This window comes from Cimex lectularius, unplaced genomic scaffold (assembly GCF_000648675.2).
Source record: "Cimex lectularius strain Harlan isolate CLEC.00 unplaced genomic scaffold, Clec_2.1 scaffold237, whole genome shotgun sequence".
Lineage (NCBI taxonomy): Eukaryota > Metazoa > Arthropoda > Insecta > Hemiptera > Cimicidae > Cimex > Cimex lectularius.
In genome coordinates this window covers 471615-759972 of record NW_019392868.1, presented here as the reverse complement: position 1 = coordinate 759972, position 288358 = coordinate 471615, and the positions used below count along the sequence as shown (strand labels likewise).

Here is a 288358-nt window from a genome sequence, read left to right as displayed (position 1 = left end):
TTTTTAAGTAATTTTATTTATCTTAATACAAAAAACACCCGAAAAATTAAATTGTTCCTATATCATGATTATTAAAATAATGTAAAAGAAATTACCGTGTGCGAACGATAACATGATTGTGTCATAAAAAGTCCTTTTATTATTTTGTACCTCCTCTGGCTTTCAGAACTGTATCAGTCCTTCTGGGCATACTTCTCACGAGATTTCTGTACTGTTCTAGATCAATTAGGTCCCATTCAACGTGTGTTTTTACCCAAAGTTGATCGAAGTTTGAAGCGTCTCCTGCAGCATCGGCTAAAGATTTTTTAGTTTTCCCTACAAGTGCTCAATTGAATTAAGGTTAGGTGACTGTGGGGGCCATTCCATGGCATTAAAACCACGATCAGCAAGCCACTCTTTGGTCAGCAACGGTTTCTTCAGTTCCCGTCGCTCTTAATTCGGCCTCAGCAAACATCTCCGTTTGTTTCAGCAATGACATCCATATTATCATTATCACCTGGCTTACGCTGAATTTGGACAGCATTGTCAACCTGTCCTGATCGAACGGAGCGCGTAGATACAACGCCTTTTGGCCTCGGAAAATTTTGTTTTATGACCACTCCTCTTCTTTTTAAAACAACTGTCGTAAATTCCGGAAGATCTTTCAGGTTATTACCCCAATAATAACAATTTATATTTTTTTGAAATTTCACGATAAGGAAGTCCTTCTTGTAGATATTTTATTATTTGATCTTTCAAAAATGTTGAAAATGACTTCATACTGTAATTAAACGGAATAAGTCATAACCGTTAAGGAAAGGAAATATTTTCAATATGTAAGAAAAATAACTAAACTGATGATATCTGATAACAAATTTGAGACGAATTATTGAATGGTTTTTGCGAAATTTGCAATGAAGTAACCCGAGTCACAAAACTGTTCACATGAAGACTCGTAATAAATTGGCTCAATTCAAAGGTATAAACATAAATAAAGATTATTAGGGTGAATGTTTGTTTACCAACAGTTCAACGAACTCAATCCTATTGCTGTTGTCTGGATAAAAAATACGGGATTTACAAACTAGAGATAATAGAAAATTGTTTACTGATGTGAACAAATATGTGAGTCACTGTATCTAAGGTGCTTTGTTATAAAAGGCTACTAACATCCAAATATCCCATTACGTACAATACGATAATAGCACTTTTATTATAAGTACTTTATTTTTTCAGTATTCTTTTATTTATATTTGTCCTAGTTTTTCCAATTTTAGTTCCAATAATCTTTAATAAAGAATCTAAATAATTATTATTTTTAATTAACGAAAATTTATGGATGTTTCGTATGGCGGGTAGTTAGATGGAAATGTAAGTTTATATTAACTGTCAAATAAACAATGAGTGACAGAGATGAGACAAAAGTTGCCCGTTTGAAAGAGGATAGTTTTGACAGCTTACATTCTAGGCATGCTCCTCTTGAATAACCAGAGTACTTGAATGTCCTTTTCTCCTCCGACTTCCGAAAGTGTTCTCTAAAAGCCTTACTCAATGTGCATTAGTATGAAACTCCAACACAAATAACCGTTGATAAATGTTTTCAACCCTCTGCCCAACCGCTTGACTCGGGGATGGGCGCGTCATTTTTCACCGCTCCCCGTGTAGGCCGGCTAAGACAGAACTTTTTACAGCATAATTGATGGACTGTTTATTGAAACCGGGGTACGAAAATGTATCTAGGATCGTACAGATGGAATAACTGATTCGAATTTACCGATTAGACCCTTGCTCGTGGGTTATGGCCATGCTCGAATTGATTTTCAATCGTCCAACATGATCATGATTTAAATTATACAAACAATGTTACAATTTGAACAGAAACAAACAATTGAATTCGAAAATATTTTTTTTACGAAATCCCTTTAATAAAAGAAGCTTTATTGATAGTCGTACGTAAACGTAGAAAAGTTTACTGCTGCTTTGTTGATTTTAAGTCGGCGTTCGATTCGCCAAGCAGAAAGGCCATTTTCTATAAACTGTATGGGATCTCCGGTAAGTTTATCGAGGTATTAAAGTCGTTGTATAGCGGGACAGAGAGTGTTCTTTGGTGTAGGGGAGAGGTCACAAGTACCTTTGAAACTAGAGTAGGTGTAAGGCAGGGCTGTCTGCTTTCCCCTCATCTGTTCTCGCTGTTTATTAACGATTTACCCGAGTTTTTGGGTGGCGGGCTGTTTGTCGGAGCATCAAATATAAACTGTTTAATGTATGCAGATGATGTGGTTTTGATGAGTATTGAACCGGTTCAACTTCAAAAGATGTTAAACAGGTTGGGAGAATACTGCCGAATGTGGAATTTGTCAGTAAATTTGAATAAAACTAAGATTATGGTGTTTAGAAATGGCGGTAGACCATCAAAAAATGAACGATGGTTTTTAGAAAATGAAAGAATAGAGATAGTCAAAGAGTACAAATATTTAGGTGTAACGATGACTCCGCTACTTTCCTTCAATATGCATTTGGCCAATAAACTTAAGGTTGCTAAACAAGGATTGAATATAACCTGGAACGGTATTCTCAATAGAGGAGATGTTCCTCTAAAAAGTAAATTTAAAGTTTTTAATTCCGTCTCTATGGCTGTGATGTGTTATGCGTCACAAGTATGGGGCTACCATCAGTATGAAGTGGTAGAAAAACTTCTTTGTTTTTTTATTAAAAGTTGTTTGGCGCTCCCTATTATAGCGGCGCTTTGTTTGTGTATACGTTGAGCAGTCATTTAAATTATATACAGCGGGTTTTGGGTCTGAAACAAGATCGTTTGCCCTACCTTCTTGCTCAGGAGATAATAAAAAAAAACATTTTTTGGTTTAAAGAATTGAAAGTGTTGTCTTCCGGACTGAACTGTAGTTCTCGTATAAATTTTACAGATGCGAAAGATTTCAAAAGTTGGGCAGTACATTGCAGGCAGTAGAAACTCATCATAAAGAAGAATGTTTAAGAAAAGTGCAATGTTCTACATACCATTTAATATACAAGAAATTGAACTTCGATCTTGGGGANGCTTTTAACCCCTCGGGTCCTGGTCGCCCGCCCTGTGTAATATATAAGCCTTGGCTGGAGGAAAGAGACCAAGCATGTTATATATGTAAACTAAAAACGGTGGAAGATTTGTTTCATTTGTTGGCAGTTTGTCCAACTTTGGAGAACGTTAGGTTAATTTGGTTCTACAGATGTCGTTTGACATTCTGTGAGTATATAAAACTGTTAAATGGGAAAGATGGGTTTAGTTTGTATAGATATATTGTAGATGCGCTGAATTGCAGAGATAATTTTATGTTAAGTTTATAATTTGTATGTTAATTTAAGTTTTATTTGAATGTAAATTTGAAAGGGACAACTGGCAGACGACTAGATCATGCCATTACAAGTATTATTTTGTTATTGTGTAAAAAACATGTAATATTTTGTTTTCTTTTCTAAATATACTTAAAAAAAAAAGCTTTATTGATAGTCAATATGCAGAACATAGGCGTCCTTTGACTTTTATTAAAGTTTAAATAGAGGAATATTTGATTTAGTAATGTTTATATAATTATACTGGGTCTTGGGGTACTCGTGTTACAAACTTTGTCAGAAGATTCTACAGTCAAAATGGATCAAAAAAGTCCTAATTAACTATTGTCCGGATCTCACCAGTTTCGGAGTTATTTCCCGTTTTCTGATTTTAAACGATTTCACGTCCTTACTTCAAATAAACAATGATAACTCCAAAACTAAAAGGCTTTGGACAAATCCGTTGAGACCATTGAAAACTACGTTAAATTTCCAATTAGATATAATTAATACTAAAGTTGTAAACGTTAGTGAAATAAGCATTTTAGTAGCGAGAACTTTGAAAAAAAAAAAAATTTCAAAGGAAAAATTTACTATGGTGATTCTAAACTACTGTCTCCAAACCTAGAGACCAGCAAATTTTAGAAAACCTACTCCTTTTTCGCGGTGCAATTGCTTTTTTTATTTTCTTTTTTCAAAGATGAAGAAATTGATCAAGGAAAAGAATAAACCGTGGTAGAATTGGTACTTTTTCTGAAATTTGCTGGTCTCTAGATTTGGAGACAGTAGTTTAGAATCACCATAGTAAATTTTTCCTTTGAAAAAAATTTTTTTTTCAAAGTTCTCGCTACTAAAATGCTTATTTCACTAACGTTTACAACTTTAGTATTAATCATATCTAATTGGAATAGCAGTTAAGAATCACCATAGTAAGTTTTCCAACTTTGAAAAAAATGTGTGGTGTTTAGTGACCGTTAGCCAAGGATTATTTGGAGATCGTGAGGTGCGGTCTGGTGTGACGTAGGTTTTAGAAAAACATTTTCTTTATCGTGCCAACGTTTCGATCTTTATTAAGATCTTCTTCAGAGCCTGGGAATTATAAACATTGTCTAAATTATCCAAATACATATAACATATGAATATGAACTTAAGCAATGATGTACACAATAAAGAAATTTTACCCTTAATCAAAGTATTTGTGCTCACTCAAAGTGTGTGTTTTCTATGTAGTTGTGTCACTGTTGTTATTGAGATCATCTTCAGGGCTGAAAGTGTTTTGACATGATAAAGAAAATGTTTTTCTAAACCTACGTCACACCAGACCGCATCTCACGATCTCCAAATAATCTTTGAAAAATTTTTTTTTCAATGTTCTCGCTACTAAAACGCTTATTTCTCTAACGTTTACATGTTTAGTATTGATCACGTCTTAAAGAAAATTTAACGTACTTTTCAATGGTCCCAATGGATTTATCCAAAACCTTTTAGTTTTCGAGTTATAATTGTTTATTTGAGGCAAGGCCGTGAAATATTAAAAACTCAGAATAAGGGAAATAACACCGAAACTGTTGAGATTCGGACCATAGTTAATTAAGACTTTTTGGTTCCTTTTTTAATGTAGAATCTACTGGCAAAGTTTGTAAGACGAGTAGCCGAACACCCTGCATAAGTGTTTCTGATAACGATATTTGTTTTGAAGCTCTCCCCTCGAAAAATCTTTAAAAAATTTTATCTCAGTAATTGCTAATTTTTGTGTAGAATATTTCTTATTTTTGAAAAAAATAATCTAACCAATATATGTTTTTATGTGTTATGTATAAGTTTTTATGTTCTATGTACAGGGTGAATTGCTACTCGTGCTACAAACTTCTCCAGTAGATTCTTCACCCTAAAATGAACAAAAAAGTTCATATTGTCCATGGTCCGATTCTCANAGAATCGGACCATGGACAATATGAACTTTTTTGTTCATTTTAGGGTGAAGAATCTACTGGAGAAGTTTGTAGCACGAGTAGCAATTCACCCTGTATATGTTTTTCATATGTTTTAAGCTTTTCAATCTCTACAGTTTGTGTTCTTTTAATTTTTTTCTTTCTACTTTTATATTTTTTGTATTTTCTTCATTCTTTTTATGTCGAATTTTGGGCCGTTTGACTTTTTGGAAATATATAATTTTACATTTTCACCTAGATTTTTTGTTCGAATGCTTTAAGAAATATTGTGTATTTTTTATTATCCTGATATGTTTTTCTTTATATGTGAAATTAATACAATGAAAAAGCTGGTATTTTTCGTCGAGAAAAAATACAAAAATAGCATATTAAGTTTAACTGTGTTACCAACCAACGCATTGTTGGCACTCGATATTCTCCAACCCCCGTTCAATGTATGATTTTCTTTCTATATTACAGAAAGTAAAATATGTATTATTACCTTTATAACCATTGGAAATAGTGTTAAAAATGAATAATTTATTTTAAATTTAGCAAGGTTTAATAAAATCAGGTTTTACATATTAGAAAATGATTATTTAAAGATCGTGAGATGCGGTCTAGTGTGTTGAAGGTTAGAAAGACATTTTCTTTAAGGTGCCAATGTTTCGATCTTTATTGAGATCATCTTCAGGGCCTGGGACTTATAAGCATTGTTTTTTGTTCATTTAAAGAATGTTGGTATCATAAAGAAAATGTATTTTAACCTACATCACACCAGACTGCACCTAAATAAACGTTAATTATCACTAAATATTACACATATTCCAAAATGTTTTTACTATATTCTGTAAGGTTTTTTACAGGCTCAAGTGGTAGAGCAGCAGCGTAATTAGCCGAAGATCGTGGGTTCGAAGCCCGCTCTTGGCACTAACTTTTTCATTTCAACCAATACCTTACATAAGATGAATTAATTGAAAGACGTTATTTGGTCAATCGGACCACGAAATATAATGGATTCGGTTATTAGTTTTGACAACCTTCATCGTAGAAATGTGCCCTTTTTCATTTTGAATCAGTCATTTCCGCCAACGCTCATAAAGTGTAATAAACGTCATAAAACCGAGAAAAACACGTTAAAATAGTTTTTTTAAACACGGAAGCTGTTAACGCTGGTTAATGACTCCGGGGTGACATTAGACGCAAATAAAAAAGTCATTGGCGTGGCCCCCACTGCGGGGGTGGAAACAATATCACATCGCAAGTTGCCAGGGGCAGCCCAAATTTCATTCCACTGTTATATTTTATTTAAACGTACTTTTTCTCCACATATTATGCTTTCTGTGTATACCTCCCCCACTGGCCATATAAACACGGTTGGCTATATACAGCTTTTTTACGAGCCCATTCCAGGAAATCGAAATTTGGCGAGGGTTTGGGTCGAAAGGGGCCTCTCACTCTTTCCTCTATTACTTGACTCAATAACAAAGCACACACAATACCTGCCCGGCTCACTTGAGTCTTTCGTAAACATAAAAAAAACCTCCTCCAATTACCATTTATTTTAAATTTACTTTTTCATTTAATTTTCAATTTTAGTTCTCGCAACTTCAAATTACTTTTTCTCTTTTATATTTAAACTATATTTTCTTAAGAAAACAGAAAAAAAATATCCGCCCTCGTGGTAAATATGGAAATTGTTGGTGAAATGTATAAAATTGTAAACTATAATTTTCTGCATCATTTTTACAATATCCATATGCACCCAGGCCCTCTGGTACCATGGCGTCGGTGGAGTGATGGATCTGCAGTACTTGATCATAATTTCTTAGAGTTGATGGGATCATTTATTCTGTAGTTAGATAGATAGAAATAGTTTATTTCTCTGATTATTTGGAGATCGTGAGATGCGGTCTGGTGTGCCAACGTTTCGATCTTTATTGAGATCATCTTCAGGGCCTGGGACTTATAAACATTGTTCAAATTATACAAATACATGTAGGATGTGAAAAAATGAAATTATATAATAGAATAAATAAATAATCTAGAAAATTTTAGATAAAAAAATAAATGAATTTATACATTTATACAATTTTAGTTAAAAAAATGAATTTATATAATAAAAGAAACTTTAAGCTAATAAATTTTAAGCTAATTGCTATTACGATTAGTTTAATATTAATTTTACAAGAGAGAGAGAGAGAGAGAGAGAGAGAGAGAGAGAGAGAGAGAGAGAGAAAGAAAGAGAAAAAATTAAGTTAGTGGTAAAAAATGTATACAATGCTAGAAAATTTTAGATTTAAAAAAATTGAATTTATACAATGCTAGAAAATTGAGATAAAAAATGAATTTATACAATGCTAGAAAATTTTAGATTAAAAAAATTAAATTTATTACAATGCTAGAAAATTTGAGATTTTAAAAAATGTGAAAATTAATTTATAAAATGATAGAAATTTTAGATTCAAAGTAAAATTGCGATCGTTGTATAAATACTTTTTTCACAACTTACATGTATTTGTGTAATTTAAAAAATGTTTATAAATCCCAGGCCCTGAAGATGATCTCAATAAAGATCGAAACGTTGGCCCGATAAAGAAAATGTTTTCTTTCTAAAACCTACATTACACCAGACCGCATGCCACGATCTGCAAATAATCACTTACTATCCGTCACAAAACACTACAAATTTATTTTACTATTTTGTGCATTTCATGAAACATATTTATAAAAGTATATACAACATGGAATTAAATCCGTCTATCGTCGGAGATCGTTGTAAATTGTCATACATAATTGGAAATTGAAAATTAAACATAAAACTCTGGATATACATGCATTAATTGTAGAACATGAAAAGAATATAAACAAGTACGCAGAAGAGTAATGAGTTTTTCGTCCAGATCATTAACTTTTTTTATGACTGTGGTATTTAATGAAGGAAAGGTATTTAATGTATACGAAATTAAAAATTAAATTCGTTGACTAAATGATGTTTATACTTTAAGGCATGGCGAGCATACCGTATGAGAGCCGGGGCTCTGTACAATTCAACAGCACGATGATTTGGATAGTTGAGAGAGTGAATGACACGAGGTGTAACAGACGAATCTCTCCTAAAATCGAACACTCAGCAAGGAAATGAAGAACTGACTCAATTGACCGCGAGTTGCAAAGAGAAAAGATTCCAACCATCCTTCTTATCCAAAGATCAGAGTTCAAATGGAGAACCTCGAAACGAAATTTTAGAAGCCATCGCAACTCAGATTAAGACCGACATTTCGTTCTTTTAAATTAAATAAACTACATGAATGAGGTAGGTCTTTTAACGACAAGAAATTATCTGAGCATTGAGCACGTATGCATTCAGTTCTATGATGCACTTTTATTGCACACGACAAAGCTGAAAAGAGATCCGGCCATTTATCAAGGTTTGGGGTGATTAGAGAGAAATTATGGCATAAATATAGCGAATGTGCATACTCTAAGAATGAATGAATCTTTCACTGGACAATATACTTACAAATATTAACTTAGCATATAGTTAAATAGACAAAAATATGGACATCATCTCAATAAATAAACTGTTTCAAGAAAAATTAAGTACTTTATTTCCAATAGAATCTCTTGTGTTATACTCGGACGGCTCGAAGGCTGATGGGAAATCGGGATGCGGGTTTTATGACCCAATGAAGAAGTATGGACGAAAGGTTAGGTTGCCGGATGAGGCATCAGCCTTTAACTGTGAGCTTCAAGCAATTAAAGAGGCCCTACTTGATCCCCGGTCAAGTACTTCCGATAAATCCTTACTTTCGGTAAAGTCCTTGGAGGCGATCAAAGCAGTACAATACTACAAATAAGGAACATAATTGTCGAAATGAGAAGGAATAAAGAAATAAAACTCGTCTTGTTTTTGATTCCAGATCACATTGGAATTTGTGGCAATGAAAAAGCGGATTCGTAGTGAGAGAATCAACCGAAGAACCAACATTATTAAATATCAGATTACCATAACATGACTGTTATCCAATGGCCGAGGCGAGAGGCATGATTAGTTGGCAGACTCAATACAGTGAGTGTGGTAAGGGGCTGCCATATATAAAAACGTTTCCTGCCATTTCGACAACACCCTGGTTTTCAACGATCACTATTAAAAAAGCTACGTGCAGGACAATGGTGAAACTTAGGTCCAATCAAATCAGGTAAAAGATGAAAAGTGCACGTGTGGTAGCATAGTAACATTGTAGCATATGTGTGGTGATTAGTGACCGTTAATCGATATTTATTTACAAATCGTGAGATGCGGTCTGGTGTGATGTAGGTTTCAGAAAAACATTTTCTTTATCGTGCNATCCTTCCCCACCCCTTCAAAATCCAACGAATATAAACACAAAACGCAAAATCTCACCGGCACTCTCGACACGACACGCAAGAATGACACAATTACACAGAAAACAAAAACTTTGAGTGAATAGAATTACTTCAATACTTTGATTGAATATATAAAATATATTTTGCATTGTATAAATTCACTTTTCCACATCCAAAATGTAATTGTAATATGTAAACAATGTTTGTAAATCCCAGGCCCTGAAGATGATCTCAATAAAGATCGAAACGTTGGCACGACAAAGAAAATTTTTTTCTAAAAGTGACCAGACCGAATCTCACGATTTCTAAATAAAAATTGTAGCATATGTGTGGTGTTTAGTCGCCGTTAGTCAATGATTATTCGGAGATCACGAGTTGTCTGGTGTGACGTAGGTTTTAGAAAAACATTTTCTTTATCGTGCCAACGTTTCGACCTTTATTTAGATCATCTTCACGGCTCAAAGTGTTTGTTTTCTGTGTACAAGTGCCATTATTGTCTGTTGTGTTGAGAGTGCCAGTGGCATACAGAAAACACTTTGAGCGCTGAAGATGATCTCCATAAAAGTCGAAACTTTGGCACGACAAAGAAAATGTTTTTTTCTGAAACCTACGTCACAACAGACCGCATCTCATGATCTCCAAATAATCATTGTAGCTTATAATCATCATGTATTCACTCTACGAAGAGAAACATAGGAAGATGGTGAGTGCTATTAAAAACGTAACAGGAAATTCGGTAGAATACTGAAATATAATAAGCTCCTGTTCTAGCGAGCTGATCTCCACAATAGAGGACTTCTTGAATAATATAAACAAAAGAGTATGATTATCTTAAAATAAAGATCGTAATAATAGTTGTAATTATTGTATTAATTAATTTGTTATTGTTGTTTTAATTGTTATTTTTAACACATTCTGTATTTCTATATGATGTTGCAAGCGGCTCTGGCAACCAGCTGATGCCTAAAATAAAATCGGGCAATGTTTCTAAGTAAAGCATGTAATTTGGGGTTGAAATTGGTAACGCAAATAATTTACGGACAAAATCTTAGAACTTTTTTTATTGAATTAAATTGTTGATAGCCCCTACCTAGGAACCATAACATAGGATCGAACGGCACACTGAGTTGAATACTTGACATTTGACTTTTAACGGGATGACCTCTTGAATGATTAAAAAGGACCACGTCTTGTTGTTTACAAAATTCGTTATTGATTTATTCTATATTTCAATAACTTTATTGTATTTATTATAGGACATTGCATATTTTGTAGAAAAAATAGAAAAGTGCTTTAAGTGGGGGTCTCACTCAAAAAGTCCCTACATCTTTGGTTTAAATGCGGACATTTATTTACTCTTTTGTTTAATTTTATTCAAAATAGCTTGCCGTTTCAAAATATGAAGAAAAAAACACCGAGAACCCCCCACATAGCCTTCAATCGCCGATGGCTTCGAGACCTTCTTGCCATGTGTCTTCCAGGTTCAGAGCCTGGCATTAGTGTTAATGCTATGACTGTGTGAAAGCATGTTTGAATTTAATCAAAACTTCCAAAATAAACCTAAGTACCAAAAAAAGAATGGGAACAAGAGGAAAACACCTCCTTTAAGAATGGCACCATCTTTTGGTACACAGATGGATCTAGAACACAAGAAGGTACAGGAGCAGGAGTATTCGGTCCTGGAACCAAATACTCAGAACCCATGGAAAAATGCAGCAGTATCTTCCAAGCTGAGATTCCACGCAATCGAGAGATGTACTCAACTCAACTTGACTAAAGAGTACAAAAACAAGAGCATACCTATCATGTCATATAGCCAAGCAGCCATCAAAGCACTAAACTCAAATATCATTAGCTCAAAGATGGTGTTGAACTGCAAAACCAAACTAAACATATTAGGTACGCAGAACAAAGTCAGCCTCTGCTGGGTCCCAGGACACAGAGGAGTAGAAGGCAACGAGAAAGTGGACACCCTTGCAAGGAAAGGAGCTGCTGCACCGCTGAGAGACCCGACCTTCTGTGACATAGGGATTCACCCTATCAATTTTAGACAAAAACCCAAACTGAAAATGATGAAATAGTTGTATTCACTCATTGGATAAAAACATTACAAGAACATTCTGGCGAATTTGATTCCTTCGATTTGATTCGAATATTCCTTCTCCATCTTTAGACTTGAAATATTGTATATAATATATTATTGTGTAGTTGTATGAATATAATTGAAAGTTTGTGTGAATGTCGAGGGAATATCGAGTACCCCATGGCACTCTCAAATAATATAAGTTCTTTTACAAGAAAGCGTTTCAAATGCATCGAGTTTAAATCTCTCCCAGAGCTGTAGGCGGCCTTTGAACCTATTTAGAAAGTATTATAATCTAGGAATTTTTAATAAAGACCAAATGTAAAGTTCATCCAATTATTTCCACCAGTACTTCAATAAATTCCGAAAGAGATGGGAAAATACAGATTACATTCTATCCATCTAAACAAGGAAGGGTCGTAATCATTTAAATTCCTTTGGCGATTTATATGAAATCATAATAAATCTTGCTTGAGAAATTATAGTACTAAACAGTCTATTTTCATAACTATTATTTTTTTAATAAGTGTTAATATTAAAGTGTGGTGTCTAGTGACCGTTAGTTAATGATTATCTGGAGATCGTGAGATGCGGTTTGGTGTGACATAGGTTAAAAAAAAATATTTGGAATAAAAAGAAAATGTTTTTCTAAACCTACATCACACCAGACCGCATCTCACGATCTCCAAATGATCGTTAACAATAAAGACGTACATATTTCAAAAATTCTAAAACTAGCAAACATATCCTCCGTAACAATTGCTACCCTAAACACGTAATCAACAGAATAGTCAACAACTACAACTCAATGCCAACACCATCTACTATTACTAAAAATACTACATCAAATCTATCAAATACAGTCAAACCAACATACATTTCCATGCCATGTATGCATGGCCTATCAGTTAGAGAATCCCTAAGAGAGGAGTTTGTGGCAAGAACCATGATGTCCCAACATTACACACTATACAGGAATCTAAATCCGAATGTAAAGTGTGCAAGTTTAACTGGAAAAAACAAGCAAAATTTAGATCCTCGATCCATCAGATGGTTGGTGAAGTTGAGGGGCGAGTTGCTTAACCTGAATAACAAACCGTACCAAGCTTCTGAATGAGAAGAGAGAAAAATCCCGTCTTTCTAAGCTGAAAGCAAGGGAAGACATTTTCAATTTTATAGCGGTTTGCCCTATTCTTTCTGAATATAGAAGATTATTCTTTGGGTGCAGTGCACTTACAAGAAAATAATTTCCAATTAGGCAGCATTGGTGAAATACACCAAGGCAGCTGGATATATACGAAATATTATATTGATGGATAACATTGTTTTTACTCTATCTATTATTCGACGGTATTATTATTTTTTAGTTCCTTTTTATTCTTATGTGTAAACTTATTTCCCTTCCTACTTTTATTCTTGTCTATGTGTGGTGATTAGTGACGGTTAATCGATATTTATTTAGAAATGGGGGGATGCGGTCTGGTGTCACTTTTAGAAAAACATTTTCTTTGTCGTGCCAACGTTTCGATCTTTATAGAGATCATCTTCAGGGCCTGGGATTACAAACATTGTTTACATTTAACAAATACATTTAGACTGTGGAATTTATAAAATGCAAAATATATTTTTTATATTCAATCAAGGTGTGAGTAGAAATTTATACAATGGTAGAAAATTTTAGATTTAAAAAAAAATTGAATTTTTACAATGGTAGAAAATTGAGATAAAAAAATGAATTTATACAATGATAGAAAATTTTAGATTAAAAAAATTAAATTTATTACAATGCTAGAAAATTTGAGATTTAAAAAAATGAATTTATACAATGATAGAAATTTTAGATTCAAAGTAAAACTGCGATCATTGTATAAATGCTTTTTTTTCACAACTTACATGTATTTGTGTAATTTAAACAATGTTTATAAATCCCAGTCCCTGACGATGATCTCAATACAGATCGAAACGTTGGCACGATAAAGAAAATTACAATTAATTAAGGTTTTTAGTTGAGATAAAAAAGTCAATGGCACGAGCGGGATTCAAACCCACGATCTTCGGCTTGATACGCCGCTGCTCTACCACTTGAGCTATNTACCAACACGTTGGGAGAAATGTATTGAGAGTATGGGAAATTATTTTGATTAAAGAACATTGCTTTAAAGTAACTAGTTTCTTTTTTTTTGTTTAATACCAAAATCCTGCATTATTTTCCGGACAACCCAATATTATTATTATTATTATTATGATTATCATTATTATTATGTTCTCACCACCTGCCAGCAGACGGATGGTTGCCGTATTGTTTATTTTTTATTGAGTGCATTTATGTTCATTTCATTATAATATTGCTTACAAATTTAATAAACTTTTATTATTATTTATTACAATTAATTAAGGTTTTTCGTTGAGATAAAAAAGTCAATGGCACGGGCGGGATTCGAACCCACGATCTTCGGCTAGATACGCCGCTGCTCTGCCACCTGAGCTATCGTGACTTCGATCCACTCGGACACTAACTTCCCATTGAAAATTCAAAAGGTGGGGTTGAGATGGGAAGTTAGTGTCCGAGTGGATCGAGGTCACGATAGCTCAAGTGGTAGAGCAGCGGCGTATCTAGCTGAAGATCGTGGGTTCGAATCCCGCTCGTACCATTGACTTTTTTATCTCAACTAAAATCTTTAATTAATTGTCATATATATTAATTGGTCAAGTGGACCACGAAATTAGTGAATTTAATTATTATTTATTATTCACGGCCTATCACATAAATTAAACACATTTTTCTCTTCCGATAACTTTAAAATAGCTTTCAAAAACTGTAAAATAATTCACACACTTTTTTCCAAAATTAAAGATCCCACATCAATAACAAATAAATCTGACGTCATTTACAAAATCAATTGTTTAAATTGTCCGGCAACTTACATCGGTATTACGTCCCAATATCTGGATAAGAGAGTAAAGCAACAAATCTATGATTGAAAAAAAACCAAGCAAAATCCTACATTTGCCTAGCACTGGCTACCATTTTGAACAGAAACACAATTTCGACTTCAACAATCCAACAATATTACACACAGAAGAAAACAAACATAAACGTAACTTTTTGGAAATGGTTTACATCAGCAGAGCTACACTAATAACATAAATCAAGTTCAATAACACGTATAACACCCAAAACATATAATACAACATATAAAACAATCATTATATTCCACACATTAAACAATTCTACATAGCTTAAATCTTCAACGATTTATTTCTCCTTTCCTTACGGATAAACACAGCATGAATTACAGAACAGACACATGTAAACTCAGTCGCAGCTACGCCAATATCATTAGTCAATTCAATATCACACAAAACATATAAAACAATCATCACATTCCACACATCAAACATTTCTACATAGTCTAATTCTTCAACAATTTGGCTTTCCTTTCCCTAATTATCCCCGTCTATGTAATCCTGAAAGGATAATCAGGCCAAACCATTACCCATTTTTTCCCATTGTCGGCTCCCTTCACCTCAAAGAACCCGACTCCTCATATAAAAATGCCTTTCTATCCTCACCCCTTCAAAATCCAATATATATATACATAAAACAGCAATATCTCGCTGACACACAAGAATGACACAATTACGCAGAAAACAAACACTTGGAGTGAGTGCAAATACTTTGATTGAATATTCAAAGAATATTTTTTTGCATTGCATAAATTCATTTTTTTCCACATCCTAAATATATTTGTTAAATTTAAACAATGTTTGTAAATCCCAGGCCCTGAAGATGATTCCAATAAAGATCGAAACGTTATCTCAATTTTCTAGCATTGTATCAATTCCTTTTTTATCTAAAATTTTCTAGCGTTTTATACATTCATTTTTTTATCTAAATTTTCTAGCATTGTATAAATTCCTTTACTATCTAAATTTTCTAGCATTGTATAAACTCATTTTTGTATCTAAAATTTTCTAGTATTGTATAAATTCCTTTTTTATCTAAATTTTCTAGCATTGTATAAACTCATTTTTTGTATCTAAAATTTTCTAGCATTATAATAAATTCATTTTTTTTAATCTAAAATTTCTAGCATTGTATAAATTCACTTTTTCACATTCTAAATGATTTGTTAAATGTAAACAATGTTTGTAAATCCCAGGCCCTGAAGATGATCTCAATAAAGATCGAAACGTTGGCACGATAAAGAAATGTTTTTCTAAAACCTACGTCACACCAGACTGCATCTCACGTTCTCCGAATAATCTCAAACTAGCACTAAACAGTCTAAAAGAAGCCTACGTATTCCAGAAATAATCAGAATGTTTGAACGTTTGTTATAAATGTCGCGTTTGTGAAGATTTTTATCTTTCTTGAGTAGGTGGAAAACTACAAAGTTCTCTAAAGATAAGGTGAAAAATGTCTGCCTCTTGAACTTAGCCGTACCCACACTTGGGCGGGTACAAACGGCGGACTGATTTTAAAAGAAAATAACCGCGCCCCGCCAACAATTTCGAGATGAGCGATGTAAAAGGTATTTCATTAAAAGTAAATCCCGGGAGATAGGCGGGTTTTATGTACATTAGAGCCGGAGTTGGATTTACTATTTGAGTCTCGTGACATTTCCATTGTTTTCGCTCTCCTCGCCCCCCCCGTTCCAAAACTGGAATGACTTTACTAGAATCCATTCGTGTGGCAAATACGCCGTGAAATGGAATTGCGCTATTAGGTCTGAACTAACAAAAGTTTACGCATTTCTGCTCTCCTCCGCCCTCTCCGACCCTTATTTAATGCCGGGGCTTTTAACTCCGTCTGAAGAGATTCTGTTTCGGTATATTATAGATACAAGTTTCAGTCAACCAGGTGATGATTTTTTAGCCATGGAGTCTAAGTCTAGTCCGGCCTGCAAGCAGACAAGCCGAATCAGTGCCACTGAAAGAACTGAACTCACTTTTGCAACATGGCAGAAACAGAATTTCATCTAAGGAACTAGATTATTAGAACTAGAAAAGCATTATTACTTGTAAACATCCGTCGTTATTACCGTATCTCGAACTGTTTTCTTTTTGGAAAATTTATTTCAACCGGAGGTTCGTATATTAAATTCAGGTCAGAATATTTTTCGGGCGGAATCATGGGTTAAATGAAAGGACACTCAGACAGCTAGAAAAACAGCTACGTAATATAGAAATGATGAGGGTGGAGAGAGTATGTAGATTCACTTTTTGTAAATGATGGTTCTACTCACGGATTTGTTGTTTACAACGATCCGGATTTCGAGCATTAAACGCTCATCATCAGTTAGAAGGAGTTACAAACACGTCTTTCGACATGAATTGTCAATGATACCGATCTACCAATATATTTATGCATTTATTTCCACGGTTAATTTTACTTTTTTTAATTTAAAATTTCTCCAACCAATCTATTTCCTTCCCTTTCTTGAAACTGGGTTGTATCTAAATTTAAATTGAAATCGTGTTTTGTTTCAATTAGATGGGAGCCTTAAATTCAGAAAATTTATTCGATTTAGGCAAGTGATCTTTAACCCTCGTTTTACTTTCTCTACCACTTTGTCCTGTATATTTAATACAGTAATCATTGTAATTAAGTTGGTAAACCACGCTCCAAGGACAGACTTAACCAACTTGCTACTTGATTTGAAAAGAACCTTTTCAAAGCCATCCATGAATATTTCGGTACAAATTGGGAATAATGGAGACCCCATTGGTAACCCTTCCATTTCACAAAATGTATTATCAAATTTACAACAATTAGATAGCAAGCATAAATTTAAGAGTTCTACCGCATCATTCTTTACAAACTTGTTTATAGTGTTCTCCCTAAGTTTTCCTTCTATTAGTTTAGTACATTTTTTAACAGGGATAATTTTAAATAAACTATTAACATCAAATGACAGTGTTGTTAGGCTATTTATGTTCTTTTAGAGTTTTATCGATTCTAAACAATTGTTAATACCGAAGATAGTTTTGAAATTGGTATGGGTTTTAATTATTTTATTTATTGTTATCGCGAGTTTGTGGCTACAGGGCTGCATAATATGATCATAAAATATGAGGTGTCTATATAAAATATCTCCACATAATATTAGCGACTGGGATTTTACGTATGATATTTCCGTTTTTTGAACAGGACGTTGTATATATAATTATAAATGAATTTATTTACAAACATTTCCACGTAATAAAGTTGTCCAAGATCGAAAAAACTGGTAGTAGGCAAGGAATAGACCGGAGAAGAACGACGAGGTGTTAGGATTTTATAGCCAATCCCCTGTAACATTGCTTTTCTTTTATTAACGTATTTGAATCCGATAACGGGTAAAGAAACAAGGCTGCCACATATAAACTTTCCGTTTAGCAAGAAGATACAGTCAAAAGAAAAAATTATTGAATACATATTTGATTATATATATAATATATTGATATTTAATATATTTGATAATATATAGTGATAATATATTTGCCAAAAATAGGGAGATTTTGCAAAACGTTTCCGATATTTCAAGTCCATCGTTATATTAAACCCATTTACGTTTTAGTGGTCAATTGACCAAATAGCATCTTTCAATTAGTTAATCTTTATGTAAGGTATTAGTTGAGATAAAAGGTCAGTGTCACGAGCGGGATTCGAACCCACGACCTTCGGCTAAATACGCCTACTCTACACTTGTGCTATCGTTACATCGATATTATATTTTATTTCAAATGAAGACCCTATTTCAAGACATTTTACATAACTGGGGAATCTGTAAAATGATGAGGACCCGACAGTTGTACAACCTCTAACGTACAAAGTAAACATTAATTACTGGGCGATTCTAAGCTGCTTCTGTTTAAAAGAAATCGAGAACAAGTGTCAAAAACTCTTAAGAAAAATACGCTTTTAGCTTAGTTTAACAATTTTTAGAAAAAATTGAAATATTAAAGTGCTATTATTTAACCATATACATACTCATTATAACCACATTCTATACTTGTATCTTAGAATTTTAGCTTTTCAATTGTATGTAGACTGTTTCCCCCCCCCCACACAAAGGGTCTGTTTTCAATTGCTGTGATTTTGTTAAATGAAAGATAACTAAGTTTGCTGTATGTCTAACTGTTATTCCTGTCTGTATGTAAAACAGATAAATATTTTAATGTTGGAACACCAGATATTCTGCTAAGAATTCGGGACTCATGAAAACTTGTACGAATTGTCAAATTGTAAGTACAAAATAAACAATTTTATTATATTTCTACTTGTATAATATGATTTTCGTTTTTATATCGGACATTATCTTCAACAAAAACTTTGTTCACTTTAGTCACCCGTTAACAAACACGCCATTCTAAGACAAATAACGTAGGACGCTATTTCAGATAGCGTTCCGTTAAATTCACTTCGCGCACTTCAATCAATTTAGCGGTAAGGTTCATTTTAACGTTATGGAAAATCTCCCTAATAACGTTTTCTATACTAGTTTTGATAACATGTAAGTCCCAGAATAGTTTTATTTTAGTTATAGAAAAAGGCTTTTTGAGCATTCTCGTGCATAAACTTATTTTTTACATTCCTTTCACATTTCACGACATATCAAAATAGTAATAATAAAAATTTTATGTCGTGTATGTGAAAAGAGTGTGTCCTTGTATTAATTTAGTCGGCCATTGTACTACTCTTCTTTTCCTTTCTCCCCCTGGTTTCGGTATTTATCCTTCCCCAAAAATACCGTGGCGCTCAACATAACACCTGTAAATAAAGTTTCACCTCCTCACCGACCATCATTTGTCTCTCCCTTCAACACGTTCCCCCCCTTCACCACTGAGCTACCGCCAAGTACGTTCAGCCACAGTAAAGGTGGCCATTCACGATCGCTCCAAGCAGTTCAACGTTCCAAAAACCATGTCAATGGCAAAACTGAACTGGCGTGCCCGGCTGTGCCGAATATTCGACCGGTCCAAACTCCATCGCGCCACTCCAAATATCTACGGCGCGACGACGGCATGGCGCGTTCGTGAAACCTGGCGTGGAGGGTGGGAATTTTGGCGCGCTGGCCTGGTCGTGAATAGGAAAACCCTCGTGTTTTTGGCGCAGTCTCCGTCTTTCTGTCAGTGAGCAAACATCTCCGTCGTACATTCTCAAAAAGTCAAAAACGTTTATTCTTTATTGGTAATGACATCCAATCTAGATTTTATTGTTGAGGTGATTGAATTGTATGAAAGTTTACCATGTTTATGAAAGTGGTGGACAATGATTATATTACCACGATAGAAATAAAAGAAATTCGATCCTCAACCAGTTGGTCGACGTTTTCAAAACAAAGGATACAAATGCAGGGTATTGATAACACCTAACAATGATCAGAAATGGTAGTAGAGAACTTAAGTTCTTTGTAGTTCATCCCTGTAGCGAGAAATCGTAATGTGGTTGCCAACCTTTCATGTAGTGATGATTTCTCTCATGACTGTCTTTTGTTTTCTAATCAAGGGGGTAACAAGCTGGAGTAAATATAAATAAGACGTTAATCTTTTTTTTGTAAGGTTTTGGTTGAAATGAAAAAATAGTGTCACGAGGGGATTCGAATCCACGACATTCGGCTAAATACACCGCTGCGCTAACCACTTGAGCTATCCTGACTTCGATAGTTCGATCCACTCGGGCACCAACTCCCCATCTCAACCTACACCCTTTCGAATTTTCTCTCTTTTTGCCATTTTTTGAGTGTCGGAGAGGATTGAAGTCACCATAGTTCAAGTGGTAGAGCAGCGGCGTATTTAGCCGAAGGCCATGGATTCAGATCCCGCTCGTGGCACTAGCTTTTTCATTTCAACCAAAACCTTTCAAAAAAGATTAAATAATTGAAATAAGTAATTTGGTCAATAGAACACTAAATATAATGAATAAATAAGACGTTTCATCCATCCTTAAATAGTTCCTCCAATCAGCGGGTTCAAGGGAAAGTTCTTTCATCAAATTGATGTGAACGGCTTCTGTTCAGGATCTACTTCTTACACCATTTCCTCTTCGATTGTTTGCTTTTAATATGTAAATAAACAGAAGAGTAGCACAAGAGATCGTCATCGAAGGTAATTCACCGGTTGACGTTCGGAGCGACTGGCTGTGGAGCGGTCGTGGCTGACCCCTCAAATTTCAGGCACTCCAAATGGAGCTGTACGGCTTGGCGCGATTCCATTTGGAGTGATCGTGAATGGCCACCTTAAGGAAGCTGTAACAAAGTACCGGATTGATTTGGCGGAGCGATTTCGATTCAAACTTAGAAAATAGGGACAAGTGGAGTGCTCAATTAATGGTCATCCGTCAAAGGATAAACTACTTTCAAGCTGAAATCAACGTTAGTGCCTTAGAAAATCTCAAAAGAGGTCATACTGAAAAAAGAATACTGGTAAGAGATCAGGTCGCCAAGCAGCCATTATCATGTAAAAATGGATGATCTGATGGAATTCGACTTGTTATCACAATACATATAACTTTTTCTTGCTAAGTTACACATAAAATAATTAATCTTCATGAAAGGTATTTGTTGAGATAAAAAGCGGGATTCGAACCCACGACCTTCGGCTAAATACGTCGCTGCTCTACCGCTTGAGCTATCGTGACTTCGACTTTTATCTCAACCAATACCTTACTTAATAATTAATTAATTGAAAAGAATTTATTTCGTCAATCAGACCACAAACCTAATCGATTAAAAACAGTATGTGAAAATCCTATGTTTTAACATTTTAAACTGCTTTGCAAACAATTAAGGTTGTAAATATTTTGCCAGTTATCTACTGGTAAATCTTTAATCCTGTTTAAAATTTTATCCCCAAAGACGACATTTCATGTGAAAACTGATGTGTCGGTTACAACACTAAACTCTGCTGTATCATTAATACTTCCGACAGTATTTTCGCTTAATAGCGAAACGGGGCGTCGGCGAGCGCTATTATTACATTCTTCTTTGTTTTTTCCCCAAGCTTCGAGGTGATAAAAGGGAAGAAAGGCTGCTTGAAAAGAAGGACATTTATCTTGGAATTAATAAAGGCTAGTTTGGGAACGTTTTGGGGCGTCATAAGGCAGGCCGGGCCAGTTGTCGGACGAGGCCGGCACCTGTTGTACTCAGATTTCACTTCTGTCGTTCGAGATTCACGTGCCACCGTTTAAACTCGGGTCCGGTTAACATCACAATCCCATTGTATTCCGTGTTGGGAGAAGGCCCGAGGCGGCGGAACGAGACCCTTGACGTTCTCCATCAAAACCATGAGCAAAAAACCCTCCAAACGTCTCTAAAACGCATGTGGTCAAGGGGAAAGATGCTGTTAATGAACCCTTCCACGAACTTTTCTTATATGAATTATTAAGCTAGTTTTGTTTAGTAGCTTTGTGCGTGTTGATAGATCTAATTCAATAATCAAGGTAATCGAACTGTTACAAGTTATAATCACATACTTTCCTCCTCCTCTCAAAAAAGCAACTTCTAACTGGAAATTAATAAAATACTATGCAAGAAGGTCTATTGATTATCTAATATCTTACCCAACTAAGTTCAAGTTAAAGTATTTTAAGTGTTAGATGTATCGACCACTTTTACTCACGAATAATCTGGATAACAGTATGATCATGATTAATAAGCAAATTCAGTTCTTACTGAGAAACTTTTTGTTTTAAAATCATCAACAGGACAAAATAATCTTAAATACGTGCAAAAAATTGGCAAAATTAACTTTTTAATTTACGATTTCAAATTCCTTTGAAGATTGACTCACAAGGGGACGACCAAGTTACTGGATTGGACCAAATTTGGACCAAACTTTTTTTTGGTGATTCTACATTCCAAATCATTAGACAGGTGTCCAACACTTCTTGTTCCAAAAATATTTTTGTAAGTTGAAATTTTCCGTTTTTTAATATTTTTATTTTGGACTTTGCGCTAATGGTGAAAACCAAGGCCAAAAAAAAAAATTTTTTATTTCTCTGTCCATATCTGTCATATCGACTATATTTTACCGCACTTTATGCAGATTGCAATAAAAATGTAGTAAAAGAAATCAAATTCATAAGTTCATTAGATTTCATGGTCTGATTGACCAAATAACATCTTTCAATTAACTAATCTTTATGGAAGGTATTGGTTGAGATAAAAAAGTCAGCTTTACGAGTGGGATTCGAACCCATGAGCTTCGGCTAAATACGCCCCTGCTGTACCACTTGAGCCATCGTGACTTGGATCCGCTCGGACACCAACTTCAGATTAATTAATTGAAAAAAGTTAATTTTTCAATCGGACCACGAACTAATTTGGTTAGTTATAGTTACACTAACTAACTAATAGATTTAATAATTAAACTGAAGTACATCTTCACGAAACCTATTTCATTTCTCGCCGAGAATTAAATATATTACACGACATTTGAAAAATAGCAAAAAGGAGGGAAAAATCGAGAGGTGAGGTTGAGATGGAGAGTTGGTGTCCGAGAGGATCGAAGTCACGACAGCTCAAGTGGTATAGCAACGGGGTCGTGGGTTCGAATCCCGCTCGTGACAGTGACTTTTTTATCTCAATCGATATCTTTCATAAAGATGAATTAATTGAAAAATCAGGTCAATCGGATCACGAACTGTAATGGATTACATAAAATAATTGTTAACTAATGTCAAACGTACTGAAAAAAGTTGTATTAAGTCCGCGAATTTTATTTCCTTATTCCTGTTAGATTTGTTTGCTATAAATTCATCAACTCATAGATTTCAACAAAAGGTCCATTCAATTACTACTATAGTTGTAGTATCTACCGTGATGACATGTTTGATTCGTTCATTGATATGCTTGGGATAGCTGCAAACAAGACTATGAACTTCAAAAGCAGCCTAACCAAGTTGAGGCTTGCCTGTAGTGTTAGATATTATATGAATACGAAACGTCTTTTGTTTTGAATGGGGCTGTCAAATTAACTACAGTAAGATAATTTCAATCCGTTTTCCTCTCAAGAATATATGGGTTAGATATTAAATTTTAATAAACAAAATAGAATTTCTTAAGTCGGAGAAAATAAAAGTATAATTGGTCAGTTTCCTTTATTAATTTGAGCAAGTTTGAGAAGTTCAGAACGAAGTACCATTCCCACTGTTTACTGCCTCAGTCCACAGAAATCCCGAATTAGCCAACTTTCCAGATTAATTTATCTAGAACGAAATTAACTTTAACTTCTTTTTAAGTTGAAAAAAGGCAAACTTTGCTTCACATCTATCAACGTTTCCAGTCTGATTAGTTCGGCACTGATAAACATAAACGGTTTTCTTTAAAAAAAAAAAAAAAAAAACGCACAATGCTTTTATATTATAAACTGATGTTGGGAAGCCTGTAATGAAGCAGAAAAAATTCTCTATTTTTTATTAGTGAGAGTAGAAAAAAGTAAATTAATTCCTGTCATACAGGAGGGCTTAACGACCAACTTGGGTGTAGCGGACAAGAGATCAAATCACTTTACAATAAATTTTAGATATTATAATCCATTTTAAAAGAAAGTTTCTGTCGGGATTGGAACCCGCTAGCGTGGCAAATAAGAGCTGGACGCCTCAACCATTCGTCCACCGCGGACGCCATATNAGGGGTTGAATGATAACATTTAAAAATCCTCCACTATGATCTCTACATATCTACTGTTGAACCCCTCTAAATTATACCCATTTTGGAAACTGTACTTTTTTCTACAAGACGAAGCACTTTCCTCGTTGCCTCTTCGCGCACCTCTTTTGGTCTTTCTGATAGGTGGCGGTAGTTAAGAGAACAATGGCTGATATAGGGCCTAGTATAGTTCTATCGCCTTCCTTTTTGAGATATTTATAAATACCTTAGCTTGTCTCATCCCTGGTGCTTTTGTCTAATGCTAATTTCCTTCTGTCTTAAGCCATTTTTCCAGTTTCAACTTAACCACAAACTCCGATGCACCTAGTTGTCTGATCGCATGGGTGAGTTCAATTCCTTCTATACTTTCTCGTCCCGGAACCCGCTTTAAAGTAATCTTGTGTTTTCCAAGAGCCATTGGGCAATTTATGCACTCCACAAACAAGTTTGGAGATGAAAGAATACGCATTTAGAGCCTTCATAGCTGCCTGCTTGTCTGAGAGCATGTAAATCTTAATGTAAACCTTTCATATTTTTCTTAATTAACTACTGGGCACAGTGTTGTATTGAATGGGCCTCAGCTTTGAAAATTGTTGGAATTAATCCAAGAGGCTTTGCTAGCGTATAGTTCCACCCTTTTACCCTTATACTACAATCTGTACCCATCTTCAATCCGTCTGTGTTCCATATCAGGACCTCTTTCTGAAACTTGAGCTACCTTTCTTTCAAAGGTCTCTGTCATCTATGACCACTTGGAAGGGTCTGTCAAAGTTGAATTTTTTCTCATTTTGTCAGACACCGTTATAGCCATTTCATTTATTTTAATTCTCTCCAAAATATTGTAGTGGCTCCTTCGTAAATCTGACTTTATTTCCGTGTGTATCTCAGGAGTCTGCTAGCACTTTCAAAAGCCACATTTTGTACATAAATATGTAGGGTGGAAGGTCGAGTGAGGACTACATTGCTGCAGTGGCAGGCATGCATGTTTGTTATTATAATCGATGTACCAGTGATTTATTCATTACGGTGGCACAAAAGGAAGCTTCGGACCTCCTTGTTATAATATGTAAATATAGTGCAATAAAAAAAGCTGTCTATCAGTTACTGTAGTAAATACACTCATTGTTATTCATTATTCTAAGTTTTATAAATTTAAGTTTAATTTAAGCAAACAGGGCAGATCTGCACGGACAAAATGCCACCGCCGTAGTGACATTTAAAAGACAGTTGATGGTAATAGTTTGCTCTGGTTGAAGCCGGCATTACTCTTTAATTGACTTGTGGCCGTCTAAATCTTTACGAGCTTTTACGAAGCGATTTCCGTCAAAATGTTTTAGTGAAGAAGGGGTTTCAAATATTCCCATTCTTACAGTATCACAAAACTTTAATAAACACTAACACTCACAAATTCGTGATGCTTGCAATATGTAAAACTTCGTTTTAAAAACACCTCTATTTAATGTATTATAACTACTAAATTATATCCTTCAAAACTATAAAATTTAATTGTCAAAACAATAATTGATAAAAATATAAACTATTTTTGACCTAAAATGAGGGATAAATACAAACTTCAGAATAGTATCACTCCAGACTGAGGGATGTGAAAAAAGTGGTAGTAGTAAGTAGTACTACCTCGATGACCGTATTTGCTCTTTCCTAATACCATCGAAGTAGTGTATCACAAGGTTGTCGTAGCACCTCTCCTTTACAGCTATGTACAGATGATATCCCTACGCACCTACGCACACAAGTCTGTCCTTACCTTTGCTGATGATGCAGTAATTCTCTCCATACAGACCGATTCTTTCCGTAATCTGCAGCATCATTTTCTTTTAATAGAACAATGGTGCAGAACGGCATTAAACTAAACAAAAATAAATCAATAAATGTAACTTTCACGCTCCGTCGACTTACCTGCTCTCCCATCTTCTTCAATACTTCTTCCTTGTGGAACATTGTACTACACCTGGGAATGTACCTCGGCAAGCGATTAACGTGGAATCCATTAAAGTACAAAAACTGATGAAATGTCGCAATACCCTTTCAAGACTACTTGTCAAAATATCAAATTCATCACTAACTAACAAACGACTAATTTAATATTCTAACACCGATCTGGACTTATGGACTGGAACTTTGGAGTTCTGTCAAGCGTTCCGACATACAACGAATCCAAACATCCCAATCCAAAATCCACATAAAAATCCTAAATGGTTCCATCGTACCGAATGAAACTATGCTGTTCAGATGTAATAAAGATTAATCATGTCCAGCCAGCAACCATTCAACCAACAGCTCTCATCCCGTCGAATCCTTTCAAACGGTAGGCTAAAGAGGTGATGGCCCATCGATCTACCCTTTTTTGGAATGCTACCGTTGAGTAGGTTCTCCACTCTGATTTTTTAAATTTAATTTTTGTTTTGTTTCTTTACTTTTGTTCACTACTATTCGTTACCCAAAATTGTGGTTAGTTTTACTATTCATTTAATTATTGAAAAAAGAATGATGTTCGACAAAACAATACGTGTTAAAAAAAACGTTATCTACTTAAGCTTTTCCCTAAAATGGAGGATAAGTACAAATCTCAGGATTGGATTTCTTCAGACCAAGGGATGTGGAAAAAGAGACAGTATAAATAAGTTAATTAACTGATATATGCATTTAGCCATATTAGTACTTTTTATTCGGTACTTTTGGCGAAGTATCGTAAAAAATTGTTCTTGGTGTCTGGGAGATGACCTAATTTATTGCTGCTATATGCATCTCTCATACCCAGTGCTAATGTAATGGCCGGTACGCGTAGTTTACGCTCTTAGCAAAAAACAGCTATATTGTTTGCCCACACCTTAAACTTAGTTGAGGAAAAAGCAATGTAAATCAGAGAAATAGGCAAACTCATCTCCATGGTGAGAAACGTTGTAAAATTTATTCAAAAAGCGGGGTCGTCCAAAGAAACTTACTTTGTCGAAGAGCCGTTAAGCAAAACTTGTTTTACATGTTCGAACACGATTGATGTCTGTCTTTTATATTCAAAAGCACCTTCTGGTCCCACAGTTCTATGAAAAAATCTAGGATTTTTCTAATATTTCTAAAAAGTCTAAGATAGGATAGGGATAAGGGAAGTGGCCACAAGGCCTACTCCACTCGACTTAAATAGATCTATTGTGCTCCTCTGTTAATTATAACTCACTGGCCAGTTTCGAGCTATTAACCAGCCTCCACATCTTTGCCAGCGGTTCCTTGGTGTAGGATCTTGCTTGTGGTTTTTCTTGTCCTAGTTGAAAGAACCTGCACCCTGCACCTACATAGACCTTCGCAGAAACAGTAAATGTTTTCTGCGGTCTTCTCCTGTTCCTGGCAGTATCTGCGCAGTGTTTCATCTGTCTGTACTCCTAACCGGTGCATGTGCTTTCTTAAGTAGTAGTTCCCAGAATCCTGGTTCGGGTGCGATTGCCTTCCAGTAATTCTTTTGTAAATTATGCAGATGGTCCTTCATTGAATCTCTTCGCGTGACTCATACCTGTGGTATTGCTCCACCAGGTTTTGGACTCATTAAGGATCCATTTTGAGATGTATCCTCTTTTGTTGCAGGCTGCTGGCCCGAAGTAGGGTTCTGGGCCCATAGAGTCCACATTGGCTCCCTAAAATGGCTATATTCAGGGAATGTATTCCTAGTCTTTTTATTTCTCTGGCACATTGTTCAATCGCTATGATTTCAGGCTGGAAAACTGTATCATACTTCCCTAGGTTTACCGTCAGTTCGGTTTTGGGGTTCATCCCAAACACCCTAGCTCCCATACCCTTGCCGGTTTTGGATCCGTCAGTGTACCAGTAGGAATTTGCCTTTAGTGGTGTTCCCTTGACCCATTCTTCCCGTTCTGGTATCAGTACTTTGTGCTTCTTGTCAAGTTGTACTTTGGAGTAGTGGCATCAGTTGGCATACTTAGAATGGCATATGCCTGTATCTCCTCCCTCAGTTTCCATTATTTATTCACATGTCCTATCGTAGCAGATGGTTGTCCATTTATGATCCTATGGGCTGCTGCTCTGGCTTCTCCTTGGATTAAAATGTGAAGTGGTGGGAGGTTTAACAAAACTTCCAAAGCCGCAGATGGAGTTGTGCTCATGGCACCAGTGACACTGAGACAAGCTTATCTTTGGGTGCCACTTAATGGCCTTATTGCTTTGGCCTGAAGAGTTTTGGTCCACCACACCACCGACCCTTAAGTCAACATTGGTCTTACGACACAGGTGTAGTATAGCCATAGGGTCATTTTGGGGTTTAGACCCCAGTTCTTGGCTCAGAGCCTTCTGAATTCGGAAATTCATTCTGTTTATCAATTCCACGAAAATGAAATTCAACGCTGAAAATGTTAGCTTTGATTGCAATGATTCCATCTGAGATAGAAAAACGTCGGACGTAGAAACATGATTGCATTTGACGGTATGAACATAAGATTCAAGACCACCCAATTAAGCTTCAAAAGAGCAGGAGTAGCATTGCCGAAGTGTTTCTGCCTAAAAGTGGAAAAGCATCTTTGATTTTTGGAGTTACCAAAAAGTTAGTGATTGAGCAGAAAGTAGAGGTCTTCTTCTGCCTACAAGATTGTTTCCCCTTTTTCAACCGGTCTACCCCTCGATATGAGGAGGCGACAAAGAGATGATGATGACAATACTAGAAAGTGGTGGTTCCTCAAGCCCTGAAGCTTTATTGCTTATTGTACTTTTCCAACTTTCTTAGTTCACTTCATTTGAATTTATATTGGGTGCATTGAAGTTGTGAGCTTTTGTGCTCGATGAATAGTAGACGGCCAGAGGTTCTATTTGTCCATTGTATAATGTATATTAATGATATGTAATATGATGCGTTATACAATAAATTAATTAATTAAGATAATACAGGGTGGTCCAGCATAAACCCGCAAAAAATTCGGTTATAGTACAGCCTAAATAGTGTAAAATGCAAACAAACGAACTGTTCTATCTCAACTGGTCGGAAGTTATGAATTTTTACGTGTTTTTTCGAAAAATTGCGAAAATCGAAATTGTTTCATTAATTCAATCCATTATATAAAAAAATTAAAAATCTTTCGATAAATTTCCAAAAATAACTGCTTTTCATTTTTATAAAAACCTTTATTATTTTTATCGTTATTCTTAATTATACAGATAGTCAATTAATTATACAGGTTTTTCGAAATGAAAAATTTGTATAACAGTGTCATTTTTCAATACTTTTTAAAAGGATAGTTCCTACTCACAGTAAGTTGTTTTGCAACGATCCGGATTTCGAACCTTTTAGCTCCTCATCAGTTGAAGGACTTCTACAACCTGATGATGAGCTAAAAGGCTCGAAATCCGGATCGTGCCAAAACAACTTACTGTGAGTAGGAACTATCCTTTTAAAAAGTATTGAACACCACACTCACTCCATCATTTATAATTTCTATTAATTTGTGTCTTTTTTCTGTGTATAATTCATTCCTCTTTTTTTTAAGTACTACATCATCAACAACGCTGTTTCAAATTTTCGAAATCGCACAGCTCATTCCTCTTCTGTATGCGTTAAATTTACAAGTTTGAACCACGTTTTTTTTGACATTCCAGATTGATTTTACCGATGAAGTGTTTTTGAAACTTCGAGTACACCATAAGCTTATAAAATGAAGATGTTTTCATGAAGTTTGGCACCCCTACAAATATGTTTGTTGAAAAATTTTCTCATTTTTTTAAATTCTTCATACTTCATCAGATTAATAAACATGCATCGACATTTGATAAGATTAAAAAAAGGCCCTTCTTATAGGAAATTTAATGCAGAATTTAAAAATTTGGTGAACAATTGAAACAGATTCTATAGGTCTTGAAAAATGTCAATTTATGTCTTTTAAGGTCTGGATGTTTTGAAAAACGTAAAAATTCATAACTTCCGAATGGATGGAGATAAAACAGTTCGGTTCGTTGCATTTTACTCTATTTAGGATGGACTATAATCCAGTTTTTATTCGGGTTTACTGGACCACCCTGTATAATAAAATAAAAATAAAAAATAATTAATAAATTTAAAAACATAAAATTTGTTAAGAAAGAACCTAAACCTTTTTTTATAAGTACCATGATGGCATTGATAATTATTATAATATACTATTATAACATAAAAGAGAAAACAAAATGTCCATCTCTTGTATATGCGTATATGTAATGCTGGGGCCGCGGTAGCCGAGTGGTTAAGGCGTCCGACTCTCGGCTAGTAGATCCCCCGGTTCGATCCCCACCGCGTGGAGTGTTTTTCTGACGCCTAAGGGGACCGGTGGCCGCAATTGAAAGAAATTGACACGGCACTCATCACCGGAAGGGGGCGGGATCTCAGCGACCCTGAATTTGGTTCCAACCCCCTTCAAAAATGAGTTTCTTCGATGGAAGAACACCGGCACACCGGGGGCTCAAATTTACACTTGTGTTGCGAGCCCCCACCCCAAAATAAATAAAAATGTAATGCTTAAATACCATAAAATATTCTGTCCTATGCTATTCAGTCCGCTGTGTTGTGCAAGAATATGTTTTGTCTCACTAATACGTCATCTTTCCCAGTGTACCTGGGGGAAATTTGTAGCTAGTCTCAAGAATACATTTTCAATTGCATGACGATACATATGGTAAGTGATGCAGATCTGCTATTGCTTTTAGAATTCGGAAAGTCTTCTTCGAAATAAATGCAACATTTTGTACTGTGTCCATGCAAGTGCATCGAACTTATAATCATGTAAACTTCGCCAAGTTCATCTTAAAGTTTCAGGCAGTGCAAAGCTAAAAACATTTAGTCTATTAATTAATTTGACTTGATTTGAATGGCACAAAACGTAATTTGCTGTAGAATTTTCTTTTTTTAATTAGGAAATTCCCGAGTGTTTATTTTGCGGGAGGCTGTCATCGCAGTCACCTATTATTGCCGGTTAGAAGCCGGCGAAATGATTTCTTTATCGCCCCGGGAGTCGCGGACGTTGGTGAAAAGCGTAAACGGTCGTCATTCACATTCTCGTTTAATTTAATGCTTCCGTGAATCATCCCGTTCAAATTTAAACAAAGATGGGCCGCTAAAATGCGAACACCGCTACAAACCGAATCGATACGGCTTCACGATTTATGCTAAACTCCATCTGCATACATTCTGTCAAAATTCCTATATGACAGGTCATAACATTCATGCGTTTGCACGACCTAACAAAAAGAGATTTTGTTTTTCAATTTAACTGAATACAAAAACATTAAATATACCTATTCTAACTTCAAATTCGACTAACACAATATATAAATGTAAAGATAACTATGTAAAGAATACAAGATAACAAATAACTAAAATGGATGTGAGTTAAACACCAATAAAAATAACACAGTAGCTCACCCTGTAATTACACAGTCATTAAAACTTCTTCCTCAAAACATTCTTGAACAAAAACAACTAAGCCAAAGCAAGCACTGTGAACACGACACGCAAGAATGGCACAATTACACAGAAGACAAACACTTTGAGCCCTGAAGATGATCTCAATAAAGATCGAAACGTTGGCACGATAAAGAAAATGTTTTTCTGAAACCTACATCACACCAGACCGCATCTCACGATTTCTGAACAACTAAGCCAAACCTTACAAATGTAAATACAAAAATTTAAAAGAAACAGTGAGTAAATCCTGACACTATTTTCCCTATGTCTTCTTCATTATAGCTTTTCAGAGCTTGGATAATTTTATTAGAAGAATAACTTGTGACAATGAATCGGAAACGGTAATTTAAAAAAATAGTTTTTTACTCAAATAATTATACACAATTTTTTCACAATGAAAGATTTGTGTCACAGGCGGGATTCGAACCCACGACTTTTGGCTAAATACGCCGCTTCTCTTCCACTTGAGCTAAAGGGGAGTCGATATGAGAAGTTTCTGGCATGGGCGAACGAAGTCCCGTAGCTCAAGTGGTAGAGCAGCGGCGTATTTAGCCGAAAGTCGTGGGTTCGAATCCCCCCTGTGACACAAATTTTTCATTACGAAAAATTGTATATAATTAATTGAGTATTAATGTAATTAAGCTTAAGCTGATAAAATGATTAAAAAGTTAGTGTATATATATATATATATATATATATACACACACATACATAAGTTCATCTCGTTACTAAATTTTTCTTCAAATGTAAAAATTGTTATTTTAGATGGCAAATCAGAAGATTCCGTCTATAAAATCCTATTAAAGATCTCTTTTCTCCTACCTAGAGAGTACCAAATTTTTTAATAAACATGGATAAGACCCTTTCGAGGAACGTACTGGCGAATCTGCTGTAGAACACTTGACCACTCATTAGGAAAAATGAGAACAAAAATTGGTCAATACCTGAACGAAAATATATTTTATTTGTTAGCCAATGTTTTCATCTAAATTTCAACAGTAAAATGGACATGTCATATGTTGAAACAATAGCAAAACATTTAGAATCCTTTTCATTTCGAAAATGATAAACGCAATAATCTGTTTTTTTAAATAAGAGTGAAAATAAAGAATCCAAAATAGTTTATAGTGCCCCAGATCTTACACATGACCAATACTTTTTATTTGTCTTGTTTTTTATTTAATATTAATTTAATTTAAAATATCCTCTTTCAAATTCTCCTTGAAATTATACCGTATTCAGCTAATCGGGCATTGCACCATCGACTCAGCAGTAAAACAGCGGTACTTCGCTGAAATAGAATTACAGGTGAAAGCTACCGGCTATATAAATTTTGCGAAAGTTGTTTCATAAAAAGTCCCAGGCTTAATAAATCTGAACATAAAATTCCCCTTGAAATCCATTTCTGAGCGATAAATAGATTACTGATCTATTTAAACTGCTCGTGTCCTATAAGTTTATTATAAGTTCCGAGGCATTTTCTACTCGTGCATCCCCCTTTAAAGAAAAATACGCTCGTGTTTTATTTGCTCGTGCTTTTCGCTCTGCCATAAGCTCGCCTGGCCGAGTACATTGTGTTGAATATTCAAGTGCCTTGTGTTTCTCTAGATATTGATTACAAAACCTATTTACATATTCATCAGTGGTACCCGCTTCCGACAAAAGCGGTTCCCATTCTCCGGACCGTCAAAAAGTGCCAATTTCAATGGTTTGTGCGCTATGAAATTTACCCTACGAATAGCTGGCAATTCAAAATTAACGGTGTATCGACAAAATACCAGTTTTGATTATTTACGGGGGGAAATGTAGGAAAACAGGAATGTACTTTTTCTTAGATTTTTAGAATTACAGTCGACATGGCCAAATCGAATTTATCCAATTTACTACTATTTTAATATAAAATTTAAGGAAACAAATTTGTCTGTCTTTCATTCCAATCTCGATTGATACGACAATAAACGTATGTTCGCAATAAACCATTACTTACTCGGCAATATATTAATCTGGAATTGTCAAATAAAATATACACCGAAGCAAGCATAAAACCTTTTTTTTATTTATTTATTTTACTACAGCATACAAAATGCATCAAGCAAGGATATACATACTTACAAGGAGGGAAAATTCAAAAAGGTGGGGTTGAGATGGGAAGTTGGTGTCCGAGTGGATCGAGGTCACGATAGTTCAAGTGGTAGAGCAGCGGCGTATCTAGCCGAAGATCCGTGGGTTTGAATCCCGCTGTGACACTGACTTTTTTATCTCAACCAATACCTTACATAAAGATTAATTAATTGAAATAAGTTATTTAGTCAATCGGACCACGAAATCTAATGAATTTAACATTTAAAATGAAGTACATCTTCACTAAAGCTCTTCGTGGCCATTTCATTTGTCGCCGAAAATCGAATTGATTACACGACATTTGAAAGTGGCAAAAAGGAGGGAAAATTCGAAAGGTGGGTTGAGGTGGGAAGTTGGTGTCCGAGTGGTCGAAGTCACGATAGCTCAAGTGGTAGAGCAGCGGTGTATTTAGCCGAAGATCCGTGGGTTCGAATCCCGCTCGTGACACTGACTTTTTTTTCTTAACCAATACCTTACTTAAAGATTAATTAATTGTAAAGAGTTTAATATATCGTTCTTTTCGATCATCTTCAGGTTAAATATGGCTATCTCATCAAAACATTATTAGTTTTTTTAATAGATTTTATAGTTATTTTACATTGAAAAAACACTTTATCGCACCATGAACACTCCAACGAACTAAACAAAATACTTGCTAAAACGAAGTCACTTCCTGGAATCTGTGTTGCCCACAGTGTTAACAAAGGTGGGTTAAAATATGGACTGTTTTACATGTCTCATTGATTTATAAAAAAAGCTTGATATTTGTTTTATGTCTAAATTTATTTCATGTTTCATACATTTTGAATTATTAATTAAACATTTAAATATGTTTTCGCGTTCAATTTATTCATCAGGCCACGTATCGTAAGAATCAATCAAACGAACTAACAGCGTCACGATAACTGAAATGGTTAGAGCAGCGGCGTCTTTAGCCGAAGGTCGTGGGTTCGAATCCCGCTCGTAACGCTGACTTTTTTATCTCAACTAAAAACCTTAATTAATTGAATTATACACTACCACTTGAGCTATCGTGACTTCGATCGACTCGAATACTAACTTCCCGTCTCAACCCCCACCTTTTGAATTTTCACTCCTTTAGTCTATAATAGTTTTTTTTTAACTAATGTCAGATTAAATTTTCGAGACAGTTCATCCAAACTGGAGTAGAATGCTGTCGACCTCATGGTTTTATCTCAATTCTGTTCAAAAGTTTCGATTTTATAGTATTTCTTTAAGAAAAACACGATTCTTTACCTAAAACCCGAATTTTCTCCATTCTAACGTAACACACCCCAAATTTTGAATTTTTGAATTTAGAACCGAATTTCCGTTTAGATTGGACCACTTTTGTTCTAAAAATTGCCTTACAAAATAACTTCACAAACACCGCGAAATTTGCGAACAACTACTTTAAATGGTAGCTTTGTTATTTTTATGTGTTATTTACAATTTTAAAAATGTAAAACCAGCAAAAAGCTTCAACATTTTATTACCTTTCCAACGATTTATTAGAAACCTTATTTTGATTTTTTGATGGGCAATTTCAGTTGGAAGTTGGAATAACGTGGTCCGGGTCGTATCCTGGGAATTAAATGCATGGCCCCAAGAGTTGATCGGGCATGTAAATTAATAATTAGCAAATACCTTCTGAAATCATTAATTATGTTTATAGAAGTTAGACCAAAACTACCATTTCGCGAATTTTTCAATGTTTGTGAAATAATTTTGTATGTTGATTGGTAATTTTTAAAACGAAAGTTCAAATTTTGTGGTAAATTTAAGAATGGGGTCAAAAGTTGGGAAAAGTTACGTTAAAGTGGTGAAAATTCTGGTTTTAGGTAAATAAAACGTATTTCGATTAAATAAAAACTCAAAAAATCTTAACGGATTGAGATAAAACCATGAGATTGAAGGCATTCTACTCCTCTTTAGATGTACTATCACCTATTTTTTTAACATTTTAACGTTAGGAATATGGGAGTGCTTTACGATTAACGGTGAAAGCTATGTATTTAGTTTTTGATTTGGCTTAAAACGTTGCATAACAATCCATGTTTGACGATTAGAATTTATAAATAAATCGAGATATCAGGCTGATAACAGCATTTCTTTTCAGAATTATTTTCCGAGTGATTTCCAACGTCGAATCGAACGATATGTTTACGAACTCACCTAGGGCGATTATTTCATCCAGAGCAAGATGATTTACAGGAAGGACGCGCGATATTGGAAAGTGACCCTGCATCTTCAAACTAGATTTATGACACGAACCCCGTTGTATTTATGCCCTTGACAATCTCTCCACTAGGCTGATATATAGGGCTATTGTAACGGAAAACAACATGGAATTTAAATAATTAAACATTCCAACAGGGCTTGCATATTTATGGGGGATGATTTGTATTGAATGGCCAATACGGATTTCCACTGGAGATAACCCGGTCCGTTTGCAATAAATATACTTTCTTTGTATAACTGGGCTCGTGTTCTCCTCTCAAATACCCTCATTTAAATGAAAACAATCTAAACTTCACGCATTTCTTGTTTCTCCGACCATGTAAATAAATGAACTTTTGAGGGGTTTTGTGTGTAAAAAGTTTAATTCTTGCGTCGAAAATAACTTAACAGATTTTATTTACATTCAAAGACAAAAAAAAAGTCACTGGTATTTTATTGTTTATCACAAACTATATGCATTTTTATTGTTATATTAGTTACAACATGCTTATTTTAAAGTACACCAAATTAAACGAAATTAAAAATTCATAAGTTTTAATCATAATTATGATAGATCGAAGAAAATTAATCAAAACTGTAAAATCTTTAGTGTTAGATTAAAATTTAACAAACAATTTATTACCTTGTTTTGCTCTGAATAATGCGTATTACATCCTCTGGCCATCATTGAAGGTTAAATGTAGAATATCCACAGTGAACATTGGAAACAGAAATGGGCCAAGGATGCTTCCCTGAGGTAAACCTGTCAGGTATAATTGTGTTTACGACGATAACGTACGAATGCTGGGCAATAAATACCCAATAAATAAGGATCTATGTTACAATTAACGATAATTAACGATTGGTTGGCAAGATTTCTACCTCGACTTCTTTTCACTTAATATCCAATGTTACGTAGAAATGTATTTTGAAGTGTTTGTATTATATTTGTACAACACAACATTTATATCCCATAAATCCACGTGGCTTTAAGATTTGATTATACCTTCAAAGATAAAAAACTGGATATTGTATTTTGTTGTTTTTCAAAGATATATATTTCAATACTTATTTTATTGTAAGCCAAGTTAAAGGAAATCAGACATTTATGAGATTTGGAAGATAATTCACCAAAACACCGAAAATCATTTAGTGATAGATTAAATTTTAGCATACAATTAATTACCTTGTTTTGCTCGAAATAACGCGTATTACATCCACTGGCCATCATTGAAGGTTAAATCTAGAATATGTACAGTGAACATTGGAAACAGAAATGGGCCAAGGACGCTTCCCTGAGGTAAACCGGTCCGGTATTATTGTGTTTACGACGATAAAGTACGACCGCTGGGCAATAATTATCCGTAAATAATGATCTAGGTTTTGTAAAATTAACGCTAATTAACGATTGGTTGGCAAATGTTTAGATTTCAGCAGGACTTCTCGTCCCTTTGAGATGAATCCTTCATACGTACCATGTTACGTAGAAATTTATTTTGAAATGTTTGTATTGTATTTATATTGCGTTATATTTGTACAACACCACATTTGTATCCCATAAATCCAGGTAGGTTTCAAGACGAAGTTAGGTAGCTTTTTTGTTGTTTTTCAAAGATATGTATTTCTTAGTTATATTAATTACACATTAATTATTTTATTGTAAGCCAAGTTAAACGAGATCGGATATTTATGAGTTTTACCAAAAATTAAATTGAGAGTTCTAAAAGGGCAGTTAAAGCAAATTTAACGCTCTTTTCAATGAACTTTTTGCATTTTTCCCAAAAATTAATAGTAGAAAACCGAAGATAATTGAGAAAAAAAACATAAAATGTTGACTGTCTGCAAAAGGGTTGAGAATCGAAACCATCGTTCATAAGAACATTTTTGTCACTTTTTGTGTGAAATTCACTGGCAAAATTTGTGACGCGAGTAGCTTGAAACCCGGTATTTATTATTATATCCATTATAAATTGACAACCTGAGGTACTAACAAGAAGCTAGCTTTTTAAAATAACTACGTAATATACAAGTAAAAGCAGAGAGTCAGTAACCAGATCGAGATGCTCAAATGGCTGCAGTTCAATACAAAATACGCGAGAAAGACAGGAAAGAGAAGGAATACACGCGGAGGGCCGGCGATGACATCAGCTGTTTGTCGGTCCATAAACCTTCCACTTTATATATATATGAGTTTTGGAAGAAAATTCACCAAAATACTAGAAAATCATTTAGTGATAGATTAAAATTTGCCTAACAACTTATTTTCTGGTTTTGTTCTTAATACATATTGGGTATTACACCTCCTCTGGCCTCGCAAGAACCTTCAGTCCCTTAGGCATCTGGTTAATAAGTGATCAGATGTCATCTTGTTAAACAGAATCTTTTCTTCAACAAGAGCGCTTTGAAGCTGTTCAACGCTTAGAAGCAGCGAACTATGTCTAGCCCGTCTTTTGTCATGTCCCTATGGTCTATAGAATTCATGTCAGGAGAACGTGCTGGACAATAAATGGAGCCAATGGGCCACAGGTTCCGGAAGAACTTTCCCAATGTACCTTCGTGCCTTCCAAGATCCATGGTTTCAGTACGAGCATGAATGTTGATTCCGTATCATAAGTGTCTATTTTTGAATTGGCATTTTCCACTCACGGTCCAGATCAACTGATTACAACCACAAACCAAACCGGCACTCATCTGTAAAGGGAACACCTCACCACACCACTCAAGAAGCTGATTTACGAATAGTCGCCTCGATGCCTTCTCCAGGAGAGAACCTGATGAGGGACGTCTTGGACTAGGCTATTCTCACTAAGCCTTCTGAATGCTGTTTTAGAAATTATCCGTACATTATCGACCGTTTGCTCTTATCTATTGAGAAAAACGTTAAATGACGAATCGTAGAAGTTGTGACGGTTTGTAATGTTGGATTTACTAGTCTACTATTAATCTTTATACCTAGTTATGGTATATAAACAAATAAATGTATGTTCCTCGATTTTTTATTTTAAATTGCTCCTAAGTTGCTGACCCTTTGCTCGGAGGGGTCTAGCGTAAATTACCATTCAGAATAAAATCTCTACAATCGCACAAATAAATTCATTCACACCTATATTACACTCATTCTGGTTGTCGGTGGAGTTCTCGACATGCCTCCATACTCAGTAAAGTAAGCAATAAATTAATTATTCAGAAATCGTGGGATGCGGTCTGGTGTGATGTAGGTTTCAGAAAAACATTTTCTTTATCGTGCCAACGTTTCGATCTTTATTGAGATCATCTTCAGAGCCTGGGATTTACAAACATTGTTTACATTTAACAAAAACATTTACGATGTGGAAAAGTGAATTTATACAATGGAAAATATATATTTTTATATTCAATCAAAGTATTTCTACTCACTCAAAGTGTTTGTCTTCTTTATAATTGTGCCATTCTTGCGTGTCGTGTTGAGAGTGCCAGTGAGATTTTGCTGTTTTATGTTTATACATGTAAGATTTTGAAGGGGTGGGGAAGGAAGTCGGTATAGAAAAGACATTTTTGTATAAGGCGTCGGCTTCTTTGAAGTGAAACGAGCCGACGAAGGGAAAAAATGTGTTGGTAATGGTTCGGCCAGATTATCCTTTCAGGATTATATAGAAAGGAATATATAGGAAAAGGAAGTCTAAGTTGTTGGACAATTAGACTATGTGAAAAATATTTGATGTGTGGAATGTAATGTAATGATATATGTATGTTATCTATATTGAATTTGATTAATGATATTGGCGTAGCTGCGACTGAGTTTACATGTATCTGTTCGGTAATTGATGCTCTGTTTATCTCTGTTGATATAAACCATTTCTAAGAAATTATGTTTATGTTTGTTTTGTTCTGTATGTAATATTTTTGGATTTTTGAAGTCGAAACATTTCTAAGAAATTACGTTTATGTTTGTTTTGTTCTGTATGTAATATTTTTGGATTTTTGAAGTCGAATAAATTCACTTTTCCACATCGTAAATGTATTTGTTAAATGTAAACAATGTTTGTAAATCCCAGGCCTTGAAGATGATCTCAATAAATATCGAAACGTTGGCACGATAAAGAAAATGTTTTTCTGAAACCTACATCAGACCAGACCGCATCTCACGATTTCTGAATAATTATCGATTAACGGTCACTAATCACCACACATTTCTACACGTAAGCAATAAAGTAAGTTTAATGGAGTACTTTCAGAAATATTCCACTATCGACCCTAAGCTACGAAGTAACTATGTAGCCTCCATCTTATTTTATTTTTTATAGGAAAAGTTTTACATATTTCTGTTTTAAACTGTAATAACAATAAGCTGTAGTAACACGTCCTTGTCAGTTGCCATTTATAATACGGACGATTTAAAAGATATGTTATTTCTACTGGCATACTATTTGGTGACCGTTATTTCACGATCTCTAAATAGTAAATCAAAATAATTTATTAAAACTAACTGTAATAAAACAACCAGATGGCATATTAATCACTGATTGGTATCAAACATCAAGAAATCCAGATTGCTACCTCAACTTTACATCACATCATCCCCTTCATACCATAATAAACACGACCAAAGAGCTACTTATTATTACCCTAAGCTATGAAAGTTTTCACCACAATTTCATAAAGATATACATATCCTACATAACAATCACAACCCTAAGCCCATAATCAACAACTATAACTCAACACATCATCTATTACTAATAACAAAGAATCAATTCTATCAAACACAGACAAACCAACATCCATTCGTTCACGGCTTATCACACAAATTAACCACATTTCTTTCTTCTTATAACTTTAAAATAGCCTTCAAAAAATATAAAACTATTCACACCCTTCTTTTCCAAAATTAAAGACCACACACCTGTAACAAATAAATCTAACGTAATTTACAAAATCAATTGCATAAATTGTCCAGCAACTTACGGCGGAATTACATCCCAATATCAAAGAGATAAAGATCAAGATGAGGGGGTATAAGAACATATCTATGATTACAAAAAACCGAAACAAAATCCTACAGCACTGGCTACCATTTTGAACACCAACACAATTTCGATTTCAACAATCCAAAAATATTAAACAAAAAAGCGAACATAAACGTAGCATTTTGCAAATGGTTTACATCAGCAGAGCTACACCAATATCTTAAATCAATTTCAATAACATACGTATAACACACAAAACATACTACAGCGTGTAAAAGAATCATTATACTCCACACATTAAACAATTCTACAATCAATAATTTATTTCTCTTTTCCTTAATAATCCCGGCTATTATAATGCTGAAAAGCTAACCAGGCCCGAACGACATACCATTACCCTACGGTCCCTTTCACCTCAAAGTAACCGACTCCTCATAGAAAAATGAATTTCTATGCCAACTTCCTTCCCCACTCCTTCAAAATCAAACTTATATAAACAAAAAACATTAATATCACACTAACACTCTGAGCACGAGACACAACCGTGACACATTTACACAGAAAACACAATTTGAGAGAGTACAATTACTTTGATTAAATTCACTAATTTCGTGGTCCGCTTGACCAATTAATATATTAAAATTAATTAAAGATTTTAGTTGAGATAAAAAAGTCAATGGCATGAGCGGGATTCGAACCCACGATCTTCGGCTCGATACGCCGCTGCTCTACCACTTGAGCTATCGTGACCTCGATCCACTCGGACACCAACTTCCCATCTCAACCCCATCTTTTGAATTTTCCCTCCTTTTTGCCATTTTTCAAATGTCATGTAGTCTACTTGATTCTCGGCGACAAATGAAATGGCCACGGAGAGCTTTAGTGAAGTACACTTCATTTTAAACTTATTAAATTCACTAGTTTCGTGGTCCGCTTGACCAATTAATATATTACAATTAATTAAGGTTTTTTAGTTGAGATAAACAAGTCAATGGCACGAGCGGGATTCGAAGGTGGGGTTGAGATGGGAAGTTAGTGTCCGAGTGGATCGAGGTCAGGAGAGCTCAAGTGGTAGAGCAGCGGCGTATCTAGCCGAAGATCGTGCCATTGACTTTTTTACCTCAAATAGAAACCTTAATTAATTGTAATACTTTGATTAAACCTAAAATTTCTATATTGCGTTCATTATTGTACGCATTATTAGTATTCATATCTTACATGTATTTGAAAAACATAAACAATGTTTATAAATCCCAGGCCCTGAAGATGATCTAACTAAAGATCGAAACGTTGGCACGATAAAGGAAATGATTTTCTGAAATCTACGTCACACCAGACCAAATCTCACGATCTCTAAAAAAAATCATTAATTAACGGTCACTAAATACTTCACAAATTTATTTAAAGTTGTAATCCAAATTCAAAAGCTGTTGAATTTGAAAGAAATTCTTAATAAATTAATATTATAAACAAAATATTTGGGGAAAAAATTTAATTTAAGACGAATTATTTACGTCAGTGTTTTGTAATGGAAAATATTCATATCACAAAATGGCAGGGATTGTTTTTGCAAAATCAGGAGAAATCGTATTAGGAACTTTTCTACTTTATAGTTTTATTCGAACCTTCGAATTCTCACTCAGGCCGGTAACTTCGTAAGGACAAACTTCCGAAAAAGGACAAAACCGGGAGACTATCAGAAGATTTTCGGGGAGGGAAGGGGATTTATGTGGTAAATTTATTACATATATGATATCCGACATTTTTTAAAATAATCCTAGTAAATTGATTTGGTTTTTAGAACAATTACAAATTCTTTGTTTGTGCGGCGTTAAAAGAAATTCAATGAGGATGAAAATTTTTGTAAAGGACTGAGCCCAAAGTATTGAAAGAATATGGAAGAGAAGAATCATAACAGTGCTCATCGATTTCTCCCTACCACCGAGCATAATAAATAAGCTCGGATTTGATGCTATTCTATATGCAAATAGATTGCACAACAATGGGGCTAAATGGGATTTTTTTACCCCTTCCTGTTTACATCACCATACTTTCTGTTTCATGGGTAACTCCCCCCCCCCTCGGAGGGAGAGTTGTTTGAATTATTTTAAGGTTTTCCCTCTTTTTTCGTACACAGTTTTTCCCGACTTTCATGAACAATGTAAAAATAATGCTCGATTGATCAATTCGAATTGTTTGTTTTAATTGAATAAAGCTTTTAAAAAACACGATATATAAAAGTATAAAAGTTGCAATCCCAACCAAAGCATCCATGCGGTTAATGCACATTACTTCTTGTGTATTTGTTTCAAACCGGCTGATTTGATTTGCAAGATGTTTATGCAATAAATACCGGATGTGATATACATGGTGGTGCATTTTCGAACGAACCATGGGCCTCAGCTCAGAAAATGGTCAGGCTTCAATTCCTAGGGGAACATGCGACATGGACATTGAAAGATAGGGGACGAGTTCTCTTTACAGATGAGGTGAGAGCCTCAAATATTCAGATGGGCTTAATTTTATATGGAGTCACTCAGGGGAAAGGTACACCCGACGCTAACAGGTTTCTTAGGTGGCATCACATGGTGGGTCGTTGATGTCCTAGGATGACATTTCCTTGGACGTTCCCACCGAATTGGTAGTTGTGGGAAGAAGTTATCTAACTTCGCAGAGGTACTTACAAGACGTAATCGAAGACCATGTAGTTCCACTTGCCCCCACATCGGTGAGAGATTCTTGCTAATGCAGGATACATTCTATCTGTTAGTAATTCTTTTCACTACCGTCATTCATTCCATTTTATAAAAATTACAATTAAATTATTTTTAACTTCCTATATAAACCCACACCAAAGTTCTTACACTGATTGTTGCTATACTGCGGCACCACCTGAATTTTATTAATTTAGGACACCCCTTTTTACTTTCCTGCTTGCATAACCGGACGATTCTTCAAAGTCCACCTAGGATCGGACTATTGTCCTCTAGGAGAGGGAATTCCTCAGGGTAGCGTACTTGGGCCGATCCTTTACTTCGCCTACACCGCAGTTATCCCAGCTTCACCCTCCACCATCGATTCCATAACTGTTTCGGAGGAGTTCCTTGCAAGTCCCTGCAAATAGCCGAATGGAGCAAACACTGGCGTATAAAGCACAATAAAAGCAAAAGAAATGAAAATGTTCCTCAATAATACATCCCCAAAACGGACTTGGTGACCTTCGGTTCCATCTAGACTCAAGACTATCCTGGAACCAACATCCAAAGAATACATTCCTTCCAGTTCAAAGTTCTCAGAATCATAGTGGATGCTCCTTACTACATCTCCTCCAGCCTTCAGAATGACCTCAAAAACCATTTTGTGCAAAAAATATGCCCAAAACATTTTCCTCTTTTCACAATAAATTCTATAATTTGTTGAAGTTGTGAGGAGCGGTCAAGAATGAAGTATTTTAGAAAAACGACTTTTCATTTATTTTTGCCGACTTTTCGACCTTATTCGGGTCATGTTCAGAGGTGGGAGATGGCCTCTGTTGTTTGGGAAAAAATTATTGTAGAATACAGAAGTAAATAGTATAAATTTTGAACAAAACATTTTATATTCCCACCAAACGACCGAAGATGACTTCGAGACTAAACGAGGATTAGTCCAAGTAGGCGGAAGAAAAACAATGGTTTTTAACACCACTCAGGACACACGATGCATGTCACTTGTAGATTTCAACTCATAACTTGTAATTAATTCCATTAGCTTTCGTGGTCCGACTGACCAAATAACATCTTTCAATTAAATAATCTTTATATAAAGTATTGGTTGAGATAAAAAAGTCAGCGTCACGAGCGGGATTCGAAGTTAGTGCCTGAGTGGATCCAAGTCACGATGGCTCAAGTGGTACAGCTGGGGCGTATTTAGCCGAAGGTCGTGGGTTCGAATCCAGCTCGTAACGCTGACTTTTTTATCTCAACCAATACCTTACATAAAGATTAATTAATTGAAAGTTGTAATTAATTCCATTAATTAAGGTTATGGTTGAAATAAAAAAGTAAGTGTGACAAGCGGGATTCGAACCGAAGACTTTCGGCTAAATACGCCGCTACTCGACCACTTGAGCTATCGTGACTTCAATCTACCATTTTGAATTTTCCCTCCTTTTTGCCATTTTTCAAGATTGTTGAGAAGAGAACTAGGCATCCGAGTGGATCGAATTCAAGATAGCTCAAGTGGTAGAGCAGCGGCGTATTGAGCCGAAGGTCGTGGGTTCGAATCCAGCTCGTAACGCTGGCTTTTTTATCTCAACCAATACCTTACATAAAGATTAATTAATTGAAAGTTGTAATTAATTCCATTAATTAAGGTTTTGGTTAATATAAAAAAGTAAGTGTCACAAGCGGGATTCGAACCGACTTTCGGCTAAATACGCCGCTACTCGACCACTTGAGCTATCGTGACTTCAATCCACCATTTTGAATTTTCCCTCCTTTTTGCCATTTTTCAAGATTGTTGAGAAGAGAACTCGGTATCCGAGTGGATCGAAGTCACGATAGCTCAAGTGGTAGAGCAGCGGCGTATTGAGCCGAAGGTCGTGGGTTCGAATCCAGCTCATAACGCCGGCTTTTTTATCTCAACCAATACCTTACATAAAGATTAATTAATTGAAAGTTGTAATTAATTCCATTAATTAAGGTTTTGGTTGATATAAGAAAGTAAGTGTCACAAGTGGGATTCGAACCCACGACTTTCGGCTAAATACGCCGCTACTCGACCACTTGAGCTATCGTGACTTCGATCCACCTTTTTGAATTTTCCCTCCTTTTTGCCATTTTTCAAGATTGTTGAGAAGAGAACTAGGCGTCCGAGTGGATCGAAGTCACGATAGCTCAAGTGGTAGAGCAGCGGCGAATTGAGCCGAAGGTCGTGGGTTCAAATCCCGCTTATGACACTTACTTTTTTATCTCAACCAAAACCTTAATTAATTGAAAATAATTTAATTGGTCAAGCGGACCACGAAACCTAATAATGTTGTAATTAATGTTACAGATTTTGATAAATAATAATAAAACAAAAACTTTTATTTTTGTAAGAAGGGTGCGCTGACTTTAATTTCAACTTTTGTCGTGTGCAGTATCTATATCATTTTGATGTTTTTTTCCTATCTAGGTAGTTTTTACATATTGGGCAGTTTAATTTTGATAATTTCTGGGCTGTTTTAGTAGATATTGCAAGTGGAGCGCGTAATTTCATTTCTATGACATTCATCCTGTTAACGACTTGTTTGTTTAAAAACAGAGCAAATTAAATTAAGCAACCTGAATTTAAAGTGAACGCTTAAACAGTATTTATCGCCGGTCGAAATGGAATATTCACTGCATTGTAATTAGTTGTTGGTTGCTGTAGATTAACTGAGTTGCTAGTAAATCTCAACCAAGAGCTAATTTATTGTTAATGTTAGAGGCATTATTGTTTGGACTAATTACTCCTCATGCATATTTAAACAGGGAGTCGAAATCCCGTTATTGATATTGGAGTGCGCTTAATAATAAACTTAAATAATGTTTCTGTATCCGTATCATCCCGGTTTCCCACCGGGTAGTTTTCTTTGTTTTCCTTTCTCCGATCATCGACATAGTTTCCTATCCCAGTCCGGGTGGCCGCTCCCTCCTCTTTTCTTCACTGGGGGCCACTCGAAAACTTTTAAAATCCCATTATTCTTCATTGCCTTTCAACCCGGTAGAATGCATTATACATAATGCTTTTCAGCCTCCATAAAACTTTCATCCGATAGATTTATCACCAATTACCGGTATACTTATTAGCCGTCAACATACTTTGGTAAAAGCTTCGTACTGGAACAAAATGTTTATTGAGATAAACTACTGCCGAGAGATATTAAATAACACTGCTCCTTAAGACCATTCTCTCTCTCTTTACTTTTAATTACTCGTCAGCCGGAATGTACGACAATCGTCCAATGACTCTATTTTATGCCTATTATTTCTACTATTGCCTATTATTTACCATTTTCAAAACATCTCGAAGAATTTCAGAAACACAAATATATTTCATAACATAACCAAACAAAAATTTTTGAGATTCTATCCAAACTTTACCTCCTTCAGGTTAGAAAAAAGGAAATTAAAACAGCATAGGTTAGAGCACATACTTTTATTGCCCATAATGAAAAATTGGATGGTTTGACCAAACTGGCTTCGAACATGGGAAAGGTTTCAAAGTTTCCGCTGGATTATACAATTATGTTAAAAGTAAGTAAGCTATTAAAACCAGAAATGGCAATCAAGATAAGTACTATCTTTTTTTTTTTTTTTTTTTTTTTTTTTTAAACTAGCCAAAAGAGGAAAAAAGGGCACTCTCAACACGACACACAAGGATGGCACAATTACACAGAAGACTAACACTTTGAGCCCTGAAGATGATCTCAATAAAAGATCGAAACGTTGGCACGATAAAGAAAATGTTTTTCTGAAACCTACATCACTCCCGACCGCATCTCACGATATCTGAATAATTTGGTTCAAAGGTCAACAAGTCAGCAAAGACTTATTTAAGACCATATGTACACCTAGAACTAGCCAACAATTTTTTTAATCTAAAATTTTCTAGCATTGTATAAATTCATTTTTGATCTCAATTTTCTAGCCGTGTATAAATTCAATTTTTTTGTCTAAATTTTCTAGCATTGTATAAATTCATTTTTGATCCCAATTTTCTAGCATTGTAATAAATTCATTTTTTATCTCAATTTTCTAGCATTCTATAAATTCATTTTTGATCCCAATTTTCTAGCCGTGTATAAATTCAATTTTTTTGTCTAAATTTTCTAGCATTGTATAAATTCATTTTTGATCCCAATTTTCTAGCATTGTAATAAATTCATTTTTTATCTCAATTTTCTAGCATTGTATAAATTCCTTTTTTACTTAATTTTCTAGCATTGTATAAACCCATTTTTTGCATCTAAAATTTCTAGCATTGTAATAAATTCAATTTTTTTATCTAAAATTTTCTAGCATTGTATAAATTCATTTTTTTAAATCTAAAATTTCTAGCATTGTATAAATTCATGTTTTCACATCCTACATGTATTTGTAAAATTTAAACAATGTTTGTAAATCCCAGCCCCTGAAGATGATCTTGATAAAGATCGAAACGTTGGCACGATAAAGAAATGTTTTTCTAAAACCTACGTCACACCAGACCGCATCTCACGATTTCCTAACAATCACCTTACATAAAGATTAATTAATTGAAAGGAGTTATTTGGTCAAACGGACCACGAAATATAATGGATATAAATTATATCATATAATGCATAAGGTATAATTTGTAGCTAACAACGAGTGGGCAACCATGGATGCATGGCTATGGCCTTAGTGCAAATGCCAAAAAAAGGATAAAGAGTCAATCGAAACATAATTTTTCATCGTATCATATCCGTGTTATGGGATCGACGTACGTATTGTAGATTTCACGTCATCTAAAAATCCCAGGCTTTACTGATCGGACGTGATTTTCACCATCCAAGTCGTCTTTCAATTAAACAAATTCACTAGTGACAAATGACCCAGTTTAAGACATAACCGAAGCAGTTAGCTGTTAGCAGAAAATTATTCGACTTCAATGTAATTAATGACTGTTTAAGTACATTCCGTTGTAGATTAAGCGCTATCATTTAAAACGGAGAAATGTAAAGAGAGTGAAATTAATAGAACTCGTTAGTGCGTATATTCAAATATTAATTGAATCCGCCGGTACAAAACGAACGAGTCCTATTTACTTAAAGGTAAACATTAACATTAATAACTTTTTTTCTTAAGTTGAATGTAGCAACATCGCACGAGGATATAGATTACAGCCGAACCAACAAAAATAAATTAGAAGGAGGAAAATGACCAGGATGATCTGCGACGATCAAACAGCAGGTTGATTGAAGTTAAACTTCGTAGACTTCAACGAAGCATCTCACAATATATTTAAATAACTAATTATACTTTTTATATAAGTTATTCGTTGGTACGAAAAAGCTAGTGTCACGAGCGGGATTCGAACTAACGACCTTCGGCTCAAAACTCCGCTTATCTAACAACTTATTATCGTGACTTCGATCCATTCGAACAACTAGCGGAAGATCGTGGGTTCGAATTTCGCTCTTGACACTACCTTTTTCATATGAACCAAGAGCTTAGATAAAAAGTATAATTAATCGAAATAATTAATATGGTCAATTATTACTACCAAATACATATATGAGTTAATATTAAATTACAGTCACCAAACAATATTTTGTGAGGACAAAAAAATAAAATAACAGTACGTTATAATAATGTATTAGGCGTGCATTGCACAATGTATATTAAAAAAAAAAAGGGAATTACTCTTAACTGAGATTGCTAGTAAATTACATAGGCCTTTAGTCTAATCCTAGTAACTAAGGAAATACAAGCCATATCTATACTAACGGAAAACAGCACAGTGCACTTTATTACATTTTCCGCTGTTTATTTATGTTACGTTGAACAAAAATAGCATAGAAACTAAAAAAATATTAAAAACGATGAAAAATAGCAAAACGAGTAAATCTGCCACTTTGTACATCATGATATCTGAAAATTTCGCTGCTGTTTTTATTTTTTATCAATTTCTCTCGTAGAATAAATTGTTTTATTTACGCAACATTGAACTAAATAACACAAAATACAAAAAATAATATTGAAAGATAGTAAAATGTGTAAATTTCCCACACTGATTTTTTGGTATTGGCAGATTTGTGAGAGTTTAAACATTTGTTTGGTATTTCTCTCGTATCATAAACTGTCTATTTATGATTAAACTAAATAACTGTGGAAACTAAAAATATTGGTAAAAATAATAATAAAAAAATAATGCATTTATTTTTTTTTCTATTTGCCATTAATATTGATATTTATTTTACATTACGATATATGCAAATTTCAATACAGTTTATATTTGTTATTCATCTCTATCAACTGATTTCTCTCGTAGAATAAACTGTTTATTATGCAACATTCAATCAAAATAGCAAATGGGAAATACCAAAAGAGTAAATTTGCCACTTAGACCTTTTGATATTGAAAGATTTTGGATCGTTATTACATCAGTTTTGTTTTCCTCTTGAGAATAAACACGTTATTTATGCTACATTGAAGAGAAATAGTAGAAAATTCAAGCAATATCAATAATAATGGAAAATAGCAAAAATGAGTAAACCTGGGACTTCAACTTTTTAATATTTGCAGTTTTCACTATTTTCTTTATTTCTAATGTATTTCTCTTGAGCATTAGCTGTTTATTTAAGGCATGTTGAATACAAATAATAGAAAATACAAAAAAAATATTAACAGTAATGGAAAATAACAAAAGAGTTAATATGCCACGTCTTTATTACATTTGTTATTCATCTCACTCGTAGTATAAAATGTTTATTTATGCTATGTTTAACAGAAGTAAAAAAAATACGAAAAATATCAATATTATTGGACGATAGCAAAACTTGTTAAATATGCCGCTATAACTTTTAGATATTTGCAATTTTCGATATTTTTTTCATTTATTACGAAATTCTCTTAACTATTAATTTAACTAAATTAACTATTTGTTTAAGGTACGTTGAACAGAAATAATAGAAAATACAAACTATACTAACAATAATGGAAAATAACAAAAAAAAAATCTGCCTCATGTTACATTATGATATTTGCTGATTTTGATACTTTTTACATTTGTTATTGATTTTTCGTAGAAAATAATAGAAAGAAAACTGTCTAATTCTGCTACTTGAAACGAAAATAACTGAAAAAATTAAAAATATCAATAATAATGAAAAATTGCAGCAAAAAAGGTAAATTTGCCACATCTTACATTGCGATATTTGTAAATTTAAGTATTGTTTATATTTGTTAAATTTATATATTTATTTTTCCCCTTGGGATGAAGTTGTTTTTGAAACAAAAAGCCTTTTACATAGTTTGTCGGGTTCGATCTCTGGGCCGCGGTATTCGAACCAGGGACCTTTACATTATCGTGATAAGCGCCGTGTCAGGCCTTAACCGTTTGCGACCAAAGACGCCTCCTGTAAATCGTTGTAAAGTAAAAAACGGTTTGATTATCTTTATTATGTAACATTCAACAATAATTGTATAGAAAATACAAAAATATCAACAGTAACGGAAACAAGCGAAAATCTGCCACTTTGTAGATGATTATTATATTTCAAAATTGTGATATTTGCTAAATTTGTTATTCTTTTGTCTTGTGGGATAAACTGTCCATTTGTGCTACATTGAACATAAATAACAGGAAAAGTAAAGGATATCACTAATAATGAACAATAGCAAAAATAGATAGGTAAATCTGCCACATCTTAGATTTTGATATTAGCAAATTTGTATATTACTATTGTTACTCATTTCTTTCGTATCATAAACTGTTTATTTATGTAACATGCAACAGAGCATGCAGAATATGCAAAACGTATCAGTGGTATTGGAAAATATAAAATGAGTAAATCTGCCATGTTGACTTTTTGATATTTGTAAATTTCGATAGTTTATATATTTCTCCCGAGCATAAACCGTTTATTTATGTTATATTGAACAGAAAATACAAACAATATCCATATTAATGTTAAAAATTAAAAATTGTTAAATTTGACATTTTGATATATGAAAATTTTGTAGTTTTTACATTTTATTATTTATTTTATTTATTTATTTTTTGACGGTTCTGTTAAATTAATTTTATTTTAATTTAATGTTCAAATGTTATATTCACAAAATCCGAAAATTAATGGTTTTGTGACATCAAACAAAAAGTTGAGGGGGAGAGAGAAAGAGTGAATGTGTGCATACATGTGTGTGTGTGTGTGTGTGTGTGTGTGTGTGTGTGTGTGTGTGTGCGTGTGTGCGCGCGTGTGTGTGAATCCAGCTAATTTTGTTGAAATTAACGTCATTTACATTAGTTTTACAATCAGTCATAAAATTTAAACAACTAACATAAAAAATAACTGCCTGCAAATATCAGGGACAAAGTGGAATAATTCACAGACGTCGACATTTATAGCACTGGTTTTGTTCAACGGAATTGAATATGACGATCGTTAGTTTTGATGGAGAGCCGGCCCCGACCTCGGGGGAGGAAGATCAATACTCCCTGTTCTTTATTGGGAAAATAAAAGTTGGAAAAGTTTTACATTTAGACTGTATAGATATGCATAAATCATTTCAACCCCGTTCCAGTATCTGCGCAGAAACTAAAACTTCCTAGCTTTTTTCCTGGTCGACGTAGAAATCCCCTTCAACGCAGCAGTGCAGAAACCGTCATAAACCAAGTCAATCCATGATGCGTCAATTTGGCAACAAGCTTAACAAACATCTTCCATAGCACTCTAATTTATAATATATTTAAGATATTATATATGTAAAAAAGAACAGTTGTCCATATATCACTTTATCTGATCTACCTGAAGTATCCTTCAATTTTATAATCAAATGAATTGTCTAACCAGAGCTTTACATCTATAAAAATTATGCAAATGATTTAGTCTGCGCAAAATATATCAAAAATGAGGCCCTCTGGAAAAATATGCTAGCTAAACTAACACGTTGATACTTTACACTTAGAAGTCAACTTTCCTTAATGTTATTTCAATCCTGTAGAGTGATTTTTTTATTTGTATAAACCCAAATCTGAACATGTATGACATACATACACACAATCTTTTTAACAAGATAGATCTACTCACTGTTAGTTGTTTTCAACTAATAATCCGGATTTCGAGCTTATAGCTCATCATCAGGTTGAAGAACTCTTTCAACCTGATGATGCGCTATAACCTCGAAATCCGGATCATTGAAAACAAACTGTGAGTAGGAACTATCTCTTTAAACTATCTTTTTAAAAATATTGAACAACACACTCACTCATTTATCGTTTCTATTAATATACTAATCAAAGCAGTAATGGGTTGTAACGCAATTCATAAATACACACTTGTGCAGAGTTGAGCCTATCAGTTTTCGCAGTCCGCTGGCATTTCCAGCTTTTGTAATTTACAATAAATTACCGGCAGGCCTCGAGAACCACCCAACCATCCCCAAACCCGGAAAAGGTCCACCTCGTGTCCTCATCCACGTCCCTTTCTCAATCCAGGGTCCTTCATTCTATCCTGTGACCCCCTCCCAACCCTTGGTTACAGGGGGGAAGGGGTCCGGGCGCAAAATAATGGTGTAGCCCAGAGTGCGTGGCAACCTCTCTAAAGCACAAGCTGTACTCATGTCGGCCTCGGGTCGGCATGGGCGGCGGGTGCTTTATCAGAGGCACACGAGGGTTAAGGAACCATATCCTGTCTGGGGGAGAGTGCTTAACCATCTGTACTACGGGGAAACAGAAATGTTCCAAAATTCATCCCCTGTTACAATGGGAATGGATTCGTAGTGGCACCCCCCTGGCCTGGAACTTAGAGGAAAGGCTGTCTTCTACCAGTGACCTTCGCACGAAACTTGCGTATGACCACCGTTATCGGCGGATCGGACGGCAGCGTATAAGCGTCGAGGACGCAATGATTATGCTGAAAAGTCCCTCGAATGCGTGAGTACTAGCGGATGGGAACGTGTAGTGAATCGGTTGCTCCTACTCGAGTATGCTTTGCACGTAGGTTTGGCTGAGCTCGGTTGGAGGCTTTTACCATAGGCGGTCTCCTCTAGGGAGTGGTTAGCAATTCCACTTTAAACAAAACCGCGTCCGGAGCAGATCTGGTAGTTTCTTCGCTAGAGAAGCCTCAATACTCTGGGAGATAGAGTGGCCTTCTCTTTCTAGGGAGTGCGCGGGAGACCGGGCTGATGTATTCTGCTTAGGTAACCCTTTGCCCTTGCAGGTCCGACCACCCGAGGAGCGAGGTTATCTTGGCCCTCCGGGGCTGAGCTGCCTCTACACCAACGCTGCGGCAGTAACACCATTCTGTCGTATGCGGAGGTGCGTCAGCTCTCATCTTGAGAATCAAAACGTCCGATAAGGCTGAATAGTCTAGGTGTGAACGTTAAAGAGCCTCATTGTCCTTTTTAGGACGACCGAGGGAAAGACTGCCAACAGCAAGGGAATTTCAGGACCCAACGCAGGTCTTCTAAATCCAAATCCTATCCACACTCACACTCACTCTTATATAGATTCTTTCTTATTTACATACCATTCACTTAGTTAGGTGAAGTACTCGATATTCCTCCATCAACTTTTACACTTATATAACTAAGTTAATTGATTGTCGATCATTACCCAATATTCTGCCATCAGCCCTCTTCCACGACACATTCTCGCCAACAAGTACACAAAAGGGATTTCAAATATACTAAATAAAAATACGCTCTCTATATAGAGGCAAGGAATTGAATGGTGTCAGTTAAATGGGTACTTGGAGCAACCTTTCCCTACATTCCGAACACATACTAGGACTTTGGCGCTAAAGTAAGTGTCCTTGCATATAAATACGATTGCACTGATAACATGGATCACTTTTTTTGTCAATAACCTCCGCACATATCATAGCCCTATGATCACAAAGCAAATTATTAAGGAAACAATTTTATTATTATTTACATTCTTAATTTATTAAACGAAATTTTACTCCACTTACAATTCTACGAATTTATAGATAATTTTGCCTTACATAAATGGGTAAAAATATAATATACTTTTAATTATGATGCAGAAAACATAATATATTTTAATATTTATTATTCGGAGATCGCGAGATGCGGTCTAGTGAGACGTAGGTTTTGGAAAAACATTTTCTTTATCGTGCCAACCTTTCGATCTTTATTGAGATCATCTTCAGCGGCCTGGGATTTATAAACATTATTTAAATTTTACAAATACATGTAGGATGTGAAAAAAATGAATTTATACAATGCTAGAAATTTTACATTCAAAAAAATGAATTTATACAATGCTAGAAAATTTTAGATAAAAAGAAAAATTAATTTATACAATGCTAGAAAATTTAGACAAAAAAATGAAGGCTCAAAGTGTTTGTTTTCTGTGTGCCAATAATGGCACATCTACACGGAAAACAAACACGTTGAGCCCTGAAGATGATCTCAATAAAGATCGAAACGTTGGCACGATAAAGAAAACGTTTTTCTAAAACCTACGTCACACCAGACCGCATCTCACGAACTCATCGTAAACTAACGGTCACTAAACACAACATAATATATTTTATGTTTTAAACATAAACTTTTTGTCTTATTTGATTTATGATGAGCAAGCCTATTATCACGATAATTTTTTAAAAATACATGAACTGCTTCACGCAAAACATTCGTTCGTCTTATTTAAATGATGATGAACCGATCATCGTCACACCACTTCGGTTAGCAGTGAAAGGTTTTGCTTCGCTCAAAGCGTATTGAGTGAAAGAGTATCAAGTTCATGAGAAACATCTAATTTTTCCCTAAATATTTTAAACAGTAAGGGACGGGCATTGGCAATAACGGCATTTTTTACTATCCGCACTGCACATATGGGTTCAGCTCAATTGATAGTCATCGAAATGTACGAAAACTTCGGAGCAGGCATTATATTAAACGCGCCAATAAATTCGCATTAAATGCTTCCCAGGGGAAAATGTACAAGGGCCATAAAGCGTAACTTTTATTGGGCCGCATTATAAAAAGAAATTTTCCTGTATTAAATGTATATTTGATGCCTCCGACAAACGCACCTGCTACTGGGGAAGAGACCTTTTTCCCTTGTCATGCACCTTTCCGCCTTTATTGCACCATTAATCTCGTCGTGTTTGCTCCTCAGGTGTAATTTCAATTGAAATCTACTCTGACGGTAAATAGCTAAGGAATTCTAGAGCGGTTTGAACAAATTGTTAAAACTTTTGCCAGTTCCTATGTCGAACAATGGAGAATGTTATTATTTCAGAACAATGGAGCGACGATAAAATAAAGGGACTTTAATACGTCATAAAACTACCTACTTCAAACCGCTTTTATGGGCATGTTTATCAATACAAAAAATAAACCAATCCGTCCATTGTTTAATATGGGAATTTAATTCATTTTATGTTAAAATAAATTGTTATTTTATACTGCTCACATTTTGGGTTTTTTGTAATAAAGGGAAAGTAAAATGAGCCAATAGATAAAATCATTAATCAAATAAGAAAGGAAATAAGAATATAATTTTTTGCGAAAAGTAAGCGTTATGAAGCACTATGTCGTGTTTTTTTTTTTTTTTTTTTTTTTTTTTTTTTTTTTTTTTTTTTTTTTTTTTTTTTTTTNATCGGGAAAAAAGGGCCAGAGGCGACGGTGGGAATCGAACCCACGACCGCGGCGTGAGAGTCTCTCATGCTAACCACTCGGCTACCGCGGTCCCCAAAAATTTAGTGCGATGGCCTATGTCGTGTTACTGACAAGCCAAATAAAATTAAGACAATTCTTCTGGATTTTTCCCCGTCCGAAGAATAGTGGCAAAGGAATTAAAAATAAAAACTGTAATTGCAATTGTATAAGAAAAGGACTTTAATTAAAATATAAAAAAAAGAACAACAACAAAGGAATATCGGCTCTGCCGTGCTTCCACATATTCTTTTTAAACAAGAAATAAATAACTAAAAACATTCATTAATAAAAACAACAAAAAGGCTCACTGGCATTGAAAAAAAGTGTGATGGGAAGTTGACAAAAACTGGTGATTGGGAAAGCAATGAATCCAAGTTAATGGCTCAAGTCCGCAAATTTATTTTGATCAAAAACAATTCCCGACCTCAGGAAACATCTAAGAGAGGCTGCCGTGGTTCTATCAAATCCAGACGTGTTCGGCGCTTCAACCAATCAGCGAAATATGTCCATTATTGATGCTCTGGCATTATAGCGTCAACACTGGCCTTGCGGAGGCTGAGTCTAGAAGGGAAAAGATCTACTGGCCAGGAGCATAGGTCATACCAAGATTACACCTTCCGAGGTACCACGAAGATGCCAGTTGTGTGGAGAGTTTATCAAGATTATTACAGATTGCAAAGAACTAAATTAGCAAAGGTACAAATAACAAGGCGTATTTTCAGTTTGTAGAGTATATAAAAATCGATTCTCTTCCGATCATTTCGGCTGCCTTCTATCGCTCGTTTGGTCTGTCAGAAGCGTTCCTGCTTCTCTTCATCATCAGTGGCGATTAAGTTAGTTATTTCTGCGGGTTAGTTCCGATCATTCTGCTGTGTCGTCAATGTGGCATAGGACAAACAACGAGAAAGCGTTCAGATCAAACACTACACAAGCCTATCACTGGAGATAGTGAAATGCCGAAACGCAGATTGAAAATTATGTACATATTGAAATTATGATAGCAAACTGAAGGTTCGCCATCTCGCCCACTTCATGGAGAAATCTCACAACTTTCTTCAAGTTTTTTATGTGTAATCTGTAAACTACAAACTTTCGATATTAGAGTTATTTTTTTATGAAAGATGGAAACAAGGAAATGTAAATAATAAGTATTAAATTTTTAAAATATTGTTATTAATATTGTTGCCATTATTGTACATCCAAAGAAAATTTTCAAGACCAAATATTGATAAAATTTATATTAACATATATCAAATAATACGTAAGGAAGCAAGAAAATACAGGGCAGGATTATTTGGCTCCAAACTAAAGGACTCAAACCCGATGGGCCTGGTCATAGCAAAATCTTTCAAGACGAAGTATGTGCTATTGAGAGAAGTTTGACTCAATTCAACTTGAACAGAACCACAAAAGGATCATGTCAAATAGTCAACCTGTCATCAGCTGAACTCAGAGGTACTTAAATAATTAAGTAAGTTAAGCAACCAAACTGCCAAACAGAGCAACCTTTGTTCGTTCCAGGATATGCAGAGTAAAGAGAAACGAAAACATGGAGCTGCCGCATCCCCTTGAACCATTGTTCAGAACTATCAAAAAATTTCAAAAACGAAGTATAAGAGTAAGAATCGCTCCCTGAACCCAAACAATCCATGAATATCCTTGGGAGACCAGGTAGAAAAGAGAAAGCAGGAAGAGATTCAAAATCTCGACAGGTTTCTTGGCAAGACACTGCAGGCTGTATGGACATCTGCTAAAGAGCGGGATGAACCGAGGCAGCCAAATAAATACTATTTATACATACCATGGCACACCACACACGTCGTACAACACAACCGTGGAAGAAAAACAACCATTACAACCTGGTCAAATCAGTAAATTCCTGGATGAATTAATTAGAAGACACCGCTGTACAAAAGCGCAGTAATGAATAACCCTTGAAATTACAACCAATCAATTAAATAATATAGTTATTATTGTTTCAATTCTTAATATTCCATTTTTCAATGTTGGATTGATTTAAATATTTAACAAGGTTAGGATTTAACCGTAAATTAAATTTAGGAAAGGTAGTGATCAAGTTCCATGGTATGGTATTGTAAAAAAGGATACTCTGCGTGTTTTCCTTCTTTTTTGGATCTTTCGCGCGTATTTTGTTTTAAACTGCAGCCTTTTGTGCCATCTGGTTTCTGACTCTCCACCTTAACTATAAATGTTTCCTTTTTAAATAAGTTCAGCAAGATACTCAAAACCGTTGAAGTGTGGTCATCCGGGCCGGATATTCGCAATAAACTAGTTTCACATTTTGTACAATTTCACGACTACAGAAAGTGCTTTTGCAGAATATTTCACAAATGAGAAATCTAACACAATTAAAACTTAAAAATATATTGCTGAAGGGCTCAAAATACTCAAATATCTCCTATATATCAATCAATGTTATTCTATTATTTCGCGATCCAATTTACTAAAAGTTAATAAACGTTTAGATTTTATGTACGCTCCCCTTAATATTTATTAAATAATATGTGGTCCTCCGGGCCGGATGATTGGTTTCTGCAATCGTTCTAGGTTCTCACGGGATGACAACAATCCCAGAAGGTACTTATTCTTGCAGACCAACAATTTGAATGGGGGGGGTCAAAAAGGACCCGTCCTTTTGTCTACAAATTTGCGGGGTTCGAAGTAACAAAATGTACAAAAACTAAATTTTAGGTGCATTTCGAGCTATCTCTATCCTGTCGATTGGAGATTTAATTTTGTCACACTTAAACCTTAAAAATTTATATTTTTAGTACACTTCGCATGGTAGTTGAACACGTTCGAGGAAAAATGTGGTCCTCCGGGCCGGATTATGCATTCAACCGTATTCTGTTGTATGGAGATCCAATTTACTCCGCCTTAACTAAAAATGTTTCGATTTTATATTCACTCAGCATAATACCGAAAACCGTGGGAAAAAAATATGGTCCTCCGGGCCGGATATTTCCCATAATCTAATTTCGCATTTCAAACAATACTGACAACCCCGTAAGGTATTTTTCCATGTAGTATATTACTGAAAAGCCGCCAAGCTTTAAGCTCTGAATGGACCACCGTTGTTTCGGCTCTAAATTTATCGCCTTCAAAGAAACGTCGTAAAAAAATGTTTTAATATTTTTTCATTACAATTAATTAAGGGTTTTAGTTGAGATAAAAAAGTCAATGGCACGAGCGGGATTCGAACCCACGATCTTCGGCTAGATACGCCGCTGCTCTACCACTTGAGCTATCGTAACCTCGATCCACTCGGACACCAACTTCCTATCTCAGGAAGCGGGGTTTGCGCTCCCCAGGCACTGCAGCCTTCTGGCTTATTGTACCTTCCTAGTTCCTTAGTTCAATGCAATAGACTCAATCCTTCTCCTTAGAATCAGGTTATTGAATGTCGCTGCTGCAATTTGATTCCCTAAGTTTTTTTCCGTATATTAGGTTAAATCTCCATTGAGCTGTTGCTTCGCATTCGAAGATGATATGAGTGGCTGTTTCTTCCTCCTCATTACATAATCTGCAAATGGGATCAACGCTGTATATACGCATGTTGTTTAGATGTTTACTCAGATGCCAGTGACCGGTTAATGGTTCTAACACTCCTATGAGTTTGGCCCTCTCCAATTGCAGCAGTGTTTTTGCCAGTCTTGGTGAGGGTTGTTCCATCATAAGTTTACTATGTCTAGCACCGCCAGAGTTTATCCACTTCTCCTTTTGTTTTGTTTGGATCCATTCTGCGATGGAGAATTCTATACTTTTGTACTGTTTTTGTTATCCCAAGTACAGGTTCGGGGCCTATGTACGGTCTTGTATATCCTCCTCCGGCCAGACTGTCTGCTTTGTCGTTAGCCAAAATTCCCCTGTGCCCTGGCACCCAAGATATCATCAGGTTGTTGTGTTTCCTCAGGTTTTGGAGATTTTGGATACATTCACTGACTAATATTGATGTGATTTTTTTACATGCTAATGCTTTAATAGCTGCTTGGCTATCAGATCTTATGAAGATTTTTTTGCCAGTGTAACCTCTTTATAACATTTTCTAGGGCACAACCATGCATGCGTATGGCATGTATTTCTGCTTGAAAGACCGAAGTGTCCTTCCCTAATGAGTTTGATTACTCATATCTTGGGCTTTTACATGAAATGCCCGATCCGGTTCCTTCGTTTGTTTTGGAGCCATCTATATACCATATCATTGCATCTGATGCTCTCATGTGTTCTTCCTCCCCTTTGTAGTCCGTTGAGACTTTATAGGAAGTTATGAAGAATGTTTCCGGGATCACAGTCCCATAGTCAGTCAGCTGTGAAATATTTGCATTCCAATATATGCTAAGCTTTCGGATTCTATTTTACCTTCCTCAGAGCGCTACATACAACATAACTTATGAACTAACTCCTAACATCTTTGAACAATTGATATTTTTGTATGAATGATACAAGATATAATCCAATAAATAATGTACATTTATGTGTCCTACATAATAGAAGCTTGTCATGCCTTGGCTTCTTACCGAGTGCCAGTAGGCTCGCTGCCAAATTTAAAAGTAATTCGAGGGCCCAATAACGAGTCTCTGGGTCTTCTTATTCCGCTTTTTTGAAGGACGTGGGTATAAAGATCTGTTTTATGTGTTTTGGGAAAATATGTTTTGTTTGAGTGTATTTATTAGCGTGAGTGGTGAGGAGCTGTTGGTGAAATGTAGCGTCATCATCGCCCCTCCAGCAATGTCTAAGGAATATGTAATAATGTATACGATTATTAATACTGTGTAATGGTAGGTGTGAATGTATTAATTTTACGACTGTATTATACAAGTTAGTTAGTTTTACGTTAGATATATTTTATATGCGTTCGGGCTGAAATGATATAGGTGTCGAAAGACCCCGTTTGAACCTAACTCCGTTAATTATTCAGAAATCGTGAGATGCGATCTGGTGTGATGTAGGTTTCAGAAAAACATTTTCTTTATCGTGCCAACGTTTCGATCTTTATTGAGATCATCTTCAGAGCCTGGGATTTACAAACACTGTTTAAATTTAACAAATACATAGGATGTGGAAAAAAGTTAATTTATACAATGCAAAATATAACTCCGTTAGTTGGGAAGCGACAACCTCCTAGGCATCCTCTCAAGAAGGATACTAGGGACCCAGCATAGGTGATGAACACCCCTGTAGTAATGACCTCTAGGGTCAGCACATAGATAAGTGACGACCTTTGGGGTGAAAGTCAATCCAATAAAAATATATAGCATGTAAAGATATAAACAATAAATAACAACATAAGCAATCATCAGTCAAGAGTAACTATCGGTAAATCTACGTTTTGATGACATCACAATTACACAAACTTGGGAGTACGTGTTTATTAAAAATAGTTTCAAGTACTTAAATAAATAATGTATAAATTGTAAACTTTTGTTTCTTAATATGTTGTTACTTTATGCATAAATTCACTAGTTTTCGTGGTCCGCTTGATCAATTAATATCTTTCAATTAACTAAGGTTTTTAGTTGAGATAAAAAAGTCAGTGTCGAGAGCGGGATTCGAACCCACGGATCTTCGGCCAAATACGCCGCTGCTCTACCACTCGAGATATCGTGACTTCGATCCATTTGGACACTAACTTCCCATCTCAACCCCCATAAACCTAGTCTTTCATGATTTAATCAATAAATATGATCTCCTATTTTTTCCCTTCTTGTTTCCATTATGAATAAATTATTCTGTAGATTTGTAGTTAAAACAATGGACAATCAGGCTGCATGTTTCCACCTTTCTTAGTTTTCTATTTTCTGTTTTAGTTATTAATATTCCCAACTGTAATTCCTTCTGTAAAATAACTTTTGCCTAGAAATATCCATTTGAAGAAAGCGGATTTTCAGGAGGGAAACAAATTGTTTCGGACGATTGTAATTCGGCGAGATTAAAAGGCATTATAACGCGCATTAACATGGCGTAATAAAACAAAAACTCTTTAATTGTAATTTATTCCGCGCGTACAGCCAAACCGTGTTTCATTACAACTAAAACTCGGAGGGTAAACAAGGGTGGGCATAATTTATTTTTCACACAAGACTTGAACAATATATGTGGCCACTGTTTTGTATACTGAGATTTATGTGCAAGCTTTGGGAGCGGGAACATTTAAAATGATATACCGTCAGCCACGCCACGGCCAGGCAATAACTCTAAAACCTAAGTGAATTATTTTACGGTCAAACTTGTGGAAAACTTGAGAATAGTTTGAGAAACGAGTGGTAGGCCACATCCATCTCGACTCCGGCTCCTTTCCGTTCGGTGATTGGCTACAAATCAAACGGCTTGAATTTTCTTACACGTTTCCAACAATTTCTTAATCCAAGACGGTACACTCGTACAAAATTGAACTTCCGTACAGCTAATTTCACAACATACAAACAACGGATCATCATATTTGGCAGTATTACCTGTACGAAATATTTGTACATTATAATGTATTATAATAATAAAGTGGGAAGTTTATGGGCCGACAAACTGTTGAGGTCATCGCCGGTCCTCTGCGTGTTTTCCTTCTTTTTCTCTTCTTTCGCGCATATTTTGTTTTAAACTGCACCCATTTGAGCGTCTCGATCTGGTACTAACTCTCTGATTTCAAATATATACTATGTTGATATCCTAGAATGCTAGTCTCTCGGTTGTACCTCAGGTTGTCAAATACAGAATAGAAACAAAACATACAATACATACATCACCACAAACATAGATGTCCGGTCACGTTCATTCCCCCAGAGTACTCGATATTCCTCGAGGCGGGGTTATAAGCAACCCCTTCCTTTCACGCTAATAAATTACTTTTACTCTCCAGACGTCATATACTCACCCCAGAGTACTTGATATTCCTCGGGGCGGGGTTATAAACAACCCCTTCCTTTCACGCTAATAAATTACATTCATTCCGATAAATTAACACAAACACAACACTCGATAGAAACATAGAGGTCTGGTCACTTTCACTCCCCCAGAGTACTCGATATTCCTCTGGGCGGGGTTGAACCCTCTCCACTCTCGCTAATAACTTACTTTTACTCTCCAGACGTCACACACTCACCCCAGAGTACTCGATATTCCTCGGGGCGGGGTTTAATCACCCCCTTCCTTTCATGCTAATAAATTACATTCATTCCAATAAATTAACATAAAGTCAAACACAGACACAACACAAACACATAAAACTACAAACATTTAAAAATCCCTTTAGCCCTGAGGTACCAAAACAGCGATCTGTGCCCGCTGCCGTGCCCCAAGACTACGCACAGGTCCGATGATATGCCAAAACAGTGTCTATACAGGGTGCCCCCAATCGAATCATCCACACTTCCAGATCTTATGGGAAATTGAACGCTCAGTAAAAAAGGTCCCATGAACCTGTGTCCGTAAACCCTTCAGTCCAGATCTACAGGCAAAAAACCATGAAAAACCACGTTTTTTTACCTTATTCGTGAAATTGTTAGTAAACGATAGCCTGACCGTAAAACAACTCGAAACAACATCTGTAGAGGATTAATTTCTTCGTCGAATGAGATTAAAACCATCCTGATCGGCCAAAAATTTCATTTTGTCGATTTTTCGAAGTTAGGTGGTGAAGGGGTACAAAATTCACCATTTCTGACATTTTTATCGAAAATTCACAACTTGAATATCCTACCGAAAAATTCTCTCGTGATGTGATCTAATTCTCCGTCACATTAGACCAGCCCCAGTCCGATTCGTGAAACATTCGAATTGTAGCTAATTTACTGCTTTTCACCCAAATCGAATGTTACTGTTTTCTGATGGGTAAGCCGTTCAGATTTTTCGTATATTATTTCATTCAGTAGGGGGTACCCATCAGAAAACAGTTCAAGTGAATTTTCGATAAAACTGTCAGAAATGGTGAATTTTGTACCCCTTCCCCTCCTAACTTCGAAAAATCGTCAAAATGAAATTTTCGGCCGATCAGGCTGGCTTTAATCTCATACGACGCGGAAATTAATCCTCTACAGATGTTGTTTCGAGATGTTTTACGGTCAGGCTAACGGTTTACTAACAATTTCACGAATAAGGTCAAAAAACGTGGTTTTTCGTGGTTTTTTGCCTGTAGCTCGGAACTGAAGGGTTTGCGGACACACGTTCATAGGACCTTTTTTACTCAGCGTTCAATTTCCTATAAAATCTGGAAGTGTGGTTGATTCGATTGGGGCCACCCTGTATACATCAAGCCTTCTACAATTGAAGAGGTGCACGACCGTTATTCTATCCTTACATAACGGGCACCTACGTGAAACCTACCAGAAGGTGCCCGTGCGTTATTCTTGTCTACCTATGCGTAGTCTTGTCAGTATGGCCTTTTACCTTTTCGAACCGTTCTCCGTGGACCAGGGCCCGTCTTCTTTCTTAACATGCCACACTTTGGCAAGGCTATTTCTATTTCTTCGAGTCCAGCGGTTTCCCCATTTTCATTTTTATAATGTATGGTAATTGATACGAATTTGGTTCAAGCCAACACCGTCGACTTTTCAAAACCACAGGTTATTTATCCAAAAAAATGTTCTATCCATATTTCCTCACTGTTTTGGTCTGTCAGAAGTATTCGTTATTTCCTCCTTCTCGGTTTGATACCAGAGATCGAACTTTAAATTTTCCATCCATGGATTTGAAAATGATTCAAAAAACGATAAAAATACAATAATGACAGTTCGTTGTTAAAAAGGATGATGGCGATAGTTCCGGACTGACGGTCCTTATGGTGCGGATGGTGATGGTTATGGGAATTTAAGGAGGCAATTAGACAATCTTTCTGAGTGAGGTTTCTTCTCGAGTTCTTCAGGGTGATAAACGGAGGAAACTTGCTGGTCTTCAATCATTCAGGAGTGTTTCTACATTTCGCCATCCTCAGTGGTGAGTTCGTATAGGGATCGATTTGTGCGCTTTCTCGTGTGTTTGTCTTATTTGGGTGCAAAATGCCATCTGACAGACCATCGAGCGATAAAAGACAGATGATGATGATGTTGACGCTGAGCATTTTCAATTGCCATTGATTCAAACTTTGACAAAATATATTGCAAAATTATTTTGATTCGCAATTTTTGATTCTATGCTGGGGTTTCCTTATTCAAGCGCACCTTGAAGAATGGCCCACTTTTCCGTGTCACCGGACTTCCTACGAGCTTGACAGTACAGAGTCCATAATTGCTCGTGTTTTGAATTACACTACCTCATTGACCGCCGTTTTCCAAAATGGCCTCAGCCCGTTCATCAGGAAATGCAAATCTGTGTTGTGCTCCTAGATCTATGGCTGATTTTAACTTTTTCCTTTGTATTTATACATAATTTATGTTGTTGTCTACTCCGGTCTGTCGCCTATGTGCGTTTTGAGCTGTAAGGAATAAAATAAAACAATGTAATAAAATGACCTCTTACGATAATTCTTGATAAATGGAGGTTGACAAACAGCAAAATAAAGTATAAATACCGGAGTTTTACCACCGAAGATGTCGAAAAGCCGGAAATTCCTCAGGGCACCCAGCACCCAGCAAGCATAACAACCAACTGACCGAAATGTTGAAACAAACATCAATCTGTGTTGATTCTTGCCCATCTTGTGTTCTATTTAATCCTCAAATTATTCTCTCTCGTTCAACCCTCTAGTTTTAAACCCAGTGGTCATTTTATAATTTTTCACAACGGAAACAAGCCCGTTCAAGTATATCAATAGAGTAGTGGATGATGTAGATGAGAGGCGAAATTGCTTGAAAAAGGAAACTGCTCGAATAGAAAATGGAAGCCCAGTTTTCCTTGGGCCGGTTGATAAATTAACGAAATACATTTTGCTACTGTGAAGACGTGAAACCATTATTTCTAAACTAGTATTTCATTTCGTTAGGACAGCTCCGCGTGTGGTGGAAAGCGAGTTAGTTGAAGTAAAAACTTGAGATAATATATCGAGTTTGGTCATCGCCCGACCATCACTCACAAAAAGAGCTAATCGCACTTTTCCATTAGTATACATATGAAGACACGACCGGAATGAAATGGAGAAAACTGGATAAAATATCAACATTTTAATCATGCTTTTGTAATTACTTTAATCGCTTATTACAACCACCCCTCTTTCCACCCTTCATATTTCTAATTATCTCTTTGACAATCCTCCATTGATTATCTTACAACAATATTTTTTTAAGGGTTAGAGGCAAATAAAACACAGATAAAATCTCCCACTTTGTTTACAATTGGATTATGTAAATAAATCTTTGAATAGTCAATCTCTTCTTTGTTGTTTTTCTGTAAAGCTTCTTTCTAACGTTCTGGTTGTTTGACTGTTTAAGTTGTACCATATTTAAATTTCAAATTTCTTTGCGTGATGATTTTAGTGATACATTCGGCTAGAGACATAGAATCGTTGGAAGATGGAAGAAGTCAAGCCTTTGGATATTAATCAATTAATTAAGGGTTTTTTTAAGTTGAGATAAAAAAAGTCAGTGTCACGAGCGGGATTCGAACCCACGACTTTCGGCTTGATACTCCGCTACTCTACCACTTGAGCTATCGTGCCTTCGATCCCCTCGGGCACCAACTTCCCACCTCAACACCACGAAGGTCGTGGGTTCGAATCCCGCTCGTGACACTGACTTTTTTTATCTCAACTAAAAACCTTAATTATTTGAAACATGCTTACAACGTTCACCGAGAATTTTTGGGTCGCTAATTTTTCTCACACGGGAGAGATTATCTCTAAACTAAGTAAAATTGTTAAAACATCCCTAAGAGATTGAATTTTATTTAAAAAATGTTTAATATATCAAATCGATTAGGTTTCATGGTCCGATTGACCAAATAAATTCAACCACACCTTTTTGAATTTTCCCTCCTTTTTGCCATTTTTCAAATGTCGTGTAATCTATTTGATTCTCGGCGACAAATGAAATGGACACAGAAATAGTTATTCGCCCATTCTAGGAGTTCTATTCACCCGCTCTAGCATGTATTTATGTGGTAAGATCTCTACTTCAAAAGCAATACACTATGATTTCTCGGAATACACAAAAATCCATATTTTGTGATAACATCTTTCCCCCCAAAAGGTTCATATGAAGCACTTAAATTTCGCTTTTTTCAAATTACTACTATTGTAAAATTAAATATCAGATGATTAGTCTTTACTTAAAATTTTACTCGCCTGATGATAGTTTGGAAAGTATGTATAATTTATTTATCCAAGATTCTAGCAAAACGATCGGTATAGGACTGTAATTCTTTCTCATACAACTAGAGGCAAAAAAGTAGCGACCGTTAATATTTTTAATTACCCCCTAGATAATCCTCAATTCATTATCTTATCTTTATCCCGTTTTAAAAGATTAGAAGTAAATAAAACACAGATAAAAACTCCCACTTGTGCTTACAATCGGATTTTGTAAATAAACCATATAGGTCCATCTTGTTTTTTTTTTTTTGTATGTAAAGCTTGTTTTTAACGTTTGGACGCTTTGATTTTTTTAATTGTACCATTTTTAAGTTTCAAATTTGTTTGAGTGATGGTTTTAAGTACAAACACTCGACTACAATCATAGAATTGTTGGAAGATGGAAGAAACCAAGCGTATGTGGCCAGGGTGCTTAAAATTCCCAGCACAACTGTCTGAAAGGTCTTCCATCACTACCAAGATACTGGAGGTTATTCAAAAAGGCATCAGGTCGCCGTCGTGTCACATCTCAGAGAGATGATCGTTTTATTGTTTCGAATGTACTCCGTAATCGTCATTCTACCGCAGTTAAGATCAAGCAACAACTTCAACATGTTAGAAATGTTAATGTCAGTTTACGCACTGTAAGGCGAAAACCTAGAAGCTAGATTATGGGCGAGAAGGCCTGCCACTGGTCCAGAAATTCTGACAAGGCACAGAACAGACCGGTTAAGTGTCAATTTGTCTGAGCATGATCGGACTAAAATATTGTTTTCGGATGAGTGAAGGTTTTTGTTTGTGGTCGTTTGACGGGTTTGGAGAATGACAGGAGAGCGATATATCCCCGCAACATTTTCATTCCGGAGAAGCTACGGAGGTGGTGAAGTTATGGTTAGGCAGGCATTTCTATGGAAGGTCGCACCAACCTGGATAAAACTAACAACCTAGGTTCGTTGGTGACTACTTGGAATGGGCTTCAATTCAATGTTTGAAGTAGCCAGCATATAGCCCCGACTTAAATCCTATCTAACTCCTTTGGGACGAGTTGTCAGAGAGGGTAAAAAGACGACCAGTGATGCCATTGAATTTGAAAGGAATTAAGAATGGCTTTGTTGGAGAAGTGTGAAAATATTCCACTGGACTACATTCAAAATCGATGCCACGTCGAATGCAAGTGATGGTCATCGCAAGAGAAACAAACAAACACGAGAATCAATCAATCCGTACTGAATTGAATATTTTCTTCATTTTTTTTATCAGCAATGTTTTTGGTAAAATGGTTTTACTCAATTTAATTTTTTTAATTGTTTTATTTAACTATATTTTATATTTTTCTTTGAAAATATCCAGAAATAAGATGTTTGATTCGTGAGGAGAGATCAAGCTTGACACAATCGAACAAATTAGTAAACAATCGGTCACAAAACACAAATATCCAATAAAAAACAAAAATTAAAAATTATAACCATTACAAGTATTTATTAAAAAACGGGAGGGCCAATTTTTTCTCCATCTTCAGTGAGAACTAGACAGCATAGTGTGATGACCAACGTCACGATTATGGGGTGGAGACTGGGGTAGATGCAGAACTACAAGGGCAGAAGAAAAATTAACTTCTGTATTAAAAGTTAATAACTACAGGAGTGGAGGGCTTACAGGAAACAGACTCATCAAGTTTTACAATCATTCTATTATATACCCTGGTGGGAGGTCTAGAGTGGATTTAACAATGGCGGGAGAGAAGGGTGTCGGTAAAGTCCTTATCTTGGGAAGTCGGAACAAGGGGAAAGCTTTTAAATGAAATATTAAGGAATAATTGGAATAAGGGATATTACAATAGGGTCAGTTATTTGGTCCGTCTTCACACGCGGGTTTGTTGAATACCAAACCCGTTTCGGCATTTCGTCATCTTCAGTGAGGAACTAAACAGCAAAGAGTCAGTTATTGGGTCAATCTTCACTCGCGGATTTGTTAAATGCAGAAAAGCGTTTCGGCATTTCGTCATCTTCAGTGAGGAACTAAACACCAAAGAGTCAGTTATTGGGTCCATCTTCACTCGCGGATTTGTTAAATGCACAAACGCGTTTCGGCATTTCGTCATCTTCAGTGAGGAACTAAACACCAAAGAGTCAGTTATTGGGTCCGTCTTCAATCGCGGATTTGTTGAGTACTCAAACGCGTTTCGGCATTTCGTCATCTTCAGTGAGAAACTGAACAGCAGAGGGTCAATTATTGGGTCCAACTTCACTCGCGGGTTTGTTGAATACTCAAACGCGTTTCGGCATTTCGTCATCTTCAGTGAGAAATAAACACCAAAGAGTCAGTTATTGGTCCGTCTTCACTCGCGGATTTGTTAAATACACAAACGCATTTCGACAATGCACCATCTTCAGTGAAGAATAAACTGTTCAATTGAAAGGTACCGTTCCATTATACTATAATTATATTCTATATATGTATATTTACTAATATTAATTTACTAACTAATAATTTACTAATATTCTAATGACTTTCTCGATTAAGAAATGAAATTCTCGCCTGGCGAATTTAATTTATATTATTTTCTATCGTTGTCCCTACTAACGATTGAAATATATTAATCACTTTCAGAAAAATTGACGATATTTTCTGATTGACTTTCAAAACAGCTTAATTAATTTTTCCCAAGTCGTTAAAAATTTCATGAGAACGTCGGGCTTTTGTTTTGTTAATCGACCGGGAACGCTAATTAGCACAAAGTCGGTCTTATAGTCAAAGGCTAACAGATTTCTGCTTGTTGAGTTCGGTGACTCCTCACCTTTTCGAATTTCGTCATCAATTCATGGCGTTTATTCGGTAAATATTATTGAAGGTTTAACGACATTAAGATGGCTCTATTTGGGCGTCGGTTGTTAATCCCGGCTTTCGTGCGATGGACAAAGTGAGCCCGGTGAATTATTAAAAACTTGAAAACACGTCCCTTTTGCTGTTGCTGCTCCGTCCAAATTGGGGCCATCAACACTTCACTTAAATAAAAGTTTAACGCCGTATTCCATAACGGGGCGGGCAATCCGGGCTTATGAAAATTTCATTATCCCAGGAAATACATTGTACCTTATTTAGTAATGGAAGAGAGAAAATATGGGAAAAGTAAGAGCGATTTTTAATATTGAAGAGTGAACGATGACGCAGTCCTTTGATGGAAAGGGTGATGTAGTAGTCACATGTGATGACAAATAATGGATTAGAACTCGAGCTAAGTCAAAGAGAATGAAGCATTCAACAAGGGGGGGGGACTTTCAATATATTAAATATTTATGTCTTTCGCATTCAAGAACTGGTATTCCAGGATATTACGTGTAAACTGTTAAAGCGAATACCTATCAATCTAAAATGGCTATGTGGAAATTAATATTTTAAACGTTTCTATCAAAACTGATAACATATGAAGAAATTTAAAACGTTGCTCACACAACCGGATTTAATACACACTCAAATGGCAAGGCATTTTTCTAAAGTATTTGGACTTGTTAATGTAATCAGTTTCAAAGATTTAAAATGTTTTGTTCAGAATTCTGCATATCGTCAATTTCTTGATTTTGTTCACACTGTCGATGTTGACAGGCGAAGTCCGCGCAGGAAACACTTGAAGTTTCCATGGCCACATAGAAACTGGGAAACTCAAAAGTTTGGCTTTAACCACAATGACGATATGCTGCACTGATGGACAATACTCACAGGCGTTTGTACGACGGGTCAATTAATTTTACCCCATTTCCAAGATCCACTTTTCCACATATATTTTTTACTATTGAGTGGTTTTCATCTACGTTGGAACTCAACAATCCTGAACTTTCACTTTCAATAACCAGCCCCTTCTGTTCTAATCGTAAACACCACTAGATGGAAGTGCATAGGAGGAGGGCCCCGGCCACTACTTGAAGAGCGTCGTTAGACATTGTACGATTCAATTAATTAAGGTTTTTAGTTGAGATAAAAAAGTCAATGGCACGAGCGGGATTCGAACCCACGATCTTCGGCTAGATACGCCGCTGCTCTACCACTTGAGCTATCGTGTCCTCGATCCACTCGGACACTAACTTCCCATCCGAGTTGATCGAGGACACGATAGCTCAAGAGGTAGAGCAGCGGCGTATCTAGCCGAAGATCGTGAGTTCGAATCTTGCTCGTGCCATTGACTTTTTTATCTCAACTAAAAACCTTAATTAATTGTAATATATTAATTGGTCAAGCGGATCACGAAATTAGTGAATTTAATTGTACGATACGCTTTTGTTTTCCTTAATAATGCTAATCTCTGGACCTTTGCGACGATCTATCCGTCTTTTATATTTAGTATAGCTGCCAGGATGCCATATCGTATGCAACCAAAGACAGAACCCACTTTTGTACATGGTAGTAAGCCCCAACGTGATAGCTGCTTTATCATGTCCGAACAATGTTGTTTGTACTTATTGTTTTCTCTTGGATTGTAACCTTATGAACTTTGCTTCTTTTCACCTTTCAGGAGTACGGGAGAATTTTTTGGACAATTGCTTTAGTTTCATTTCCTTGTTCCATTCAGTTCAATATCATCCTTTCGGGAGCCAACTTTTCAATTGTGTTAATTGCTTTTTTAAACTGTTTTCTTTGAGTAATAATTTTGAGTAAAGAAATTGTTTTTTCATGAAAATGGTTTTAAGTCGAGAGGCCCGGGCAGATGCTTTGGCTAACGACGAGTCCTGGGTGTGCCATACATCCACGATGGTCTACAGCGGTTTAGGGCCACCGGGAGTCTCGATCGAAGAGAAGATAGTGGACGACCACGATGTACGATGGCTAGAGACGATTGCTCTTAACGCACTATCGATCCGTCATTTAACGACTCCTTTGATAGGTAGTCAACTCCAATCTGTCCGTAGTGAATGAGTGAGCGCTAAAAAAGCGTCATCAGAAGGCTTTGGAATTTGTAGAAATCCCGCATCAGGTTCTCTATTAGTAGAGAGGAATCGAGTAGGCGTCAGCATCTCAGTTGGAAACTCGAACAATGGGAAGCTGTTCACTTCACAGATGAGTGCTGGTTTGGTTTGTGGCAATCAGATGACCGGTACCGTGTATGGAGAAGACACAAACGCTTTAATGATATTAAAAAAGAATTAAAAACTGTTAAAACCTTAGCAAAAAAAACAACGGGTATCAAGAAATATTTATTGATAGGTTGCTAGTTAAAAGAATAAAAAAATTAATTAACTTTAAACGAATCAACAATAGGACTCAGTCACCCCACCACAAATGAATCAGTAGGTTTCCGTTGTTTGCCATACATTGGTGAATTATCGGAAAAAGTTAGTAAAATTTTTAAACAAGAAGGTTTTAGAATAGCTTTTAGGAGTACGGGTTCACTTAAAAACATCCTCTCAAAACCTAAAGACAAAGTAGACAACTTGGCAAAAAGCGGGGTTTACCAACTCAATTGTAATGATTGTGATATTAAATATATAGGACGAAGCGGTAGAGAAATAAAAACAAGGGTAAAAGAACACTTGCCTAAATCGAGCAAATTTTCGGAATTTAAGGGCCATCTAAAAGAAACAAAACATAATTTCAATTCAAATCTAAATACAAGAGTATTTTTCAACATAGTTTCAACAAAGGGAAAGAATTAGATTGGTTTGAGAAATTTGAAATTAAAAAATGTAAAATTGAACATGGTGATAAATGAATTAATAATATACAGATTTTGATCTACCTCCCATTTTAAATATATACATAAATAATATCAAACATCCAAATAATTAAACTAATTATTTTAATTGTTATTATTTTTATAGTAATATAATAATATTAAGTATTTACTACTATAATATTTATTTGTGTTACAATTTCCGCGTTTCGCACGTTCAAATTGAGCGCCATTAAAAAAATCAGCTGCTAATTGGAACGTCGCGTTGGCGGAGGTATCAGCGGGTTCACTTTGGCAATTCATGTCGAGAGACTTGGTTGTAGAAGTCGTTCAACCTGATGATGAGCTAAAAGGCTCGAAATCCGGATCGTTGCAAAACAACTGTGAGTAGGAACTATCTTTTTAAAAGGACAAACGCTTTGTTTCATGTGCCATGCGTCCACAGTCTTTTCGAAGACGGTGAGTTACGGTATGCTGTGGAATCAACGTTCATGACCGTACCGAACTGATTATCGTACAGAATAGATCTTTGACTGCACTAAGGTACTACTTCAGGAAGTTCTCAAAGCTCTGGTTCCAAATATTGGAGGGCAACTTTCCGTTGATGCATGATAATGCTCGACCGTATGTTTATCGAGTTGCTACCCATTACTTGAAAAATGTAGGGATTACCATAATGAATTGACCAGCACGTTCTCCTCACATCCCATAACACTTATGGGAAATAATAAAGATACTGGTTTGACATCGTTCCCCACCTCCAACAATGGCTGAAAAGCTCCAAACCGCTCTTCTTGAAGAATGGGATTCTGTTTCACAAGACGAAATCCGATCACATATTAACTCGATGCATAGGACTCTATGAGACTTAAGACCCTCCGCATGGTTAGAGGAAATCATAATTAATAGGAAAACGAGGTAATAAATTATTATTTAAATTTTAATCGATCACTAAAATGATTTTCCTGTGTTTGGGTGAAAGTTCTTTCTAACCATCTTAATTGGTATTAAATCTCATAAATTTCTGATCTCGTTTAATTTGGTTTGTTGTAATTAATATAACTCTTAAAATAAATATAGTAATAAAATATAGAAATAAACAACAAAATTCGAGGGTCCGGTTTTTTCTTTCAGCATTATATCTGATAGATAAAGCATAGACAAGAAAAACATTTTACTTGAATTAAAAAATAATTAGTCATCAAACCTCATCATTATTTTCTTTTTATTCTCCCATTTGTATTGTTGATTTTACTTGAAGCTGAGTCGGTGCCACAGTGATGCTGCCGGTTTTAAAACAAATATTCCCTTCTAGTCGGGGTAAACAAGTTTGATTGAATTTGTTTTCAGAGAGAAGTTGTAATTTCCAACCGGGCCCTAATATCATTTTCAATATAATGTATCTATCATAAAAGTTGGTGATATAGTTAGGCACATGTCACGAAATATGTTGTCAGTGGGAACTCTGGAAAATAAGACGACACGACACAGTAAAGTCTTGTTATTGATCATAACTGTTCTGCTCTTACTGTTATTTTACGAGTAAAACTTCTTGGCTAATGTCGGTTATATATATCGAGCGATATGTAAGAGAAGTGAAGCCATCCATTCGCCCATATCGGAGTCAGTTGGTATTGACAACGTATACTTCTTATTCAGTCCACTTGTTGTAAATTATCCCCGTACTAAATCACCCCTTTCCGATGTTTTTCCCCTCTGTTATCTTATTTAATAATAACCGTTGACCTACTTTTAAAATATACAAGGATAAAACGTTTCTTCTCAGGCAAATTTAAACTCAGAAGTAATTGCATAAATAAGCTTATCTTTTACGATCAGAATTATTATTGTAAATCCTTTTTCTAAAACTTCCATCTCTGTTATTACATTGAATTAATCAATAACACTCAGCTTTCTTCTCGACGAAAAGTTGTTACTATGCGAGACTTAAACTGTACATACTTAATCGATTCTAAAAATATCGATGCTTAAATATTCAGGTTTGTTTATTTACATTGTATTTCAAACAATTCTTCTGTCTCTTCTTCTTCCTAGCAATATCTGTTTAGGCTTGTTTCTGCTGCACCGAGTAGATATGCCATCATATGCTTCTTGAGTCCGCAGCGTCCAGTCAGCAGTCCAACCATTCTAGTCCTAACATGTCCCAAACTTAGTTACTTTATGATCATACCATGTCTCTGTTATGGAATACAACTGGGGACTTAATCTTTACCCTGAAGAATCGACGTTTTCGGCAGTATGGCGTAAAAGGGTCCTCATCGAACTATCATTGGCCAACTTACATCCCTCTTCGTCAACAGACTATTATTCTAGTCGTAACAAGTCCTAGATTTAATATTTCTGCCTTTATTTTCTGCAATGATCGTATGACCTATTTCCTGGGATTCATACCCGTGGAACGGAGGACTTATTTTTAAGCCATTGTTTGGCAATTTGGTATGCCACAAAAGGTTTCAGGGTCAATGCGTGTCCTAATCGAATTTTCTTGGCCAATCATTAGCCTACCCTGTGCGTGTGACCTGGTATTACCCAAACAAGGGTACATCATTTGATGAGGTAAACCTCAATGTATTCTAGGGCTGTCATGCGTGTGATGAATAAGAGGCATTTGTGAACATTTTAAATGCAGTTGCTGAGAACCCACGAAGCATTTTTACTGTAGAATCTTAATTTTTTAAATAACTAAGCACTAAATCTTTTTTGTTTTAAATGATAGATCGATATTCAAAGTGTGAGATATTTGTGAAAATTGTATTTGCACATGCACATGCAAGATTAATCTGGGTGAAGCCCTTTTACTGTAAAATCAAAATTTAGCATATAAACTAAGCACCAAATCTGTTTTGTTAAAAAAACCTAAAGAAATTTAAAGTAAGAGGCATTTGTGAAAATTGTAGGTGCATGAGGAATTTTGGTAATGCCTTTTTACGGTAAAATCAAAATTTAGCACATAAACCCCAGAAGAAAATCTTTTTTATTTTTTTATTTATAACTGCACTTTAAATATGCAACAGCCAAAAATGTTGAAGCGAGTGTATTGGGTGGTACAGACACAAGGTAAGTAGGCACGGGCTCTCAAAAGGATGTGTCAAGCATGATCGGCGACCACCCAATGATGGGGACGTTAGATAACCAAGGGTAGTAGTATTATAGTATATTATACCAATATTAGTAGATCACTTGGCATACTTAGGCAACGAATGGGATTAACTATTAATAGACGCATTAACTATTGTTCAAACAATTTTAGATTGTAGGGTTTGGAGTATTTTAAGGTTGTTGGAACGCTTCGGTTCCGTACAGTTCAAGTCCGTCTGTCTGTAAAGGAGCAACAAAAGTTCTTTTTTGTGAATGTAAGTTCGTTAAAGTAGTCTTTTAAGAAGTCTGAATCTTTTATTTAAATTTTTACGTTTGAGTCTCGTGTGAGGATAATATAGTCGTCGTGCCATACTCGGTCAAATGCTTCGGATCGTCCAGGACAGGGCTTCACAAACTTTTTAGCAAACAGACCCCTTTCACAGAACAAAATCCAGGGCCGACCCATCGCATTCAAATATTTAAAATTAGATACATCCTCAGAACTAAGTGGCACTTTTAAGTTTAAAAATTGAAATTAATAAAACAAGATGAGAACTAAAAAGTTTATTGCTTCAGAAGATAAAAAACAAAGAGATAAAAACAATCAGACAAATTAAGGGCAGAATTTTCTTTTATCGAGAATATGAAAACAAAATCAATTGTGTGGAATTTTTTACCTGTTCGTGTATTTAATATTCGGATGCAGTGAAACGGATCGTCCGGCGGTTGACTCTAAGCTGGGATTGAATGTGGAAGGAAACGAAAAGGATTAATGAAAAAAAAAGAATTTTAAAGGCATATGAAAACAGTTAGCGTACGAAGGGCAATTGAACGGTAAATTTGAAGAAACGGCGGGATAGTATTGTATGAGATAGCTACAGAATGGCTTGCCTGATTCATTTGGAAGAAAATGGTTTGGGAGGAAGGAAAAGACAGGGTGTGTCAGAAAAATGAGGATAGAGTGAATATTTGTGATAAATGCTGTGCTGTGAAGATAATTGAATTTGTTTTCGAATTGGGATAGTATTTGTATGAGCAATCTCTTGGTAACTAGGATTTTTCCTTTTCCAAAGATTACAGATGGCCTGCTCGATGGGAGAAAATGGTTCGGGAGAAAGGAAAAGACAGGGTGTGTCAGAAAATTCAGGATAGAGTGAATATTTGTGATAAATACTGTGCTTGTAGTTGAGCCATTATCCTCGTCGGATTTTTTTAGCAAGCTAAAGAAAAATCGGAGTTAAGAGTAGTGACGTGCGATACCAATCGATATGAGTAAAGTATCGAGCATTTTCTTTCGAGAATGAGAACTTTTGGTATCGAATATTGTCATTCAAGTACTGTATCCAATACTTTTTGTAGTATCGGAAAGTATACTCAAATAGATTTTTCGTCGAGTGCTCAAGTAATATTGAATTGTTATTTTCCGTTCGAAAATTACCTTTCATTAAAATTGGGAATTGGCTAGTTACTGGTAAGAGCGCCTACTAGTGGCATGTGTCAACAAAGCTAATCGAGATTTTTAATTGGTGGTTGGTAACTCGGCTGATAATTTTGGTAACTCATAATTCTTTCCCGTGTCGAACCTCGCACTTTCAATTTCAGTAATTTCCTACAAAATGTTTTTGTCTTAAAGTCCCTAAAATGTGTTCGCCTTCCTTCTCGTAGGTAGATGGTATGGTTTAACAAGGTTATGATTTAACAGTAAATTAAATTTAGGAAAGGTAATGATCAAGTTCCATGGTATGGTATTGTAAAAAAGATCCTAGGAAGCAGGGTTTGTACTCCCCAGACACTGCCTTCGGACTTATTGTACCTAGTTCCTTAGTTCAGTGCAATAGACTAATCCTTCTCCTTAGAAGTATCAGGTCAGTGACTGTTGCAGCTACAATTTCATTCCCTAAGTTTTTTCGTACGTTAGGTTCAATCTCCATTGTTGCTTCGCATTCGATGATATGGGTGGCTGTTTCCTCTTCCTCATTACATAATCTGCAGATGGGATCTTCGTTATATATACCCATGTGGTTTAGATGTTTTCTCAGATGCCAGAGACCGGTTATTAGTCCTAGCACTCCTCTGAGTTTAGCCCTCTCCAGTTGCAGCAGTGCTTTTGCCAGTCTTGGTGAGGGTTGTTTCATCATAAGTTTACTATGTCTAGCACCGCTAGAGTTTATCTACTTCCCCTTTTGTTTTGTTTGGATCCATTCTGCGATGGAGAATTCTATATTTGTTTTCGTTATCCCAAGTATAGGTTCAAGGCTTATGTATGGTCTTGCAGATCCTCCTCTGGCCAGTGTGTCTGCTTTTTTCGTTATCCAAAATTCCTCTGTGCCCTGGCACCCAAGATATCATCAGGTTGTTCTGTTACCCCAGGTTTTCGAAATTTTGGATGCATTCACTGACTAATTTTGATGTGATTCTTTTACATGCTAATGCTTTAATGGTTGCGCGGTGCATGCAGCCTGTCTGAACTCCGTATCCTGTATCTAGGCTATAAATCGCTTTCCAGGTCTCAGCTGCTTGATCTGTGAAATATCGTGGATATGGAGAGGTCGAAAGGTCTAGCACACTATGCACGTCATGCCTGGCAATATAGGTACGATTATAATACCGAGTCATAATTGTTTAACTTGTATCTAAAATCAGCTAGTTTTTATAATTTAGTTTTTACGTATAGTTTTCTATTATTACCATTATTATATAGTTTATTTTATTTTTTATTTTTCACTCGCCTGAAAAAGAACAGCCAACTTCCGGCAGACGGATAAGCATCCATGCTGTAAAATGCTTTTAATATTGTATATTATTTAATTCTTCTCTTTAATGTAAATAAAGCATGTTATCTATCTATTTCTCTTTAATGGCTGCTTGGCTATCAGATCTTATGAGGATTTTTTTGTCAGTGTAACTTCTTTTAAGATTTTCCAGAGCCAAGCATTGATGGCATGTATTTTTGCTTGAAAGATCGAAGTGTACTTCCCTAATGAGTTTTGTGCTTGGCTTGGCTGGGCTTTGGCTCATGTTTTGGGCTTGTACAGAAAACGCCCGATCCGGTTCATTCGTTTGTTTTGGAGCCATCTGTATACCATCATTGCATCTGATGCTCTCCTGTGTTCTTCCTCTCCTTTGTAGTCCGTTGAGACTTTGTAGGATGTTGTGAAGATTGTTTCCGAGAATATATAGTCGCCATTTCAAAGAATGGGTGTCTGATTTTACTAATTATAGTTGTATGCCCGAATGGGTTAGTTCCTATCCAATAGTTTGTGGAGCCTAAATGAGCTTTTCCTAGCCTCTCCTTATATGAATATTTCCAGTGCAGGCTTAGCAGAGTTTCTATTGCACTTGTAGGGTTGTTTTCATTGCCCCCGTGATACATAGGTTTGCTAGTCTTTGTATGCTGCCTAATGTTTGAGTAGCTCCTTTTCGTTGAGCTCATAGGTAGATAATCATGACTCCTCCCAAAAGTAAAGCATGAGGTTATTTTACTTTAAAAAAACTGAATCGTTGGCATCTTGAAAACTGGGGAATACAGTTGGAATACGTCTTACCTTTTCAAACATTTGAAAACCAAACACCCGTTGATCAATTTTCTCAAAAATCGATAAAATTGAATTATCAATTATGTTGAAATGTTGGCAGATGTTCCTTGTTCTTGACTACGTACCCACTGTATGAAAAAATACTTAAAAATGAAACTTCTTGATTATTTAAACGCATTGAGCGCATTTTAACCAAAGTCCACAATAGTAAGTTGATCATTTATGAATAAACGAAAAACTACTCATATGAGTACTAGTTAGTATGGAATAATTTCTGTCGATACTTAACTAGTATCGAATATTTCTTTACGTGGTATCGCACGTCACAAGTTAACAGGCATTTGTGCCAGTTGTGAAACATGCTGAAATCTGGCAAAGAATCTTCACTATACAATCCGAATTTAGTTTAGAAACTCAGAACTCAATGTAATTTGTTTTAAATTATAGAGAGAAATGCGAGGTAAGAGACGTTTATGACAGTTGTAAATGCACATTGTGAAGTCTGGCGAAGCATTTAATCAAGAATTTGTTTAAAAACTAAGCTCTAAATGTAATTTGTTTGAAAAACTAGAGAAGAAATCCGGTGCTAATGACAGGAAGGCGGGGATTGCGACGTCATTCGGGAAATTTATAAAGATTTTACAACTGGGGCGTAACGTTGGAAATAAATTGAGGCGACATAATTTGATAGAATCGGCACGGCGGAGCAGACGCCGGTGGTAGTGCTTTCATTGTCTTCTTCTGTTTAAAGCAACGATTTGCAGAGAGCAAGTAAATCACGGTAGAACAAAAGGGCATGCCCTCCTCTTCCCTTTTATTACAAACTCTCCTCGTAAAACATGTAAACTTTGTTATATAAAACTGACGCTTTAAAACACTTCTTTGAAAACTGAAATAAATAAGTTCCCCTCCCTTCTGCCTCACTCACTCTCTCAATTTTTTTTTTCAACTTCACCCCCTTCTCATCCTGTCCTTTGCTCTCACTCATTCCATTTCCCTAGTATGCAATTATTTCCCTTTACTTTGCAAAGTTGTATTCGTTTATAAAATTCCATTCCATTCGAACTCGGCTCGAAGAGATTAGGTATATTAGTTTTTATTCCTCCTTTCGCTTTGATATATCTGGGTACTCCGAGTTCCCTTTTATATTCGGTATTACATTTTCGAAATTAATCTTTTGAAAAAGGTGGGCTGTACTTGATCATAAAGCACATCTTTATACCTTATCTTGTTCATTTTTGTACGCGATTTTGTTTTCATTGCTATTTGAACAATTTAATAATTGCACACAGGTTAAAAACAATCCCCTTTGATATAAAGATATTTTGCATTGTTATGAAACCTAAAACTTTATCTATCTATTATTTGGCTTATTGTTTATTTTAATTAAACCATATTTGTTTAGTCGTCATGATTGACCATATTAATTTTTCCTATTAATTATTCTTTTCATTTAATGTTTTTGGTTGAGATGAAAAATTAGTGTCACGAGCGGGTTTCGAACCCACGACCTTGAAAATATGGCAAAAAGAGGAAAAATTCGAACGGTTGAGATGGGAAGTGGATCGATGTCAAGATATCTCAAGTGGTTAGAGCAGCGGCGTATTTAGCCGAAGGTCTTGGGTTCGAATCCCGCTCGTGTCACTAATTTTTCATCTTAACCAAAAACCTAAAAATGAAAAAATAATTAATTGGAATATTTATTTTAATTTATTACTACCTGTTCAAAATAAAAATACATTGAGTAATTAACAGTTGAAATAAAATGGAACAAAATACAATCGAAATGAAAGGTTTGAGGCATGGGCGAGGTGGTTAGAGTAGGGGAGTATAAATTCCACGATAGTAGGTTCGAATCCCGCCTTTGACAGAAGTTTTCATTTCAAAAAACCTTGAATTAATTAATCCCCATGTAAGGTATTGGTTGAAATAAAAAAGTCAGTGTCTCGAGCGGGATTCGAACTCACGACCTTTGGCTCAATACGCCGCTACTCTACCACTTGCGCTATCGTGACTTCGATCCACTTGGACACCAACCGTCTCAACCCAACGGTTTTTGAAAGAATTTTCCTTCCTTTTTGCCATTTTTCAAAAGTCAGCAATTAAGTTGAATGTATTGGGTTGTCCGGAAAATAATGCAGGATTTTGGTATTAAACAAAAAAAAAGAAACTAGTTACTTTAAAGCAATGTTCTTTAATCAAAATAATTNTGACATTCATACAAATGAGTAATCCTGTAAACGTAAACAGAATATTTTATATAGATTTTTTTTAATGAAAACTTAAAATCCTGCATTATTTTCCGGACAACCCAATATTATCAAAATAAATAATATAGTTATATACAATCAGAAAAATTGAACAAATCTGTACAATATAATCAGACCAGGGGGGAGAAAATCTAACACTGCTGGAATTCTCTTTTATTTATTATTAGTTGGTAGGATTAAGATTGGAGGTCAAGAGGCCATCGTCGTTTTAAGGTCGATTCATACACATCAGTGACGTGACAGTATCGTGACGGCCCTTATGAACAAACAGGGCTTTGTATACACACTGGTCTTATTTCATCCATACTTTCAGGGACTTATGTGGCCGAAATGGAAATGTTTTCAGATGATGAACTCTTGATTATCGCACTGATTTTTGATGAAGAAGAGGGACCATAAGCGTGAAAACGGAAGTGGGTCCATCAAGCATGGAACAAGACTGAAGAAAGAAGATTAATTACAAAGAATTAATGGACGATGGAGAAAAATTTTGCTTGCTATATAACTTACGACTTAAACTTCTTAATACATTAAGAAATAGATATACGCATTTATAATTACTTCCCTTTATAATACATCCCAAGTGGATTCGGGAACTTTCGAACACTATACTACAAAAAATTCCATTGACAGGGAGGGTACGCAACGACAAATGGATTTCGTGTACGAGAAATATTCACTGATTATTTCAATTCTGATGGGCTGTGAAAACAGTAAAATATTGTCACCAAGAAATCCGACGATCACGGTACGGTGACAACGGCAGCACTGTTGGGCAACGCCACGGTCGCGCGCCGGACGAGTGCGAACGAAACTATTCAGTTTCCAAGCAGAATATTTTCAAACTCGCCGGTGGAACAAAATGCCGGTCACGGCACTGTCACGTCACTGATGTATGTGAATCGACCATTAAACGAGGATTATAAGAATGGGACGTTGAGGAAATAATTTTGGCTTGTGGGTTAGGGTGGAGGGATAGTTTAGAGTGGAAATTGAGGAAGCGTGTTCAAATCAGATCCTTCACAAATGGGATTTTAAGATATTTATGGATCACTTGATGAGGACGTAGAAGGAGTGAGGATATGGCGGAGAACTTTGGATTGAAAGGATTGAAATTGTTGGATGTTAGAGGATTTTGTCGATCCAGACCGTTCGATTCCAAGTCCAAATAGGTTCGATGAGTATTTTGTAAGCAGTTAGTTTACATTAATCCACACATTTTGTTACGTTCTTCTCGTTTTAATCTTGTATTTGGGTTCGATGTCTACTAAGTAAAGCCCTTGTTTATGTGCACTGTCTGCAGGTGGATAGCTCTGGCGTTTGAGTGCAAATGCAACTTTGTTTTTTGGCTCGTTCAACCTTATCCGACACCGAGTGCCCCAGTGAGTAATGATTCAGACACTGTTGGATTCTGTAACTACGATGGCCAGGATAGGATTGTATTGTGTAGATAAGATTGCGGTGTCGCCCGAATTTTGATTGTAGGTTGTAAATTGTTTGTTTGAATGTGAAGATGGTGTAGAGGATTGGACCTAGGATAGTTCCTAGTGGAACGCCAGCTTTGAGCGGCGTATTGGGTAAAAAGTCAGTTTTGATTCTCACTTTAAACCGTCGATCTGAGAGGAAGGACTTCACGATGAGATAATAGTTGTGAGGAAAGATAAGTTCTAAGAGAAGGTCCGATTTGGTCGAATGCTTTCATAACGTCCAGATATACGCCTGAGCAATATTGTTTGTTTTTTAGAGCGGAGGATGTCGTGTCGATTTTGGATGAAATAGGAAGGAGACTTATTGGTCTATAAAACGACAGTTTCCACTAAATCGGGAAATAGGTTGTGCGAAATATTGATTGTAAATAGTTGTAATGTACACTATATTTTTTTTTTCAAATCAACAATTACAACTCAACACTAACACCATCCACTATTACTAATAATACTACATTAAGTCTATCGAATACAAACAAACCAGCATACATTTCCATATCATTTATTCAAGGCCTATCACATAAATTAAACACATTTCTCTTGTCCGATAACTTCAAAATAGCTTTCAAAAATTATAAAACAATTCAAACACTTTTTTCCAAAATTAAAGATCCCACACCAATAACAAATAAATCTGACGTAATCTACAAAATCAACTGTTTAAACTGTCCGGCAATTTACATCGGTCTTATCATATCTATGATTGCAAAAACCCAAGCAAAATCCTAAAGCACTCGCTACCCACCATTTTAAACACAACACAATTTCGACTTCAAAAATCCAAAAATATTACATACAGAACAAAACAAATATAAACGTAATTTCTTAGAAATGGTTTATATCAACAGAGATAAACACAGCATCAATTACAGAACAGATACATGTAAACTCAGGCGCAGCTACGCCAATATCGTTAATCAAATTCAATACAGATAACATACCTATATCATCACATTACATTCCACACATCAGATATTTTTTACATAGTTTAATTTCCCAACAATTTAGCTTTCCTTTTCCTATTTTATCCCTTTCTATATAACCCTGAAAGGATAATCTGACCGAACCATTAGCAACACATTTTTTCTCTTCGTCGGCTCGTTTCACCTCAAAGAAGCCGAAGCCTTATACAAAAATGTCTCTTCTATACCATCCTTCCCCACCCCTTCAAAATCCAACGTATAATAAACACAAAATTGCAAAATCTCACTGGCACTCTCGACACGACACGCAAGAATGGCACAATTACACAGAAGCCAAACACTTTGAGTGAGTAGAAATACTTTGATTGAATATATAAAAAATATATTTTGCATTGTACAAATTCACTTTTCCACATCCAAAATGTAATTGTAATATGTAAACAATGTTTGTAAATCCCAGGCCCTGAAGATGATCTCAATAAAGATCGAAACGTTGGCACGATAAAGAAAATGTTTTTCTGAAACCTACATCACACCAGACCGCATCTCACGATTTCTAAATAAATATCGATTAACGGTCACTAATCACCACACACACTATACCTTTTTTCGATGGATTTTGGAACAATTTTTTAAACTCAATATTTACTTTTTAAATTTCAGAAAACAATCAGATTCTAAATAATATAATTTTTCACTTTTTTATGTGAAGTGATAATTAATTAATTTAAATTTTGAGCTTTTTTTCATTAGGTCTGTGTGTTCTCCGATCATCATGGCTTTGTATATAATAAATTGTAGGAGGAATGTTATTTCTGTATTAGGGATATAAGTAGAAAAAGGCAACTTGATCTGAAAAACAAAATCAGCGGGGATAATCAACCAAAATGATCGGAAACGACACCAAACCATATAGCTCATATAAGTTAAGTTATAACTTATAAAGTTGTTCGATCAAAAATCTTAGTTTTGCACTCCCGCCAAGTTTTCGACATTTATTAAGGCTTATTCAGGGTTTTGCATAAAACAATAATTAATCATTAAGAATTGAACTTAAAATAGTACAGATCGACGTTAAAATCCTCTTATGTTTGTTACAATATTTCTTAATGGGATCTCTAAATAAATATAAATATAGGATATATGTTCGGTTTTTATAAGTGTAATGAGAGAAGGTAAATAATTTTTCATGAGACAATCGGATTTTGTATGCTCATACAAAATAAATTATGTATAATTACCAATATTTTTCTGTATAAAGACCAATTTATTAATTAAAAACCATTAGAGAACTAAATTAATTACAAATATTTTTAAACTTACAATTTTCAATTTATCATACTTTCAATACTAATAAATTGTCCAAAACCGTTATTGTTTTAGCATTTCATCAAAAATCAAGTCAAAAAGTAATGTGACTCCGGTCTGCCATCAGTGTCTCATTATTCTAACTTGATCTCCTTTTAAACTGTTCTCGTTTACTATGAACAAACCTTTATATTCTCATTACCTATTTTTGCCCTTCCCCAGTAAAAAAATAGAACTTTTTCCTTTAGTACCACGCTGAAGATCTCAGCTGACGCTTTTAATCATTGATGACCATCATTCAATATTAAAAATGTTCAATTTTGGTCAATTAAAAAGCGCGATATCGAAGTTATTCGATTAATATTTTCCAATAATAAATTATCTGATATACTGAAGTATATTCACTTTAAAAATGAAAAGAAGGTATTGCAACATAAATATGTGCAGCTTGGACGCGTGACTGACAGGATCTTGCTCTACTGGAAAATTTGATCGGCACACAAATTAAATTAAAATTTCCAAAATAAAGCTGTTTCAAGAGATTTTCATTGTTAAAAGAAAGATTTCGGTCAAAGAAACATGCGCCTCCATAGAACGTTTTGGTCTTGAATGCCCGGGTGTTGACTCTGGGATTGTGCACCTGAAGTCCAGGTATCCACTTGAAGAACAGGTACATCTACATTCTCTAAAAAACTGTGTTCTTTATAGGAGACATAAAAACAAAAATCGTGTTTTTCTACGATAATAAAATGCATTCGCTCCGATAAGCTCAGTCTAACATAAAATTACCTCCAATGATGACCGTATAACTTTCAACATCCTTCAACTATAACCTAAAATTCCAGCTCTCCAACACATACATCCTTAAAACTTAGTTATTTTCTATCCCTTGTAAATCCTATAAATTATCCCGATCCTTAGTAAATTATATGAATTATATGAGAAGGTTCTTCTTTTTGGCCTGTTAATTATCAATGAATCTCTAAACATTCTTCACAATCATCCAATGCGACTTCTGCGTTTGCTCGACTATTCGCCACCTCGCTTGAGCTACCCGGGTTGTGCCCACTTTACATAGCTGATCTTCCATTGCATCCCAACATGGTAACTTTCACATAACCGACAATACATATTTTTTTAATTAATGCTGATCGCGTTATAGCCGATTCGATAACATACTTGAGCTACCAAATCTTCGCCAATATACAAGTTGATACATCAAAACTCCATATAGTCTTGACTCCAAAAAGCCTAACTTTGCTTCAGTCATCCTTTACATATTTTCAGCAAATAGTGTTCTATTTGGATTACATCTTATAACAACAAATTATGTCCAGGCTCGCCCCTCCATGCTGGAGGCAGGAAAGCGAGAACGGATAGTTCAGTCTAGCCTAGGCATTGGAAGAAAAACAATAAGAAAAAATCCAGCTGAAAGCCAGTCAAATCAGATTTGTATCCATTTGATTTTTATTAGTACAAATTATTTCTGTTGTGTGGCCCATTTCCATTTATGGTTTTTTGTTTGGTATTTTCCATTTTGGTTATCAAGGTTGATTATTTTAATTTTGCCCTTCAGGTCCATATTATTCCCATAGTATCTAATTATTCTTATATTGTTAATTTATAAGCAAAGGTTCATGTTTTGTTGTTTTATATTTTTTATATAACGTTTTTGGTTCATAAGGAAATACATTTTTGTTTTAAAAGAAACAAAATAGAGGTGTCCTTGTGCAATTGTTCGTATTTTATTTCAAATCAAAATTCCTTTGATTTTGAGGCAGATCACCGGCCTCAAGGGGGCTAATCAAACCTTTAAAGACGGAATATAATCATTCCTTAAAGAACCCACAATTATCTGGACAATAATAATAATAACAATAAGTTTATTGCACACATGAAGAAAATAAAAATAAAATATATATAATTCAGACAAGAAAATAAACTTAATACGGCAAGGTAATCGTCTACCGGAGCTTGGATTAATTATTGACTAAGCCTGTAAAATAAACGTACAAAGGCATTAAACTAAATCAAAAGGACACAAAACTCAGAAGTAAAAATCAATGAGCGGAGCTGAGACCGGAGAAACAGAAATACCAAATATCAAGGGAAAGAACGGGGGCAAAGAGATGGCAGTAAAAGGGGAAAAGAAAAGAGAATTACTAATTAAATTCGTTTACTATTAGCCTTCGATAGGCCCAGGCCGCTTTAGCATAATTTACCCAGTTTGTCCAATCTGGTCCGTTGATACGGTTCTTTCGCCGAACGCAGACAAACGATAGGGGGACAGAATGGGACATTCCGCGACAAAATGGTATATGTCTTCCTTTACCCGGTAATTGCATAACTCACACTCCTGTTGGGTGAGGAAATCATACGGCTTATGCCGTAGGTTCAGAAATTCTCCCCCCAGTTTTAGGATCCAACGTATGTCTGTAGTTTTCTTATTTGGCTTTTGGTCCCCAACATCTGATTCCGTGATCCAGCTATATATACGGTATCGAAGCCTGCACTCTCTCTATGTTGCTCACCATAAAACTATCTTTCAGTCGACTACTAATTGACTGGAGTTGAAGAGAGATAGCCTTACACTCGGGTTGCAAAAAGGACAAACCTACTCCCACCCTGTCCGCCAGTCTCCCCCCGCCAGTGTGCCCACTTTACATAGCTGATCTTCCGTTGCATCCCAACATGGTAACTTTCACATAACCGACAATATAGCCGATTCGACAACATACTTGAGCGGGTTCAACCAAATCTTCGCCAATATACAAGTTGATACATCAACTCTCCAAATAGTCTTGACTCCAAAAAGCCTAACTTTGCTTCAGTCTTATCCCTTACATATTTTCAGCAAATAGTGTTCTATTTGGATTACATCTGGACAAAAACCCAACTGTGATCCACCAGCTTAACTAAATCGACTACCTTTAACGACAGACAATGATACGATGATGATAAAATTTAGCCGAAACAACTGCTCTCATCGTCCGTATATCTATTTCTTGAACTATACGGGATTGCCAAGAGTTAAGCAAATCCCGAAGTGGCAACGCGACCTTGATCAAACAACACTCCAGGGAATTCCTATTGATTTCATACCATAATGGCAAGTTTTGGCTACAATCACTGGTAGGGATACACTATGCAATACTCCAATATAGCCAATCCTCATTCATATCCACTGGATAAAGCAGCAATGTTTCATATGTATAAGCAAACTTCTAAAGCTGCTTCAGCTGTACGGATGAAGCAATACCCTTGTATAATCCAAGCTGTATACCTTAGAGGGGTGGACCAGGTACCCTTCATCTTATAAAGTTTAACAAGGTCTGTCTATTTCCATCAGCCCGTGGCTTTTCTCATTGGATTTGTAATAGGTGAGTTGGTCCTTGGTCAACCTGTGTGAAAATTGTCTTGAGAAGCTAATAGTTCAAGAGATTGGAGATTTCTCATAGTCAAGTTGCACACGAAATACCCATAAACTACACACACTTTCACCGATTCTTAAATAATTGAAGAAATGTAAACAAAGCACTCTTTTTGGCTGTACGACATGGTGCTTAATAATCTTCTTTTTTTGGGGGGAGAGTGTCAAAAAAGGATAATAAAACCTTTTATTAACTGCGGAGGGGGTTGAATGAGGATTTTAAAAATCCATTCTTCCACTGCGACCTATACTCAAAATTGTGAAAGGCCTATATAGATCTATTGTAAAACATAATTATAACAATTCCTTGGAAAGTGTACGTTTTCCAGACTAATTGTAAGTACTTTTATGAGTGTCACTTCGCGCATTTCATTTGGTGCGACTATTGTCTTACTCAAGTGACAGTATCGTAACCACATGCCTATGCCTCTTTTCATATATCATCTTTATCTTACGTCTCTTCATATGTCATGTATCTGTCTCTGCTTTGCCCATCTTCTTAAGGTACTAAACGGGACAGTTGCCAGTATAGAAGCTTACAATTTTCCTCAAATCCTACAGCCTAATTCCCTTTTGTTTGATTTATAAATCTCTTAGCTTGCTTCTTAGCAATTTTAATCTTGGAGTTTTTGTCCAGTGCTTAAGTTTTGTCTTTCTCAAGTCATTTTTCTAGTTCCAACTTCACCACAGACTCCTGTCCTCCTAGCTGTGGTTATGATCTCATGGGTCAGAAGGCTAATCCCTTGTTAGGCTAGCTGTCAGCCTATTCATCTTTTCCTATAATTTCATATCCTGGAATTCATTTAAACTAACCTTGTCGCTGTTTCCTAGAGCCTTCTCAATCCGAATTTCTTCATTCTATCCTGTGACCCCTCCTAACCCTTGGTTACAAGGGGGGTATCCAGGCACAAAATAATGGTGTAGCCTTGAGGGCGTGGCAACCTCTCTTAAGCACAAGACGTCTTATGTCGGCCTCAGGGTCGGCAGGGGCGTCGGGTGCCTGAGCAGAGTCACACGAGGGCCAGTGCACCAGATCCTGTCTGCATAGACGGGGGAGGGTTGTATGGCCATCTGTACCACGGGGTGACAGAAATGTTCCAGAATCCAGCCCTCTGTCACATTGGGATGGATTCGTGGTGGCTTGTGGCGACGCCCCTGGCGGGAACTTAGAGAGAGGCTGTCTTCTACCTGGGACCTTTCGTGAAGCTTGCGCATGGCCAGCGTATTACCCCCCGTTCCTCACGGGAGACGTTGCGACCGGACGACAGCATGTAAGCGTTGAGGACGTCATGATCATGCTACAGTCCCTGGGTGCGTGAGTAAGCGACTGGAAAAGGGTAGTGGTATCGGCGGTTTCCGACGAGCATGCTTTGCATTGTTGTGCGTATGACCGGCGTGGTACCCTCGGGGAAGCGAAGGATCGGACCACCTAGGCCAGGCCTATGGCGTCCCTCGATTACGTGCAGCAGGTGTAGGCTGAGCTTGACAAGAGACCTTTGTCCGTAGGCGGTACTCATCTAGGGGGTGGGTAGTAATCTCACTTTTTAATCCGAAACCGCTGTCGGGGCGTTCCCGAAAGTTTCGACGCTAGAGGAGCCTCTACACTCAGAGAGATAGAGTCGCCTTCTCTATCTAGGGAGTACGCGAGGGGGGGGACGGGCTGATGTATTTCGGCCCGTTAGCCCCTTGCGTGCGGCGTACGACCTGACGCACAATGCAGGCCCGACCATTCGGAGTGGACAAGCGGAGAGCGTGGCTACTGACCCTTAGGGGCCGGGACACCACTACACCAATGCTGCGGCGGTAACACTTTTCCGTCGTATGCAGAAGTGCGTCAGCTCTCAACTTGAGAATCAAAGCGTCCGATAAGGCCATGAGCCAGGTGCGGACGTTAAAGATCCTCTTGTCTTGTTGACGATGAGTAAATCGTGAACGCATGTTTCCTAGAGCCATTAGGCAATTTCCAGACGGAGCTGAAAGCATACCCATTTATTGCCTCTAATGCTTCTTAACTGTCCGAGCATATGTAGATCTGTGCACCTTTCCTAATTTCCATATAGTCTCCAATGCAAATGGATGCATGAACCTCAGCTTGGTACAATGTTGGGATTTGTTGCATCTCGGCCCTTTTATCACCTACTCCATACACTTTGCTCAGCTTCAATGACTTGTGCAATGAATGATAAACTCGACCGTGTAGAATTAAAACAGGGCTTTTCTTCCTCAATTTCGAAACTGTTATTAGGCATGACATATACACATGTATATCTAATATGTAATCAATTATATTGAATTGACTTTATAATTCAACATCCACACCTACATTATGATTTATGAAAGATAGTAGAATAAAATGGTAAGATATATGCCAGTGAAGTGATGACCCTTTGATCGTTCTAGACGCCTTTCAGCACATGTGCATTTTCAGGGGTTGGTGTATCCCCACCTCCCTAAATTCCCTTGTTAGAACAACGAGAATAAACAGACCGGAAACGATCAAATTTTGATTCAAAGATTCAAGCAAAGTGGGAACATAAAATGGCCATAATATTCTCAATTTTGTGATTATTATTTTCTAGAGAGGAAGTTAGTACTTTTAGCAAAGTTTAACTCATCTTTGTCGTGGAGCTCTTCAAAGCTTTTCGCCTATAGAAGATCAAAGTAAAATTCAGTTCATCCTAACAACCAATTTTTGTGTGTTCTGTTTAGCGTAGATTTTCCGGAGCTTGGAAAAAACTTGTGAAAATAAACATCTCTCTCTCTCTCTCTCTCTTCCCATCTTTCTCTCCCACCATCTCTTTCCTCGTTAAAATCGTCTAAACGCAATCTCAATAATTCGAAGGATTTTACATATTAACCCTTACCATCAGAGGGCGGAGCTCTTCTCCCGATTGAATATTTAATGGTAAAGTTTTCGGATTGTTGGCCTGAACCAGGTATGATATCAGCAATTGAATTCTAATAGAGAGGAGTTGGGTAATGGAAATGCTAAGAATTCACATATAACCGGGGTTGCCAGGCCCACATTCTAGGCATAACATTGTTATTTCTACAATTCCCTCTTCCTTCCTAAGAGCCAGCCTTCAGTTAACAGTACCTCTTCTTGTCTTGCAATTGTAAATAGCTTAGCTCTTGAAAATTACAGCATAGCAGTAAGCCACCAGTCGAGAAATAGATTACATATATAATATTAAATTAAAAGTGGTTTTGGTGGGTTTTTTATTGTTTATTGAATTATAAACCGACCAACAGATAGTTATGATTAAACCTACATATTTTAATAAATTCACTATATTAAACTGCTACAGCAATCCCGCTAGTATTATTATTAATAATAATAATAATAATAATAATAATAATAAATAAATTCACTATGTTAAACTGCTACTGCAATCCCGCTAGTATTAATAATAATAATAATAATAATAAAAGAAATACGTAACATAATTAATTTTAAAAGCTCAAGAAACTAAATTTAATAAGGAAAATTAACTTACAGTTGAACATTTACATAAATGAACAAAGAGCATAAAAAATCAGCACTTTGGAGAGAAGTAATTACTTTATTATTTAATGCTATCAGAAATTAAATTTTTGTACAAGTTCATATCTACATATACATACGTTCCCGAATACTCGGTCGTCCTTAAAGGACAATAAGGATCTTTAGCGTCCGTACCTGGCTCATGGCCTTACCGGACGTTTTGATACTCGAGATGAGATATGACGCACGCGACTGGATGAGTGCATTGTGCGTCAGACCGTGTGCCGCGCGTAAAGGGCTACCCAAGGTGGCTGAAATCCATCCTGGCCTCCCACGCACTCCCTAGATAGAGAAGGCGACGATCTCCCAGAGTATTGGGGCTCCTCCAGCGTAATAACTTCCGGATCCTCTCCGGCCGCGATTTTGTTTAGAGTGGAATTTCTAACCACCCCCTAGAGAAGACTGCCTTCGGTACAGGAAGCCCATGCAGGGACTACCGAACACTGTCTGTTCCCATCCACTACTCCTCACGCATCGAGGGACTCCGTGCGCGTAGTCGCAGCGTCCTCGACGCTGTACGCTTCGGTGGTCCCATCCTTCGTATCCCGCGAGGTAGGTGATAACGGAGGTCATACGCAAGTTTGTAGGCGGAGGTCACAGTCAGAAGAACAGCCTCTTCTCTAACTTCCCGCCAAGGTTATGCACCCTCCCCCGTCTATGCAAACAGGATCTGGTACTCTAACCCTCGTGTACCTCTGATAAAGCATCCTCCGTCCCCTGCTGACCCGAGGCCGACACGAATCCCGCTTGTGCTTTAGAGAGGTTTCCACGCTCCCAATGCTACACCAGTGCTTGGATACCCCCCTTGCATCCAAGGGTTGGGAGAGATCTAAAGGAAGTATGCCGACGGACCTGAATTCAGAAAGGGAAGTGACTGAGGACACGAGGCTCACCTTTTCAGGCTGCACCCCCTCCCTGACCATACAGTACCACCCATTGTCACTGTAGTTCCTCATTAAGTGGGCTATAGGTCCCCTGGGTGAATATCTACATAAACAGCCAGCACTGACGCGCGCACCGTGTCATAGACAGAATGCTCACTCTTTTCACCACTCAAACTTCACTGAGAGGCAAATAACGTGACCACCCTTAATATTTTTAATTATCTCTTAGATAATCCTCCATTGATTATCTTACAACCATTTGTTCTAAAGGATTATAGGTAAATAAATGCAAATAAAAACAATTAATTAAGGTTTTTAGTTGAGATAAAAAAGTCAATGGCACGTGCGGGATTCGAACCCATGTGTCGATGTCACGATAGCTCAAGTGGTAGAGCAGCGGCGTATCAAGCCGAAGATCGTGGGTTCGAATCCCGCTCGTGACGCTGACTTTTTCATCTCGACTAAAAACTTTAATTAATTGTAATATATTAATTGGTCAAGCGGACCAAGAAATTAGTGAATTTAAGCAAATAAAAACTCTCACTTGTGTTCACAATCAGATTTTGTAAATAAATCTTTGAATAGCCAATTTCTTTTTTGTTAGTTTTTCTATAAAACCTCTTTCTAACGTTCCAGGGGTTTAAAGTGGTAAGTAATAAAGTGGTTTACCCTGACCTTAAAATCGGTCGAAATCTTGGCAGTAATAACTACATGTACAGTACATATATACAGCTACATATACAGCCAGTATTGACGCGCGCACCGTGTGATATACAGAATGCTTACTCTTTTCACCATTCAAACTACACTGAGAGACAAATAACGTGACCACGCTTATTATTTTTAATTATCTCTTAGAAAATCCTCCATTGATTATCTTACAATGATATTAGGTCCGTTTTAAAGTATTAGACGTAAATAAACGAAAGTAAAATAAATCTTTGACTAGCCAATTTCTTCTTTGTCAGTTTTTCTGTAAAACCTCTAACGTGCCAGGGGTTTAAAGTGGTAAGTAATAAGTTAGTTTACCCTGACGTTAAAATAGGTCGAAATCTTGGCAGTAATAACTGAATTTGCCTTCTCACCAAGACCGTACCGTGATCCAGAGTATTCGGGAGTAGAACGGTATTGTCGACCTTAATCCCATCGAACATTTATGGGATAAAATTAACCGACGAGTACGGACAAGTTTAGTAACAAACAAAGAAGGGCTGAAAACAGCTTTACTGGAAGAATGGGAGATGATTCCAGCAGAAGTAACGTAAACCTAGTAGGGATCAATGAAAAATAGAAGTAATAAGAAGTCTTTTCAGAGGATCTTCGGAAGAGGTCAAAACAGAGAAAACTTNCCGAAGATCCTCTGAAAAGACTTCTTGTATCCAGCAGGTCGATAATCTAGTTCATCGTAGAAGTAATAAGGCCCAACAAGCTAGAACATATACAGCTATATTACTTAACATTTATAATGTTACCACCGTTTTCAGAATTTTTTGTACATCTTTTTGCTACCTACGTTTTCTGTTAACTATTATTGTCATGCATTAATGTTATATTTTGTTAAAATAAAAGTTTAATGTTTGTTGTGTAAAATGAAAGTAGTTTCAAACTATAGACATTTTTTTATATCTGTTTCTTTTTTATATCACATTTTGTAGCCTGTCTAGTTTGTTCAAACGATATTTGTTGAATTGATTTACAGAATGTCTGAATTAATTTTCATTCAAGCAAAGTTGTCGGTCGTAGTCTTTGTCAGACTAATTTGGTTCATAAATAGTAAAAAAGAGTTTATTTCTAGATAATAATGGGTACGGTTTAATATGGATTACCTCGTTAAACATTTATAATTAATTTTCCATTAGGACAAGTTGGAGAAAATGTCTTTTGCTCTCGATAGTAGCATTAATTATTTCAAGTATGAATTTATTGAAAGTTCAAATTCATAAACAAAAATCAACCGTTAGAAATAGTAGAAACAATTCGTACATAAAAAAACCTGTCAAAATGTTAAAAATCTGTTTTCTAGTCTTTTAATTGTTGAAGTTTCTTTACTATTCGTAGTTGTAGGTTAGTAAGGCTCGGTGCTAATTTCACGTTGTTTACTCCTTGCAGCGATTAAAGGCAGGAGGAAGGTGACAGGTGGTTCAACAGATGCATGACATGGAATCGCCCCGGGCGGCCTCACGTATCATTAGAGTCGGATTTTTTCCTCTCTATAAAACCAAACTGCTCATAATTCCAACATTTTTAAAAACATGGGCGATTTTTATTCGATTAGAGCGATTATTAAAGAAAGAGTTTGAATATTATTAAAAAATGTTTGAGACGAAACGGGGGGGAGGTCATAGTAGATCTGTGAGATTTCTCCTTGAAGCCTTGTGATGAACCAACAGTTTGGTCGTTCGTCATTTTGGTTTGCCTAGCATCAGTGGCTTACTTACTAAATGATGATTATTTCAACGAATTCTTTTGTATAACATTTCCTGAATAAACATTACAGATTCTGTTCTGAAAGATGTAATACACGCTGGGGATACTGCCATTAAAATTTTACTGCATGCAGATGACGATGTTATGATTTAAGTTTTAGGTACACTGGGCAAAAAAAGTCTGGAAATACCTACTTAAGTAAGTTTTACAAATACATGTCGGATGTGAAAAAAAAACCGCATCTCACGATCTTCAAATAATCATTAACTAACGGTCACTAAACACCACACATTTTGACAATTACGCTCCTCTTGTCTAAAATAGATTATTTTCCTTAATGAAACTACTTTCATTTTACACAACAAACATTAAACTTTTATTTTAACAACATATAACATTAATGCATGACAATAATAGTTAACAGAAAACGTAGGTAGCAAAAAGACGTACAAAAAATTCTGGAAACGGTGGTAACATTATAAATGTTAAGTAATATAGCTGTATATGTTCTAGCTTGTTGGACCTTATTACTTCTATTTTTTCATTGATCCCTATTAGGTTGTACGTTACTTCTGCTGGAATCATCTCCCATTCTTCCAGTAAAGCTGTTTTCAGCCCTTCTGTAACTAAACTTGTCCGTACTCGTCGGCTAATTTTATCCCATAAATGTTCGATGGGATTAAGGTCGACAATATGTCGACAATACCGTTCTACTCCCGAATACTCTGGATCACGGTATGGTCTTGGTGAGAAGGCAAATTCTGTTGTTACTGCCAAGATTTCGACCTATTTTAACGTCAGGGTAAACTAACTTATTACTTACCACTTTAAACCCCTGGCACGTTAGAGGTTTTACAGAAAAACTGACAAAGAATTTTAGTGATGGCATTTGAGTTATCTTTGAGTGTTATTTTGGTAAATCGTTTCGTACTTTACAAACTTCCATTTATTTTTGAAACCTTGAAGAGTTTTTACTACATTTTGCATAGATTGTAATGTACACCTGATAAATGCTGATTAGTTGTTTTAGATCATCTTGGTCAGCCGATGGTTTTGATTTTGTGAGTTGTTCTTTGTATTTTATCAGGGAAAATAATTAGATTCAGTAAAATGTGGTCACTGATATTTATAAGAATTTTATCTGAACGAAAGTAGCCCACGGATCAAAGAAGAAAACTTCTAATAAATGACAACTGTTTAAATAATTTTTAAAATTTGTAAGCACTGTTATATCTAATGTGTGGTGATTAGTGACCGTTAATCGATAATTTTCAGAAATCGTGAGATGCGGTCTGGACCAGACCGCATCTCACGATTTCTGTAAATTAAGTTATATGTAATCATTATTATTATAATTAGTTATATTAGTTAGTTATTGGGCACTCTCAACACGACTCACAAGAATGACACATCTGCATGAAAAACAAACACTTTGAGCCCTGAAGATGATCTCAATAAAGATCGAAACGTTGGCACGATAAAGAAAAGGTTTTTCTAAAACCTACTTCACACCAGACCGCACCTCACGATCTCCAAATAATCATTGGCTAACGGTCACTAAACACCACACGTTATTGTTAGTTGTTAAAAACAAAACCTTGTCATTTTTTAATTTTTCTACACAATCATGCGCTCACTATCACCGATTTAAAGAAGGGTGTTGGAAATGGAAGTTTTATTGTATGAATAGCTGTAATAATTCACAGTTTTTGGTGTATTTATTTTTTTATTACTACCACTTTTTGGTATATAAACTGTAAATATATTTGACTTTTGTCTTCTTTTTTTGTGAGACTGCCAAAATTAACCGAGCCTGGAATGGATGTAGTTGAAAACGACAATAAAATGAGAAAGGCCTGGGATGGGAGGTTAGATCAATTGGACCGGACAGAGATTATCGGTCCTAAATGTTATATGGTGCGTTAGGATACATGGTGGAGAATGAGAGATTTGTTTTATTCCTTCCCCCTCGCGGAGGGGCGGTCATTTCTAAAATTTTCCCCAAATATAAATTGTTTCCATAACAAATCTCCCCGCGGTTAAAACGGGCGATAGGGGCTGGAGTCGGGCGATTTTTTAAAAAGGATGAAAATATCCGACCACCCCCAACTAACTTGTAAAGATATGTGGTGAGAAGGGGGGTGTATAATGTGTTGGCAAGGCAACCAAATGACGTATCGACCGGCATACGTGCTCCCTCTCTTTTACTCGTGTGCATAGCCTATTTTCCGTCTCCGTCGCACTCGGATGGGGGAGGACATCTTAGACTCCGCCTCTCATCAAATACAGATTATTATATTCTGAACAAGTCGATCAAGTTACGACGAGGAACCCTTTCTCCAGCCCCGAGTCCGTGACCACCCCCAACACCTTTTACACCATTAAGCCGCCTTAAACTGCCTCCGCCTAATAGGCCCTCTCCACCTCCATTCAACCTTTCCGATATTAACCGCTTTCTTCTGAATCCCAATGGAGAAATTGAATCAAAAGTCGATATGTTCTGTTCCACAAACATTGCACATTTTTCCTTCAATGATCATCAACATTCCTTCTTCTCTTTCTTTTTCACTTACTGTTTTTTCTTCGTACTTCATGAAATAAACCCTCCACAATAAGTACGAATATTTCCCGCTGGGGTTCGAGAGAAAGCTGCTGAAAAAAATCTACAAATGGATTTCCAATAACAACTTGTTTCAAATTGGCCAAGTAAGATGAGCAGCAGATGAGATGCTAACGAAGACGTCGGCACTTGGAAGGCAACGCATGCGAAGGCAAGATGGAGCTGCGCAAGAAGTGATATGTCAAGATTCCTAATTGCGATGGAGGCAAGAAACAGAGACCACTGGTGAAAACATGGTGAGGGGAGGCCAAAATCTACTTCATTTCTGCTTGGATGTTTTGGAAATTAAGTTCCAAATGTACTCATAATAATAAACGCATATTTTTTTCAGAAACTCCTGCATGTAACACAAATGGTCATATATCCTTTGATGTAGTTCTTATTCTGCGGATCCGTAACGGTAGCTTAAAACGCAGAGAAGCCTGGCGAAAATATTTAGAGGAGGCAAAGGCTCGCGTAAGTACATTTACCGATTAGTTTTTATGTAAGCACAACTTTTCTCAGGTGTGCAAAGACAAATAAAATCGAACTTCTGGCTTGGGAGAATCAAGTCAGGGTTTTGCAATCCAATGGTCTGACCATGTCTCATTATACCAAACGTTGCTATGAAGACTGTTTTTCGATTTGACCTTTTGTATTTTTGGTACGATTTTTTGAAGACAAGGGCTCGTTATTATTCTATCGCCCCTAGCTAGTCTGAACGAAGGTCGATGGAGTACTCAATATTCCACCAGGGCGGATGGAACATTGAGTACCCCATATACTACACATTCACGCTAATAAATATATTCACTTTTAGTATACACAAAAAAACACTCAAAACAATTATGTCAGTATTACATACACTCACTGCCGCGTCAAGCGCAATTCTCATATCGAGAAGCATGCCTACATGTGCTCTATAAGGAGCCAAGGAATTAAGTGGTACACTTCGAGCAACTTTTCTCTACAACTCCAGACGCATACTCGTGCTCTAGTGCACAAGTAAGTGATTTTGAGCATAAATGTGAAAGCATTGATCACTTTTTCACAACGTCGCATATACTTCTATTTCATCCAAGATACAAATTATGTACAAAGAACATTTAAAAGTTAATTTTCTCTCAAACAAGAGAAGAATAGATTCACGAATATAATTAAAACTAAATACCCACTATGCTATAACTTCAGCACTATAGATTTTTTTTATTAAATACAAATTCATTAAATTATAATAATGAATAGAATAACTAGTACTTTATAAACATAATACGAATCAATGGCGAAAAATGATTCTTTTTAAATATTACTATGATATACCAAGATACTGAAGATATACTGAAGATGGCGAAATGGCTAACCGCGTCTGGCAGCAAAAAAAATAGCGAAAATAGGCCGCGTTAGTTTAATTTAAACTAATTTTAATAATAATTCACTTTTATTATTATTGTTTTTACTGGAAAATGAATTGAATAACGTAGGTTTCGTTAAGATTTATATTTTATACATTTTATTTGACAAATTAAAGAACTCTTTTTTAATCTCGTTTATGGAGAAAAATATTTATAGAGATTGCGGTGGATTCGCCTTTGATCAGCTATTCAGGACTGGGTAGGTCTTTGAATATGAAAAGCACTCATCAAGCACATTGAAAACAAAATTATTGTTTTTGTTGTTCTGTGTCACAGATTTATATTTATAACCCAACGTCATCGTGGATTTCTCATCGTGCAGTTCAAAAGGAAACTGGTTTTTCACTTTTATGAAAAAATCTGGTCAAAGAAGGAAATAAAAAGAAAATATAATTGAAAGCTAATTCACTGCAAACTGTTTTTATAAAGTACAGTTCCATTTTACCACATTACCGCCGAAGATCCTACTATGCTGCCATAGTGATAATGAATAAATCATGAAACTTTACTTTTAAGATAGTGATTTTAATCAATTTTAAGATATCTGTTGTATTTGTGTTTTATTTTTAGTGCGTAAGAATTTTTTTGGGCCATAGATTAAAAGACATTGATAGGTATTTAGTTGGCTTGATGTCAATTATATTTTGAATTTTGTTTTTAGTATAGTTTTTGCTCAAGTAGTTTTCTGAACGTTCTATGAGTTAAGCTGGTTGACTTCTTATCTCAATGGTAGATCGTTCTTTGTATCATTCAATAGGGCTACCTCAGACACAATCGAAATTGTCTCTGGTGTACCGCAGGGCTCCCACCTTGGCCCGATTTTATTTATAATGTTTTTGCTCTTGCTGTTAAGTTTGCTTAGTACGGCTGTTGGCTGATGACATCAAAAATGTTAAAGCAATTCTTGGCCCTGACGACCCTTTGGATGTTCAAGAGGTTTTCCATTAATTTAATTAAATATAAATGAATTAGTTTCTCCAAATAACATCATCCTTTCGCATTCCAGTATGCCACCGAGAGCGCGTTGGTTCTATCGATGACTTAAAAATCATATTACCGCCGACTGCAAATTTAAAACACATCGATACAAATATTAAAAAGCGAACCGTAACCTCGAATTTTTTTAGATGACTGCTGAATTTATTTATCCTCTTGCTTTACAGGTTTCAGTCCTTGATTCGATCGGATATGGAATAAGCACGATTGTCTAACAAAAAAGACTTCAACATCTAGAAAGGATTCAAACCGAGCTTTTAAATTTATTCCCTGCAGTGATACTGGTCATGAATCGAATGATGACTTTTCTTTCTTCCACACAAAATTCAGTTGGACTTACTTGAGCCTGGAAGGAAAATAATCTTCCTATCCGTCATTTGGGAGGTGCTCAACAGCTCGATCGACTCACCGGATATCTTCATGTTCCGGATAATGGTCCCACCTGAGGGACGCTTTTCCATATGTATTTTCACTGGGCCTCCAGGGCTTGACAGTTCAAGGTCCACAATTGGTCGAATGACACTCTCATTGACTGATGTTTTCCTCAGGAAACTGTTTTCCACTTCAGCGGTAAATATACTATATAATAAAATGTTTTTGACTGCCTGGTTATCTATGTTCCGTTTGAGCTGTAAGCACTAAAAGGAAATAAACTTGTGAAGACATCCCTTCTTGCATTATTTTACTACCGAAGAGTTCGAGTCGACCCACGTTAGAAATTTTGCATTAAGTTTTCACCCCTTTTGAAAACCGATCGACGAGAGTCAGAGAGCCGGTTCCCCAGGGGACGTCGCCGTCGAGTAATGGATCCAAACCGGGGGACGGGAGACAGTGATTGACCCCGGTTCGTTAGCACGTGCACCGAGTACGCGTGATGCTGCAAAACGAGTCGTTTTCAATTGAAATTATGTAAACAGATGACACCATGCATTAATTCAAACTAATGTATTATCGATGCATGCTTCGGATTAAAACGGCTCCCATGGAAACGACCAAAAGAGGAACAGATGTTTGACATCTCATATCATGTATTGTATTGTACATCTCTAAAGAAAAAGGATAAAAAACCAGAGTATAGATTGTAAATTTGTTGTCTAGTTGGCTAAAGAGCCTTTCGCACTATTTCATAAGGTACGACAATGGTGTTCTTCCACAGCTCATTATGTACTTGCAGAATTTTTGCTAGTAGTTTTCTCTTCATTAAGTATTCACACTAGCATATAACATCCCCTGCGTTTCTTTCTCTTCATGGCAGAACCACTCCCAATATTTTCAAATACCTATTGAGTCGGCGATGCCTAAACCGAGTAATACTCGATCATTTTTACTAGTCCGTTATGAGTTGAGCCAGTTTATGCCATCATTTATTTAGAACTAGTTTTCTTGGTCTAAAAACATAAATATACTGTCTGATCATTGTCTTCGGAGTGTGTATTAAAAATTACAGTTTTTTATATAGAATTAACCCATCGGTTAAATAAACCAAGTCATAATTTTGTTTAATTAATTATTCTTTCTGTTTAAGGTCTTGGTTGAGATAAAAAAGTCAGTGTCACGCTCGGGATTCGAACCCACGAACTTCGGCTAAATACGCCAACACTTGAGCTATCGTGACTTCGATCTTTTCGGACACCGACTCTCCATCTCAACCTACAAGCGTTCTTCTTCTTCAAGAACGTTGTCCTCGTAGAACGTTGGCGATCAGTAGCCTGAACTGGTTTCGATCCAAAGCTATTCTAAATCAATCTTTGTTCCCTGCGGACCATTGGCAGAAGTTCTTAAGCCAGAATGTTCTTCTACGACCTAGGCCACGCTTCCCATCTATTTTTTCTTGAAGGATAACCCGCAGCAGATGATATTTCTCATTGCGCATTATGTGTCCAAAATATTGTAATTTTCTTCCCTTTATGGTATTGAGGAATTGATTTTGAGTCATGCGCTGTAATACAGTCACATTAGTGACCCTGGCTGTCCAAAGTATCTTCAGAATTCGTCTGTACGTCCACATTTCGAATGCTACTACCTTCCGGCATAATGTGTCCGTAAGGGTTCAAGTTTCAACCCCATAGAGAAGTACACTGAATACATAGGATCGAAGTATTCGAGTACGAAGCCTGATGGATAAGTCCCGGGTTGTCAAGACTTTCCTCATTTTCTGGAAGGAATTTCTAGCTTGTTCAATTCTACGACGGATTTCGCATGCAGGGTCCCAGTTATCCTTGACATAGCACCCCAAGTATTTGTAAGATGATACTCTCTCAATTATCTCACTGCCAATTTTGAGAAGGTTCTGTGAACCATTTTGTTTTTTACTATTAACCATCCATTTTGTCTTCTTCACATTTGGTCGTAATCCCATGGAACTGCTTTCTGTAGAACAGAATCCAACAATCCTCGCAAATCTGCCAGACTTGTTGCAAGCAGGTTAGTGTCATCAGCGTATCTTATGTTATTAACAAGAACTCCATTCACCTTCACACCTTCCTTCCAGAGCATCCTGGAAAAGTCTTTTTGAATAGATGTTAAAAAGTAGAAGTGAGAGAATACAACCTTGACGAACACCTTTCGTAATTTACACCTCTTCTGATAGCTGACCATCGAATTTTCAAATGAAAATGGCAAAAAGAGGGAAAATTCGAACGGTTGTAGGTTGAGATAGAGAGTTGGTGTCCGAGAAGATCGAAGTCAAGATAGCTCAAGTGGTAGAGCAGCGGCGTAGGTCGTGGGTTCGAATCTCACTCTTGACACTGGCTTTTTCATCTCAACCAAGACCTTACATAGAAAGAATAATTAATTGATTGAAAGAAGTAACTTGGTCCATTCACCACGAAAACGTAATGGATTTTGTTTAATATTTAACATATTTACGTATAATGACTTACATTAGATAATAAATCATTTTTCTTCTTCTTCTTCATTTGTACCTCAGGTTGTCAACTACAGAATACACACACATGCCACAAACATAGAAATCTGGTCACATTATCTCCCCCAGAGTACTCGATATTCCTCGAGGTCGGGCTGAACCCACTGCTAATAAATTTTACTCTTACTCCCCAGACGTTACACCCTCATCCCAGATTACTCGATATTCCTCGGGGCGGGGTTAAACACAAAAAATTTATAACAATTGTTAGCTTTAGAGTGATAACGCTTTGTTTATGTGTTATTGAACACAGAGAGACTCTGGGGCGCACACCCTTTTCCACACCTTTTCTTTTCTCCTTGACGATGCTTCCCAATCTCTTTTCTTGTTTCTTTTTTCTTTTTTCTTCGGCGGTCTATCTTTTATTCCATTTATCCTCCGTTTTTGTTTTGACATTTTTACATTTTCTTCTGCCCAGTATTCCGGGAGATTTCCCTGGTCGAAGCCTTATGTTGTTTCTCGATATTTATACTGTAGTCTTTTGTTGATTTTATATAAATTGAGCATTTCTTTTATGTAGAGGATATTTCCCTTTCAACACCATGCTTTTTATCGGATTGGTTTCGCCATCTTCAGTGATGTTATTTGGATTGAAAGAGTTTCATTTATTTGTCTGCATCTTTGACGGATAAAGCCTAAGTTTGTGAGATATATTTTTTCCCGTCTGTTATTGTGATCGTTTCTTTATTAAGTTGTATAATGTTTGAAATGTAATAAATTTATAAATTATTCATTTGCGAGTTCATGATCTTTGTGCCTTTGTGCATTTCTAGGTTTTCATATAATATTTTCCTTATTGAACGCCATCAAGCAATTTGAAACTTGCCAGTATGTTAATGGAGGGTTTTTTGTTTGAGATTAGTGGAATAATTTGATTTTTCATCATTCACTTAAATGATTTTATACATTCTCTATGTCGTCTTTCATTGTCATGCCACTATGCCCGAGTACTTCCTCTTCACTTGCAAGTTAATATATACTTTATTGATAAAAACCTTTTTACTCTATTGGATTCTTCTCAACGATATTTTTCCATGAATATTTGGTCTTTTACCATTTAACCATTTGTGTGTTGCGTTTGTTTTGTAGATATTGTTGTGTGTTATATATTTTTTATTGTTTGTAATTCCTGTTTGTTCTTTTAATTTTATTGTGCCTGACGTATTTCACTTTATGTAGATGTTTATCAGTTTGTTAGTTGTGTCAAGGTAGTCGTTGTTATTGTGTGCTATGTTTATTTTATTATTATACCTATTTGCATTTTTAATTGGTCTGTTTTTCTCATTTTATTCTGCTACATTATTTTATTTGAGTATTATAGCTGTTTTGTGTCTATCTTTTGTTTATTAGGTTTTTAATTGTACCCGTGTTGCTGCAGTTGTTGTGTGTTGTTTTACTTTTATTTTTCATTGGTTAGTTGTTCGGATTTTAATAGATCTGTATTGTGCAGTTTTTTTGTGTTTGTAATTATAGTCTTGGTCAGTTTTCTAATCGAAGGAGAAGCTATACCAGCGGCTCACAGGATCATAGATGATTATGCAAGGATAGGCTATGTCAACGAACAATGGAAACTGAAGGAGGACATACAGGAAAATGCCATGCTAGGCAGCCAATTGATGCCACTACTTCCAAATACAACTTCACAAACAAGTACAAGATACTTATACCAAAAAGAGAAGAGTGGGCCAAAGGAATACCTGAGGGGCAATTCTACGGGAACACTGATGGCTCAAAAAATGATAGAAGCACGTAATCTTTAGTCCACGAGTAAATCCGAAGCCTCAGCCGACTTTGAAGTTAGGTACATACTCTAGTTTTCCAGTCTGAAATTATAGGAATTGAACACTGCCCCCAGAGAAATAAAAAGAATAGAAACAAATTCCAGGAAGATAGGTAGTCATTTTCTCTGACAGTCAGGCGGCCTCATGCAAGGTAAAGGCAAAAAGTATAGAATTGTACGGAATCATTGGAAAATGTCAACTAATAACCTGGCCTAAGCATGGGTCTCTGGGTATTCAGGTCGTAGAGGCAGTGGACATGTTGTCCAAAAAAGGAGCCAATATGAATTCTCCAAAATGGATCCTCAATGAGTCCTAAACTTGGTTGATCAACCCCAGGCTTGTGGGACACGAAGAGGTTCATGAAAGGGCCATCCGCAAAACATAGAAAGGAATGGCAACAGAATCAAGATTCCGGTCGGATTCCTGACAAGGTACTGCCGCCTATGAAGGCATATGCACCGGATAGGAGTACTGACAGAAGAGGAGGAGACGATAGTATCCACATTATATGCTTTTGTGAGGTTTTAGGTCTGAAGCTGGCCAGTGAGTTATAAAAAAAATTAGAGGAGAACAATAGATTTTCTCAATTCGAGGTCCGGTAGCCCTCATTTATCCCTTCCCTATCCGTGTGTCAGCTCGAGTGGTTTAGTCCGATAAGTTGATTCCCTGTTGGAACGTTTTTGTCAGTAATCTTAGAGCAAAAATATTTATGCTATGCAGTGTACAGTTTCTACAGTGAATATTATGTATTTGTGTAATGAGTTCAGGCGTGTTAGCACGTAGTCCATTGATTTTCCCTCAAAATGTTCACCAAAGTTGCCTTATTTTATAAGTATAATCACTTTTACATTTGTTAGAATTTTTTTTTAGTAAAATCTCCTTTATAAAGTTGAAAAACGTGTAAGGAACCCAAGGAGAGCAGCAACCCAAGAACATCGTGCATGTCATATTTTAAATAAATGTATTGGTAACAAAAATCAGATTCATTTCCGTTCCTTCTTTCCTTCATGCATTGCAGGTTATTTCAATTTTCTCTATGAGCTGTTAACTCGTTTCGATGGATGTGCTAAACACTGCATTTTCAGAGTTCCCGATAAATCTAATTTTTGTTACCAACTAATACATGTTTTGATTAAAAATATAACATGTACGATGTTCTTGGGTTGCTGCTCTCCTTGGGTTCCGTACACGTTTTCAACCTTGCAAAGGAGATTTCACTAAGAAAAGTTCTAAAAAATGTGTGGTGTTTAGTGACCGTTAACCAATGTTTATTTGGACAATATTTGAACAATCAACAAGATAACAACATTTCCGTTGAAAAATAAGCACTTCCATATACACAGTAACCGCTCAAAAATAAATGGCAAAACCCATGCTTTTTTGGAAATACTGAATTGAGGCTCGTGCAATGACTTTGCCATCAAATTATTCGGAGATTACGTAAGTCCAAGGACATAATCACTTTTATATTTTTTTAGAACGATTATTTGGAGATTGTGAGATGCGGTCTGGTGTGACGAAGGTTTTAGAAAAACATTTTCTTTATCAACTTTTCGATCTTTATCGAGATCATCTTCAGGGCTCAAAGTATTTGTTTTCCGTGTAGATGTGTCATTCTTGTGTGTCGTGTTGAGAGTGCCACTCAAGATCGAAATGTTAGCATGATAAAGAAAATGTTTTTCTAAAACCTACGTCACATCAGACCGCAACTCACGATCTCCAAATAATCGTTCTAAAAAATATAAAAGTGATTATGTCCTTGGACTTACGTAATCTCCGAATAATTTGATGGCAAAGTCATTGCACGAGCCTCAATTGAGTATTTCCAAAAAAGCATGGGTTTTGCCATTTATTTTTGAGCGGTTACTGTGTATACGGAAGTGCTTATTTTTCAACGGAAATGTTGTTATCTTGTTGAAAATTTATTGTAGTTTGCGAAATAAAGTTCTGATTTGTATTTTAATGCCGCTAAAGTTGAGAAATTAAGATTTTATGTGAAAAACCTGATTTTAGACTAAAATAAAAAAATGACAATATCTCAGGAAAGAGTCAAGATAAACCTCGTTCTGGTGGCACGGAACTAAGATTTATTTAGCGAATCCACCATGGCAGTAATGACATTTAACCCTGTAACATAGGCGAGTGTGTCAACGTTTTTATCGATTAACAATTATGTCCATGTGGTTCCTAACAACTGTCTTGTTCGTTAACATTCTTTTAGAAAAAAAATGAGCCGATTTATTGCTAGAAATAATTCACAAAAGCTTTGTAATAGTCCACAAATTTTATTTATTGTGACTATCAGTAATCATTGATAAATAATTTTTAAATCGTGTATTTGGTTTAGTTCAATTTATTAAATATTATGTTGTTAAATATAGAGAATAAACTTGGGCCCGGTTTTGGCAACTGGGACCGAATTTATTATCGAATGGAATGAGTTCCGCCATGAATGTCAGAGTTCATTTCTCTCCCCTCGAGTTAAACTGCTTTATCGATTTTGCTCAAAACTAACACATCAAAATATTAAATCCCGAGGGTAATTTAATTCCAGTCGAGGGATAGATGGTAGGAATTACCTCTGACAGTGTGTATAGAACAAGTGGTGGAGTCGGGGCACGTGTTATGAAACAATACACGTTTGTTTGATGTAACCGTGCCCTCTCGAACTTTTCAGATCCTTGTAAAATTAATTTCCCCACCCTGTCCTCCAGGCAGTGCGACATTTGAAAAATCGATCCTCACTGGGCTTTTCCCTGAGGAATTTCGATTGATTATTTAAACAGTATTCCATTAAGTGCAGGTCTATCCGTTTGAAGAAGAGACATGGTGAAATTTAAACTGCCGGAATGGTTTATAAATCAAATTAAAGTTATTATATTTATTTATTATTATTGTAATTATCCAAGATATTGGAACAAGGTTAAAGCGCTGATGAATAAACTAGGAAAAAAATCCATACCACTGCTAATTTTGGAGAGTATCTCTCAATTTTGATAACAACGAAACATCTCACGACAGGATACACGCAACCTGTGCTACTCGTGTTAAAGTCGGTATGCTTCGTGACGCAAGTATGCCATTTCAAATTAATATCACACTTGTCCCTACCACGTCTGGTGTTTGCTAAACGTTATGGAAGTTTGCACTTTCATAACCTTCAACTTTTTATATTTGTTTAAGTTTTAAGGTTAGATTTTGATTCACTAACAACGACTTGTTAATTTCTTACGATGGAATTGGCCAGAAGCCCTTCTTTCTTACTTACAAATGGGATTTTTATTTCAAAACACAGGTTGATATGACCTATGCTGGTGATATTACCACCTCTGGCCTCGCGGAGTTCCTTAAGTCTCCTTGGCATCCAGTAATTAGCGATTGGTTTTTCATCTTATGAAACAGAATCTCATTCTTCAACATGAGGGTTTTGAAGCTGTTCAACGCATGTTGGAGAAGGCAAACGATGTCTAACCCGTCTCTTTACCATGTCCCATAGGTTTTTTGGATTCGTGTCAGAAGAACGTGCTGGCCAATTCATTGTGATAATCCCTACACCCTCCAAGTAATGCCAATTCTTTATTTGGTAGAGAATTGTTATAAATTAACACGGAATTGTTTCCAATAAATGGCACCAAAGCTTCCAGACGTACTTCCTCAATGTATGTTGGTGCAGTCAAAGATCCATTCTGTACGGTAATCAGTTCGTACGGCCATGGACGTTGATTCAACCTCATACCATAACTGACTGTTTTGGAAATGGCTGTGATTCACACATGGAACGTACATAGTACATGGAATACATAGTACCGGTCATCTGATTGCCACAAACCAAACCAGCACTCATCTGTGAAGAGAACAGCTTCCCATTGCTCTAGTTTCCAACTGAGATGCTGATGCCTACTCGATCCCTCTCTACTAATAGAGAACCTAATGCGGGATGTCTACAAATGGGGATGTATAGGTTATTCTGACGAAGCCTTCTGATGACGCTTTTTTAACGCTCACTCATACACTACGGACAGATTGGAGTTGATTACCTATCAAGGGTGTCGTTAAATGACGGTTCCGTAGTTTGTTGATAGGAATCGTCTCTAGCCATCGTACATCGTGGTCGACCACTATTTTCTCTTCGATCGAGAAGCTGTAGACCGGTGGCACACCCAGGCACCGTCGTTAGCCAAAGCATCTGCCCGAGCCTCTCGACTTAAAACCATTTTTATGACGTTGATTCAACCCCATACCATAACTGACGCTTTTAGAAATGGCTGTGATTCACGCATGGAACTTGAAGCAAAGCGTTCAAGCCTACTCCACACACGGTCCATGTCATCTGATTGCCAGAAACCAAACCCATCTGTGAAGAGAACAACCCCCACCAAGCAGTGTCCAAGCGGGATGCTGATTTGCGAATAGTCACCTTTCTACTCAGTACCTCTCCAGTCGTAGAGAACCTGATGCGGGATGTCTCAAAACTAGGCTATTCTCGCGAAGCCTTCTGATGACTGCGTTCCAAACCTGGTGTTGACTACCTATCAAGGAATGACCTTCCATAGTTTGAGGAATAAAACGATCGTCTATATCTGTGGATCATCGCGGTCGACTATTGCATCTCTATGTTGACTTCCGAACCGCTGTAAACCATCTTGTGGGGTAGAGCGCGGCACATTCATTGGATCATATCCCCGATCCTACCAATATATTAAAGAGATCAATTTATACAACCAATTAATTCACCCTACAAGTTGACTCTGGAAAACATGATATTGAAGTGATTTTGTTCATTTTTCATCTAAAGAGTGCAAAAGAATTTGTACAACTGTATTAAGCTAAGCAACAAATTATTAATGTTGTGTTTACTTTTTAAGTCAATTGATAATCTATGTACCTAGTTTTTGGAAATAAACAAATATATACAAGTTTCCGGCATTTTTTGCTTTTGTGTATTGTTAAGAAAAGAAGAAACCTATTGGATTTTAGAAAGAGGCAAAAAATAGTTATATTATAGCAAAAAAGTAGAGCAGTATTATTTTAAATGCCCAGACTGAGTGCTATCTCGGTCGTGAATCGAATAGCACGCAACTAAAATCAATTATAATAACCTTCTAATTAACATTTCTCGTTTGATTTTATTTATTGTAAAAAACCACTGAGTGGGCGGAAAAAATAAAATTTCAAAGAAAAAGTAATTTATTGTCATCATCAGATTTCGTGGTCCGATTGACCTAATAAGATCTTTCAATTAATTAATCATTATGTAAGGTATTGGTTGAGATAAAAAAGTCAGTGTCACGAGCGGGATTAGAACCCACGACCTTCGGCTTCGAAAGCTCGGGTTGAGATGAAGTCACGATAGCTCAAGTGGTTGAGCAGCGGCGTATTTAGCCGAACGTCGTGGGTTCGAATCCTGCTTGTGACACTGACTTTTTTATCTCAACCAATACTTTACATAAAGATTAACTAATTGTAATTTATTGTATTATCCAATCAACTGGCGTTTGATAAGAAGGTTTCATTTAGAACGATTGAGGGTGGTGTACTTCAGATAAAATCTGAACGGGCCAATATTTCATATCATATCAAAAAATATTCAATATCAGTTATGAATTGCTTTCTGTAATAACGCGACACACGGATTATTGTAAGATCCAATTTGTTTTTTAATTTGTTTTTTTTTCACACTCAACACGACACGCAAGGATGGCACAATTACACAAAAGACAAACACTTTGAGCCCTGAAGATGATCTCAATAAAAGATCGAAACGTTGGCACGATAAAAAAAATGTTTTTCTGAAACCTACATCACACCCGACCGCATCTCACGATATCTGAATAACTTTGTTTTTTAACTTAACGAAATGACTTACATGATGTAAGTCAACTAAATTTGAAACTTTGCTACTTGTAAAGTCTCTTTTTGCTTTGGCTGCAACTACATACAACAAAGAAGTTTTTACAACCATTCGTTTTCACTATTGGATTCATTGTCCAACTTATATCGATGCGTTGATAGTACGCGCATAAAATATAAGAAATTCTTGAAAAACCGATGACAAATGATAATTTTTGACAATATTTACTGGGGATGTTAAACACAATTAATCGGTAGTTCGATCATTCTATCCATGCTGTTTTGGCCTGTCATAGGCCGACCAAATTGACCGGACATGACCAAACTACACGACATCACCGCTCAGACTTCAAGAGGAAATCTCACAATTAATTTAGTGTAGAAGATTCACGATCTATTAAATCTCAACTAAACTGAAAAGAAACGCAGAAATTAACAAAAAATGATTTGATTTATCATAAAATTCATAATTAAAACTTCTAAACTAACTTGATATTAAAGTCTTAAGTGTGAAGGTTTAATTATTTATAAAGTCTCGAATATAAGTGGAATTGAGATTTTCAACCTGTCTTGAAATCATAAAATTTTAAGCATTTTTCCTCTTAAGAGTACAAAAATAGTGTTTCGTTTAAATTTAGTTTCGTAGGAATCAATTGGGAGACGAAGAAAACTACATATTTAGAAAGCATGACAAGTCGATACGACAAAGAAAAACTGAACACATGATTGGTTCAAATTTCGATTAATCACACAAATATCAACTGATAGTATCATTGTTCAATGAAAATACAATGTTGTATTTATTTTAATTAATTATATTTTTACCTAAGATCTTGATGGAGATGGAAAAGATAACGAGCGGGACACGAGCTTTTTCATCTCCACCAAGATATAAAATATAATTAATTAAAATAATTAATATGGTCAATTATGACTGTTAAATACGTATATGGGTCTCTCCATACTATACAGATCGACATTTTACACCATCCGATGTTTTACAGCAATTATTCGTTGGTTTCGATACTTTGCAGTATCTATATTTTTCCTACTATAATTTACAACATTTATACTTTTCTTTCTATGCTTTGTACCATTTATTCATTGGTTTAGATGCTTTCTCTTCTACGGTTTTCTTCTATAATACAACATCTATACCTTTGTGTTATTTATACTTTTCTTTTGATACTCTACAGACCGACACGTTTGTTTCGATATTCAACAGCATCTGCAGCTTCGAAACTTACACCATTTATTATAATATCGGATACATTCTTTTCTTTCAAAGCCTTACATCATTTATTCATTTATTTCGCTACTTTACGGCATCTAAACTCTTGTTTCGATACATTACAGCATTTATTCTTTTGTTTCGGAACTATACAAATTTATACTTTGGTTTCGATACTTTACAGCATTTGTACTTTTGTCATATTTATGCTTTTCTTTCGATGCTTTACAGCATTTATTCGTTGGTTTACAAGCTTTGCAGCATATAAATTTTTCTGCTATAATTTACATCATCTATTCCGTCGTGGTATTTATAGTGATTATTCATTTATTTCGCTACTTTACAGCATCTAAACTTTTGTTTCGATACATTACAGCATTTATTCTTTTATTTCGGAACTATACAAATTTATACTTTTGTTTCGATACTTTACAACATACCTTTTATTATTTATACTTTTGTCGTAGTTACGCTTTTCTTCCGATGCTTTACAGCATTTATTCGTTTTTTTTGTTTTGTTTTTTTGGCCTTATGATCTTGCATATTAGCCATGGTACGAATTCTTTGTGTGTTCAAATTGGGGGTTATCGGGAAAAAAGGGCCAGAGGCGACGGTGGGAATCGACCCCACGGCCTCGGCGTGAGAGTCTCTCATGCTAACCACTCGGCTACCGCGGTCCCCCATTTATTCGTTGGGTTAGATATTTTGCAGTATCTAAACTTTTGCTTCTATAATTTACAGAATTTTTATTTTTGGCGAATTTATATTTTTCTTTCGATACTATACAGATCTAAACTTTTGTTTCGATACATTACAGCATTTATTCTTTTGTTTCGGAACTATACAAATTTATACTTTTGTTTCGATACTTTACAGCATTTGTACTTTTGTCATATTTATGCTTTTCTTTCGATGCTTTACAGCATTTATTCGTTGGTTTACAAGCTTTCAGCATCTAAATTTTTCTGCTGTAATTTACATCATCTATTCCGTCGTGGTATTTACAGTGATTATTCATTTATTTCGCTACTTTACAGCATCTAAACTTTTGTTTCGATACTTTACAACATATCTTACATTATTTATACTTTTGGCATAGTTAAGCTTTTCTTCCGATGCTTTACAGCATTTATTAGTTGGGTTAGATATTTTGCAGTATCTAAACTTTTGCTTCTATAATTACCAGCATTTATATTTTTGGCGAATTTATATTTTTCTTTCGATACTATACAGATCTAAACTTTTGTTTCGATACATTACAGCATTTATTCTTTTGTTTCGGAACTATACAAATTTATACTTTTGTTTCGATACTTTACAGCATTTATACTTTTGTCGGATTTATAATTTTCTTTCGATGTTTTACAGCATTTATTCGTTGGTTTAGATGCTTTGCAGCAACTAAATTTTTCTGATATTAATTTACATAATCTATTCCGTTGTGGTATTTATACTTTTCTTTTAATACTATACAGATCTATACTTTTGTTTCGATATTTTATAGCATCTACATTTTTTTCCGATAATTACACTATTTATATATTTCTCCAAGCAAAAACATTTTTCAAGCCTTTTTTTGTACCAATCTGTTTATAGTTTTAAGTTGACCCTTCGGAGACCTTTTCTGCTCAAATATTCCCGAAATAAACAAATATTATCCTCTCTGTTTCATATATTTTGGGGAAGGTTGTATTTGTTCTTTGTGTCGAGAAACGGAGACATGATTGTAGAAGGAAAATTCACCTCTTCCTTCACTTCTTTTAACCCATTGCTAAATTTTAATGGTAGGCTATAAAAACATTATTTGCTCCTGTACCTGGAATGCTGAGTTATTGCTATATTCTCTTATTGATTGACCTCAGAAAATTAGTCAATTAAGGCTGCACCCTTTGTTTGTTACCATTGAATGAGTAAAAATATCGATTACACAAAGTTTCTTTATTGAATGCCTATACTTTTTCCCCATTCTTAAGGTTGTAGGAAGAAACAGTCAAAATTAATAATATTTTGACAAGTGTTTTAAATATAAGGCTTTTCCTGTTCGTATACTACTGTGCGGCAGTATCGCGAGACTGAAAAATTGATTTCTTTATGATTATTTAATACGGGGTAAAAAATGAGAGGCCGTATTGAGTCGTGCTTTAACGCGAATGGAATAAAATAAGGTAAGCCTAAGAGAAAATCGATAGAAAGTTGAAGAGAGGATTAAAGCGGGGAAATGGGAGCATAAGAAAGAAGGCGTGTGAGAGAAAGAGAAATGTAAAAGTATTGACAAGAAATGTGAAAATTATGTCACTTCCACGTCAGAAGTTGGGTTGAATGAGTTCTGGTTGAATGAGAAGAAGGGGGGTCGGATGATATAAAGAGGGCGGGCCGAGCAAGAAAACAATTTTCTTACATTTTTCCCAAGAGCCTCGTTTTATTGCCGTACGTAATGGAAAACATATTTCATATGAAAATGTCATATTAGACAGGCATTAAAAAAAGTGCGCGAGGAATTTCTGCCAGGAGGGGAAACGGGAGGTATATAAAGTTGTTTCTTGACAAGCTTCAACTTTTAGATACAATATAAGGTCTATAAGTTAGTTGATTCATTGCCGCCGACACAGTATTCGGGGATATTAAACCGTAAAAGATTCAAGATATGTAAATAATTTAATTAAACTCGAGACAATCTTTGATAAGGGGCCGTAAATTGTCGTTCACGACAAAAGAGAAACGCAGAAGTTTTCCAACTTATCTGCTTTCTCCGCGTTATAAAATCCTTCGGCTCACTTTTAAAACACGGAATTATTTTATTATCACTGAGAAACGTAATATTAAGATCGGACCTCAGTCAACGTTTATTTATATATTGTAAACGTATATAAATATAAAACTAAAATATAACAACCAATGCGGCCTACTTTCATTTCTCTAAGTTTATAAAATTGATACACCTAAATTAATGGATCGGCTAGCATGTTATAACAGTGTTATAATCAATTAAAGTGTAGATGCTGTAAAGTATCGTAACAAAAGTTTAGATCTGTGTATCGAAAGAAAAATAAAAATTCGCCAAAAATGTAAATTCTGTAAATTATAGAAGCAAAAGTTTAGATACTGCAAGGTATCTAACCCAACGAATAAATGCTGTAAAGCATCGGAAGAAAAGCGTAACTATGCCAAAAGTATAAATAATGTAAGATATGTTGTAAAGTATCGAAACAAAAGTATAAATTTGTATAGTTCCGAAATAAAAGAATAAATGCTGTAATGTATCGAAACAAAAGTTTAGATGCTGTAAAGTAGCGAAATAAATGAATAAATACTGTAAATCTTTGAAAGAAAAGAATGTATACAACAAATTTATAAATAGTGTAATTATCGGTAAAAAAATGTAGATGCTGTAAAATATCGAAACAAAAGTATAGATCTGTATAGTATCAAAAGAAAAATATAAATTCGCCAAAAATGTAAATTCTGTAAATTATAGAAGCAAAAGTTTAGATACTGCAAGGTATCTAACCCAACGAATAAATGCTGGAAAGTATCGAAACAAAAGTATAAATTGGTATAGTTCCGAAATAAAAGAATAAATTCTGTAATGTATCGAAACAAAAATTTATATGCTGCAAAGCTTCTAAACCAACGAATAAATGCTGTAAAACATCGAAAGAAAATTATAAATCCGATAAAAGTATAAATGCTGTAAAGTATCCGTGGCCATTTCATTTGTCGTCGAGAATCCAATCGGATTACACGACATTTGAAAAATGGCAAAAAGGAGGGATAATTCAAAAGGTGGGGTTGAGATGGAACGTTAGTGTCCGAGTGGATCGAGGTCACGATAGCTCAAGTGGTAGAGCAGCGGCGTATCTAGCCGAAGATCGTGGGTTCGAATCCCGCTCGTGCCATTGANGTATGGGAAATTATTTTGATTAAAGAACATTGCTTTAAAGTAACTAGTTTCTTTTTTTTTGTTTAATACCAAAATCCTGCATTATTTTCCGGACAACCCAATATTAATAGGTCAAGCGGACCACGAAATTAGTGAATTGAATGGAAATTAAAAAGTTAGGAATACATTCCTGGAAGATAGCCATCTTCTCTGACAGTCAGGCAGCACTGAAGGTTCTAGCTAGGTTTGGAACTGCATGGAGGCCCTGACTGAAGTCAACGACACTGATGACGTGACCCTGATGTGTCCCGGGGTATTCGGGGCATAGAGGCAGCGAAGAGTTGGACATGTTGGCCGAATAGGAAGCCAACATGGACTCTCTGGGTTCTGAACCCCACTGTAGCTTAGCATCTTGCCACAAAAGAGGATACATCTTAAAATGGATCCTTAATGAGTCCAAAACCTGGTGGAACAATACCACAGGCGTGAGACACCGCGAAGAGATTCATAGAAAGGCCATCCGCAAAATTTAGAAAGGAATTACTGAAAGGCAGCCGCAATCGAGCCAGGACTCTGGTTGGACTCCTGCCAGGACATTGCCATTTAAGAAAGCACATGCACAGGATAGGAGTACAGATAGAAGACACTGCCAGGAAGAGGAGGAGACCGCAGAGCACATTTTATGTTCCTGTGAAGGCCTTTGTTGGTGCAGGTTCTTGTAACTAGGACAAAAAAACACACAAACAAGATCCTAAGCTAAGGAGCCACTGGCAAAGCTGTGGAAACTGATTAATAACCTGAAGTTGGCCAGTGAGTTATAAATAACAGGGGAGCACAATAGATCTATTTAGGTCGAGGTGCAGGAGGCCTTGTGACCGCCCCTTTTATCCCTATCCATATGTCTATACAGACCTATCTTTTTCTTTCGATATTTTACAATACCTACACTTTTGCTTCGATGCTTTAGTATTTATCCTTTTGTCGTTTTTACCTTACACCATTTTTTACACTTTTGTCGTAGTTATGCTTTTCTTCCGATGTTGCAGTATCTACATATTTGCTTCTATAATTTACAGCATTTATATTTTTCTTTCGATACTATTCATATCTACACTTTTGTTACGATACTTTCCTGCATCTACACCTATACAGCATTTATTCTTTTGTTTCGATACTTTCCAGCACTTATACTTTTGTCGTATTTATACTTTTTTCGATGGTTTACAGCATTCCTTCTTTTGTTTCGGTGCTATACGAATGTATACTTTAAAGCATCTTCACTATTCCTTCGATTCCTTACACCATTTTTTTACACATTTTGTCGTAGTTATTCTTTTCTTCCGATGCTTGCAGTACCTATTGCTTCTATAATTTACAGCATTTATATTTTTCTTTCGATACTATTCATATCTACACTTTTGTTACGATACTTTCCTGCATCTACACCTATACAGGATTTATTCTTTTGTTTTGATACTGTACACAACTATATTTTTGCTTCTATAAGTATACTTTTTTCTACATTTTTCTATACCGATGCAATTCTCCAGATAGCAGTAATTGTATGACGATGATTTAAATTGCATGCTGAATGTTAAAGCTCTCTTCCCGGATCATACATAGTGCTAAATATGGAAGTTCGTAGATTCTACGACGCCCACTCCGCGAATCAGTTTGTGTCTTTGTTTCATTTACGGTAAAATTCATTGGAATGGTAATCCATTGTAATTAGAGGTTTGTTGATCATGTTATGGTCTAGGGGGTATATTATGTTTTCTCTTTAATATCCAGGAGGTGGTTGAAAGTTCTTTGTTTGTACCCTGGATGCTCAAATAAATCCCACAGCTGTAGCGGATCAGATCTGATTTATACGAATTATCATTTCTGGTATTCCTTTGTCATTATGTCATTTTATTAGATTTATTATCCGTTTGTGTTAGTTAATGTGTTACGTAGAGATTTTGAACAAGACTTTTGTTTACATACCTAATTATTTATTTAGTTATGGATTGTTATTAAACCCTGGTGCTTTGTGAGTTTTGAACACGGTTCAACTACATCTGTATATGTACAGGCACATATACATTTTTTCATGTTTTATAGCAGTAAGCTGTATTGTTTATATGTGAGTTATGAACGTAAATAAAAATAAATAAACTTCTCGTTTTGAATTAGTTACACAAAAATAGTTAACTATTAAAATAACAGAAAAATGACAGAGGAATTGCGCTTATTTTCAAATTATTCATAAAAAATATGTTTTTATTGGTAATGATATTGAATAAATCGGCATGGTACGCAGCCAGTTGATCCTATCGACTCGGAAATAGGTCCATTCGGTTCAGTACGAATAAATATATCGGAATTGGCACCAAAAATGAGGGGCTCTATTGCTGAAGAAGAACAAGAGGTGTTTTACATTTTTCTGTTGTTTTTTTACCCATTTGATAGAAGTCGTCATAAATGCGTCTCAAAACGGATGAACATGGGTGAAATTGTTAAATTAATATCAGCTATCACCAGCCGCGTATTTCCTCACGTCACGTATTCCTTGGAAATATTATTGAACAAACAAAAAGCACTTATGAATGCAAAGCGTATGACTGCGTGTCGCCGGCTCATGTTTTTATTGCTATTTTTGTATTGATTGAACGTGAAATGTAAGTGGAGTGCGTGCCCAGAATCTCCTATGCAAACGCTCCCGTTCTCCTCACTCCGAGGCCGGCTGTCGATTCTTAAATTATTCTTTTCCCTTTTCGCGAATAAAGGAGAACTGCAAATACTAACCGCCGAACGGCGATATCCCGCTAAACTCCTCCTGGAGTCGCCTCGTCGAGGGTTTCTGCTTGCCTAATGACCTTTCCTATGAATATTTCATTTCTGACTCCCACCGATGGACCAACGGGCTAGGATTAATTTGGAATATTATTTAAATTCGAACCTCAACTAAGATCGTTAAAAATACCAAGATAACACTGTTCACCTGAAACCTTGTCAATTACAAACGTTTATTACACTCAGAACGTAATAAACTTAAGTTCTTTTTTTGAAGCCCAAATGCGAAGGTTGAATGCATATACAGGGTGTATCAACTTCTATAGTACACCCATTTAATTCGGAAATTAGAAGATTAACTTTACGAAAAATGGTTTTATACAAACCCTAAGTTAATTTTGGCTAGGAATCGCGTGGTGACAACAGATTTAATAACTTTAACTTTCTCATCTAGCTGACATCCGTTGGGCATCATTCTAAAATTTTCCTTTCAGTAAAGGCATAAAATAAGCTTTAGAATCGAACTGTACAATAAAAATATGGGATTCTCATTAAAATAGCAAAATTCGTGTAATTTACTAGTTAGATGAGAAAGTTATGTTAAATTTGTTAATAAATAAATGAGACCTGTAAAACAGTCCCTATCTTAACCCATCTATTGTTAAATGTGTGTTTCTTAGTGATCTGTCGTTTCATAATTTGTTGAAGTCGTGAGGAGTTACAAAGAATGAGGTAGTTAAGAAAAACCCCTTTTTATTTTTTTGCCGACGTTTCGACTTTTATTCGGGTCATCTTCAGGGTCTGAGTAAATTAAAATACAATTTAAGATGGTAATGTAAATTTTGAACCAAATATTTCATACTCACATAAAGTGTGATGCTATTTTTGTGATTTCATATTGGTTCTGTGTGAGTGTTGTGAAACGTGAATTTCTATTCTGCTCTTTTTATATGATTGTGACAGGTGGGAGACGCGATAAATCGAGGAAATTTTCTTTGATCATAGGCGGTTTTATTTGTAAAGTGGAGAATGGGGATTTTCTGGGTTCGATTTGTGATTCAGTATTCAATATAGCAAAGGAAGTTAATTATTAAGGACGATAAAGAAGGAAAGAGAAATTTAAAAATAAGGTTTAATAGTTTATTTGCTTTATGATGTTGTCGTAGCTACGACTGAGTTTGCATGTATCTGTTCTGTTTATTGCTGTCTGTGTCTCTGTTAACATAAACCATTTCTTGAAAATTGCATTTGTATTAGTGTTCTTTTCGTGTTTAGTATTTGTATCTTGTCGAAATCGAATTTGTTTTTCAAAATGGTGTGTGGCCAATGCTGTGAGATTGGATTTTTTACAGTTAGTTATTTTTTTCTAGATATTGCAATGTAATTCCAATGTATGTTGCTGGACAGTTCATACAATTAATTTGATAAAGTAATTCGGACTTGTATGCTGTTGGTATTGGGTCTTTGACTTTGGAAAAAATTGTATGTAATGTTTTATGGTTTTTAAAAGCTTTGTTTAATGTGTGAGCTGTGTTTGAATGTACCCAGGCCCTGACGATGACCCGAATAATCGTCGAAACGTCGGCAAAAAAATGCAAAAGGTGTTTTTCTAAAGTACCTCATTCTTGACCGCTCCTCACGACTAAACAAATTATTAAACAGGTCACTCAGAAATACAGATTCATAACTTTCTCATCTAGCTGGAAAATGACACTAACTTTGATATTTTAAACGAAAATCTTGTATTTTTATTGGGCAATTCGATTCTAGAGCTTATTTTATGCCACTTATACTGAAAGGAAAGTTTTGATATGGTGGACCATCTCTGAGTTATGCCAGATGGAAGCCGCGTGAGGGGGTTTGCTTTTTATAACAAGGTGGCCTTCCCCAGAAAGGATTTGATATGGCTAATCTCATCAAAACATAATTCGTTTTTTTTTTTTAAATAGATTTTATAGTTATTTTACATTGCAAAAACTCTTTATCGCACTACACACACTAAACTAAACACTCCAACGAACTAAACTAAATTCTCACTAAAACAAAGTCACTTCCTGGAATTAGGGTTGCCCACAGAGCTAACAAAAGATGGGATAAGATAGAGACTTTTTACAGATCTCATTTATTTATTAACAAATTTATCATGACTTTCTCATCAAGCTGGGAAATGACACTAAGTTAATAGAAATGATAAATGATGGAGTGAGTGTGGTGTTCAATCCTTTTTGATAGTTCCTACTCACAGTAAGTTGTTTTGCAACGATCCGGATTTCGAGCCTTTTAGCTCATCATCAGGTTGAAGGACTTCTACAACCACGTCTCTCGACATGAATTGCCAAAGTGAACGTTTGTTATTTTAATGAGAATCCATATTTTTATTGTACAATTCGATTCTGGAGCTTATTTTGTGCCACTTTTACTGAATAGAAAATTTCAGAGTGATGCCCGACGGATGCCAGCTAGAAGAGAAAGTTAAAGTGTTAGATCTATATTCGGGGATCTTGAGATGCGGTCTGGTGTGATATAGGTTTTAGAAAAACATTTTCTTTTTCATGCCAACGTTTCGATCTTTATTGAGATCATCTTCAGGGCCTGGGATTTATAAACATTGTTTAAATTTTACAAATACATGTAGGATGTAAAACACATGAATTTATACAATGCTAGAAAATTTTAGATAAAAAAAAATGAATTTATACAATGCTAGAAAATTTTAGATTAAAAAAATGAATTTATACAATGCTAGAAAATTTTAGATTAAAAAAAATGAATTTATACAATGCTAGAAAATTTTAGATTAAAAAAATGAATTTATATAATGAAAAATTTTAGACTTAAAAAAAGGATGAATTTATATAATGCTATAATATAATAATAATTAAATTCACTAGTTTCGTGGTCCGCTTGACCAATTAATATCATACAATTAATTAAGATTTTTAGTTGACATAAAAAAGTGTGGTTGAGATGGGAAGTTGGTGTCCGAGTGGATCGAGGTCACGATAGCTCAAGTGGTAGAGCAGCGGCGTATCAAGCCGAAGATTGTGGGTTCGAATCCCGCTCGTGCCATTGACTTTTTTTATCTCAACTAAAAACCTTAATTAATTGTATAATAATAATCATCATTGACTCAGTGTTAAATCTGTTGCCACCACGCGATTCTTTGCCAAAATTAACTTGGAAGTTGTAAAAGACCATTTTTTGCTAATGCTAATCGTTTCCGAATTAAATGGGTAGACTATAGAAGTTGATACACCCTGTATATCTTATCTAGATGTAGAAATAGATCTAATTCTCTTTATGAGCGATTGTATCTCCCGTTTTGTACTCATAGTTAATCAAGGAACTTGATTAGTCCAGGCCTCAGTGGTCGAATTCTACGGTTACGTTGTACATCCTAAAATCTTCCTCCTTCGGGCAAACGTAGCACCGTAGTTTGTTATTAAGCGTGTTGGTATCTTCTTGGCTTCTTTACACAATCTGTTCGTGCCGTGTTGTGTTATACCAATCTTCTTCAGATGCCCCTTGTGTCCTATCAGGATTTGAAGTTTTTCCTGCTTCCATTGATGCATTCTGTTTTATTTTTTTTTTCTTTTCAAAATTTGCTAGAAGGCGCATGGATATGTCCAATGAGCGAATTCCACTGTTTCTTCATTTTCATTTTGTCTTTTCGTCTAAGACACTCATTGATAGTGTGAAGGGCCTATCAGCTGTTAGGCAGCCCTTTTCCTTGCAAGACCGTCCGCTCTCACATTGCCCTCTACTCGCATGTCCTAGGACAGCAGAGGTTGAATTTATTTTGTATACCTAATCGATTTAGTTTAGTTTTGCAATTCAGCACCATCTTTAAGCTAGTTTAAAGTTACATTTCTTTGGAAATTTTGTTTGAACTCAAACATCCCCTATTCATGTCGCCTCTCGGGGCCGGATGTTCCTACATTGGGCTGTTTACTATCTCTCAATTTAAGTTTTATCCCTATTTGGAGGTTTCTCTTTAATAATGTTGATAATAGTTTTCAGTGCTGCCCTCATTATCATATGATGGAGGAGGATTAATCCCAGTTATTCAGAAATCGTGAGATGCGGTCTGGTGTGATGTAGGTATCAGAAAAACATTTTCTTTATCGTGCCAACATTTCGATCTTTATTGTGATCATCTTCAGGGCTCAAAGTGTTTGTCTTCTGTGTAATTGTGCACTCTACATTGAGAGTGCCCGTGCAACACGACACGCAAGAATGGCACATTTACACAGAGGACAAACACTTTGCCCTGAAGATGATCTCAATAAAGATCGAAACGTTGGCACGATAAAGAAAATGTTTTTCTGATACCTACATCACACCAGACCGCATCTCACGATTTCTGAAAAATTATCGATTAACGGTCACTAACCACCACACATTAATCCCAGTTTTTACATCATACCAGGTGAGGTACAAGTTCTCGTCGTTCCAGTTATGCCATTACTTCTGACTGTATTTTCTAGTTCTGCCCATCTATTATTACATATTTTTAACTTTTCTTAACAAAAATTGGATAGATAATTTTTTTAAGTTGAACTAAAGTAGTGTTTTTACCAAATTTCCCGTCAGTAAAAAATAAGTTTGGATGAACTTTATCTTACTTTGCGTTTATGTTTAGTGAAGGATATCCCGTCATAAACTTATGCAAAAAGTGCCTTGTCGATTTACGGCTAGGTATAAACTGCGGGTAACGTTTAGATATCAATTCTGTTAGTTCGTTTGAGTGATTCTTACGATACGTGGCCTGATGGATAAATTGAACGCGAAAACATATTTAAATGTTTAATTAATAATTTAAAATGTATGAAACATGAAATAAATTTAGACATAAAACAAATATCAAGCTTTTCTTATAAATCAATGAGACATGTAAAACAGTCCATATTTTAACCCACCTTTGTTAACACTGTGGGCAACACAGATTCCAGGAAGTGACTTCGTTTTAGCAAGTATTTAGTTTAGTTCGTTGGAGTGTTCATGGTGCGATAAAGTGTTTTTGCAATGTAAAATAACTATAAAATCTATTAAAAAAACTAATTATGTTTTGATGAGATAGCCATATTTAACCTGAAGAGGATCGAAAAAAACGATATATTAAACTCTTTACAATTAATTAATCTTTAAGTAAGGTATTGGTTAAGAGAAAAAAGTCAGTGTCACGAGCGGGATTCGAACCCACGGATCTTCGGCTAAATTCACCGCTGCTCTACCACTTGAGCTATCGTGGCTTCGACCACTCGGACACCAACTTCCCACCTCAACCCACAATTCGATTTTCGGCGACAAATGAAATGGCCACGGAGAGCTTTAGTGAAGATGTACTTCATTTTAAATATTAAATTCATTAGATTTCGAGGTCCGATTGACTAAATAACTTATTTCAATTAATTAATCTTTATGTAAGGTATTGGTTGAGATAAAAAAGTGAGTTTCACAGCGGGATTCGAACCCACGGATCTTCGGCTAAATACGCCGCTGCTCTACTACTTGAGCTTCGATCCACTCGGACACCAACTTCCCTCAACCCACCTTTCGAATTTTCCCTCCTTTTTGCCATTTTTCCTTTTTTATCTTACCTTACTTAAAGTTTAATTAATTGTAAAGAATTTATTTGGTCAATCGGACCATGAAACCTAATCGATTTGATATATTAAACATTTTTTAAATAAAATTCAATCTCTTAGGGATGTTTTAACAATTTTCCTTGGTTTAGAGATAATCTCTCCCGTGTGAGAAAAATTAGCGACCCAAAAATTCTCGGTGAACGTTGTAAGCATGTTTCAATTAATTAAGGTTTTTCGTTGAGATAAAAAAGTCAGTGTCACGAGCGGGATTCGAACCCACGACCTTCGTGGTGTTGAGGTGGGAAGTTAGTGCCAGAGTGGATCGAAGTCACGATAGCTCAAGTGGTATAGCCGCGACGTATCTAGCCGAAGGTCGTGGGTTCGAATTCCGCTCGTGACACTGACTTTTTTATCTCAACTAAAAACCTTAATTAATTGAAAGATATTAATTGGTCAAGCGGACCACGAAATCTAGTGAAGTTGTAAGCATGGCTGAAAATTGACAATGCGCTGGGTAGATATCAATGGGCTTCTCCGTGTCTTTTAATGTCTCAATTCTGCGCCTAGTGGCCACCTGTGGGTCCGTCGATTCTCGAGCTTCTTGCTCCCGCCCAATGGGTAAAAAAAAAATTTAAAAAAAACCGACAGAAACCAGCAACGTCAGTTGTTTGTAGTTGCGAAGAAAAAAAAGGAGCCCACACATTACAGCAACGGCGCTGAATTTAGGAAAGGGGCTGCTCTGGAACAATTAGAGGATTGATTAATAAGGGAAAGCAAAACTTTATAGCTGAGTCTGTGCTGACTAATGAGGTGATGGAACCTCCAATATAAATGGAGATTAGAATATACCAGCTTCACAGTTACAACCCCCGACGCTTTAATAAAAGTTTTTAAGAAAACTTTGCTCTCAGGGCTCAGAAAGGGGGAGCAATTATAAAAATCAACCGTGATTAATCAAAGATGAACTTTTATAGTTAAATTGTTGACGTTATCTTAACCCTCGTTGCTGAAAATAAAATAATTATGCACGTGTTAAATGAATTGTTTCATCCAAATTATAATTTCACCATAAAATTAAAACCAACAATGTATACTTGCAAACGCACCACCCTTACATTTTCATGTATTTAGATTTATTTATGTTTTGCATACCAAAAATAGGTTTGGTTGTAAACGTAAGACATTTAAAAAGAAAATGTTTATTACCTAATTCTTAAAAAAAAAAATTATTGAGTAAACAACAAAAAATAATGTTTAAAGCAAACTTTTTTTCCCCCTTTAATGCCGAATATTTCTGAAGTAGAAAGATTTCTGATAAAATCCTGAGGAATTATTTCCCATTCATCGAGAATAGCCGTTTCCAAATCTTCTAGGGTGTTAGGGCCTGGGTTTTCATAGTGCGATAAAGAGTTTTTGCAATGTAAAATAAATATAAAATCTTTTTAAAAAAACCAATTGTTTTGATGAGATTAGCCATATCAAATCCTTTCTGGGGAAGGCCACCTTGTTACAAAAAGCAAGCCCCCTCACGCGGCTTCCATCTGGCATAGCTCAGAGATGGTCCACCATATCAAAACTTTCCTTTCAGCATAAGTGGCATAAAATAAGCTCTAGAATCGAATTGCCCAACAAAAATACGAGATTTTCGTTTAAAATAACAAAGTTAGTGTCATTTCCCAGCTAGATGAGAAAGTTATGTTAAATGTGTGTTTCTTAGTGACTTGTTGTTTCATAATATGTTGAAGTCGGGAGGAGCCGTCAAGAATGAGGTAGTTTAGAAAAACACCTTTTTCTTTTTTGCCGACGTTTCGACCTTTATACAGGTCATCTTCAGGGTCTGGGTAAATTAAATTTTCCATAGCACAAATAGGTTGGCGTACAGCCCGACATACATGAGTACTATGGCTAGATACCTAGGAGTAAGGAAAAAAAGTTTGGTTGTAAACATAAGACATTTAAAAAGAAAATGTTTGCTTAAGTCTATTAAACTAATTTTTTAAAAATTATTGAGTAAACAACAAAAATAAAAGTTAAAAAAAAAAACACTTTTTTGTCCCCTTTAATGCCTAATATTTCGACAGATTTCTGATAAAATCCTGAGGAATTCTTCCTCATTCATCAAGAACATACGTTTCCAAATCTTCTAGTGTGTTAGGACCTGGGTTTCACCGAAGTGCTCGTCGCTTAAGTTAGTCCCAAATTTATTCGATTGGATTCAAATCTGAACTTCGAGCTGGCCACACTAAGCACTAATTCCAACCAATTCAGGTAGTCAATAATACGTCATCCACAATACGTTCTCTACGGGGAGTGGTATTATCCTGCATTCACAAGTCTCTCTTACCGATACGGAGGAGGGCAAATGGCACAACATATCCTTCGATCAAGTCTTGAATTTAAGTATCTTCCTCGCACAACAAACAATTCGGTGCGGGCACCCAAGGAAATGCCACCCCAGATCATAAATGACCCACCATGGAAGGCCACCTGAGGAACTATACAGCATGGGGCTACCTTTCTCCTGAGCGTCTCCATGCGGAGCCCATCTGAAGATTTGAGGCCACCTTTCACCCTATCGCTCCTCGTTTACGTTAGTATGCATGTTTGGTGCAAAGGGTGATGGAGGAAATATCAACTACGATACCATAATTAAATGAAAGGTATATAAATAGGAAACAATTTATTAAAGAATGAGTGATTCTAGGTTTAAAAACTGAATGCGTCGGAAGCTGTAATGACCTAGCTGTTAACAACCCTTCGCTTAATTCTGGACATATGCGTATTATGTGAACATATGTTCCGAATTGAGTTTACATAATCAAACCGATTATAAAACCCGATGATCTGTGAATAAAACTATTCCTTCAATTATTAGCACGTGTGGCATTAATTGAAGCAGAATAAACCAAATCAAAAGCCCTTTCCTTTCGATCGATTCTTTGAGCGTTAAAGGAGAATTTCTAAGCAAAAATTATAACAATAACTTTTTAAACATACAATCGGAACTGTTTTTAATATTTTGGCGCCAGATGTTGGATGGATTGCTTTGTGTTTTGTTTTTGTTAACCAGCTCGAATCATTATATTGTAACACTTGTTATACAAATTAGATGCCTCCATTTCAAACAGCCTTTTGATCATTTAAATAATTCTAGAGTTGGATATTTAAAGGATAGTTAATTTATTATATTTTATTTATTACAATCGGCTTACAGAAAAAATCTATATAAACATTCAAAGATATTACATATATTATAAATTTATAACTAAATAATTTTAAAAAATCTTACAAAGAAGTACTTGGACTACAATGTAACTGTAACATAAATAATTTGTTTTGAACTTCTTCACAAAGAAAGATACACTGCATACAAAATTCATTAAAATCTACTTTCTTTTACTGCCATACACCAGGTAACTAGAAAAGTAAGTGCGTTGTTATCGTTTTAGTATTGTTAATAAATTACAATTAATTAAGGTTTTTAGTTGAGATAAAAAAGTCAATGGCACGAGCGGGCGATGGGAGGTTGGTGTCCGAGTGGATCGAGGTCACGATAGCTCAAGTGGTAGAGCAGCGGCGTATCAAGCCGAAGATCGTGGGTTCGAATCCCGCTCGTGCCATTGNTAAGGTTTTTTGTTGAGATTTGTCGCTGAGAATCAAATTGATTACACGACATTTGAAAAATGGCAAAAAGGAGGGAAAATTCTAAATGTGTGGTTGAGATGGGAAGTTGATGTCCGAGTGGATCGAAGTCAGGCTAGCTCAAGTGGTAGAGCAGCGGCGTATCAAGCCGAAGATCGTGGGTTCGAATCCCGCTCGTGCCATTGACTTTTTTATCTCAACTAAAAACCTGAATTAATTGTAATATATTAATTGTCAAGCGGACCACGAAATTAGTGAATTGTTAATAAATATTTCTATTTACCTAGTAGGATTAGATGTTTACATCGCGTAATACCAAAAGGATAATACGTCAGTGCTAAAAGAAAAACTGTCTTGAACAGTTTATTATAATTATAAACTAATCGTTAAGTAAGGTATTGGTCGAGATAAAAAAAGTCAGTGCCACGAGCGGGATTCGAACCCACGACGTTTGGCTAAATCCGCCGCTGTTCTACCACTTGAGCTATCGTGACTTCGATCCGCTCGGACACCAACTTCCCATCTCAACCTCACTTTTTTGAATTTTTCCCTCCTTTTTGCCATTTTTCAAGCGGATCGAAGCCACGATAGCTCAAGTGGTAGAGCAGCGGCGTATTTAGCCTAAGGTCGTTGGTTCGAATTCCGCTCGTGCCACTGACTTTTTTTCTCGACCAATACCTTACTTAACGATTAATTAATTGAAAATATTGGTCAATCGGACCACGAAACCTAATCGATTTAATAAATTATAAAATAATTTCTTTCTCGTGGCTTTATAAACCATAATTAATGCTTACTTATTTTATGAATTTATGCTCGGTACAAGGGCGGCCGAGACAGCTCAAAAATTTGCTTCTGGGAATGACGGGTTTGACGATGAGCCAAGGCCTGGTAGGTCTTCTGTCTTGAATGAAACGAATTAGACGAAGTTGTTGAACTCGATTCGAGTCAACATCTCACAGGCTCTTCAGAGGGTTCAACGTAAGCGTTGAAATCATTCGCCCTAGTTTACATCGACTTACGAAGAGGTAGGAAGAGTTCCTCATAAATTGACCGACAGTAACAAGCTTCTCTATTTGCCTTTCATTCCTTTCACGGCGAAAAGTAGAGACGGTTTTGACCAGATTGTCACACACGAAGAAAAATGGATTATGTACAGTGACACCGGGAGGTCATACCATTTGGCGTCACCGAATGACGCTGTCCCATTGACGCGAAAACCGAATATTCACCAAAAAAGGGTGATACTTTGTGTTTAATGGAGTATTTATTTAAACTTTTTAAATCACTTTTAAACAGTGGATTCACTTACTGCTTTCTCACCAAACGAAGAACACATTTTACGAAATTTCTTACAATAAGCACTCATGAATTATGGTTTGTGAAGCCATGAAAAAGAGTTTAATTTACAGTGAGTGCTAACTTTTCTTGTTACCTGGTATAATATATAAAAATAGAATATATTACAAAGTTATAAAAATAAGTAATCAAATACAAACAAAATGAAAAATGTATAATATTTGCCTTGTATTCAAAAAAACATTTATTATTACTTTTATAACGTTGAAAAATCGAGAACATCACTTGCCAAAAACATTCAATATTATTCCAAGAAAACGCCATTGTATTTAGATAAAAATTTATTTCTCAAATAACTATCTACCGGGCTGAACAATAAAAGAATTGACAATATTTTTGTTTTAACTCTTGAAAATTAAAGTTGAGATAAAATTCTAAGCATATTTATATGATTTTTCATTACTGAGGAAAGATTTCTCCCCAATTATACTTAAATGTGTATAAAATGAATTATATTGCAAGATAGTGTATTTTTGTCCGCCATGAAGAGAAAGGTCGCCTATTGTGCCCTAGCTAGTTGGAGGGAGCGGTTCCTTGGTTCTATATAGAGAGCGTGTAGTAATGCCACCCGATATGAGAATTGTGCTTAGGCACTGCAAGGAGTATCTTGGTCTCCTCTTCCGATTCTCGAAGGAAACAGAGTTGTTTTATTGTATATAATACTGAGAGTGTTGTATACCTAGGGTGTGTTAATAGTGAATGTATTTATTGGCGTGAATGTATAGTGTGACAGGCCCGATATATTGAGTACCCCATCGAACGTCAATTCGGTCAGATATATTGTACGTGTAAAGGAGGAATACCGAGTGCTCCACCACTCTAACTAAAAAAATATGTAAATAGGAAAGAATATTTTTAAAAGTGAATGAGAGATGAACGTGTTTGTTCCCTGGAGCCCAACCTAGGTGGCTGGACGGATAAGACTAAGGTCTGACTTCCAACACCCGAGGTGGGTGATTCTCGATACCTTCCGGCAATTTTTTGTAAATTAAAGCTGGCATTGAAAAGTGATAGGCTCAACTCTGTACGCGCGTGTATGTACATGCAGATTTGAGCTTATATAAATCAGCAATCAGTTCCAGTGTTTTATTAAGTCTTTGGGTTTTAGATGGTTATGGAACACAGTGAAAATATTATACTTATTATTCTTTAGCTGTTATATTTTTTCTGCCATAATATTTTTTTTTCAACAGTTCAGTAGTATACTTTGGGATAGAATATATTAATTGAAATTGGTGGGTGGATTTTTTGGTTTAGGGTGAAGACTATGTATTTTCATTTTGTTCCTTTTCTTTGATTCTCAACCAGGAGCCAAGCTCGCGGGATAGATGATTTTATAGATCAAATTGACTGGAATGTTATGAAGAGACTGGATTGCTGATCTTAGGTGAAGGTTTCTTGGTGTATGCGCAGTCAGCCTATAAACTGTTCATATTAGAAGAGAAAGTACACCCCCATGTGGAACTCCTGCTCGGACAGGATGAAGAGGATCTCTGAGAGCATGGAAAGAGATATGATTTAAGGATGAGGTAATAGGTAGCATGTACGATGCTTACACAGGTGTTCAAGGCTTCAAATCCAGAAATAAACTATTTCCCAATAGTGATGAGATATTTTTAGATTTAGCCCAGTTAAGGTTTTGCTGAAACAAAATCAATTTAACGTATTTAATACGACTACAACAGAATAACAAAAAAATTGTTATATATTTCCGATAACCTCCTTATTTTTATTTATTTTTTCTTTGTTCTTTCTACTTATTCGTGTGTGTAAAGCAAAAGCACGTATTGGAAAGAAATAAGAAATATAAACTTCGAATAATAGGTCAATATTTGAAGGAAAAAATGGAATCCGGTTAAGAGGGTGAAATTAAGGGGTGTAAACAGACAGTTGGTGGGCGAGGCGATTTGAATGGGCCCTCGACGAAAAGAGTGTCCACCACGGTCCCTACAACCACTTGTTACTCCTACTTGTTACCTCCTTCGCAGATTTACCCCGTCCTGAAAAATAAAGAGGTCGAGTATGCCTGCTCCTCGTCCCTTTAAAAGGGGGTGGGGAAAAAAAACAACCGGAGAAAAAGGGAATCTTCTCGTATCCGATGGTAGAGGACTTTACCGTCGTTAAAACGCTACTCAGTACTCCGGGATGGACGGGTGTTTTTAGATTTGCCAAGAATATCATCTACCAGGCTTAATTTACGATTATTGTCGAGAAGGATCAGTTTTCCGAGTGACACTGATGCCTAATGGAGAAGCGATTCTAGACCGGTTCGGCGGGACGAGGATTTTATTCACTTATGTTCAACTCGTTGAAAAGAATTTAAATTGTTGAGCAGTAAATCTATTTGTGCCATCCATTCAAAATACTTTATTGCATTACGAGGAAACATTCAAGGTTGTAATAATTCGAACTGAACTTATGCCAGGATAAAAAAAATCGACGAGGTATGCTAAATTACAAAAGTACGTGAACGGTCAAGAAACCGGTCGAGAGCTTTCGCATTGTTATGTTATAGAGACCGGATTTTTGTGCGATATAAAATTCAAAATGTGCAGAAAGATGCGTTTAAAAATTTCTATAAACTCTTGTTTTACAATACTTTGTGATAAATTGTATTTATTTTTTTTTGTTAGCTCAACATTGTACGGTTTCATTTTTCATGAAGTACACTTCACTAAAGCTCTCCGTCGCCATTTCAATTGTCGTCGAGAATCCAAACCGATTACACGACATTTGAAAAATGGCAAAAGAAGGGAAAACTCATAAGGTGGGGTTGAGATGGGGAGTTGATGTCCGAGTGGATCGAGGTCACGATGGCTCAGGTGGTGGAGCAGCGGCGTATCTAGCCGAAGGTCGTGGGTTCGAATCCCTCTCGTGCCATTAACTTTTTTTCATCTCAACTAAAAACCTTAATTAATTGTTATGTATTAATTGGTCAAGCGGACCACGAAAATAGTGAATTAATTGTACGGTTATATGTAGTGCTTGTAATTTAAATAAAGTTAAATATATAAAAGTAAATCAACTTTATTTGGAAAATACAGTAGATATATCTAATATAAGTAATTTATAAATTGTGAATTCACTTTTGATCTAAAAAAACTATTCTGAAATAATAAATTTATTATTTTTAGAAAAAAAATTAAAAATTTAAACAGGCATATAGAAACTTTGTACATTCGCTAGAATTCATCTAGATTAAAAGTCAATTTCCACTAAATCTTGAAAAAAACGCGGCTTAAACGAAGATGCAGGCTGTCTAATTTGGCGTCCAGTAACTTGAGGTGGTTTTGAATGAAGTTTATTGAATTTCTTATTGATAAATTTTTAGGCACGCATTCTCTGTATAGTTCGCTGTTGGAAATAAGCCTCAGGCCCGGTATTTTTAGTATTTTAGAATATCTTTTTATCGATATATTTGATGCACTACACCATGCTTGACTACCATAAGTGAAAATTGGTCTGTATATGGTTTTGTTTTGGAGTACCGTCCTTTTTTTGACTACCATAAATAAAACGAGGTCTGTATACGGTTTTGTTTAGGAGTACCGTCCTTTTTTTGACTACCATAAATAAAACGAGGTCTGNTTTTTTTTTTTTTTTTTTTTTTTTTTTTTTAGTACCGTCTTTTTTTTCTTTTTTTTACTGCCATAAGTGAGAAATGGTCTGTATATGGTTTTGTTGGTTTTGTTTAGGAGTACCGTCCTTTTTTTGTTTTGGAATTGTAATTTTTTACAGGGTACTTCAAAGGTAATATCAACTTCCGGTGTTTTTCCAGTGAAAAAACCCTATTCGGAAGTACTTATAGTTCGAATACTTAGACACTAAGTTTCGAGCACATGACCCTTACAGTGTCGACATGTCAGTGCCACTGGTGCGCCCCACATTTGGATTTTACTTTAGTCGTTTCCTATCACATTAATTTACCTATCCTCGCCGATATTTTTTTCCGGTACTTGGTCTGTTTGTATATTAGATCAGGTCAGAGTTATAAGCAGAAAGAAGTGTTCGAATCCAACCGAACCCTGAATTTGGCGAGAAGCTGAAATGCGTCTGACTGGCCAAAATAACAAAGATAGGAAGAGCAAAATGATCGGCCCAAACTACAGGTTCACTGCGGTAGACCCTATGAGAAAATTTCGCAATTCGGGTTTTAGTTTTGTCTTCTGTCAGATGCGTTTTGACATATACTTAGGGTTTAGAGATTATTAAAAAAGAAATGGTTGATAATTTCTTCGCACTTCCCAACCCTGTGGAAATTTCCTTTAATTATGATCCTGGAACTCAACAACCCATTATACAACGTCTCGTCCTTTCGTCCTATAAGTATCCTTCCCTTGATGGGAAAGATCCTTAAAAAACTCCTCATACAATGTCCTTATCCAATACTTAATTTCCGTCAATCATTCCCTGATAATTATTTTTCCTACATCAGCACTGTGCAGTTCAACAAAGCCACCGTGTTGTTGACGTTATCGCATCCTCCTTTGCAAAAATTCTGGACGTTGCGCAAGCATTCAATCAGGTCTGGCATGCTGGGAGGCTGTGTAAACTCAAAAGCATCCTCTCTACCACCTACTAATATATCCTAAGGTCCTACCATGCCGCCCTTTACTTCTAAGCAACTACGGTTCTTCCCATTCACTCATCCATCCATCTCTGCAGGAGTCGGTAGTGCTCTTGGTTCAATCATTTACATAATCTCCGAAAATACTTCCTTGTTCACATTTGCAAATGACACTGCAAACCTGTCCACCCACAATAATCCTGTCCCTACAATCTCACCTTACCATCCTTGAGCCTTGAATAAAAAATTGGAGGGTAAAAATAAATCAAGTACATTAATTTCATACTACGGCGATCTTGTATACCTCAACCGTGTTCCTCTACCCACGACAAACTTTGTTCTCTACTTAACGAAAAAAAGCCACACGTGTAATCCGCATACTTGGCTTAAACGACAAGTACTCGATAGACAATACAAACTTCTTTCTCCTTTTTTAGACAGACGACCCAAACTATCCCTTAAAAGTCTAATCTACGACACATTACTCAAATCGACGTGGACTTACTGTATGGAAATATATCAGCCAAACTATCCAACTTCTATAAACCAATCCGTCCAGTCCAAAATCCTCTGTTGTATTACAAATGCTCCTTTCTGTGTCCAATCGTACCCTCCACCATGATCTCAACATCCCTCATGTTTCCCACGCCATCAAATCAAGATACAACAAATTCCACTCCTCACTCACTGGGCATCCCAACACCCTAATGGACCAAGACCTCTTTCAGTTTAACACTTATAACATGCACAAATCTAATTATTAAAAATGTATTTTGAACGATGAAGTTCAAAAAAAGAACGAGGAGTTCCAGCAGGTTTTAAAAACCATCGAGTGCAAAGATACTTTACTGCTATGAACTTTTTGATTAGTTTACGTGTTTCATTTAGTTTTTTTACCTGTTTATTTGAAGCATTTATTTTCAATTACTTTAACTCCACTTCTTTAGCCAATGCTCAAGGACGGTGAAGTAAGACTTTATGGAACGAACGGCAAGGATAGGATCATTGTGGGAGAACAGGATTACAGTACCATTTGCAAATGTGAACAGAAAAGCATTTCGGATTATTAGGAATGTCTGTAGTATACATTAAATAAAGGATTGGACTAAGAACACTGCCCTTGGTGAATTCCTATCATGGGTGAATGGGAAGAACCGAGCGTAGGTAAGGTTGGACTTTAGGATAAGGTAGTATGGTTACAAGGGGGATGCATTTGAGTTTTAAAGTGAAATTGCTATGATGTGTAATGTGATTCACCTGTCATGAAATCAACTGACCATACACTGTGTCATCTTGAAGGACGTCTATAGGAGCCGATTGTGATGTCATGATGTACTGATTGATAAAACAGATCCTTGAAGAGTTCTCCATTTAAGGCTTTTAGTGTAGATAATTAGGTTTTCAATCTTTCTTTATATATTCTGTTCGTTATGTCGCTATCTTAATAATTTGTGAAGATCGCCAAATAAGTGAGGAGATCGGGTCGAACGTTATTTTCAAAAGTTCTTCTTGACGCTGCTTTCAGCTAATACATAATTAGTTACCTTTTGTTATTGATAATGCTGTTTATGGTCTAAATGATGTTTATGTTGTTCTTGCAATCGAAGTACTTCCTTGCCGGTCACTAACTCTCAAAGAATTTCGGTAGATCGTAACTTCAAATGTATTTCTTCCATTCATACTTCGTTCTTTTCACATCGATTTATTTTTTTACCATCCACTATTTTTTTTAAATATACACAAAAACATAAACAGGTGTGAACTTTATATTTAAATTTTTTAGTTCAATGTATACAGCATTTTTGAAATTTGTTTAAGCTCTACTTTAAGAATCTATCATAAAAATAAAAATTATCGGTTTTTTACTGTATAAATATTAGATGGGAAGATAAGATTTTAACTTCATATACACCATCATCATCATAAGGGCAGCTGAATAACAAACTACTGATGTAAAAATACAAACAATCTGTAGTCAATTGATTTAGTTTAGTGTTATTTTAGCAGTAGTTGGAAGAGGTATGACAAATGGTCCAAAGATACGTGTAATTACATTAGATATTTCCTGAGAAAGAGACTCTTGCTTTCGTCGAGTTTTGTTCACAAATAAGGTAGTACTTGATGCTATTAACTATGCTAAGCATTTCTTAAAATCCATTCAACTTTGATGATTATCAAAGCGATAATGGCTAAGTTAGCTTAAATTCAAAAGAGAAGATCAGAATATGTAAAAGTAATCATTCTAAGTACTAATTTTAAAGAAAACTAACTAAACTAAACCACCAAAAAACTAACTCTAAAAGTAATAATCCACCTGTCATTGCACGCGTCTGTCGAATCCAGCAACGATCTTCTAAAACTTCCAAATACAGTTGCTAAACTGCAGTTTTTTATTTGGGCACGATGTGGCTGGAGACAACATGCTGTACAAAATTTAAAATGTGTAAACTTTTTTAAAAAATAAGTTTCTTATGAAAATGGCAAAGCTTTAAATGCTACGGAGAAAAAAAACATGAGTTACCAAGCTGCTATTCCCTCACTTTTGGCCATGTATAATTTTTCTTGAAGATCTTATAGTTATAGCTTAGAAAAGTAAGCTGAAATGGTAGAATGCAACAAAAAATGGAAAATAATCGTTGAAAAAGAGTTATGTTCAAACCAAGTGTAAGAATAGGGTTCTTTGAAAGACATACTTTTAAAAATACATGCATACGTCGGTGGCCGCAATGGTTTAGGCGTTGAAACCGCCCTCATCACTGTAAGGTGAAGGTCTCGGGTTCGAATCCAGCGGACTTTTTTTCCAAAAACACCGGCACATCGAGGATTCATATAACCTCGTAGTTGAAATACCCTCGTAAAAACAAATAATAATAATAATAAATGTTTATTGTATGTTTTAGAGCGGTACGGAACATCAAAGAATGGAGAATATTTTGAATGTGACTCAATCGAGGAGGGGGGACCATCCTTTCCCTTCGGAAGAAATGGGCACTTGCTTCAGAAATATCGGCAGAATCGATATCGAAGAAGACAGCCGGATACAAGAGCGAGCCGAAGGCTTTTTCAGATCGCAGAGGGTGCCGAGCGCGTTCAACGCACTGAAGGACAACTACAAGTACGTCAACGTAGCAGGTGCTTCCAGTCCGGAGGACTACTTCTTCGAGTGCCCCTGGGACAACACCATGCCCATGAGAAGAATGTCGGAAAGGGTGTCGGACATAAAATTATATCCGAGGTCCAGGCACGCCATCGGCTACGAATACAACGACTGCTACAACGACCGCCTGGCTATGAAGAAAGTCGTAAGGACTAAACCCATGTCCTTCTTTGTCGTCGGCCCTTCCATGGTCGCTCCTTGTCCATTAGCGAAGAGGCTTGCTGAAAAATACGGCGCTGTGTTGATAGAACGTAAGTACGATCCAACACCAATTATTTACTTACATGCATGCTACATTATAAGCGTACGAATCTACGGAACAAACATCACCGAATTATTTTATTATTTTGTTATTAGTTATATTAGTTTTTTGTACGCAAGCTGTTGAAACTTGATAGAGAATTCCATCCTGAACTTTTGCTACCTTAACCAATTCTTGGATACACCCCTTGTTTTATTTAATAGCCACATATGCTTGGCCGTTAGATAACAATAAAATTAAATAGATTGTGCGTTGTGTATAAATTTTGTTGTATTTCGTCAAGTATTTACAAAATTCGTTTTCTTGAAGCGAGGTCTCTGGTGAAGGAGTATTTCAAGAACATACACAGCACGAAGAACATAGAGTACGATATCCTTGAGGACAACACGGTAGTCTCGTCGGAAAATGCTCACGTTCCTGCCAGGGTGTTGGGCGAGCTGATCATCAGGAAGCTCAAGTCGTACGCCGTGTACAAGAGGGGCTACGTTCTGACTGGCATCCAGTACTGCAAGTACGCCACCCCGGACAACGTGTTCTCCGTGTTGAATAAGGTGTTCTCGGCCAGGTTCGCTCCCGACGTGGTCATTTATGTTGAGGTGAGGTCGTTCGTTCGTTTTTTTGTTTTTTTTCTTTTCTTAATTTGAATTTTAATCTTGTTTATCCAGGCTACCATCCCAGACCTGGAAAGCATATACGAAGACTACTCGGTGTACCCCATGTACCCGTACGAAATGGTCCAAAACTTCACCAACACCGGAAATGACGAATTTGAGGCCAGAAGGAAAGAGTACAAGAAGGACCCGAGGGATGAAATTTGGCACAAACTTGGCAAATCCTTGTCCTTCGAGGAGAGTTTGGTTCTTGAGGTTTTGCAGGTAAATCGTATAACTTTTTGTTTCGCGGTGTCGAACAATTTAGCTTTCTAAACATCCCGTACTTTTGTCGAAACCGAAATTTTAACGAGGTGATTTGTTTAGTTCAAAGATGTGGATGTATATAAACACAATAAACAGAATACCCACATCATACCAGAGTATCCCGAACCGGTCAGTTTCAATCTGAGTCGCATATACAATTCGTTCGAGGACATAAACGCCTATTACGAAGCGGTGTTACCTATTCATCGTTTTGTGAACCATATGGACCACCACTTCGTCTTCAGGGTGAAAGCAGTCACTCCGGGCGCAAACCAGTTACACGTAAATCCTTTCTTTCTTGCCAATCCTACCCGATCGTAATCCTTTTTTTCTTCTTCCTCGTCAGGTTGTAATGTCGCGTATGAATTGCCTTCCCGTCTACAAAGTTCCTCAAGTGCATTTCGGGTCGCAGCTGAGCCAAACGTTCCCGGAGGAAACCCACTACAAAGAGGCCCGGGAATTCATCGAACGCATGGGCAAAGACGAAGTAGTGGGCGTTTTTATCACTAAACACAAACAGGATCAGGCCCAACTCGAGGAATACGACAGCGACCAACAGGAGTTCGAAGAGAACTTGAACAAGTTTTTAGAAGGGTCGCGTCTCGGAAAGGTGCCTGACAACGATGAAGCTAACCGGAAGTCCAAAGAACCAGTCGAGAAGGAGATGCAAGAAACTAGCGCCGAAAATTTAAAAGCCGTAGGCGCCGCCGCGACCGCCGAAGGGGAGGTTAATCACACAGAAGCCATGACCTTCGCAGAAAAATACCGCGCTGTACAGGAAACGGCATCTACGGACGAAAGGATACGATACCTCAGATATCTGAACCTTCAGGACGCCATCAAGTGCTATGAAAAATACAAACAAAACGTGGACCCCCCATCCGACGATGAACTTTATACTAATGTGCCTAAATCGCTTAACTTAAGGTAATTTATTCTTTTGTTTTACATATGCAAACTAATGACAGAACAGATTATCTAAATATGATTTCACATATGATTATGTAAAAACCAGCAGGTGACAATATTTCAGTTCAGTTCAAAACTAATCCATTTTTTAACAACTGCAGAAACACTTTCAAATAGATATGTGTATTTTATGACCGAGAGTTCAATTGTTGCGAAGCTATGTCGAATGCTTCTTAGCAATAGAAATGATAGATGTTGGAATGAATGTGTTATTCAATCTTTTTAAAAAGATAGTTCCTACTCTCAGTTAGTTGTTTTCAATGATCCGGATTTCATGCTTATAGCTCATCATTAAACTCCTTTAACCTGATGATGAGCTATAAGCTTGAAATCCGGATCGCTGAAAACAACTGTCAGTAGGAAATAAAAAGATTGCTTCTTAGCAGTTCTTGCCTCTACAACAGAAAATATCTTTTTAATTTTATTGGGTTGACACACATAATGACAGGATGTACTTAAATTTAAAAAACTGAATAACAAAAATGTGTGCCGCAACGGTTTAGGCGTTGACACGGAGCTCGTCAATGTAAGGTCCCGGGTACGAATCGATTTGGCCCTGTTTTTGAACCCGACATACTTACAAACGGGCTTTTTTTTTTCAAAATTGATATGATTAACGTACCATCTTTTTCTAAACAATTTCTTCAACGTCATAAGTTTTCTATAACAAATTCGAAAAAAATAGTCACGATATAAGAATAAAATAGGTATATGGCTAATGCCGAAAGGTTAGGCAAAAAAAAAACCGGCAATAAATGTGGCCAAAAAAATCCTTGAATACAATACGATTATACCTTTCGAAAAATATGATTAAAAGTAATTATATAAAAATATAAGCAACTTCCAGCATCCAAAAACACATTGAGTTTATCAAAAACTGTTGCAAAGAGTCGTGGACAAGACCGAATGAGGAAAAATGTTGAAAACAAGTCTTGCCTCCACTGTACTCTACAACAAGGGGCTTCCAGCTTCCACCCAAGTAAGATACTTAGGACTAGACTACTAGACAGCGTACTGGTGTGGTATCCACTCACAAAGCATAATGCGACCTGTACATACGATATGTAACTGTGAGGTCATCTGAAACTTACTGCAACCTGTTAGGACATTCGGAATAGAACTGTGGGGTCCCCAAAAACCTGCTGCGGCCAGTCAGGACATACGGAATGGAACTGAGGCATACTAGGAAACATACTGCGACCAGTCAGGACATACAGAATGGAACTGAGGCGTACTCAGAAACCTACTGCGACCAGTCAGGACATACGGAATGGAACTGAGACATACTAGGAAACCTACTGCGACCAGTCAGGACATACGGAATGGAACTGAGACATACTAGGAAACCTACTGCGACCAGTCAGGACATACAGAATGGAACTGAGGCGTACTCAGAAACCTACTGCGACCAGTCAGGACATACGGAACGGAACTGAGGCATACTAGGAAACCTACTGCGACCAGTCAGGACATACGGAATGGAACTGAGGCATACTAGGAAACCTACTGCGACCAGTCAGGACATACAGAATGGAACTGAGGCGTACTCAAAATCCTACTGCGACCAGTCAGGACATACGGAATGGAACTGAGGCATACTAGGAAACCTACTGCGACCAGTCAGGACATACAGAATGGAACTGAGGCATACTAGGAAACCTACTGCGACCAGTCAGGACATTCGGAATGGAGTGTTCTCGGATAAATGTTCCAAACCCTTGGGTGTTGTCGAAATATACGTAGCTTCACTACCCACGACGACATCATCATTCTTTTGTCAACGAATTGGTACAACCGTGCTTCCGAAATATTCACACCAATCTTGGGAATGTCTTTAGTGCCCGGGCTTACTACAGATCTAAAAACAACTGGAAGACAACCAGAACTTGAAAAATTGTTTGATCCATCCCAACCCTATTGCGCAAGCCCCATTGTATACACTTTTCCATCCTGAAAACCCACCATGTTGCTTTAAACGACTGCCTCGAGGCCTCCACGCCCCTTAATCCCGTATATTAAGTGCCAATCTGTTTCCTCTGTGTCGATGATGTGAAAAAAGACTATCGCACAGATTTTTGTATATCCATTTTCATATGTATAAGTTGCTAACAAATTATTTTTTAAAATAAAAATGATAGTGTTGGTGAAAGATCAGTAGAAAAATAAAAAATATTCAGCCAATTTCTTATTTGTTTAATTCACAATGCTAAATTGTCTAATAAAATGTGGAACTGCATGCGTTGGGTGCTGAATTTACCTAGATGTTGGCAGCATCTGGAACCCAATCCGGGTGGCTGGACGGTTAGACCAAGTCTGTCCCAGATTGCCAAACCCGGAAGGGTGGTGATTCTTGAGGCTACTGGAAATTTATTGCAAATTACAAAAGCTGAAATGGCGGCCTGCGAGAATAACAGACACAACTCTGCATATGTATGTATTTATGTATAGGTGTGGATTTGAGCCTTTATATATCCTAATTCCTAAAAAAACGTAATTGCATATATTAGACAATTTAACTAGTTTTGAACCAAACAGCCCTTCTGGATAAAAATTTTGGTTTACTTGTTTGTGTGAGGCGGGAAAAGTCAAAAGTGATGCTTTTGAGCCATAAAATCATGCTTAACAAACAGGATAAAATTTTGTTGAATTATAAAATACACTTTGTACGGACTCAAATGAAAATTGTATCTCGTTGTAAAGGACAGTAAAAGGTTGACATATACAACCTTTTTGGATTCAGTCGTGAAACCAAAGAGTGATTTTAAATTTAGCTATTTCATTTTTACTGGTTTTAATTACTTATACACTTTTTCATTACTAATTACAGGACAACAATAAGTTCATGGGGCCGCCGATGTCCGGTCGCTTTTGCACACGGATTGTTACTGAGGGGGCGGTCGAAATACGTTGCGAGGTACCACGACAAGTATTATTTCCTGTCGACAAAAAAGGCCCTGAAGAAGTTCGTCATTGATCCTGACCGCTATCTGTTTCCCGCTTTCCCGATATCGACGTGCAACGTCTTGGTCACTGGGCATCCCATCTGTGGCAAAACGTTCGTCGCTGAAGCAATAGCGAGCTATTACAACGCAGTGGTACAATTATTTAAAAAAAACAACCGCTCCACTTTGGTCTTTAACGTGGATTTTTATGCAGGTCGTAGATTTCACAAGCCTACGACGAGAAGCGAGACTGTATAAGTACAAGGCGAAGCTGAAGCTCTTAGACGACATCACACGGTCGGAAAGTCTTAAGTACGTCAACGACGTCGGTGTGGACGTCTACGTGAACGATGAATTCGAAAGGCATGAGGATTTCATCGACTGGTTTGTTATGGCATTCCGGCTCATGTACTTCCGAGCTTACATCTGTCCGCCTGAAAACATCATGACACTGCCCAGGAAACACGGATGCGTACTGCCAAAAAAAATAAAAAGTAAATCCAGCGTCTTGCCAATATCTCCTATTAACAATTTTCTTTTTATAAAATATAAAAGTGATAATCCCTATGGCCGACTAATCCAAGAACAACTCCTTTTTTATTATTACTGTACTGTTTCTTACTTGACTCAGTGAAAGACAATTTATTACAATCCTCAATTTTTTTAATTAATTTAATTAATTATTTTTGTAAAATCGTTTCAATGTGTTTTTTTTTTCCAGGGGCAATGTCGGATATAGAAGAACTGAAGCCGACAAACGTATTCAGTAGGTTTTTCAAGCACATCGCCTTTCACAGCACTGAAGAAGAACAGAATACAAAGGAAATTTATATACAAATAATAAAAAACATAACTGATAAGGTCGTGTCGACAGAACCTGCTACCTTCCCATATCCTCCAGGGTAATTTTCACAATCCGAACTTTCGATTATTTTAAATTTAAATGTGACTAGGTTTAACAACTAATGACTGAGAAAATTGTTTAATTAATATGAAATGAGCTCTCCCTAGAACCAAAACTTATATTCATACATTTGAAGGAATCATTTTTGCTTTTAACATTGTTACTCAGGAAAATTTTATGTTTTTTTTTATTTTTTTTTATTTTTGGCGTTATGATCTATGCATATTAGCCATGGTGACAATTCTTATGTGTGTTCAAATTGGGGGGGTTATCGTGAAAAAAGGGCCAGAGGCGACGGTGGGAATCGAACCCACGACCACGGCTTGAGTCTCTCATGCTAACCACTCGACTACCGCGGTCCCCAATTTTATAAGTTGGTCATTTCTTTAAAAGATGGTTAAACATAAAAACCTATCTGTACTCATACTGCTTACCTATGCCTCTTCTAGGATGAATGTTATTGAAGCTGGGGAAAAAAAATTTTCATAACAAACAAAGAAATGAAAGCTGAGTGGTTAGCGTGTTTGACATGGGTTCGATTCCCTGACTATGCACTTAGAATTCTAGAAAATTATCTTAGACACATTTGTGTTTTTTGTTTTTTTCTGGATTCAATTAAAACACATTACCCGACCAACAACCACTATCGTTTTACCAACACAAATTTCATTCTTGTTTTAATATTTTTGTTCCTGTATCTTCACATTAAGACACTGCACTGTGTGAATCTTACAAATCCCATTTAATAGAATATTTCATCTTTATATGAATAATTCGATGTCTAGTCAGTCTGGAGGTCGCCAAAACTCTTCACATGGCTAAATCCTAGCACACCTTGAGTTATATGAAAATAGTGGTAGCATTTTGGCAGTAGTACATCTGTACTACATCTTGTACATTGTGGTCGCTTTTGGTGCATCTGCCCTCACTGATGATTTTTGTCAGATGAACGTTGATTAATGTAAACCGAGTGGTTAGTGTGTTAGACCCTCGCCTTGAAGACCCAGTAGTCATAGTTCAATTCCCACTGTAGCCCCTGGCTTTTTTCACACTCCTCCCCCCCCCAAAAAAAAGTCATACAATTACTGTACTATGGCTAATAGTAAAGCATAAAGCCATTTAAAAAAATAAAAAATAAAATTGGATATTGACTACGGACTTAAAATTCCAGAGTCAATGCCTAAACTGTTACCCCCCCCCCCAACAATCCCATTTAACCAATATTCATTATTATATAAAAGATTCTACATCTGGACAGACAGAGATTGCAACACCTTGAGCTATCTGAAAATGGTGAAATTTCAATGGGTTTTCACCGTGGTATCCCGACATAGTGTGTTTTCGGTGCTCACTGATGATCTTTGTAACATGAATGTTGAGTGCTGTAAATCCACTGCCCAGAAAGAACAGAAAGCATCTGACCAGCAGATCAGGAGGCAGATCAATCTGCTGAAAACGATGCATCTTTCCAATTCCAAACTAGACCTCATCATGACGGAACAAACCTTGAGTGAATGAATGAATCTTTTGTACAAGAATTGTAAAACAGGAAAATCGGTTCTAAACAAAAACGCACTTTTGAACACTAGTTATTCCAATTTCCCAAAATTCAGGCAAACAATGCAGAAAATACCACATAAAATGTTTATATTTCAAATTTAACATATGCATACAAAAGCATTGTCAGAGTTTATTATTAATTTATATTAAGTAATTAAGTTTATATTAATTTTGTAAGTCTAATGATCAATTTAAGATATTGTTTTAGAATAATTTTGTCCTTTTTAGAGAAAACGATAAAGAAAAAATTCGAAATGCAAGAAGATTGTTTTTAGTACATAAAATCCCTTATTTCAGCAGTGAGTCCATCCTAAAAAAGTACTTACAAAATCCACTTCGGTAAGCATTTATTCCTAAATTCTCAGTTGTATTGTAAATTAATATTTATGTTTATAACATAATTAACTATTTCTTTTTAAATTTCCAGTATTCTTCGTTTCTGCCCCAAAGTTCTCAAACCGCACATAAATCCCTACCATCTAGATCCACATCATCCTGTAGTTTCTTCTTTCGCCATGGAAGTTTGTATGTAGTTTTTTTTTTAATGATTAACTTGTTTTCTTGTTCATGCAATATAGTTATTTTAATTTTCTCTCTCACTTAACAAGGGAAAAATATCGATAAGTCACCAAAGGAGTTGGCGGTTCACGAAGAGATAAATATTCTGTCACAGGCCATTTTTGAAATAGAGCACAAGGCTAAAGTCAACAATCTGATCAAGTATTCAAGCTTCATACTTTTGTATTTCACATCGAATATATTACTTACATATTTTTCAGCTACGGCGGATGGGTTATAGATGGAGTGTCGCTCAACTCATATCTGTGGCAAGGCCTTTGGGAACGAGGACTCAGCTCCACATTCGTCGTATACCTGCAAGATCCGGACATGGAATCTTTCTCGATAAAGGTGAACAATAAAAGGTACGTGGAGCAAGAAGAGAGGTTCACCGCCATAGGTAATTGAATTAAAGATAGCGATTTTGTTAGATGTACAATAGCATTCTAAAGGCAGTTGTTTTAGAGAAAACTTTAGATGAACTCGACTTCAAAAAATCACATCAAGAGACCGAGGAGGAAGTTTTAAAGGAAACTTGCAAAACTAATTCCATGTTCAGCGGCATCCAATTACAAAGTATTTATTAATAATTTCTTTTGAGTAGTTCTCAGTTTCATTAAGAATAGCATAGTAATATTGCAAATGTTAATTCACTAAAAATAATTATTCAGTTTAAAATCAAATATGTTTAGCAGCCATAATTGGCTATATTAATTATTTCAATTAATTATTCTTTTTATCTAAGGTCTTGATTTAGATGAAAAAGTTAATATCACAGGATTCGAACCCACGACCATTGGCTCAATACACCGCTGCTCTACCACTTGAGTTATCGTGACTTCGATCCACTCAGACACCAGCTCCTCATCTCAACCTACAACCTTTCGAATTTTCCCTCATTCTTGTCTGAGGGAATCAAAGTCACGATAGCTCAAGTGGTTAGAGCAGCGGTGTATTGAGCCAATGGTCATGGGTTCGAATCCTGTGACATTAACTTTTTCATCTAAATCAAGGCCTTAAGATAAAAACAATAATTTATTCAATTTAAAGTTGAAAATAAATTCTTGTAATGTTAGTGTTATTAAAAAGATCTCATTTGAAACAGCAATGAAATACATCAGTTCTGTTTTCGACTACTTTAATTCAATAATCGGCTTTTTTTGTTTAGATTATGAAGACTTGGTATCATCAGATTCGGAAGACGAGTACTCGATTGATGTAAAAAGAAAATTAATCTATTCGCACGATTCAATCGAACAATTCATCGCATTGGACTCAATTACGCTCAAAAGCGCCTCCCATAAAAGAGAAAAGAGTATGGTTTCTAAGATCTCTTTCAGTTTTGTGCCGGATACTGGATATCAAGACGCAAATAGGCATAGTCGGATTACGACAAACAGTCATTTGTCGAACCGCAGCTCGACCGAAAGCAGAGATTCGGATGAGCTGAACAAATCTGTCCGCCTAGCGGAAAAATACAGGCCATCACTGGCGGCTGGGTCGATGCGAAAGAAAGGGGATTCGAGGGATATGATCGATACAGGAGAAAATCCCCTAAGTCCAACCGAATACTTCCACCCTGAATGTCAATTTCTAAAAATGAACTTCACCAAGAAGAAACATAAACTCTCGGACATATCTCTCTTGCCAGTACGTTTAACATTAACAACTAAATGGTAAATATTTAACGTAATAATTTCACTTTTCAGAAGCTTATTTTTGAAAAACACATTTATAATCCGAGAGAATGTAATTACAAACTGCCTGAAGTGACAGAACTGTACAACGTATGTAAAAACTAAATTTAGATTTCACCAGTCAACTGAATGCTTTTACTTTACAGGAACTCGCAGACTGGAACTCGGAGATAAAAAGCAAGATTTTCAAACATTTCCAAGACCAACGACTCATAATGGATGAACTTCGCAATGATGTAATACAATCGGGATTAATGAAAAGCAACATGTACTACAGACGATACGTAGGGCGTACAGATCCTATAAAGTATATTACGGATTTTTATGATGTGATTGATGGTGAGAAAAATTTAGTATCTCATTCGGTTTAACTTAACTCCATACTCAATCTTATTATTATGCTGTTTGAGATGGACGCTTCTAATTTTAGATGAGAGATAACATTTATGAAAGTAGAACAGCTTAAAGAATCAATGGAAACTTTTTTATGCAATACTAAACAATCAAATTGAAAATTATTACTACTTACCAAATATGTAGTTAAAAAAAAATATATATATATATATTCTCAGCCTTCCAAAAAATATGGTTATTAGACATTTTAAAAAATTTAAAGCTTGGTCAGGCAGAACTAAATTTATTGCTTTCGGCCTAATTTTGTTGAATGAGAAGCGATCCAGTTGTACAAAATCACAGATTGCCTTTGCTTCTTTGAGTCACAGGTTTATTTATTTACACACAATAACCCATTTTACTGTACAATAATAATTAAAGGATAGATAAAGGACATTTAAAACATGAAAAACATTGAAATATTAAACACTGGCAATAATAAAAATACACATATACAGTATAATTTAGATACTAATATTTCAGTACAAAAATAATATTTGGGATTTGACTAGTAAATAAAAACAATTATAAATAAGATTAATGAATTATACATACATAATACACAACAAAAATCAGTCAATACATCCAGTATACACATATACAATACATACACACATACATCAGATTACTAATTGACCGTTGTTGTAAAAGTTCCTCTCAAATTCCTCTTTGAAATAGCTTTAGTTCTATTATTAATACCCATACTGTTAGGCAGCTTATTGACCAGATCCATCATTTTGTACACGGGAGAGCGAGAAGTGTAGTTGGTACAGGAAAATTGATGGTAAAATACAGTTCTACTGCGGGTGTGGGCAGATGGGACGTGAAAATTGAGGTATGATAGCAATTCTGAGGAGTCAAAGGTTGTTTGATCACAGTTAAAATAAGTGATCAAACAGAAATATTAAAGTAATTAAGTATTAATAAAAAGTAATTATATATTTATTGGTTTTCCCGTAGTTCTGTCTTTATTATTAATTTTATGAACCCAGTATCGTCTTTTCTTTGGGTATTGCAAAGTCGAAAGCAGAAAGTTCTTTGTTCAAATTCACATTCAATAACAATAGTATCCACTGGAGTCCTCTGCCTCCATGGGCGGTTTGTGAGCCTGAGAGCAGTCTTTGGGTGATGTTGAGCCCGTGATCGTTAGCGAGATGTGTTGGTGCCCATAGATCCTTCTATTAGATCGGTAATTGTCTGTAACAAATATGTTTCTATGTAGTAACATTGAGAGCAGCCTCGTAGTGCTCAGTATGGTTGGGGTCAGGGAATGGAGGATACAAAAAATACAGTTGACTTTAGCAAATAAAGTTAAAAATTTTTAAAAAACATGAAAACACAAACGAACATGCACATTCACAGTCTGTTGCGTTCTATGTGGCCTAAAATCGCCGACTGTCATGACAGCCTCTGGATTGCTTCCAGTCACAACAGATCACTTTCTGTCTGGCCGGCCCTTTTGGCAATCTACTTTCCATTGTAAAGTTTACTTAATGCTAAATTGCTTGTAATTTGCAATAATTATTGTAACAATTACAGAAGTTTACAATTCAGGTAAAAATTTAAAAAAATATTTAAAATAAAAATAAATAATCTATAGTTGTTGCGGGGGGAGGGGAGCAGGGCGTATTAGCCCCGGGTACCTCAAGGACGTGGACTTTTCTAATGGTAACTGGATGTGAATGGTTTTTATCCACGTCCTCCAATGAGGAGTCTGTCCAAGCAGAAATTTAACACAGAGAAGAAAACTCCCCACCCTTCCTCCTGGCCGGTCGTGGCTGTCGGGGTGTGGTTTCGACCGCTGTGCCCATTCTCCCGCCTTGCTCGCTTTCCACTCATACTGGTCATTTTAGCTAGTTTGAGAAGTCATGGGTAACATAAACCCCCCCCCCAAAAAAAAATAATTAATTCTTCACTAAGTTGATTAATGATTCTGACTAGTGTTGTGATTTTTTTACTAATACAATGTTTTAATTTTCAGGACCAGGAGCAGTACATAGAACAAAGTCACCGCTTACATCCACTTTTTTCACAGACCATCCAGTGAGAGAAATAATTTCCATTTTTACCGTTTATTTATTTTTTTTTATTATAAATTGTTTTTGTCCTCAGGAAGAAGTGGAAGAACATCCAGGTGAGCATGAAGGTGAAGGAGAACAACCACAACCGCCGGCTGCTGAGAAAACTGACAAATCAGTCAAAGAAACCATGGAATCTTGGGCGCTCATGGGCAAATTTCACGACAAGGCGATTGAGCTTCATGAACTATGGACAGATCAACTGCAAACAGTACAAACCCCCCTGCCATATAAGACTGGTATAACCCATACAAAACCGATTATCCAAAAGAAGCTGTATTGGTGTGTAGTGCATCTGAGAGAAGGAATGACCGTTCGAGCTCTGAACTTACTAACTTATTTGCACAAGGTTTCTTTCTACTATTCATAACATACTATAATATCTTTATTGATAATTTGAATTTTTTTTTTTTTTTAGGAATACCCAATTTGTTCAAGGCTGTGTTTGCAAAAATTTAGAAGATGGCCTTATTATTACACAAACATAGAAGAACCATACAGATACATTTCTCCTTTGAAGATATCTGTGTTAGGTAACAAATTTTTGTCATCATAGACTGTATATTTATATAAATATATTTTTTTTAGGATTACCAGGAAGTGGTTCTAACAAAGTGGCTCAAGTCATTGCCGATTATTTAGGGCTGACTTACATGAACTTTTTCGACAAGTTTAACGAAAAACTGCTTTTGCCTGGCCATTATCCAACCGGGCCTTACTATGAACAGCCAAAGTAAGAGTTTCTTTTAATTAATCTAGTCGATTCATAGTTGCAGAATTGTCTTCCAGGCTACTTACAAGGCAATTTTTACCCCCTAACATCAATCACACGCTGAGCACTATGCACTACAATACGATTATGAATGCATACTTGAACCACAAGAGACGGATGCCTCTCAAGCACTGGGTTCATTTCTACCTGCCAGACTTCAAACAAGGCGGTTTTATCTACCACCAAATGCCGTATTCCATACATGACTTCATCCTTATGCACGGACTAAATGTTATGCCTGATATAATCATCAATATCAAAGTCAGATATTTTTATTTTCTTGAAAAAGAACATGAATTTAGTCCATACTAATCTTGAAATGTTCTAGAGGAAAAGAATGCTTTGCAGAAAAAGATTGGAGAATAAAATCCTTGAGATGTGGAAAAGAAGAACAAGGGAGTTGAATAAAGCAAGATTAATTTCAGGTATTTCTAAATAAGTTACTTTTTAATATCAGTTTATTACAAAAAAAAATCTGGTTTCACTTCGATTTCCTTGTCTTAGTATGATAACTATTTACAGATCAAGAAACTAGGGTGTACTGGAAAGCTTTGTACCTTCTTAATTTCTGGAAATATTTAAGAATACTTGTTGACTTTTTTCAAGATTTAAAGGTTAATCTACCTTCTCCTTTCCGACGACAATTTTATATTTGTTTTTTCTTTCCTTTCAGAGGTTAAATGAAAGGTTAAAAGATGTTCCTGTTCCTGAAGTCGCCGGGGAAGAAGAAGTGAATACTGGCTCCAAGGTGGAGTTGGTTGAGGTTGAAGCAACAGAACCATTGTTCATGTCTGTCTTGGGGTCAATGAAAGTCAAGAAAATATTCTATATGCCACATACTGTAAGTACGTCTGATTTATAAAATACATTTGATTGTTATTTGACCAAAATGGTTGCAGTTGCGCAGTACAAAACGTGTCAAATACTCTATCAAATACATTCAAAAGCCTCAGGTAAGTTCCATTTAATCCTAAATCAAGTTTTAAAAAATTAATTCATTTTTTGACTAGAGGGATGATACAACCATGTCAGAAGAGGAAGACACTACCTCCGATTCGAGGCAGAGTTGGGGAGATTCTGTAAGTTGACATATATCTTTATTTCATAATAAAAACACATTTTGTCTATATTATTTTATTTAGATTGATAACTCTTTCTCGTTTCGAGAACCGTTTCAAAATTATGACGAATTTATTCCAACTCCCGTCGATGAAGAAACAGCTCTGGCACTGTACAGAAGAGAGACATTGGCTGAAAAACTGAGAAAAAAAGTGGAAGTGAAAGGGAAGCCTGTCCAACAGAGCATACTGAGCGGTTCGAGAAAAATTAAATCACTGAACATCCAGGAAGATCATAGAACCTCAGAGGATGAGATAAAACAAGACTCATTTGCTGTAAGACAAGATTGCAATAATAAACAAAGATTTTTATGCTTAAAATTTGGAAACGGGTGAATAAGCAACATAAGATGTATAACAACTCACAGATAAATTTTCCTATATTTTTGAATAGATAAAATTAGTAATTGGTAAAATTAATTTCTGAAAGCTTAGCAATAAAACAACTCCATTCCGATTTTTCACTGATAATTAAAAAAACTATTTATTGAATCAAAACAAAGATTTAATTTTAATCTTTTGCATTTTCAGTCTCTCAAAAGAATCCAAGGGACATGTAAACTTGTAACTAAATCACTTCTCGGCCATAGTACACATGTTCTCAATCCAGATGAGATGCAGCGTTTTCGAAAAGTAAGTTTTCACTACAACTTATATATACAACAAACAATAAAAACATATATAATCACAAAAGCTAAATATGTATTCAGTTTGGCCATTACCAATCATTTTGGTCTGCCTACCATTGCTGGTTTGGTCTGTCACATGCATTTTTAAATTTGCCTTCTTCTCAATAATAAAATTGGTCAAATTCTCAAAAGAATATAAATTAATAAACTTCATATAACTTTTATTTTACTTTGTTTCTGTTAGTTTTCCTGTTAAGTGATCCAAACTGAATAATACACCTTGAACTCCATTGATGTTCAAACTACCAGAATGTGTCTTTAATTTTTGTTTTTTCTATGAGACCATTTTTCAGCAATTTGATACTATTTCTCAAGGTTATATAAATAATTTACATTATTCTACTAAAATACATGTTTATTTTTTATTTTGTTAATTGCTGATTTTTTTAGTTATGTCGAAGGAATGTTAAAAATGTTGATTTTACAATAAAGATTACATTATTAAAACTATTTACCCTGTTTCAGAGTTTGATTGGGATACAAATGTTAAAATCGAAGGTTAAAAACAAATATTTACATCTACTAGAAATTGACGCAAGTTGCATTTTCAAGAGACTGAAAGCGTTACTGAAAAAAGCAATGCATTTTGACCCACACTTCAATGAAACTGGAATGGTAAAAAGAAATATATATACTGTAATTTATGTATCATTATGTAGCAATAAGTGGGGAAGGGGCTCATTGCAACATAACCCAACATAGCAGGCTTCTTCTTTTTGTCTTACACTCTGGGGGTTCATATAGCTTTGAAGTTGGTACTCTGTTAAAAAAAAAAAATTCCCCAGCATTGGAAAGTATCATGTAACCCTGGAGTGAAGAAAAAAGAAGAGAAGTGAGAAATAGAACAAATACAGTAGCGGACGAGCAGAGCAATAAGAGAGAAAAAATAGCAGAATTCAGCAGGACTAAAGAGATGGACTGGAAAGACATCGGTGTTTTGTCGGATTTTCCTCTTCGAGTCCAGCTGAGGTCATCAAGTCAGGATGGGTCTCAGAATGGGATTTGTGGCTGCCACAGGGAGGACAATTTGCGCACAATCCAGGGTGAATCAGGAGGCGAACAGACCAGGAAGTCCGAGGCGATGGAAGGATTGGTAGCGCCTCAGGTTTTGCTCTTTATTTGCAGCCAGATCCATCCTGGAATCAGGATTCGGTGCTGTAATAATGAGAATGACTTTCCCACCGTCGGGGCAAGTAAGAAGGCTCTCCAGAAAGACTGTCGGATTGACGGTGATAACAGGCACGAACACTTACCTGAAAATAAGTTTTATGTGTTAGATTTGAACGAAGCTTTTGTACAGTGGTTTTCTTTTTTTTTTAGTTCATAAGTATGGTATGGTATGGTAGAAATGGATACTAGGAAGGGTTTGTACTCCCCAGGCACTGCAGCCTTCTGGCTTATTGTACCTTCCTGTTCCTTAGTTCAGTCAATAGACTCAATCCTTCTTCTTAGAAGTATCAGTCATTGACTGTTGCTGCTGCAATTTGATTCCCTAAGTTTTTTCCGTACGTTAGGTTAAACCTCCATTGAGCTGTTGCTTCGCATTCGAAGATGATATGAGTGGCTGTTTCCTCCTCCTCATTACATAATCTGCAAATGGGATCATCGCTGTATATACTCATGTTGTTTAGATGTTTTCTCAGATGCCAGTGACCGGTTAATGGTCCTAACACTCCTCTGAGTTTAGCCCTCTCCAATTGCAGCAGTGTTTTTGCCAATCTCAGTGAGGGTTGTTTCATCATATGTTTACTATGTCTAGCACCGCTAGAGTTTATCCACTTCTCCTTTTGTTTTGCTTGGTTCCATTCTGCGATGGAGAATTCTATATTATCCCAAGAATAGGTTCAGGGCCTATGTATGGTCTTGCAGGTCCTCCTCTGGCCAGTCTGTCTGCTTTCTCGTTACCAAAAATTCCCCTGTGCCTTGGCACCCAAGATATCATCAGGTTGTTGTGTTTCCCCAGGTTTTGGAGATTTTGGATGCATTCACTGACTAATTTTGATGTGATTCTTTTACATGCTGATGCTTTATTAGCTGCTTGGCTATCTGATCTTATGAGGATTTTTTGTCAGTGTAACCTCTTTTAAGATTTTCCAGGGCACAAGCATTGATGGCATGTATTTCCGCTTGAAAGACCGAAGTGTACTTCTCTAATGAGTTTGATTGCTCATGTTTTGGGCTTGTACAGAAAACGCCTGATCCGGTTCCTTCGTTTGTTTTGGAGCCATCTGTATACCACATCATTGCATCTGATGCTCTCCTGTGTTCTTCCTCTCCTTTATAGTCCATTGAGACTTTATAGGAAGTTGTGAAGATTGTTTCCGGGATCATATAATCAGTCCCCATTTCTAATAATGGGTGTCTGATTTTGTTGATTATGGTTGTTTGCCTGAATTTTTTAGTTCCTTTCGAATTTAATTGTTTCTGGAGCCTAAGTGAGCTTTTCCTAGCCTCTCCTTGTATGAATATTTCCAGTGGAAGTAGGTTTAGCAAAGTTTCTAATGCGTTTGTAGGGGTTGATCTCATTGCCCCTGTGATATATAGGTTTTCTAGTCTTTGTAGGCTGCCTAATGTTTGGGTAGCTACTTTTTGTTGAGCTTTGTTCCACCAGATTAGTGATCCATAAGTAGCGCATAGTGTATTTTTTTTGTTATTTTGTTGGTTGACCACAATTCTTCTTTCAAATGAAGCTTTTGTGTTTTTATTTTTTTTAACACAAAACCAACCCTCTGTGTGGTCTCCAGGGCATTCAGGGTAAGTTGAGCTCTTTAAGTCTTGATTTTCCTCTCTTTTCCCGTGCTGAGGAGTATTATTTTTTAATGTTTTTAATTACCTACCTTTTTTATTATTATTATTATTTTTGTAATTTATGTTTCACAGGTATTTATTTATTTTTTTAAATAAATATATTCGTAGAACTTCTTTTTAATAATGTTGTAACTTTTAGAGTGCAGCTTTGCTTTACATCGCTGATGATGAAGACCCGAATAAAGTTCAAGTACTCGATTTAGAAGGTGTATCACACCTCACTGACCTTAAAGAGGAGGTTGACAAGCTCTTTGCAGATCGAACTCTAGATCATAGAATCACAGAAAGCTTAACATTAAAAGGTATGTCAAATTGTATATACATAGTTGGATTGTAGTGTTCTAAATTGAACATTGCACAGGAATTCAGGCAGAGCTGGTGAACCGGTTTCCGGTTCTGAACGAATTCAGGAACCGAAAGTTCATGCCATCAGATGGCGAAAGGTTGCTGGGGCTTATTGAAAAATACCGTGATATAAGCCGCTTCACCCCTTATGTAATTACGTACATGAACAACAAATATCCAAAGCCGATGCTCCTTGGGTTACTCAAGAACGAAGTACATAAAGACGAGTTCAAAGAAATACTCGCAAGGACGTTGAAGAAAGAATTTCTACAAATTAAGCGAATGCGGGTTTGTTTTATGCTTTTCTTGACCCAACTTTCTATTTAAATAAATAGTAAACGGTCGATAAAATAGTAAATGATAAATTAGACTGGAAGTAACTGGATTATTTTTTGTACAATTAGAATTACTCAAAACTTTTTGGAAACGCGTGGCTGGATGTGAAGCCAGGACGACGTTCCATGAAGACAATCATGAAGACTTTGCTCAATTACAGAATGTGCGTGATGTTTTATTTTGAAAGTTACAAGTTTCCAATTTACATGTTCTTATTTCAGGCCACACGGTGAAACTGTGTACAACGTTGATTTTAAATATGTTGAACAGTATATTGATAATGGCACGTTCTACTTGAGCAAATTTGGAAGACGCTGTCCAGTCGAGGTTAAAATATATTTTTTCAAAATTCTTACTTTTTTTAAATTCAGTATCAATATGCATTTAAATTATAGTGCTTTGAAAAGAACTTGCTTTACCACAATGACTTACTACCGAGCAAGCCCATCGTAGTCGCTCATAAAAGATATGTTTATTTTCTGAGTAAGTTTGTTTTGTTGTATTTAATTTATTTTAAAATTGATTGTTCTAATCAGTGAATTCAACAGGTTCGCCGGAAGCCAAAGTCAAATTTACAGAGAACCCATTGAAATACATAAAACATAGCCAGTACTGCATAAATATTCCTATAAGCATAATGATAATAGGGCCAGAACTCAGCAGGCGAATCAAAGGTAAATTCAACCGTGATAATTCGAACACAGACAAAATAAATTTCTTTCGATTTCAGTCGCAAAATATTTTGAAGAGAAGTATAATTTTGAGATTGTGACAGTGGACATCGCAATGCGCTTCCTATTCCGCAACTTTCCAAATAGTTCATTGGGCAACTTGATATATGAATACCTCAGGAGAGGACTAGGCATTCCGATTATCTTGGTTTACCAAGCCGTAGACTTGTATATTTCAACATGTGGAAGGTATGAGAGTAACAGAACTTAAAAGCTTTTATATATTTTTTAGTAAAATTGTTTTTCCTTTGTCTTAAATATTTATAATTACTGATTATTTAGATATCATGAGTTGAGACTACAGTTAAAATATTTTAGCCTTATACCTACTCTAACACCTAAATATTTAAATGAACTTATACTAATTTAAGAAAAAGAAGTCTTGGTAATTAAGATTTTTGGACCTATGAAAATTGAAAAATGATGCGGAAATTTTTTAAATAGGTTTACAATTTTGAAAATTTTAAAATAAATAAAGACTCACTTTTAGTAGTTTTAAAACTATGGTTCTCGATTGAATTCCTCAAAGATCTGTTTATTCAAATAATATTTAAACATGGGTTCTAAAAAGATAATTATATTTCTAAAGCTGACAATTTTTATTCAAACTAAATAATTAATTTAAATTGCAGGTGCACGAGCTATGGATGGGTTTTTGTCGGGGCACCAGGCACACATGAATCCCTCTGTGTGTTGAAAGAGCTGGGACTCATTCCACATCTACTTTTAGTGGTTGACCTGACCGACAAAACAGCATACTACAACAGCATCGAGCGAAAGAAGGATGGGAAATTGAAAAATGGAAATATTGATTTGTAATTCAAAAATTTAATTTTGAACGCTTACAATTTGTCTGTTAAAATAATTCGCTCTTGTAGGAAATTCTTAAGACACATAGATAAAAATGTAGCTGAGAAAAATTTTAAGGTATGGAGATGTAAAGAAATACAGACAAGGATAGCTAACACTTGTAAACAGGCTGTTAGCTTTTATATAGCAAAAGGGAATTTTTACCCACTTTACAGTGCGATCATGTTGGAAATGGCAATGGACAAATTGTACAATGCGCTTAAAGCGTCTCATTATTTTCGATATTATTGTAAGACAAAAAGTTTTTTGATCAGTCGAGCTGTTATTTAACCTGTTTCGTACATGTTAACAGCAGCGGAAGTCGCTTCTCCAATCTCGACTTTTAACAGAATCGACAGGCTGTCGTTCACTCTTTCCAGCTCGGACTTGCACGACCATTGTGCTTTGTGTTGGGAGTGTGAAGGGATACTTGTAAAGTCACCTGATGTCGGCATTAATGACAATGTTTTTCAAGTCAATGTAAGTAAATGCTGTAGTCGCAATTTTTACAAGTCGTACTAATATTTAAAATCCTTTTCAGAACTGGTCGTACTGGTTTTGTCCCTGGCATAAGAATCAGATGTATGTCGTCCCTCCGAATCTAAATCTGTACGACAGTGCAAAGCCGTTAGCGATGCTGCCCTTCCGTATCAACAGGCCGGTTGTCAAGAAAATTTTAGACTTTCCATACTGCATCACATGTTACAAAAATGACTCTGACAAAGTAAAGTCAATGAAGTAAGTCAGAAAAGCTTTTATCTTTTCTTTTAAAAAAATTTCAACGAATTGCTAGATTAAAATAATAAAAGAGTTCCTCCTTTGGTCATAGTTTGTATCAAAAAGTATAAAGGAATTTTACAAATAATTTAAAAAAATAATCTATAAATCAAATAAATTGACCTTTAATGAAAGATATTGCAATGAAAATTGTTATTTTCAACTTTTAATTTGTTTTGATTAAATTCAGTGGTGAACGCTATGTGCCTGGAAATAAGAAATGCATATTTACATGTGGCGGCCGGGTCTTGAGCACCTGCAGGGAAGAGTGTCTGGCTAAATTTTACAAAAGGGCTAACCACTATATGACTGCAATTGCCGGCTTCTACGAAATACTGGAATGCGAAGACCTAGATGAAAATTTTCAATTAGACCAAGCAGTCGAAGTCCCAAAGCGTTTCTGGCCTCCTGTAAGTGATCCGTCTAACAAAATAAAATCAGAATGACGCGTTTTCTGTTTTAGGCGATGAAGTACCCCACTTGGTTTGTTTTGACTAAAGACTTACAAGTTCCCAAACTCCCTCAAGTTGACGAAATTATAGAATACAACCCGATGTCTATCTCGGAAAATTCAATCATTGAGTTTGAAGAGCTCCCTTTAGAACCTTCAACGGTGAGGTCAGAAGAAAGTATCATTTGGAGGCCGGAGATCTCTATCGTGAATTCAGGAAGCCTCGAAATGATCATGTTGTTTGAAGAGAATAAGCTCAATCCTCCAGCGAATAAAGAGGAAGATGCTCTAGAAATAGAGAAAGAAATGAACTCTTTCAAGTATGTAGATGATTATCGTGAACTGGATGATTATTCTTTCACTCACGCGCTCAAGTACTTTAATCATTTATACAACAACAAGGGTGATATGAACCCTGCTGAACTTAAAGATTGGAAGGATGAAATGGCACAAGAGGTCAGTAAATTTAATATGACTTCATCTCAAGAAGAAATGCTTTGGAATTTTATACTAAAACTTAAAGAGCAACATGAGAAGAAAGAAGAAGAAGTGGCTGTGTGTACAGAGGAAATGGAAATTACAATTCACCAAATCAGCAGCTCAGAATATTTACCCTCATCTCTTTCCGATGAATTTAAAAAAATTGATTTGGCCGAGTCTGAACATTTCGAAGGTGCATCCTACTACTTGAATGAAGAGAGCAATTTCAAACTTGATCCGTACTCGGCCTATGAAGATGCCAGTGAAGCTTCGTGTATAAAATTACAGGCAGAATTTACTTCGCAGGCTACTGAATCTGAGTGGTATTCAGGAAGGCAATCCGAGGAAGAGGCATCGGAATTTGCAAGCACTGTAGTCAGTACCATCGGAGGCTTTCAAAGTGAAATACCAAGCGTGACCGAGGACATTATAGAAGAAGATTTTGTACCAACCACAGTTTCTACTTTTGATAGTAATTTTAATAAAAGATACAATGAAAATTATTTTATAAAGAAGTATCAAGGAGAAGGGAAGTCGTACCCGTATAAACATTTTTATGGTGGGGAGTATGCAGGAGAGGGTCGGATAAGACTGCCTCCTAAAGTCGTCGACACTTTTTTTATCGAGCCGGAAGAAAGTTTTGAAGAATTTTTCCCGTATCTTGGTAAATGTGAATATAAGTTTACAAGTGGAATGTCCTTAGATACAGTGCCTTATTCTGACAAAGACAAACCTATAACTATATCAGAAGAGAAATCATACGCCATCGACTTTCCCAAATCGCCTACTAGCACCACGATGGGAGAAACGTTCAAAGTCAATGTTTTTGCAAGTGATCAAATGTACATCAAATACATAACACAAACTGATTTAGAAGACGAACCAAATTTATGTCTAGACGTTCAAAATACAATCGAACAGATGAAAGAGATCAGAGAAGTGTACAATGAGGAAAAGGTGAAAAATCAAAATCTCGCTTATTTGGCTGAAACAATATCAGATATTGTATGTAACAATAATTCTACAACCGCAAAGAACAAGCTTTACCAGAAGCTTTTCAATTTAGGCCAAGTGTTGCATATAAATGTCAACCATGACCAATTTCCAAGGAGTTTGAACTACGACAGGAAGACGCAAACGTTCTTCAACATGAGGAGCAACCCGTTTTTGGGAATGGGGGTCCTTGCACCGTACTTTTTGGGCCCGGGTTTAAAAGCCCTCTGCCCCCTCTGTGCGTTCAGTTCGATCACTTCAAAAACCAAATATGAATCGGCTTTGACAGTCACACCGTTTTGTTGCTTCACAGAATTTGAGATAGCCAACAATTTAAACGAAACGATTGATCATTATAATGAGTTAGACATAGAACCAGAATATAAACCTTCAAGTAAGTATAAACAAATAGGTTTAACAATATTTTTACTAAATCATTCACTGTAATATAAAATTGTTAGGTGTGTGTGTTTTCATCTTCATAACTAACAATGTCTTTTTTTAATTTAACAGTCTCTTATGATTCGCTAAACCCCAATTCATCAAAAAATCTGTTTGATCAAATTGACGAGATATATGAAGAAATTGAGGTATTCGATTTTGAATGTAAAGACGAAGAAGAGGAGATGGAAGAAGAGGAATGGTTATATCCAAATGAAGTTTTATATGAAAATGAAGAGTGGGAAAATTGTGAGGAAGAATCTTTGGACCTTTTTGGCACAAATGGTCAAAGGACTGAAGAAGGAGACGAAGATATGATATGCCATAAAAAATGGTATGAGAAAGTAACATTTAAACCGAAGCTGGTCAAAGGCTATCCTTGGTATTATTTCGACTGCGGTGAAGAGATGGAAGAGGAAGAAAACGTGAGAGAACATCTTAGCCTTCATTCTTTTAAAAAATCTGTCCACAATCGCCCGGTTTCTGCAAATGAAGGTGGTCCGACAATAGACGTAATTGAGACAGTGGACGTTAAAACACAACTGACACAATGCTCTTCTGACAGTGATGTTGTAGAAGCAAGAGAACAAATGAAGAAAATGAAACAGATTGCACTAATGAAGTACTGCGTTCAAAAAGCCGAAAGAAGAGTGACGATATTGGATGAGTACAATAACATACACTACTACTCTCCGGAAAGCTATGAAATAATGGAGGAATATTTGGAACTATCGGAAGCTGACCTCCATCTTTTGGAGGATGAAGATGAAGGTTCTAGTGTTGATGAAAACATCGAAATGTGCGAACTGCTCCAATCATTACAAGTCAAACGTAAAACCTATGAGGATGACGGAGGACGTGCGAGCATACTGTACATGGTAAAGACAATGCTCGAACGATTCATCTTTAACAGATCGATGCTGGACATGATTCAAGATCCATTCGATGTGACAACTTTTTCTGTTGATTCTCAGTATTATGACAGTAAGCCATGGACTGTAAGCAAAGTACAAAGATCGAATTAATTTTGATTTTAATTTCAGATATAGTCGATCCTGGATTGATTCCACATTGGCTTGAAAAATATCATGAAGAGACTCACATATTGCCAGATGCAATAGAACTTCTCACATTACTAAAAGATGATGTTTATGCTGAGTACATTATTGAGATTCTGAGAAACTGGGTTAAATCATACGCCTATGGTAGTTATAATCTGCACCACTTTTTTGATTTGCTGAAAGGTAAGCATTAATGGTATATTTTTTTAAAATTAATTTCTCCCCTCATTCAAATCTACATATCATGCCAGAAAAAAATTATAAAATTATACAATATAAGCTATTTTTAAACAACATACAATTGTACAATTTTTTTGTACTGATTTATCATAGCTACCAAGTGCAGGAAAAATGAATACAATATTTTGGGATATAAGTGTTTGGATAAACCATTGAAAAACAGTAGTATTTGGGACACGATTCTGACATTAGAGAGGGCCAAGATGCCGTTGGACCGTATCACTACAAATGCTGCAATGGGTAAAAATCCTAGATCTAATTTTTTTGTCCTGCATTTTTTAGTTAACTGTTTTAATTTCAGATGCCCTGCATAGAAGCAGGTTTATGAAAGATCAAGTGATGGCAATGAAAAAGAGATTTCTTATTGATATAATTCGTAAAAAGATAAGAGATCTAAAAATGAAATGGACGAGAAGGATGATTCAGCACAAATCGGCCTGGCAAAAGAAGAATGAATTTACTAAACTAGTTTCAGAAGAAGGTAAAGAAGCTGCTTACAAGTCCGTATATGGTGGGGAAAAGGAGAAAAAGCGCAAGAAGAAGAGGAAGAGCGGCATGAGAATGAGCGATATGACAAGAGCGGAGTTCCTCAAAAAGATTAAAAAACCAAAAGGCAAGAAGGAGTCTTTGTTTGAAAAGGACCTGCGTGAGTTCCTGACGACTTTGGCATACGATCTACCACCAGGCGAACGATCACCTGAAATGGACATCCAGGAAAGAATACTCGACATTTACATGAAACGGCATCCCAAGTTTTATTGGATGGATTCTCTTGATATCCCACCAAAAATGACAGATGCTTTTTTTTCTACCTGTGAACCAGATGAGCTCCCTCATCCATATAATGAACCATATTGATAAAATTTATTTAGTTATCAATAAATATCATTTTCAAGTAAACTTAATTATTTATTTTTTATATTGAATATTGATTATAATATATGTATCTAGTAGTCATAATTGACCGTATAAATTAATTTAATTAGTTGTACTTTTTATCTAAGGTCTTGGGAGAGATGAAAAAGCTAGTGTCATGAGCAAGATTTGAACTCACGACGTTCAGCTGCTCTAACTGTTTGAGCTATCGGGACTTTTTTTAAGTCCAACTCCTGGTTAGATAAAAAGAATAATTAATTAAAATTATAATAGAAGAGGCCACACCAGGCCTCATTAACAAGAATATTCACCCTGTACTAGTAAATGTGAAGCATATTGTTACAAGCGAAAATGAGAGGAAAAAAAACTTTTTTTTACACTGGGGTGACCAGACTCTGGCAGAGATGAGGGTGCCATCGGCAAGGTTGAGCGAGGCCTGGAAGAGGCTGAAGACGTGCGGGTGGCAATTCAGCAGGTATGCTGGCAAGGAGTGGGGCCCGAACGGCGTGAACAAGGAGGACTCGAGCTGAGACTGGTCGGTGTGGACGAGCCGGGCAAAAAAGGAAAGTGATAGTGTTTTATTTAATTATTTTGGGACTTTTTCTCATCGCCGTGGAGTAGAGGGTTCGCGTGTGCGAGGGGAGAACTGCTCTGGAACGAGAAGGAAAACAACGTACACGAGGTTCAAGCTTTTAATTTATATTATAAGACAATTAATTAAGGTTTTTAGTTGAGATAAAAAAGTTAATGGCACGAGCGGGATTCGAACCCACGACCTTCGGCTAGATAGCTGCTCTACCACTTGAGCTATCGTGACCTCGATCCACTCGGACACCAACTTCCCATCTCAACCCCACCTTTTGAATTTTCCCTCCTTTTTGCCATTTTTCCTTTTTTATCTCAACTAAAAACCTTAATTAATTGTAATATATAAATTGGTCAAGCGGACCACGAAATTAGTGAATTTATATTATAAGATTGGTTTCTGGACAGTTTTGTTTTTTGTTTTAATTTTGAAGAGGTTTTATTTCTTTTTTTTTTTATTCACAATACAGAGGACATTGATATTTTACTTTCTTGTCGTGTTTTTATTTTTTTTTTAATTTATCTTGTTATTTCACCCTGAGGGTTTCACTGTTTTCCTAAAAGAAGGAAAAAAATATATAAAAACAGTGTGGCGCCCGATTATTTCATTTTTGGAGACGAAGCGGCCACGGGAAAAAATCTCCATTGAGCCCCAGGTACCCGGCGACCGGGTGAATTGCCAACGGTCTGGCGAGGAACCAGTAACAATATTCTATTAGAGTATGAAAAGATGGCACCACACAGAAGGAGGGCCTTTCCACGGATTTCAAAAACACTTTTGAACAGCAATGATTGGGGTTCCGTAAAACCAAATTGATAAACTGGTTTAGCTTCTGCAACAAATGGCATACGTCTCTTAATGCATTTTTCCAAGAGTATTCCGTTATAGGGAGAAAGCTTATCGGTTGGTAGCTCTCTCCAAGTTTTTTATCCCCCCCCCCCGCCTTGTGCAACATGATTACTTCTGCAAGTTTCCATGTATTCAGGAAGTATTCTAGATGTAAACAGCTGTTGAATACACTGACAAGCAACCTTATGGCCTTTCTGAGGAGATGCTTGTATGCAATGGAAGAAATGTCATCATGGCATGGAGTTTTTATTATTTTTATCTCTTTGTCCAATTCCTTAAGTGTGACAAATTCAAGCATAGGTTCTACTGAGGTGAACAAATTCATCTAATCATTATTACTTCATGTCACCCGGGAGAAAGTTTGCTCCAGAGAATCCACAGACATTAGCTTTTACTGGATCTGAGCAGGAGAAAGGTTGTTAAATTTGACAAAAAAAAATTAACAGAATAAAACTCTCACACTTAGTTTTTCACCTCGAGCCTAAAAGAGGCTTTTTTCACTGTACCTCAAAGAAAGGCTGTGTGTTTCAAAAACATAAACAATAAAATTCCTTAGTAGTCCTAATTGACTATATTAATTATTTCAATTAATTATTCTTTATATCTAGTTCTTGGTTAAGATGAAAAATTAGTACGAGCGGGATCTGAACCCATGACCTTCTGCCCAGTACATCGTTGCTATAACCTCTTGAGCTATCCTCACTTTGATCCTCTCGGACACCAACTAATTGTTCATCTCAACCAAAAACCTTAGATAAAAAGAATAATTAATTAGAATAATTAATCTGGTAAATTATGACCACTGAGCAAATACAGATTAAAAGAAGTAATTACTTCACTAACAGCTCCCTGTGGCCTACTGAGATCAAAGCAGTTAACATTAACTGTTCTTGCACTTAAGATAATTTTTTTACCGTCATTCAAAGTGGTATTTTGTTTTCTGTACTTTTCAAAAACAAAAACTTTGTATAAAACACCAAAATTAATTAATAATGTAATACAACATGGAAGAGCAAGGATTAGTTTTGTTTATAAATTTGAACCAAAGAACAAGAATTTCGTTGTGAAAATGCCAAATCTGAGTACCACAGGTTCAATCATGGGTCCCCCACTATTTATAATTTACAATGAAATCTTTCTTTAAACTTATCTACCAATAGATTTTCTCTTATAATCGAGTCATATCATTTGAAAAATAAATTTTCCCTTCAGGGAAAACTGGTCAAAATCACCAGAAAAACACATTAAGTTATGCGTTAATAAAAAAATCATTGCAAGGCTCTTGAAATAACCTGATTAATTTCCGCTTCAAATCTGAAAAACGATTTTGTTTAATAGTAATATAACTTGCAAGAGTTTAAAATCATTACATTTGTGACATTTGGAATTGGCAAAAAGAGGGAAAATTCGAACGGTTGTAGGTTGTGATGGGGAATTCGTGTCCGAGTGGATCAAAGTCACGATAGCTCGTGGTTAGAGCAGCGGCGTATTCAGCTGAAGGCTGTGGGTTCGAATCCCACTCATACTAATTTTTCATCTCAACCAAAAACCTTACATATAAAGAATAATTAATTGAAAAATAAAAACCTTCACCTTCAAAAATAGGGCTAACAATTGACAATAAAAATTATCTATAGTGGAAAATATAATGGATAAATTTATCATTGTCATTGTTGTCCATACTGTTGAATGGAATCTAAACTTTTCTTCCCATTCTGAATTTTTGGATAGTTCAAAATAAATTTATTATAATCCTTCATTATAGACTTCCTCTCCTTTCATCCTCAGAACTGTCTTTTTTCCTTTACAATTTCCCAGCACTAGCTGACAGAAAGCGTTTTTTATCTATTATTTCTTTACAATATAATCAATGGGCGATTAAATTGTACTGATGTATCACTTTCAATGTCCCAAAACATGCTACCAGACATTCATCTACGTTCAGTGTTCCCTTTAGTAAAATAAATTACATACTTTACTCACCGATAAATAGAATAATGAGAGGAGGAAATAAGATATGTTCAAATAATGATTTTTTTCATCTAGATTTCAGTGGATTTAAGTGTAAATTAAAGGCAATAATTTTATTTTAAAAAATATTAAAATAAATTGAAATAAATATAGTTGTATTATATAAAATATAATGAATCTATTACATAAAATATGTAAATATCGTTTATTGTTTATTATTATTATTATTAGTCTTTCTTGTTGTTTTGTTATTGTTATTTTATCAATTTTCTTTATCTACTACTTAAATTGTTTATAACCTCGTGATTTATATTCGTTGTAAAAGGATCTTTGATCCGTTTGTATATATAAATATACAAATAAATAAAATACGGTGGAAAATATAATAGAAAAAGAAGCCTATATATCGCAAGATCATTTTATGGGCTTGCGGTTTAATGAACATTCAGTTTGGTCGTTTTTAACTAAATCAACGATGATTGGCAGATCAAAATAATCGGAAACGACTGCACAAATTCACGTTTTTTTTTGGGGGGGGGAATCTCGACGGTGTTCCGCAACACTTCTAGGTCGTGAAGGTCGAGCCTATTCTTTGCGCCGTGCATTCGCTTAAGATTATGTTTGACAAAGTGAAATCACTATGCGGCATGCGGTTCGAAAGCTCTACGAATATTTTATCTACAAAGTTTATGGATGTCAAAAGTGGTACTGTTCACATTGAGTACAAAAATAAAATAATCTGCTGCAATTTTAAACAGGTTCATCGTTCTAATGACAAACGTGAATAATCTTAAGAAAATAATTATAGTTAAAGGACTCTCTAGATATAAAAAAAAACATGTCCAGGTTACGATTCTAAACACCACGACAAGGCTAGACAGAATAGGAAAATTGTGCATACACTGAACACACATTACAGGTACTAAAAATACCAATATCTAGAAATAGCTCTTGTCAAAAGGTCGTCCAATGTCGAAATAAGAAACGCAATAGATGAATTCTTCGATTCAACTAGATAAACCCTCTCAACGAGATGGCGTAATTATTTAAATAACCATTTACGTTTTAGTGGTCAATTGACCAAGTTACTTCTTTCAATTAATTATTCTTTCTATGTAAGGTCTTAGTTGAGATTAAAAAAACGTCAGTGTCACAGAGCGGGATACGAACCCACGACCTTCGACTAAATACGCCGCTCTCCGACACCGACTGGAAAATGCAAAAAGAGGGAAAATTCGAACGGTTGTAGGTTGAGAAGAGTTGGTGTCCGAGAGGATCGAAGTCACCATAGCTCAAGTGTTACAGTAGCGGCGTATTTAGCCGAAGGTAGTGGGTTCGAATCCCGCTCTTGACACTGACTTTTTTTTATCTCAACCAAGACCTTAAGTAGAAAGAATAATTAATATTTAAATAACATGCATTGTAACATCGCAATCATCGCTTGTACACCGGCATCCCGAGGGTTGATATGGCCTCTGCTGTTGCGAACCGTCGTTTAAAAAAATATATGTATTTATAACATATATATAATGCTTGTATAATATCTGTAATAAACAATTGGTAAGTATGCTATTAAGTTTCGTGTTTGCTACAAGTCTACTCTGGATAAGACATTACAAATCATTTGTTTGTTACACCCCTCAGAATTTCAGAATTATTACTAATTATATGAAGGTTAGGTTTATGTGTTATATGAACCCTCGGGGTACCGGTGTTTTTGAAAAAAAAAAACATTTGTAAATATTTGGGGTTCGAATCCAGCGGCCCATCATTAGAAACCCGGGATGTTTACCTTAAGTGATGAGCGCCGTGTCAACGCTAAACCGTCGCGGCCACCGACGCCCTATATTTTGTGCCGTGACCAGGATAATACTAGTTTAGTTAGATGATGATGAATATGGTACTAGGAAGTCTGGGTTGTTTTTTCTCCAAGCACTGCAGCTTTCTGGCTTGTTCTAGTTCCTTAGTGCTTGGATCTTCAGAACATCATAGATCTTCGTCTGCCATTCGTACTGCAATTCGGTCACGTTCCGCCTAACCCCGCGTGTTTGTCTTGATAGAGTAGATGAGGTGCTCATTTTTTAGATCATTTCTTGTAAATTTTTCCTCAATACATTTTTCCATTAAAGCCCAGTACGCACTGGGATTCTCAGTTCGGACTCTTTGGCGCGGAACTGCGTCTGGGAGTTTTCTTCCATCCGGTACGCTCCGCAACAATGAGTCTTGAATCTGGTGTGTTGCGTTTTATTATTTTTTGAATCCCATCATGGGATTCTTTACTCAATGTCGCGCAACAATGTCTGAAGATTTGCAAACATAGCGATGTTTGTGGGACGTTTCCTCGGAGGAATAGGAAAGACAGGGGAAAGAAAGTAGACCCTGTGGCTAAGTTAGCCCAAAAATATGAAATGAGGCTTGCATAAGAGTCTCCACTTGCGAGGAAACGGAGAGTGATTGCTAGCTTGTTGGTAGCAGAAACTGGCACCCTAAAATTCGTCTCCTTTTTCGAAATGTCCAACCATTTCCAAAAGACATTCGTAGTCGACTGGACTCAGTGTGACAAGAAGATGGTGCCCATGCTTATCCCCGATCCTTGAATATCCCACGAATCCACCAACGTGGTGGCTTTTTGTTAACTCTTTTTTTACTCCTTAGAGCTAGTAAAGTGCCACTGCAATCCCTGAAAGCGCTTTCGTTCGACATGGCTCAGACTCAAACTAGATGCGGACACGATTTCCGGAGCGACAATATTCACACCTTTTGAATTTTCCCCTTTTTTTGCCATTTTTCAAATGTCGTGTAATCAATATGATTCTCAGCGACAAATGAAACGGCCACGGAGAGCTTTAGTGAAGTATACTTCATTTTAAACTTATTCAATTCACTAGTTTCGTGGTCCGCTTGACCAATTAATATATTACAATTAATTAAGGTTATCGTTGAGATAAAGCATTTGTCGCCGAGAATCATATTGATTACACGACATTTGAAAAATGGCAAAAAAGGGGGGAAATTCAAATGGTGTGGTTGAGATGGGAAGTTGATGTCCGAGTGGATCGAGGTCACGGTAGCTCAAGTGGTAGAGCAGCGGCGTATCTAGCCGAAGATCGTGGGTTCGAATCCCGCTCGTGCCATTGACTTTTTTATCTCAACTGAAAACCTTAATTAATTTTAATAATTATGTGAGTTTCTTCTTGTTGCATGTTTTATCCAAATGTGTTATGTTAAGACCAGAACTTTATAACAAAAAAACCGTCATCTTTCTTTTTCGGCAGAATTAATTGAGCTAATGTATTATTAAGCCAGTTGGATGCTGATACACAAACTTATTGTTATGGGATAACAGCGGAATTCACTCATCAGACAAAAACAATCCAAGAACCTTCTATCAAGTTTTGAAAGGAAAGAAGTAATAGAATTAAAGGAAGAAGGAAAAACTGAGAAGCTTAACAGGATTCTTAATAGGACACTGCAGACTAAAGAAGCAGAAGATTGCAGAACAAAAAAGCATTTGATGAACATTGGTATAACCCAACAAGGCACACAGATTCTGCAAAGAAGCAGAGGACAGACCAGCAGAATTAAGAATATATATATTATGCAGGGTGGGCGACCAAGACCCGAGGGGTTAAATGCCTGGGTAGACTCGTACCCCATCCCTAAAAGGTCCGGGACTTGGTCGGCTCACGTGTCCTGCATAAACCTCTTGGACTTGTTCACAAACCCCAAGATTTTGGACCATTTTATCTCGGGGAGTGATTTGGTGATGTCCTCTCCTTCAAAGATTTCAAATCTAGACCTAGCATACCTATCACATTCTGCGAGGTAATGCATTCTTCTTTTATTTCTCAGAAGCGGCAAAAGGGATCTGGTAGGATACTCGTTACGAAGAGGTGTCTTCTCAGTGGGCAGTGGCCCATCAGAATACCTATCAGCCTCCTAATTCTCTTCCTTGAGATAGAGAATAGCCATTTCGATTCAGCTGGTTTGATCGCCTTAACAAACTCTTTCGATTGCCTGTGTCCGGGGATAAATTCCACTCCCTAAGGAATTGTTTCATGCCCCAGTTATTGATACTCTCTTTACCACCACACCTAACCATGGCGCCACATTTCCCCGAAGAAGGAAGTTTTTGGGATGTACAGCGCAACTAATCAAGTTCCTTAATGAACTAGGACTGCAATAGCTCTTAAAGGGTGCAGTGTACCAAGCACCCCGATTAATACATCTACACCTGTAAGATATCCATTTTTGTATATGTGAAACATTGAAGAATTTGTATCTTTACCGTAAGAAAATGAGCGAACTTTGGAATTCACTTATTGGACATAGACAATCCAAGAATCTTCTAACCAACTTTGGCAAGAAAGAAATCACAGAATGTGTCAAAGGAAGCAGGAACAGACTGCGAATCCTAACGGGATTCCTGACAGGACACTGTAGATTAAATGGGCATTTAAGGAAAATTGGAATAATCCAAGATGGCACATGCAGATTCTGCAAAGAAGCAGAAGAGACACCGACACACTTACTAACAAACTGCGGAGCCACACTAGCCCGCAGGAGGAAGTGTTTTGGGATGTATAATGTGACCACAGAAGAACTACAACCACTGAAACCGGTCCTATTAATCAAGTTTCTTGATTAAATAGGACTCACCGATGTGCTTTAGGCAGAGCACAGGGGATACAATAGCTCTTAAAGGGCGCAGTATACCATACCCTGAATCATTATATCTATCTATCTTTACCGTCCTTGCATTGCGTTCATGTTAAAATAGACATTATTAAATATTGGTGTAACTTTTACAAAACGTCTTCTATGATGCTTTATTTACTCATGCCTGATATTCAATCTGTTAATTTATAGAATCTCAGTAGCAATTCTATCAAAATTGTTATTTTTCCCTCTACCGCGACGAAGACGGTTTGAATTTTTAAAAGCATGACCGGGCCCACGGTGTCAGCGGGACGGACGACCGTCCCTCTGTTATTTCTGGTCGGGGGCCGCGCCTGCGCTGCCATTCTGCGGATAAACCAGTCTGGTCGGATTAACAGGCAGGGGCAGAGGCCGACGTCGTCCACAAAGAGGGGAAAAATGGATATGTCCACAATTGGCCGAATCTGAAAAGCCGAGGCGGGCCCCGCGAACCCCAGTGGCTGCCTATTCCCCATCCAAACGGTACGTACTTCACCGAACACGACCTCCGCGAACACCGCATAAAAATCAATATTACAACTATTTAGAAACATAAACTCATTTTTCATCTTCTTCTCTATTTACAATTTATTCTTTCTTTTGTCTTTCTGCCCGTTCTAAAGCCAGACCCAGTAGATTATGCTAGTCCGGTTGTGCAAATATCCGCTATTTGGTAAGTTCAACTTTTAAACATTACGCTTTTATTCATTTTTTTTAAATAAAAATATATCACACTGAACTCGTTTAATTACGCATTTACTGAGATTTATTTTATACGCTCATCTATTCTTACCCTCCGTACACACAATATACAAACATTCAGGCAACCACATCACACATATTAAAACTAGAAAAATAAAAAATTTCCTGAAAGGGTTTATTTTATTTTTTATTTTTTTGTGAAACGATCAAAACGGAATGTTCGACCTCGTATTTTTTTTATATAGAGGAAGCAATCGATCAAGGTGTTCTATACCCTTAACATGCTTAATAAATTCCTTGTCGATTTTGGCCTGTTCAATGTTTACTATGTACTATTGTATTCACCTATTCAAACACAAAACATAAATAATTTGAATCGATATTGATGTTGATACCGAGCAAAATATTTGTAAACAAAATCCTTTTAATTTGTTTTTTATCTTTAAAATCTTTTTTAAATTTATTAATAGATTAAATTGATATTGCTTTTCACAATGGAAAAAGTTCCGTGAAAAAAAAAAGCAATTTTTCGGCGTGAACCGCACGTGTTTACGCATTACGGCACTTAAATACGAGCGACAAAGGGGTGGAAAAAATCCCAGCCGGCAGATCAAATTGTTTTCTTCGTCAACATGTTCAGATATACATTAAAAATGTGAAGTTCGCAAGCCTTAGGCTTATAAATTATTCCAGCAATAAGTTGAGGTTGGAACACGTAGATACACTTTTTATGTATAAGTATTTTTTTATACTCCCGTTTCAACAATGTGATTTGTTAGCAAGACTTAGATTTGTAAATTAAATTTAATACGCTAGCATTCCAACAATAAGGGGGTCGGAAAACTTGGGTACTTCTTTTATATAAGTTTTTTTTTTTTTATATTCTCGTCTCAAAAATGAGGTTTATTCGCAGGACTTAGACTCGTAAAGTAAATTAAAATATGCTAGCAATAAAAGAGTTATAAAATTTGGGAACACTTGTTATATACAGGGTGTCCCAGTTCCTTCTAACGAAACTCAGGGAATCGATTCTACTCTTCGTTTGGAGCAAAAAATGCTCAGGAGAAAATTTTCGGAAAGTTCTCTATTTTGAAGATATTCATCAATTTATGTTTTTTCAACTTTTCACTACCTTACCATATAAAAACGCTTACGACTTCCAAAATGTTTAGACTACAACAAATCCAATTACACCATTTGAAAGAACGCTAAATTTGCTGTAAGATACTTCTTTGCAATAATCTGAATGACATAAAATGTTAGCCAATATCAGTTTGAAGGGGGGGTAGAAATAAATCAATTAGAACTCGCTTTGTAAAATAAAAATGACACATCTGTAATCTCACAAAAACCATACCAGAAAGCTTCATACAATAAAATGCAATGGTTCTTCTTGTAGCAAGCACCTAACAACAAAGGAGGAACTTTTCAGAGGAAATGCTCAAATTTACCTTAGCTCACGTTTTCGAACATTCAATTGTTATTTTCCAACTCTGCTAGAACGTTATTTAAAAACCTGGATATATCAACGTAAAGCATATTAGATGAAGAAGTTTTTGTGAAATTTGACAAGTTTTAGGTATTTTTTTGTAACCTCAGTAGAACGTGCAATCATGACCAAAATTTTAAATTTTGTAATTTTGACATGTTCCAACTGATATTGGCTAACATTTTATGTCATTCAGATTATTGCAAATAGAAGTATCTTACTGCAAATTTAGCATTCTTTCAAATGGTGTAATTGGATTTGTTGTAGTTTCAACATTTTGGAAGTTGTAAGCGTTTTTATGTGGTAAGGTAGTGAAAAGTTGATAAAACCTAAATTGACGAATTTCTTCAAAACAGTGAAATTTCCAAAAATTTTCTCCTGAGCATTTTTTGCTCCAAACGAAGAGTAGAATCGATTCCCTGAGTTTCGTCAGAAGGAACTGGTACACCCTGTATAGGTTCTTTTTGTTATTCTCGTCTTCAACAATGAGACTTATTCGCAGGACTTAGGCCTGTGAATTAAATTAAAATACGCTGGTAATTCTGCAATAAGTTGTGGTTGGAAGTTGAAAAACGTGGATACACTTTTTACGTATAAGTATTTTTTATATTCTCGTCTTCAAAATGAGATTTATTCGCAGGATTTAGATTCGTGAACTAAATTAAAATATGCTAGCATGCCAGCAATAAGTGGAGTTGGAAAACTTGAGTAGTTTTATATATACAGGGTGAATTGCTACTCGTGCTACAAACTTCTCCAGTAGATTCTTGACCCTAAAATGAACAAAAAAGTTCATATTGTCCATGGTCCGATTCTCAACCATTTCAGAGTAATTTCGCTTTTTATCGATTTTGAAAGATATCACGTCCTGGCGTCGGAAAATCGTGATATCTTTTAATCTAAACATTTCTCTTAAAATCTATAAGCACCGTTGAAATCCCCGTTAATTTTTAGAGAGAATCAAAATCATAATTCCATTGAAATTTTTTAATTTAATTTAATGCCCATTTAGTATGTAATGCTTAAGAAGTTTACAAACAGCTAGAAGGTCAAGGAAGAAAGACCCAAACGTTTTGCCACCTTCATCTTCTTATTGAAAAATTAACGGGGATTTCAACGGTGCTTTTAGATTTTCAGAGAAATGTTTAGATTAAAAGATATCACGATTTTCCGACGCCAGGACGTGATATCTTTCAAAATCGATAAAAAGCGAAATTACTCTGAAATGGTTGAGAATCGGACCATGGTCAATATGAACTTTTTTGTTCATTTTAGGGTCAAGAATCTACTGGTGAAGTTTGTAGCACGAGTAGCAAGTCACTCTCAAACATTAGCAATCCTTGAACCACCATTTTTTCTCTTTTTGTCATCAACATCTTGGTCTCACAACCACTAAATAAGAAAATGACGAGTGCGTTGGAAGCGTTATTAAATCAGGTAGTTTTCCTCAAATTTGCTGCCTTCTGAGACTAAAATTAGAAACTCTGGATTACTTTATACACTTTCCGATTTACACAATTTTCCACTCTTTTTGTAGTTCTGGCTGAAATAAAACACAAAAAATTAGCCCAAACATTTTGGCACCGTCATCTTCTTATTGAAAAATTAACGGGAATTTCAACGGTGCTATTAGATTTTCAGAGAAATGTTTAGATTAAAAGATATCACGATTTTCCGACGCCAGGACGTGATATCTTTCAAAATCGATAAAAAGCGAAATTACTCTGAAATGGTTGAGAATCGGACCATGGACAATATGAACTTTTTTGTTCATTTTAGGGTCAAGAATCTACTGGTGAAGTTTGTAGCACGAGTAGCAATTCACCCTGTATATATATATATATATATATATATATATAGGTTTTTTTCGCCTTCAAAAAGGAGGCTTTCGCAGGATTTAGATTTATAAATTAATACGCAAGTTCGCAATATATTTGTTTTGCGTTGCGTGAAATAAGTCTCGATAACGTTACTCCCTTAATTCTCATGTTTCTCATGAATAAATATACGGAGACGTCGAAATTAAAATTGCATGCAACCTGACATGCAAGACGAATGAATATGTTTTAAGCGGGGAACTACGCAACGCTACGCCTTGGCGCACGTTGGTGGGTTGTGCACATCTGTTCGAGGCAAGCACTTCTGAGGATGACATGGAAGAAATGGCAGAAGCAGCGATCTGCTTGCTTTCAACGACGAACAGACTTATGTTCAGGAAGTGAAAGTTTCTATATTAAAAAAGGAAAAAGTGCTTATCGATTCAGTATTTCTGTTTTGTATTTTCGGACGCCACAACATAAATTTTATGAACTAAATGAAGCAACAGAGGAAAGGATCCGGAAAACTAACAAAAATTATTATATACAATTTATCATATATAGCATATATATAAAACCTAATTTAACTTTCTAATGCTAATCATTTTCGAAATATAGGGGGTAGGCCATCCTGTTACAAAAACCATACCCCCTCACGCTCATCCATAGGGCATAACTCAGAAACGGTCGATCCTATCAAAATTTTCCTGTCAGTAAAAGTGGCATAAAATAAGCTCTAGAATCAAATTTCAATAAAAATATGGAATTTTTACCTAAAATAACAAATTTAGTGTCATTTCCCAGCCAGATGAGAAAGTTATGTTAAATCTGTTACCACTATGCGATTCCTAGCCAAAATTAACTTGGAGCTTGTATAAGACCATTTTTCGCTAAAGTTAATCGTTTCTGAATTAAATGGGTGGTCTATACAAGTTGATACACCCTGTATATTACACTCAAGACAAAAAAAACCAGACACCGGAGATATTTTGTTGTTTATTTCAAACTATACGTATTTTTATCGTTATATTAATTACAACTTAAACGAGATCAGAACTTCATGAGTTTTGATTAGAAAAATATTTAATTATGACGGTTTGAAAGAAAATTCGCCCAACACCGGAAAATAATTCAGTGAAAAAGTGTAATTTAACTAACTTTTTTTTAATCTAGTTTTGCTTTTAATGCGTTATTAAGAACAAAACGAGGTAATAAATTGTTAATTAAATTCACTAATTCAGTAAATGGTATTCTGGTCTTTTGATCAATTTTCTGTCAAACCATCAATTTAAATAATTTTGATTAAGACTCATGAATTTTTGATCTCGTTTAAAAAGTTAGTGTCACGAACGGGATTCGAACCCACGACCCTTTAAAACAAAATACATCAATCCATTATGTTTAGTGGTCTAATAGTCGAAGGTCGTGGGTTCGAATCGCGCTCGTGACACTGACTTTTTCATTTCAACCAAGACCTTACATAAAAAGAATAATTTGGTCAATCAGACAACTAAACATAATGGAGTTATTTTAATTGTTTTTATTTATTTTTTATAAAGAAAAGATAGGTTTTAAGGGAAATTATACTTAACTTTTACAAATTATGATTTGAAAAATTAACTTTTACTTAACTACTTAACACTTAATTTAGCTCACATTAAAATAAGCAGGTTGTAATTAATATAACGACAAAAATACATACAGTTTAAAATCAAGAACAACAAAAATATGAGTGTCCGGTTCTTTGTTTTTGAGTGTACTAAACGAAAATCTGTACATTGGGGTTTTTTTTTTTCCCCATCCACCTCCCCGCCGTACCTGAGGGAGACCCCATACCGGCGGACCTCGGCCACTAGACTGTCCTATATTCTTGTATGGGGGAAAATGGAAGCATAACGCCTCGCTCTAAACGAGGGACACGTGGAAGGTTATGCGTATATATATTTTTCCTCTCTGTACTACTTAAATTGACCTAATCTAATAGGTCTCCCCCTTGCTGGTTACTCCTTTCCACACAGTAATATCATACAATCATTACATAAAATTTCAAAATTAAAATGATAAAACTATATAAAGTTACAAAACAATATAAATATACTAATTTAATCAATAAAGAACAATCACAGTTTTAAGTACTATATAACAATGTTAATTTATTTTTAAAGAAGTAACCAGCCCGGAATTATCTGTACTAAGGTTACACACTTAAATATATCACAGTTTAATCACAGGTGGTTTAGAAAGTTTTTTTTTCAGGTACTTGGTTTACTACCCGCTAGGATGCTCTGTGTAAGCTGTTTGAACACATGATACGTTTGCTCGCTTTTCACAAGTTCCTTCAATTCTGGAGGCCATATATTCTGAAAACTGTTTCGCAGGTCCTGACGAAGTTGTACAAAGCTTGGGCAGAAGAATAGCTTGTGTCGTACGTCTTCACGAACATTGCATAACTGACAGTTTGGGGTATTAGCTCTCTTGAATTTGTGCAGATAAACTGCAAAGTTTCCATGCCCCGTAAGCATTTGTGTGGACCAAAAATCTGGTTGCACCCAACTCTGCTTTTTTCTTTCTTTAATGATGGGAAAGAACTCATAAGTAAGCCTGCCCTTGATACTACTTTCCCATCTGCTTTGCCAGGTGTCGGTTACCCATTCGTTCAGAAAAGTTTGGCGCTGGCTGTTGGGTGCATTTCTTAACCAATTAGCTTCATGTTCCTCTAAGCCGGGTAGTCTTGGTAGCAATCCCTTCTTCAGCTCTCTCTTTGCATTATGGACTTTTATGACCAAGTCATAATTGGGGTTGGTTGCATCGCGTAGCGTACTGTTGAGTGGCGTTGCGTCGAGTGTGTTACAAGCTTTCTTCGGAAATATTTTTGAACTTTATAACCTGAAATATCATTTTTGACGGGTTTTCTACATAGTTGCTAAGAAATAGTCGCTACAGCATTGCTGCGACTGGAGAAAAAATCTTCAACTTCAAACCTAAAACCTAAATTTTTGTCAAAAAAAGATTGTTTTTAGATCCGACTAAAATTTTCAATTAACAAATATATTCTGCGTGTATCTTTCATCTGTTTTATTAATAATTTTTAATTAATTATACTTTTTATCTTATCTATGGTTTTTGTTGAGATGAAAAAGATAGTGTCACGAGCTTTTTTATCTCAACCAAGACCTTAGATAAAAAGTATAATTAATTAACAATAATTAATACGGTCAATTATAACTACTAAATATACGTGTGGTTTATTAATAATGTTTTAAAACTCGTTCTTACATGGGAAGGTGTGAATCAGTTTAAATGAATTTAAAATTGCGAAGATTTAGTTTTTAAAACACCATGGTTAGCTTGATTTATTTGTATTTTTAACAATATTTTATAAACAAAAAAAATAGTTAAACAATTGCTTTTTTTAGTGTTTATCGTTCTATGCTCGTTAAAAACAGCAATTTCTTGCTTTGAACCTGTTGATATTAATCCAGAGAAACCCTTTCATTACTTATTTAACATCATCATACAAATAAATATAAATTATCTAATTTATGTATAAACCATTGAAACATTAAGTAGTGAAGCTTCAAAGTTTACATATTTCAAGGCTAAGAAATAAATAACGATTTTTCATAAAAGCTTTGTTCTACGCATTGGAAAATTAATAATATGAAAGAGGTTTTTCTTTGGGTTGTCATATTGCCGTCGTCTATTTCATTGCATCCTATTTCAGTTTTAAGCACGGCAATTCAATTCCATCACTAATCAACTTGTTATTTATGCTCGTATGTTTATGCTCAAAGTTTTTTATAGGGATTCGCAAAAAGCGGACGATGAAATGTTGGCGTCGTTAATCTGAATAATAATCGGCGTTTTATGTCAAAACATGGGGATGTTATGGTTGACATCATTCACAGGTACGTCACGTATTAAGTATTGACCTTTTTTTTAATTTACTTTTTTCTTTAAATTTATTTAATCAAAAGCTGTTGTCGTAGCCGAAGTATGCTTTACACGCGCTGAATTGCCTCTAGTATTCAAGATAAAGTCCTAGGTGGTTACAAAAGTTATTTTAATTAATTATTATTTTTATATAAGGTCTTGGTTGAAATTAAAAAGTTAGTGTCACGAGCGGGATTCGAACCCACGACCCTTTAAAACTAAGCACAGTTGGTTTTAAAGGGTCGTGGGTTCGAATCCCGCTCGTGACACTTCCTTTTTCATTTCAACCAAAACCTTACATAAAAAGAATAATTAATTGAAAGAAGTAATTTGGTCAATAGACAACTAAACATAATGTTATTTTAATTGTTTTTATTTATTTATTGAAAAGAAAAGCAAGGTTTTAAAGCAAATTGTACTTAACTTTTACAATCTATGATTTGAAAAATTAACTTTTCCTTAATTACTTAACACTGCATTCCTGATTAAGAGGAATTATTTTAATATACTGCTTTCTTCTCCTAGCTACATAATTGTAAAGACCTAATATCATTATATCAATTCTAATGAGCCAAATTTCACTAAGATTGCATCCTTTTAAGTATTCTTTTATCAAGAAAGTTACGTTAGAAATTCTTGCATCTTGCAAAAATATTTTAGTCATTATATTTTTTTATTATTATTACTGAGCAAACACTTTTGTAACTACCTTGTAGGCTACCCCCGCTCAAATTGAAGTTCACTTCTTTATTTTGTAGGTTGCCGTTAAGCAAACCCTTCTATAAATTTCCATCTAGATAGTTCCAATTTTTTCATTTTTTATTCCCCCCCCCTCCAATAGAAACAGAATACTGGGCAGAGGTTATTAAATTTTAAATTTATTGGAATAAAACAAATCTGTAATGAATGGTTTGTGGGTGATCTTTCACTAAACTGTGGTTTTTCTTCTAAAACTTACCACAATCTGCCTGTTTTCTTTGCATTAAATACAAACAAAATCGTTTAATAATCACTTTTAAACATTCTTAAATTATTTTGTCGACATTTATCCCTACGTATTTAAAAAAAAGAGAAAAGTTCACGGGCTCTGTGAAAAATATCAAGTTAGAAAGAACAAACAAGGCAGAGGAAAACTTTAATTAAATAAACACAAAAGAACGCTTATATCAAATATCACCCGAGGATATTCAGAAATGAGGATAATTAAAAATGTACCATTAATTAAACTTTAGTTTTACATCTACCAACTGACTTCTGCTCAGTCCAAATTTCTGCTGCCTTTTTTATCAACGCCGCTTTGCCTTTTATGTTACTGCGCTTGTTAAGTTTTTGAGAATAAATGTTGAATATTGCATAAAATTTGAGAACGGGTTTCAATAAATGGTCATAACTTTAAATGTGTTAAATTATTTAATATGTTTGCAAAAATCATTTTTCAACATTAACTAGAGCCCGGATTTATATGCAATAAAAAAAATCCTCAAATTTGCAATATTATATACACTAAAAAACTTCAAATATAACATGTAATTTGCTTTAAAAACATTAAAATTTGCAATGTCAGAGATAACACTCCACTAATAATTAAATAATTTCTTGTTAATAGACTCTTTTGTCTAGTGCATATTCTTTTTGAAACAACAGAACTGAAAAATTACACTCACACAAAATATCATATAATTCAAAAGAGACTAACACTGATTGTTTTTGTTTCAAATGAGGCTCCTATTTCTATTCACAACCAGACTACCTCAAGAAAATTAATTTTTCAGGAAAGGCAATAAAATGCATCCAAAAGTTTTGGAATTAGCGAGGCCTCAAATAAGATTCCAATTATTTCTAGAGAATTTGAATGTTTTGATTTGTTTATCAAATCAAATTTTATGCTCTGATCTTTTCCTTTCATGTTCTCAGTTGTCTAGTTTATTTTTATTTTGTTCTAATAAAAAAATTGCAATATAAAATGTGCAAAATAAAATTTGAACCATTGTACCACGGTGGTATTATTCTGACAAATAACTGATCACCATGGTCGTAAGTATTAGTGAAAATAATACACAATTGCATACAAATCTGGGCTCCAATTATAACATTTACACCTTAATATAACTAATGTCAATTTATGTTTTTCCATAAAACCATTGAACAGAAATAAGTAGTATTTTCAAAAATCCATTTTTTTTTTTTTTTTTTGTAAAAATCACCAAGCTTGTAATTTGTACGTGAAACTGTTTCTTTTTACTAATCATTTATATTAGCGACTTTTCTTTTTTCATTATTCAATTCTTTTGCAAGTAAATATAACGGATTGAAATATTTTAATTGGTACTAATTGTCTGATTCAATAAACTTGACAAGTCCTTTTATCATTTGTAATAAGCAAAAACGATTTCATTCTCTAATTATTCCTCGTTAAAATTTTTATCTCAAATGACGAAAACCAGTTATTAAAATGGCCATGGGCAAAATAGTCTGTTAGTTAATTTATACACAACACTAGAATAGGCTGAGTAGTTGCTTTGTGTCCATTAAAAATATTATTTAAAAAACATTTATCTGCGATATTGATAGATAGATCATATATTCAACATGCTGTATTTTTATATCCTTTCATAAAGTATATTTTAAACAAATTGCATGCAACAACAGCTTTCAGTGTTCCACTTTCAACCTTGTTTTTTTTCTTTTTCTTTTTTTTCCCCCAAAAGCTTTTCTATCTATGGCTTAAGGTTTAAAGCTTCGTTGAAAAGGAATAAAACCTGCAGTCCTACTGAACACAACAATAAATATGTTTATTTTGTTTTTTAAGACAGTTTTATGTGTAGGTGTGTGAGAAGTGAAAGGATTGGTTTATGAAAAAAAAAATTTTGGAAATTTATAGTTGGGTCTATTATTAAAAGGATAATCATCAAAAATGTATCAATTTTTTTTAGAGGGAAATTGATATGATCTTATCATATTCAATAATCTATAAAATCCTGAAATACCACTTTTGAGTCAGAAAAAAAAACGTTTAAAAAAATTTACTAATATGAAAAAAAAAATTTATGTAATATCTGCTGATTTTTTCAGTCATTGTGTTATCCCATATTACAGTAGCTCAAGCTTGTAGGAGATCAGGTAAGTAGAGCCCGCAAAATATGCTGGGGACCATTATACGTTCTGTAAAGTGTAATATTAACAATAGAGACGTGAATGAGCGAGCGAGTGCGTCGAGAAAAGATAAGTGTGTATGTCAGTGTGTAGGTATTACATGTTAAACGTTAGACAATGTTTTCGTTTCTGGTCAAATTCCATTAATATCTTAGCTGTTGTAAATAATAATTTAAACGTGGATATATCGATGTTCGTGTGTCGATGTCCTTCGGTGGGATTCAGAAGAAGCCGCAGGCTTTCTTCCCCTCAATGCCGACTTCGCCTTTGCTCCTCTTCAACAGCGGATTCGTAATTCTTGCTAATTATAAATTTCAAATTGTATCCTGTAACATCATTTATTAATTGATCTATTGGGAGAACCTTTTTCTTAAAAACCACAAATCTATTAATGTATTATTTTTTTACCCATTTCTCATTTCATTTGTTTTCCATTTTAATAAAACAATATTATTAAAATCATTAAAATAATTAAATTTATAATTGATCTATAAATTATAATTTTCTATTGTGATTCTGATAGAACAGAGGGACATACAAGCCAATATGTAATTAATAAAAATTAATAATTAATAATGTGAATATTATTTAAGGATATGTTTTCTATTATAAAACACAATTTATTTATAGGTTAAAAGAGTAGCAAAGGCGTAATCGCTTGACTACGGTATTGCTGTAGGCATGTCTCCTTAGAGTGTAGTTTATTAACTAATTCATTAATAAATTAGTATTTTATAAATGCCATTAACTTACTAATTTACTAACTGTTGAGTGATATTTTCACAGTGGTTTTATTTGCTGCTATCCACCTAGCCTCTTCGGAATGTCAGAGTAAGTTGTCTTTCTACATTTGCCATTTTCAGTTTTTATGTTTGTTTTTATCGAAAAAAAAAAAACATTGAAACAATTTGTGATGATTATTTTATAAAAATCAGTTAAGACAATTTTTTCAATAATATTCATAGAGAAAGTGAAACCTTCTATGAATATACCAAGCTATGTTCTTACTTAATGAAGCGATTTTTTTTCTTTTTTTAAATCTTTATCATTTGAAATCACTTGAAACAAAAAGCAATTTAGAAGTTGCTTTATTTTTCCTTTTTTTTGGTTAGTAAATTAAAGAAACATTAATATTTTTCAGAGACAAGATGGCTTCCAAAGAGGCCTAATACCCTCTTTAGCCTTGCATAATTTTTGATTGTAAATAATTTTAAAAAATGAACAAGTATAAATGCTACATTATAAAACCTTTCATACATTCTAATTAGTGAAATATATCAGTGGGTAAAATTTTGAAGTTTCGAGACTAATATAAAGATGAAATTTTCTTTAAGACCGGCTATGACTGTTTATTATAATAAAAATGAAGAAGTGCTGCCAATATTTCATTAATCACGAGTAAAATCTAATAATTTATACTTGCCAATGATTATACTTGTTCTTTAGCTTGTGTGAAAATCTGAAATAATATTTATTGTCATAAATTAATAGATAAGACATTTTTAGTCGCCTAGAAATTGTTTTTTTCCCTTTTGTTTCTTTTAAGCCCGCTCTATATACTGTTATGAATGTGACTCTTGGAAAGATCCGAGGTGTAAGGATCCGTTTAATTACACCGCACTCCCTCGAGACCAGCCACCACTCCAAACATGCAACGGATGTTGTGTTAAGATGGTGCGAAACTCAAAAACAGGTAGGTGTATTGAAAACGGAATGGATGATTGAAATGGGGAAAAATTAAATTGTCGGTTTGCCCTTGCAGCGTATGAGAGCGTCCGCCGGACCTGCACGACACAGCTTCAAATCAACTTATTTATGGTCGACCACGTGTGCATGCTGGAAAGTACTGGGACGGGTCACATGTGTTTCTGTGAGGAGGACATGTGCAATTCGGCTCATTGGGGCAAGAGACCCGCTCTGTTCCTCTTGCTCGCCCCCTTAGCCTTGCTCTTTCACAGATAAACCAACCTCATTATAACCCCTGTCTTCCCAAACATAGCCTGTAGACCTAGTGGTGTAATTTTTGAGAAAAAAAAACGGCTTGGCATCTGTGCTCAGGGAGTCGGTAAGGGTTCTAGGGTCTCTAACTTGACAGATTAACAATTTGAGACAATAAAGTTTAAGAAAGTTAAGGCCCGACAAATGTGTTGGAGTAGCTTGTTTGAACACTTTCAAACAATCCACAATCCTTCATAGTATAAACATCACGTAACTCCTTACTCGAAATTAAAAAGTACAAATTCCAATGTTTGACATGTGAGAGAATGCATTTGCTGTACCAAAAGAACTGTCGGATAAATATTAACATCATTAACTCAAACAGTGTTATTTATGCATGGTGAATGGAAATATTAGAGCTTCATTTTTTATTAATTAACGTTTAATTTGGGCATTTACTATAGTTTGTCACGTTGTCACTCCAGTTTTGAATAAATTCCAACAAATCGAATTTTGGGATCAACACTATCCTAAATTATATCATAAATATTTCTTATATAAACTCACTGTCAGTACAAAAAAAAATCCCTACTTGCGCAACTTTATTAATCAACATACATATAATATATATTTATATTTCATTGATAATGTTTAAAGGATCACATTTTTTAAATTTGTAGATTACAAGCACTGTCGATATTTCTGTATCAGCATAGAGAGCAACTGTAGAAACTTAAAAGGCAGAACGGTTGGTCTGATTGTAAAATTGCAGTAGAACTTTAAGCAATCTGCATGGAATGTGATATAGAAGAAGGGTCTATTATTTTTGTATTGTTACAATGATTTTTAGAATTTATTTAATTTTTTGTTTGAATGAGATATTTTGTTAGTGATTTCTTTACATAAAACAATGTATATGGGATTTTTGTGATTTTAGGAATGCAATCTAATTATAGATTAGTTGCTTGTAGAATAAGTGCTCAATACTAATTTTTATCAATCGCTAATTATCCATACGGCATATTGAGAGAAATGGAGAGAGAAAGCCGGGGTGATAATATCGACAAAACCCTCTCATTGAAAATATGTCTACCGTCCAAGAACAACATGAGGGATTTAGTATTTATCGCCCCGGCGGATTGCAGCAGTACAATTGGACATAAGAACATCAATTTTTATGTTAAATCGATTAATCTACTATAAATGGCATGTCGCAAAGCAAGAACTCAATCCTAACATCTACCCCTGGAAAAACACTAATTAAGCATGCCTACACCTTTTACCAATCTCACTTTCGTTTAAACATTAAGTAACCACTGTAAATATACATATGAAAATTATTTTGTATCTGACGTAGCACTACTACACAAGAAAATTGTATAACACCTGTAAATATTCCAAACAGACATTTTTGTGCAAAGCATTAACACACTTTGGCTTGATGAAAGCTGTGCATGCAAATTCTTCCTTAGACCTCTGTCTGATACCAACAGTAAGAGTGAGTAGCTAAACCCCAAGGTGAACATAATTCTAATTATAATGAAATGGATTGTGTGGTGGAGAGGCCGGGGAGAATGAGCCACCACGATTGCGACAATTGTCCTGCACTCACAGATTTAGGCCCGACGATCGATCCCCAGGGTCGGTAGTCGGGCCCGCGTTTGGCCCCGACTTGGTTTACACTGTTTCACAGAGCGTCTGCTCTCTGGAAAGGTGGAAACACACTTTTCTCACTGGACACGATCACATGTCCAATGCACACACATTTATTAAAAAATAACAAGTAAGAAACTCAATATTTCCTATTCAAAACAATATTTAAAAAACTAACGGATGGCCATACAAAGTATTTCTTTAGGTTTCTGGTTTACTTTTTTTTAAACTTAGCTTCTTACTTGTTATTTTTCTCCTGGGCGGGTTTAACTTAGATTTAAGTAAAATTTCTACTTTAAATCTGCCCTTTTGATTAATCTGTGCCTTTTGCCTAGATTTCATATGCAACAGGCATAGGTTAATTCATCTCTCATGTTGCCAATGAAGTCTTTTTTCCTAATATTTTAAGTCAATTGTAATCACTCGTCTGGCTTTTGTTTTCCTGTTCTACTCTTTAAAATGCAATTGGATATGGCACAGTGTACCTTTGTAACACCAAAAAAGCACTTTGTAAGCTAAAAATTTATATACTGTCACTAAAAACCACATTTATATTTAATTAAATATAATTACTTTTGAAAAAGAAATTATTAAGGAGTGAGTTTTTTAAGCATATATACATGGCATGTATATATAGCATAATGAAAATATTTTCTCAGCCAAGAAGCTGTTGCCATTTGAATACTTATAATAAATAGATTTTACATTTCAAAAAATTTGTTCTACTGATGAATTGATGAAACAATATTTCATCTTTATTAATTTAATTAGTTTCTCTAGGAAAGTGATATTTAATTAGTGATTGATGATAGTTCTTAAATTTGAATATCAACAATTTAGCAGTCTCAAATTTTTATCCTTGTTAAAATAATGTTTATATTTTACGCTTAGAGATTTTAATAATATGCATTATTATGTATTTATCATTTTTAAAACTAGCAAGTAATGTCAATGACTATAATTAGATACTGATAATTTATTGATTTAATGAGTTAAGGTGTTCAAGTTCATGTAAAATGAATATGAAAGAATTTACAAATCATGCTAACTTCAAAAAGAAACAAAGAAATTTCTTTTGGCTATACCAACAATACCTTAAAAATATTTAATAGCCATTTTATGCTGTGAAATTAAAATCATTCTTATCAAAAAAATTGTTTTTTATGCATATTTCCTATTCCTAAACGACTGGCAGTTAATAATTTCAAATCATATTCTTTTTTGATGATACATTCTTGAGATTGTTCACCTTTCAGTGAAAGTTTATTCTTTAATCATTACACTTTGTTTAAAAAAAATCCAACAGAATTTGTAATTTATAAATTATAGTTGTATGTAGATCTAAATGTAAATATTTTATATGTAATATTAAAAATGTTACAAGATAAAGGAGGAGTTCAGTTAGGACACTGTTTAGGCTATTTTAAACATGTATTTTCTAATTTTCTCTGTCGTAATTTTCTAGTCGAGTCTTGGGCATTAGTAAGCTCAGATGTTGAAGAATCCTCAAGATTTCCAGTAAAGGCAGTTGAAAAATAGCATCAGAGGTAACCGAAGATAGCCCTGATCTTCATCTTAGAGCACATTGTGAATGATAAAACTGTTGAGCTGTGTCGGACACTTGGAATGAGAAAATATCATCTATTTGTGGAATTGAGGTTTCATGCCTCTATTACTTGTATATAACCACCATCATAAGAAACATATATTTAAATTGGCCACATATGTTGGTGTGTTGGTGACCATAAAAATACTGTGTCTGTTTCATGGAACGTTATTAAAAAGCAATCCATAAAAGCTTGTTCTATGTAAATATATTATACTATAGATGATGGAGGGAAATTAAAAATATTCCAGGTCAAGGTGATTAACAACAAATTATTCTCAAGCAGAGATATTTCCAATAAATTATAAATAATACGTATTTATTCAAACAAAACAAAAAGAAAATGTAACTATGATTTTTATTTCACAAATAACAATTTAGTGAGTAGAAAAATACAATTTATCGATAACATTATTAATTTTCTATTATCTGAAGTACTGATGAATTTAACAATTGTTTTTCTTCAAATTTATTAGGAATAATTGTTAATCCATTATTTACAAAACCAATATTTCCAAATTGTCAAAAACATCAAACAGGTAAATAAACGCTGCTCAAAAACTATACTTCAAACAGTATTTCTCCTATTTACAATTTGTATTGTAAACTTCATAAATAAATTAAACAGTCTCAGTTGGTACAGCCTTTCCAGTTTTTAGCTCCTCAAGTTCTTCGTACAGAATCTTCCTCGAGTATTTCCTTGAGAAAATTACCGAGCCCAAGATGGCTCCTATCATGAGTAGAGAACAGAAGGTGAAAAGGTATTGAAACTTTTGAAGCCCAGTCACGTCGGCGGTATCACCCCCAAATTTCATTGTGAGAGTGAAGCAGGTTATTATATTCATCGGGACCCTAAACCAATTTGCAAGAGTGGCTCGGTAGTCTTCTGGAATTATGCGTGATCTCAGGTAGCCGACTGTCGGAAAGTACAGACCGATGGAAAATTCAAAAACGAGAAAGGCCAATAAACAAATTATACTCATAGTTTTGTTGGTGATGGGGTCGTGATCCTGAACATGGGCAACTATGTTCGTAAGGCAAATCGTCACGACTATGTAAGTACCCGTCGCCAAGATGGATGTGAATATAAGGAGGTTTTGAGGCAGCCACCGTCTAGATATGAGCAAGGAATAGAATTTTGACCCACACATCAGGGTCACCATGAACAGTGAGAACACGAGGCCCAACGGGGGTTGGAGATCAGCGAGGATCGGAGTCCACGAAAATATGAAAGTATACATCACAGATTCGAATATAGACTGTACCAAGCCCAGATAGAGAAGAATTCCATCGTTCTCGGTTAAAATACGTAAAGGAGTGAAGAAATTTACAAAAATGTCATCTCGGGGTTTGGCTAAGGCGACGTGTTCTTTCCAAGTCGATTGTATTACCAAAAGGGACAAGAGTAAAAAAGGGATGGCGAGGATGAAAGGTGATACGTGGCCAAGTGCAAAATAGTCGACGAATAACTGGGCCACCATTCCTGCTAATATAGCAGAGAGGCCGGAGTAAAATGTCGCTTTAGTGAATGTCACATTCAACCACTCGACTGGAAGCTTATAAAAATTGAGATGTTCATTGACATACCACGCCTCGAATGTAGTAAACAGAATCGAGGTGCATATTCCACCAAGTATCCTTCCAATCAATAAAACATTAAAATTTGGGCTAGTTTTTGTAAGGCAACTTACACTGTAGAGGAGTGTGAAAATGGAGCAAAACACCTTCCGGCCGTACCTGTCTGCAAGCTGGCCGACCACACTGCCAAACACACAACTGGAAGCGAATCCCGTGATGTATAGTATGGCTATGGAGTCGTCTGAGTAGCCATAGTCTTTATATATCGTGTAGATGTACGGCCCTTGAAGCCAATCGGCAAATGTGGCGAGGTAGAGGGCAATTATATAGCATCTCTGAAGATTCTTGTAATGAATGTTGTGCGGCTCGGCAAGCGTATGACTTTTCTTGTCCACTACTAGTGCTCCGACTATAGCTACAATTACCACACCGATCAAAAATTTGTAATACATCTTTAAAGTTATCTCAGTAATAATTCTATTCTATGTTTAAAGAGAAAAAAAAAACCACTCTCATAGCATGATTTACACAAGATCAATTTGTTGAAGTATACACAAAGAAAATTTAATGGTTGTTAAGTTTATTTAAGAACGTGCATTACACCTTCACCCAAATAAATACGTAGAATGTGGAAAAGCCCAGAGCCTCTTTTTAGTGCCTTATTTTATAATTTTTTTAAACTGTTTACACCATCCAATCTGTGACAAAGAATAAAAGAGTATTTTTATGATTTTAATTAGACAGAAAAAATATCATTAAATCAGCGTGTATGATATATGATTGAGGTTTCTTATGACAGCAATCAAACATGCATGTTCAAATTTTACAAATTGGTTCCTAATCAATGTCATCATCAGGGTTAAACCAGCACAAATTACAATTAATCACATTAGCAACAATTATTTCTTAAGTTAAAATTTCAAAGACACATCACACTTACTACTGACTTAATAATTTAATATAAACAACTAAAGTTTATTCGTTAACTTTTTTTAATATTTGTAATTTATCATTACAAAATTGAAACTCTCTTCCATTTATTACATTTGAAAATATTAAGATAATATTATTAAAATTAGATTTTATACTTGATAATACTTTAACCTGAACTACAAGAGCTTAAAGTCAATTAAACCATACAGAAATTAGGCCAGACCCAATCCACTCTGATGAACTATTCACCAACTAAACCAATATATTTCACATCAGACGCACAAGACAACAAGCTTAAAGTGCATCAAAATTTCTTAAATCCCTAGAAGAAGTAAAATTGAAAAGAAAATCTTTATCTTTTTATCTTTTTTTGGGGGGAGGGGGGGAAGAAAACCTTATTTTTGTAAATTATAGAGTCAACTCCAATAAAAGATTGTGCCAGTTTTAGATCATTTTTCTTCATAAGGCTGTTTTGAAATCCTAGCGGCTGAGAGGTTAGAGAATCAGACAAGTATTTGCCAAGTTGGCAATTCTGGGTTCGAATCCCAGCACAGCCCATGGCTTTTTAATTGAGAATAGTTTGAAATACTAAGTTTGTAAAGTCTTTTCTGCAGCACCCAACATTAAGCCCTCCCTTATAACAGGAATTACTTTACTTACTCACTTTCCTTAAGCTGCTAATTTGTCGAAGGGATCTGAAAAGGCGGTAATCTGTTAATTAAGGAGGATACGGCAATGTTGATTCCATTAGGTGAGCGTTTCCTTTCCAATTAACTAAGCCTGGAAATTTTTTAAATTTATTGGCATAGTAGGCCACTTATGAAATGAGTTTGACCTGAAAATGAAGGTTTTGGCAATTGCAAACCTTTCGCTGTCTAGAAAATATGTTCTTAATCATAGAAAGAAAAATAATGGCGTTATAAATTGTTGCACAAGACACACTTTTCATCACATCAATGATTCTAGCAAAAAATGGTTCATTTTTAAGTAAGAATTTGGCAGACAAAGGGAAGGAATAATGGAAGACTTCAGGTTAAAGAAAAAAAAATGATATCAATGTAAGTTAAATTGTTCAGTATCCGTTTCTATAGATTTCTTACTTTTAGGTCTTACACATCTGACAGACTGAACCAGCAACGATAGTAAGACCAAATTACAAGTTTATCACACTGCAGACCTCATGAAGAAATCATATTTTACTTTTTCTATTGGTAATTGTAATTACTGCATGACTTGATGACTGAAAGGCACTGGAGCCTAATTCCAGTATGCTATCTCTAACTTTGTTCAGCCAACAACACTTGAGTAGGTGATTTATTAAAGATCTCACAGCTTGTCATAAGAGATATTGAGTTGGGAAGTCATCTCCGAGCAGATTTAGCAAGGATCCCATTTAATCTATTCTCTCAGTTGCTCCCTATCAGTAACTATTTGTCTTCCACCCATCTTCAAGTATCATCACTGGACACCGAGTAAATTAAGCTAGCAGTCTCAGTCACGTTGAAAAATGAAAATTGAAAAGTTTGAACTCATAACCAAAAACAGAGAAAACCTTAGTGTTTTTAACTGTTTGACCGCACAATTAAGATTGTATTAGGGTTTAATATCATTTTTAAGGTTTCAAGATGAAAAACTAATATTTACCCAAGGAAAAGACCAACAGTTTGGTCGTGATCACTTTGGACTGTCTATCCTCGCTGGTTTCATCGACCCAGCTACAAGCCCACCACCCTGCAGGCACCACAGAAAACTCTCACAATCAAACCAATAGCAAAATCACTGAAGCCTAAAGAACAGGGCTTTTCGGAAGAACTGAAATTTTTATGAGATTCATGCGTTGTCACTGCCTAGATCCATCAACATTCGGCCATTTTCATACCTTTTTTGATGCAACGTAACCATCCAACTTATCCACTCAGCCATATAAGGACAGATGACATAGATGTACAAAAACAAATAGGGTTCATTTAATAAATGATAGGGCTTTTTTTTGGAAAAAGTGAAATTTTGATAAGACTCATACGAATAGGACAAAATCAATGTAGCAATTATGCATTAACTCTCCAGATCTACAAGCATTCGGCCATTTTCATACTTATTTTTATGCAACGTAATCATCCAGCTTATCTACTCAACCATGTAAGGACAGATGACATAAACGTACAAATAACAAACAGAATTCATTTTAAAAATAACAGGGCTTTTAAGAATTATTTTATTTTTGTTAAGGGTCATAAGACTGGGACAGAAGCGATATAACAACTATGCTTGTCACTGTCATCCATCAGCATTTGGCCATTTTCATACCTATTATGATGCAACATAACCATCCAACTTATCCCCTCAGCCATAAAATGACAGATGACATAGACATACACAAAAAAGGGTTCATTTAATAAACGATAGGGCTTTTTAGAAGTGAAATTTTGATAAGATTTATACGAATAGAACTAAATCAATGTAACGATTATGCGTTAATTAACTGTCCAGATCTACAAGCATTCGGCCATTTTCATACTTTTGATGCAGTGTAATCATCCAAAATTTATTCACTCAGACATATAAGGACAGATGACACAGACGTAGAAGTGGAGTGACTGTTAATTTGTGATTAAATTGAATTTTGTGCTTCTGCATGAAACGTGTCTGATTGTACCCTGTAACATTTCGTGTCGTGAAAACCCTGATGATGACTTGAAAAACGCTTACTACGAAACCCAGTTTGACTGATGATGCAGGCCAAGGTGAAACATGAATGCACTTTTCCACGACATGCGCTTATTTGCCTAAGGATGTAGATAATATAAATGAAGTTCGATACCAACCTCGCTCGACGTGTCTCTTCAGGGTTTTCCATTTCTTCACTGACAGATTCTGCAGCCTCGGCAGCATAGCTGTAAATCAAATTCCAGGGGTGAGACAGAATTGGCAAACTGTCATCTCTCCGGTACGGGAAATCGCAAACGGCCAATTTTCCTTGTGAACTCTTTTTACATCCTCAGTCGAACTTCATCGAGTAACTTCAGCGGCTCTCTGCAGAAGAATTTTCCGGGCTTTTCAGTCGACGTCCGTCATCACCTTTCCTCGGGTTAACGATAGCCTGGAAAATTGTAACAGCCAATCGAGGTTTCGGCCGTGCACTGTGCACACTGCACACTACCAACCCACTTCCGACAAATTTCCACATTTTTAGATTTAATGTCTTTTTTATTTCTCTTTCGAGCATTACGTAAAACATTTCGATTAAATAGTTAATCTTAATTTTTCCCACATTTGCCTCTATGCTTCAGTTAACTCAGACTTTCTTCTCGTCCTATTAAATTTTGCCACCGACCTAGATCAAGTTCTTGCAGTCAAATACAAAAGAGAACAAAAAAATATATCCTAAAATAATATATTTTTAATATATTTTGCCAGTCATAGATACTAAAAACATTATACTTATTTTGGCATTTCTCGAATTACAACATAAAACATACCACAACTGGTTTTACATGTCTGGTCTTTGAAGAAAACAAAGTACACAGTCAACAAAAAGAAAGCTTATTTATTTAAATGCCTGATTTTATTTTTGTAAGATGTAAAGCCTAAGATCAATAAAAAGTAATAGGTTCATATTAATCAATAAAAGTAGTAATAGTTGGTTGGTTACAACGTGAATGATACTCATCACTCAGGATGAACCGTTCCAAGATCCAACCAACTTCCATTTTCTGTTTGCATAGCTTTCAGCTCATATGCTTTCTTAACTTTCTCCTGATTCCTATGATTGATGTATATGTAGCATAAGAGGTCAAATATATCAGCTAAAAAACTGATCCTGGATTTTCAATCTTTCAACGTTTTCTCAAACAGAATTATAAAATTAGTTAGGTATTAGAAAGAACATGCGTTGCCCATTCACTATTAGAAAAGTTTTTGAGCGCATATACAGCTTTTACCTGCGACTTTGTTCACACGGGGCTATGTTTTAACCTTTGTCATTGCTACAAGACAGAACCCTTTCCATGTCTTGTTTTGAAAAATCTTCTACTCAATTTGGTCTATACGTGGTAAAAAAAATTGTCCCTTAGGGATGAAATTTCAAAAAAATCCTTCCTTAATGGATATCCAAGTCGTAAAAATACACTGTCGAAATTTCAGCCCTTTAGACACAGCGGTTTGGTCTGTCAGTGTCACGGAACTGTTTTATATAAACTGCTCAAAAATTAATAGGGATATTTGTAATTTATTCTTATTCTATTAATTTTAATTAAATTAACCTTTAATGTAATGTAATATATTCTTGTTAGTTGGATAAAACAAAATAAAACATACAAACCAAAAACTAACAGATTTACTTAAGAATAGTGAAACATGATTACTCATTTTATAAACAAACACTTTTTCTCCATTTTAATCCAGTTACAATCTCTTTAATCATGGATAGACATCATCTTGAACCAGAAAGTTTACAATATTATTGTGAGAATGAGTCATTGAGGTCACTGGCAGTTGGCGTTTCTCAGAGATTTAGCTCGATTCCGAGACACTGGAAGTGCCAACAGGAAGACTGGTAGTGGATCTCAGTGCATTACGACACTAGGGGAGGAATTACCACAGAAATACTCCTGTCATTGCTACAAGACAGACCCCTTTCCACAATGCCCGCCAGATTTTAAATTAAGTACAAGATGTTTTGGCAAGACCTTTATCAAGGCCGATTACGAACCGTTTGTGGGAAGTTGGCCTCACATTATATTGAGTCACCCTAAAGCAACAGCAGCAAGCACCTAGAAGAAAACAATAGGAATGCTGTTATGTTTACTGATGAGTCACATTTCTACCTGTAGGCGCTAAAGTCTACTGAGAACGGGGATGTATCTAATGCCCCAGTTCGTACTCCCTTCAGTGCAGTTTGGAGGAGTTGGTCTGGGCTGTGATTTATACTCTAGGACTGGACTATTGAAGGCAACCTCACTGCAGTCAAGCAATACATCCCTCAAACCAGGGATTTCATTGAAGAGATTTTCAATTTCTGGGTGACAATGACAGACATCATAGAGGTTGTTCATCAGTGTTTAGAAAACCTGGAAATTTCCCACCTGCCCCTTCCTCCATTATCTCTAGACCTCAATCCCATTGAACACATGTGGGATGCGTAGCAGAGAAGGCTTTTCGATCACCATTCGCAGTCGGTTTTCCTTCAACAACTGAGTACAGTGCTGCAACATCTATGGAGTGAAATTCCTTATGAAATTAGTGACCACGCCTAACAGGTGCACAGAGGTTTTGGGTAACTGAGGACATTAAAAAGATGGTTCCTACTCACATTAAGTTGTTTCACAACAATCCGGATTTCGAGCCCTTTAGCTCATCGTCAGGTTGAAGCTGAAGCTATGAGCTAAAGGGCTTGTAATCCGGATTGTTGCAAAACAACTTAATGTGAGTAGGAACCATCTTTTTAAAAAGGATTGACCTCCAGTGAACAAAATTTTGTTTTATAGCTGTAGCCTAGTTTCTTTAATAACCTCAGCACACTCTTAGAACTTAAGGCTCATGCCTTAACTTTGCAAGCTCTTACCCTTATGTCATTCTACCAATCTTTAAATCTTTCTGTATCCTTGATAGTTAGACGATGTCCTACCTGATAGCTTGTCTTTGCCTTCACTTCTCCAGTCACTTTCTTTAGCTTCTTCCATGCTCTTACCGTATTGCGGTTTATATTGAATAATCTGCTTACTTCTTTGATTGTACCTTTGCATTCAATAAACTTATATATATATCCTGCTAATAATAGTCTATACCTTATAGAGTTATGCTGTACCATGCCACAGCATATTTACCATGCCAATGCCAGCAATCACTTTGTGAACCTTAATATTGCCAATTTACCTATTTTCTCACTACTGCTCCTTATCTAAAACTATATCATCGGCTATTAATAAACAATTTTGCGATTTATCAATTAAATGCTGTGACTCGTTCCATACAACAGATGGCGTATAATGACTTGAGCTAAGCCAACTGCTAACAGCATGATGCGATAATTTTCCAGGTGATACTTCTGATAACGCTAAACCAGAATATCTAATACTGCCGGCTACCAAATATGCTTTATACAATTCTTTGTTATATAGGCTCTTTCTCATTTCTTAGATACTTATATTTATCACTTCAATAACCATAACTTACTCTTTGCATCCAATCTTGCAACTAGTCTATTCCCCGAATCTCATGATAATTTTATTGAGCGGTTCTTTACTCGACTAAAGGAAAATAAAAGGATTGCTATGAGGTGTGACAAAATGGGCCTTCTTTAGCTTTATTGCTCTCGCTATCGTTACATTATTTAAATTATTTTGTTAACAGTATTAGCGCGGGAGCTGCGTCTATATGTGGCCCTAATAAATTCCTTTTCTCTCTACATCATTTCTATAGCGCTGAGCTACTGGCAATACGGAAATCTCTAAATTTTATATGTTCCGATAACAATAGTAGCTACGTGATTTGCTCTGATTCAGAATCGGCTTTTCATGCCTTGGAACACCCCTATTCAGACGATCCTGGTGTGCAGGAGGTGCTGGCGTCACTGGGGAGCCTCCAGCTGCAGGGAAAGAGTTTACTTCGTCTGGGTTCTGGACATGTAAATATTAAAGGAAACCATTTGGCAGATGAGCTGCAAAAGAAGCAGCCATTACAGGCCTTCAAATCAGGAACGTCGTTCCAAAGGTATGACTGTAGTTTACAAGTCAAAAGTTAAGGGTCAATGGGAACAGGTCTGGACTAACCTATCTGAAAACAAACCACGGGAAATAAAGAACTCTGTAGATGCATGGCCTACTTCATTCAGAAATAGTAGAAGGGAAGAAGTAGTTCTTGCACGGTTGAGGATTGGACACTGTAGAGCCACTAAGGGTCATTTGATGGGGCGAGAGGCACCTCCAATTTGCGGAATGTGCAATCAAATCGTCACAATCAAATCGTCACAATCAAACATATACTTACGTCATGCTCATTATATACAGCCCATAGACGTCTACACTCCTTGCCTATAAGCATCCAAGAAATGCTAGGCGACAACAATGATAGTATACGTAATTTTCTCAAATCAGCAAATCTACTTGACAAAATATGAGCTCAAACTGTTTGTCCTTCTCTATATATACAAGATCAGATATATAAAGATAAATAATATAGAATCAAGATAATAAGATAATAATAATTAGATATGATAATAATAAATATAGATATAGAATAAAGATAAATAAATAATGATAATAATAGATAGATAATGAGTTAGTCATTGGGACAATCATGACCCTTGGTGGTTGCATTCGCAAAAAAAAAAAAAAAAAAAAAATCGGGTTCGCAACAGCGGAGGTCGTATAAAACCTCAGGGTGCCAGTGTTTTTGAAAAGAAAGTCCATTTGTAAGTAGGCCGCTGGATTCGAACCCGGTACCTTTATCTTACAGTGATGAGCGCCGTGTCAATGCCCAAACCGTTGCGGCCATCGACGCCGCCATGATAATAATATTATTGTATAATAATAGGAGTATTGTATTGTCTTATGATAAATAGTGTTCTTGTTTAAAAACTTTCAATTCACGCAAAACCATAACGTATATATAAAAGACTTACTGCAAAAACAGGTTTAATTTGGTCATTGATTTGGCAACAGCTTGGAATAGAATGTGCAAAAACATGTGAGATCTCTTTATTTTTCAATGAAATATTTGTTCGTTTATTTTTGAAAATTGTAAAAGTTGTTACCGTCAAACGAAAATATGTCATTTAAAAAATAAATAAAAAAATTGAAATCATGTGAGGACTTTTTATTTGAGAGTAAAATTTCTAATTTTTTTTCTTTTGGAAAATTCCAAATTCTAAATGGTCCGGCACATCCGGTCGGCATTATATTTCATTTGGATATTTTTAACATTCAAAATCTTGAAGGCGGATGAGGGCAAAATAGTAGGAGGCAGAGTGGCCCAGCCAGGCGAATTCCCTTTTCAGCTTTGCATGTGGGGCGAACAAAGATGCGGGGGCGCACTGGTAACGATGAGGCAATTTATGACCGCCGCCCATTGTTTTGTTAAAAAATCGTCAAAAAATGACATTACCAAGCACTTCATGATAGCCGGGGTTGTGGACTGTACCAAAAAAGACGACCCGTTTTATCAAAAGAGAGGTATAAAAGATTACAAAATGCACCCAGATTTCGCGTACAAAAAAGACATGACTGCATATCATGATTTTGCTATCGGGATTGTGGACAAACCGTTCGACCAATCCGAACGTGTCAAGGTGGGCGCGTTTCCGAACACCGACCCGGCCAAGTTCCGCCAATACTGGGAAGACATTTCCAAAAACGGTAAAAAATGCCTCGCCATGGGATTCGGAGCAATGACGGACATCAATGCCAAGGATTTCAGTAATGATTTAAAAATAGCAGAGATGAATCCGAAAGATCCAGCGTTCTGCAAAACAACTCACATGTACGACTCTGATAAACTGATGGACGGTGAAGTTTGTTGTATTCCGGAGAATGTCAAAACGGAGAGCCAGGGAAAGGGCGACGCGGGCACGGCTCTGGTCTGCGAAGGTTTTATGTTCGGTGTGGGTACTGCAGGATATTTCCAGCCAGATTATAACGTACAGTATTTCACACTCGCTTATCCTTACCTAAACCTCATCGAAAAGGAATCTGGGTACATCTGCCGCAGCTCTCACATGGCCGTCATCTTCGGGTTCTTCACCGTAGTTGTGGTTAATGGTTTACAATTTTGAAAAATAAACACATTTCCGCCGTTTATTTTTCATTATTTGCAATAATTCAATCTGTTAAAGTTTATGGCATGAGATTTTTGGATAAACGACAAAAGAAAGCATTCTGATCAAATAATGGAATGATACGACATGTGTACATCAATTGACACAGATCGAAAAAATAATTGCCATTAGAAATTTTTTGGCAGTAATGGATCGAAATAAAAACTCGCAGTAAGGTTAAAAAAAACTTTTTCCAGTATATAAATTTATGAATATCATTTTTTAACCAACCTTCTACCGAAGTATTGAATTCCCTAAACCACGCGAAAAAGAGATTCAGGTATATTACAAAGAAGAGTAAAACGCAGTCTTGGAAAAACTTTCTTGATAATGCTAGTAGCCACACCCCCAGCAAAATGTTTTGGAATACTGTTAAAAGAATCAAAGGTATTGATTCATCACCCCCTGTAAATTGTCTTTATGATCAAAATACATTATGTCACTGATCAAAATGCAATCGTGGACTTACTAGGAAAAAATTATATAACCTATCTGCAGACAACAACATCGCACCCAATCTTTTGGTTCACAAATATAAAATTGAATTGATCCCAATTAATCATGAATCAGATCCTGAAACCCTTTAAACAAACCTTTTTCTGTAAACGAATTTGAACATTCATTGACAAGTAGAAAAGACTCAACTCCTGGCATAAGCATGATAAAAAACCTAAAGGGCAAAGACAAAAATGTGGTACGTGACCACAGGAATAGGATCTTTTTAGGTCTATTTCCAAAGATATGGTCACAAGCCATAGCAGTTCCAATTCTCAAAAAATATAAATCCCCTCTCTTAGTTATAGACTCATTTCAATGACTTGTTCATTGTGCAAACTATTAGAAAAATTAGTAGCCAATAGAATCCAGTGGTTTCTTGAATCAAATAATTTATTACCTTCTTGGCAAAGTGGTTTCAGAAAAGGAAGATCTACACTTGACAACATAGTTGGATTAGAGTTTGACATTCTGAATGCATTTAATAATGGTGATCCTAGCTGTTTTCCTAGATCTAGAAAATGCGTTCGATCGAACATGGAGACGATTACTAATAAACTCACTTATTAAAATGGGTATTAATGGTAATGTGCTAAAAGTTATTGTAAATTTTCTATCTGATAGACGATTTAGTGTGAGATGCGGGATGGCTGAATCTAAAGAATTTATCCAAGAAAATGGGCTGCCACAGGGTTGTGTTCTTAGTGCCATGTTCTGCATAGGACTTAATACTATAACTACAAAAATAAAGTTACCAATTCAGATAATGTTTTATGCTGATGACAATGTTATCTATCTAAAAGAAAAAAATCTAAGTATAATTAAAGAAAATATTCAGGAAGCTCTGAATGTTGCTTCCGATTGGCTAAGCAAAAATAGTTTCAGGATTTCATTGTCAAAAACTAAAGCAGTCCTTTTTGCAAAGAGAAGGCCTCATACTAATATGTCACTTAAAATTAATGGCACAACTGTAGACTTTGCTGATTCTGTCCGATATTTAGGAGTACTCTTCGATCGTACTCTTAACTGGTCTAAACATTTGAAAACATTGAAAGCACAATGCTCGAATTCTATCAATTTTCTCCGAATTATTAGTGGAACGACATGGGGTGCTGATAGAGCTAGCATGCTAAAAATCTACCGATGTCTCATTCGCTCTAAACTGGACTATGGGAGTTGTGCATACGGCTCTGCTAGTGACAGAACATTGTCCATGATTGAACCGATACAAATGTTTGCGTCTAGCCATAGGTGCATTTAGATCTAGCCCATCTGTCAGTGTGCATACTGAAGCTGGAGAATTGCCCCTCAAACATCGAAGATTAAGACTTGATTTGAACTTTGCAGTTAAAATTCTCTCATGCCCTTCCCATCCTCTAGTGTCCCTTTTTCCAAGTGAAAACTCTATTCCGTTTCAAGATACCCTACGCTGTCAAAGAAAGCATTTTCGCTAGAGTGGCTGCTCATTTACAATTAATAAATGCTACGTTCCCCCCTCTCTATAAAACTAGAATTTCACCTAAACTTCCCTGGCTGCTTCCAAAGCCTAATCTATGCTTAGACCTTACTAAAATCTCCCCCCTACAGTGAAGAATTTTATAAAATAATAGATATCTTTTCGAATCCCGCACTATGTTTTACAGATGGCTCAAAAATGATGTAGGGACAGGTGCTGCCTTTTTCACTTATAATAATAAGGCACAATATGTTTTACTACCACCTGTATGTAGCAGCTACACTGCTGAGATTATAGCAATAGCAAAATGCTTAACTACATTAGCCCCATCCAGGGAAACGATTGTCATCTGTACTGACTCTTTGTCTGCGCTATTGGCACTTAAAAACAACTTTTCTGTACATCCATTGATAAAAGACATCCTATTTACCATTGAATCTCTGCAAAATAAGGGAAATAGAGTAGTTTTCATGTGGATTCCTGGACACTGCGGAATATTTGGCATTGAGAAGGTGGACCAATTGGCAAAGCAGGCCGCCCTTAATGGAGTTAAAATTACAAAAACACCAAAATCCGATGTGGCAGCTTGGCATAAAAGAAAGTCCTGGCAGTTATGGCAAACGGAGTGGGAAACGACTTCTAATGTCAAACTTAGGGAGACAAAAAACAGTGTAAAACCTTGGGCCTCATCTCATAGAGGTTCCAGGCATGAAGAAGTTGTCCTTGCTATGCTCAGAATTGGTCACTGTAGGCTTACTCATTCTTATCTCATGGCAAAAAAAGAGACTCAGCTTTGTGATGTTTGCGCAGAAAGAATAACAGTTAAACACATTTTGACAAATTGCAAAAAATATGTAGCAGAAAGACATCGGAATTTCCAACCAACATCAAAGACTCGCTTGGTGACGACTTCGACCAAATAAACAAACTAGTAACTTTCCTTAAAAACACTAAACTAATTTGGGAAATATAAAGATAAAATAATATAATAATTTAATACTAAATCATTCAAGTTCAGTATGCAATAATCTGTAATCCACTCAATGTTGGGAGGTTACGATAGCTCAAGTGGTAGACCAGCGGCGTATTTGGCCGAAGGTCGTGGGTTCGAATTCCGCTCGTGACACAGACTTTTTTTATCTCAACCAATACCCTACATAAAGATTAATTAATTGAAAAAAAATTCATATTAAAGCTAGCCATCACTGTAACAATAGACCGATATATGTAAAAACTTGATCAAAATTTAATTAAACAGACCTTACCCATTTCCCAATGTTAAAACAAGATTATTTGGAGATCGTGTGGTGCGGTCTGGTGGGACGTAGGTTTTAGTAAAACATTTCCTTTATCATGCCAACGTTTCGATCTTTATTGAGATCATCTTCAGAGCTCAAAGTGTTTGTTTTCCGCGTAGATATGTCATTTGTATGTGTCGTGTTGGATTAAAATAAGAGATCTTTATATAGGGCAATTAAGATTCTTTGGACATTTTATGAATATTTACAAATGATGTGCTTAGTTTGATCAAATAAAGCTCAATTCACTCAATGCAATAATATGGTGATTTATCATTAATTTACCGGTCAATTCTTTAGCTGATCCATCATCAATACAATATTTTTGTTTTTATGTTGACTGAGAAATAAAAAAAGCCCACATGTTTTTGCACATTGTATTCTAAGCTGTTGCCAAAAATAAATTAACGACGAAATCAAACAACGTTTTTCAGTGTTTTATATATATTACTACAAAATTGAAACTGTTCTTTTTCACATCTTCTAGGCAAATGTGCTTTGTTATTTTTCCGTTTATTAATTGTAGACGTGTTTATTGTTCAAAGGTGTACAGCATTGACTGAAGCGACAGTGAGAACACAGAAGATGACGAGGGCTGTGCATGCGCTTTGGCTGACGGCCGTATCCATTGTAAAGAACTTGAGGTACGGATAAGCGAGTGTGAAGAGCTGGAGATTTTGGCCTTCCATGAATAATCCACCCGTGTTCACACCCAAGAGGTAGCCGTCGCAGACGAAACCCGAGCCAGAATCACCAGGAGCCATGCTCTCCTTTTCAAGATCCACCGCCACTGCACAAACTTCGCCGTCAAGCTTCTTGTCCGTTTCGTAGACGAGGGTACCTTTGCAATATTTGTCGTCTTTCGGTTGTACCTCTATCACTCTGATGTCGTAACCCCATTGCATTGAATAGATACCTTTTTCACCTTGCTGTGCTCCGTACCCCATGGCGAGACATTTTTTACCACTGTTGACAATCTCTATCCATATTTGACGGAAAGCGTCCGGGTCGGAGGTCGGAATTTTACCCGGCTTGACCCTATCGTTCTCGATAAACGGTTTGTCCAAAATCCCAACGGCAAAATCGTGATAGGAAGTCTTGTCCATCTTGTTCCTGTACTCCGGGTGCACCACGTAATTTACTATACCTCTCTGTTGAAAATACGGATCGTCTGCTTTGTTACAGTCCACCACCCCGGCTACCATGTATTGCTTGGATATGTCAAGTTTCGTCCCTTTATAAATAAAACAATGCGCGGCGGTGATAAATCTGTTCAATGTTATCAGTGCGCCTCCGCATCTGTACTTGCCGTACATGCAAAGCTGATAAGGAAATTCTCCCGGCTGGGCCAATCGGCCTCCTATTATTTTCCCTTCATTCGCCTCAATTATTTTTCTCGTCAAAAGTAACCAGATTAGAGAACGTAACATTAACTGAAAGTATTGGACCATTTAGAATTTGGAATTTTTGAAAAAAAAAAGAACTATTGCGTTACTGTGAAATAAAGAGATCTCACATGTTTTTCACATTGTTTTCTAAGTTGTTAAGAAAATTTTTTTTAAAGATGTTTATTTTATTTATTGCTATCTGTACATAATATACATTGAGCAAATAGTTATAAACAAATCTGACAGACCTGTCAGACCAGGAGGCAGTAGGGAGAGAAACCAACTTTTATTTAATTGGGGGGGGGTTAATTCGGTGGGTTAGATAGAAGATCACGAGGCCATCGTCGTTTTAAACGGCGTGGAGGATTGTAAGGGTGAGATATTGAGGAAAGAGTTAGGACTAGTGAGTTAGGGTGGAGGGAGAGTTTAGAGTGAAAAGTGAAGAAGTGTTTGAATAAGATCTTTGACGAAAGGGATTTTAAGATCTTTATGGATCGTTTGATTTGTGACATAGAAAGGAGCATTGAGAATACGGCGGAGAATTTTAGATTGAAAAGACTGAATTCGTTGGATATTGGATGATTTGGCCGAGCCCCACAGCTCGACTCCGTAGGTCCAAATAGGTCTGATGAGTGTTTTGTAGGCGGTTAGTTTGTTATGTATGCTTAGTTTTGATTTTGGTCCAAGAAGGTGTCGGAGTAGTACATATCTTTTGTTAAGTTCTTGCCGTTTTAATCGTGTATACGGGTTCCAAGTAAGTCTACTATCTAAGTAAAGCCCAAGGTTGTTTTTTTTTAAATTTTTTATTGGCCCTTATGATCTTGCATATTAGCCATAGTACGAATTCTTGTGTGTTCAAATTGGGGGTTATCGGGAAAAACGGGCCAGGGGCGACGGTGGGAATCGAACCCACGACCGCGGTGTGAGAGTCTCTCATGCTAACCACTCGGCTATCGCGGTCCCCAGAAGCCCAAGGTTCGATGGCGGTATTATTCTGTTGTAATTATGCTTGGTGGACAGGTTTGTCGTTGTTAAGGAATTAAATCAATTATGAATTCAACTTATTTTAAATTTAAAACATTCCTTCAACAATTGCTTTGGCCAAAACGTCTTAAATACTGATGTATTTCGGAATAATTGGCGATTTTCGCTGGCGAGTGCATCGGTACAAAATTTCATCGTATTCTTAAGGTGGCCATTCACGATCGTGGATATGTAACGTTTACCATGTTTATGAAAGTGGTGGACAATGATGATATTACTACGATAGAAATAAAAGAAATTCGATCCAGTTAATATTGTATTGATTACCCCTAACAATGATCAGAAATCGTAGGAGAGAACTTACGTTCTTTGTAGTTCATCCCTGTAGCGAGAAATCGTAATGTGGTTGCCAACCTTTCATGTAGTGATGATTTCTCTCATGGCTGTCTTTTGTTTTCTAATCAAGGGGGTAACAAGCTGGAGTAAATATAAATAAGACGTTAATCTTTTTTTGTAAGGTTTGGTTGAAATGAAAAAATAGTGTCACGAGGGGATTCGAATCCACGACAATCGGCTAAATACGCCGTTGCACTAACCACTTGAGCTATCGTGACTTCGATCCACTTTTCGAATTTTCCCTCTTTTCGCTATTTTTTGGTGCCCGAGAGGATCGAAGTCACGATAGCTCAAGTGGTACAGTAACGGCGTATTTATCCGAAGGCCATGGATTCAGATCCCGCTCGTGGCACTAGCTTTTTCATTTTAACCAAAACCTAACAAAAAAAGATTACTTAATTGAAAGAAGTAATTTGGTCAATAGAACACTAAATATAATGAATAAATAACTGATTTGTGAAGGATGCAACATATTTGTGCCAATATATTCAAGTGAGGTTCTAAAGGATTTTGCAACAATCCATTAAGTTTGTCAAAATAAATAAAAATTGACGCCAATATAATGTCTAAACTATTCCCATTCAATAGAACCTTCAAAAACTTACTAGATTTTATTGTACCTGAATTAATTGCATAACTCGATTAAATTTTGTGGTCAGATTGACCAAATAACTTCATTCAATTTTAATCTTTATGTAAGATATTCGTTAAGATAAAAAAGCCACTGAGCGGGATTCGAACCCACGACCTTCGGCTAAATACGCCGCTCTACCACTTGAACTATCGTGACTTCGATCCTCTCGTAATATAAAATATAATAATGATATTTTCCTAAGACGGGGAGCTGATTGAATTGAATCATGATTATACAACATTTGAAAATGGTTAAAAGAGGGAAAATTCGAAAGGTTGTGTTTGAGATGGAGAGTTGGTGTCCGAGAGGATCGAAGTCACGCTAGCTCAAGTGGTAGAGCAGCGGCGTATTTAGCCGAAGCTTTAAGCTTCGTATCCCGCTCGTGGCACTAGCTTTTTTATCTCAACCAATACCTTACATAAAGATTAATTAATTAATGGCATAATGTTTCTGAAAAGTAACGTGAACTTTTCTCTATTAATAAAATTGTCTCCTTAAAAGAAGGATAGAATCGACAGACTGAACCAAGGAAGAAAGCACAATAATCCAGGTGGATGAAGTGGTTGGGGAATATAAACCCCTCATATCCTAGTCTCATTTCATCATCATCATCTGTCTGAAAAAAGTATGCACCCACGTGGTTGACATGATGGAGATATCTTGCAGTAGAGAAATTCCTTCTAGGGGTGACACCAGAATTCAAACCTATGAAATTGACACAAAATGATTGTAATTTTAAAAAAATCATGAACAATAAAATAGGTAAAATAATAAATAAACCAATGGGTTAATTTTTTATCAACTAATTTGACAACTATAAACACTTATTAACTAATTTTACAACCTAAAACAGCCGTTAAATATATAATAATTTGTTGATTATTAACTTAAAAAGGAACAAATTTCTTAAAATAAAAATAAATGCATCTAGTTATTGGGCCTAACAAATTAATTACTTATTCAGAAATGTAACATAAAATATCTTCTGGAAAGTAATCACTTTCGAATTTAAAACCAAAAACTACTCAGGCCTGACGAAACACACACGATAAAAAACCTATTTAAAATTATGTTATAATTTTACTCATTATTAACAGTTTATTTTAGTTACATTAAATATTCTAGTAATTTGTACTTTTTTAATTGCACCCCAGATGAAATTAAAAATCTAACATTTAAAATTAGAACAGTAAATACTAATGGATTTAAAGCCCGACTTTGAAATTTGGGTTGGTAGATTTTATGTCAGCATATCGACCGAGGTTGCTAGTCTCACTCACACTTCTTCGTTTTTATCTAGCCAAATTCTTATCGTTGCAGAGATGGCGAGATTAGGCGGACCCAAAAAAGTTTTCCGCACATCTATTGATGATAAAAAGAAAATGTTTATAATCGTTTCGGCGAGAGTGCGTTGCACATCAGGTCAATTATTAAGAAACGTCCGATTTGAGGTGCCGCAGCCTGGAAAAAAACCTCCATGAGGAATTCGTTTTGGTGTGGCCCGTTAGGTCGAGGGCCACGTCCACGAGGGTCATGGCGGATGTATGATTTTCGTGACCCATTCGGCTGTGTATTCCACTTTGTGGTATATGCCCGGTTGGTGGTCGATGGCGCAGCCGAACCCCGCGGATGTGATGCCGGCCAGGACCCATCGGCCGTTCTCCTGGACGATCAATGGACCTCCAGAATCACCCTGGAAAAACAATCCATAGGTAGAGAGCATTAGAGAATAGAATTATTAGAAAACGGCTTATTTACGCATTATTGAATGAAATTTAGCAGAACATGAGGCACATCAAAATGTACGCTCACGTATCGTTTAAGGTTTATTCACGGCAATTTGAGAGGAAGGAAAAGGAACAAAACGTGTAGGAACAAAAAGTCCCAAACATGCGTTCGGAGATTTTCAAAATCTTACCAGACTCATATTCAAATTTGGTCGAAAGAAAATGTCTACATGAAATATTCTGAATTGAGACTACCAACGAATCATGATTTATCTCCAGTGTAATTGTTTTTTATGTTTAATAATAATAACTTGATTTTTAGGATTGTGGGAAATACAAAATGAGCAGTCGTGTAACTTACCAAACAAGCGTCCATGTGTCCGTCGCTGTGCCCGGCGCAGAACATCTCCTTGTGAAGTTCCACTCTTATATTCTTGTGCCTGTGCCACATCAAGCATTCGTCATCGCTCAAAATTGGGACCACCGCTTTTCTAAGGACGTTCGTGCCTGTTTTACCTGTTAACATGAAAATCAACCTTTGAAAATATTAAAACCTGATAAACGTCGGATTGGAGGGTACCGTAGCTCGTGTCCGTTTTTCCCCAGCCGGCCACGAGACCCATCCTTCCTTTAAAGGAAGACCCCTTTTTGGGAAGGCAGATCGGCAGAATGTTTTCTCTGAAGACGACCCCACGTGCGAGTTTTACGAGGGCGATATCAAATCTGAACAGATTTAAAAAGTCACATCATAAGCAAATGCAAAAACCGCCGATGCGCATACCTGTCCGGTTGAGATCTCCTGAACTGGAAATTAGGGTGGACGATTTTTTGCACCACCCTGTGCACTTCTTCCGGATACGGTTCAGGAATGAGTCCGGTGTTTTGCGTGTCGTGTTCTCCAAGGTAGATCAGTATATCACGTAAATGCGCCCTAAAGGAGAGAAAAAAGAACAAAGGATAATTGAGATTGTGTTCGGTTAACGAGGCAGAAGACAGACGAAATAAAAGACATGGAACAGACCATTTTCTACATCAACTAGACCGTCCCGTTCGGACTTTTCCATCTAGCCCGATCCACAATCTATAGAAAAATCCCCAAGTAAAACTGTTCTCGCAAGTCGTCAAAACGTAGGAATCAAGTCCATCCGGACGGCCCAGTTTCTTGTTCTAGTTTTTTGCCGGATAAAAAATTATGCATTTTTACATAAGAAAATATTGTGGCCAACCTCTGTTATTCTACCCCAAACATTAGCATAGATCTCTTGAAAACACTGTCGAATTTTTTGCATAGATTGATTGTGATTTTAGGGTTTTATTTTATACCGCACCCTTTATGAGCCATGTAGCCCAGGTTTCGTTCTTTTTGTACACTTCTAAATCGTATAATTGGATTATTTGTCACGGTTGTACATATTCCACTGTTGTATATTAACACCCAAAACCGAAGCCCCACAGTCTAAGATAACATGTATCCTGGGGTTTTCTCGGCTTCTAAGCAGTCTACGTGTTGATGCCAATCGTTTTAAAAACATTTAGCTTTGATGCTGCTTTCCATTCATTTATGTCATTTATTGTTCATTTAAATCTCGCAAAAAGATTCGTGGATTTCTTATGTTCAGTGAGTGATTACCATTATCTCCTCACTTTTGCCCTACCTTATCGATCCTTGCTTTATGTTTCGGGTTCACTGTTCCTGTTCCTACATCCGCATGTTTCCTTCACCTCCTACACGTCATTAGACCAAGCAACCTTAGGTTTGCATACCTAATTCAGTATGGGATTACACTGACGATGTTATGATGACAGAGGACGGAAGCAAAAACGACTACCCACCGATGACCATTAACCGTCACACTTGGTGAAGCAGTAGCAAAAAAGATCGATCTCGTTCTTATAATGATGTTTTATGAATACTGATTGATAACATCACTGGTAATATAATACATTTAAAAACTTGTCGACGCCCGGTCTGGTATATAAATTGTGTCGGAAGACTGCTTTAAGGTGTGGGATGTATTTTTTTTTATTCAACTTTCCTTGGAAAATGGTATCGCGATCCCACCAACCTACTTAACACACCGGTACTTCGCCAGGACACGGCAGCCTTTCCTTGGTTGTTTTTATTCTATTTAATTCTCACAGTCAATTTCCTTACGTAAATAAGGTGAAAGACCTGGGCTCGTGTGCTCAAGTGGAGGAAAAAATGGCTAAATTGCTCTTTCTGTAAAGATTGAATGTATTAATAATATTCAATGGACTTATTTATCACAAACAGAATATTTTTAACTGTTCTGGTGGATTATCACGCCATGGTCATGAGTAGGGCTGTGATTTATATGCAATAAAAACAGACAAATATGCACATATATATGTAAATATATTTGGTAAAAACTGAAATTTAATACTGAAAATATGCGAAAACTGCCATGAGAAAAAAATAAGGAAACATTAAATTAAAGCACATAATTGGAAAGAGAAACAGTGGCAAGAGGAACATCACATTGCTAATATTAAAAAAGAAAAACGCATTAAAAAAAGTTAAATTTAAAAAATCCTTCGTCTCAGCCATCGAGACCAAGATCGGTCCATTTTCGATGAAGTCTCTGATTTTATGGGGTGTTTCATTGTATATAAGACTGAGGGTACTTTCGTGGGGAACGGTTTTCCCTGTGTATTTCTCAAAAAAAACCTTGCATTCAGGGTGGCTTAGTTTATGGACGGGTATGTCAGCTCTAACTAAAGAACGACATAAATCGGTGTCGAAACCGGACTTTTCGGTCAGCTCTTGTGGCTGCTTGTGTCACAAAGGTTTGTTGAAACTTAGACTTCCTACCTTTGTTTTCCTTGTTTTTTGCTGTCTTTATGTGCTGTCCTACCAAACAACGTGTAGCTGTTGATACAGGTTTATCACAACAAACACAGTATAAAACATCTGCATAGTCCTTTAAAAGTTTCACTTGAAAACTCACTATATTCTTTTGAACAAGATCTTTGCTGTGATTTTTGGCATTTTGGAGTCTTCAGTTCACAACCCACAAATGTGGGCCATACTCAGAGGAGTGTAGGACTACTAACCGGTCATTGGCATCTGAGAAAACATCTACACAACATGGTCATATACAACGATGATCCCATCTGCAGATTATGTAATGAGGAGGAGGAAACAGCCACCCATATCATCTTCGAATGTGAAGCAACAGCTCAATGGAGATTTAACCTAACATATGGAAAAAACTTAGGGAGTCAAATTACAGCAGCGACAGTCAATGACCTGATACTTCAAGGAGAAGGATTGAGTCTATCGCACTGAACTAAGGAACTAGGAGGTACAATAAGCCAAAAGGCTGCAGTCCCTGGGTAGCACAAACCCCGCTTCCTAGTATCCAATTTACCATACCATACCATACAACACACAAATAATGTTTCATGATGGAAAACGCATGAGAGACTTGGTAAAACTGAGAATTATGATGGTAGGGAAAGAAGAGAACTGAGGTCGTAATATTTCTATGAATCCAATTATACTATTCCAAGAGAACTTTTACAGTGGTACAACACTATTCCTTTCTTTATTTATACCAAGAGAAGCTAAGGCGGCCGAAAGCGGTGGAGCAGCAACTGAACAAACACAAATTCGTTCATTATGTGGAAACGGAAAAATGGGAGACCGTAGCTCTTTTCGGAGAATTTTTCTTTTTGCCTGCTCTGAAACATTAAAATTTGACGTGCCAAATACCGATATGCCGGATATGTAAAGAAAATATGCAGTTATAACCCACTTATGCAAAAATATGCATTTATGGCAATATATGCGCAAATATTCAAAATAAATATAGCTTAAATTGATTTCAAATGTTTCAAAACATATACAGTTTGTTAAAACTGGATATTTTAGTTAACCAGGAAAAATATGCAAATGCATATATTTCACAGCCCTAGTCATGAGTAAGAAGCAGAGAATTCACTTCTTCAATTTTCCTGGATATCTTTGTTTTTCTTTATTCACATAAAATTCAAAAATACAGTATCAAAGGTTCTGCGGTATCGATCATTCTCAATAGTGTGCTTAATATCTTTTAACATTTATAATCAAAACTTTTTGTATATAATGAATAATGTATTTTGTTTCTCGATTACCTATGGACGCAGTGTGCAGCTGTAAGTACGAAAAATTTGGACACCAGGACGCCTCCGCACTGGTACCCGGCGATCCTCAGGTGCGCCTGCCACGGAAGCTCGCCGAAATAGGCTTCCGAGCCGCCGATGATCCTTTTTTGCAGCATCATCGCCGGCCGGCCGCATACCACCTGCAATGCTGCAAAAATTTCAAGATGAATGAAACAATTATATAGGCTTGGTCTGCCTTCTTGCTCTTTTGGTCTGTCAAACGCATCATTCAGTGGGGTCCGTGTGATTTTCCATCAATCCGTCAAGTACCTTTTGCCACGTTGAATCAGCTTTTTGCTATTACCGATCAATATTTTTGTATACGTCGAATTGTAGTTTTGTCGGTTTTTGTGCATGTTATGTCAACGAAATTTTTTCTGTTGAAAGACTGAAAAAACATCTTGGTGTGTCGTGTTTTACATACTGGTGTAAGGAAAGTTGCTTCTGGTAGTGCATAAAAAAATATTGATTTATTTTTGTTTTCATGAGTGCACTCGGGTAAAGAACATTCTCGGGCTGGCATACATTTCAAATTCGGTCTGCCGGGGGCGCTGTGATTTTTAATTTCCTTTTACAGGTGAAAGGTGTTTAATTTTCCACCGGCCACCCAGATATGACACAAGAAGTTCGGCCCACTTGTAAAAACGTTTTCCGGCCAATTTTGCCGAGCGATTAGACGCCCGGACGAGCCGACATCCCGCAGTGCCCCCGGGGCGGGACGTACTACACGAAACCGGAAGTCATTTACTAGTACCGCTGTTCGTCCCCCATACAGGGTAGGAAAATCCTAAAAACTGCAACGTGTGTGGTCGCTAAAAGGCGAAAAGAAAATCGGAAAATAAAATAAAACCACCATCTTGTGTCACCTAGTCTGCAGGCAATCGAGTGATGCTAAAACTACAATTCGATGTTTCTTACAGTTGTGGCCGTTTAGCCGGTTGACAGAGTCCCTCCGCCTCTGGATCTTAGGCGGATCCCGCAGTGCCTTCGGTGGGACGCAACACGCGAAAAGCCAGGACGAGAAGGGAAAAGAAGACTCGCACCCGCCCTCCGACCGGCCTCCGATCAGCCAACAAGCGAGACTGAACGAACAGCTGAACGTCTCTCCTCGGAAGCGGCACGTCTCGCCGTTGCCCCTGTCCTTCTCTTCACCACTTCCTGTAACAAAAAACAGCAAAATTCATTAGAGTCCCATCCGGTTTGACAATTGAAAAAATAAAGTGTGAAAACTGTAAAGAGTATAGGTACATATATGAGTCATTTTTGTCAAAATTTTATCTATTTACTGTCATTGTAAATGAAAATAACATTTAAAGGATTGGGTCATAGCATATTTCCCAGTCATGAATTGATCCTAAACAGTTGTTTTCTAAACTTAGGAAATCGTATTATAAAATTGTTTTACAAACATTCAATTTTTTGTTTGCATGTGGTCTGCATAGTTTTGATCAAAATATCTTAGCTGTTTTGACCTTTCAGACCATTGAACTTCTAGAATAGAAATTTAACCTTTTGAATATTGAATGATTTTACAAATCAAATTCATCCTTTTGGAAAATAATTGGGCTCTCTGTAACAAATCAAATCCCCATTTCTCAAATTAAAATTCACCTTTTTACAAATCAAAATCACCGTTTTGTAAGTTGAATTCATTAAAATCACCAATTTACAAATAAAATTCATTTCTTTGAAAATTAAATTCAGCCTTTTGCTAATTAAATTCACCTTTTTACAAATCAAATTTATCTTTTTGCAAATTAAATTCACCTATTTACAAATAAAATACATTTCTTTGCAAATCAAATTCACATTTTTACTAATAAAATTCATCCTTTTGAATATTAAATGGACTCTGTATGTCTCTCTCTGTACTCTGCATATCAAATTCCCCATTTCTGAAATGAAAATTCACCTTTTTGGAAATTAAATTCAACTATTTACAAATAAAATACATTTCTTTGCAAATTAAATTCACCTTTTTACAAATCAAATTCATCCTTTTGCGATTTAAATAACCCGTTTATAAATCAAACTCCCTTTTCGCAAATTAAATTAAACTTTTTTGAAATCAAATTCACTATTTTGCTAATTAAATTCACCTCATTACTAATTAAATTCATCCTTTTGCAAATAAAATTAACATTTTTACTAATAAAAGTCTCCTTTTGCAAAAAAATTCACCTCATTACAAATCAAATTTATCTTTTTGCAAATTAAATTCACCTCATTTCAAATAAAATGCATCCTTTTGCAAATAAAATTCACATTTTTACTAATAAAGTTCATCCTTTTGCATATTAAATGGACTCTGTATGTCTCTCTCTGTACTCAGCATATCAAATTCCCCATTTCTGAAATTAAAATTCACCTTTTTACAAATTAAAATCACCCTTTTGCAAATTAAATTCACCTATTTACAAATAAAATACATTTCTTTGCAAATTAAGTTCACCTTTTTACAAATCAAATTTACCTTTTTGCAAATTAAATTCACACGTTGATAAAACAAAGTCACCCTTTCACATATTAAATTAACCCTTTAGCAAATCAAATTCATCCTTTTGCGATTTAAATAACCCGTTTATAAATCAAACTCCCTTTTCGCAAAGTAAATTAAACTTTTTAGAAATAAAATTCACTATTTTGCAAATTAAATTCACCTCATTACAAATAAAATTCATCTATTTGCAAATCAAATTCACATTTTTACTAATAAAATTCATCGTTTTGAATATTAAATGGACTCTGTATGTCTCTCTCTGTACTCTGCATATCAAATTCCCCATTTCTGAAATGAAAATTCACCTTTTTACAAATCAAAATCACCCTTTTGCAAATTAAATTCAACTATTTGCAAATAAAATACATTTCTTTGCAAATTAAATTCACCTTTTTACAAATCAAATTTATCTTTTTGCAAAATAATTTCACACGTTGATAAAACAAAGTCACCCTTTCACTATTTACAAATAAAATACATTTCTTTGCAAATTAAATTCACCTTTTTACAAATCAAATTTATCTTTTTGCAAAATAAATTCACACGTTGATAAAACAAAGTCAACCTTTCACATATTAAATTTACCCGTTAGCAAACCAAATTCACCTTTGTAGAAAACAAATTCATCCTTTTGCGATTTAAATAACCCGTTTATAAATCAAACTCCCCTTTCGCAAATTAAATTCACCTTTTTACAAATCAAATTTATCTTTTTGCAAATTAAATTGACCCAACACATGCAGTTCCAAACCCATTCAAACTCAAATTCCTTCTTAAATACATTCTCTCCTATTTACTCCTATTCGTTCAATTAGGGTGGTGGAGTTATCGATATTGTTTCATCACCTTTTACACGTATTATATAACTAACCTAATTGAGTGTCGATGGGGTAATCTATATCCGCCATAGATCCTGTCACACTACACATTCAACCTAATAAGTAAATTCAGTCTGTATACACTCTAATTACACACAAAATCCTATCATTACTGTTTAAAATAAAACAACCCTGTTTCCTCCAAAATTTGGAACAGGGGACCCAGATACTCATTGACGTGCTCAAGCTCGACTCTCACATATCGACACGCTCTCTAACTGGAGTTAAGAAATTGCACTTCTCGATTAGGTGCGATACATCGAGCAACCTTTCTCTAGACGGCGGACACATTGTACGCGGGCTTTGGCCCAAAAGTAAGTGTCCTTGGCCTATCCTTAATCGGGTGAGGATGAGTCAGATCCTCTGAGGGCCACCTACCGACAGCGCTTTTGAAACATTAGAGCTTCTCTGCTGTCCCAGCCCACCCACACTCCTACCTTTTCTTAATTTTTTTAGACCTAAAACTGTCCATAATAAACANCGAAATCCGGATCGTTGCAAAACAACTTACTGTGAGTAGGAACTATCCTTTTTAAAAAGTATTTTCTTAATCATGTATTTTATTGCATTTTTAGCGTCAGATAGCATGATCGCGGTGGTTTAGTACGGAAGTTGGGATGTCCAGGCCTTAGCCGCCTCATTCGCCTTTTTGTTACTCCAGAACTATTTGTCCAGTTACCCAGAAAACACCGAGACGCTCCAGTTCATGGTATTCTCCAACAAGAGCACAACGGAAAACCAGTCACGGACAGCAGTATCCACGTTGATGGTGTCGGTACAGATTAGGTAGAGCCACGATCCTTTCGAACACCCCGACCGCGTACTAAATACTTTTGCTATACTTATCAATACTTATCAATTTAGAATAATTTAGTTTTATGTATTATGTTCATTTTTTCTTTACGGATGTCGAAATAGATTAGGTAAAAATGCGTTTTCCTATTATTAAATATAGCTAGCCGACGAAGACTAATGGATGTTTTTCAAATTAATTTTACCCTTTTACAAATTAAATTTATTCCGTTCTCAAGAAAGCATAAGCACGTGGAAATATGCGATACATCGGAAATTTCAAGACGGGATTTAGAGGCAAATTAACTCGGTTCCTCAGTAACGTTACTGTAAGTAACCTCAGTAAGCTTCTCAGGGTTCAGTGATAAGCGTTATCATATTGTTATTGGTTGTTTAATTAAATTTATTTATTTTTTATTATTATGTATTGTTAAATGCAAAATAATAATAAATATTTTTATAAAATTGTATTTTTTGTGTTTTTCTCTATGTATGGAATAAAATAAATAATAAGATAAAAAATACATGTAATAAACTATTGGAAAATGACAGTGAAACGTTAAGATGAACGTATTTGTAGGTTTTGATGTATTTCTTACTAGTTGGTAGGTAATTAAACGCAACGAGTGCTAAAATTAGTCAAAATGTGAAGTAATATTCAATCGAATTTTTTTTTTAAATCTCTAGGCAGCCAACGTTTATACAGATCGTTGTAGGACATTTTTTATGCATGTATCGATTTTTAGTTTTTTCTTCACGCCAAAGTTTAGAGGTTTGAGTTACAGATTACTTACTGGTGCGATTTTATGAACAAAACATGGCCATGTTATGATTTTTGTACATTTCTAGTTGCCTTTTCAATCCTGGCACGGCCGTAAAATTTGTAACAGCCCAGTTAATTTTTTAGAGCTATTTTTGAACGGTATTCCTATTCCAGTTAATATTTGTAAGAATTATCTGACAGGTCCGCTTAAGATAAAAGCCTGAAGAAGTAGGATGAAGTTCGGCTGAAACGCCGGAGACGCCTCGGAATTGCTTTCCGCCAGTCATGCGAAGGACGGCTCAACTCGTAAAACGAGGCGAGGATTTAGAGATTTTAGAAGGGGCGGGAAAGATGAAGCGATCGGCGATTATCCCGAACGGGAACGGGTTCGGAGCTTGACCTTGTAACGGCCTTGCTCCCGGAAATCTGGGTCATCTCCCTGTTCCACATCGGAGGCCAGACTGCATCGCCACCGACAACACGGAGTTCGGCTCCGCTCTTACGAATTACGGGGTCGGGATCGCCCGAATCCGAAATTAACAACCTTCCTCTTTCAAGGACCACCGACTGAATCACATCCTAGATCGGGGCGTCACGACTGGTCTAGTTCGTCCTTTGCACGTGCCCCGACCTGACTCCTAAACTGATACCCGACCCGGAATAATTCCCCCGTCTGGAAACAGGCGCTTTTCTTTTTCGTACCGAGGTGTTGTGCGATTCCTTGCAATCCCCCGGGACCGAGGCTCATCGGCAGTACTGCGTAGGATGTCGGACCTTCATCCATCAAGCGACCACTTGCCCTTCTTCAGGACCAAGCCAACTTCTATCTCAAATCGCAAGTTTATACATCACAACAGAAATAACGTATACAAGTTTACAAAATATCAACATAAACATTAACTTAATCTTTTAATATAAGGTTTTAGTCGAAATGAAAAAGTTAGTGTCACGAGCGGGATTCGAACCGACGACCTTCGGCTAAATACGCCGTTGTTCTAACCACTTGAGCTATCGTGAGTTCGATCCACTCGGACACCAACTCCCCGTCTCAACCTAAACCTTTCGAAGTCACGATAGTTCAAGTGGTTAGAGCAGCGGCGTATTTAACCTAACACTTTCATTTGAACCAAAACTTACATGACAAGATTAAGTAATTGAAAGAAGTAATTTGGTCAATAGACTACTACATATAACAGATTTTAAAAATATTAACTTTTGAACATGGTCAATATATTCGATTAATGAAGAATTCAGGGTACAAGTACCAGTTTCTCGAAGAGTTTGGGAGTTTCCATGTGGTGCTAGTGCGGTTGTGCTGTAGGTCCCAAAAAATGTTATCATATCAGACAAGTAAGAGTAGCACCATAGTTTCCTACTACTATATATTGCACCATAGTCTGTAAATATCATCGTGTTGAATGAATGTCAACCAATCTTTTTTGAAGATATCTTATTGATTATATGCTAACCTCCAAGCAAGCCTCTTAAGATTCGGAGTTTCTTCATGCTTCTGTTTATTTCATACCTTTACTTTCAAATTTTGCAAGGATTGGACTGTTTGTGTCTGGGGCTGTCTAACTTACCGCTGAAGTTTGGGAAGATCTGGTCATTAGAAACAACTAATTAAGGTTTTTAGTTGAGATCAAAAAGTCAATAGCACGAGCGGGATTCGAACCCACGATCTTCGGCTTGATACGCCGCTGCTCTACCACTTGAGACCTACCACCTGACCAACCTAAAACCTTTCGAATTTGATGTCCGAGTGGATCGAAGTCAAGTGATTAGAGCAGCGGCGTATTGAGCCAATGGTCGTTGGGTTCGAATCCCGCTCGTGGCACTGACTTTTTCATTTCAACCAAAACCTTACATATAAAGATATTCTTAATAATATAAAAATCTTTTATTCATGGGAAAAATAGCAAAAATTCTTTAATCAGGCTAGCAGACTAATTCCATGTTTTAAAATACATTTTATAATTTTGAAACATGATTAAATGAAAATGAAATTTATAAACACATGTGATATAAAAATGGAACTTGTAAGAAAAACATAGATAAACTCGCATCCTATAGGGTTACTGCAAGAAAGAAAAAATATGTTTGTGTCCCTCTGATACACATCACTTCCTCACTCTAACCTCAGTCTCTATTCGAATATGTTTTATGACAGTGGGTTTCCGTCCCGCAGTGGTAGTCCTGTCATCGTTGTAACAGTTTGTCAAGCAAGGGCGTCAACTTCTGTAATTCTCTCTGTAAAGTGTGAGCCAGTTTTCCATATCGAACATCGTTAGGATTTGTCAACCTCACGACTGGTGGAGGAAACTATAGATCTTATCAACAGAATCTCTTTCAGGTTTGAGAATAAGGTGACCCTCATTTGGATACCAGCACATAAAGGACAATGAAAAGGCGGATGGCCGAGCCAAAGAAGGTTCTAATACTGCGTTTGTCGGGCCACAACCGTTATTACCTCACTCTATGAGCACAGCGAAAGAGAGTATTAATAAATGGGGCATGAAACAATTCCTTAGGGAGTGGAATTTATCCCCCGGACACAGGCAATCGAAAGAGTTTGTTAAGGCGATCAAACCAGCAGAATCGAAATGGCTATTCTCGATCTCAAGGAAGGGAATTAGGAGGCTGATTCTGACGGGCCACTACCCACTGAGAAGACACCTCTTCGTAATGGGTACCCTACCAGATCCCTTTTGCCGCTTCTGCGAAATAAAAGAAGAAACGGCAAGGCACTACCTCGCAGAGTTTGATAAGTATGCTAAGTCTAAATTTGAAATCTTTGAAGGAGAGGACATCACCAAATCACTCCTCGAGATAAAATAGTCCAAAATCTTGGGGTTTGTGAACAAGTCCAAGAGGTTTATGCAGGACACGTGAGCCGACCAAGTACCGGACGTTTTAGGGATGGGGTACGAGTCTACCCAGGCATTTAACCCCTCGGGTCATGGTCGCCCACCCTGCATAATATATATATTATGATTATTATGATATATTATATATATATGATTTTCAGTCCTTGTGCAAGTGTTAACTATCTCCCGTGATATCTATGTGCTTGTGTTTCAAGTTTTCACCTGCACATATTTCGGTTTGAAAAATATTACAATACTAGCTGATAAGTTCTGAGTCCTTTCTGGCACCAAATACTAAACGACCCTGAGTTCTAGAACTATCGCTGTACCTACTCGACCGATGATATTTGCATCAAACTTCCATGTCTACTATTCATGTCAACTACAAATAAACTAACATAAGACAGAGAAAAAAAAGACAATGGAGGGGCAACGGTTTAGGCGTTGACACGGCGCTCATCACGTTAAGGTAACGTCCCGGGTTCGAATCAAACGGCCTTCTTACAAATGGGCTTTCTTTTCAAAAACACCGGCACCATGAGGGTTTTATATGACCTCCGCTGTTGCGAACCTTCGTGAAACAAAAAACAATGGTCAATGCTTTCAATGCATTTAGAATTTGGAATTTTTCAAAAGAAAAGATTTAGAAATTTTACTCTCAAATAAAAAGTCCTCACATGATTTCAATTTTTTAATTTATTTTTTAAATGACATATTTTCGTTTGACGGTAACAACTTTTACCGATAAACGAACAAATATTTCATTGCAAAATAAGGAGATCTCACATGTACACAAGACAATACAATACTCCTATTATTATACAATAATAATATTGGCATGGCGGCGTCGATCGCCGCAACGCTTTGGGTGTTGAAACGGCGCTCATCACTGTAAGATAAAGGTACCGGGTTCGAATCCAGCGGCCTACTTACAAATGGGCTTTTTTTTTTTCAAAAACACCGACACCCTGAGGGTTTTATATGACCTCCACTGTTGCGAACCTTCGTGAAACAAAAGACGATGGTCAATGCTTTCAATGCATTTGTAGCTGGAAGAATATAACTAAACATAACAGCATAATATTCAACACAGGTAAACAATTATAGATAATCGCTGAATTTAGGCGAACAGAAATAACCTAGTTATCGTCTTATTTAAAGGTGCACATATATTATTATATATATTTTTTAAGGTAAAAAATAACAGTATGGAAACCCACTGAATTCCAAATTTGGTGCCCGTTTTATTAGGCCAATCAGAATTTATTCGGCTTTCATGTTTACCAAACTTTAAGGCCCGATTAAACGCTTTTTAAGTATGTTAATATTTAATTAACTCTCACTACATCAGATGAAAGGCAAAAAGGCAAATAAGAAAAACCGCTAGACGAAATGTAAGAGTGGTCAGATCGACATGCAGGAGCCTGTGTGACGGTGGTGCTTTTCTGTTTGGAGTGATAGAAAGATAAAGTCCTAAAACAAAGATTTTTACTCGAACAAGTTCTAATATATATCAATAGACGTTCATTGTATTTCCAGTGAGTTTCCATTGTCCAGCTCCTGGTGCCACGCTCGTAAGTCACTCACCGTGCCAGGAAAAAAGAAAGGATCGGTACTTAGATTCGATAAAAGCTTGGCACCTTTTATAACACTTCAGACGGTGTAGAAGTAGGTTGTTAGCCTTGTTTTTGTTATTGTACTGGTATTCACACATCGAATAAATGCACCTGGAATCATTATGGGGATCACACAGTCGCGTATAGAAATATAACGGCGAAACTAATTTCGTTCGTGATGCAAAACAAATTGTTGAACTGGGTCTGCCATCTCGCATTCACTCATAGCCCTTTCAATTCTCTTACAGGAAACGTGTTGTTATTTAAATTAACTTTTTTTGGCAAACTCGCGTTTTAAAACTACTAATTTTCTTGAACTGTTTCACCGGCCAAAATGATGTTTTATGATATAACGGTAACCAATCTTTCTTTTCTTTTACCTATTCACGCTAATCCATTTCGTGCACACGCCTCAATTCATTCTCACTACCCAAGAGTACAACATAACTTCGAGGTATTTGAGTATAAGCCGTTCATTCATGCAAATAAATACATTCGTTCCATACAAAATTTCGTTGTTGTGGGTCGTAATATCAATAAAAAAAACTATAATTTATTTTTTAAATTTAAATTGAGATAATTTCTTATCGACCGCATCGATTCAATATATACATGTAACATCTTTAAGAAAAGGAATCTTCGATGCATTTCCCGATGGAATACTGGAATGGCTCTTAAAAAAGTGCTGAGATTAATGTAACTAAGTAAATAAATTAATGTTAACAGATACATAAATCATTGTCAAATAAAGTGATGGAAATTGAATGTCAACTTGAATAAATGAGAAAATTATTATTTTCAGAAACAGGGTAGGAAACTAGCTAGAACGATGACACTTCCAGGGTAAGAAATCTGAAGTACATAGTTTAAAAAAAGTACCCAAAAGGCCTGGATACTAAAGAATAAAACCCAAACGATAGAAAAATGAAACAAGCCCCATAAAACCGAGGCAATAAATTTAGCAAACAACAAAACAAGGAAAATTGTACAAAATATCTATACTAAACACAGACAAAAGAAAAAATTAACAATACAGAAGTTGTAAAACCTAGTACAAACCAAAAAAAAGAAAAATTCAACGTAAACATCAAATAAAAAAGAGATAATAAACATAGCGAACAACAAAAGCAGGAAAATTGGACAAAATATCTATATTAAACACAGACAAAAGAAAAATTAACAATACAGAAGTTGTAAAACCCAGTACAAACCAAAAAAAGAAGAAAAATTCAACGTAAACTTCAAACATAAAAGAGACAATAAACACAACGAACAGCAAATGCAGGAAAATTGTACAAAATATCTATACTAAACACAGACAAAAGAAAAATTAACAACAATACAAAAGTTGTAAAACCCAGTACAACCAGAAAAAAATAAGAAAAATTCAACGTAAACATCAAACAAAAAAAGGACAATAAACATAGCGAACAACAAAAGCAGGAAAACTGGAGAAAATATTTATATTAAACACAGACAAAAGAAAAACAACAATTTTGTACAAACCAAAAAAACGGGGAAAAATTCAATGTAAACATCAAACAAAAAAAGACAATAAACATAGCGAACAACAAAAGCAGGAAATCATCTTCAGGGCCTGGGATTTACAAACAATGTTTACATTTAACAATTACATTTAGGATGTGGAAAAGTGAATTTATACAATGCAAAATATATTTTATATTCAAACAAAGTATTTCTACTAACTCAAAGTGTTTGTCTTCTGTGTAATTGTGCCATTCTTGCGTGTCGTGTTGAGAGTGCCAGTGAGATTTTGCCGTTTTATGTTTATATACGTTGGAGGATTTTGAAGGGGTGGGGAAGTAAGTCGGTATAGAAAAGACATTTTTGTATAAGGCATCGGCTTCTTTGAGGCCCTGAAGATGATCTCAATAAAGATCGAAACGTTGGCACGATAAAGGAAATGTTTTTCTGAAACCTACATCACACCAGACCGCATCTCACGATTTCTGAATAGTCATCATATTCATCGATAATTTCGGTTTCTTTTGTTTTAAGTTTCTATGCTGTATTTCGGTTTAATGCTTGGACAAATGTTGGCTGTTATTCGAAGTAAAAAAACGCTTGTTTGCCAAAAGTGAAAAGCGGTACTTGGAATCGCGAGAGTAAAAGCTGCAAAAAAGCCCGTTTTCTCGTTTCCCTTTCTTGAAACATCCGACGGCAATCCGCTAAAAGCCTTCTCGAGTGAAAACGCACGCCTTTCTGTCTGCATAAGACACATAAAAATTACAGCTTTTTTTTCTTTCTGGAAAAATATGCTTTCACATGTGCTTGATGTGCGAAAAGCCGTGTCTTGGCCAAGAACGGAAAACGCGAAATCGACTTACGTACAAAAGTATACGTACATATCCTCTTTGCCAAGTTGACAACAATTCCAATTATGTAATCATTAACTACGCTTTATTTTTGATCTAATAAATAATTAAATAATAAAAGTAATTGACGAAATAGAATAATTTTAAATGTTACTTCTTCTTAGTTATTGACCATCTATTGACCCAACGAATCATTAAGATAGTTAATTTGTTTTGTGTCAATAAAATGTGTAAATAAAATGTAGTTTATAAATATAAAGAACAGTAATATTGCAATATATTATAGATATATACACTGCCCCTCGAAAAACAGACCACCTGGTTTTTGCACGAAAAATGGTCAAATTTGGAATTGCATATTCTCACCTTTTAAGTCACGGACCTGTGCTCGGACTCAATTTTTTTTTTAATTTTACGTTGAACAAGTTGGCTTTTTTAGATGTTTTCCTAGCTTCAGTCATTCATCAGTAAATTAAAAAATTCGAGAGCATGTTAAGTTTTTCCCTTTTTACAAAAACTTCAAATTGAGCCGTAGAGCCAAGAAATCGTCCTGGAGCGGTGCCCTATAGCAATCGATAGGAGATTTTAATAAGCTTTTCAATTGGTCACCTTCCATTTTGCCCCATTTTTCAACCGTTGTCGAGTTATTTACGATTTTTGGGCAACAAACGTGGTTTTTACGTGTTCATGGAGAACAAACCGATCACTCTCTCACTCACTCTCTCTCTCTCTCTCTCTCTCCTCTCTCTCTCGATTTTCAAGAATGTATAAATTTGAACCGTCATGTTTTCGCAATTTTACGCTCTACAACTTTAGTTCCGTGGAATTTTTCAAAACGTGAACAGCGGAGCGAGAATTCTTTTTTTTTCTTACATTGACCTTTTGCGATGAGGAATACTTCTGCTGTCGACAGCCAATAGTTTTCCTCAACACGGAAATTCAACTTTTCCTTCCCGTTTTACAGTTGTTGGGGCAGTTTAGCATCGAATAATGTGTTGAAACAGTGGGTTTATTTATGATAAAAAACAACAACATAAAAAGAGACAATAAACATTGTGAACAAACAAAATTGGACAAAATATCTAAATTAAACAGAGAGGAAAAAAGAACTACAATAGGAAATAGTAAAAACCAATTTTAACCTAATAAAAAATCAACATAATTTGGTTGTTCACTACGACTATTGTCTTTTTTTTACTTTTTACGCATTTTGTGCTTTTATATAAAAGAAAAGTTGGTTTTCACAACTTCATTTTTTTGTCGCTATGTTTATTGTCTCTTTTTTATGTTTTTAATGTTTTTTTGCTGTTTTATTAAGGTAAGTTGGTTTTTACACCTTTCGAATAGTTGCTATTTTTTTCTGTGTTGAGGGTAGATATTTGACCATTTTTTCTGCTTTGGTTGATCGCCATGGTTATGTCTCTTTTTTATGTTGTGTTTTTAATTTTTCGCACTGTGCGCTTTTCTTATTAGGGGAAAAGTTGATTTTTACAAATTTTGTATTGTTGTTCTTTTTTTGTCTGTAGAAATTTAGTCCATTTTTCTGCTTAGTTGTTCACAATGTTTACTGTTTCTTTGTTAAGTTTTTTTTTTATTTTAAGGTTTTTGTCCATTTTTTTCTACTTTGGTTTTTTGCTATGGTTAATGTCTCTTTTTTTGCACTTCGTGCTATTTTATTAGGGTAAAGTTGATTTTTACAACCTCTGTACTGTTGTTCTTTTTTTTTGTCTGTGTTTAGTGTAGAAATTTTGTCCATTTTTTCTACTTGTTTATTCACTATGCTTTCTGTTTATTTTTTAAGTTTTTTTAATCTTACACTTTTTGTGTATTTTTATTGAAGTGTAGAGCACGTGACGAAATTTGTCGTACGTGTAGGAGTCAACCTGTAATATCATAAGAATATTCAACATTCGATATCGCTTCATAATTAATTTCAATTCAGTATATAAAATTTTTAGTAATAAAATAGATTTCAATTTGCATATAATTTTACATTGTCTTTTTTTCACATAAAAAGCCTACATTACAACTTTTTTCGACAAAAATCAACATTATTCCAATATTCTTCAGGTTTTCTAAAATTAAGTTTTATTTCTGGAATAGTCAAACTAGTGGTAATTGATACGTCTATTGTTGTCAATAATTCTACTGATAATCAGTAATGTTAAATCTGTGATTGAAGTGCTAATTTTTGCAAAATTTTATGTAAATCAAAAGTACATTTATCTGGGCTTTTATGAGACCATTCTAGATGACTACTCTAGTTTGAACTGACATTTGACAAATTGCCACGATTATAAGTAGTAACTTATTCAACATTGACGGAAAGAAAGCAATTATAAATAAATTTAATGCTTACTTGAGAGCTGAACTTCTGCAAACCATAAAGCAAGTGTGAATGCGATGGCCATAACTCTTTTGCTCATCGTACCTAAAAACAAAAAGTATTTTAAAAAACTCTTTCAATGTTAAACTAAAATGCGTCAAATCATCTGAACGTGATTGACGGAGTGAATTATTATTTTATTTTTTTCACCGGTTCAGGATGCTTTATGACGAGGGCCGGCGGACCTTTCTTAGTGTCCTCGAGGTGGCTTTCATCTCGTGCCGTGGCCGGGTTATTTCGGTATCCCACACCCAAATCAAATTGAAGCCCATGAAATGGCCTGGCAGAAGAAAGGGTTCTAATCAAGCCGTCCTACTTCCGACTGCCGATTCGCCCATCCACCCACACGATCTTGGATATGGAGAAAATCTATTAGCGTGACTCAGGAACTGTTCGAAATTCCCTTGGGACGACAGCCTTTTAATTTTCTTCTCTTAGAAAGAGAGAAACCTTTCCATTACAACCGTCCAACCATGAGTTTACCAAAAAAATCAAACGTTTTTAAACCAAAGGAATTATTTAACCTTTTTTTTGTTACACTTCATCTATAACAAAAATTTGTGTACCGTCGGTGGAAGGCGACATACAGCCAGAATGTACGGATCCAAAGGTGGCATAACAACGATGAATAATATGGATCTCTGTATAGTCTAGGTGATAAACAGATACAAATTCAATTTTTTTTCAAACTATTTATTGCTTGTTTTCATAACCAAAATCATGGCTGTACAAATTGTTACTTGTACATTAAAAGTAGATTTTATTCAAATTAAAATAAATATTTTTGAAGGTTCATTTTCTTTCAAAAGGAAGCTTTCTGGAGCTTTACAAAGCTTAAAAGTTTGAAAGAGACCGTTGAGGTTCCTCACTGAAGAACGTGACGACGGAAACAAGTACGGTTCAGACAAAAAGCGAAAACATGCGGATCGAAAGTCAGTTCGTTCTGACGACGATCAATACAAGCAAATTTAAGCCCCAATTTTTATAACTGAACTAACTATAATCGATACAATATTATCCTATAATTCCAGTTATGACCTAATTAGTACAATGTCGGGTTTTTCCAACGTAGGTCTAAAGGACATGCAGATATTTATGAACTTAAGGGACTTAACAGTACTTATGGATTGTGATTGAGACATTGAATGAAATGTGTAGAGATTAGTGACCGTTAATCTATAGTTATTCAGATATCGTGAGATGCGGTCGGGAGTGATGTAGGTTTCAGAAAAATATTTTCTTTATCGTGCCAACGTTTCGATCTTTTATTGAGATCATAGGGCCTGGGATTTACAAACAATGTTTACATTTAACAAATACATTTAGGNTAATTTTCCAACAATTTAGCTTTCCTTTTCCTATTTATCCCCTTTATATATAATCCTGAAAGAATAATCTGGCCGAACTATTACCAACACATTGTTCCCCTTTGTCGGCTTTTTTCACTTCAAAGAAGCCGACGCCTTACACAAAATTGTCTTTTATATACCGACTTCCTTCCCCACCCCTTCAAAATCCAACGTATATAAACACAAAATAGCAAAATCTCGCTGGCACTCTCAACAAGACACGCAAGAATGGCACAATTGCACAGAAGACAAACACTTTGAGTGAGTAGAAATACTTTGATTGAATATATTTAAAAAAATATATTTTGCATTGTATAAATTCACTTATCCACATCCTAAATGTATTTGTTAAATGTAAACATTGTTTGTAAATCCCAGGCCCTGAAGATGATCTCAATAAAAGATCGAAACGTTGGCACGATAAAGAAAATGTTTTTCTGAAACCTACATCACTCCCGACCGCATCTCACGATATCTGAATAACTATTGAATGAAATTTTCACTGAAAGTGACATTAACCGAGACTAACTCGGCTAAGACAAGAAGCGATAATATGCGGATCCAAAGTTAGTTCCTCCTAACAACGATCAATAGAAAGAAACTGAAACCCCAATTTTTATGGCTGAACTAACTGTAATCTATACTATAATTTTATCATTCATCAAATAATAATTAATAAACATTGTAATTCCAGTTGTAAAATAATTTGTACAATGTTGGTTTTTTTCCAACGGTCTGAAGGACAAATAGTATTTATGAACTTACGGGATTCAACAGTACTTATGGATTATGATAAAAACGTTGAAGCAAATTTAAGCCTGAATTTTTTTGGCTGAACTAACTGTAAATCGATATACTTGTGTCATATAATTCAAGTTGTAAAATCATTAGTACATTGTTGGGTTTTTCCAATATAGGTTTGGAGGACAAATAGGTATTTACGATCTTAAGGTACTTAACAGTACTTATGGATTGTGATAAACCTAAAATATCTCGGCTAAGGCATAAAGCTATATTGTGCGGATCCAAAGTTACTTCGTCCTGACGACGATTAATAGAAACAAATTTAAACCCAAATTTTTATGTATGAACTAAATGTAAATTGATACAATTTTATCACATAATTCCAGTTGTGACATAATTAGTACAATGTCGGGTTTTTCCAACGTAGGCCTAAAGGACAAATAGGTACTTATGAGCTTAAGGGACTTGACCGTACTTATGGATTGTGATAAAAGATTGAATGAAATTTTCACTGAAGGTGACGTTATCCGAGACTAACTCGGATAAGACAAAAAGCGATATTATGCGGATCCAAAGTTGGTTCGCCCTAACAACGATCAATAGAAGGAATTTTAAACCCCAATTTTTATGGCTGAACTAACTGTATATACCATAATTACTGTACATACTATAACTAACGGTAAACTATCATTTTATCATATAATAATTAATAATACTGTAATCTATACTATAATTTGATCAGTCATAAGATAATAATTAATAAACATTATAATTCCAGTTGTGAAATAATTTGTACAATGTTGGTTTTTTTCAAACGGTCTGAAGGAAAAATAGTATTTATGAACTTATGGGACTCTGCAGTACTTATGGATTATGATAAAAACGTTGAAGCAAATTTAAGCCACAATATTTATGGCTGAACTAACTGTAAATTGATTCACTTTTATCAAGTAGTTCAAGTTGTAAAATAATTAGTGCAATGTTGGCTACTTTCAAAAATAGATCTGAAGGAACAATAAATTCTTAGGAACTTAAGAGACTTCGTAGTACTTATGGCGATTTGAATGTTTGAATGAATGAATGGCTGAAGCCGACAGACAAACCTGGCTCAGAGAAAGTGAGAAAAAATGCGGATCCAAAGTTAGTCCGGCCTAACTAAAGTGCATCAACCATAGATCAAAAATATATTTCAATAATTGTTTTAATAAATTTCATAAATCATATTGAGTTGTTCACTGCGTCTTACATAAAATTGACAAAATTCAAAATGAACGGCATTTCAGTGTTTTAAATAAACATTTGTAAATCCCAGGCTCTGAAGATGATCTCAATAAAAATCGAAACGTTGGCACGACAAAGAAAATGTTTTTCTAAAACCTACGTCACGGGTTCGAATCCAGCGGCCCTGCATTCGAACTCAACATACTTACAAATGGGCTTTTTTTCAAAAACACCGGCACCCTGAGGGTTTATATGACCTCTGCTGTTGCAAACCATCATAAAAAAATATATTTAAAAAAATAAAAAACGTGGATAATTTGTAATTACATTCATATCCAATCTATAAAAAAGAAAGTCGTATAAAAATAATATGTATTTATAAATCAGCAGCAAATTATGATTTTTGTACATTTTTCACTTACTCAAAATTTAGTGGCTTTTTCTCTCCCTTTGTAACATTTAATTGTTTCAAAATATATTTCAGAATCCTGTGTTTTATCAGGGGAAAGCAAAAAGTATTAAGATTGGCAAATAAGAATAATAAAAAATAATGTCGCTTGATGGTAAATTAAATTTTTAATGAACATAAATTATTACTTATTCAGAAATCGAGAGTCAATAATCAAATCAAAGTGCAGACAAACACATTGAGCCCTGAAGATGATTTCAATAAAGATCGAAACGTTGGCACGATAAAGAAAATGTTTTTCTGGAACCTACATCACACCAGACCGCATCTCACGATTTCTGAATAATCATCGACTAACGGTCACTAATCAACACACATTTACACACGTTTTAAATAAAGTTTGTACTTATCCTATGCTTAATTTATTTTATATAAATTACAATAAGTCAATACTCAGGTCTCTTTTTGAGAATCTTAATCTTCAGTTAAAAATGCCTATTTTTGAATTTACCTTCCTTGTTTTTCTTAGTTGCAACTTCTTCAAGTCGATTCGAAACCTTCATCCGGCGAATCCGTCGCCTCGCAAACGAGCTCTATTTTCCTCTTGAAAACAATTGTGTCAGTTTGAGTTTGAGGACAGTCCGCCTTCCGTTATTCTCGCATGGCTCTCCTGGAGCCATAGTAAAACACTCTCAACGAATTCTTCTCGAAATCAAGCTTTTCAAAACGGTGCTAAGTTTGTAATCAAGACAGGAAAAAACTTGGTTTTTAAAGCGACCAAATTAATTTTCTTTTTGAAATCTTAAGGATATCTTTTCAAACAAGAGTCGACACTGCAACAAAATGGCTAATCTCTAAAGTTACAAGGTGTACTTTTAAAAATATTGAACATTAACAAATGCGGTGTTCCCTCGAAAGTTTTCTCCACATATTAACCATGCAAATTTAACGAAAAGTACTTCAAGAGTGCATTGTTTGCTGATCTACATAGGACTTTCTTTCCCTGCGTCATAAAACTTTTACCGTAAAGAAAAAAAACTGTGTGGCTTTCACTGGCGTTAATGGCTTAGATAAACATCATCCGAATTCTTACAAACATCAAGAATTGACGGTCCAAAGTCTAGACAATCAGCAGACTTTCTATTGCAGATTTTGTATTTCTTTCTCAAAGGATGTCGGAAAAATACAACTACATCTACTATTTAAATTGTCAAGAAAAATGTATTTCTCATTTTAATATGGTATATAAAAATAATGACGTTTTGGGCTTTATAATTTTAATACATGATCATATAAATGTAGTTCTTTTTTTAAGTTGTTCATGTAATCAGTGGTTGTTAAAACTTGGAACAACCACCTTCTTGCATATATCGAATATATTTCAGGACTCACTTCAGCGATAATTTCGCCAGCTGGAAGGAAGTGCAATAACATAACATTAGAAAACATCAACTTTGTATATGCATAAATATAAGATGTAGTAATAACGATATAAATAGCAAGCAACATTTCCACACGAGAAGAACGAAGAACATGAGAGTCCATGAATAAATTTCAACTACATATGTACACGAAGCAAAAAGTATCCTGAAGGACATCGCCAACAATGAGAAGAAACTCGCATCGGCTATAAATCAGAGAACCTTTTTGTTAAAATGCAGACAACACAAGGCCCTGAAGATGATATCAATAAAGATCGAAACGTTGGCACGATAAAGAAAATGTTTTTCTGAAGCCTACATCACACCAGACCGCATCTCACGATTTCTGAAAAATAAATAGCAGTATAGCATACAAATTTAAAAATAATCCATTTACGTTTTTGTGGTCAATTGACCAAGTTACTTCTTTCAATTAATTATTCTTTTTATGTAAGGTCTTGGTTGAGATAAAAAAAAGTCAGTGAGTGTCACGAGCGGGATTCGAACCCACTACCTTCGGCTAAATACGCCGCTCTACCACTTGAACTATCGTGACTTCGATCCTCTCGTAATATAAAATATAATAATGATATTTTCCTAAGACGTATGCAAATTATGTTATGCTTATATACAAGATATATAAATATTGTGACTATATAAATTAAAGAATTATCTAATTTTTTCATTTGGGTCATTGACGGCCATGATTCCATGGTCACCGTTTCTTCCACTGTGACCTGAAAAATATATTGTGAAATTGACCCTTTATTATTTCTATTACGCTGAAATTTCACTATCTTCAAGGAATTTGATCACATTCTGAGGTATTTCCAGGCTAGTACTTTGCAGTCATATAGGACATGTTCCGATGACTCGTTTTTCATGACCGAGTGGGCAGATTTCTGTCTCAATTTTCCCAATTTTTAAAGGCAATATTCGAACGTGCAATGACCAGTATAAAACCTCTTAGTTTCCTTAATTGCTGGTTTGTCAGCGAGTGCATTGCCTTCAATCCCTTCCTTCCGGACGCCCACGACAGAGTTACTTGAGTGCATTTTGCCAAGAGTCGAAGATATTTTAACAATTCAATTAATTAAGGTTTTAAGTTGAGATAAAAAAAGTAAGTGTCACGAGCGGGATTCGAACCCAAGACCTTCGGCTTGATACACCGCTACTCTACCACATGAGCTATCGTGACTTCATTCTCCTCGGGCACTAATTTCCCATTTCAACCCCACTTTTTGAATTTTCCCTCCTTTTTGCCACTTTTCAAATGTCGTGTAATGGATTTGTTTCTCGGCGACAAGTGAAATGGCCACGGAGAGCTTTAGTGAAGTATACTTCATTTTAATTCATTAAATTCACTATTTTTCGTGGTCCGCTTGACCAATTAATATCATTCAATTAATTAATTAAGTGTCACGATAGCTCAAGTGGTAGAGAAGCGACGTATCAAGCCGAAGGTCGTGGGTTCGAATCCCGCTCGTGACACTGACTTTTTTATCTCAACTTAAAACCTTAATTAATTGAATGATATTAATTGGTCAAGCGGACCACGAAAAATAGAGAATATTTTAGCAATTATCAGACTAGGGTGAAGGTGGAGGGGTCTAAAGTCTTCAGTTCGGCTTGGCTGTTGGAAAGGTGTACATTTGTTCACCTTTTTTTATATTTCCTGTGCGAGGATCTTACCTTGGAAGATTGTTGTTGTGTCAACTATGGGGCTAGACGTTTCACCAAGTCGAAGTTTGGTCCTTGGACAATTATCGAGATAGTTCTTTCAGGCTAACAAGTCAGTCTCTCATATCAACTGCCTCTCTCCACTTCAAAAATTTATCAGATAAAATATAGTCGAAACGAAATATTCACTGAAAATGACGGTAGGTACAAGGCACAATATGATAAAAAGCGAGAATGTCCATACCCAAAGTTAGCTCGACCAAACAACCATCTTCACAGAGTATATTTTCGTAATATGTTTTTAATTGTGAATCATTATTTAAAATTGACGACAAATTATTACGTTAGATTATTTATTCAGGTGCTCAACCTACCATTAACTTTCTAATATAACATTATGTTCGTTTTCATACTTTTCCACTCCAAAGAAATCACCCAAACACTGAAGATGGCGAAATGCCGAAATGCGCCTGATTGACAAAAATCAGCGAGGTTAGGCAGACCAACCAAATCTTTGAAGGAGAGGACATCATCAAATCACTCCCCGAGATAAAATGGTCCAAAATCTTGGGGTTTGTGAACAAGTCCAAGAGGTTTATGCAGGACACGTGAGCCGACCAAGTCCCGGACCTTTTAGGGATGGGGTACGAGTCTACCCAGGCATTTAACCCCTCGGGTCTTGGTCGCCCACCCTGCATAATATATATAGGCAGACCAACATTATCAAACGAAAAAATTAGGCTACATCGAGTAAAACGGTACAAAGCAGTCATACGCGAAAGAGCGGGGAACCCAAGTTTTACCTAACAACGACCAACAGTCATCCCAAAACAGTCTTTACTTCGAACTAAAAAAAGTTTATGCAGTTGGACTCAGCCAAATCGCAATTAAGTGTTTGAAAGCCTAAAGTCTAAAGAGCTAGACAGACAGACAGACAGAGATTGATAGATCGCTTTATTTAATCGCGCCAAGTTAGGTCTCTTGGACATTTGTACCACTTTACGAGAGAGAGAGAGAGAGAGAGAGAGAGAGAGAGAGAGAGAGAGAGAGAGAGAGAGTGAGAGAGAGCAGATTTCATAGATGTTATTACAATTGCTTCTAGCTTTTTTTCTATTAAAGTCATAAATGTTTCAACTAGCTAAGCTACTATCCTAAGTACTAAGCTGGTATCCAAGGGACATTTTTTTACCCCAGTCATTGGCCAAACCGAAAAGCATGCCTCTTCATGAAGTTTGGGAGGTTTCTATTATGTTGANGATCGAAACGTTGGCACGATAAAGAAAATGTTTTTCTGAAACCTACATCACACCAGACCGCATCTCACGATATCTGAATAACTATCGATTAACGGTCACTGATCGCTACACATTCTGAAATATATTTTTAAACAATTAAATGTTTACAAAGAGAGAGAAAAAGCCACGAAATTTTGAGTAAGTAAGTGAAAAATGTACAAAAATCATAACTTGCTGCTGATTTATAAATACATATTATTTGTATACAACTTTCTCTTTTATAGATTGGATATAAATGTAATTACAAATCAACCACGTTTTTTTATTTTTTAAAATATATTTTTAGGAGGGTTTGCAACAGCAGATGTCATATAAACCCTCAGGGTGCCGGTGTTTTTGAAAAAAAGCAAAATTTATGAGTTGGAATGCAGGGCTGCACCGACGCCCTCTCTTCTTTGATTAAAAAAACCATATAATTTTATGTAATAAATAAATGATTTAAACTTCAAATAAATAAAGTAAAATAAATTCTCAACTTCGAATAAAATAAGTAAAATAAACGATTGTGAACTTCAAATGAATGAAGAAAAATAAAATCCGAATTCAAAATAAGTAAAATTAAAACGAACTTAAATTAACGATTTACAAATCGATCGATTTTACTAGCTAGCAAACAGTCCAAATATTTAATAAATTGGAACCACTTCCCTCATAAAACGACGATACAACGATGGACAGGATGGCGATGACATTGATGATGATGAATGAGGAAAAATGGTGACGATGCGATAAGGAGGAAAACGAAAAAAAAAATTTACTTCGACGGAACAACGATCGAAAGACGACTGACTCTCTTATCTACGGTAATCGCCAACTCACTGAGCCAAAGAATAAACAGGTGCGGATTAACGAAACGCGATTAAATAAATTCGGCAATAATTAGACTCAATCCTTCTTCTTAGAAGTATCAGGTCATTGACTGTTGCTGCTGCAATTTGATTCCCTAAGTTTTTTCCAAACGTTAGGTTAAACCTCCATTGAGCTGTTGCTTCGCATTCGAAGATGATATGAGTGGCTGTTTCTTCCTCCTCATTACATAATCTGCAAATGGGAACTAAGCTGGTATCCAAGGGACATTTTTTTACCCCAGTCATTGGCCAAACCGAAAAGCATGCCTCTTCATGAAGTTTGGGAGGTTTCTATTATGTTGATTTGGAAATTTGACGATAATCTAACAGTCAGACATCAAAATCGGTTGGCACCAGCGTGAAACGGGCCCCCCGGGTGAAATCCGTCTGTAACAATTTCCGAGAAGAGGGCGCCGTACAGAAAAACATTAGACCTCCTTTCGTTAAATACGAATCACGGCGCCTGTTTTTCCAAGATCGATAAAAAGAAATAAGAAAGCTGTTTTCATCCCAATTCCGTTTCCGGTTATTATTGTCACCCGGGCTGTAATTAAAGTCGAGTCCCGCTCCGATTGCGATTTCGGCCCATTCGATCCGCACCACTTAAGACGACGCCACCGGCTCCCATTTTGTCCCCCTCGGCACAAACACGAAAATAAACGCTTCTAATCTTTTCTATGATATACATGATTTGTTGTTACCATTTTATAATGATGTTGACTACACGAGAGTTCAACGTCATTACATTCCAACTAGGCACACCTTTAACATCGCCCTAAATATACTGCTCAAAAAAATGGCGCACTTGTAAATTTTGATTTATTTTTTAATTCGACAATATTTTGGCCATATTTTTTGTTTTACTTCCTGCTTTAAAAATAATTTTATAATTATAATTAGAAATATGTGATGTTAGGGAGAGGGGCGTAAACAGCAAACCTCCGATCTCGTTTCTATCAATGCCGGTCTTCTTTCTCACTACGATGTGACTACGTAAAGGCGAGCATAAATCTTTATGGAAAATACATTAAAAATAAAACAATTACATTACAATTAAAATAAATAGGTATAAATCAATAAATCTTCTTTGATTATTTTTTTATATTTTTTGACGAGGGTTTGCAACAGCAGAGGTTATATCAACCCTCGGGGTGCCGGTGTTTTTGAAAAAAGCCCATTTGTAAGTATGTCGGGTTCGAATGCAGGGCCGCTGGACTCGAACCCGGGACCTTCATCTTACAGTAATGAGCGCCGTGTCAACGCCTAAACCGTTTCGGCCACCGACGCCCTCCCCCTGATTGATGTTGCTCATTTTTCAACGTAAAATAACCAATATGAATTTATGAAATGAAGTTTATTTCAATATTAGACTGTATATTTCACTGTTAAACTCAAAATAATTGTGCTGATAAATAAATGACAATGTAAAAATTTATGTGTTGTGGTTAGTGACCGTTAATCGATGCGTGAGATGCGGTCTGGTGTGTCGTTGGTTTTAGAAAAAACATTTTGTTTATCGTGCCAACGTTTTGATCTTTATTGAGATCATCTTCAGGGCTCAAAGTGCAGACAAACACTTTGAGCCCTAANTGAAGATGATCTCAATAAAGATCGAAACGTTGGCACGATAAAGAAAATGTTTTTCTGAAACCTACATCACACCAGACCGCATCTCACGATATCTGAATAACTATCGATTAACGGTCACTGATCGCTACACATTCTGAAATATATTTTTAAACAATTAAATGTTTACAAAGAGAGAGAAAAAGCCACGAAATTTTGAGTAAGTAAGTGAAAAATGTACAAAAATCATAACTTGCTGCTGATTTATAAATACATATTATTTGTATACAACTTTCTCTTTTATAGATTGGATATAAATGTAATTACAAATCAACCACGTTTTTTTATTTTTTAAAATATATTTTTAGGAGGGTTTGCAACAGCAGATGTCATATAAACCCTCAGGGTGCCGGTGTTTTTGAAAAAAAGCAAAATTTATGAGTTGGAATGCAGGGCTGCACCGACGCCCTCTCTTCTTTGATTAAAAAAACCATATAATTTTATGTAATAAATAAATGATTTAAACTTCAAATAAATAAAGTAAAATAAATTCTCAACTTCGAATAAAATAAGTAAAATAAACGATTGTGAACTTCAAATGAATGAAGAAAAATAAAATCCGAATTCAAAATAAGTAAAATTAAAACGAACTTAAATTAACGATTTACAAATCGATCGATTTTACTAGCTAGCAAACAGTCCAAATATTTAATAAATTGGAACCACTTCCCTCATAAAACGACGATACAACGATGGACAGGATGGCGATGACATTGATGATGATGAATGAGGAAAAATGGTGACGATGCGATAAGGAGGAAAACGAAAAAAAAAATTTACTTCGACGGAACAACGATCGAAAGACGACTGACTCTCTTATCTACGGTAATCGCCAACTCACTGAGCCAAAGAATAAACAGGTGCGGATTAACGAAACGCGATTAAATAAATTCGGCAATAATTAGACTCAATCCTTCTTCTTAGAAGTATCAGGTCATTGACTGTTGCTGCTGCAATTTGATTCCCTAAGTTTTTTCCAAACGTTAGGTTAAACCTCCATTGAGCTGTTGCTTCGCATTCGAAGATGATATGAGTGGCTGTTTCTTCCTCCTCATTACATAATCTGCAAATGGGATCAACGCTGTATATACCCATGTTGTTTAGATGTTTTCTCAGATGCCAGTGACCGGTTAATGGTCCTAACACTCCTCTGAGTTGGCCCTCTCCAATTGCAGCAGTGTTTTTGCCAGTCTCGGTGAGGGTTTCATCATAAGTTTACTATGTCTACCACCGCTAGAGTTTATCCACTTCTCCTTTTGTTTTATTTGGATCCATTCTGCGATGGAAGATTCTATATTTGTTTTTGTTATCCCAAGTATAGGTTCTGGGCCTATGTATGGTCTTGCAGATCCTCCTCTGGCCAGTCTGTCGCTTTCTCGTTACCCAAAATGCCCCTGTGCCCTGGCACCCAAGATATCATCAGGTTATTGTGTTTCCCCAGGTTTTGGAGATTTTGGATGCATCGCAATTTTGATGTGATTAATTTACATTCTAATGCTTTAATGGCTGCTTGGCTATCTGATCTTATGAGGATTTTTTTGTCAGTGTAACCTCTTTTAAGATTTTCCAGGGCACAAGCATTGATGGCATGTCTTTCCGCTTGAAAGACCGAAGTGTATTCCCTAATGAGTTTGATTGCTCATGTTTTGGGCTTGTACAGAAAACGCTTGATCCGGTTCCTTCGTTTGTTTTGGAGCCATCTGTGTACCATTTCATTGTATCTGATGCTCTCCTGTGTTCTTCCTCTCCTTTATGGTCCATTGAGACATTATAGGAAGTTGTGAAGATTGTTTCCGGGAGTTGCACACGTAAGTGCATATCTTAATTTAGTTTTAATATGCCTAATCCTCGATACTACTTTACTGAACGATATTTCAGTTCGGCAAGGGTCGGACTACTCCGACTACTGTCCTGTGAGAGCGGGAGTACCACAGGGTAATGTGCTCGGACCAATTGTGTTCCTCCTTTACACACAGACATCCGATCCACACCTTCTACTCTTCTTGCATCCTTAGCTGACACTGCCGTCCGTTCGTCCAACGGATTGCAGAATGGAGCAAAATATGGCGAATAAAAATGAATGAAAACAAGTACACCCATATTACTTTTACCTTCCGAAGCAAAACTCCTCACACAATACACCTCAACAACATCCTTCTTCCCAAAGCTGATTGCGTACGATACCTTGGGCTCAATCTTGACTCACGACTGACGTGGAAACAACACATCCAAATAAAAAGACAGGAACGGACTATTCTATAAACTACTCGGACGCAAATCTAATTTTTCGACAAAAAACAAACTAACACTGTACAGAACACTACTGAAACCGATTTGTACATACGAACTAGAACTGTCGGGCACCGCTAAACCTACTAACATCTAATGAATTGAATCCTTCCAATACAAAGTCCTTAGAATTATAGTTACTACGTCTACAACGTCATCCTCCACAATGACCTCAAAATACCCTTTGTAAATAAATTAATCCCGTCCAAATTCGTCCAGTTCCACTCACCCCAACCCACTAGCCCAATCCATGTCCAACATAATCCATCCCCACCATCCTATCCACCGATTAAAGCGGAGATGGGCTCGGGACCTCCTCGATCAAGGACTAATCTTGCACAAAACAGGGAGACCAACAATTGTTGGCGTTTCCCGTTAAGGCAATACAACGTATATTGTAAATATATAAATAACCTCAAATTGCGAAATATATTAATATGGGTAATAATAAAAAGTTTTAATATGAAAGAAATATTAATATATTAGGTAATTGTATAAAACAGTAGGCAAAAAAATCAAAAGAAAGTAAATATTACGAAATCGCATTGGCGTTTCAAGGGACTCGATGAACTGATTAACTGCTGAACGATTTCATCACAGCCATAGTTTCCGGTCCGCCTGGTCTCACTGTTTCTCGCCAGGCTGAACATGGCGATAAGCAGAAATTCTTCTGGCTCTTTTATAAAAGTAATGCCGCTTTCGTCAAAACCGCCGACCCGACTTAAGTTCTAACTGTTCGATTGATACCACGGTAAATGAAGGATAACAACTTATTTATTAAAAGTAAAGTTAGATGACGTTTATTACTTACAATTAATAACAAAGTTTGCATTCTAGCCATGGATCCTAATATTCAAAAAATCAGCATAAAATACGCAGAAGAAACTCTGGGGGCTTGGCATGAGTATTTGTAATCAATTATCGATTATTTGTGTTTTTAATTATCTTTTTAGTTTTTAAAATACGTTTTCAAAAACAATTAAAAATTGAGATGAAAAGATGTGGCACGAGTGGGACTCTATCTCAAGGTGTACTGAGGGAATAAGAAAGATCTCCGAAGACCGTGGGTTCGAGTCCCACCCGTGATACATTTTTCCTTCACAATTTCTAATAACCAATTATATCAAAAAATCTAGTTTTTTCAAGGGTTAAACGATATCTTATATCTGTATTAACAATGTCGCTATTATTTTGAATCAATGTTATACTGTAATGGCTGGGTTCAACCTGGAATATGTATCGTTAATCAAGAATATAAAAATATCGATGTTTTATTGTATCGATAAAATAGAATCGATAGTATGCCGTGAAGACTGTAATTGGTAAGTATTGCAAATCTGAACGTGTTTCAATAGTCAATAAAATTGATATCATCAATAATACTGGCAACGGCACGATAATTTTTAACGATATACCGTGACGGTTATTATATCGATAAGTCATTAGAGTTCTGGTTTGACCGAATAACGTTTTTCAATTAATTAATCTTTATGGAAGGTATTGGTTGAGTTAAAAAAGTCAGTATCACGAGCGGGATTCGAACCCACTACCCTCGGCTAAATACGCCGCTACTCTACCACTTCGGTGATGACTTCGATCCACTTGACAAACGGCAAAAAAGGAGGGAAAATTCAAAGGTGGGGTTGAGATCGGAAGTTAGTGTCCGAGGGATCGAAGTCACAATAGCTCAAGTGGTAGAGCAGCTCTCAATTTCAGCTGTACGGCAAGGCCCTATTCTAGGACCTTTACTCTTTTCCATGTTTCTAAATGATCTGCCATTAGTTCTTAATTTCTCCCAATTCTGCTGATGACACCCAGCTTTACATCCAATCTTACAAGCAACATCTCTGAAGCTATCTCTCTGTTCAATCGTGATATTCATTCTCTCAACCAATGGTCAAGAAATGACGGCATTATTATAAAACCTAACATCCCAGTCTTTATTAATTTAAAAAAAAAAAATATTTCAAATTGCCTATCTCCTCCTCATATCTTCGGCTCCTCTATTAATTTTTAACCTAAAGTTAAAATATGACCATGTGAGCTCTATTCTCTTCGACCCTCAGCTTTTTCACTCCACAGAAAACTAGAGTTCTTATTAAATCCCTAATGATTCCTTTATGCTCTTACTGTTGTGCTATTTTTTCTATTTCCTTATAATCTAGATCTGCTCATCGCCTTCAAATTGTTTATCATTCTTGCATTAGATACTGTTATGATTTTAAACCATGGGATCATATTTCATCGTATATTAATGACCTAAGCAACCTTAAGATTCTAAACACTTATAAACTTATCCATAAACTTATAACCATCCCTTATGCCTTATATAAACGCACCAATCATGTCCGAAGCCTTCTACACTCTTCTAAACCTGTAGCCTCATCCTTCAGAATTGCAGGGTCAAGACTACGGACTTTGCTTCCCTGGGATAATTCATACCATGAAAAACTTATATCCTCTTTTCAATCTGGCTTCGGAAAATTTCATATGATACAGCCCTTCTCATAATCTCAGAGTACATTCACCCAGGCATTGAAGATAATAGATGTACTATTATTGTTCTACTTGAGTTTTCCAATGCATTTGGTTCCATTAATCATAGCTTATTTGGAAACTGACGCAGCTTTTTGGTTTTTCGCCTACTACTCTCATTTCCTTCTATCTGTCTGACAGAACTCAGAGAGATTAAGTTTCAAATTCTATCTCCTCTTCTCTCTCAATTTCAGCTGGTGTACGGCAAGGGCATATTCTAGGACTTTTACTCTTTTCCATGTTTCTAAATGAACCATCCCTTATGCCTTATATAAACGCACCAATCATGTCCGAAGCCCTCTTCTAAACCTTTAGCCTTATCCTTCAGAATTGCACGAGTTTGCTTCCCCGGGAAGTTCGTCCTGCTTCCTCGCTGGCTTGTTTCAGGTACATAGCATCTGAGTTTTTAAAAACGACAGGAATCATTACTTCTCCTTCTTTTTCTTTTTTCCGTTTTGTCTTTTTCTTTTATAATGTGGTTTCATCATTTGATTATAAATAATTAATATTTAAAAAAATATATTATTGTCATTATTGTTTTGTATATTTTATTATATGTTTTATTAGTATTGCTGCTGTTATTATTATTTTATTATGTTTATAAAGCTTAATTTATTTCTAATATGTCATGTAAAGCCCTATTTGCACCTTATAAATAAATCAAAACTATGTAGTCAATTTCGATATTTTTATATGACCGATCCTGATTTGAATGGTTGGTTAGCAAGAGCCTGCAAGAGCATCTTTCTTCTGGAAATATTATACTCATAAAGTCATCACTAAACTGTTTACTGGTAGAAGCGTACTTTCGAAAAACTTTTTGTTTTGGTTTTTCACTCGAAAAAACACGACTAAAAGTACAACCATACAAAAGTGTAAAGCAATGACAAAAAAAGAGCTGTGTTTAAAAAAAATTCAGAGGGGTTGTCTAGTCAAAGTTGGTCAGTTCAACTCCAATTTTGATTTGGTCTTTGCCATCTATGTGAGAATTTCTGCTCCCTTAAATAAGAGAACTCGATTATTGACGAAGTCCTGACATCGTAAGATGATCTTCATAATGTCCTAAAATATTACACTTATCACTTCTACTCGGATGACACCCTTCTGTGGCATAGGAATCCACACTATTAACGAATATCTCAGACAGAAGGACAAAAAGAAAATGCAGGAACAATGGAATTCACTCATTGGACATAAACAATCCAAGAATCTTTTAACCAATTTTGGTAAGAAAGAAATCACAGAATGTGTCAAAGGAAGCAGGAACAGAATGCGAATTCTAACAGGACACTGCAGATTAAATGGACACTTAAAGAAAATTGGAACAATCCAAAATGGCACATGTACATTCTGCAAGGAGGCTGAAGAGACACCAACACATTTACTAACAAACTGCGGAGCTACATTAGCCCGCATGAGGAAATTTTTTGGGATGTATAATGTGACCATAGAAGAGCTTCAACCACTGAAACCGGGCCTATTAATCAAGTTTCTTGATGAAATAGGACTCACCGATGTGCTTTAGGCAGAGAACGGGGGATACAATAGCTCTTAAAGGGCGCAGTATACCATACCCTGGAAAAATTACATCTATATCTACTCAGATGAAATCCAAATCTATGTCTCCTTTTCACATCGAGACCTTCAAATCTCTATCACACAATCCAAGAGGGCCTAAATACCACAAGCTTCTTGACCGTCGAAAATGGACTCTCAATATCAGAAGTCGCACACTAGTGTTTAGATCCCATCTCCTTCACCAATCCGCAGTGCATTAACAACCAACCTCTTTTCATCCATCTGTCATAAACATAGGGATCGTCCAGGATCAAAACCTATCTTGGAAACCCCATATTTCCCAAACCACACACCGCCGCTTCTCCATCCTCCGACAATTCCGTCATGCATACCTATTCTTGCTCCCTCAAACTCCCGGTCTCCTTCCCTGCGCTTTCCTATTTCGATTATGGCTGTTTGGTCTACAGTTCACTCACCTAGCTTGTCAATAGACTCAAGGTAATCATGAACTGCTTTCTTCCTTTCCTAAATACCTCTCATAATATGTATCGTAGAATGGACGAACACCTCCTACCACAGGCTACACTTTCTTGGCTCCTTCCTCTATCAATTTCTTCCCATTCCCCTTTCTATGCTTATAATCTGTTAGAATTTAGGTCTTCCGTAGACATCACACTCGATCCCGCTCTTTTAATCTCTACCCTTTATACGAACCTATCGGTTTTAGTCGCTCCTTATTCGTTCCTATATCCTCTGCAACCCCCTACCTATCCCCTATTCGTCGTTCTTCAAACCTTTCGACTTTTAAGTCCCGTCTTTTTTATTACCTCCTGTGCCTCCAATTTAACACCGAGGATCGTTCTTCTTCTGATGTTTTTGTTAATTTAATTTCGGTTAATTTTTTCCACCTCTTATGGTACGTTTCTTTTATACGTTATCTTTAGTACGTTTCATTTATTTTTATGCTATTACATTTAAATCTTCATTAATAATTACAATTAAAGTTTTTTGGTTGAAATAAAAAAATCAATAGCACGAGCGGGATTCGAACCCACGATCTTCGGCTTGATACGCCGCTACTCTACCACTTGAGCTATCGTGACCTCGATCCACTCAGACACTAACTTCCCATCTCAACCCCACCTTTTGGATTTTCCCTCCTTTTTGACATTTTTTAATGTCGTGTAAACGGATTGGATTCTCGACGACAAATGAAATGGCCACGGAGAGCCTTAGTGAAGTATACTTCATTTTCAATCATTAAATTCACTAATTTCGTGGATTCTTTTGACCAATTAATATATTACAATTAATTAAGGTTTTTTTAGTTGAGATAAAAAAGTCAATGGCACGAGCGGGATTCGAACCCACGATCTTCGGCTTGATACGCCGTTACTCTACCACTTGAGCTATCGTGACAATTAATTGAATGATATTAATTAGTCAAGCGGATCACAAAAAATAATGAATTTAATTAATTAAAGTGAAGTATACTTCACTAAAGCTCTCCGTGGCCATTTCACTTGTCGCCGAGAATCCAATCCGATTACACGACATTTGAAAAAGGCAAAAAGGAGGGAAACTCAAAAGGTGTGGTTGAGATGGGAAGTTGGTGTCCGAGTGGATCGAGGTTACGATAGCTCAAGTGGTATAGCAGCGGCGTATCTAGCCGAAGATCGTGGGTTCGAATCCCGCTCGTGCCATTGACTTTTTTATCTCAACCAAAAACCTTAATTAATTGGTCAAAAGAAACCACGAAATTAGTGAATCTTTATTAATATATTCATTTTGATACGAGTTGAGCCAAATGTTAAACTTTTTAGTTATTCATGGAGGCCCAAAGCCCAGAATAAAATTTATTTTGTTCTTCTTCTTAAAATCAAAGATCGTGTTTATGTAGCACCGGAAAGCGATTGAATAACTGGCATAAATGGGAACGAAAAAAGACCGATAGTTCTAGGATAGTTTTACTTATCTTATCAGTTATATATTTACACCTAGAATAACAATAGCACGTAGCAATAGATCACAAAGTGGAAACAAAACATGGACCGACTTTATGTTTTGGACGGCCCGAAATATTTGACTTACTATGAGGAACGCTCATGCGGCTATGGAACAAAGGCCTATAGATCAATTAATATGCTCCTGGCTATGTTGTCATAGCTTTGCATGACTCTCATACTTATCAGAATCATCCGTTAAAAAGCATTAAAATTCAGATTCACATAAACAATAAAACATCAAAAATGAATGGAAAAGCATTCAGGCCAATTAAAAATACGTTTAATTGTAATTTAAGTTAAATCTTTTTTTTATGGTTATTGTGCTCCTCCATTTTGGGGGCTCGCGACCCGTGTGTTCTTCCTTCTAAGAAACCCATTTTCGAAGGGGGTCAGAACTAAATTCATGGTCGCTGAGATCCCCAGACTTTCCATTGACGAGTACGTGTCAATTTTCATTGCGGCCACCGGGCCCCTTAGATGCCAGAAAAAAAGTCCAGAGGGGTTGGAATCGAACCCGCGAACTCGGGATCGACTAGTCGTCTGACGCCTTAACCACTCGGCTAACGAGGTCCCCATTTGAACCCTTAAAAAATGAGCCAATTTTTGTTAAACCTTTATCTAATTACATAAAAAGATAATTTAAAATAATATTCTTAGTTTTGATTAATAAATATTTAAATAGGCGAATGCAGATGCAGAAAAATGCAAGTAACCCCACTTTCTTTCAATAATAACGAATTGACTGGAGCATAGTCGATCGGGAGGCACATTTTTCTACTGCAATCGTTTTTGCCGTGTCAGCAACTTAATTCGAGGACGTGCTTTGTAGAGGACTTACTGTGCATATTTACTTTAAATACAAATGCGAACCTTGTCGCTTCGACAATTGCATTTATTCAAGTGATAACTTTTTAATCTGTAGGTCAAGTTGATTTGGACCTTTCTTTCCTTGAGATCCGAGGATGAAGAAAAATATTTGAAGGCATGACGTTTTTATAACGTAAATTTTTATTTTTCGACTTATGTATCATGGGTTGTTTGTTTCAATCGAACCTCTGCTTTCCTGAACCTGGCGTTTTAGAAGAATGTTCCCTACACCAAACTTAGCAGATTACCTCTTGCGCGTCCACACATTAACGACACCTTCTTTTCGTACCGAGGAAAAGTTTCTTCCTTCCAAATTATCATCATCATTTATCCTTTTTAAGAAGGATATCACATAAAACTTTCAAATAAATCGAAGTCTCTGTAATTAAATTACGACCAATTGGTCAACGGCCAGGCAGTAAGAATGGATTTACACAACCCTTCCTTACAGAGACTGGGTATAAAGACACCCCAATAAAAAAAATTAAAATGGTAAAATTTTTTATTAAAACAGAAATTATCATAATCTTTAACTTCACTATTTTTCGTGCTCCGCTTGACCAATTAATAACATTCAATTAATTAAGGTTTTAAGTTGAGACAAAAAAGTCAGTGTTACGAGCGGGATTCGAACCCATGACCTTCGGCTTGATACGCCGCTACTCTACCACTTGAGCTATCGTGACTTCGATCCACTCGGACACTAACTTCCATCTCAACCCTACCTTTTGAATTTTCCCTCCTTTTTGCCATTTTTCAAATGTCGTGTAATCGGATTGGATTCTCGACGACAAATGAAATGGCCACGGAGCTTTAGTGAAGTATACTTCATTTTAAATCATTAAATTCACTAATTTCGTGGTCTGCTTGACCAATTAATATATTACAATTAATTTAGGTTTTAAGTTGAGATAAGAAAGTCAGTGTCGTGAGCGGGATTCGAACCCACGACCTTCGGCTTGATACGCCGCTACTCTACCACTTGAGCTATCGTGACTTCGATCCCCTCCGGCACTATTCGTGGGTTCGAATCCCGCTCGTGACACTGACTTTTTTATCTCAACTTAAAACCTTAATTAATCGAATAATCATTAACGATGATAAATGTTTGAATTTTGGGAGAAAAATCAGAATTTATTTCCGTCTATTAACAATTATCTGCCAATAAATTTTATTAGTTAATGTTTTAAACTTAATCAGTATGCTCAATATTTCTCTAAGAAATTCAAAACTGATTAAAAATTAAAATCCCTTGGTTTATTTTATTTTTATGTATAAAACAGGTCCAAAATGTAGAAGCAAAATGTTTTGATCTTGATCCAAAATGTCTAGTCTAGTTAATATTTTTAACATGGATATGCTTTTGGGCTGGACACACAAATTTGTTTTTGCAATTTTCGTGTAATTGCATATCCATAATCCCCGTATAATCCCAAATTCGTTAAGAGAAGTAGCCACTAAAAATAAACTGCACTACAATTCAGTGAAAAACTTTCTGTGTCCTGAAATATAGCGAGGCCAGGCGGACCGAAAAACCCCAGATTGTAAACCTAGATATCTTTAGTATCTTTATGTGACCTATCTGAAAAAAAATCCAAACACTACAGCATAGAAGATTTCAAGCTCGAATGCCCCATGTAATAAACAAAAAGTTTATTCATTTTTAATAGGTAAGACAAAATGATGGGGCCTCCAACTATACCAAAGTTAAAAGCTTGTCTATAGTTTGTAAAGTAAATATCTCCATATTAATTATCAGTTGTCAGCATTATAACTTTTTATTGGAAATCAGGGATAAGAACTATTTCAAAGACAATAAAACACTCTTTCCTTCGTAGAGCTTTAGAAGAATCTTCTCATTCATCAGAACTTTAAAACTATATTGTGCGAGCGGTTAAGGCATCCGATTTGTATTTGCCATGCTGGCGGTACTTGGTTCGAATCCCGGCATGTCCTATGGATTTTTAATTATTAACAATAAGAGGAAAATATACTTATTGGGTCCGTCTTCACTCGTGAGTTTTTATCTTAATACAAAATTATACATTAGTACATACTGAAAATTATTGCTATAATAATTTGTCAGTATAGATCCATAAGTATACAATTAGTAATAAAAAAAGAAACCTAACATATCTAAAATAGGAAATTGGAATTTTGAAAAAACTGAACTTTGTACATTGATTATCCTGGTCCGCTTATTCTCGCTTATCTGTCAACCTTGTTCATCTGCAATGGTCGGTCCAAAATGGCCAAGACCCTCAGGGATCAAGTTGCATTTTTTCTCACAATTTGTCAGTTATTTTATGAATATAAAATACGAATGATATAAAGTTTTCTTGACAGCTGACATAACATCTTTTTACCTGAAAAACTCATTTTTTTCTGCAAAAATCGATTTATGAATGATTCAACACGGATCCTTGTTTAAAAACAATCAAGCAGTGGTGAATATAGATCCATAAATATACAACTAGTAATAAAAAGAAACCTAACGTGTCAAAATGTTAATAAAAATAAATTATTGAACTTAGTACATTGATGGTACTAGGTTTGATAAATGGATATCCTGTTAAACATCAAAATCAACAATTTAATTAATTGATTCACACAATTCTTGCAATTTTATGCTAAAAGGGAGCATGAAAACCAAGATTTTTTAAAATGCAATTAAAGCTGCTGGAAGCTAGATAAACGTAAATATGCTGATGTTATTGGTTTCGATTAGAATTGGGTAGATGTAATAAATTCGTTGGACTTTCAAAGTAATAGAGCCATTTAAAAGGAAGGATCCTTTTGTCGAAATTTGTCCCAAAAGATAAAAGTGAACCAATCCCAGCAAGTTGTTTATGTCGGTTTGAGCAAGCAAAAGGAACTCAGGAGTTGAAAATTTAAAACTACCAGCAATCGACTAGCTAAAAAAAATTGTTTATAAATCACCTCCTGCTGTTATCCTGTCAGACGTGGAACGCCAGCTTCGTAAATCCCGCCCTATCAGAATTGCTGTGGCGTCCCAGAGGCGGCGGCACGTGGACGAAGTTGGCTGGTCACATGCGAAAAAGTCGAGAGACGAGGCGAAGCTGGCCGGACCGGCGACATGGCTACACTGTGATGGAGGTCATACTTCAGAAGACCGTTAACCGAAGCAGGAGCAGCTCGACCGCTATTGGCGAAGAGGGGACGCCCTTGGCGGAGGGGGCAACGACGATCCTCACGACCTTGAAGCTAAACAGGAACCACTGCACCCCCGCATTTGACATAGTTACACAATTATCACCAAAATTAATCTTTCACGATTAAAAGTTGCACATACTTAAACTTACACTTAAGATAAGGTTGTAACTCATTCACAGGTGTTACCATTTACATAAAAAAAATTTCGCCAACTTTAATTATAACTGTTTTAACAGTATACATACATTGTAAGATAGCATCTTAATTAAAATAATACAGCTGCAATAATTTTATATCAACAACATCCTTCCCTTAATAAATAATATAAGCTTTACCCACAAAACCTAAACTCACCCTTGCTAATAACTACCGCCCTATTAGTATCATGAGAATGTCACCATCTGCCGGCAAACGGATGGGTCTAGTGGAGGAGTGCTCGGTCCTGAAACCAAATACTCAAAACCTATGGTAAAATACAGGTTGAAGTCCACGCAATCGACAGATGTTCCAATTTCAAAATGAACAAAGGGTACAAAAACAAGGTATAGCTATCATGTCAGATAGCCAAACTGCCATCAAAGCACTAAGTAGACTACAATTGTAACGTCCTTCTTCTTTCTCGGGGTTGTAATTGTATGTGAAAAAGGAGGACATAGAAACTATGATTTTTTTAAATCCAATTTATGCTGATGGAAGCTAGATAAACCTGAATATGCTGATGTTATTGGTTTAACTCAATTGCAGAACTAAATTGATTACGTATACAAAAATAAAGTCACTCTCTGCTGGTTCCATGGATATATGAGAGTACACAGCATTGAGAAAGTGGACGTCTTGCAAGGAAAGGGGTGGCTATACCGTTGTTAGGTGCAGAACCTTGTGACCGGGATTCACACTATCAATGAGTACCTTCGATAAAAGGACAAAATGAAAATGAGGAAACAGAGGACTTCACTCATTGGACATGAATAATCCAAGAACCAGCAAACTTTGGTAGGAAAGGAACAACAGAATGCATCAAAGGAAGCAGGAAAAATTATGAATCCTGATAGGATTGTCAACAGGACACTGCAGACTGAACAGGCATCTGAAGAAGATTGACACAACCCAACACGGCAGATGCAGATTCTGCAGCAGAGGAGACACCAACACACCTACTAGCAAACTGTGGCACCGCATTTACCATCAGAAGGACGTGTTTTGGGATGTACAACGTAACACAGAAGAAATTCAACCACTGAAACCAGGCCTAATAATCAAGTTTCTTGATAAACTAGGACTCACCGGTGTGCTAAGTACAGAATAGAGGGTACAGCAGTTAATGGGTACAGTATATTACACAACTAAAAAATTATATCTTCATCTACATGTAGGGGTGCACACCCACAGTTGATGTAAAAAAATGTAAACTATATAATATTAAGAAGAAGAAAAATAACTTTATTCTGGGACTGGAGTCCCCTAAGAATAATTTACATGAACTAAATAAAGGAAGTTCCTTCTATGAAGTTAAAAGTAAAAAAAAAAAAAAAAAAGGCAGGACAGAAGAAAAAATTACGAGATATTAAACAAAAATAACAAATGTTAATGTGAGGTCTCTGCTTGGAGGGAGAGGAGGTGATTATACAGGTGGAATTTAAAGGAGGAAAAAGGGGGAAGCGTGATGAATAGAAAGGGGAAGGGAGTTCCAGTTTTAGTTAGGGGCTCGGATCAGAAAGGATCTTTCGAAGGTATGGGTTGTATGTTGCGGAAGGATAAGATCAATTGGGGATGAGCGGGTCTAACGAGTGAGATGTGAGGAGTTGAATTGGAGGGATTGGTTGATGTAGGGAGGACGACAAGTGTGGATGGACTGGAAGAGAAAGCAACCTAGGAAATACTGTGCACGGAAGGAGGGGAATAGCCAGGAAAGTTGGGAAAACAACCCCGACACCTGGGATCCCCGAGGGGTGCCATACACAAATCTTACGCAACAATTCATAATACGCTTCAATCGCGCGTTCCCTCCTCCGAGAGACCACTGTATGCCAAACAGCTATAATCGAAGAAGGGAAGTATAAGGGAAGATACAAGGAGTTTGCAGGTGGAGAAAGGTAAGAGAAGCCAGGACCGACGAAACAGGCGAGGAAGGCAATGGAATGGCGGGAAATTTGGGAAATGTGAGAATGCCAGGAAAGGTTCCTAGGTTTTTAACCGAAGAGCAGAAGGGTGATGCCGACCACTATTTTATTATTATTAATGAAATCACACATGGTTTATGGGGTGTGGTGGCAGCCTTCTTCGCACTGGGTACTTTCTTGGGTGAAGCAGCTTTATTTACTGCCTTTTTCAACCAGGTTTCTTCGCAGGCTTGTCCTTGCTGGAGAACTTGAAAGAACCAATGGCACCAGCCACTTTGGTCTGAACGAGGTATCTCCTGGAGATTCTTGATTGCTTTGTCAACCAACTGCAAAGCTGAATTGTGAAATGGAGCCTTCTTTGCAGCTCTGGATTTTTGGCCCCTTTTTACCTGCTGCCTTCTCGTCACTCATCAGTTGTGCACCTTAGCATTCTTCCATCACTACCTAAAGTATTTAAGATTTTATTTAAGCAAATATCCTTATTTATCGACTCCCATGCATTTGAATCCTCTTTTCAATCTGGCTTCCAAAAATTTCATTGTTTTGAGACAGCCCTTCTCAAAATCTCAGATTTTATCTGTCTAGGCATTGATTACAATAAGTGTACTATTGTTCTACTTGACTTTTGTGACTCCATAAATCAAAATTTGCTTATTTGGAAAATGATACATCTTTGTGGTTTTTCTTCTACTGCTAATAATCTTATCTAAATGATAATCCATTAGTTATTAATTTTTCAAAATTCCATCTATTTGCTGATGAAACAGCTTTAAATTCAATGTCCCACAAGTGTCATTATGAAGCTATCATCAACCATGATCTTCATTCTATCAATCGAAGATCAAGTACAATGGCATTCTTTAATCCTAACACATGCCAGTACTTATTAATTTAAAAAAAAAAAAAAATAATAATAATAATAATAATAATACAGAGTTCCTATCCTCTCCTCAAATCACTGGTTCCCTCTATTATGTTTTGTCGTATAGTTAAAAATCTCAGCGTTATTTTTTAACCCCAAGTTTACATGGCTTGACCATGTGAGCTCTCTTATTAAAAAGGTCTGCTCAAGCCTCCATTTTCACTTCACAGAAAACATCGTTACCAATTCCTATCTGCCTTGTCTACAATTTTTGACCTGGGTTGGTCTATCAGACACATTCCAGCGTTTTGCTTCTTCAGCATCTTCAGCCTTGGGTCTGGGTAACTCAAAGAATGCTGGCACCCCACCACTCACAACTTTATAAAAGAAATCTGACTTGAGCAAAATCACCCAGACGATACCATGAATCGGAATATGTCATATTTCGCCCCACAATTTATTTTAATTTATTTAAAATTAAATCCATTATCTTTTCAGCTTTGTTTACTTTTTGTTTAATTTTGTACTGATTAATCCCATTGGCCCAATAAGTAGCATTATGCCTTTCCATTCTGCTAGGCCTAAAGACCGCTTTCAACTAACCTTTTTCCTTTGTTGAGTTCAATTGATATTATTCTTATTGTTAAAACATTTTTCAATGGTTCCAGTTCGGCATTTGAGTGAGTAGTGATTTACAAATCTCTTAGCTTGCCTTGTACCTGGTGTCTTTTCAGTTCTTGAGTTTTTTTCTCAAGCCATTTTTCCAGTTCCAACTTAAGCACTCACCCCGATCTGATGGTTCTTATCCCAGGGGTGACAGCTGCCCATTTATTGGTTATTGTAGCTTGTTCATTTCTTTCTATGCCTTCCTGTCCGGCCATTAGGCAATTTAGGCACTTCCAGACAAGTAAGAAACAATTCAGTTTTAGGTTAATTTTTTTCAACCGACAATTTTTAATTGTTTTATTTTACATTTAAAATTACAAAGAAATTGTAATGTGCGAGGCATAATTATGTTTTGCATTGAAATACAAAGAATGAATTCAACTTAACTTTCAGATATGACTATGGGTGCAAGGCATGAAATTATTGAATCCAACTGAAATCATAAAAAATATGATTTCATGCTTTTACCACTTTCAATTATGTAAAATTCAATGCATAGAGTGAAGAAGACAAGCTGATTTGTGTATTTCAATATATTTAAGACTTCATATTTAATAGTAATTTGCAATTTACTAGTTAATTTTTTGTTTCTTCACCTTGCATTTTAAACAAGTTATCCTACAATATTTACCACATAAAAATATTGCAAAACAATAAAATCATAACACAATAAACGGGAACATGTAGTAATCATGTGAATGAAAATTGCTTTATATATGTATATAACAGTAATTAACCTGAAACATTTAGTTTAAAAAGTTTCTTTTTAATATTATACCATCAGAGTAATAAAAAAATCAACAAGTCTTATGTAATGTGTTCTACAATTGAAAGATTTTCTGTTGAGTTCGGAGTGGTGTGATAAGTATTCAAAAAAGGACAAACACAAGAGAAAGCACATAAATCTAACCTGTACATAAAAACTAAAACCAATACCTCAAAAATTTACAATTAATCGTTATTATAGTTTTTATAATGGTAACATTTAAACCACAAAGGAACGATACTATCTTACATTGCTTTGTCCTAGGGGTTTATAGCCTTCATACCACGTCATGTTATGAGGTTCAATTTGTATCGTAGCAGGCTTGCCTTAATTATTTATACCCAACTTCCTTAAACAGACTTATTTTGGCCTCAAAATTTTACAATTATTCTGTTCAATTTCACATTATTTCTTGAAGAAAATTTTCTATTTGCTTTTCCTCTCAACAATCATTAAATATATATATTTTTTCTTTTTTTTTTTTAACGAGGGAATTTCAACTACGAGGTTACATGAACCCTCGGGATGTAGATGTTTTTGAGAAAAAAAACCGTTTGCAATGATGTCGGGTTTGAATGCAGGGCCGCTGGATTCGAACCCGGGACCTTTACCTTACAGTGATGAGCCCAAACCGTTGCGGCCACCGACGCCCCCAGAGTGTATATTTATATAGAAAAACTAGTCTTGCCCTCCAGTATCGTCAACGAAAGGAGCTAATCACTTCCACTCAAATGTGTTACTGAGGTCTATATCTAGGCGGCAGATTGACATGGAATCCATACACAAGACATAAGAAACAGCTCAACAAAAGACTTGTTCAACTACAAAGACTTTTAGGACCAAAATCTGTTTTTACTGTTAAAATGCAACTAACAACAAGTTTATTATTATACATGACATTAGTGCAACTACTCTGGACATATGGAGTTGTTGATGACAATAATTGAATAATAATAAGGAGAGGATTCGTATTCTCCAGGGACTGCATCCTTTTGGCTTTTGTAATATTCCTAGTTCAATTGACTTGATGCTTCTTTTAGGAAGTAATAGGTCATTGTTTGTCCTTGCTGCAATTCTTTTGGCCTTTTTGGTACTCTAGGTTATGTCCCCATTGACTGGTTGCTTTGCATTCGAAGATAATGTGAGCAGTTGCTTCTTCCTCATTACATAATTCACAAAGGAGAGGTGGCATCATTGAATATACCCACGTTGTGTATGTGTTTTCTCAGACGCTAGTCGCCGTTATATAGTGCATTGCTAGTATAGTTATTCTGATGGTTCTTTATCATAAGTTTACTGTGTCTAGCTTCTCTGGAATTTGTTGACCTCTTCTTTTGTTTTATAGACCCATTCTGAGCTGTAGGATTCTGTGTGTTATTTGATTACTTGGGTATTTTCTACTTTTTAATCAACCGAGGTCAAATAATGAATTTTTAAGTGTTTCGAGTGCATGCTATTTGTCAGTGTGGTATCACCAATTACCCAGATGAATATCGAATATTCTCGGGTATGGTAAAAAAGATACAAGGAATTGGAGTTTGCACTCCCCAGGCACTGCAGCCTTCTGGCTTATTGTACCTTCCTAGTTCCTTAGTTAACTGCAATAGACTCATCCTTCTTCTTAGAAGTATCAGGTCATTGACTGACGCTGCTGCAATTTGATTCCCTAAGTTTTTTCCAAACGTTAGGTTAAATCTCCATTGAGCTGTTGCTTCGCATTCGAAGATGATATGAGTGGCTGTTTCCTCCTCCTCATTACATAATCTGTAAATGGGGTCATCGCTGTATATATCCATGTTGTGTAGGTGTTTTCTCAGATGCCAGTGACCGGTTAGTAGTCCTACCACTCCTCTCTCCAATTGCAGCAATGGTTTTGCCAGTCTTGGTGAGGGTTGTTCCATCATAAGTTTACTATGTCTAGCACCACTAGAGTTTATCCACTTCTCCTTTTGTTTTGCTTGGATCCATTTTGCGATGGAGGATTCTATATTTGTTTTTGTTATCCCAAGAATAGGTTCTGGGCCTATGTATGGTCTTGCAGATCCTCCTATGTCCAGTTTTTCTGCTTTTTCATTACGTAGAGCTCCTTTGTGTTTTGGCACCCAAATATATTATAAGGTTGTTGTGTTTTTCTAGGTTTTGGAGATTTGGATGTGTTAACTATTTTAGTTGTGGCATTTTCATGGGTTAGTTCTTTTATGCTGCTTGGAAGTACAACTGTGAGGTTCTTTTAAATCATCAATATCCAGCACATCCAATTCTTCCTATCAAAAGTCCTCAGACAGTGTCGATGCTCTGTACTACAGTCCTAACTTCACTACCCACAATGACCTCAACATTACTTTTGTCAAAAAAAAAAAAAAAAGATCCATTAAACCAATTCATCCTTTCTAACCCTACTGCCCAAGCCTTTCACTGAGATTCTGAGAACCCTCATCACTGACTTAATCTATGATAGGTTTGATACCTCCGCACCCATTAATCCCTCTTTCTCTTAACCGGTCTCCTCAGGGTACAGTGCTGGACGTAATGTCAATGTTGGTACCAGGAGAAAAAAATCCATGCAAAAATCTGTAACATGTTTTTTCCACATGAATAGGGTACAAATAAATTATTTCTGAAAATATATTATGAATGAAATGTTTTATATCAAGAAATATTGCTCATCATACTCAATCACTATTAATTGCCAACTAGAAACTCCATTCCCTGGCGGTATTTATTTGTTTTTAATTGAGAAAACCCTTCTACTCTAGTTTTTACAACTTCCGATCTATAAAACGTTTTTTCCCTTACGAATTAATTATTTTTTAGTACTACGTAGAGATAGCAAGGAATATCAGTCAAAACAATCTCTTCTTGTTTTATTTCAAATTGTATGAATTAAACCATTGCACGGAAGAGGGGTAGTCTAAAAGAGCTAGGTCACGACTTCATATAAAAGCCTAAAAACTACCCATTCTGTAAACCCATTTTTAAAGTTATTGAGATCTTTTATATAGTTTATTTATATTTTTTATGTATCAATTTATTTATTTAGTGTATCAATTAATAACGGATTTTATCATTTAGAAATGCACTGATAGGAAAAAATTGAAAAACTTGATTTTTTACCATAATTTTTTTTAATGGCCTTATGAACTTTGCATATTATACATTATACAATGTGCAAAGGGGTGACTGTGGGAATTGAACTCATGACCGCAGGGTCTAGAGCTGAGAGTCTATCATGCAACCATTCGGATGCTGCGGTCCACCATAAAAAATCTGATGATTTTTTATTTTTAAACTGTACATACTGAGTTCTAAATTGGGATTATCAATGCAGAGGTAAATACTTTCAATCCTGATCCTGTCTGTGCATTAGTGTATATTGTAATCTACTGTAATGTATTTTGATGGATGAAAAATCGGCCCTCTCGGACACCAACTCTCCATCTCAACCGTTCGAATTTTTCCCTTTTTTTTGCCATTTTCAAATTTAATTAATTGAAAGATTAACTTGGCCAATTGACCACGAAAACGTAAAACACAGGCAATTATTCAGCTACTCGTCGAAATTATGCTGGCGGTTTTCTTTTTGCCATAACTTTGTCATTTTTTTACCAATATTAAATCCGATTGCACCATTGTTTTCAGTGTAAAAAAATACTTTAAAATGATGTGTCAGGATGTGTTGGGGCGTATTTGAAATTATGAAGTTGAACTCGGCCTGGGAATCATTATTAATTTTGTCAGACTCAAAAAGTTCCTTGGAGAGTCTGAAGAATTTTAGCCTTAATTCAGACAACAACTATCTTGTGACATGGATAAGCAAAAAGGTCCTTGAGGTTAAATCGTCAAAAGGAGTGAATATATGATTCCTGTGGGTGCGTGGTCACTCCGGCATTAGGGGTAACACTAAAGTAGACAAACCGGAAAATTCTATACTTCTATAAACCCTCAGTTGTCTAAAAAGCCTTGGTTTCAAATTGTTCCATTTTCCAAGAGGGATACCATAATTATAAATAGGCTTAGGTCTAATCATGGAATTTGTGGAATTTACCTTCATAAAATAAACCAGAAGGAGAATGATCAATGTAAATTCTGCAAAATCCCTGAAGACTTAGAACATAAGATCATGATCTGTCCAGGGTACTTAATTGAGAGGAACTATTTTTTGGATAGGTTGAGCAAGTTTGGCTCCGGGGGTTTGGGAGATGTGGACTTTTTCAACATATCTCGATGTAAGGTTTTTATCCACATCTCCAAAACGGACCCTCGTAATGGATTTAAAATTAGACCTTCAAGATTGAGAATATGAGAGGAGGGCCCTCCACATACTGGTGGATGTGATTGAAAAAGGAAAAAAGTTGGGTTAGTAGGTAGTTAAAAAAGGTAGTTCATCTACCTTTTTAGCTATTTACTTTAGTTTTGCCTGTATCCGTTATGGGCAAATGACCAAGGAAATGTAATATTGAATAAATAAATGAATTCACTAATTTCGTGGTCCGCTTGACGAATTAATACATTACAATTAATTAAGGTTTTTAGATGAGATGATAAAAAGTCAATGGCACGAGCGGGATTCGAACCCACGATCTTCGGCAAGATACGCCGCTGCTCTACCACTTGAGCTATCGTGAACTCGATCCACTCGGACATCAACTTCTTACCCCAACCCCACCTTATGAGTTTCCCTCCTTTTTGCCATTTTCTAGCCGAAGATCGTGGGTTTGAATCCCGCTCGTGCCATTGACTTTTTTTCATCTCAACTAAAAACCTTAATTAATTGTAATGTATTAATTGGTCAAGCGGACCACGAAATTAGTGAATTTAATGATTAAAATGAAGTATACTTCACTAAAGCTCTCCGTGGCCATTTCATTTGTCGTCGAGAATCCCATCCGATTACACGACATTTGAAAAATGGCAAAAAGGAGGGAAAACTCATAAGGTGGGGTTGAGATAGGAAGTTGATGTCCGAGTGGATCGAGTTCACGATAGCTCAAGTGGTAGAGTAGCGGCGTATCTAGCTGAAGATCGTGGGTTCGAATCCCGCTCGTGCCATTGACTTTTTTCATCTCAACTAAAAACCATAATTAATTGTAAATAAATGATATTGAAAAATGGGATACTTATTTCAAACAGAAACAGTCTAGTTCTAGGCCTATTTGGTGTAGTGTAGGTTAACGGAACTTGATAAACTTCACTATTATTACATATATTATTCAGGTTTCGAAAAATAAAAGTTGAATCGATCCGAGTAATCTTTCGTATAAATAAATCGCCGCAATGCCAACGGAACGAGTACTACGAAAGAAACTGAAAATTGTGATTTTTTATTTGTCCGATAGGTATTTCATCTCGATTTGCATTCTCGGAAGGACACGCGAAAGTTACAAGTTCAGAACACCAAAAACAAAAAAAAATATTTTATTTACTTTGAAACATACAAGAGAAGATTACAGTGTCTGAAGAATGGCGTGAGTTCGAGAGTGGAGTCTGAAGAAGACGAGTGGTCGAAAAACACTGTGTTTATATAGGGCGAGAGTCAGCTGGAAGCAGTTCCTTAAATTCTTAACTGAAGGTTAAAATTTTCTTTAAGTATGCAAACTCGTATCTTCTCAGGTCGAAAGGAACCTGTTTTGTTTTAACTTCACGCAAAAACGTCTTCAAGTGAAAGCTGACCAGTTGAAAGACGTTTTTTAATTGCTCTCCTTTTGAGGTGCATTCAAGGACGTCCGTGTAAACAACAATTTTGGGAACTCGGTAATTTACCAACAACGACGTTTACCGATTTTTCCCATTTTAATAGAACCCAAATCACTAGTGAAAACCAATGATTTGCATTCTATTAAAACAAGAAACACTTGTACGGATCGGAGAGTGCCGTTAGGGCAATCTAGCCACTTTCGGCCTTGAAAGATCGTGAACAACGATGGGAAGACACCTCTCAGTTAAAAATGTCATATAGAATGATTATTTGTTGATAGTGCGGTCTTGTTAGTTTAGAAAAACCTCTTCTTTATTGTGCCAACGTTTCGATCTTTATTTAGGTCATCTTCTGGGAAACACAGACTGAACAGAAAACGCACACTTTGAGCCCTGAAGATGATCTAAATGAAGATCGAAACGTTGGCCAATAAAGAAAAGGTTTTCTAAACCTTCATCGCACAAGACCGCATGTCAAGATCCCCAAATAATCATTAATTAACGGTATATAAATATTACGTTACGTACCATTTTTATTTTGTATTATCACTTCTTTAGGATTAACAAAACAGTTAAAGAACGTAAATATACCTAAGAATTGTGTTTGAGTTGTCGCTTGATGTTAATAATTTATTTACAAACATCCCCGTTAAACTATGTACAAAACTTATAAAACCCAAACTTAATAAGATATAGATAATTTTATTAACGAATTTGTAAAAAATATTATAATAGATCTCTTCTAACTCTTAAATATATGCCTACTATCTATTTTTTTCCTCCGGGTGCTGGTGTTTTTGAAAAAAAGCCCATTTGTAAGTATGCCGGGTTCGAATGCAGGGCCGCTGGATTCGAACCCGGGACCTTTACCTTACAGTGATGAGCGCCGTTGAACTCTTAAACCGTTGCGGCCACCGATGCCCCTCTACTATCTAATTATTGTAAGTTTAATAATAAATTTTAAGAAATAAAAGCGTTATCAATTGGGTCTCTATTATCCTCACTTTGCGAAGAAATAATATTCATGGAAAACTTTGGAAAAAAAATTATTTTCAAAATTCTTTCAAATTCAAAACTTAATTAAATCTGTCCTTTTTTGGAAACGCTATGTAGTTGATATTTTACGTATATTGTTTGAACACTAGAGGTTACTAGGAGAACTAATTCCTCGTATTAATTAATTATTTACACCTAGGTGAATGAATTCACAAAGAAAACAAACCTATAAGACCAGTATAATTCTCTATATCACAAACTAGCGGAAAAAATAGATAAAATAATTAAAACCAACGAATATTCAGAGGTCGTGAGATGCTGTCTGGGGTGATGTAGGTTTCAGAAAAACATTTTCTTTATCGTGCCAACGTTTCGATCTTTATTGAGATCATCTTCAGGGCTCAAAGTGCAGACAAACACTTCGAGCCCTAAAGATATTGTCAATAAAGATCGAATCTCTCGATTTCTGAATAAGTAATAATTATATAATGTAGAACACCATGTTGTAAGTTTAACTCCCTTGAACGCTGTTGAATACTGGAATCAAATAAGATTTTTTATCTGCAGTAGAATGTCTGACAATTTTTTTCCCATAAAATTATATGTTCTCCCAAAAAACCAATTTAATAACTAATCGAAATAAGGATTGTAACATACACAGTTTATTTATTTACTGGACTTTTGTTGGTTAAATACATGGAATAAATAACTATTATTATTCACGCCTTATAGCACACTATTTCTGTTCATAGTTCTATTTCTCGACATGAAAATAAAGTAAAAACAGTAACTCTTGAAAACTTAAAAGTTAGGGCTCAAGTTAAAAGAACTTGAAACGGTTGGGTCTTCCTCATCAATACGATCCCTTCAAAAACAAGATCGCTTTAGTTTTTGTTTTTGTTAAATTTATTTATTCATTTATTTTCTACATGACTCGCTCTCTTTGCGTCTAGCACAGGGCAGTGGAACAAGAGATGATCCTGAACCTGATTGCTGCAAACGCAAGCCGGTGATGTCACTCCAATTCTCTGCAAATAATTATTCAGAAATTGTGAGATGCGGTCTGGTGTGACATAGGTTTCAGAAAAACATTTTCTTTATCGTGCCAACGTTTCGATCTTTATTGAGATCATCTTCAGGGCTCAAAGTGTTTGTCTTCTGAGTAATTGTGCCATTCTTGCGTGTCGTGTTGTGAGTGCCCAATTGCACAATGAAACCTACACCAGACCGCATCTCACGATTTCTGAATAATTATCGATTAACGGTCACTAACCATCACACATCTCTGCAAATATTTCACGTTGGGCCCTTGTGCAGTGAAAGTCTCCGTTAGCTTTGCCTTTCAATCCGATCCTGTCTTCTAACTTTTGAACAAATTTTCTCGTCTCCTCCCCTTTGATCCTCTATGAAATCTCTCCATGAAAGATCCCAATTTGTAAGGGTATTTTCGAAAAGGCATTTTTTAGTAGGGCTGAAGGGTATGTATTATACTCTAGTGGTAGTCGAATGTCATCAGAAGCTTCTTTCATTACCTTGGATCCCGACATGTGCTTTCACCCAAAGCCGATTGTTTTTCAGCAACTGACGGTTGCTTGCTTGAACCCTGCATCTTGATGCTTGATCATTACTGTCCATGGTTCTTCGGATTCTTTGTTGATATGATTGCCGCCATACTGTCTGTATGAATAATAATTTTCCTAGGATCTCACCCATCTGACCAGCGTTAATACCCAACAAAACCTTAGAAATCTCAAGTTCTTCCGCTTGGTTATTTGAGCAAAATTTTTCCGGCCTGTACTTTCCCGAGTGAATTTCTCTTGTTTGCTTCCGTCAGTACTATTGATTAATTAATTACTGTTAATTACATTTTCATCTTCTAGCCATGAATCATCAGATGAGAGGTTTCGAATTTCAACCGTTCCAGCAGGATGAGCCCATAAGTTGTAATGCACTGGTCGATCATATTTGATGCTTTCCATTATAACGTTTCTGTGGATTATTTTATACTTTTTGCTAAGTTGCTCGACCTTAGGACCGATAGGAATAATATTGGCAATTAGGCATGCTCCTTCGTATGAAATTGTTTTATAGCCCTTGATCATTTTTATGGCAATAACCTTTGAACTCGTTTTAATGCCTTCAAATTGCTTTTGACTCTTAAAACCTTCACCCATATTGGACACGCGAAGGTAATCATTGGAAGAAAAGCCGCTTTCGATAATATCGCTTTCGTACTTCCTGTCGAAATATCTAAGTTATACAGGGCCGATTCCTCGAGCTCGACAACCTAGCTGGAAATCCACGATCTTTTTCGTTCTCGTTTGAAGAATGTCTTAAGGGTTTCGTAAAAATTCATTACCAAACTGTTCAGTTAAATCAGAAAGTCAGTTTGTGCTTAATGAGTACTAAATTGAGACAATTTATAAACGTATGGAGAGAAAAATTGTTTTGTAGTCGTAACGCTTATCAGAAGGTGTGACGGATCGGTCAGAGGGAAACAAAACGCGTTTTCTATCATTTATTAAAGATACACGTTGTTCCGTTCCGTTTTAAGAGTTGCCGTTCCGGGTCGGAAGCAGGAGTGATGCTGCATTTTCTAATATCACACTGCACCAAACAGGATTGAATCGTTAACCGAGCTCACGGGATGGGATGCATGGCAACGGGCCCGGATCCATCCCATTCCACTTCTCCCTCGACAATCACGCGCGTACTCAATTAGAGAGATTAGCGGCATTCGTTTTACCCCAATTGCGCCGGGGACGACAGCCAATTCTCTTTCTGACAAATTGTCCCTTCGACTTTCCTCGGCGGCCTTCTCTTTTACGCTTCCTGCCCGACATAAGAAAAATAAGGTGGCCAAACTTCGTTTTCGAAACGCCTCGATTAACAGGGGTGGAGAAAGAAGGAACACCCGCGTTGTTCATCAACTTTAGAACTGATGAAATAATCATAAATGCATTTATCCAAGGGCAAATATGTAGAATCTGTTGAGCCATCGCTGGTCTGTTAGGAGCAATCATAGGGCTAAGGGATTCCAACGTTCATTGAAAAACATCAACGATGGTCATCTCCATTTCCAAGGTCACCATCAGGGCAAAACAATCTCAAAGATGTCTACATATTGCCATAGTTAAGCTTTTAATAGATAGTTTCAAAATTCTTTGAAGACCGATTCACAAGCGAACGACCAGGTTGGTGGGTCATGGATTTGGACCAAACTTTTTTTGGTGATTCTACACTCCAAAATATCCGCCACCCGTTTGTGAATAGGCCCTGGTTTCGCCAAAAAATTTGAAATCTGTAATCTTCCATTTTTTTATATTTTTATTTCGCCGTTCTACTTGCGCAAATCGACTATGTGAATATATCATTGGCGCCTTTGTCGTGTTTCAGACGAGTACGAGTAAACTTGTTCTGAAACTCAAGCCGATGTTCAAGTAACCAGGCAGAATCACTTGCTATTCTAAGAAGTTTTGAATGGCTAGAAATGAGAACAGATATCAATGAGCAAAAAAGTGCCTGATTGTGGACAGATAGTCAAGCCATAACATTATTAACAAATACGGACAACCATATGACCGTTCCGGAAAGAACACTCCAAAAGCTGTAAAGTTATCTGCTCCTAAGGGTTGGACGTTTGGCATATCGTAGGTCAACGCTAATCAGAGGATTCACGGAAACGAAGAGGCAGTAGGTTGGTTAAAGAGCTCAGGACTTATACCTTCATGTTCAAGCCGAAAATCACGAGCATAGAGACGAAGTAAAAGCTGTAGATGCACAATGAATTGGAATATATACAGGGTGAATTGCTACTCGTGCTACAAACTTCACCAGTAGATTCTTGACCCTAAAATGAACAAAAAAGTTCATATTGACCATGGTCCGATTCTCAACCATTTCAGAGTAATTTCGCTTTTTATCGATTTTGAAAGATATCACGTCCTGGCGTCGGAAAATCGTGATATCTTTTAATCTAAACATTTCTCTTAAAATCTATAAGCACCGTTGAAATCCCCGTTAATTTTTAGAGAGAATCAAAATCATAATTCCATTGAAATTTTTTAATTTAATTTAATGCCCATTTAGTATGTAATGCTTAAGAAGTTTACAAACAGCTAGAAGGTCAAGGAAGAAAGACCCAAACGTTTTGCCACCTTCATCTTCTTATTGAAAAATTAACGGGGATTTCAACGGTGCTTATAGATTTTAAGAGAAATGTTTAGATTAAAAGATATCACGATTTTCCGACGCCAGGACGTGATATCTTTCAAAATCGATAAAAAGCGAAATTACTCTGAAATGGTTGAGAATCGGACCATGGTCAATATGAACTTTTTTGTTCATTTTAGGGTCAAGAATCTACTGGTGAAGTTTGTAGCACGAGTAGCAAGTCACTCTCAAACATTAGCAATCCTTGAACCACCATTTTTTCTCTTTTTGTCATCAACATCTTGGTCTCACAACCACTAAATAAGAAAATGACGAGTGCGTTGGAAGCGTTATTAAATCAGGTAGTTTTCCTCAAATTTGCTGCCTTCTGAGACTAAAATTAGAAACTCTGGATTACTTTATACACTTTCCGATTTACACAATTTTCCACTCTTTTTGTAGTTCTGGCTGAAATAAAACACAAAAAATTAGCCCAAACATTTTGCCACCGTCATCTTCTTATTGAAAAATTAACGGGAATTTCAACGGTGCTATTAGATTTTCAGAGAAATGTTTAGATTAAAAGATATCACGATTTTCCGACGCCAGGACGTGATATCTTTCAAAATCGATAAAAAGCGAAATTACTCTGAAATGGTTGAGAATCGGACCATGGACAATATGAACTTTTTTGTTCATTTTAGGGTGAAGAATCTACTGGAGAAGTTTGTAGCACGAGTAGCAATTCACCCTGTATATGGACTGCTGCGTGATAAGGCAAATGAACAAAAACATTTTTCCGACGGTTGTAACGAGGAAAGCACTAGAAATAGTAAACGTTGATAATTAGGTTTGAGATATAAAAAGGAGTTTGGAGGTTTCTTTCTGAGAACTTTCGACTGCTTCAATTATTTTGGATTTTGGATGTTAGTGGTCTTGGTGGTATCCCACAGCTCCGTGTATGTCCAAATAGGTCGAAGTAATGTTTTGTACAGCTTTAGTTTGTTCATGTCTTATTTTGGTCGTGTAAGTCTTCTTTGTTGTCCGACTACACAGTTTTTATAATTTGAGTCTTTCTTGAGGATTCCAGGTCAGTTCAACTACAGCCCCAAATATTTTCCTTGTGCCGGTAGTTTCTATGTGGACGTACTTTGGATGCATTTGACCTCGTTCAGTTTCATCTTCCACATTTTGTACCATTCTTTTACGAGTTCAACCTGTTTCTGGGCTTGGTTAGGATTGGAATTAAGAGATACATATGGTCCTATTAGGTTTTAGGGATCGTAATAGGTCTTATAGGGTCAGCAGTATGAATGGTATATAGGATGGCAGCAAGAATGCTCCATTGTGGAACTCCGGCCTGGAAGGCTTATCTCAGAGAACTCATTGCAGCCCCTTAAGCTGAAGCAACGATACAATTTTAAGGTTTGGTAATAAGTAGGAATTGCTTTAGTTTAAGATAACAAGAACTCCCGAGTGGCGGACTCTATGAAAAGGTTGGGACATGTCTAAAAATTCACCCGAACCGATTATCCGTTCTCGAAAGCAGGTTGTTTAGGGTGGCCTCTTTTAATTTAATCTTTCACGTTTTGCACCATTCTTCAATGAGCTCTAAAGACGCTCTTTGGCATTAGAGGTGCCCTTAGTAGGATTGCAGTTAAGTGATAAAATTATGGTAACGGTATAAATTGAAAGAGTGGTGTTACGATATATCGGCAGGTCAGCTATAAATGGTATATGGGATGGGAGCAAGAATGCTCCCTTGAGGGTTGTTGGGGGTTTGTTTTGAATATTAGTTTTCCTGTGTTATCCTCTATTCTTTAATAAAAATACACAATTATCGTCAGGGGTATGATATGTAGGTCTCCATTGGGCAGTAAGTTATAACATGCTTTGTCTCTTCATCCTCTAGAGTCTAGACATAGTTATACTGTTAGGCTATTTAGTTCCTTTCTGTTGAGGAGTACTTCTCTCTCCCATTGGGCTGTTGTTGCGAGTAGCTTACCTCATGCCTGTCGTAAGATCCCAGTATCAACAGATTCAAAAGTGTTCTCTAGTAACACAAAATCTAGTTGTTTATTATCGTGGCTCTTATTCATTCCCTGAGCCTATTTATTCTTCCGAGGCTCCTTTTTTAGCTAGTGTGTCTGCTGCATCCAAGACCTGAACTGCTGCATCCGACCAATATTCTCAGTTCTCTAAAACAGAGTGAATAGCGTAAACAACCCAGAAGCACTGCTGATTTGCCGAATGACGAGGATGGAAAGCTAATGGATGTAGAAATGGCGTTATTTAAACGTAGGATAGGAGTATTTTGAACCTTACTGAGAGAATGTAACGATGAAAATAGATTATCGACCTGCTGAAAAGAACTTCTTACTGAGAGAACTCCTGTAAGAGGACATGTGGCTGGAAGGTTTGTGGGGTTCGATCATTATTAGGTAAGACCTTTTCAATTTACATTTTTTATATATTTTTATATTATTTTTTATGATTCCAAGTCTATAGATTATGTTTATATATTTTTACCTTTTTTATTTTTCTAAAAATGGTATTCTTTAGGGATGGTTAGTCGAAAAGACACTTGTTTCGATTTAGGTTATTTATTTCACATCTACGTTTCGGGCTGTTTTCCTTTTTTTCTGCCCATCTTCCCTAAACGTGGTGGATAAAAACTGATTGTGGTTGAGGTCGAAATATAAGAAAACATATTAACCATTGCGTTAACTCACTGAGGAAGAATTAAAATAAATCCGAAACGTTGTGGATAAAAACTGGTTGTGGTTTTTTTTTAGATGACCTATTATCCCACCTTCAAGAAGGAAAAATCGTAAGTAAAACTGTTGAGGTCGAAATATAAGAAAACATATTAACCATTGCGTTAACTCACTGAGGAAGAATTAAAATAAATGCGAAACGTTGTGGATAAAAACTGGTTGTGGTTTTTTTGAGATGACCTATTATCCCACCTTCAAGAAGGAAAAATCATGTTAAACTGTTGAGGTCGAAATATAAGAAAACATATTAACCATTGCGTTAAATCACCTAAGGAAGAATTAAAATAAATCCGAAATGTTGTGGATAAAAACTGGTTGTTGTTTTTTTTAGATGACCTATTATCCCACCTTCAAGAAGGAAAAATCATAAGTAAAAATATATAAAAAATTTAAATTTACGCTCATCCTTATTTTTAATGATTTAAAAGCAGCACATCAGCGTAACCTTAGAAAAATGTACCGAAATGAGGAAAACAATAATTTACAGGTGACCGAGAGCCAGGTTAACATACATCAATATTTAATCTTTTTATGTAAGGTCTTGGTTGAAATGAAAACGTTAGTCTCACGAGGAGGATTCGAACCCACGATCTTCGGCTACAAACGCCGCTGCTCTCCTACTTGAGCTTCGATCCACTAGGACACCATCTCCTTACAACTTTTCGAATTTTCCCTCTTTTGTCCGAGTGGATCGCAGTCACGTTAGCTCAAGTGGTTAGGCAGCGGCGTATCGAGCCAGTGGTCGTGGGTTCGAATCCCGCTCATACTATCTTTTTCATCACAACCAAGACCATACATAAAAAGAATAATTAATTGAAATAATTAAAAGTGTCAATGAGACCACTAAATATAAATGAATTAATACATCAATATCTTTTGTGCAGCCGAAATAAGTTCCATATTGATTCTACATTAAGTCAATTGTCACTAAGAGTATGTAACAAACCCCAGTGTTTCTATAAATTTGAAAATTGGGATGTCAAAATTATTGTACTACTTTGAAAGAGTGGTTCGTTCAGTTCTGCTGTATGGGGGAAGAGATCTGGGATCTCCTGTTACAGAAGTAGTCGAAAGTAGCTGAGATTCCTTAAAACTTTACACATTTACCAAAAAAACCGTGATGGATATCCAGAAATGTTATGTTATAATAGTCTGGTCCGACATGTGGAAAACAGAGATACTCCAGCCAATTGGGCGCAACCACTAAAACAATTCTCAATATTAATTATTAAATTTGAAAATAACTTGTTAAGTACAGACATAGATCTGGCTACTTCCAGTTTCAATCCGAAACATTAGTAATAAACATATCTCCAACGCTGTATAAATATTAAATTAATTGGGATGTTGAGCCGACAACCCAACGCTGTATTTAAATTTTTAAAAAATCTCCAGATGGTCTTTGCACCACTTGCTTTAACGGTCCCATTTTTTGTTGAACTATTTTTCAAATCAATTCGAGAAAAGTATTTTCCAGAATACTGTATTTATGAAAATTGAAATCATAATTGGACACTAATTTAGATCAGAAAACCAATTAAAAATGTATACCTTTGCATTAATTAATTCGGACAATGAAATTAATTAAGCCTAATTATTTATTTTAAATCATATCGTTTTTGTTTTACCGAAATTTTTCTGTTCTATTTACTTTCAAAATGAATATTTACTAGACCAAAAATTAAATCTAGACTGAAACAAATTAGTTTATTATTACTCCGGTGATATCTCTGATATTCATCCTGCATATTTTTATAATTTTAATGAAAATTATACGGCATAATTAATGGTGTTTAGTTCATATTATATGGCATATTTCATGATATACGGGCTCTAATTATGGGTTATTAATTATCTGCTTCGTGGAATATTTGAAAACGAAAAAATCTTCCATTTATTGGGTTAGTAGTCAGTAGCCCTCGGTAAAATTCTTTCCTTTGGAATAATTCAGTCTTTACTGACGAGTGACTTCGCGTAATTTCGTTTTAGGAACTAAAACTCGATCGGAACAGTGCCCAAACTGCCAAAAACATTAATAAAGTCTAGGGCGATGGCAGTGTGAGAGCACCGCCCAGAGTTGGTTATCAATTTTCCTGACGACTTTAGCCTAGAAGAGAAATAAGGTCGTGGAAGGATTTCTTCCCTACATGATGACGTTCCGCGAGCTTTGGTCGAATAAAATGCCAGAACGGCTGTTCGAGAACTTGCAGAGAATTTTTCAATTAGCAAATCGTCCTTAAGGTAATTAGTAAAGTGAAAAAGCTCGAAAGTTGGCTTCTTCACGCATTAAACGGCCGCCATAAAAAATCATCGTTTGAAGTTTGGGCAACACTTCTTTGCCAAAACAGAAACAAACCTTTTCTGGATAGAATTGTTACTTGTGATGAAAAGTGGATTCTCTACGATAACAGCCAGGCTACAAAGGAGAAGTCCACAACAAATTTTCCGAAGTCCCCAATTCCTCAAAAAAAAGGTAATGGTGGGCTTATTTGGGCTGATTAACTATAGCTTTTCAATCCTGGCGAAACAATCAATGCCTAAATGCAATGCTCTCAAATTGAAGCAATGCACCAGAAATTGGCATTACTGAAGCCATCTTTGGTGAACTGGAAAAGACCGATTATGTTACACGATAATGTTCGGCCCCATGTCCCACATGTGACAAGTTTACATCTTGGTTAAGAGGTTCTGCCTCACCCTCCCTTTCCTCAAGACTCCCGCCTACCGAGTACCATTTATACACTTCGACAATGTTTCTCAAAATATAAAATTTATTGACCAAGAGTTGTTAGAAAATGCGTTTACAGCATTTTTTGTATAATAAAGACTCAAAATTCTATTCAGATAGTATAGAGAAGTTGGGAAGTGTGTATTGAGAGAGATGGAGGGATTTTAATTAATGAACAATGGTTAAAATAATTTATTTAATATTTTTTTATTTTATATCCATAAAACCGCATTATATTCCCTGTTCCGCTTTTTAGGGGAATTGGGAATTTTTTTATTGTATATAGTCTTCAAAATGTGTGTTTTTTGTTTCTGTGTCTTGTATGAGTGAATATATATTGGTGTGAATGGGGCGGGGCTGATGGCGAAGCAGCCTCTCTATCGCCTCAGGTTGTGTGTAACCTTGGGTTGTTGTAACTTGAGAAATTTTATAAAAATACCTCATCGACCCCAATTTAGATTAGTTTATTATAGGAAAAAGGTAGATGGAGGAATATCGAGTACTCTATCTACCAAACAGAATGAGTGAAATGAATGTATGTTGGTGTGGGTGGGAAGGGGCTGATGGTGACGTAGCACCTCCATCGCCCCTCATGTTGCGTGCGTGGCTTGGGTCTACGGCGGAAAACTTTTAATGTACCCCATCGACCACAAATTAGATTAGTTTATTGTATTGAACAGGTAGATGGAGGAATATCGAGTACTCTATCTACCAAACAGAATGAGTGAAATGAATGTATGTTGGTGTGGGTGGTAAGGGGCTGATGGTGACGTAGCACCTCCATCGCCCCTCATGTTGCTTGCGTGGCTTGGGTCTACGGCGGAAAACTTTTAATGTACCCCATCGACCACAATTAGATTAGTTTATTGTAGTGAACAGGTAGATGGAGGAATATCGTGTACCCTATCTACCAAACAGAATGAGTGAAATGAATGAATGTTGGTGTGGGTTGGAAGGGGCTGATGGTGACATAGCACCTCCATCGCCCCTGATGTTGCTTGCGTGACTTGGGTCTACGGAACTTTTAAAGTACCCCATCGACCCCAAATTCCTCTTTTTGCCGGGGAGATCGAATAGAGGGGCGGATAGCGTTATTTTAGGAAATTTGCAAAAAAAACAATATCAAAATATAATTTTTATATTAATATTTTGTAATAATACAAACACTAACAAAATAATTCAAAAAATAAAAAAGTAAAACACAGTGTAAATAATAAACTGATTAGGTCCTACCGGGTGGTTAGCTCGTCGAGTTGAAAAAAACATTCTGTGAAAAAAAACCTAGTCTGACTCCATTATTATTTTTAGCCATACAAGCCAATGGGAAATATATAAATTATGGAACAAAAATTGCAAATTCTAATTAAAAAACAGGAATAAATTGTATATATAATTTAAAATGAGATTTTTGCGTACATTTGGCGTTCCAAATTAAGAATTTTAAAAGGATAAATTAAAGCTTTGAATGGCAATAGGATATGAGTGAATGCTTGGGGGTCAGAGCTTTATAGCACTGAGAAGGGATGTAGCTAACCTAAGATAGAAGTTCAATTAATTAAGGTTTTAAGTTGAGATAAAAAGTCAGTGTCACGAGCGGGATTCGAACAACGACCTTCGGCTTGATACGCCTCTACTCTACCACTTGAGCTATCGTGACCTCGATCCACTCGGACACCAACTTCCCATCTCAACCCCACCTATTGAATCTTCCCTTTGCCATTTTTCAAATGTCGTGTAATCTATTTGATTCTCGGCGGCAAATGAAAATGCCACGGAAATGCCAAATGAATCTAAGATAGAAGGTTTGGATGTCAGGGCGTGAAATGTACTTAACCCTTAAAACGCCCTTAAAAATAATAGTGTAATAATTATAATAATAATACTTTATTTACAATTATTATAAAAAACAAAATATACCCTTTGAAAAAAGCAAGTATTTACAGCATTGGAATATCCATCTGCTTGGAGTCGAGATTACTGATAAAATATTGACAAAAGATAATAAAATAGTCAATAAAATATAATCGTATTCCCTGTGTATATAACACAATTAGAAAGATCAGAAGAAAAGAAAAATTTCATGTGCACGCGCTGGTCGGTCGCAATAAAAATAAAATTAAATTAAATAAAAATACAAAATAAAATACTAACTTGTTAACTGTGGCTTGATTTTCTCGACAACCAGGGAGGAGAGCCGTTTAATAGCTAGAACCTGCAATAACTCTGGCCAAAGGTAAAACAGAATCCTAGTCTATTAATTACCTTCGGGGCTCGATCCGAACCTTGTATGATGTGTCGCATTAAGGATGCGGGAGGAGACACTCGCGTTATTTTGAACGCGATAATTAACAAAACGAAAAAAAAAATGCTTTTTGAAAATATGAGAAAAACTGAAAGAAAACTAAAAGAAAATCACTCTTGGAGGCTAATTAATAGTGGACTGTATGGAAGCGAGACGGAAGCGAACAGGACTAGAGCAGGACTAGGCAGCAACAGGACAGGATTGTGGGGAGGGAACAGAGCTAGGATAAATTCTAGATTAACGGCATTTCGGAAACAAAATAAACATTTATAATTCGCGATTTTTAGCGCGAACATACCGCCCACCAAAGCTATAACAATTTTCCATCACCAATTTCTATATACAATATTTACATGTACTGAGAGGGATATTATTCCTTAAGAACGCTTGGTAGCGGGACGAGACCAACTGTCACCAAAAGGATTGAAACAACTGTCTTTGTTTCTCCCATCGAGTTTTAAGGGTTTCGTTTTCGAGGTATTCAGGTTCAGGAGGCGATAATAAAGCAGCACCGGTTAAAAAATGTCCGGGAGACAAGAAATGGGTGGATTCATCAAAAAACAAGATTTCAGTCCAATCTTGCTCTGATCAATTGATGTAATTTCTGCGAGCCATGTCAGAAGATTTGGACCAGTGGCTGGTCGTCTCGCACGTAATCTAGCTTCTGAAAGTCTTCGCCTGAAATTTCTAACTCGTTGACATCGTTGGTTGATCTCCAAAGTGGTAGAATGTCGATTACGGAGTACATTCGAAATAATAAAACAATTTCTGAGAGTAACAGAGTGCCTTTTTGAGTAACCTCCAGTATCTTGGTTGCGATGACCTTTCGGACAGTTGTTCTGGGAATGTTAAGCATGTTAAGCCACATACGCTTGCCTTCTTCCATCCTCCAACAAATTCTAGCCGAATCTGTATAACTTATAAACATCACTCAAACAAATTCCAAACAAAAATGGTACAAATTTAAAAAAATCAAACCACCGTAACGTTAGAAAGAAGACAAAATATCCAACAAAGAAGAACAAACAACAAAGAACAATATCAACAAGAGATTGACTATTCAAAGTTTTATTTACAAAATTCAATTTTAAAGCACAAGCGTGAAATTTTATCTGCGTTTCATTTACCTCTAATCCTTTAAAAACGGATCAAATATTGTTGTACGATAATCAATGGAGGATTGTCTTAGAGATGATGAAAAATATTAAGGGTGGCCACTTTTTTTGCCTCTCAGTGTAGCACTTGGCTAAATTCGGAAATTTTTAAGAAACTTATCCACAATTAATGATGACACCGCTAACTTCTGATGATGACAAATAATTCCTCTCAAAATTACGACAGTTTATATCACCATTTTAAAAAAAAGCTTAACTTCCTTAATTAACTTCCTCAATTTCTTGAAAATTTTAAAGCAAAACGCCTCGAACATTTCAGCATGTAGTTTTTAGTTTGCATATTTTAATTTTGAATATATACATTTCCATCCGGACGAAAATGTAGCTTAGGACACGCCCATGTTCGTCTCGCGATTTCTTCAATCCATGTTCTCGCAGAAGTCCGCTTCTCACTTGAGCCATTAAAACCATTATAGACGAAAGATTGCAGTGTGTTTTAAGAAGCTAAAGATACGTTGTTAAGGCGATAAGCCTTTAATTAAGCTCCTTCGTTGGAAAAGTTTAATTATAAATAAGCTATTTAATTATATTTAAGCATCCTCTAGGGCTATGGATCAAGCCTTAGCCGTTCATTAAGTCCTCCATTGGGTGATGTATAGCTCTTCGAGTTTTCCGGGTAGGGTCCTCCGAGCCCTCGGAGCAAATACCATTGCAAAACTACATTGTCCATAATCCAATTAGACTAGCGTATTTACGAGCGGATTGATTAAAGCAGAAGATAATCCGTTTAATTAGAAGCACTGAACGGCTTGGCAATTTTTTAGGAAGCCCGGGACGAAGTAGGTCTCTAGCAGGACTGTGGCGATTAACACTTCAACCTACTCCCTTTGGCCTCATCTAAACAATAATCGCAAATGACCGACTTTCGTCGATCCATTGTTTGACCCAGCTCGAAGATTATTTCGAGAACTTTACTTTCCGTTTTATTCGAAGTCCTCCTCAATCCTGTCCCTGAAATTTTTCGATCGGCTTACGCTTCAAATTCGGATTGATGCCGTTTTTTCAGAGAAAGGGTGAAAAAAAAATTTAAAACGGTAGCGAAGTTGATTTTTGGCAGGTCGGAATAATCTCGTTTTTAATAGCTTCAAGCGCTTTCATCAAACAAATCTGATGTTTTCGATTAAATGATTGACCGATTTTACAAACATCAAACCTGACAGGATGTATTTTACCCAGGATAACACGTTAAATCTCAAGCATTTTTAGATTATCAGTTTTGCAGTTGAAATATATTGAAAACTTAAAAAAAAACCATATTTTTGAACGTTAGAGGGTTGAATTAACAAAACTATCCACGCTTTATATTCTTGAAATGTTATTTTATCACAATTATGTAGTTTTTTTTTGCTAACCACTCACTTCCAAAATAAATTAGGTCTCTAGAAAGCAGAATACAGCCTTCATTTTTTTCCGACAAACAGGAAGGTAATAGTCGGCTCTCCGTCATGTTTTATCAGTTTCCCTTCTGCATCCTCCTTTGCATATTTTATCACCTAGTTTCTCAAACCTGGGCACGTCCCTTGCACCTTTCATGTGTTATCATATCACTATCACTATATCATTCAAAAGAAAACGTATAGTCTAAAACACCATGTACATATACAGGGTGAGTCATTTTTTGACGCACCATTGGAAAATCAACGTAGATGCGTTTAAATGTGACTCGAGGCTTATTTACTTTGATTAATACGTTAATAAAAGAAAGTGAGTCAATTTTCGGTGCACCATAGGAAAAATCAACGTTGGTGCGTCTAATTATGACTCGGCACATTTTATTTTGTTAGTCTCGTACCAAAAAATAGCGAGTCACTTTTCGACACACCATTCGTTACAAATTAGTTTTAGTAGGTTGAAAGGAAAATAAACAAAACCAATATTATTAAAACATTCAAACACAATGTAAAAATTAAATAAAAAAATCTTAACATATTAATTTGATTAAGGTTTAAGAGTATTTTTTTCGTCCGATCATCGTTTTACGATAGACTAGGCTACTGTGTTGCAGCAAATGGAGGTCTGTTCGAACAATTATTATAATGATTTTGAACATTTTTGATTTGCTAACAAAGGAGATTGTTACATTTATTTAATTTTTTTTTACTTTACCAGAAAAAAGGAGATTGTTACATTTATTTAATTTTTTTACTTTACCAGAAAAAAGGAGATTGTTACATTTATTTAATTTTTTTACTTTACCAGAAAAAAGGAGATTGTTACATTTATTTAATTTTTTTACTTTACCAGAAAAAAGGAGATTGTTACATTTATTTAATTTTTTTACTTTACCAGAAAAAAGTTAGTTAGTTTTTCACGTTTCCTTGAACAGAAAAATTGATGAACGCACCAAAATATGAAGTCTTATAAAATATGAACTGCGGTCGATCTTTGATAATTTTGATCACTCTGATATTTCTCGTTTGGATTGGGCATGTTTTTCTGTACCCTACGGAAAGACTGCGTCCACGTTCGAAACTGTACATCTTCTCCACAGTTTACATCAATGAAAGGTGACGGCTATACTCTGCTATTTTTTAATAATTCACGCCAGTCATCAGGAGTTTCAGTGTATGCTTTTTGATTGATCATACTCATATTACGATCGCATTCAAGGTAGCTGTGTCCCCTGCTGGAAAGATAACTCTCACTGAATCAAAACGATCCTCGGTAGTCACTAGATGGTGGAGGAATCTTAATACAGTGTAATTTTTTTTTTTTTTTTTTAATTGGCCTTTTGATCTTGCATATTAGCCATGGTACGAATTCTTGTGTGTTCAAATTGGGGGTTATCGGGAAAAAAGGGCGAGAGGCGACGGTGGGAATCGAACCACGAACGCAGCGTGAGAGTCTCTCATGCTAACCACTCGGCTACCGCATAAGACCGATTCATAAGAAACTTTGTTTTCCGGATATTTGCCCGACTGCATTTGGTGGAGCTTTGTGATGTGCTTAGATACGTTTTGTCACTGTCTTTAAGAGAGTAGTGAGACTTATGTCCTTTGAGGGACTTGATGAAACGTATAACTTTGTTGCGAGTTTCATCGGAGATTTTCAATAATTGTTCCTATCATACAAAAATTAATACCCTTACGGTCATTCATTGACCACAATTCTCATTAAACCCAAACAAACATAAATTACTGAGAGCCAATAATATTCAAGAAAAGGGTCACAACTCAAAAAGGGGTAGTTTTTAGGGGTAGTACAGCTGGATTTTTAAAGTTTTGTGTTTTCGCTTAAGTCGCAGAAAGGAAAGAGAATATTGATGTATCATGTTCATGACAGTTTTTATTGTCAACAATCGTAATGTGTTTGTTAATACATGACTTAACTTAATAAATATGCTAAACAAAGTAAGCTTCGATTTGTTTATGTCTTCATGAACCTGTTTTTCCGTTGGTTCCGATCATTTCTGTCTCCTTCTTGCTGTTTTGGTCAGTCAGACGGTTTTCAGCTCTCGCCATCTTTAAGCCAGGAACACACTTACCCGATGCTATCCGACGCAAATCCAAACTCCGATTTTCCATAAGGTTGCATTACCCCCGTGCACATCTACCCGATGCTACCCGACGCAAATCCAAACTCCGATTTTCCATAAGGTTGCATTACCCCCATGCACATCTACCCGATGCTATGCCACGTTAACCTACCCGACGCTCTGCGCTCCCTACTGTCCAGATTTTCGTCGGGTCGAAGACAAAAGAATCGGACACTCATATTTTTATTCAAACTACATGTATTATTGTCGTTATATTAATTACAACACACTTATTTTAATATAAACCAAATTAACTGTGATTAAAAATTAATTAGTTTTTATTTAAAAAATTAATTTTAATGGTTTCGTACAAAATTAACATGATAATGAATAATATAATGAATTTAACTAACAATTTATTGTACTCGCTTCAGCGGTACATATACTAAAATTGATCAATTTATTACCCGGTTTTGCTCATAAAATTTAATTAACGATTTATTTCATAGTTTTTCTCGTAAAATTACACCATTTTCGTCGGGTACCATCAGAACTCATATTTTTTGTAGTTTATTTCAAACTAAGTACATGTAATTTTGTCGTTATATTAATTACAACATGTTATTTTAATGTAAACCAAATTAAACTAGATCAAAAATTCATAAGTTTTTATAAACATTGTTTAATGACGATGGTTAGGAGTAACTTTATTTAAAACAATTAAGTTTAACAAACAATTAATTAGATGGTTGTGCTCATAAAATTTAACTAACAATTTATTAGAAGGTTTTGCTCAAAATAGTGCATTAAGAACAAAAGATGTGTTGCGATTGTGATAGTGATCATTGTGATAAACGCTGTGGACTGTACGCGACGTGTGCTTGCGTCGGATAGATGTGCAAACCCCACCAAAACGTGGCAAGGCGTCGGGTAGCGTCGCATGGTGGAGCATCGGGTAGGTGTGTTCCTGGCTTTAAGCCGGGAACACACTTACCCGATGCAACGCTATGCGACGCTATCCGACGCAAATTCAAAGTCCAATTTTCCATAAGATTGTATAAACCCCGTTCACATCTGCCGGATGCTATGCAACGCTACCCTACTCTATGCTATGCGATCCCCACTGTCTAGATTTCGTCGGGCCGCATCGAGTACAGTTGAAGACAAAAGAACCGGAATCATATTTTTATTCAAACTACATGTATTATTGTCGTTATATTTTATTTTACTACAAACCAAATTAACCGAGATCAAAAATACCTTATGATGTGAGATTTTACTATTCCCACTTGTGATGAAAACGGGTCGGTAAAATCCTGATTGTCATATCAACTTGAAAGGTATGAAGATGGTGAGAAAGAAATGCGTCTGAAAAACAAAAACATCGATGATATGTAGACCAAAATGATCGGAAAGGACCTAACAATTTTTTCGTAAACTGTTAGAATCTTAAGTACCTCCTCGTTCAGTGGAGTGTTTATTGTACAAAAACAAGTCTGCTTTTTTTTACAATCAATTGACATCAATTCATCACGATAGTTTTCAAGTAACGGATTTGTTTTTCCATTCATGAAGGCTAATGGTTCCATCCAAAATAGCCATTAATCTGGTTCGAACTGTTCTTATAACCAGGTCAAAGTCCACACTAAGTGCGCAAAAATATCAATGCTTTACATTCTTGTTGGTCAATAACAATTGTTATGTTTAAAAATGGCCACTTGTTAAAAATTAGTAATAAAATGGAAGTTGTCAAGGAATGATTTGGTTAAATTAATCTGTCTAGATTCAATCTCTAAATTATGTACATGTTTGAACCTTTACTTTAGCAAATTTTAAAAATTCTTCCTCAAACATTCAAGACTAATCAACAAGATTTACGAGGCGACGCGCCGTGGGATTGAACGTCCCCGATGTAAATCGTCGACATTTCTTTTTGTAAAAAAAACTGCTGGTTTTGGGTTTCGCGCCCACTGCGATTGTGCTTCAAATTGGGTCGAAAAATAGATTCACTTTCTATCTGTATCTAGCGTAGGAAGGTAAAGAAAGTCGACGGTGACTGCTTTTAAGCCTTCGTCACTCGCTGGCGAATTTAAAACAACCCACAATAAAAACACTTAAACGAGGAGCGCAAGATTTTTTTAAAAAGAGAATTCCCAACCTGCGATCGTGTTACAAGTAAACTTTTGATAAAAGGTATATTTTTCGACTTTGTTCTACGTTTTAATCCAAGATGACGTCTAGGTCAGTGGTTCATATAAAGAAACTTAGAGAAGCTCGACACTTTGGTAATTACTTAACGGAATAGCAGAGAAAATAAACTATCCAAACATGAGATGTAATTAGGAACACCTAAGAAGTCAGTGTAAAAAGTAATTTTAGAAAACCTAATCCTGAAGTTTATCTATACCAAAACTAGAGAAATCTTTGTACAATTAGCATAGTTTGTTTGGAATAAAACTTTTCCTATTTAAATTAGAAAAGTGGATGTCAGCTTTCTAACTTTTACAACGAATAAAAACAAACATATTATTTGTTTTTTTAGTTTATTTATTTAAACCTGCCCCAATTGTTACTTATGTAAATTCGATATCAGTTTGTATGATTGGGCTGGTGAAAAAATAATGCAGGTTTTGAAAAGTCAGTCAAAACTATTTTTTTTTTTTTAATGAAAATTTATTCGAAATATTGTCCACCACAATCTTTACTTCATTGCCAACATGTAATAAGAGCTATTCCGATGACATAAAAATCTTTATTTCGACTCACGATAAAGTTTTGGTAGGCGTTTTCAGCTTCGCCGCGTTTCTAAAAATTTTATCGCTCAAGAAGAGATCAAAATGTCTAAAAAGTGGAAGTATGTAGGCGTGAGGTTGGGTGAATTTGGAAAGTGCGGTCATGTTTCATATCCAAGTCCTAAGTTTACGCAGCCTTGCGACATGTGGCCTGGTGCTATCGTGAAGAAAAATCGGCCCTTTACGGTTTACCAACGCTGGACAAAGACGTTAAAGTTTTGTCAATTTCTTGGCAATATTTCTCTGCTGTGACATTTCACCATAATTCAGGCAAATTATAGTGAACAACCCAGCAGTACACCACGAAACAGTCACCATGTAGTTTTTGGTGTGGAGATTTGGCTTCGGGAAGTGCTTTTGCGCACCCACTGACCAGTACTCCTCCTTTTATCGTTATGATTTGGCCGAATTTCTTTTGAACCAATGGCGCTATAAAAAAAAACAGAAACATGTTTAATATATTTAGTCTAGTTTCAAATTTATACCTTTATATAGAGAAAAATTATTCAGGATTCCTCAGACCAGTTGAACTTCGAAATTTCAAATACGAAACTATACATCCTGAAACAACATTTTAAAGGATTTTTTACGCTGAAAACTTTTGATGCAATCGATTTTAAGTGAAAAAAATGAAAAGTTTTGGCAAAAAGTTTGAAAAAATAGACATTTAGTTGAACATGCAATCATTTCTCCTATTATGATGCTTTACGTTATTTCGCATGATCTAAAAAGTCAACTTAATACAACGTAATATGGTTTGGTTTTAATTTTACACTTTACTTTGGAGATCGTGAGATGCGGTCTGGTGTGACGTAGGTTTTAGAAAAAAAATTTTCTTTATCGTGCCAACGTTTCGATCTTTGTTGAGATCCTCTTCAGGGCTCAAAGTGTTTGTTTTCCGTGTAGATGTGTCATTTTTGTCTGTCGTGGCACGATAAAGAAAATGTTTTTCTAAAACCTAGTCACACCAGACCGCATTTCACGATTTCCAAATATTAAAAAAAAGTTAAAAAGCAGTTCTGAACCCTTGTCTGAAACACCCAATGGATATTTAAATCTTAAGCACTCCTGTTTGATAAAAATGACTTCATTGTCATCTTCATCGTCGGGAAGAGTTCAATGAAAGTAGAATTAATATAAATTAATTATTGGGCTGTATACCCTTTGGAAAATAATGGGAAAAGAAAGTTGGGAAAAGTGTATTGACAATAATGGAGGTAAAATGATCAATTGTTTTTATTTTATAACCATAAATCTGTACTATTTTCCGGACTCCTCAATACAAAGACGTTCGTATGTAATGGAGCCTAACCTCGTTGATGGATTGATAAGTCCGAGGTCTGACCCCAGTATGACACTCGAGATGGGTGATTCTTAAAGCCAGACGGTAATTTATTGTAAGTTACACAAGTTAGAATGGCCGATGGACTACGAAAAGTGATAGGCTCGACTCTGTACATGTGGAGGTTTGCTCTTATATAAATCCATCAATCAATCTTATCACAATGGATTTTTTTAAACTGAGTATGGTTGTTATCACTTATTTCATAAATTCAAAATTTTCAAGTTTGAAATGACATTCACCTTTGATAAGTTGATCATCGGAAAATCTGAAGAAGTAAATATAGATTAAGTGAATAAAGCAAAGTTAGTGTAACAAAACAATACGAAATTGGACGAGAAAACTGCTCTGGCAATAAAAACCCACCTTATTATCTCTTTACTCTTGAAATATAAGTTAGAGAAACGTGGCTGCTACGAGTGTTAGGATGTCCATAGTCGATAAAGGCATCATTTGACACTCCTCAATTTTAATTGTTGGGACCGTTTTAATTTAAAGTTCGTCTGATTCTTTTGGGGAGAGAGGTACTTAAAAAAAACGGCAGAGGGTAATCATTTCAAAGGTCCATTCACACTACTCCCTTTTCATTTCCTTCCAGGTGGAATCTAACGGTGCGCTTAAGACCAATTGGCTTTACCCATTAAACCCATTTCGCGGCCTTGAATGAACTGCCTTCCGTCCAAAAACGACGGTGGGATTAGAAATTAAATCGGAACGGTTATAAATAATCCATCTGTAGAAATAACTATCAGGCCGTCGGAAAAACGGCATAAACGATCGGTCGTTTATTTTTAAAAGACAGCGATTTTAAAATAATGAGAATAGAAAAAAACAGTGAACCGTTAAATATTTAGAAACCAGGCTGGTTTGGCTAATCAACCAGACAAAACTAGTTGACTTTGACGTCAGTTTTATTCGTATGACCTAACCTTTTCTTCTTCCCAGATCTGTCTGTAGCGAAATTACGCTGCCGGTTTCTTCATGTCATAACATTGCCATTATTTTACCAATTTAAAATCTGACTGCACCATTGTTTTCAGCGTAAAAAAATGATGTGTCAGGATGTAGATCGTATTTGAAATTTTGAACTTGAACTGGGTTTGAGGTACCCTATATAATAACAACATTAAATGTGTTTAACAAACAGGAAATTCAATATCGGTGTGTGGCTTTAGTGACCGTTAGTTAATAATTGTTTGGCGATCGTGAGATGCGGTCTGATGTGACGTAGCTGTTAGAAAAACCTTTTCTTTATCGTGCCAACGTTTCGGTCTTTATTAAGATCATCTTCAGGCCTTGGGTTGTCTGCATGTTCAACTAAATGTCTATTTTTTTCAAACTTTTTGCCAAAACTTTTCATTTTTTTACAAATTTAAAATCGATTGCACCATTGTTTTCAGCGTAAAAATATGATGTCTAACGATGTCGGTCGTATTTGAAATTTTGAACTTGAACTGGGCCTGAGGTATCCTGTAAAATAACAACATGAAATGTGTTTAATAAACAGGAAATTCGATGTCGGTGTGTGGTGTTTAGAGACCGTTAGTCAATGATTATTTGGAGATCGTGAGATGCGATCGGGTGTGCCAACGTTTCGATCTTTATTGAGATCATCTTCAGGGTCTGGGATTTATAAACATTGTTTAAATTTTACAAATACAAGTAGGATATGAAAAAATGGATTTATACAAAGCTAGAAATTCATTTTTTTCACATCTTACATGAATTTGTAAAATTTAAACAATTTTTATAAATCCCAGGCACTGAAGATGCCAACGTTCCGATCTTTATTGAGATCATCTTCAGGGCTCGAAGTTTTTGTTTTCCGTGTATCATTCTTGCGTGTCGTGTTGAAAGTGCCCAAAACGTTGGCAGGATATCATTACTATCACCAAATAATCATTAACTAACTGTCACTAAACACCATCCATTTTTTTAAAATTATGAAATAAAATTGCGAAGGCTTTGCAGAGATTCGAACCTAGGACCGCTAGTTGGGTCAGCAGTAGCAAATTCGAGTTGGGAGCTTGAAGATTATCAAAAGTGTATTAACTTATTCTAAAATACAATTAAATTATTTGTGGCCATCTCGGGGCATCCTGATCCGCCAATTCTTGCTGTTTTGATATGTTAGGTCGTATTTTCACATCACCACGTCAAGTGGTGGTTCATCTCGCAGACGAACGATAAAATCAAAAATTGAATTGAGAACATTTTCCACTGGTTCAGGGAAATATAAACTCAGGTTTTTTAGTTCCTTTTTGTTGAGGAGGACTTCTCTCTCCCATTGGGCTGTTCATGCGAGTAGCTTACCTCATGCCTGTCGTAAGATCCCAGTATCAACAGATTCAAAAGTGTTCAGATTAAAAAAAATACACATACACAATTGGAGTTGCGACATCGGTATAAGCTGAAAGTGAGGTATGCCGTTGTATCGGAAAGTCAGCAGTATAAATGGTATAAAGGATGGGAGCAAGAATGCTCCCTTGTGGTTTGGTTATTACGTGTTATTTATTGGTTATTATTTTCTATCCTTTAATAAAAATACAACATTTTCATCAGAGGTATGATATGTACGTCTACATCGGGCAGTAGGTTATAACTCGCTGTTGTCTCTTCATACTCATACTCACCTCTAAGGGGTTTCAGTTTCTTTCTGTTCAGAAGAACTTCTCTCTCCCTTTGGGTTGTTTTTACGAGTAGCTTACCTCAAGCCTGGCATAAGATCCCGGTTATCAACAGATACAAAAGTCGTGCTGAACCCGCACATGAACCCCTACTGGGTTCATCTCCACTCGTTTTTTGAGTTATTGAAACACGTCCTCACACCGGTGAGGAACTCGACTCTCAGACCAACACCAATCAAGATACAAATGTGTTGTCTAGTAACTCAAGACTCCAGTTTTTTATTAACGTGGCTGTTGTTTAATCTTACGAGGCTCCTTCTTTAGCTAGTGTGTCTGCTGCATCCAAGACCTGAAACCCACTGTAGCGTTATACTATATTTTCGAGCATTTGCAGGCCCACGGAAGATAACGATGCGTATGTTACGATTTGGTAATATTAATCAAGTTTAATCTAAATGTAAGGTATTGGTTGAGATAAAAAAGTCAAGTCACGAGCGGGATTCGAACCCACGATCTTCGGCTAATAGCCGCTGCTCTACCCAACTTTTGAATTTTCCCTCCTTTTTGCCATTTTTCAAATGTCGTGTACTTTATTTGATTCTCGGCGACAAATGAAATGGCCACAGAAGGTTAAAAGTCAGTGTCACGAGCGGGATTCGAAAAAATGGCAAAAAGGAGGGAAAATTCAAATGGTGGGGGTGATGGGAGGTTGGTGTCCGAAGGGATCGATGTCACGATAGCTCAAGTGATAGAGCAGCGGCGAATTTAGCCGAAGGTCGTGGGTTCGAATCCCGCTCGTACACTGACTTTTATACCTCAACCAATACCTTATATAAATATTAATTAATAGAAAGAGGTAATTTTGCCAATCGGACCCCGAAATGTAATAAGTTTAATTAATCAAGATAGTTAAGTTGGCTATGGACATTCAGTGATAGCCATGTTCCATAGAATAAGGTCGGTGAGTTTATTCTTTTATAAATATTGCATTTTTTTGTTCTATCTAAGTATTGCCAGTATGTTTGTGGGGTTCTATTAAGTAAATATACTTGTTTGTTTGTGTTAATTACACTTGATTGTGTTTTTATTTCTTTTATAACGGATATATTATAAACCCTCTTATTTTTACTAAGACTAAATCTATCCGTAATACGTTATTCTCGTAGGCTCAAAGAGCCTTTAGGGCTTCCTGGCTGTCTGATAGTATTGTAATTGTACCACCCTTGACATGTTTGTTATTGATCTCGTATGCACATGTTTTCAATGGCTAGTATTTTCTCTGATATGTCAGAGACGGCTTAGGCTTTATTAGTTATGTTAACTTTGTCTAAAAGTTGGCTTTAATTCAATGCTTTCTTTCCTCTGTCCGATGAATTCTCAGTTCCTTAGTCGCTGCCATCCTTCAGGAGGCGTTCAATCTCATAGGATCATGCTTTGATCATTTTTGATTTGCCAGGCCGTGGACGGCACACCGGGCAGGCGAACAGGCGCCCAGTCAACGGCATTCCACCCACCGGGTAATACCACCTGCATTGAACATTAATGTTTTGCTAGGAGCAGCCGATCTTTCAGAGGGATGTGCACCCCTCTGCTTTCATTTACATGCCACCCAGATCAGAGGTCCTAGTGCTGACCCGAGGTTCGCCAGAAGTGGATACAACCAACCCAAGCCCCGCCCCCACCCACCAGGGCCACGCAACCCGGCTATCCGCTGTGAAATTGTCTGTTGCTTATCCTCACTGCAACTAATTATTAATTATTTCTGGCTTCAAAATTATCGTTGTTTATCGATTTTTTCTTCTTTCGTTTCTTCCCTATCTTATACTCTCCATTCTTCCATAGGTATGCACATATGCGAACGAGCAAGCAGGCGCACACACACACATATATACAGGGTGTGTCATTTTTTGACGCATCATTGGAAAATCACCGTGGGTGAGTTTAAATCTGACTTGAGGCTTATTTCCTTTGATTAATACGTTAATAACAGAAAGTGAGTCAATTTTCGGTGCATCATAGGAAAATCAACGTTGGTGCGTCTAATTATGACTCGGCACATTTTATTTTGTTAGTCTCGAACCAAAAAATAGGCGAGTCACTTTTCGACGCACCATTCGTTACAAATTAGTTTTAGTAGGTTGGAAGTAAAATAAACAAAACCAATATTATTAAAACACTATTCAAACACAATGTAAAAATTAAAAAAAAAATCTTCACAAATTAATTTGATTAAGATTTAAGAATATTTTTTCTGGTAAAGTAAAACAATTAAATAAATGTAACAATCTTCTTTTTTCTGGTAAAGTAAAAAAATTAAATAAATGGAACAATCTCCTTTTTTCTCGTAAAGTAAAAAAATTAAATAAATGTAACAATCTCCTTTTTTCTGGTGAAGTAAAAAATTAAATAAATGGAACAATCTCCTAATTAAATAAATGTAACAATCTTCTTTTTCTGGTAAAGTAAAAAATTAAATAAATGGAACAATCTCCTTTTTTCTGGTAAAGTAAAAAAATTAAATAAATTAAACAATCTCCTTTTTTCTGATAAAGTAAAAAAATTAAATAAATGTAATTATCTCCTTTTTTCTGGTAAAGTAAAAAAATCAAATAAATGTAACAATCTCCTTTTTTCTGGTGAAGTAAAAAATTAAATAAATGGAACAATCTCCTTTTTTTTCTGGTAAACTAAAAAAATTAAATAAATGTAACAATCTCCTTTTTTCTGGTAAAGTAAAAAAATTAAATAAATGTAACTATCTCATTATTTCTGGTAAAGTAAAAAAATTAAATAAATCTCCTTTGTTAGCAAACCAAAATTGTTCAAAATCATTAAAATAATTGTTCGAACAGACCTCCATTTGCTGCAACACAGTAGCCTAGTCTATCGTAAAACGATGATCGGACGAAAAAAATACTCTTAAACCTTAATCAAATTAATTTGTGAAGAATTTTTTTTAAATTTTTACATTGTGTTTGAATAATGTTTTAATAATATTGGTTTTGTTTATTTTCCTTCCAACCTACTAAAACTAATTTGTAACGAATGGTGCGTCGAAAAGTGACTCGCCTATTTTTTGGTACGAGACTAACAAAATAAAATGTGCCGAGTCATAATTAGACGCACCAACGTTGATTTTCCTATGGTGCACCGAAAATTGACTCACTTTCTTTTATTAACGTATTATTCAAAGGAAATAAGTCTCGAGTCAGATTTAAACGCACCCACGTTGATTTTCCAATGGTGCGTCAAAAAATGACACCCTGTATAATTTTTCTGTATCAAACGCGTTGTTCTCAGAAATTCAAAGAGTCTATTGATAACAGGGGATCATCACCAAGAATCCCTTAGCTTGTTGTCCCTCACTTCTCTCCATTCCTCCTGCCACTTCTGCCATATCTTTTCTTTCAAGTGGGAGATAAAATCTGTGACAGGAGTGTACTTAAGTGGGATCCCATCAATAGTGGCCCGTTTTGCAGCAATATCCACCTTGTCGTTGCTCACCGCAGTGTCCTGGAATCCACACGAAAATACTTGTATGCTGGAGAGTCTCAATCGTTCCAGAGTAAGCAATATCTCCTGGACCAGCGGTTGCATAGAGAATCGGTTTTCCATTGCTGTAAGTGCCGATAGGGAGTCTGCGCAGACTAACAACGAGTTGCCTATAGTAGATACTATGTTAAGGCATTTACCAATCGCAGTTAGTTTGGCAGTATAATTATTGCAGACATTTGGCAGGGAGAGCATGTACCCTTTTTGTGGGTCATGAATGCCGCGCTTGTTCCGTTTTCGCTATGTGATCCGTCGGTGAAGGCAAGGGTGTGGCTTGGGAATGTGGCCCTTATTCTTGAAAATTCCTGTCTATATAGGCTTTGTACGGGGCAGTTTGAGAATGAGTTCCAAGTAGCTGTGGGTGTCTTTTAAGAGTACCTTTTATGGTAATAAGGCATGCTACTGAATTTTTTTATGGTAGTTCTCTTGCCTATCATTTGTTCTGGCTTTGACTACCATATGTAACATGAATATGGATCTGGCTATCGTAAGGTATGACCATCAAGGTAATTTTAGGATTTAATTGCTTTGTGCGTCATGCGTTTCTTTGAAGTGGTTAGTCTACTTTGGTCGAAAATATACTTAAGTATGTTTTATTGTTTGATTTCGCAGTGTTAAAATCGTAAGAGTTAATATTTTCTTTGTCACTGGCACATATATAGGAGAGGTTCATATTCCTTGGTGTAGATTTATCATCTTCTCAGTCTTTTAAATTAAATGTTTAAAGAAATTAACTTAACCAAACAATAATTCAGAAATCGTGAGATGCGGAATCGTGTGATGTAGGTTTCAGAAAAACATTTTCTTTATCGTGTCAACGTTTCGACTTTTATTGATATCATCTTCAGGGCCTGGGATTTACAAGCATTGTTCAAATTTAACTGCATTGGTACTATCAATCAGTGCCACAAGAATGGCAAAATTACACAGAAGACAAACACTTTGAGTGAGTAAAATTTAAACAAAGTTTGTAAATCCCAGACCCTGAAGATGATCTCAATAAAGATCGAAACGTTGGTACGATAAAGAAAATGTTTTTCTGAAACCTACATCACACCAGACCGCATCTCACGATTTCTGAATAACTATCGACTAACGGTCACTAATCACCACACATTTAACCAAAAAACTCCAACTGTTGGTAATCAGCCCAATTCCGAGCACAATCAGATTTGATGTATTACGCGTTAGGGTGAATCCCCTTCACACGATGCAAAACTCGTTTCATTGCGAGTGTAAAATAAAAATAAGAAAAAATATTTGTGCCACAAACTCAATTTAATTAAACGGAAAAGACAAAAATTGGGACCTGATCCAAATAAATTATAACAAAACCTTAAAAAAATAAATGTATTCAGATTTGAAAAAAATATGTGATCTTTGGCATACGCAACTAACACCTTGCCATTTACATAAAAAGAGCAGGTGTCTTCAAACAAAATTGAGAGAATCCTTCCTCGTCCTTTCGTAGCTCAACTCGCACTGCTCGATCCTGCTGTTGGGGATTAGCTTATCCTTTGAGATAAGCATCTCATTTTTGAAAATATTGTTATAGATGGTAGGATATTGCATTTTACAGTGAAGTCGACGAGAAATGATTATTTTTTTGCTCTTTGTCATCCGTGTTGTTTTAACACGTGCACCTTCTCTGTGTCTGTCTCTTCCCACCTGAGTCCCAGGTAAATTCATTTAGCTCAAA

At 35.9% G+C, this 288358-nt stretch overlaps 8 protein-coding genes across 18 annotated transcripts in view; 5 read left to right on the top strand and 3 right to left on the bottom strand.

Moving 5' to 3' along the window:
* Positions 1-136808: 136808 nt before the first annotated feature.
* Positions 136809-139557, top strand: LOC106668321. Its single transcript, XM_014396967.1, has 4 exons — positions 136809-136957; positions 137747-138254; positions 138575-138861; positions 138931-139557. Exons 2-4 carry the CDS (start codon positions 137768-137770, stop codon positions 139189-139191), a joined length of 1035 nt encoding a protein of 344 aa, XP_014252453.1. The 5' UTR covers positions 136809-136957; positions 137747-137767; the 3' UTR covers positions 139192-139557.
* LOC106668320 lies at positions 139251-163274 on the top strand. Its single transcript, XM_014396966.1, has 43 exons — positions 139251-139464; positions 139529-140109; positions 142979-143246; positions 143308-143587; positions 143815-143995; positions 145786-145896; positions 145985-146082; positions 146166-146277; positions 146337-146515; positions 146581-146691; positions 147284-147765; positions 147825-147902; positions 147959-148151; positions 150187-150248; positions 150318-150632; positions 150702-150816; positions 150872-151016; positions 151073-151316; positions 151384-151480; positions 151578-151669; positions 151729-151896; positions 151955-152008; positions 152066-152134; positions 152198-152449; positions 152705-152806; positions 153328-153477; positions 155810-155972; positions 156032-156303; positions 156420-156514; positions 156573-156678; positions 156747-156834; positions 156900-157025; positions 157082-157271; positions 157715-157897; positions 157961-158181; positions 158245-158411; positions 158473-158669; positions 158899-159118; positions 159172-161026; positions 161146-162057; positions 162117-162317; positions 162468-162614; positions 162676-163274. The coding sequence occupies exons 1-43, from the start codon at positions 139405-139407 to the stop codon at positions 163230-163232; spliced, it is 10299 nt and encodes a 3432-aa protein (XP_014252452.1). The 5' UTR covers positions 139251-139404; the 3' UTR covers positions 163233-163274.
* Positions 163275-171683: 8409 nt separating this feature from the next.
* Positions 171684-187185, top strand: LOC106668366 (protein quiver). Of its 8 annotated transcripts, none has more exons than XM_024228875.1 (7): positions 171684-171837; positions 171982-172027; positions 179167-179270; positions 182368-182415; positions 183235-183279; positions 183995-184141; positions 184211-187185. In XM_024228875.1, exons 3-7 carry the CDS (start codon positions 179240-179242, stop codon positions 184408-184410), a joined length of 471 nt encoding a protein of 156 aa, XP_024084643.1. In that variant the 5' UTR covers positions 171684-171837; positions 171982-172027; positions 179167-179239; the 3' UTR covers positions 184411-187185. The 8 variants fall into 8 exon arrangements, with proteins under 8 accessions (XP_024084643.1, XP_024084642.1, XP_024084644.1 ...); XM_024228874.1 differs by having other exon boundaries at positions 171978-172027; XM_024228876.1 differs by lacking the exon at positions 171982-172027.
* A 1045-nt stretch (positions 187186-188230) lies between these two features.
* LOC106668374 (molybdate-anion transporter-like) lies at positions 188231-193301 on the bottom strand. The gene is made up of 2 exons (XM_014397063.2): positions 192982-193301; positions 188231-189638 (listed from the first exon to the last, which is right to left on the bottom strand). The coding sequence occupies exons 1-2, from the start codon at positions 193046-193048 to the stop codon at positions 188266-188268; spliced, it is 1440 nt and encodes a 479-aa protein (XP_014252549.1). The 5' UTR covers positions 193049-193301; the 3' UTR covers positions 188231-188265.
* A 4725-nt stretch (positions 193302-198026) lies between these two features.
* On the top strand, positions 198027-198926 carry LOC106668299 (submandibular glandular kallikrein-9-like). The gene has a single exon (XM_014396912.1). It carries the CDS (start codon positions 198027-198029, stop codon positions 198924-198926), a length of 900 nt encoding a protein of 299 aa, XP_014252398.1.
* A 3666-nt stretch (positions 198927-202592) lies between these two features.
* On the bottom strand, positions 202593-203740 carry LOC106668387 (submandibular glandular kallikrein-9-like). Its single transcript, XM_014397080.2, has one exon. It carries the CDS (start codon positions 203666-203668, stop codon positions 202757-202759), a length of 912 nt encoding a protein of 303 aa, XP_014252566.1. The 5' UTR covers positions 203669-203740; the 3' UTR covers positions 202593-202756.
* A 2999-nt stretch (positions 203741-206739) lies between these two features.
* On the bottom strand, positions 206740-248884 carry LOC106668379 (trypsin-1-like). 3 transcript variants are annotated; one of them, XM_014397071.2, is made up of 8 exons: positions 248400-248884; positions 225625-225696; positions 212432-212671; positions 211484-211661; positions 208128-208277; positions 207927-208069; positions 207708-207862; positions 206740-207312 (listed from the first exon to the last, which is right to left on the bottom strand). In XM_014397071.2, exons 2-8 carry the CDS (start codon positions 225689-225691, stop codon positions 207151-207153), a joined length of 1095 nt encoding a protein of 364 aa, XP_014252557.1. In that variant the 5' UTR covers positions 225692-225696; positions 248400-248884; the 3' UTR covers positions 206740-207150. The 3 variants fall into 3 exon arrangements, with proteins under 3 accessions (XP_014252557.1, XP_024084641.1, XP_014252558.1); XM_024228873.1 differs by lacking the exon at positions 248400-248884 and adding an exon at positions 229886-230513; XM_014397072.2 differs by lacking the exon at positions 248400-248884 and adding an exon at positions 225802-226215.
* A 39383-nt stretch (positions 248885-288267) lies between these two features.
* LOC106668301 overlaps positions 288268-288358 on the top strand; it is a 50832-nt gene continuing 50741 nt past the window's right edge. Inside the window, exon 1 of one of the 2 annotated variants that reach the window (XM_014396916.2) lies at positions 288268-288338. The gene's annotated coding sequence lies outside the window, so the exon portion shown is untranslated. The remainder of the gene's footprint in view (positions 288339-288358) is intronic. The other variant, XM_014396915.2, reaches the window with a different exon arrangement.

What these genes read in the sequence shown, in the direction of transcription:
- LOC106668321 (XM_014396967.1), top strand. Translation starts at nt 137,768, where the DNA reads ATGGAGAATATTTTGAATGTGACTCAATCGAGGAGGGGGGACCATCCT. An exon ending in CGGCGCTGTGTTGATAGAAC is followed by an intron (nt 138,255 to 138,574) that starts GTAAGTACGATC and finishes GTTTTCTTGAAG; the next exon opens with CGAGGTCTCTGGTGAAGGAG. An exon ending in ACGTGGTCATTTATGTTGAG is followed by an intron (nt 138,862 to 138,930) that starts GTGAGGTCGTTC and finishes TTGTTTATCCAG; the next exon opens with GCTACCATCCCAGACCTGGA.
- LOC106668320 (XM_014396966.1), top strand. Translation starts at nt 139,405, where the DNA reads ATGGACCACCACTTCGTCTTCAGGGTGAAAGCAGTCACTCCGGGCGCA. An exon ending in CGAGCTATTACAACGCAGTG is followed by an intron (nt 143,247 to 143,307) that starts GTACAATTATTT and finishes ATTTTTATGCAG; the next exon opens with GTCGTAGATTTCACAAGCCT. An exon ending in ACTCAGCAGGCGAATCAAAG is followed by an intron (nt 157,026 to 157,081) that starts GTAAATTCAACC and finishes TTTCGATTTCAG; the next exon opens with TCGCAAAATATTTTGAAGAG.
- LOC106668366 (XM_024228876.1), top strand. Translation starts at nt 179,240, where the DNA reads ATGGGGATGTTATGGTTGACATCATTCACAG. An exon ending in AGCCTCTTCGGAATGTCAGA is followed by an intron (nt 183,280 to 183,994) that starts GTAAGTTGTCTT and finishes GTTTCTTTTAAG; the next exon opens with CCCGCTCTATATACTGTTAT. An exon ending in GGTGCGAAACTCAAAAACAG is followed by an intron (nt 184,142 to 184,210) that starts GTAGGTGTATTG and finishes TTGCCCTTGCAG; the next exon opens with CGTATGAGAGCGTCCGCCGG.
- LOC106668374 (XM_014397063.2), bottom strand. Translation starts at nt 193,048, where the DNA reads ATGCTGCCGAGGCTGCAGAATCTGTCAGTGAAGAAATGGAAAACCCTG. An exon ending in GAAGAGACACGTCGAGCGAG is followed by an intron (nt 189,639 to 192,981) that starts GTTGGTATCGAA and finishes TGGTAATTGTAG; the next exon opens with CTATAGTCGGAGCACTAGTA.
- LOC106668299 (XM_014396912.1), top strand. Translation starts at nt 198,027, where the DNA reads ATGGTCCGGCACATCCGGTCGGCATTATATTTCATTTGGATATTTTTA.
- LOC106668387 (XM_014397080.2), bottom strand. Translation starts at nt 203,668, where the DNA reads ATGGTCCAATACTTTCAGTTAATGTTACGTTCTCTAATCTGGTTACTT.
- LOC106668379 (XM_024228873.1), bottom strand. Translation starts at nt 229,937, where the DNA reads ATGAAGGTTTCGAATCGACTTGAAGAAGTTGCAACTAAGAAAAACAAG. An exon ending in CCGGCTAAACGGCCACAACT is followed by an intron (nt 211,662 to 212,431) that starts GTAAGAAACATC and finishes AAATTTTTGCAG; the next exon opens with CATTGCAGGTGGTATGCGGC. An exon ending in AAAAACGGACACGAGCTACG is followed by an intron (nt 207,863 to 207,926) that starts GTACCCTCCAAT and finishes TCATGTTAACAG; the next exon opens with GTAAAACAGGCACGAACGTC.